Here is a 257,498-nt window from a genome sequence, read left to right as displayed (position 1 = left end):
CACCTGCCTTGTCTTCATCTCCAGGTTTCCTTCCGAGCCTGTTTTTAAGTTCTTTTATCTTCAAGGTCTCAGGAAAGAACACTTAGCCTGTTACTTCAGGCTTCATCTCCCGGTGCCTCCTGACTCTCCACGTGACTGGATCTGAGCCTCACATTTAAAGAAAGGCCAGAATCCCACACCTGGAAGGCTGAGGCAGGAGGATTGCCAGAAGTTCAAGGCCAACTTGGGATACATTGTGTGTAATGGGACAGGCCCATAGGGTCCAGGAAATTGGCTCAAACCAGTTGCTAAGGCATGCACATAATGTACTGCCTTATGAGCCAACCTGGAGTCTGCCTGAGGGCCTAGCAACAGTCGCTGTAGGAGTTCCTGATCATGTCCAGCCAATGAGGGACAACCATGCATTGTAACCAGACTGGGACACAGCTTGTGTGCCAGGAGGAGGTTATATAAGCCCTTCCCCATTATTGAATAAATGAGTCCGCTGTTTGCCTTCAACTGACTCCCGGTGTCTGTGTCATTGATGCCGCACCTTCTCACTCCCTCCTCCAAGGGAGCCATTAGGATCCAGCAACAATTGTGAAACTATCTAAAAAATCAAAATAATTTTGTGGGTCAACGAGCCAGAATCCATCCTTAGTAACTTCTGATTCCTGCCCTGTTTTTTCTAAAACAGTTTTGGCTAAAAACTCCCCACTTGTTATGCTCTGGTTTGAACTCAGTTTAATGGCTCCTGAATTGAATATTAAATATCTTTTTAACACTTTACTGTCCAGCTCTGGATCACCCTCTCTTCCTCTTCCTTTTTTTTTTTTTTTTTTGAGACAGTCTCACATAACTCAGGCTGACTTCAAATTTGCTGTGTAGCTAAAAATGAACTCTTGATCCTCCTGCACACAGATGCACAACACATGCACACATGTGCACATTCTCTTTCCTATCTTCTTTTTTGAAAGGCAGGGTCTCACTCTATAACCCAGGCTAACCTCAAACCCATAGTAGTTGTCTTGCTCAGTCTCTGAGTACTAGATTCTAGGTGTGTGCCACTTTGTCCAATGCTCAGTTCATTTATGAAGGTGGATCAACCTAAACTATCCTTACACTCTCTGTTGCATCAAAGACTAAAGGATCAAGACCCAGACAAGAGGAATAACTATTCACTCTGAAAAATGACTTCCTTTCTCCCAAAGTAAGCTGGTTCTGGAAAAAAAAAAAAAAAAAGAGTCCTTTAGAAGAAAGAAAAGACAGGCAGGAAACAATCCCACAGAGCACAGACATCTTCAGCTACATACTCATGGTTAGGCTGAATCTCTCCCAGAACTGTGTGGAAACATGAGAATCCCCTAACGTCATCATCCCATGGGGCTGAGTAGAAGCACCAACTGTCCTCAGGCCACATTGAAAATCTAGAAGCCCCCAAGATATTAACCTACATACTAATACCAAGGGCTTTGTGGAGAGCAGAATATGTCAAAAGTCATCTAAAGGAGTAACAGTACAGCCTGGGCTCCGCTGTCCTCGGTTATTTTAGGTATTTTAAACCATAAGTGCAATTAAAACGAAAATCAATGTTCTCAACAACTAAAAGGCAATCAAGTTACTTAAGCTCCCTCTCAACAAATACAGCCATGGTTTCTGGGAGTCTGTCTATAGCATTTGGGCACTGTTCAGACACCAAATTACTTAGCCAGCAGACGAGAGTGTAGGGAGTTCCAGTCACCCAATCAAGAGGCTATTAAAATATGAGTCATGAATCTCCAGTTCTGCCCCAGTTCACCAAGGACACTCTGACACCCCTCATCCTTGCTGGGAGGCAGGTCTGAGGGGATGGGACGTCTAGGCATTCTGCTTTCTCCTCCTCTTAGCTGTAGCCTGTGATGGCTACACACATTTATCATCAGGGGCCTTTTGTTACACAGGTACTATTTTTTTCAGGTTTAACCCTCAGCCTTAATCCTGGGTGCTTCCCACTTCTAGGATCTCTGTGCCTCTGGCAGTGAGAGAACAACCAAGCTCTTAATGAACTTGATTTGTTCCCACCCTCCAGATCGGAGCATCAGGGGACAGAGAGGTGTCTGACCTTGAATCTGAGCTCAGTGAGGATCTGTACCTGATTGGAAGAGAAGAGAGTCTCCTCAGGAGGTGACTGATGCTGGGAGCTTGCAGCACTCAGGGCCCATCCCATCAACACTGATGGTGGCGATTTAAATGAGAAATGTCTGCCATCTTCTCCAGCATTTGAATGTTTGGTCCCCAGTGGGTGACATTGCTTGGAGAGGCTAGGGAGGTGTGGCCTCACTGGAGGAGGTGTGGCCTCACTGGAGGTGTGGCTTTGTTGGAGGAGGTGTGGCCTCGTTGGAGGAGGTGTGTCACCAGAAGCGGCTTTCAGAATTTAAAGATCGAAGCCATTTCTAGTTACTCTAAGCGCTGTGTTTGCAGTTCCTGTCCCTGCTGCCATGCCTTTGTCCCGCCATCGTGGACTCTAGCCCTCTGGAACCATAAGCCCAGATACCCTTTTCCTTGGTCAGTTTCCTTGGTTACGGTGTTTTATCACAGCAACAGAAAAGTAACCAATACACAAACGCTGAGTCCATCGGTGCCTGTCACCCATTCTCACACGAACCGGAAACTTCTGCGGGCTTTGCCCTTTAAACGGCTGTCACAGCTGCCTGATCTGCACAGTGGGATACCAATGTCGCTGAGGTGGCAGGCAATCTAATTCCACTTGATGACAGAACCCATCACCTGAGAAAATAATTGTAATACCTGTTTCCGTGTCCTCCTGTGTTAGGAAATGGGGGAAAGGAGTCTTTCTACCCTTAAACTTTTCCAGTCTAACCTTTTTATCCATCAGCTGCTCTTGGATGTTTCTAGACTACAGGATTTACTTACTTATTACAAGCATGTTATTTTTAAAAAAATTATAGCTGTCTCTTAATTTTTAAAAAGAAGAAGAAAAGTTATCCAATTCAAATGGAAGTAAAGGAGGTGGGAAGCCAGACTTGGTGGCACAAACCTGTAATCCCAACATTAGAAGGAAGTAGAGGCAGAGTGATCAGTAGGTCAAAAGTTATCCTTGTCTACAGAAAGCACTTACAGCAGCCTGGACCTTGTCTCATGCCGGGTCCCGCCCAGCCCGTCGAACATTCTTAAATAGGGGAGTGAGGATTGAGAAATAACAGATATGAAAAATAGAGATGTAGGCATAAAAGAAAAGGAAAGAGACACAGAAAAGGTTCGGGAGGGCTCTGAGTCAATACCACAGTCGCTCTGAGCTTATTACTTACAGCATTTTTATACCCAAAACAAGGGGGGCAAAAGACCTCCCCTCTCAAGGACATCATGGTTCAAAGTACAAACAAGTGTAAACACCTCCTTAATTCTCAAGACACCTAGTAACCATGCCTTTGGCCATACATCCTGTTATCCAGCCTTGAGGAATAAGACAAGCTTGGGCTCTCTGACCTTGAGTCAGGACGGAAATCAAGCCACAAAGCCAGAGTTCTTGTGGGCTCCCACAGCCTCAAACAAGACAAAATACAAAATGGGCGAGAGAAAAGCCTTTGGTCTGTATCTACAAAGTCAGCCAATCATGTATCCAAAATAGGTGGGCAGGTATAATAGTTCAATTGTAGAGAATTTGCCTAACATACTCAAGGCTCTGGCTTTGAACCTAAGCACCACATAAAACTGGGCATGGCAACACAGGCCTGTGATCCTGGTCCTGAGGAGGAAGAGGCAGGAGGATCAAGAGTTTAAGTCATCCTCATCTATATACTGAATTCAAGGTCAGTCTCCCAAGTGCTGGGATTACAGACATGTGCCACCAAGCCCGGCTTAAAAATTAATTTTATAAATGCTATACTTAAAAACTGAGAACAGTGGTACATAATTATAATTTCAATGCTCAAAATGAGGTATGATCAGGAGTTCAAAGTCATCCCTGGCTGCATATTGAGTTTAAGGCTAGCCTGGGCTACATGAAACCCTGTCTCAAAGAACAACAACAAAATATTTGAACTACATTTTAAACATAAGCTTGAAAGGAGAGCAAGACTACTTCATTTACTTTGTTGTTATTGTTTTTCGGTGTGTGTCTATGCAATGGAGACTGGGAATGACTGTTGCTATGACACTCAAGAACCCTTTTTTTTTTTTTTTTTTTTTTTGGTTTTTCGAGACAGGGTTTCTCTATGTAGCTTTGCGCCTCTCTGGAACTCACTTGGTAGCCCAGGCTGGCCTCGAACTCACAGAGATCCGCCTGGCTCTGCCTCCCGAGTGCTGGGATTAAAGGCGTGCGCCACCACCGCCCGGCTCAAGAACCCTTTTTGAGACAGGGTCTCTCACTGATCTGAACTCACTCATTAGGCTTGTTTTCTCCTTTCTTCTCTGTGCCTGTGATAAAAGACTCTGATTAAAAGCAACTTAGGGGGAAAGGGTTTAATTTAGCTTAGAGGTTTAATTTAGCTTAGAGGTTCAATTTAGCTTAGAGGTTGCAGTCCATCATTGAAAAGTCAGGGCAGAAACTTAAGCAGGACTTGAGGTGGAAACCATGGCGGAGCACTGCTTGCTCACTCAGGCCCATGCTCAGCTAGCCTTCTTAAACAACCCAGGACTAACTGCCCAGGGAACAGTACCTCGGACAGTGAGCTGGGCAGTGACCGAAATTCCTTACAGACTGCCCACAGCCCAGTCTGATCTGGTCAACCCCTTTGTTGAGAACCTTTCTCGGGTGACTCTAGGCTAAGTCAAATTGACAATTAAAGTTAACTAGGTGTGGTAGTTTGAATATAATTGGCCCCCATAATCCCAAAGGGAGTGGCACTACTAGCAGGTGGAGCCTTGTTGAAGTAGATGTAGCCCTGTTGGAAGAGGCGTGTCACTGTGGTGGCAGGTTTTGAGGTCTCTTTTGCTCAAGCTTCACTCAGTGTAACAGACAGTCCACCTTCTGTTGCCTTCTGATCAAGATGTAGCCAGTCCCATGTCTGCCTGAACGCCGCCATGCTCTTGAACGCCGCCATGCTCCCCGCCATGATGTTAATGGACTGAACCTCTGAACTGTAAGCCTCCACCTCAATTAAACGTTTTCTTTATAAGAGTTGCCGTAGTCACAGTGTCTCTTCACAGCAATAGAAACCCTAACTGAGACACTAAGACAGCTGGGTTGACTGACCAACAAGCCGCAGCCATCTCCCCGTCTCTACCTAGGGCTATAAACACACACTACCATGCCCAAATCTTCATGAGCGGTTTAGCGATTGCATTTAGGTCCTCATTCTTGTAAGGCAAACGCCCCAGTCCTACTTCTGTTTCCTAAGACAGGGTCTCTCTTTCTGTGTAGCCCAATATGATTTCATGCACTCTGTATCCCAGGCTTTCCTGGAACTTGCAGTAATTCTCTGCCTCTGGCTCCTGAAATTGGAATTACAGGTGTATCACCACAACAGTTTAAGATCGCCTTCCCACCTTCTTCCTTTCTTCCCTCCCTCCTTCCTTCCTCCCTCCCTCCCTCCTTCCTCCTTCCTTCCCTCCTTCCCTCCCTCCCTCCTTCCTCCTTCCTTCCCTCCCTCCCTCCCTCCCTCCTTCCTCCTTCCCTCCTTCCTTCCTTCTTTCCTTCATTCCTCCCCTCCTTCCTCCTCCCTCCCTCCCTCCTTCCTCCTTCCTTCCTCCTTCCTCCTTCCTTCCTCCTTCCTTCTTCCTTCCTCCCTCCCTCCCTCCTCCCTCCCTCCTCCCTCCTTCCTTCCTCCTTCCCTCCCTCCCTTCTTTTTTGACAGGGCTTCATGGACTTGAACTCACTATATAGCAGGAAACAACCTTGAATTCCTGATGCTCCTGCCTCATCTCTTGAGTATATCATCACATTTGCTTTAGAATATTTTTCTGGGACCAGCAAGAGGGCCCAATGGATAAAGCCCTCCCCCAAAAGCCCGATGACCTGAGTCTGACCCCTAGAACCCACGTGAGGGTAGAAGGGAAGAGCCAGCTTCTCAGAGTTGTCCTCTGACCTCCATATGCCCATCCTGGCACACAAACAATCCCACATATCCATCATACACGCATAACAATAAATGCAAGTCTTTATAGACTACCTTTTATTATTTGACAATTTCAAACACGTAAACGATGTATTGTGATTATATCCACTGTAATACATCTCTCTCCTACCTTCATATCTTCTCCCTTTTTCTTTCTTTTCTTTTTTCCTTTTCTTTCTTTCTTTTTTTGTCTCTTTCTTCTTTCTTTCTCTTTTTTTTTCTTTCTTTTTTTGTAGCCCACTGTGTCCAATTATTGCTGCCAGTTGGAATGTTAAGCGATCGTGTGCAGACTTTTTTCAGCTAATCATAGTGGCAGTGAGCTCAGGAGTGTATGTCCAGAGGCAGCATCTCACAGCATTCCTCCCTTTCTCCCTGAGCCTTGGGCAAGGGCCAGGGACGTTTATGTACGGATCTGTATGTGTGAGTGCCGTGCCCACAGAGGTCAGATCCCTTGGAGCTGGAGTTACAGGAAGTTGTGAGCTACCGGGTATGGGTGCTGGGAACTGAATTTGAGTCCTTTGGAAGATCAGGAAGTGTTCTTAGCTGCTGAGCCATCTTTCTAGCCTCTCCCTTTTTTTTTTTTTTTTCTATTCACAGAGACAACTCTTTGTAGCATAGGCTGGCATGGAATTATATATGGCCCAGGATGGCCTCAAACACATGGCAATCCTCCTGTGCACTGAGCCACCGTGCCCAGCACGTGAAGCTATGCAGACATGCAGTAAGCATTATATCTGTCTGTTACTATTTTTACCTATTTCAACATCCTCTTATTAAACACAAGGATGTTTCGTTCATCCCCAGTTGATAGCATGACAACATAGGAAGAGAACAGGGAGGGAAGGAAGTCGGCTTGCAGGGCCACACGCTCGACTCATTTCCCGGAGGGAAACGCGACAGGCTGCGGACCCTGTGGGACTGCTTTTGCTTTTGTTTTCTGAGACAGAGTTTTGCCATGTAGGTGGCCCAGGTTGGCCTTAAACTCTCAACCCTCCTACCTCAGGCTCCCGTATGCTGAGGTTACAGGCTGTACAGGTACATGCCTAAATAGAATTGCTTTTTTAGTGATTCAGCAGGATACATTTTGGTATAGTGCTGAGAGAGAGAGAGAGAGAGAGAGAGAGAGAGAGAGAGAGAGAGAGAGAGAGGAGACCTACAAACCCAGCTTTTAACCTTGAGTTCCATGGCTAGAAGCCATAAGCCCATCATTCAGGACATTTTGTCACCTCAGGTCTTTAAAGATGAATCATCGTGCCTAATGGAGGAGCTGTGTGTGGAAGCCAGGAGGCGATGACTTCCCCTCTTAGCTCTGAGGCTGTTTTTTAAAAAAGCTATCCAAGGAAGTCACTTAAGCACTGTTTCCTTATCTGTGGGAAGGAGAAAATCGTCGGATGCCCTTTGATCCTCATCTTCGGAGAGGCTTACGCTGTCTGCCAGGAGATATAGAGAGAGCTGTGTTCAAAGTGTCCTGCACCACTGAGACCAGCAAACGCCGGCAGAGTTGACTTTGAGTTCATTGACGGTTCAGAAACTTGGATGACTGAGTGATGTGAAAGCAGATATTAGGTCTAGCCCTGCACTTCCTGTCTCTGGGTGTCTGGGGCTTTTAAAATGAGAGGAGCTGGGACTCAGGAGACTACGGAGGTTTTGGGTTTGTTATTGTTGTTCAGGTATGGAAGACTAAACCCAGAGCCTTAAGCATGTTAGGCAAGTGAGCAAACTGACCCAGTCCCCTGCCTCAGCCTCTCAAGTATTGGGATTGTATGGGTGAGCCAACCCATTCTTTCTAAATGGCATTTTTCTTAAATATTACTAATGTTTCGTATCCAGATGTAGTAGCTCACACCTGTAATCCCAGTACTAGGGAGCCTGAGTTAGGAGATTTGCAAACTTGAAGCAATCTTGAGTTATACAGTTTAGTTCTAGGCCAGCCTAGGCTATGTGGTGATACCCTATCTCAACCATCAGCCAAGCCGGGCGGTGGTGGTACACGCCTTGAATCCCAGCACTCGGGAGGCAGAGGCAGGAGGATCTCTGTAAGTTTGAGGCCAGCCTGATCTACAGAGTGAGTTCCAGGACAGCCAGGGCTGTTTCACAGAGAACCCCTGTCTCAAAACAAAACAAAACAAGAAAAACAAAAACAAAACAAAACACCAGCCAACCAACCATTCAAACATAGTCTTTCTTTGGGTATGTAGGGCTTCCTGGTGTGTATAGAATTGTCTTGATGGCAGCTAATACATTGAAAGAATTGTATTGAGTTGTTTATTTAGATATTTTTTATTTTTTAATAGTTTATTTTTATTTTATGTACATTGGTGTTTTGCCTGCATGTTTGTCTGTGTGAGGGTGTCCGATCTTAGAGTTACAAACAGTTGTGAGCTGCCATCTGGGTGCTGGGAATTGAACCTGGGTCCTCTGAAAGAACAGACAGTGTTCTCAACCTCTGAGCCATCTCTCTAGCACCCTTGATATTTTTATTTTTATTTCATGTGTACTTGCTACGTAGTTCGGGCTGGCCTCAAGCTTGCAGGATGCCCCTGGCTTCATTCTCCCTTGTACTGGGATTACAGGCATGTGTCCCCATGCCTCGACTTATGCTGGTAATTATGCGTGTACATGCAAGCATCCTGGGAACACAAGATGTCCATCTGAATGTCATCTTATCTATAAGTGACTTAATGGCTTCCCATAGTGATCAGAATAAGTATGAAATAAGTCTCTGCTGATGGTTCTCAACACTGGTCTGCACATGTATGTATGTGCCACATGGTTTCACAGGATACTCACTAGGAACCCCACTTTCTCCACATGTAGAAGGCTCACATGTGAGAATATTCCTGGGTGATACGAGCAAACATCTACTCACCCAAACTGGGGAACTGCAACTGACCAAAGTACAGACACCACTATAGTCCAACTCGATGAACCAGTGAGTTTTATTGGGGTTACCCACAGGAATGTGGGTGAGGAGTCATTTACAGGAGCAGAAATGACTCACAGACAGATGTATCACCAAAGTCCACCCCAGCATGGCAACAGCTCACAAAAGCTGGAAACCTGGAGCACACAGCACAGCCTGCAGGTTGGAGAGCGTCCTTCTCCGGCAGCTTGGCTGGTCTTTGTTTCTTCCAGGCAGCTCCGCTTGTCTAAGAGTGACTCTCAACAGTCCTGACCCCTTCTACATCCTTGGGGAAGGAGGAACCCAGTGAATCTAGTCAGTTTCAGGGACTTCCTGAAGCCACGGAGTTGTTTCCTTGCTGATAATTCCAGCAGAATAGAATGTTTCACTGGCCTTAGACTCTCCTGTTCTTTCCCCTGACCTTTGACATCCTGTCATGAGGTGCTTCCCTCCAAAATGGAAGGTTTTAATCTTAGAGGAAACCACTATACAACAAAGGTAGGATTGTGTAAAAATTCTTACTCTGAGGAGCCCCAAGGAAGGCTCTATAAAACAACATGTGCCAGCCTGTAAGAGACATGACGTGGAAACTGGTCTATTGGTGGAATGAAGAGCAAGCAGTGTGGCCACATGGAGGTGTTTGCTTCTGGAGGGGCCACTAGAAAGAAGGGTTCCTCGTGTGGTCTCTGGTCAGAAAGGTGCTCAGCTACTGGAACGCCCCAGGTCCCCCTGTGCTTGTCAACCGGAACCTTCGAGTTTCAGAACAGTTAGAGATGGAGCCTTCAAATGGACAGCCTGTTCCAGGAGGAGCAGCTGATGGAGCCAGAGAAGCTCTGACAAGCACGGTGAAATTCTGAAAGCTGCCTGCTCTTGTTTCACTAATACGGTTTAAAAAAAAAAAACAAATGCTATCCGGACTGTGAACTCAGGACTTGAGAGTGAAGGAGGGTTAAGAGTTCAAGGCCGGCCTGGCTACTTGAGATCCTTTCTCAAAAGAAGCCGTTTTGCTAACTGGCGGGAGTGACTTTGGAACTGTCAGTGACATCTGCAGTATTTCAAGAGTGACCTTCCTGCCAATGCTCCTTTCAGGTCACTGCTTTGCCCAGAGGGCTGAGCCCAAGCTCCCTCAAGAGCTTCGCTGTAAGTCACCTCTGCAGCGTGGTTTACTGTGTACCCTTAGATACCTGTCTTGTATCCTTAGATTGGTGTCTTACCTGTTATAATGAATGTAGGTTTTCTTGAAAAATACCACATCATAATGAGATTTGACACAAATTGAAGATTAGGAAAGTTACTGTTGCCAGGAGTTACATTTCCATATACTCATATTAGGAGAAGTGATGCCTATTACATAGTTACTCAAGAGCTTTTAATTATTATTTTTATGTATCTGACTATTTTTATGCAAGTATGTAAGTGTACCACATGTGTGCAGTGAGTGCCTGTGGAAGCCAGGAAAGGACATCAGGTCCTCCAGAACTGGAGTTTCAGATGGTTTTTGAGCCACCATGTGGGTCCTGGGAATTTGAACCTGGGACATCTGCAAGAGCAGCCAGTGCTTTTACATGCTGAGTCATCTCTCCAACCAGTTATTCAGATTTTTAAAAATTACTTCTTGCTGGGTGGTGGTGATGCACGCCTTTAATCTGAGCACTGGGGAAGCAGAATCAGGTGGATCTCTTGAGTTCAAGGCCAGCCTGATCTACAGAGCAAGTCCAGGATAGCCAGGGCTACACAGAGAAACCCTGTTTCAAAATTCTCAATAAATAAATAAGCCGATCAGTGGAGGCGCACGCCTTTAATCCCAGCGCTCTGGGAGACAGAGCCAGGCGGATCTCTGTGAGTTCGAAGCCAGCCTGGTCTACAGAGCAAGATCCAGGACAGGAACCAAAACTACACAGAGAAATCCTATCTCGAAAAACCAAAATAAATAAATAAATAAACAAACAAATAAATATTAAGATAATAGTAATAATAATAATTTCTTTTATTTTTGAGATTATAATATAAGTACATCATTCCCCCTTCTCTTTCCTCCCTCCAAAACTTCCTATATACCCCCTCCTTGCTCTCTTTCAGATTCATGGCCTCTTTGTTGTTACATGCATTTGTATACATGTATATACACACATATTCCTAAACATAACCTGCTCGGTCTGTATGATGTTACTTGTACACGTGTTTTCAGGGCTGACCATCTGGTATTGGATAACCAGTTGATGTGCTTTTCCCTGGGGAACACCATTTCTCCTAGTCTCAGCGTTCCTCCGTGGCCTGTAGTTCTTCAGGTCGGGTTGAAGCCTCATGGTCTTTAACCCATCCACTTGGACATGTCTATTGTTGTCCTTACTCAGCTTATGTTCAGGCAGTCATATTGGCGGGACTTTATTGGTGTAGATTCTGACATTGCCAGGAGACATAATCCCACAGCGAATTCCCTGATCCTCTGGCTCTTACAGCTTCTCCCCACCACCCCTCTCCTGCCATGTCCACTGAGACTTAGTTGTTTGTAGATGTAGCCACTGGGACTGGGCTCCACAGTTCCGCGTTTTGATTGGCTGTGGTTTTCTAAAATGGTCTCCATCTGTTGCAAAGAGAAGTTTCCTTGATAAGGGGTGAGGACTACACCTATCTCTGGGTATAAAGACAAATATTTAGAAATAGAGTTTATGATGGTTTAGTAAATGGCACATGTAGGTTCTCCTACACAATCCGTGACTTCCCTAGCCCTGGGTCATTAGCTAGGTTTCTAGTACCAGGCATGATTTTCCTCTTGTTGAGCAGGCCTTCAGTCCAAAGAGAGCTGTTGGTTATCACCAGGGTACACCTGCCACTATGGACCCTTAGGGTTGTCATGTCATTATTGTGACCACATGACAAGTAATATCATATAGACCGAGCAGGTTATATTTAGGAGTATGTGTGTATATACATGTATACAAATGCATGTAACAACAAAGAGGCCATGAATCTGAAAGAGAGCAAAGAGGGATATATAGGAAGGTTTGGAGGGAGGAAAGAGAAGGGGAATGATGTACTTATATTATAATCTCAAAAATAAAAGAAATTATTATTACTATTATCTTAATATTTATTTATTTGTTTGTTATTGTGATTCATAAGCGTCATAGTTGGGGAGGACTGTGGGTTGCTTCTTTCCTTTGGAAGCTTGCATGGCACTTTCAGGTCAGTTCCAGACCAGGGGCCTCTGGACCCTGCAGCTAGAGTGCATGATGACCTTAGAAATAGGGACTTGGCCGGGCGATGGTGGCGCCTGCCTTTAATCCCAGCACTCGGGAGGCAGAGGCAGGCGGATCTCTGTGAGTTCGAGGCCAGCCTGGTCTACAGAGCGAGATCCAGGAAAAGCACAAAGCTACACAGAGAAACCCTGTCTCAAAAAAACAAACAAAAAAAAAAAATAGGGACTTACCCTCACTCACACTCTGAGGGGCAGGCAACCAAGAACAATAGCAATAGTCTGCAATGTTTGGGAGTCTCTTGGACAACCCTGAATTCAGGTTTTTAGAAGTAAAAATTAGAAAGATGAAGTCTTTTTCCTGAGAATAAAAAGCATGAATAATTCAATTAAATCTTAATTCTTATTGCTGTTGGATTTTATTGTTGTTGTTTTAAGACAGGATCTCATTTAGCCTGGGCTGCCCTAAAACTCTATATATCTGAGGATGACTTTAGATGCCTGGTTCTTATGCCCACCTTGTAAGTGCAAGGCCGTGGGCCTGTACCGCCATGTGGTTCTCATGCCCACCTTGTAAGTGTGAGGCCATGGGCCTGCACCGCCATGTGGATCTCATGCCCATCTCGTAAGTGTGAAGCTGTGGGCCTGCACCGCCATGTGGATCTCATGCCCATCTCATAAGTGTGAGGCTGTGGGCCTGCACCGCCACGCTTGGTTAATGCGTTGCTGGGAATTCAACCCAGGCCTTTGTATATGGTCAGACAAGGACTCTACCAACTCAGCTATGTCCCTGGCCCAGCTTCATACCTCTTTACACTCCTGTGTTTCAGTCATGTGCCATCATATGTGGGTTGTTCTGTTGTTGATGTTATTTCTGAGACAGGGTCCCATGTAGCTCAGGCTGTTCTCAAATGTATGTGCTACGTAGGCCAGGCTGGCCTTCCCCATCATCCTGCTGTACCTGCCCTGACAAGAACGAAGACATTCTGAAGAGACACCTGGGTTTCTCCCTTTAGCTGTCAGACTACTGAACCAACAGCCCCCAGTGGATTGAAATGTCCCCAGGAATCTCGCACTGGGAGAAGGAGAACTCTGAATCCTGGTGACAACGGGGGTGGGGGTGGGGTGGGGAGGACCTTGTCTCTGCAGTTCTGATAACTCATCAACCCCCCTTGCAGGAGAGGCTACAGCTGAGACAATTCTGGGTCAGTGGTGGACACAAACACACTTAATCAGAACTGCTTAGCTATACATACCTCTCACACTCGTTTAAACCAAAATCTCAGTCTGGATCCCGAAGATAAACTTGGGGCAGAGAATAGCACATCCCAATGTGAATGCGCCCCTGTCTCTACTTGTCATTATTATTTATCTCTTTAATCAGCCTATTGAGGACCAGTGGTCAAACCTGGCTTGCTAGGACTTCAGGGGTCCAGGCTCCGATCCTAACTGCTGAGGTGACGTGATCTCCTACTCCCAAGTACTGGGGTTCTACACATCATCATAGCTGCCTTGGGATTTTTCCTTTTCTATCCATATGTAAAATGGGCATTTTTACCTATGAGAGTGTTTATGTCTATGAAAAATAAAATAATATAAAATAGCACACATCAGACTCCAGTGGTGCCCAGTGAATGGTAAATCCATGCATGAAGTGCTTCTTCTTCAATGTCAGACTTCCAGAGTCCGGGTGACCTGCTGTTAAGTGGACAGGAAATCAACCAAGGGTCTCATTTACACAGCACTGTGAATGACTCAAATAGATTTTCCTTCAGCTGCTTAATGTAGATAGTGTGGGTGGCTGTGTGTGAGCAAACACAGAGAGAGAGAGAGTCAGTGACAGACAGAGACAGACAGACATACACAGAGAGAGATTGTCAGTGCTTATCTAAATACCAGGAACACAGAGTGGAGTGAGTCTTGTTCTGACCCCCAAGCAAGGCTGCCCGAGTTTAGACCCTGCTTTCACCCTAATTAACACAGAGAGAAAGTAATTTAACCTTTTTGTTGGTTTCATTGATTTTGATGTTCAGAGGCAGGATCTCACTATGTAGTCCCAGCTGCCTGAGACTCACTGTGTAGATCAGGATGGCTGTGAAATATCGGCAGTGAGCCTGCCTCCACTCAACCCAGCTAGGCAGTCAGTCTCTCTCTTTCTCTCTCTCTCTCTCTCTCTCTCTCTCTCTCTCTCTCTCTCTCTCTCTCTCTCTCTCTCCCTCCCTCTTTCTGCTATGAACTGAACTCAGAGTCTCATGTGTAGGTAAGTGCTCTACCACTGAACTACATGCCAAGTCAGTAATTAATCTTTCTATACCTAGTTTCCCGCATCCCTAAAGGTTTGCTATTAATAGTTCTATGTCTCATGGTAAGTGAGTTACTGTGATCCATGTGACACACTTCGAACAGGGCCTGGCACATAGTAAGTGCTCAATAAACATTAGTTACGATCACGGATGATGGCATTTCGAGCATAAGGTAGAATTCTTGGGTGGCTTGCTTCCTTCCCCGAGCCTGAGCCAAATGCCCCCTCACCAGATGGCCGCCTGCTTATGGGGAGGGAGAGCCATCTGCTCTGCTGAGTGTCAGGAGCACAGCTCTACAGTGAATGAGAAGGCTTTCAACTCGGGGAAAGTAGACGTGAGGAGTGCGTTTTCACTTGAAGTATTGCACCACAGGAAAAGGAAGAGGGATTATATGACCTCCTTAAGCAAGGAGTCCTTGGGACCAGCAGGAAGCCGTGCTCCGAGGAAGCTCTCTCTCCACTGGTGCACATCCTTTTCTTCTCTGGGGTGTACAGTGGGAACTCAGGGAGCTTTGTCTCTTTTTTTGGGGGGGGGCATACCCCACCACCAACTCCCATCTTGTTCTGCCTGCCTAGTGGCCGAGGACCAAGTAGCATGATGGGGAAGGCAAAGGGAAGAAACTTGTTCAGGTTTTGTGGGGTTCGCTTGTTCCTTTGGCTTGAGACAGCATCTCATTAAGCGGCCTAGGCTGGCCTAGAACTGCTCCCAGTTGAGCTGTATCCTAACTCTCTTGAATTTTAACTGCAGTTTAAGTGGTTACTAAAAAGCAAGGTCAGGTGCTATTCATTTTATAGATGGACCAGTGAACTTCCTCAACACATTTATTAAATCTCCTTTCTCTGTTCATTGTTTCAACTTCAGACATTTATGTGTTTATCTGATTTGTGTCACATTATTATCAGATATCCTTTCTTTTATTATTATTATTATTATTATTATTATTATTATTATTATTGTGTGTGTATGTGTGTGTGTGTGTGTGTGTGTGTGTGTGTGTATGGGGGGAGAGAAAGAGAGTCTGTGTGTGTGTGTGTGTATGGGGGGAGAGAAAGAGAGTCTGTGTGTGTGTATGTGTGTGTGTATGGGGAGAGAGAGAGTGTCTATGTGTATGTGTGTGTGTGTGTGTGTGTGTGTGTGTGTGTGTGTATCTGTAGTATCTCCGTGTGTGTCTGAGAGAGAAGAGGGTGCATTAGGGGCCAGGAAGGATGTTGGGTACCCTGCCTTATCACTTTTGGCCTTACACCGATCCTCCTGTCTCTGTCCCCATGGAACTGGATTATAGCCTCTTACAGCCACGCCCTGCTTTTTCCATGGGTGCTAGAATCCATACTCTGCACCTGCTCTTTCCCACTGAGCTATCTCCAGCCCATTTGCCTTGGCTGGCCTGGCTGGCCAGTGAGCTCCAGAGACCTGCCTGCCTCTGACCCACTAGTGCTGGGATCGCAGACATGCGCTGCGTCCCCCAGCTTTTATGTGGGTCCTAGAGATCTGGACTCCGGTCTTCACACTTGCAGAGCAAGCTCTGTAGCCCCTGGGGCATTGTCACACCTCAATATCCCTTCTCGATTACCTTCATTGCTCAGGAACCATCCTTTTCTAGGAGTCCTTACTTGTGTTTTGTTTTTGTTTTTTTTGGTTTGTTTTTTTTTTTTTTTGGTTTTTTTTTTTTTTTTTTTTTTTTTTTTTTTTTTTTTTTTTTTTTGGTTTTTTGAGATAAGGTTTCTCTGTGTATCAGCCCTAGCTGTCCTGGAACTCTCTTTGTAGACCAGACTGGCCTTGAACCCACCTACCTTTGCCTCCTGAGTGCTGGGATCAAAGGCATATGCCACTACACCTGGGTAAAAATGTTTTTAAAAAGGTACATCACCTCCTCCTTTTCCTTTTCTTAATTTTAAATATTTATTTAAAGTTTTTTAAGACAGGGTCTTACTATGTAGCCCTGACTTTCCTGAACTTACTATGCAAACCAGGCTGACCCCAAACTTGCAACAATCCCCCTGCCTCTGCCTCCCAAGAATTAGTATTACAGGCGTACACACCATACCCAGCTAAAACAGCCTTACTCTGTAGTTCCAAGTGGCCTGGTACTTGATATATAGCCCAAGGTTGCCTCAAACATGTGCAATCCTCCTCTCTCAGCCTCCAGAGTGTTTTGACTACAAGTATAGGCTACCATACCAAGTGTCCTTTCTTATTCCTAGTAGCTTGTGTTGCCTATAAGAAATCATGCTTATCTTTGGGATGGAGTGTGAAGTGTATATGTAAATCTGCATCTAGCTGTTCCAAAATTCCTGCACAATGCTGTTGGGAGATTGGTTACCCATGCTGTAACTGTGTTGGGAAAAGGCAACTCAGCTTAGAAAGGCCATGCTTCCCACAATCTCATCCCTTCACCTTGGGTCCAAAAGTCAGATACAGAGAGCAGAACACATGCCATATGGAAGATGGACCTCTGAGTATGTCTGCTAGGGATTATCTTGATTATATTCATTGGGGTGGGAAGACCTGCCCACTGTGGGTGGCGTCATTCCTTAGGAAGTGAATCCTGAGCTATACGTGGGTAGATAAAGCAAGCCAAGCATTAGCATGCATACATTCATTGCCTTTTCTTCTGACTGCAGGCATATGGTGACTAGCTGCTTCAAGATCCTACACTGCGATGTCCTAATAGTGATGGAACTGTCAGCTAAATAAACCCTGTCTCTTTTTATAAAAAAATTTTTTTATTTGAAATACAACTTTATTCTGATTCTAAACAAAAAGAATCAGACAGTAACAAACAAGATTTTATCACTGACTGAATAGTGTGATGTGACTGTAGCTGTCTTATTTTTTAAATTCAGAAAGGAAACAACTGTGTTCCAAACAGCTAAATATGCAAGTCCAAAAAAAAAAAAAAAAATTGAAGGTGTGGTGTTTTAACTGCCACATTCACTCCGAAGTCCATTCATCTCCTTCAGCATCCCGATCAAGTACACGATCTGCTTAGCTAAACAAGGTGGCACGATCTGCTTAGCTAAACAAGGCGGCACACACGCTACACCGCTGACGTCACAGGACAGTGGCCTATAAAACTAGACTTCTGGCTCAGGGCTCCAGCTTCACGTTCGCACAGGTCAGCATCCTCGTCCAGGAGGGCAGTCGTTTGAGCAACCTCGAAATCATGCTCATACTGTGCTGCCAAAGCTGGGTCCATGACCACCGCAGGTGGGGCAAGAGCAGGTGCGGCAACAAACTCCAAATTAGGGTCTCCGATGAGCTTTCTGGCAAACCCGAGGGAAGGCTTTTCAAAGTTGTGGTTACTTTGGGCAGAAATGTCATAGCAATGAAGATCCTTCTTTCCGTGGAAGACAACAGATTTTGCCTTTGCTTTTCTGCCCTTACTATCCACTTTGTTGCCACACAATACAATGGGAATGTTTTCACACACACACACACACCACACACACACACACACACACACACACACACACACACACACGTACCAGATCTCTAGGCCAGTTAGGTACATTCTTGGAAGTGACCCTTGATGTTACATCAAACATTATAATGGCACACAAGGCTTGGATGCAGCAGCCATCTCACGGGCCCCTGAACTTCTCCTGGCCGACTGTGTCCCACACATTCAACTTGGTGGGTCTTAGGTTGCCTTGGAAGATGAGCTTGTGCATCTCCACACCCAGGGTGGCTACATACTTCTCGAACTCGCCGGTCAAGTGGCGCTTCACTATCATTGCCCACCAGGACGACCTTGAACTGGACCTGTGGCTCTCCCTGGGGGGCCATCGTGGCATCCTACCAGAAGAGTCTTCGTGCCTGTCTGACAGAAGCTGGAAAGATGGCAGAAGCACCAACCCTTTCTCTCTTAAGCTGCCCATCTTGTTTTTCCGTTGTTTGTGTTTATTTCTTTGCTTTTATATCACAGCAGCAGCAGGAGAAGAAACTTATACAAAGCCAAAGGAAGATCTCTGGCAAATAGGAACCCAGGAGGTATTGTCCCATAAGCACGTAACCAACCAAGGAATCCACAGCTCTTTTCTCACTGAGATATGATGCTGAAAGACAATCAAGACAAGAATCTTATATCTGAACGTGTGGCATGTGCCTATAATCCCAGCATTTGGAAGATGGAGGCAGATGAGCTGGATATTCAAGATCATCCTTAGTTATATATTGAGTTTGAGGCTAGTCCAGGGTTCCTAAAATCATAGAACAGACAGGGAGATAGCTCAGTCTGTAAGTACCTGCCACGTAAGTGTGAGGCCCTGAGTTAGATGCTCCCTGACCAACAACCAAAAAGGAGATGTCAACACCTGGCACTGGGGTTTTTCTTTAGTAACCCATGGCTTCCAGGAGAGCATTGTATAGCCAATCATGACCTCCTTTCTAACGCTTTAAGTTTTAAAGTTTTTTTTTTTTTTTTTTTTTTTTTTTTTTTTTTTGGTTTTTCGAGACAGGATTTCTCTGTGTAGCTTTGCGCCTTTCCTGGATCTCACTCTGTAGACCAGGCTGGCCTCGAACTCACAGAGATCCGCCTGGCTCTGCCTCCCAAGTGCTGGGATTAAAGGCGTGCGCCACCACCGCCCAGCTAAAGTTTTTTTTAATATATATATATATATATTATATAAAAACATATCTATTGTATATATTATTTTATATATATATTTGTGTGTGTGTGTGTGTGTGTGTGTGTGTGTGTGTGTGTGTGTGTGTGTGTGTGTGTGTGTGTGTGTTTTATCTACACCATATGCATTCAGGGCCAGGAAGGCTGGAAGAGGGTGTTGGATCCCCTGGAGCTGAAATTACAGGTGTTTGTGAGGTACCCAACACGGGTGCTAGTATCTACTGAGATGATTGTGTGATTTCGTCTTTCAGGCAATTTATATGAGTTATTACACTTATCATTTTGTGTATGTTGAACTATACCTTCATCTCTGCACCACACTTCCTGGCCTCTTTCTGATTTTTTTTATAGACACTTGGAGGCATAAACTCCCCTTTAGGACTGCTTTCATTGTATTCCAAAGGTTTTGTTGGGGTTTTATTTTCATGTCATTCTAAGAAATTTTGATTTCATTCTTGATTTCCTCGATAACCCATTCATCATTCTGAAGTGTGCTGTTCAATCTGATGAGTTTGTATATTTCCTGTAGTCTCCTTTGCTGTTAACCTCCAGCATTGCTCCACTGTGGTCACACAGAATACCAGGAGTTATTTCAACTGTCCTTTATTTGTTGAAATTTTTTTTCTGCCCAATATATGGCCTATTTTAGAGAAACACCCATGGGCTGCTGAGAAGACTGTTTTCTGTCTAGTTTTGATAGAATATTCATTCTAGATATGTTGTCTGTTTGTTCAATGATGTCATTTAACTCTGAAGTTTCTTTTCATTTTTTACCACCAAGGGCCAGGCAGATGTCTCTGGTCAGTGATGCCGTCTGTGATCATGTTGATGTCCGAGGTCCAGACTCCCTCTGGAGACCATATTGGTGTCCATGGCCAGTGTTGCCCCAGAGGCCATGCTGGCATCCTTGGTCTGCGCTGCCTCTGAGGCCTATGATGGTGTCCATGCTGCAGCAGAGGGCCAGGTGGATGTCCGTGGTCTGTACTGCCACCAGAGGCCATGTGGATTCCCATGGTCTGTACTGCCACTGGAAACCATGTGGATGCCTGTGGTCTGTACTGCCCCAGAGACCATGTGGATGTCCGTGGTCTGTACTGCCACTGGAGACCATGTGGATTCCCATGGTCTGTACTGCCACTGGAAACCATGTGGATGCCTGTGGTCTGTACTGCCCCAGAGACCATGTGGATGTCCGTGGTCTGTACTGCCACTGGAGACCATGTGGATGTCTATGGTCTGTGCTATCACTGGAGACTATGTAGATGTCCATGGTCTGTACTGCCATCGGAGACCATGTGGATATCCGTGGTCTGTACTGCCACCGGAGATCATGTGGATGTCCGTGGTCTGTACTGCCACTGGAAACTAATGTGGATGTCCGTGGTGCTGACTGTAAAGGGCTGGGAAGCTACTCTTGCAGTGGTATCAATGACTGCAGACTCAGTTGAGAAAGAGTGAGTTTGAAGGCTTCTGTGACATTAAAGCTTCTGTGACAACCCTGGGCCCACTCCACCCCACTCCTCACAAAAAGTAACAGTCTAGACAGAAAACCATCGAAGAGAACTCTTAAAATTGTGATAAGGATGCTGAAGTGGTGTAGCTCTCTACAACTGATGGCTTCTGGCAGGGGTTCGGGTGGAGTAGGACTCAGTTTTCATTTTTTTTTTTCTGAAGCTGAGGACTGAACCCAGGGTCTTGTGCTTGCTAGGCAAGTGCTCTACCACTGAGCTAAATCCCAACCCCAAATCCTTTCCTTCTTTTTTTTTTTTTTTTTGTTTTGTTTTGTTTTGTTTTGTTTGGTTTGGTTTTTTGAGACAGGGTTTCCCTGTGTAGCTTTGCGCCTTTCCTGGAACTCACTCTGTAGCCCAGGCTGGCCTTGAACTCACAGAGATCCACCTGCCTCTGCCTCTTGAGTGCTGGGATTACAGGCGTGTGCCACCACTGCCCCAGTTTTCATTTTTTAAAATTATTTTTATTTTATTGGCATTTTGCCTACATGCATGTCTGTGTGACGGTGTTGGATCCTGGAGTTACAAACAGTAGTGAGCTGCCATGTGGGTGCTGAGAATTGAACCCCTGTCCTCGGGAAGAACAGTCAGTGCTCCCAACTGCTGAGCACTAAATCAGAACAGCTCCCGGGGTCTGGCGTAACAGCTGCCATCCTCTGACAGGAAACCTGAGAAGCATCAGCTCCCAAAGAATTTTAGGGGAAGATATTTGAGAAAAACTGGGCTTTCCAGGAATGATGACATCTGTCCCATGTGTGACTGACAAAGTGACACTAAAAACCTCCAAGAGAATCATCAATATTATGAGAGAAAAGAGAGTGTGCAGGCCATGTGGTCCCAACAGTATTCTGCTCTGTGCCGAAGTCTTTCGAGGTCTTTGCCAAGTGAGACTGTCCCAGTGGGCTTTGCCTCATCTGGAGACCTGTTGGGCTCATATACTAGTCTGAATCTGGGCCACACAGCTCCCAACAGGACTTGTTTTGTTTTTTCTTTTTCTTTTTTCTTTTTCTTTTTTGGTTTTTCGAGACAGGGTTTCTCTGTGTAGTTTTGGAGCCTGTCCTGGATCTCGCTCTGTAGACCAGGCTAGCCTTGAACTCACAGAGATCTGCCTGGCTCTGCCTCCTGAGTGCTGGGATTAAAGGTGCATGCCACCACCGCCTGGCTTTCTTTTTCTTTTTTTAATTCTTCTTTTTTTTTGGTGGGTAGGCCACAAGGGTGGAGAAGGAGACCTGGGAGGACTGGGAGGTACGTGGGATTGGGGTTCATGATGTGAAATCCCCAAATAATCAATAAAAATATTATGCAGGAGAAAAGATTTATTTTACTTTAAATTATATATACATGTGTGGGTGTGTGTATGTGAACACAGGCGTCCATGAAGCCCAGAAGTGGGAATGGGATCCCCCGGAACAGGAGTTGTACAGGCTGTTGGGAGTCATCTGAATGAGCTGCCACACGTGGGTGCTGAGAACTGAACTCAGGGTCTCTGTGTGAGTGCCCATGCTCTTAACCAGCCCCCTTTATGTTTTTGTCTGGGTGGAAGTAGGGAATTGGAGTCACTACTATGACTGTGTTTGTATGAAACCAAGTGCACCCAAGCTTGGTGTATATATGTTTAGGGTTATAATGTCCTCTTGGTGGATTTTTCTCTTGATCAGAACATTTATCTCTTCTGGTAGTTTTAGCTTGAAGTCTATTTTATCAGATAAACCTATTTGTTTCCCAGTCTTATTTGCTTGGAATAATCCTTTCTATTCTTTTGCTGTAAAGTAGTATCCATCCTTGAAGGTACAGTGTGTTTCTTGTAGAGACAAACTTACTCCACAGGCCAGAGTCTGCACTCTATTGACCCCCATGACACACCTCCATCTCTGCTGACATGTACAAGACACTGGTGCAGGAGCCTGGGGAAGCTTCTCTAAGCGGACCACATATGGAGACAAAGCAAATCTCAGCAAATATAGAAAAACTGAAATAACTCCTTGTATTCTATTTTGTTTTATAATTCATTCAGTGTGCTGGATAGTTTTATGTCAGCTTGACATAAGCTAAAGGAGAGAACCTCAATTAAGAAAATGCCTCTAGGGGCTGGAGAGATGGCTCAGGGGTTAAGAGCATTGGCTGCTCTTCCAGAGGTCCCGAGTTCAATTCCCAGCAACCACATAGTGGCTCACAACCATCTGTAATGACAACTGGTGCCCTCATCTGGCCTGCAGGGATACATGCAGGCAAAACACTGTATATGTAATAAATAAATCTTAAAAAAAAAAAAAAAAAAAAAAAGGAAAGAAAGAAAGAAAGAAAAGAAAATGCCTCTAAACCGGGCATGGTGGCACACACCTTTAATCCCAGCACCTGGGAGGCAGAAGCAGGAAAATCTCTGTGAGTTCGAGGTCAGCCTGGTCTACAAAGTAAGTTCCAGGACAGCCAGGGCTGTTATACAGAAAAAACAAAAAAGAAAGGAAGGGAGGAAGGAAGGAAGGGAGGGAGGGAGGGAGGGAGGAAGGAAGGAAGGCAGGCAGGCCTCTATAGGCTAGGGCTGTCGGCAAACCTGTAAGGCATTTTCTTAATTAGTGATTGATGGGGAGGGCCCAGCCTATTTTAGGTGGTGCCACCCCTGGGCTGGTGGTCCTGGGTTCTATAAGAAAGCAGGCTGTGCAAGCCATGAGGAACAAGCCAGTAAGCAGCACCCCTCCATGGCCTCTGCATCAGGTTCCTGCCCTGCTTGAGTTCCTGCCCTCTCTGCTTTGATGATGAACTGTTACCATGGAACCGTGAGTGAAATAAACCCTTTCCGTCCCAAATTGCCTTTGATCATAGTGTTTCATTACAGCCATAATAACCTTAACTAAGATGAGTTAGTGCGAGGGTAGTGGAGTAGTGCCGTGACAGATCTGACCATGCTTTGGGGAGGACTGTGGAAGAACTTTGGAACTTGAAGCTAGAAAAGACACTGAGTGTTGAGAGCTCAGTGAGCTGTTCTGTAGGAGCTTGGAAGATAAGATTGTTGAGAGCCATGCAGAAGACGGAGGCCTGGCTTGTGAAGTTTCAGAGGGAAGTAAAGACTCTACCTGGCCATTTCTGTGAAGAACCTGTGGTGTCTGGCCAGCTGGAGCTGAAGAATCAGCTGCGATTAACAAGAGAACAGAAACACTGAAGTAAAACTTTTGCTTTACTGGGACAATGAATGCTGTGGCGCTGGAGCTGAGAAATTAATGGTGATTAAGAAGAGACCAGCATTATTGAGGTGAAGTCCTTTGGGAGGTATTTCCTGAGAGTCAACACCCAGAATCTGTGTTCCAGGCACGGCCAAGGTTATCCCTTCCACTGACAGCCAGACTTGGTAGTGTAAGAGCCACCCAGGTATTGCTGGGTTTGAAGGCATGAAGGGGTCATGGAGAGCAGCTGAGGCTTGGCACTGTGAGAGGCCAGGGATGCCATTGGTGAAGGTGCAGCCTCAGTTAAGGCCTGGAATTGAGGGAGTCATGCAGAGAAGTTCAGGTTTTGCATCATGAGGAGAGCCCATGGGAAAGTATTTGTGAATGTGCAGTCCGGTTGTGGCAGGGGACCCCAACATTCTGGAGATGCCATTACCACGGGATGACCACCAAGAATGGCAGCAGCAGTGGAGGGGAGCAGCTGGAGCCTTTCTTCTGATAAACTGTGTGTGCTGCAGAGGACGGAGCCAGAGAAGTGACTCCCCCCCTTGGAGGAGCCCAGAAGATCGTGAGTAAATTCCAGAGAATTGGACATTGAGTCTTTTACACTGTTGGAGTTTGGTTTTGCTTTATTCAGATTGTGACTGTGCCCTGGTTCTTCCCTTTTGAAGAGAATATTTTACTTAATTTTTTTTTTTTTCAAGACAAGGTTTCTCTGTGTAGCTGTGGAGCCTGTCTTGGCTCTCGTTCTGTAGACCAGGCTGGCCTCGAACTCAGAGATCCGCCTGGCTCTGCCTCCCGAGTGCTAGGATTAAAGGTGTGCGCCACCACTGCCTGGCACTTAAATCTTATTTTTACAGGAGCCCACAACTAAAAGATTTTGGACTTGTAAAAAATTTTGGATTTTTCTTTGTTTGTTTTTCAAGACAGGGTTTCTCTGTGTAAAAGATGTGAGCCACCACTGCCCTGCAATTTTGGATTTTTAAAGAGATTGGATATTTTGAAGAGACTGAACTTTTTGGGGGGTGGGGGGAGGGATGTTTTGTTTTGTTTCTCAAAACTATTTTTCTATGCCTTTGACCTGGTATTCTTCTCTTTCTGTGCCCATAATTTGTAGATTTGGTCTTCTCATGGGGTCCCTCAGATCCTCCATGTTCTGCTCATGAATTAAAAAATAATTTATCAGTTGGGCAGTAGTGGCGATCGCCTTTAATGCCAGCACTCAGGAGGCAGAGGCAGGCGGATCTCTGTGAGTTCGAGGCCAGCCTGGTCTATAGAGCGAGTTCCAGGGCAGCTAGGACTGTTACACAGAGAAACCCTGTCTCGGAAATATATATATTTCACATCTTAACTTGCATTCAAGTTACTCTTGGTGGAGACTATTAACTACAGGATTGGTGAGGTTTGGGGGTGACAAACTGTCTTGGCTGTCTTGGTGTTGCTTATGTTTTTGCAGCTGGACCTGGGGTGTGGAGTTAGGTTGTCGGTTGTCTTTTGGTACGGGTTTCTGACCGCTGTCCTGAGTGGGTGTTCGGATCTGCAGTCACTCCGACCTGGATCAGCTGGGGGATGCTTATCGCTAAGACCACACAGCAGATCTGTGAACAGAGTGGCTGAGGGGACACCAGCTCAGCTTGGGGAAGGCCCAGCATCTGCCCTCACAAAGCCAGTGCTTTGTTAGCAGAGATGAGGTGTCGTCGGGGTGATGGGGTGCAATCTCTGACCTGCGGGATGCGTGGGTTTCCCGCACAGTTCTTAAATAGTGGCGGTGGAGTGCTGGAGGCAGGGTAGGTGAGGGCTCCTCCTGCAGAGCTGGCCGGCCCTCTAAGAGTGCTAGGATGGTGGGCTTTGAGCTTGAGAGGGAGGAAAGGGCGGCTGCTCTAGCTGCAGAGTGAGCAGTCAGTGTAGGTTCTTAGAAGAGGGGGTTGGAGGCCAGAGGGAGGAGGTCACGTGCGGGGGGTGGGGGGGGTGGGCAGAGTCCTGCAGAGCAAATGGCACAAGCTCTGAAAAGGTGGAATGTGCGTACCCTACGGAGGAGCACCCCAAAGAAGCGGGTGGGGGCTCTACCAGAGATGTGGGTGTGGCTTCCTGGAAAGGCACGATAAGTCTGGAGTGACCAAGGGAAGAGAAAAGGGAAGGCTGCACTTGGCGATGTCACCAGCCTGGGGTCATGGGAAGACAGGCATGGATTGAGGTACCCAAGGCAACAGGGGGCTCAGAAGACGAGCAGTTTCTTGCAGAGATGACTTTTAAAAGGACAGAACACTGCTTTTCAGACCTCCAGCTAGGATCAAGTATTAAACTGCAGGGTTCTGTTCTCTTTCTCTGTGTTTTTTGGATAGGGTCTCACTACACAGCTCTGGCCTCAGCCTCCGGAGTCCTGGGATTACAGAGGTGAGTGACCACGCCAAGCAAGACTGTGCTTTTCAATCTGTTTTGTTTAATTTCCGTTTTTGAGACAGGGGCTTGCTAGGTCTTGAACTCTGTCCGTAGCCCAGGCTGGCCTCAAACTCACTATTGGTCTGTCTCCAACCTCCTGAATGCTCAGATTACAGGCATGTCTCACCACACCCAGCTTAACCTTTTCTCATTACTACTCATCCTAAGAAAGAAATTCTAACTTAAAATAAATTTCCCTAACCAGTAAGATTGTGTTGAGGGGTGTAGAGACATCTCAAATCATGAGTTTAGTCCCCAGTACCCATATCAGGTGGCTTACAACTGTCTTAACTTCAGTTCAAGGGATCCAACATGCCCTCTGGCTTTCAAGTACACACACACACACACACACACACACACACACACACACACACACACACACATAAAAATGAAAATAAAAATTTTTAATAATAAAAATTATTTTGTTGGGCCAGGTGGTGGTGGCACGCGCCTTTAATCCTAGCACTCGGGAGGCAAAGCCAGGCGGATCTCTGTGAGTTCGAGGCCGGCCTGGTCTACAGAGTGAGATCCAGGACAGGAACCAAAAAACTACATAGAGAAACCCTGTCTTGAAAAAAAATTTATTTTGTTGAGTAAAGTTGTATTTTAGGGGCCCATTTTAACTCCTAAGACTGCGCCCAACCACGTCCCCTGACCTGTTGATGTCACATTGAGAATAACAACACTGTTTGAGAAGGTAGAGAAACTGCCAGCACAAGGCAGTCCACTGGAGAGAGACATGAAGGGTCTTCCTGAAGGCCCAGAGGATCAAGGGAAGAGTCAGGCAGCTGAGTTGTTGAGCGAAGAGGACTATGACAGGAATTGTGACCTTCAGGTCAGGTATGGGGATGGCCAGTAATGAGTTAAGACACTCAGCTAGCCCAACCTAATCTAGTAAGATTTATTGACTGATTGATAGGATCTCAGCAGCTCAGCTCAGGTTGGCCTCAAACTCCCTACATATCTGAAGATGACCTTCAATTCCTGATCCTCCTGCCTCAACCTTCCAAGTGCTAGGATATTACAGGCTTATGTTGTAACACTTCGCAAACCTTTCTAACTGACAACAGTGAGTGCCCCTGGGTCAGGGAATGATGGTTGAAATGTGGCAGGGGGGCCGAGTATAAAGGCCCACACCTGTAATCCCAGCAGTCGGGGGAAGCCAAGTCCGAGCTCTGTGAGCCTGTTATACATAGTGAGTTCCCAGACAGCCAGAGCTACATAGTGAGACTCTGTCTCAAATAAAATTTAAAAAATAAAAATGAAAGGCTGGCAGGCAGGAGGGAGATCTTTTCAGCTTTCGACAATTGTACAATATGCATGGAACATCTCGTTTTAAAATAAAACGTAATTTTAAAAATTGACCTAAAATGCAAATATGGTCATTCTCTCCCATGCTCAAAACACTTCAGCAGTCCATCTGCCACCAAGTTAAAATCCAAATGAGTGCATGTCATGAAAGGGCTCCGCATAGTTCTTCAGTCTTATATCCACCGTTCTTTAGCTCAGACCCTATGTCCAGGCCCGACCAGATACTGGGAAGTGAGGACATTCTCCGAGGAAGTTGCTTCCTTCCCTGCAGTGGGCCGTGATGCCATGTGGTAGCATCTGTTTCTAGACCTAGTACCCGTGGCTTAGAGTTCAAAGCTTCTCCCTCTATCTCTCATCGGATTCTTCATTTTTCAAGATCCAGCTAAAATACCCTCTCCCAGCTCCCTGGGAGCAGCTGACGCCTCTGTCTGTGTCAGCCCTGCAGGGCAGTGAGACCAAGTAGGCTCAGGTCTTGGATTTAGTTCTCATTAGATGTGTTGACCATGCTACTAAACCTCTGTGTTTCAGCTTCCTTTTTTGTAAAATGGAAATTCAAGTTGTTCCTATCTTAGGAGATCAAGCATTTATTGAGTATGTATTTTTATTCAAACAGACAAGGCTGTGCTTGGTGGCATATACTGCAGTCTCAGCAATCTGAAGATGTAGGCAGGAGGATCAGGAGTTCAAGGTCATCCCTGGCTACATAGTGAGTTTGAGGCCAGCACGGAGTACATGTGTCCCTATCTCAAAAGAACAAAAATGCCGATCACTGTGGTTCACACTTGTAATGTCACAACTTGAGAGGCTGAGGCACGAGGATACCCATAAGTTCAAGGCTATCCTGGGCTACAGAATGAGTTCCAGGTCAACCTGGGCCAGAGTAAGACCCTGTCTCAAAAAAACAGACTATAGCTCCTAGGCTATACTTCATAAATAAAGTTTTATTGAAATACAGCCACACACATTTATTTAAATATTGCCTGTAGCCACCTTGGTTGAGTGGTTGAGACACAGACCATATGGCATGCAGAATGGAACATTTTACCATCTTCTTCCTTAAAAGTTTGCCAAGCCAGGCTTGGTGGTGTTCACCTGTAATCCCAGCACTTAGAAGGCAGGCAGAAGAGTCACAAGTTCAAGGCCAGCTTAGGCTACAGAGTGTAGCTCCCTGGTGGACGGCTTCCCTGGCACACATACAGCCCTTGCTTTGTTTCCTAGCACTGCCAAAAAGTGAAGTGAAAAGCCTGGATCACAGGGCTGGAGAGATGGCTCAGCAGTTAAGAGCACTGGCTGCTCTTCCAGAGGACCCAGGTTCAATTCCCAGCACCCACATGGCAGCTTATATACTGGTACTTCAGTATACCTCTTATTTCTGATGAACTGCTGTAAAACATTCAGGTAGGGAACCAGATCTTGATACTTGCTGGATGTTAGCTATGTCCTCTCACCCTAGCCCAGGTGAAGCTCCAGTTCTAGGGGATCCAACACCCTCACACAGGCATACATGCAGGCAAGACACCAATCAGTGCTCATAAAAATAAATAAATTAAAAGAAAAAGGAAAAACAAAAGCTTGGATCAATAAACAGGAAGAGAACCAGAGTAACTTCTGCAAATCCCAAAAGGTGGGAAGCAGACAGCCTTGCTAAGTGACAAATCAAGGGTCACAGAGAGACTGCAGATGGGGCCAGCAGATGAGAGACCTAACCCGAGAGGACCTGATGTGAAGTGAAGCCAGGAGCTCTGCAGTGCGCCAGGAGAACAGAGCTGCACACTGAGAAGGCCAAGGAAGGAGGAATGCCTCAAGTTCTGAGCCATCCCGGGCTACACAGTGAATTCTAGACCAGCCTGGGCTAGGGTGAGAGGACATAGCTAACATCCAGCAAGTATCAAGATCTGGTTCCCTACCTGAATGTTTTACAGCAGTTCACCAGAAATAAGAGGTATACTGAAGTACCAGGCTGGGCAGTGGAGGTGCACACCTTTAGTCTCGCGGTGCGCGGGAGGCAGAGGCAGGTAGATCTGTGTGAGCTCCAGGACAGCCTGGTCTACAGAGCAAGTTCCAGGACAGCCAAAGCTACACGATGAAATCCTGTCTCGAAAAACCAAATAAATAAATAAAGAAAGAAATACTGGGTATGTAAGGACTCTTCCATTTCTCTTTGAACTGTCTGGTATTGGCTAAAACTCCAAAATTAAGATTTAAGTCCAGAAGTAGAAGGGAAATCTGGAAGCCCCAGAACTGGTAGAAGATGATATTATTTATTTTGAAAGAGGAGTTTCTCTCATGCAGCCAGTGCAGGCTGGCCCAAAAGATGCCCAAATAAAGACTTGAGCCCTGGGGCCTCAGATCAAAGGTCTACCACTCTATCTGTGAGATATTTCTGATAATGAAACAGGTATGATGTGGCCACTCATAAAATCCTTTGTGACCTGTGATCTCAGAGTGAGCTTCGTCAGCTTGATGGGGGAATTCCTCCGGAGACAACAGTGTCAACTTACCTACAGTATAAGTGTTATCACTGCAAAACAAAAACAATATAAGCACATTTCCCGTTCATTCTAGAGACATTATCAGAATACTCTGTACACTTAGCATAAATTAAGGCATAAACCTTAATTCAATCATTTTTTTTTCTCTGCTCACTTCAGGAATTTATAATTTAATTGGTAAAGAAAGCTGGTTAAAGTTGAGTGGTGGTGGCGCACGCCTTTAATCCCAGCACTTGGGAGGCAGAGGCAGACAGATCTATGAGTATGAGGCCAGCCTGGTCTACAGAGTGAATTCCAGGACAGCCAGGAATACAAGTGAAACCCTGTCTCAAAAAATAAAAAAAAAAAACCAAACCAAATCAAACCAAACCAAGTTCACCATTTGTTCAAGAAGCCAAGGTGGAAGTTTAGATGAGTCACAATGAGGGTGCAGAAGAATGAAATAAGGGGCTGAGGATGTCGGCATTGGTAGACTGCTCGCCTGGCATGCACCAAGTTCCAGGTTGATTCACAAAAACTAGGTATAGTGAGATACGCTGTAATTCCAGCATGTAGGAGATGGAGGCGAGACCAAGTCATCTACCTACACAGCAGGGGCCAGCCTGGGATGTGAGAGCCTGCCTCAAAAAAAAAAAAAAAAAAAAAAGTAAGTTATAGGAAAGTTTTTTGCCATTTTTTTTTTTTTTTTTAAGAGCTCTGTATGTTTGACAGCAAGACCAGAAAAAAACAGACTATAATCTCGGAACTCGGAGACTAAAGCAGGACTATTTAAAGTTTGAGACCAGCCTGGGATATGCAGTGAGTTTCAGCTCATCTTTGGCCACAGAGTCTCAAAAAAATCAAACAGAGAATACTTCGAGCCCTAAATGTTATCTGGAAATGTGCATAAAATATTGACAAGTTTGAAGAAACGTCTTTAGAAGCAGCTTTTAAGGGGCTCAGGTGAAATGTTTAGGATGATCCCATCCTACTGGGATCCACTATATCTTATCTTATTACATATACGTGCTCTCTTTGGGGGTTGGAGAGATAGCACAGGAGTTAAGAACACAACAGGACAAGACTGCTGTGTTGTGCACACAAGGAATTAAAACAGTCTGCTTAGTTTAGCTGAAAACAACAAAGCTTGGACTAAAGCCAACTTAGAGATGACATCATGACCTGTACCTGTAATCCTAGCTTTTGGGAAGCTGAGACAAGATTGGTTGGGAGTTTGAGAATACGGTGAGTTCTAGTTCAGCCTGAGCTACAGAGTAAAACCCGTCTCAAAAATAAATGGCTGGGGATGTAGCTCATTTGGTAGAGTGCTTGCCTGGCATGCACGAAGCCCTGGGTTTCAGTCCCCTACCACATACAGCGGCTTTGTGGTCCACACGTGGAATTTCAGTGGTTGAGAGGTAGAGATATGAGGATCAGACATCAGAAGTTCAAGGTTATCCTTGTAATGTGGGATGTATAAGACCTTACTAAAAAAAAAGAAAAAGAAAAAAAGCCAGCCACCCTTAAAGAACTTACCCAAGACTGGCAGTGGCCACCGGCATTTCATGTCAACCACAAACATAAGCCATACGTGTATGTGTCTACCATCACAGTGCCATCTTTTTGTCACTGATGTTTATTTCAGTTTGGTTTTTTGTTTTTTGTGTTTTGAGATGGTGTCGTCTTACGTAGCTTGGGCCGGGCTGTAATGCACGAAGATCCTCCTGGTACACCTTCGTAGGATTGGGATTACAGGTGTGAGCCACTCTCCCTGTTCCGAGTCCCTCTTTGCTGAGGGAAGAGGAAGTCCTCGTTAACTCCGTTATGAATGAGTTACAACCCTGATAAGCAATGCGGCCTTTCCTTCCGCTGGCACTGCAGGACATCTGAGTGCACCCCGCCTGGTTATAACTAAGACACCTTGGTTACAGAGTCTGGACTTTGAATCCCTGATTGACAGTTGTTGATTTGATCCTTACTATCTGTGTGGTCTATGGTGAGTCACTTAGCTTATCTGGGCCTGCTTCTTCACCTCAAAACAGATGGCTCCTCAATGTCCTTTGGACTTTGTCCAATGTCCTATAGGACTCCGTGACTATAGCACCGTTCAGTTTACAGGACCTGCCCAGCTACTTATCTGACACCATGATGGGGATACTAAAAATGTGACTCAGTACACATTCTCTGATGTCATGGGGCAAGAATTATTTATTTATTTATGACAGAGTCTTGTGTAGCCCAAGCTGACCTTGAACTCCCTATGAGCCAAGGCTTATCTTGAAATTCTTATTTCTATATCATTATTTATTGGGGGGGATGTGCTGGGGTGAAACATGCCACAGAGCTCATTAGGAGGTCAGAGAACAACTTGCCTTTACTGGATGAGCCTTTGTGTGTGTGTGTGTGTGTGTGTGTGTGTGTGTGTGTGTGTGTGTGTGTGTGTGTCTGGAAATTACCTTGAAATTCTTCTGATCCTCCTGTCTCTGTTTCCTGAGCACTGGGATCGTAGGCATACACCACCAGGAACATTTTATGTAATGTTGGGGACCAAAGCCAGGGTTTCCCAAATCTTAGGTCAGTGCTCTACCGACTGAGCACTCTCCCAAGCCTCAAGACGCTTTTTCTTTTTGTAAAGACACATTGTCACTTTCATGGCTAGCCTGGAACTCATCTGTAGACCAGGCTGGTCTTGGAATTATGAGGATCCACTGCCCTGCCTTCCTCGGGCTGGGATTATAGGCATGGAACACCACACCCAACTTTTTTGTTTGTTTTGTTATAATACACTTTAAAGAGATAAAAGAGTGCAAACACTGTGGCTGTTTACTTGATCTGTGGGTGGTAAGGGTGACTTAGCACCAAAGGGAATGAAATGCAGCTTCCACTGCCTCGAGTTTTGTAGTCAGAGGGAAGGCAATGTGGATAAGGCAGAGATGGCTCAGCAGGCCAAGGCGCCTGCCCTCAAGCCTGAAGACCTGAGTTTCTAGGATCCACGTGGTGGAAGGAAAAGCCAACTCCTGTAAGTTGTCCCGAGACCTCGACACATGCACACAGTGGTGCACACATGCCAGCACACATACACACACCCACACACAAAAAATTTAAAACTCTATTTTACTAACTCTTGGAGAATTTCATATAATGTATTTTGACCATATTTGCCTGAACTTCATCCAGGTTCACCCTCACCTCCCTAACCCCTAACTTTGTGTCCTTTTTCTTTTTTCCCTAACTTTGTGTCCTTTTTCTTTTTTCCTTATTAATTAAAAAAAGGCAGATGAACCACCAAAGGTGTGGAGAGAAGGCAGAGACAGAGAGGGTACACGTGGGCTCACTAGCCTCACAGAGGGGAAGTGAGAACCGCTCCCAGGAGGAAGTGACTCCACGTGGGGCCCGGTGAAGGGTGCCCCCCTTCCTGGCCCATAGACACCTCATGCTATACCACCCCCTTTTCAGCTTCCTTCACCCCTCTCATTATGAGGTGACAGAATAAACAATGAAGAGATAATTATTTACTTTTCCAAGAATTCAGTTGAGAACTAAATTCTTTTGACAGGATTTCACTCTGTAGCCCAAGCTGGTCTGTAATGCCCAGAAACCTGCCTGCCTCTGCCTCCTGAGAGCTGAGACCCTGAGTGTGCACCACTACGCTTCCTGAGTGCTGGGGTGAAAGGCATGTGCCACCACTGCCGGACAAATACTCTCGTTTTAAACTTAGTTTTGCTTAAGAAAAAATTAAAAAGCAATCAAAACCTTCTCTGAGGGTCTTATCCAGCCCATGAGCCGGATTTAATTATCGCCACGCGTGATGGCCCATGTCTTTAATCCCAGCAGAGGTAGACAGATCTCTGTGAGTTGAAGGAGGTTAGCCTGGTCTGCAAGGGGTCCGCTTCCCTCTGGTCTGGCCTGGTTTGTGTGTCCCAGCTTGAGTGGTAGTAGATGCCTATTACGAGGCTCTGCTTTCCTTCTCTTCAGATGATTATCCTGATTTTGTTAGGAGGACCAAAAGGCTCAAGTTAGAAATCGGTAACTATCCCAGACCTTTTCCTGAGTCCCATCTCACAGATCACAAAGACAAGCCATGTCTACCATTCTTGTGTTGTGGGAATTAATTATCTGTCTTCATGGCCACAGCCACCGTGCTTTGTCATGCACTGGTATTTCTGTTCTTGGAAGAAAATGTCTGTCTAACTAGTTTTGACTTTGCTCACCTCAAACTATCTACTGTGCCTGGGGTAATCAAATCTCTTAGAATTGTAAAATCTGAGGCCTGTGTTCCCTGCTTAAAATATCTGGGTAGATAGATGACTTGGATAGCCTGCTCTGAAAATGTGGGGTACAAGCAGAATTCGTTTTGGTGACTTTTTTTCAATAGGTCACTTGAACCCCCCTGCTGAGTGGCAGATGGCCAGGTTATCTTAGAAACTGAGCCTGAACTGGGCTAGGCATTAGCTGTTGTGTTAGGAGCCTCACTGTTCTCTGTCACTGGGCTGTGACCAAGCCCTCTTGAAAGCACCCTGCATGGCTTGCCCACCCATAATGCAGACTGCTGGGGAAGGGGGTGGGGGTCAGTGTCTTTCCTCCTGGGCAAACTGCTTTACTCAGTAACAATCTCTAGCTACGTAGAGCAAGGAATGGGAGTTTGGATCTAGTCACAAAATGTTCTTTATTCCGAGGGTCAAAAGCTAAAATGTCTCCTGGGGCCAGCAGACAGCTACTGCTCAACCATTTTTACTAACTAGGGCTTGGCACTCACAGGTGCAAATTCTTGCTTTTCCTTTTTTTTCTTCCTCCAGGAGGAACTGAGGATCTCAAGTTTTATATATAAAATATTCTCGTTTAAACCTCAGTTTTACTTAGAAAAAAATTGAAAGGCAGTCAAACCCAAATTTGTCTGAGAGCCTGCCCCTGCCCAGGAGCTGTCCGTCTTTGGTCTTATTCACTAATCCCAGAACAATGGATGCCACTTGCCCTACATTTGCATAACTAAAATCACAGTAGCAGGGATCTGGGACTGAACAAAGATTAGTTGTGAATTGGCTAAGGAAGGTTCATGACTTCAAAATACAATCTAACCTTTAGCTCGGACCTTGTGGCCCCCCTCGCCCACCCGTTTCTGTCCTTTGGTCTTGCCGTTATCTTCTTCTTTTAGGCCTCTAACACCGGCTGGTACCTGGGCCTTTGTGGTCACCTGACTGTCTCCTTCCACCACCTCTTTCTGTTGTTCATCCACAACCCTGTCTTCATACCGTCCGTCCTCCAAGACTCCCCCTGGGCAGCCTTTCTCAACCCCGGCTTACTCTATGGCTTACCCCATTTGCACGAACACCAACCACCAACCACAACCACCAGCCACAATCCTAACCTGTTCTTTAGATGCCTGGTACACACAACCCAAACCCTAGAAGTCAGGAACGTGGGTTCATTTGCCTTGGTATCCCTGTGGCTTCATGGAATACCTAAAGCCTTATGAAAAGTAAGTGTCTTGACTATTGACTTCCTGGGGTTGGGGATTTAGCTCAGTAGTAGAGTGTTTGCCTAGCAAGCACAAGGCCCTGGGTTTGGTCCTCAGCTCCGGGGGGGGGGAAAAAAAAAAAGACTATTGATTTCCATACACTAAAAACCCATTTGTGAAAATTTTAGTGCTTTAAGTTATGGAGTGCATAAGAGAAACTAGAAACATTGCTTGGTGGTGGTAGAATGCTGGTCTGGCAAGCTAGACATGTGTTTAGTTTCCACAAACATCCTACCTCATTCCTGCCAAAAAGAAATTCAACTGCAAGTGGCATACGCCTTTAAAAAAATCAAAACAACTCTGAGATACCACCTTACACCTGTCAGAATGGTTATGATCAAAAACACTAATGACAGTCTATGTTGGAGAGGACGTGGAGTAATAAAATGTGGTACATATACACAGTGGAGTACTACTCAGCAGAGAAAAACAATGACATCGTGAAATTTGCAGGCAAATGGATGGAACTAGAAAATATCATCCTGAGTGAGGTAACCCAGACTCAGAAGGACAAACATGGTATGTACTCACTCATAAGTGGATACTAGATATAAAGCAATCCAAAGATCCAGGGAGGCTACCTAGCAGGGGGGACCCTAGGATGACTGTGGCTTTCACTGGGCAAGCTTTAGTAAAACATTTCACTATTAGGATAAGAATTTGTACCATATCAAGCTGATGAAAGGATATGCTGGCTGTACTTTCAGGAGGGGAGGCTACAATCTTTTTAGATTATGGATTACTATAGAAAAATGTCTGCCATAAATCAAACATTGAAGGGGAAGATGAATAGGAATCTCACTTACACAACTTAAGTAAAACATAGCTCTCTGAACAGAAGATAGATTCTGTATCCCAGAATCTAATCAATAGTTATATGTATAATTCAGCTATTATTTGGCTTAAAAGGGCTTATTGGGAAATGTCATCATTTTTACTATTCTCTACAGAGAAAATATTTTCCAGTTTCAAATAACCCTGGACTTTTAAATTATAACCTGTTTTTATGTTCAAGTTATCTGTGTATTATTTCTCCTGCAGTTGTACATAAAATGTTTTTACATTCAAAAAAAGGACAAATACTATAGAATTTTATTACATGAAATATATAGAATATACAAATTCATAGAGACAGAAAGATTAGATGTTATCTGAAGATGGAGAACTTAAAAATGGTTACAATTGAAAACATTATGTTCATTTAAAAAAATAAGGTGGGATGTAATCACCATACATTATATGTGTGTATGAAACTGAAGATAGCGATGTTCTAAAACAGAAAGTGATGGTGTCATGGGCAATGTTCTAAAAGAAAAAAAGAAAGGAAATTCAATTGCAGGTGGCACACACCTTTAATCCCAGCACTCAGGAGTCAGAGGCAGGTTGAGTTCGAGATAGCCAGAGCTACAAAGTGGGAAGGCGAGTTGGCAACGACGATTCCTTCACATGGTTTTTAAACACACTAAAAGTAAGATTTTAAATTCATTCAACTGGCTTGCCAATAGACTCGCCATGAGCCACGTGATCCATGTGATCCGAAAGGGCGCCAAGCACGTGAAAGCCTTCCTCATAGCTATCTAAAGGGCATCATGACCCTGATTGTGACACTCCCCTCAGAAAAATTATCTTTCATGATCTCTACCGATTTAAGAAGTTGGACAGAGCGGCTGTTTGTTGCCGCAGAAGTAATTCACATTGGATAGTTCGCGTACCGCGGCAAGAAGACCCCCTGAAAATCGGCAATGTTTTGCGCGTGGGCACCGTTGTCTGAAGGAGAAGCCTGGCGACAACAAGGGCTCATTCCAAGATGATCCGAGTGAAAGCTGCCTTCGGAGTCCAGAACTGTTGGAGGGGTTGCGACCGCGGGGGGCAGAACTGACAAACCCATCTTAAAGGCAAGTACAGGGCAAAGACGAAACACGTGTATGAGGTGTGGCCACGAATTCTGTGGCGCATCCCTTTGCGGGCGGTGACCACCAGCAGCGTATTTGCAAACCCTCCACTATCCAAAGAGACGCCCCTGCTGAGTACACAGTGTCACTTGCCAAAGGACTGGGTGACTACATGGAACTAAAACTATATAGAAGAAGGAAAAACTAGAATTCAGGAGCTAATAAAGTACGTCCTTTTGGTTTAAAAAAGTTCATTCAGCCGGGCGGTGGTGGTGCACACCTTTAGTATATGTGCTGCCGAAGAGAGCACGGTGCACACCTTTAATCCCAGCTCTCGGGAGGCAAAGGTGAATCTTTCAAGTTCAAGGCCAGCCTGGGAGGGAGTTCCAGGACTGCCAAGACTGTTACATATAGATACCCTGTCTCGAAAAAACAAACAAAAACAGTTCATTCACAAACACGATGGTTATAAAAATTTACCCACCGATCCAGTTTCAGTCATTGTAGTTTCAGAAGTAGTCTTCATTTGTTTTTTTCCTCTGTGAGAGCCTCATGGAATCCCAAGTGTCCCTCGAACTATGTAGGTGAGAATGACCATGAATTTTTTGGCATTATAGGTTACAGGTCTATGCACAACTTCATGGCCAGATTAATGAAGCGCTGGGAAATCGAACCCAGGACTTCATGCAGACTAAATGCTATAAGCCACATATCCAACCCGACTTTGAAATTCTGATCCTTCCCAAGTGCTAGGATTTCTTTCTCTTTTCTTTTTTCTTTCTTCCCACCCAGCAGCAGCCTACTAGAAAAGAGTAAGCAGCCATAGATGAAAGACCCTTTGCATAACCCATTCTTAAACTGGCTGAGGCTTGTACAGTAAGTAAACTGAAACTTGGGGCAAACCCTGGCGGCTACATTTTTACACAAAGAATGCTTCCTTCTCCGCTGCCTTGATTACTTCCTGCATTCTGTCTCTCCGTAGCAAAGGCACACGGGAGCCTTTGGTGAGCCACTGAGCACATGTCCAGCCACCATCCTACCTGAAGTGAGGCCTCAGAAGCAACAGGGTTGGCGTTTCGTTCATAATAACTGAACCCGCGTGGAGGGAGGCAGGGCGAGGGCCTTTCATCTCTATTTAATAAAATCCTGGCTATGCAACCGAAAGGGAAAATGATCTGGGAGTGCCGCCCTTGGCTAATTATACCGGAGATTGTGCAATGAGCCCAAGCCATTCACCCCGCAGGGCCGTGGCGTCTCTCACCAAGTCTGCGCGGTGCGGTCCGGGACTCCTTTGGCACAGCGGGTGGGGTACCCGTGGCTGCTTGCTGGAGCAGAGATGTCGGCGCTGCAGGAGCCGGGGCGCGGCCGGAAGGAACTGATAAACCACGCGAATGGCACCCCTCCCCCGCGTCGGAAGTGTCCTCGAGCGCCGGTCATTGAGAAATACCGAAGGGGCAGAGTGGGGTGAGGCGAGGACAGCTCTGGGACCCGATTGCACGTGCAGCCGCAGCCCTTCCCCGGGTGGGGAGAGCGGGCCGCGGGGGGGGGGGGGGGGGGGGGGGGGCTAAATGCACGCTTCGTGCTGCGACCCCCGGCCGCTTGCTCGAAAAGCAGGATCTGCCCGGCTACTGGGCCTGGCTGTCCGCTGCCGCCCAGGGGTGCTCCAGGCTTTCCCGCAGCCCCTGGGGAAAGGAAGAGCTGCCGAGCCTCTCCCCCTCCTCCCTCTCAGAGTTAAGAGGCTGGCCGCTGCGCTGGGTTTTCGTGAAGTTGCGAGCAGATCTACAGTACTTTTGAAGTTTTACCATCTTACTGAGTCAACCCTTTATTTTAAAAGACCAACAGAGTCTCAAATAGATCAGTTTGTCCTGGAACGCAATGACCTTGAACTTCTAACCCTCTTGCCTCCTGGGATACAAGAGCATGCTCCCACGCATTTTTCATTTTTTTGTTTGTTGTTGTTTTGGGTTTTTTTGTTTTGTTTTGTTTTTGTTTTTGTTTGAGGCAGGATCTCACTCTAGCCCACGCTAGCTTGGAACTAGGTGCTCCAACTGACAGTGATTATCTTGCCTCAGGCTCTCAAGAATCGGGAATACAGATGATGCCGTCACACCCGGTACTTTCAGACTGATGATGCTTCCGAATTGAAAATTTCAAAATCAGCACAAAATAATACTTATTTTCAAATGTCTCCAATCCTTTTTTTTTTTTTTGAGAAGGAACATGATTTTATTATAGTTTGTGGGAGTGGCTGAGAGAATGAGAAAAGAATAAGACATCTATGGAACAAATCAACACAAATACAAATATTTCCTGAGACGTTACAATGAATTTTAGAAATAGATTGGCATGATGCCAATTGTTCATAAGGCACCGTGATGGTGGGTAAGCAGCCATCTTCCAGGATATGCTGCACAGGATGTCCAGGCCATGCAACAAAACCCCCAACTTAATGTTGTCTAAATGCAAGGGCTAGTCATCAAGAACAGGTGTCTAGTCAAAGCCTTTAGATTCCACATCCAACTCAAGAATGTCTACAATCATGCTCATCAGAGAGCCAATATTTAGCTTGGTTCTCTTGAAGTCTCTATGCACAGACTCAGAATTCTAGCTTGCATCTTTTTTGTTTTTTTGGTTTGGTTTTTCGAGACAGGGTTTCTCTGTGTAGTTTTGGTGCCTGTCCTGGGTCTCACTCTGTAGACCAGGCTGGCCTTGAACTCACAGAGACCACAGGGCTCTGCCTCCCAGTGCTGGGATTAAGGGCATGTGCCGCCTCCACCCGGCTTCTAGCTGCAGACAAAAAAAAAAACCAAAACCAAAAACAAAAAACAAAACCGATTCCTTTTCCAGGTAGTTTGTATTCATGGAGTTCTCATAGTGTCAAAGGCCCTGTTGACAGCAGATGTCTCATTCATTGTGTGCCCATGTAGGTGCAAGCACTGCTGGGGTGGTGGGGAAGGGGAGCTGGGTAAATCCTGGGTGTTTTTCCTGGGGAGCCATCCATCTTGCTTTTTAAGGCAGTGTTCTACTGGAATCTGGGACTTGCCAGTTAGGCCAGAGAAGTGACTAGTGAGCCCTGGGGACTTTGCCTGCCTCCACCTCTACAGTGTTGGGACTACAAACACAGGCCACCTAATATGGTGCCTAGGATGGAACACAGGTCCTTGAAGGGCAAGGCAAGCATTGTATTAACCTCTCCTCCAAGCCCCGAATGTTTCCCTTTTTCTTTGATTTTCTTTTACGTGTATAGGTGTTTTGTCTGTATGTAGAACTGTGTACTACTTGGGTGCCTGGTGCCCTTGGAAGCCAGAAGAGGGAGTTATAGACAGTTGTGAGGGGACATGTGGGTAATGGGAATCAAACCTAGATCCTCTGGAAGAGCAACCAGTGCTCTTAACCACTGGGCCATCCATCTCTACTATCAGTGTCTTCTCCCCCCTCCCTACCTGGCCTGGAACTCAATATGTAGACCAGTATGGCCTTGAACTCAGAGATCCACTTGCCTCTATGTCCAGAATGCCAGGATTAAAGGTTTCTACCACCACACCCAGCATGTCTCATAGTCTTCATGACCTCAAAAAACAAAAACAAAAAAGACAGAGTTTGCTTATTATCCCAGTGAAAGTTGAAGAATTAATAGAAACCTCACTTTCAGGGTATCAGGTCTTCTAAGAGAAAACCAAAATGCAGGTATTCATGAGGTCTAGTGTCCTTACTGCTACATGTCACTAGCACTCAGAATCGAGTGCGGAACCTCAGGCTGTGTCCACAAAGATCATGGCTGTGGAGAGCAAAAAACCCTCCAGTTTCTACCTGACTCAAAAGCGAAACTCTCCTTTTTCAAGCCCTTGCGGATCTCTCTCTATGCATACACCTCTAAGGGAGTCTATTTTTGTTTTTTTGCAGGGGTTTTGTTTCAGTTGTCACTGCTGGTTTTTATTATTATTATTCTGATATGGGATCTCACCATTATGGTTGGCCTGAAACTCATTGTGTAGACCAGAATCAGAGGTACACCTGCCTTTTGCCTCCAGAGTGCTGGAATCACAGACATGACCCACCATGCCTGACTGGTTTTTCTTTTTGTGGTTTTGTTTGAGACTGGATCTTGCTTAATAGCTCTGGTTGGCCTGGGATTCCCTGTGTAAACTAGGCCGGACTTGAACTTGTATCAGTCCTCCTGCTTCAGTCTTCTTTGAACGGGATTATCCAGTCCAGCAGCTTTCTATTTTTGAGGTAAATATTTAAGCTCCTAGTTTGTTTAGTTAAAATCCTATTTAGTTAATATCTCTATGGAAATGTCTCTCATGGCATATTCAGGAGAATAGGAAATGTCCATTAGTCTTCAGGAGCAGACAGGGACAGGGACTATGCCTCTTGTTCCCCAGCAGGACCTCAGGAGATACTCAATGACTCTGAAATTGGTGGGATCCAGTGCAAAGTGAAAACATGGCATCCCCTTCGGAAATTGTAAAGGATTTCAATACCACAAGTTCAGATCCCAGGCAAATGTACAAGTCCCGGGAGCAATCCTGTTCGTTGTTCAGATGTTGTGTGAGTCCCCTCAGAAAATCTCAGTCAGGTCCTAGGCCAAGGCAAGAAAAATTTAGAGAGATGGGAAGAGATGGCTCAGTAGTTAAGAGTATTGGCTGGCATTCCAGAGGACCTGGGTTCAATTCCTAGCACTCTTGTGGAGGCTAACAACCAGCTACAACTTCAGTTCCAGGAGATCCAACATCTTCTGGCCTCTGACTCAGCTCACATGTGGTGCACAGACATGCATGCATGCAGCCTCCTCTGGCCCCCAACACATTCTTAAAAATAAATAAATAAAAAGACAGCTCCGGTGAAGTAATGGGGAGTTGCCGGGTCTCCCTTCTGCTAACTATGGGCTTAAAGAGCTGGAGACAGAGACATTATGCACCAACAGTAAAGAGACTACTGGGTAATTTCATGTATTTTGGTGCTACCTTTAAACTCCATTTCTGCCTGCAATACAAAAGTTTCTCAGCTGGGTCCGATGTACCTTTTGTTTTCTGTGTACAAATTACAATTTTTTAAAATGCCCGCTCTGGGTGGGCATGGTGGTGTACAACAATAATCCCATCACTTGGAATGCTGAGGCAAAAGGATCAAGAATTCAAAGGCAGCCTCGGCTACAAAACAAGTTCGAAGCCACCCTGAAAAACAGGCTAGAAAAACACTTGCTCTCTGTCGACAAAAAAGATTGCAAGATTCTCGTGAAACTGTACCTCCTCTGCCATTCAGGACACTGGCAAAGTCCAGCTCCCTCTTTGCTCGGTTTCTATGAGAGTTGAGATGTTGAGGCCAGCGACCGGCCACCTGCACCGCCCCCACCCGGCACCCTGCAGTGTTCCTCGGAGCCCGAACTCTTGGGCTGCAGCTTAACTCCGCCCCATCTCCGCCCCCGCCACCTCCCCACTTGATTTTTAATCCAAAGGTTTAGGAGGAGGGAGGGGACAAAACGGGAGCCAGATGTGTTCTCGTTCTCGGCTCCCGCCTCCCTCCCTCTTGGGCTTCCTAAAACCCGGAGCCCCGGAGACAAGGATTCGGAGCCAGACAAACGCAGCCCGAACCACGTTCCACGGCTCCTCCCGGACTGGAAGCTAGCGGGAGGGGGAGTAAGAGCGGAGCACTCTCAGGAGGCGGGACAAAGTGTTTTGTGTGTGTGTTTTCGTCTCTCTCGCTCTCTCCCTCTCTCCCTTTTCGCTCGCTCGCTCTCTCTCTCTTTTTTTTTTTTTTTTTTTGGTCGCAAGTAGGAAGCTTTTTGCACTCCACCACCTCTGGCCGCTGGGAAGACGTCATCGCTTCCGCCCTACTTCCTCCTCCTGTTGGCGGCGCTGAGAATCCAATATGGAGTAAATCGGTGGAGTCGCGAGATGGGGTTCGGACGGGGCGCCCTGCACCGCCTCCCAGGCGCACCTCCCCCGGCCGCCGAGCGCTACCCGGAACCCTGATTGGCCCGGTCCCCGGGGGCGACCCCGGCCCGGCCCCACCGCAGCCGGCCGCCCGCCCGCCGCCCCGAGCGTGCTTGTTTTTCTGCTGCTCTCCCCCTCCGGGTCCCCTTCCCAAATCTCGCCCCTGCGCCCGTTCGGAGCCCGGGGGCCGCGCCCGGCCGGCCGGGGGCGTCCGCTGCCCCGTGCACCCCTTCCCAGACCTCGCCCTGCGCTCGGGGAGCCCCGTTTCCCCGCCTGCCTCGGCGCCCCCTTCATCGCTAGCTCCCCCCTCCACCACCAAATCAGGAGATGTCGGAGATGTGAAGAAGGGGGGCGAGCGCACAGGAAGATGAAGGGAGCCAGGCTGCCCGCCGCGGGACAGGCGTCTAGGTGAACAAGAAAATGACCGAAGAAACACACCCGGACGAGTAAGTTCGCCGCGGGTGGGACACGGGTGCCCGGCGGGGCGGCGTTGGGGGCCGCCGCCAAGGACGCGGGCGGGGGACTCGTCGGGGGGAACTTGGCGTGGGGCGCTGCTGGCTGTCGGGGCTGTGCGCAAGGCTCTCCAGCCTGGCTGGGGGAGGCTGCAGGAACCGCCTAGGGTCTGCGAGTCTGGGTCGCAGCCGGGGCCAAGGGCGCGCGAATGACCTCGGGGCGGTCTCCCGCACTGCGCGAGCGGAAGCTCTGACGCCCTCCACGCGGGGCATCCCGGGGTCGATGGGTATGTGTGCATGGTGACTTTGTGACTCCCGACTCGGCTGCCTGCCCTACAGTCCTCTCCCGAGCCCTCTGGGGCCCGGCTCCGCCATTTCGTTTTTCTTGAATCGCTCTCATTTGCATACCACATTTTCATTCATAAAAACACCAAGGAGTTGGGGGAGGGCCGGCCCGGCTCGGCTCGGCACAGGGTCCGTGCGCCTGGGTCCGCGCAGCAGCCGGAGCGCGGGAGCAGCCCGCGGAGTCCCGGTGCGCGTGAGTGTGTGCACGCGCGTGTGGGCCGGCACACGCGCCCCGCGGTGTCGGGGCAGCTCTGGGGGCGGATCCGAAGCGTGTGCAGCGAGGGCGGGAGAGAGCGTGCGGGGAAGCGCGCTCCTGGCGTGTATGTGAGGGAGAGCGCGTGCCCGTGCATGTGCCCGGCCCGCGGGCCCGAGGGGAACAAAGCTCTCGGTGCTTAGTCGGAGGTGCTCCCGGGCCGCCCCTCCGGGAGACCCGGGGCTGTCACCGTCTCCGGGCTAAGTGGCAGCAGCCTCCCGCCTTGGTCGCGTGTTGGGTTGGGTCCCCGCTCTTGGGTCCGAGGCGTTTCCCTCGCGGGGCTCTGGGGGCGGGGCCGCCTGGGGTCCGAGCGGTCCGGCTCTGCGGCCGCTGTTGAGCGACGGTGCTCGCCACCAGCCACTTTTTTCTTTTCTTTTTTTTTTTGTGAATAAGACGTTCTCCTTTATTGTCACATGATATCCCTCCTCCCCTGCACATTCATAAATCCTAAGCCTGCCTCGGCTCCTTTCATTCAGTGTTGCCATTAGCCAAGGTAGTAGCGGCGCCTGCTTGGACTCCAGAGCGGGTCAGCAGCCTCGGGGACGCAGAGAGGGGAGGGAGACCTGGGGCAGTGGAGTGTGGGTGGTTGGACACTAGCTTCCAAACCTCAGGCCTTTTGCTTTTGTGTGTCCCATCCGTCCCATCCCCACACCCCAGTGGACACTAGAGTGCAAAGAAGGGAAGTGACTTGGGGCTGGGCGACCGGGAGGCTTAACGAGCTCCTGTAGCAGTCGGCAGAACGCTGTGTTCCACTGTAAGAAATCCCACTTTTTTTTTTCTTTGTTTTCGGTGCTGGAGTTTGCACCCAGGGCCTGACACACCCAGACTAGCAAGCCCACTGTGTTTGTTTTTAAATGGCCCTTTATCCTTTGGCGTCCATTGTCAGGCTGGGTGGAAGGAAGCTGATGCTCTGGAAAGGGAATTTCCTTCCGTGTGTCCCCAGGGAGCTGTGACTGCAGTAACCCTAATCTGTCAAGACACCTGTCCCAGGAGGGGCCCTCACCTGCTGTGCAAGCCCCACAGCATGTGTTGGTCTATTTTAGACATTTTTACCTTGTCTTCCTATACCTGTCATTGAAATCACAAAGTGGAAAAAAGTTGGGAGTTTTAATGTTGAAATATGGAGGGAAAGGAGTATCTGCTAGGCCTTCCTCTTTTGGAACTCGGCCAGTAAACGATCCTTTTTTTCTGGGCCCCTGTTCGTGCTTGCACGTAGGAGCAGTGAGGACAGTACCTGTGCTGTCGGGGGTTCTTGGCCCACTGTGCCTTCGGTTCCTTGGTTCCTCCCACTGGGAGTGCAGGTCTGGCTTGTGGCCCTCTAGCAGCAGGCCAGCTTTGCATCCTTCCCCATTTGCTAGCCTCCGCGAAAGGATTTCAGGTGGGGACCAGCATTAAGTGAATACTTTTTCATCCAGTCCTGGGGAGAGATGGGGTTTACCACTGTCAGAAGTCTTGTTGAAATTGGTGGCTCACACCTGTTATCCCAGCAGCTGGAGGCTGAAGCAGGAGGATTGTCCGTGAGTTTGAGACCAGCCAGCTTGGGCTAAGAGTAAGACCCTGACTCAAAAAAAAAAAAATTATATTGAGACAGTAGATATTAGAGGTGGGCTGTAGTTCTAGAGGATGAGAAGGCCTAGAATCTTTACCACTGTCGAAAGGCTTTCTGGATGTTATGGTCTCTGAGACAGGGCTTCACTATGAGTACCCTGGCTGGCTTGGGACTTTCGGTGAGGAGGATCTCTAACTTAGAGAGATCCTCCTGTCTCAGCTTCCTGAGTGCTGGAATTACAGTGCCCTCGTACTGGCTCTGGAGTTACTTAGTATGACTACCGTGTTAATGAACTATGTGGAACTCACTGTGGTACTGTCCCCGTTTTTATTTGGGGAAACTGAGGAGAATTTAAGTAGTTTGCCCAGGACCACCCCTTTAGTGACTGAAGAAATGTTCGCTCAGCAGCCTGGTTCGGGAAGAGCGCTTTGCTCCCAGCTGGTATCTGAAGGGTGATGGCCAGCCTTAGTGAACCTGGCCGCACGCAGGCCAGGCGGGCACTTCACTGCAGCCGTAGCCCTGTCTCCTGGCCATGCTCACCACGTTTGTTTCTGCCAGTCATTCTGTTGGTTCCTAATTATTCTAAATCGGTGACAATCTGCCGTTGCCATGGTTTTTCTTCTTTGAAAACTGCTGTGAAGTATGAGGAGCACATCAGGTTAAAGTGAAGTGAAGCGAGCCTGGGGCTGAGAGCGCTGTAATTCTCCTCGGGATTAGTGATGGAGGCTCAGAGTATTATTACTGGAGTGCATGAAACCCAATACACATTTTCTGTCTTTTTAAAAGTTGATTTTTGGTGTGTGTGTACAGTGTGTATGGTGTCTGTGTCTGTGTATACACACATGTGCCATGTTGCTCCTGTGGAGGTCAGAGGACAACTTGGTGGAGTCATTTCTCTCCTTTCACCTTCATGTGGGTCCTGGGGATCAAACTCGGGTCATCCGGTTTGTGCGGCAAGCACTTTACCTGTTGAGCCATCCCCTGGCCCCAACAGCGCCCTGAGACAGGGTGTCATGAGCTCAGGCTAGCCTCAGACTCCATGTGCAGCCAAGCTGGCTTTGAATGCCTCCCTGATCCCCCCGTGTCTACCTTCGAAATGCTGGGGTTACAGTTACTCAATACCACACCCGACAAAAGACGTTTTTATTTCTCTACCGTTTGTTTGGGTGTGCATCTGTGCACATGAGTGTAGTGCCTGTGAAAGAGAGTGTCGGATCCCCTAGAGTTAGAGGCAGTTGTGAGCCGCCCAATCTGAATGCTGATTCAGACTCCAGTCCTCTGGAAGAGCAGTGAATACTGTTTGTTTCTTTCCTTTTTTTTTTTTTTTCTTTTGAGACAGGGTTTCTCTGTGTTGTTGCCTTGGCTATCCTGGAACTCTCTCTGTATACCAGGCTGGCCTCAAACTCATAGATACCCGCCTGCCTCTGCCTCCCGAGTGCTGGGATTAGAGGTGTGCGCCACCACCGCCCGGCTTGCAGCAAACGCCCTTCATCACTGAGCCGTCTCTCCAGCTGCAGCTGCTTTTGTTTTGCTTTGTTTTTTCTTTGTATTTTTCAAACATTCTTAAATTTTGGAACAGTGTCTTACTGCATTGCTCTGACTGGCCTTGAACTCACTCTGTAGTGGAGGCCGTCTTGAATTTAAAAATCCTGTTTTAGCCCCCGGAGTATCGGAGATTGTGTACAGGTTTGGACCACTTAGCTGACTGTCTTAGCATTCCGCTTGTCTGTCTGTCTGTCTGAGACAGGGTCTCACTACATAGTGGCCCCAGCTTACCTGGGACTTATTACATATATAGGGCTGCCCTTGAGCCTACAGTGATCCCCCTGCCTCTGCCTCCCGGGGCTGGGAATACCGATTCCATTCTGTGTAAGCAGGTTCTTTTTATTTTTTGAGCAGCTTTTGCCGTGTGGTACTGGCTGGCTTAGAGCTCACAGGTTTGAAACCCTGAGCCTGGAAATCTTTACGAGTAGAACTCTTGACGTTGAAAATATGAGTTGGCGGTGCGAAATTCGAATCTTGGTCCACCTTTTTTGTGGCTACAACAAGTCTCACTTTCCTGCTGCCTGCACCAGTAAAACCTCCCAGTGTCGCTGCAGGAAGACCTGCAGCGGCTATTTTACCCCAACAGCTTGCTTACTCTTGCTGCTCTCATGAGTTTGTTTTTGTGTTACTGTTTGAAATAAGGTATAACCCCAGGCTAACCATAAATTTGCCGTGTAGCTGAGGATGGCCTTGAACTCATGAGTGTTGGATTGGGATGAATTCCCAGTTCACTGTTTCCCTTCATTCTGGGATTCTGTTTTGCTTCGAGTCTGTAGGTGAATGTGACTCATCTTTCCAGCCAGCCCTGAGCTTTCCTTTTGGGAGGTTTTCCTCGACTTCCCCCGCCCCACCTCTCCTGGCTGTGTCTTTTTCCTCCTGTTCTGCCGGGCAGTTTATACCACATAGCTGGGCTTCTTCCAAGCTGGATTCTGCGTCAGGCCACGGGCTCTTTGGATTCAGGGTTACTGCTTAGTAATTCCACTGCTTAGCTTTCTACTGTTAGCGAAGTACCATTGAGGACGTTGTATTTGCGTAATAAATGTGTACCAAAGAGAGTAATATGATAGAATTATTTCAGATGCTATTTCGGGCCTGGGGAGATTGCTCAGTAGATGAAAGTACGAAAGGACCTGAATTAGAATCCCCAGAACCCATATAAGCTGGACACGGTAGTGCACATTGGGAATCTCAGTGCTCCTGTTGGCAAATAGGAGGCCTAGACAGGAATCCCCAGAAGAAGTCCGTGGGTCATGTAGCCTGGCATACATAGCATCAAACGAAAGAGACCCCAGGGGCTGGAGAGGTGGCTCAGCCGAAGTTTATTGTTGTTTGATTGGTTGATTTTTAGAGGTGGAGGTTAGTAGGTCTCACTGTGTTACCCAGGCTGGCATTGAACTCTGAACTCTGGCAATCCTCCTGCCTCTACATTCCCAAGAAGCCTGGACTGTGGCATTGTGTCACTGGGCTGGCGCGTTTTCCAGCTTCGAAGTAAATCTCCTGCGTAGTAAGATGGGGTCTGTGTTTCTGCCCCTGCAGGGAAGTCTGTAGAAATCACAATATTAACAATTTGCAGTAGCTGCAGGGTTCTGGTGGAGTCTTCTCACTTGACGTGGAGACAGCTGTGCTGATGAACTCCAATACTGGCATAGGTCCGACATGACTGGCTGAAGAACACAAACACACACTCAACAGCAGAGTGAACACAAACACACACTCAACAGCAGAGCCTCAGAAACGGAGGAGAGCTAATGGAGGCAGAGCAGGAAGTGTGGATACGTGTGGTTGTTTGTTTTGGCTCGTTTTCTCTGAAGGAAATTAGACTGACTTTAAGACCTTAAAGATAATACATTGGTGATTTGGGGGTGCGTTCTAGTGCTTCTGCCCTCGTTTTCCAGGACGCACACAGTGCCCTGTGTGGCAGTGTGTGTGTGTTTTTAATTCTTTAAAATTTCATACATTCATACACATGATGTGCTTTGTTCATTAACCACCACCACCACCACCACCACCTCCCCCCTACACGCCTGCCATACTCTCATCCTTTTTCCTGTTGAGCCTCCCCCCTCCCCCTCCCCCTCCCCCTCCCCCTTCCTCTCCTCCTACTTGCTGTTCGTTCTGTTCCTATGGACTAATGTAGTAATTATAACTGTGGCACTTGGTAAGCTTAGGATATTTCTAAACCTGTCTCTGAGCAACTCACTGTGCCTGAGGGAACCCTTACAGTTTGTCATGGAACTGCATTTGGAACTATGTAGAGGTGTTGTGTGTGTGTGTGTGTGTGTGTGTGTGTGTGTGTGTGTGTGTGTGTGTCCTGCTGCATTTCATTAGGGTTTGCGTGGGTGTGGGTGGGGACAAGGTGTGTTTTCTGCATGCTTGCCCTGAGTAGGCACATACTTAAAATGACCTGACAGGTATCCCGGGTCATGGAAAGAAAACAGGCTAGGATTAATAAAATACTTGATACGGACTGGATGAAGAGCCCGCTCAACTAAAGGGCAACTGTTTTATGACCAGTCAGTTCCCTTTCTTAGCTGATCTTTATTAACACATTCACATGGCCTTTCGTATGCACACTTTACATATGCACACAGCGTATCTGACTGAAAACAGTCTTCTTTCTTTGTGCTTGGTGGATAGAGGTAGAGAAGTAAGTTTGACTTTATCTTAGTGTTTAGTACTTTTGTGTTATATTTTGACAAAGGGTCTCACTATATAGCCAAAGCCAGCCTGGAACTCACTATATAGACCAGGCTGGCCTCAAATTCATAGAGATCTGCTCCTAACTGCTGAGTGCTGGGGTTAAAGGTGTGTGCCACCACACTTGGCTGTAATTAAATATTTTTGATTGAGGATATTAGAACAGACATCTCTCTCTCTCTCTCTCTCTCTCTCTTTTTTTTTTTTTTTTTTTTTTGGTTTTTCGAGACAGGGTTTCCCTGTGTAGCTTTGCGCCTTTCCTGGAACTCACTTGGTAGCCCAGGCTGGCCTCGAACTCACAGAGATCTGCCTGGCTCTGCCTCCCAAGTGCTGGGATTAAAGGCGTGCGCCGCCGCCGCCACCTGGCCCCTTGTTTTTTTTAGACTCTGTATGTAGCTCAGACTAGCCTAGAACCCAGTGGAACCCAGAAAAACCTCAAAGTCACATCCTCTTGTCTCAACTTCCCATGTAGTAGAATTACAGACATGAGCTGCCACCTCTAGTTTGAGAGCACTTACTTTCAGGACCACAAGAGGAAGGGTGCCATGATGGTAGTGTACTAAGTACGGCTCTGGACAGATCTACCTCTGTCCGCTTTCTGACTTTCTGGATTGCATACAGAAGTTCATTGTGTTGAACTGGTCTAGACCAGGCTCTCACTAAGTAGGAAGTGTGGTAGCCTGGGTAAAGCTTTTTTAGCACCTAATGTTGGGAATTCACTGGACTCCTTCACATCTGCTGTGGCTCCTTGTGTGACAAGATGTCTTGTCTTTTCATAATTCACAGTGTCAAGTATCCACTGCTTATTCTCACTTGAACATGGAGTAACTTGCTCAGTGTTTCTCGGAGCTCGTGAAAGGAAAGCTAGCGCCTGAACACTGGGTCCCGACTGTTTCTTTGCCTCTCTGATGTCCTGGTAGAATGCTCTAGAATAAAACAATTCTTTTTTTTTTTTTTTTTTTTTTCCTTTTCTGTAGTATCAGTAATGGCGGCCAGCTGCCAGTCTCTTTGTTTTGTTTTGAGACAGGGTCATGGTATGTGCCTGACTGGCCTGGTCTCAAACCTGTGGTCATCCTCCTGCATCGGCCTTCTCAGTTGCGGGATTAGAGGCATGCACCAGACTGCTTTTGGAGGTTCTGGTCTTCATAGCTTAGCTGCTTTCTTACACTCAGGTTTCTCCTTCCCTTTATAACCCTTGGCAGTCATCTGTGTGGTCTGAAAATCTTAGTACCAACAGCTTTCTGTGGTTCTGAAACATCAGTCAGGCTCAGGGTTCTCCTAGGATAGCGTTGGCTTGTGTTTTGTCTGCTTGAGTGCCATATTGGTATTTCATGTTATATTTCCAACCAAGGAAACAAATATAGTGCCGGGCCAGTTTAATGTAGCAGACATTCCAACGGTTTGGTTCGTATTGCAGACCTTTTGAAGCTATACATGTAAACAGTCTTAATATAGTTACCCCTTGCTTAAAGATTAAGTCAAGCCTGGTTTTTTCCTCAAGCACCAGGTTTCAGAGTAGGAGTCTCCTGTTTATTTACCCGTTGTGAGGCCTTGCTGTGCTTGCTTAAATGTTTTTTCGTCCTACAGGAAGTTAGGGAGCACTAGAGAGCAGGTGTTGACATTGTGTGCCGTAGATGTAGATTCTCATGCCTGTTCTTGGGCCCTAATTGCGACACCATGTATGAATTACTGTACTACATGAACTGAGCAGCTCTGGGTGCAGCCGGAGGGACCAGCCTAGCTCCTGCCTGTCTGTCACTGGATACAGAGCACCTAACACCTACCGCTAATCCACCCACTTGTTAGAGCTGTGACTCAGGCAGTCCCTGCCCTTGGGGGACTTACGTTCTAGGGTGTTAGACACTTTCTTGTGCCTTAAGGGTATGAGGACAGACTTGTCTTCACTGGTGACTGATTGTTACGTGGTTTTTCCCTTTCTCCCCTGCTAACCTGTGGCGGGGCTTTCCTGATTGCGTAGCTGACACTCCAGGCTGAGCGTGTTTTAGGATTGACGTGGTCAGGCCTGCCTAGCGGGCAGGCGCTTTGAGTTGTTCTTGAGGCGTGTGGCGGTTGTGTTGTACATAAGGGCGCGTGCGTGCGTGCATGCGTGCGTATCTGCCTGTGGGGGGACTACGTCTGACCCTCCAGCATCTCCGTGCTGTAGGTGAGGGAGAGATTTTGAAAAGTTAGCATTAGGAGAATATTTGGCTAGCGTGTGCAAGGCCACTCTAGTCTTAATCTCTACACCACACACACAAAGTAATAATGCTGATGATAAATTAAATTTTTTATCTTGTTTCATCACAGCGGGATTTATGCTGTTTTGTTTTGTTTTAAATAAGGTCTCATTCTGTAGCCTAGGCTGGCCTCACACTCCTGACAATCATCCTGCCTTAGTGTCCTCAGTGCTAGGACTACAAGTGTGACCCACTAGACCTAGGGGGATGTTTGTTTATTATTATTATTATTATTATTATTATTATTATCATAATTTTTTTTCGACACATGGTTTCTCTGTGTAGCCCTGGCCACCCTAGAACTTGCTCTGTAGATTAGGCTGGGCTCCAACTCAGAGATCCGCCTGGCTCTGCCTCCCCAGTGCTGGGATTAAAGGGGTGCGCCACCACCGCCCAGCTGCACTCAGTCTTCTAAGTGTTTTAGTGTGAGGTGACCTCTCTTCGCCAGTCCTTCCTTTCTCGTCGTGGATTGAACCTAGGTCCTCATGTAGGTCCGCTGGACACAGGCTCTGCCAGTGAGCTATCCTCAGCCCCTAAGGTGGCTTCCTCTGCCTGCAGTATGAGTGGTGTAAGACGTAGAACAAGCTGCTGTGCCCCGATGGGAAGCGTGTCTGAACAAAATGGCTGACAGTGCGCACACTTCCCCTGGACCTGGACCTGGATTAGGAACTCTCAAAAGTACCCCTAGGACTGGGCTCGTATAGGGATGACGGGATCCTGACTCTGCAGGGCCTGAGATGATGTGTGTTTTCAGAAAGATTTAAGTTTTTATCTTATGTGTATGATCTAAGATATGTGATGAAACATATAGTTGGTATTAGTAATTCATTTGTCGAGGCTGTTTGGACAAGGTGGTACTTATACCCTGGGACATAATATCAAGAACATCTTTCCCCGTCCCTGGCAGGATGGTTTCCTGTTTGACTTTAGAATGAGTTGAGGAAACCTTTGTATTTTCTTCTGGCATTTAAAAAAAAAAAATTGAAGCCTAGCATGATGGTCCACGCCTTTAATCCCAGCATTCAGGGGGCAGAGGCAGGCAGCTCTCTGAGTTCAGGACAACCAGGGCTACAGAGAAACCCAGTCTCAAAAAAATAGCAAACAAACAAAAAACCAAAAAAGTTCTTTTTGAATGCCAGGAGCCCCAAGAAATGCACCCCTTAGGTCTGCGAAGTCCTCCAACTGTTCCGTGTCTCACAGGCAGCTGGCACTCTGCACCGTCCAGAGAAATCAGTCATGTACGGAAAGCCTGCTGGCCCTGGGAGGCAGGCACGCTCAGCCCTAGAAGAAATCACAGGAAATAATTAAACAGAGAAGGTCAGAGAAAGAGGAAGTGGTTGTGTTGTTTCTGATGCAAAGAGCATTGTTCCTGGGGATCAAGATGATGATGTTTAAATCCCCTGCCATGTGACTGCTTGGGGCTTTGATTGTATTTAAATTGTGGCCCTTTTAGTTTATTCTTTCAAGACAGCAATCTTGCTAGGAAATGAATTGCTTTTAGGTCTTATCAGGAATCCCTGTGTGCCTAAGCAGAAATCTTAAGTGAGAGTTGCTTATAGCCAAGCATTTAAATGGGATGACTGTCAAGACTATTAGAGGTTAATTTTAGGTGTCTGCAGTTCTCCTTAATTCTCCTGATTAAACACTTTAACATAATAGTTTCCTTAATTGGAATAATGGTGGAATATTAGCATGCGTATTAAACCATTTACCTAAATCTGAATAGGGTTAAGATGTAAATTATCCGTCACTTGTCAGTTCTTACTCTTTGGAGATAATTCCTGGTGAGCAGTGCAAAGAGACTGGAGTATGAGTTGGAACAGGGAGGGCTGTACTTGGGCCTGGCTGCTGGGAAGCTAAGAATAGAGCAGAAGGCTAAAATAAGTGAGAAATTCTTTGTCTCCCCCAAAAGAAGTACTAAAAATATGCAAGCCTGCAGTTCTTCTGCAGGGAGGTTGGGACCCTGTGGTTTATCAGTCTGCCATATTTTTCTTTGAGAGGATCGTGAGTAAGGCCTAAGGTCCATTCCCAGGAAGTATCTTTCAAGACTTTTTTTTTTTTTTTTAAGATTGTGTATTTTTTTTTTAACTGTGTATATATGTTTGTGGGTATGTGCATGTGAGTGCAGGTTCCTGAGGAGGCCAGAAGGGGGTGCTATCCCCTGGAGCTGGAGTTGTAAGAAACTCAGCTTGGGTGCTGGGAAATGATCTTGGGTCCTAACAGCCATCTCTCCAGTTGCTGTGGGTCTTTTTACTTGTTTTTGGTTTTGTGTGTGCCTGTCTGTGGACATGTGTGCACCACAATGTGGGTCTGGTGGTCAGAGGACAACTTTTGGGAGTTGATTTCTTGTTTGACCCATGTGGGGCCCAGATATCCAACTGAGGTCATGAGACTCGGGAGCAGGCAACTTTACCTAGAAGCCAACTGGCCAGCCCTGATCTGCAAGTCTTGAATTGACTGACTACCCAGTAGTTCACAAGTAACTGGTATCCCTATGTCATCTAAGTGTTGCTTGTGAACTGAGTCTGCAGTATCACCTACATACATATATGTGTATGTGGTTTTTTTTTCAATACACATAGCAGTGTTCATTCTATAATAAAATACAGCTTCATTAGATACTACTGAAGTGATAGTGGATGATGTTTGTCTTATTTTTCTCAACTCGGGTCATTAGGAAATACAACTGTACTCTCTGGGGAGGTCCTTGAGTTTCTTCATTCGTGTAGTTAGAAAGTTAGGGGACAGCTTTCAGATCTGAGATGGATCATGTGGCGCTCTGCAGGAGAGCAGTGGTCAAACTTGGGTGGAGAATGTGGTATTGACCATGAGCCATGGCCATGGTGTTAACCATGAGTCAGTACTTTTTTCCTACAGACAAGGCGTAAAGTTAGATCTCCTTTGTAATTGGACGTTTCCTGTCCCAACTGCCCGGTCCCAAATAACCACTCTGAGGCTTAATATTAATCACAAATGCTCGGCCAATAGCTCAGGCTTGTTACTAACTAGGCCTTACCTTTTTTTTTTTTTTTTTTTGGTTTTTCAAGACAGAGTTTCTCTGTGTAGTTTTGCGCCTTTCCTAGATCTCGCTCTGTAGACCAGGCTGGCCTCGAACTTACAGAGATCCGCCTGCCTCTGCTTCCCGAGTGCTGGGATTAAAGGCGTGCGCCGCCACCACCTGGCCTTAGCCCTTATCTTCTAAGTTAACCCATATTCCTTATTTGTGCTCTACCATGTGGCAGTACCTTTATTAGCATGGCAGTTTCATCTCCTGCTTCTGCCTCTGGCTGGTGACTCCTCTGCCTTTCCTCATCCCATCATTCTCAGTTTCGCTTTCCTGCCTAACTTTATCCTGTTCAGTTATTGGCCAGTCGGCTTGTTTGTTAAACCAATCATAGCAGCATATATTCACACAGTGTAAAGGATTATTCCACATCACTTTTTTTTTTCTGGAGACGGTTTCTCTGTAGCTTTGGAGCCTGTCCTGGAACTCACTCTGTACACCAGGTGGCCTCCAGCACTTCTTAAAGCAGGAGGAATTAGGAGAGAATCCTGCATCGCTGAGCTCCGCCCATCATGCTTGCAGTCATTGAAGAGAATGCCTTTTCTGTGTAGTCCTCTCTATAACAGAGAGGCTGCCCCAACGCTAAATGCCTTAATGGATTCTAAATAGCGAAGGAGACAGGTTGCCATATGTACTGAGTTCTGGGGTTCGGGACACTTAGATTCCCACCCTCTTTTTGCCACTAACATGCTGTGTGACCTCAGGCGTGATAGTGTGTGTCCTTAGACAATAAAATAGCATTGCTCTTCTAGAGGCAGGTGTTTTAACAAGACCCTCTTTTTTTTTTTTTTTTTTAAAGATTTATTTATTTATTATGTATACAGAAGAGGGCGCCAGATCTCATTACAGATGGTTGTCAGCCACCATGTGGTTGCTGGGAATTGAACTCAGGACCTCTGGAAGAGCAGTCAGTGTTCTTAACCTCTGAGCCATCTCTCCAGCCCAACAAGACCCTCTTGCTTAAAAAAAAAAAACAAAAACTAGGACTGGGAGATAGCTTAGGGGTTAAGAGTGCATCACTGTTTTTGCAGAGGACCCAGGTTCGGTTCCCAGCACCCACATATTTAATCTCTGTCTGTAACTATAGTTCCAGGGGATCTTATTCCCTCTTCTGGCCTCCTGGGGCTCGTGCAAGCATATAAAGCACGTAAACTCATGCAGGGACACACACAAATAAATAAATCTTTAAAAAGATAGAAACCTTTTGATTGGGAATATAACTCAGTGATAGAGCACTTGCCTAGCATGCACAAAGCCCTGGGTTTGATCCCTTGTTCATAATAAACAAAAGTGTGTAAAGCCAAGCATGGGGGAATAGGAGGCAGAGGCAGGAGGATTATGAGTTTGAGGCTAGCCTGATCTACACAGTGAGTTCTAGGACATCCAGAGCTATGTAATAGAGAGACCCTGTCTCAAAACAAAACAAAACAAAAAAACCAAAAAAATCCAAAATAAATAGTAAATAGATAAAAATAAGCCCCATGCCCATGCAAATACCATAATGTCAGCACTCAGGAGGCAGAGGTGGGTGGATCTTTGTGAGTCTGAGGCCAGCCCGGTTTACAGAGTGAGTTCTAGACCAGCCAAAGCTACATAATGAGACCTTGTTTCAAAAGTTGAAAAATGAAAGCAGAAAACCCCAATAAACTTTGACTCTTCTATTTTTTTCCTCTTAAATAGAAAAGACAAAGAAAAATAAACTAATTTTTTTTTTTTTTTTTTTTTTAATGATCAGAGCAGCCGGGCAGAGTTGTTGGTATTCTGTGAGTTGGTCTTGAGTTGAGTGTTGGCAGATTCCTACAAGGGTGCTCGTGCATTTGTAGGAGAAGAAGACCAGACAGGCTGTGGAGGTGCCAGCTCTTGCGCATAGCAGGACACCCCATCTGCAAGTTCATGCCTGGTGAGGCTAGAGAAAAGCAGTTGTGCCTTCGGAGGCTAAGTTTGGAGGTTGCTGAGTGCTGGGCCCACAGAGTCGGTGTTTGGACTTCTGTTCTTGAAGCAGGAAGGAGCTGCTTAAGACGTGGGAGCAAGCAGATGAGTTGGAAATGTAAAACTAGTCAGAGGGTGTGGGCTACGTTGGAGTCAAGGAGGCCACTTGTCCGGCGTGGCTGATAGGACTGTTCTGTTTGGCCCCAGTTAAGCACTGAGGGCGTAGATGGAGAAACCTACATTCACCAGAGGCCGTGGGCGTGTTGTCGGCAAGTACTCAGGGCAGGTTCACAACGGTAAAGCAGCCTGCTTTGACGGTCAGGCATCCTCCTTCGAACCCCTGGGAGGGCTTCTGGTCTGTTAGTTCTCATGTTGCTGCCTCATCTCAACCCACTCGCTCTTAGAGAAAAGGCAGGTGCATCAATCACCCGCTCTCTGCCACTCACCACAGCACCTTGGGAGCTGGAGAAAATGCTGGGGAATGAGCAGCTCGGGTCCCTTCTTTGACACACAAATTGTTGACTAGCAAGGCAACTTCAGGTTGTACAGCTGTGATGTGGTTTGAGCTATGTCAGGGAGCTATCATCTGGTCTTGGTTGCGTCCCATTTGGGGTTTTTTATATTAAACATTTGAGACTTTCATTAGCTCTGAGTTGTCAAAAGCCTCAGGAGACAGGAAGAAGGTGGAGACAGCATCCGTTCCGATCCATGTGGCCCACGGAGATGTTGAACCATCAACACGAACAGATTGCTAGCCTCGGTCACATGCTGTGCAAGGGTGAGACAGATGAGCTTCCAAATGCTGTTCCTGTGTGTGTCGCCCGTGGCTTGGCAGGAGGGTACAGGAAGTTTGGGAGTGGAGGCAAGCAGCCTCCAGATGGCCGTCCTGGGAGAGAGGAGCTAAGCCCTCAAGCAGTTGAAATGCATAAAAAGTTCCCAGGATTTTGCATCTGGGCTACGGAAGGAAAGTTTCTGTGGCTACCTATGGTTTTCTCTTGCTTCCAAGCTCAGACTTTCTACGCTACTGTGTGCTTTTGATGTTTACTGCCAAGGCCGTGTGGTCATACACAGCAGGAAGGAATATCCGATATACTGGTCTTGGGGGTGGAGGGCAGTGGATGCCAGGCTGGGATAGGTGGTAGTTTAGGTACATTGTTGTGACAACTTCGTGCCAACAGAACGCTGTTACAGCAAAGAGAAGGAAGGAGGCGTGGCTCTACTGGTCATGGAGGAACATCATTTTTCCATATTGTTTTTTTAAACACTCCAGGTTAACCTAAAAGTCACAGCACTTCTGCCTAAGCTTCCTGGGTGCGAGGATTACAGCTCTGTGACACCATGCCTTGCCAGCCAACCTGCCTGGATCCTGCCTTTTCTCTCCCCTCCCCCACTCCTGTCTGCACCTCCCATCTTGTAAGAATGTTGTGTTTACACATGTGCCATTTTATCCAGTATTTGCCTGCCTCCCAGGGGTGGGACTCAGGCCGTCAGCTTGTGTGGCAAGTGGCTTGTTGAGAGAGACATCTCCCTGGTCCCGACGATCTTTGAGTAGGACAGTGTCAACCAACAGCTTGGTCGGAGCGCCAGAAATGCTTCTGTTCCAAGAAGTGGAACTTAGCTAGTCACAGTTGGCTTACATCTGTAATCCCAGCATTCAGAAGGAGACCTACTTCCTCTAAAGGAGGATCAGGAGTTCAAGGCCAGACTCAGCCTTGGAATGGGCTCCATGAGAGGTCTCACGAGAGGGTGGAAGATGGACTCCTGAGTTCACTTGTGCTCTTCCGAGCCCAGACTCCCGTCTCTCTCCCTGTTCACTGGTTTCTAGCTCTCAGTACATCCTTTCCTAGTACTTGTTTCCCCTCTTCTGCCTGCCCTCTCCACCTTTACCTCTGTTCTCCCTTCAGAGAAGTTTGAGGAAGATGAACTTTGAAATTGGCCAGAAATGCCCAGGGTCGAGCATCTTGTAATTAAGGGCCCCCAAAATTGACAAGCCTGTAAAATTCTATCATACAGCATCATGACAAGGTCGTCTTGACGGGGCCTTGGGCCTCTGAGGAAGAGCCTTAGAGCAGGGCTCTTGTGCTTCCGTTTCTCTGCCCCCTCTTCCCCCTTCCCTTCTCCCTCTCCTGTTTTTTGAGACAAGAGTTTGTGTGTGTAGCCCAAGCTAACCTTGTGCTCACTGTGTGGTCCACAGCGAGTATACGCTCAGTCTTATGACTTCTGTTTCTGGGTACTGGGATTACAGGTGGTGTGTGCTGCAATATGCTTGTGTGTGTGTGGAAGGGTGTGTGTAGAGTCTCATGTAGTCCAGGCTAGCCTCAGACTTGCTGTGTAGCCAAGGCTATCCTTGAACTTCTGAGCTTTCTGGTCTCACCTCCCCGTATGCACCACCATGCCCAGTTCTATGTGGTGCTGGATGGAGCCCCAGGCTTTATGCTTACTGAGGAACACTTTACCAATTAAGCTGTACCCCCAGCCCTAATCTGCATTTTTTTATGTGATCCAAAGGTGGTTCCTCTGCCCGCAAGCTAGTTTGGGATCTACTTCCTAAACTGAAATTATATCCCCACATTCATTTTCTTAAATGTCTAATCACGGAGCATGCCACAATCTTAAAGGCCACCTTTGTGCCACACTCCAGCCACTCGGTGCTCTTAACAGTTCTGGAGTGTGTGTTTACACAGACTGCATTTTATGAAGTCCATAAAGACATATTTACCCACCAAGTCACCAGCCGCTCCAAAGGTCAGCTTCCCTAGGGTTGTATGAAAGGTCCTTAGCTCCAAGCCAATTAACACTAAGATGGATGCCAATTAAGGCAAGGGAGTGAGTTGTTCAGCCAACGTTCCACCCTCCACTCCTGTCCTCGGCTGGAGCTTGGTTTTCTGAGCTCCTTCAGGACAGGTACTTCTCATAACCCATGCATGGCTGGCCCATTATAACACACAGGCGGACGTGCCCTTTGCCACGTCATCCCGTGGGAGTGACACTGTGAAGCCAGGCCACGTGGGACATGTTCCCTAACTCGACTTCCACTGTGTGCGGCAGGAGCATCCTTAGTGGTAGGGAGGAAGAGGAGAGCCAGGCTGCTTCCTTTCAAAGCTTCCCCTCGATCCTCAAGGGATTACTGTGGGGTTTGATGAAAGAGTGTGCCTGGTACATGGGAAGTGAGCCGTTAAGAGAGGTGGCAGTAGATGGGAAGAACAGGAAAGCTGAAAACTTAAGGACTAACCATGAGATTGACAGGTGGGCTGTCCACAGCGCAGTCATAATCAGTAGTCAGTCTTAGGACCCACTAGCAAACCCTCCCGTATCCAGATGTCGGCTGTGCATCCTACACTGAGAACCCTACCCAAAGACAGTGGGTACCTATAAACTCTTCCCATTTTCACAGACCTGTGCTTTGGCTGTTTATTGTGGCTGGAGACAGGATCTCGTGTAGCCCCTGGCTGGCCTCTGTCTCTGAACTTGGCCAAGGATGGCAGGTATGACCCACACACCTGGCTCCATATTGGCTCTTTCCGATGTTTGACATACACTTGCTTCAGCCTCTGGAGTGTTGGGATTACAGGTGTGAGCCATCACATCTGGCATGTCTGCTAAAGATTTATGACTGCACCGAGTGTCGAGGAAACTCCAGTAAAGAAGTGGGACAAGAGAACTTAAGAGAGTCTGACCCGAGAAGAACATTGGGTATCCATTGTCACCTTCCTTATATGCTGGACACGGGGTCTCACCGAACCTGGAGCCTGTGGCCAGCGAGCCCCAGCCACCATCCTGCCTTTTGCCTCTGCTCCTCACAGATGTGGCCGTGCCAGTGTGGGAGCTGGGGACGGGCACTCCGGTTAAGCGCTCTCCCCCTCTGAGCGATCTCCCCAGCCCCTTAGGGTCATTTTGACAGTCTTTTCTCCGCCCCATTTTGTCCTCTGTTTCCACATAGTTTCCCTCCGTTGCTGTCTGTCCTGGAAAGTGGAAGTGCCTAGAACACCCTCGTCTCTCAGACTCTCCGGGAGCTCGAGGCAGCATTGTCCTCAAAGCCAAGCTCTGGGAAGGTTGTCTGTTTGCCCTCCTGTGCTCTTTTCACACAAGGCATAGCAGAGACGTAGTGTCCCCACAAGTGTTACTCATCCAGTGAGAATGGATACAGTTGATTGGGTTTTTTTGTTGTTGTTGTTGTTCTGGTTTGGGTTGTTTTGTGTCAAGCCCTTGCTGGCTGGCCTGGAACTCAAGAGATCTGCTTAACTTCTGCCTCCAAGTGCTGGGATTCAAGGCATGCCCCATCACCCCTGGCCTAATTAGGGCTGTTTACAGAAGTCCCAGCGACTTATCAGAGGCAACATCACTCAAGAAAATGTCTCTCCCTTCCCCAGCAACTGCCTACAGATCCCAGGAAGGGGTGGGGCTTTGCGATAACCTTTTCCCCTTTCAGGCAGGGTCTTATGCTGTGGCTCTGGCTGGCCCTGACGCTGAAGCTGTCTGCCTACATCAGTCTGCAGGTTCTGAAGGTGCAGGTGTGAGCCTCCACACTTCATTTTGTTTGCTCTTTGATTCAAGCAACTGGAGACCAAAATTTAGGTTTGCAAAGCGGGTGGATGGGTGGACGGGTGGATGGGTGGTGATTGCTGTACGCTGACTCAGACTGGCTTCATATCTGCTGTGCCTTCTGCCCACCCCACACAGAGGGGAAGCGCATGTCATGCAGTGCATCTTTCTCCTGCACCTCTCAAATCTGGCCGTGTAGCAGTGGGTGGGAGCTTCATCCTGCCACACATCTAGCAGATACGGACGATTTCAGTGGTTTGAGAATCGTCTTGTTGCACGTCTGTTGTTTATCTTACCCTTGAACTCAGTCACCAGTGTTAAGCACACCCCACCCCACATGAACACGCACACAGCCGCCTCCAGTTCCTGGTTAAGAAGTTACCGTGAGCCAGGTGTGGTGGCACGAACCATTACACCTAGGCAGGAGAGTTCCAAGGTCAGCCTGAGGCTACACAAGACTCGGCTCAAAACAAGAACAACCATGGCAAGTTATTGACCCAAGAGTGAAGGAACTAAGTGTCCCATTTGAGAAAGGCATTAGATTTTTCTGCTGCCTTGTGTGTAGCATCAAGCTGTGGGACCAGAAGCTGGGGTGGCCTTGCCCAACTCCCAAGCTTTCTGGTCTGGGGCATCCTGCCTCTGAGGAAGTGGTGCTTCCCTTCCCGTTATCAGGCCCTTCGGGTGGAGCAGGTTAGCTCCCAGCAACCGGGGAAGGAGAGCTTGGTATTAACTGTGGCCTGTCCCTATGGGCTGCAAAGTGGGGTGTTCTGCCAACCAGAAGGAAAGTGACCTACGTGTTGTTACCTGTCACCAGCTCCTTCCCCTACCCCCCTATACCTCTCCTCAGACGTAAAATGTCGGGAGTATGATGGGATATTGTCTCTGCCTTTCTCAGTCTTGGAGAGAAAACTTTCGTGCATCAGCATGGCATGGGGCAAGCGGGTGGGTCATAGCTAGCAAAGTCAAGCTGTTGGTTGCAGGGGTAGATGGGGCAGGTGGTGTTGCTTGCTTTCTTCTCTAAGATTTATTGGTTTTTATTTTATGCGTATATTTGCTTTGCTTGCATAGATGTTTGTATAACGTGTGGCCTGGTGCCTCAGGAGCCAGAAGAGGGCATTGGATCCCCTGGAACTGGAATTAAGAGTGGTTGTAAGCCACCATATGGGTGCTGGGAATTGAACCTGGGTCCTCTGCAAGGAAACTGAAGTCCTCTTAACCTCCGAGCCATCTCTCGAGCCCTGATTTCTTTTCCTTTTCCTTTCTTTCTTTAACATTTCACTCCATTGCTCCTGACTGCCGTGAGGGGTGACTTTTAAGGCTTGGAAGATTGCAGTTTCATGGGTGGAGGGTTGAGGTGGGGAGTGGGAGTATTAGCATTCCTGCTTTGAGCTAGATGTGGTAGCACGCCCTGCCATTCCAGCGAGGAAATGGAGGCTGGAGGCTCACTGCGAGCTCCAGAACAGCCTGAGGCTAGGTAGCAAGGTTTTATCTCAAAAGAAAGGAAGGGAGGGAGGGAAGGAAGAAAAGGAAAAGAAAGCATCATTGTTGGCATTTTCTATTCAGGAAAAGGGTGTAGGATTTTCATACAAAATTGGGCCCATGGGGGGCGGGGTTCAGATTTTGGACATCTGTGAAACTGTTAACTTCAAAGTCCTGGCAGGATTTGCTTTTCTAACCTCTGGGTAGCACTGGCAGCCAGAAGGACACTCCACCATTAAGTGCAGACTGTGGTGCCATTACAAAATTTGGGTTTATGGCTGGACAGAGGTAGTGCACGTCTTTAATCCCCGGCACTTGGAAGGCAGAGGTGGGGAGAACTCCGGGTTCCAGGACAGCCAGGGCTGTATAGATAGACCCTGTTTCAAAAAGCAAAAACAAAAGCAAAAGGCTTACATTTATTTGTCTATGTGTACGGGTGCACACACAGGCCACAGAGCAAATGTGGAGGGCCTCGGATAACTTGAGGGAATCAGTTCTGTCCTTCCGTTGTGAGGGTCCTGAGATCAAATTCAGGTTGTCGCACTTGGCACAGCCGGGTACCTTTACTTGCTGAGCCAGCGCATGGCCCCATAACGCCATTTTAAGGTTTAAAAAACCTTTTCATTTTTACTTTTGCATGTGTGTGTCTGTGTGTTAGCTGGTGCATATGTCCCTGCAGAGACCCGAAGAGGGAGTTGGACCTGGAGGTAGAGGCAGTTATGAGCCTTTAGCTGTGGGAATTGAACTCCAGTCTTCTGAAAGAGCCAGCAGCAAGCACTCCTAACTGCTGGCCCATCTCTCCAGCCCCCCACAGAACAGTTTTAAAAGTGAGGACTGGGGAAACTAAACTCAGGTCACACAGTTGGAGAGTCTGGCTGGCCCGTTTTCCTCTTGGGTTCCTTAAGGAAGGAAGGTATGCGTGCTGCCCATCCTGGAGGTCAGCTTGAAGGGGGCTTCTGAATTACCAAGAGCGTGTGACACAGAGGGACAGTCATTTAGCAGAAGCCCTGGTCTTCTCAGGCAGGAGTGCTCCGGGTGGGCGGTGGAGGGTGGATCAGCCCGAGGGCTTGTGGAGGAACTCAGATGTAGCTGCTTAAATTAGTTCAAAGTGAGAAATGTAATTACTATGCTTGCTCAGACCGAATGTCTGAACATTGTTATACAATGAGGTGTAATCACAGAAAAGGATTTTGAGGCTGCTGCACTCCCACGAAATAGCCTTTGTGTTCCCGGAGCCCTGTGCCGCTGATTAATCTGGGGGTGGGGTGGGGGCGTGTTGGATCTCATTAAGTTCAGGTGTGTGTACTGGACTTAATTGGGGGAGTTTTCGTCGTGCTCACTTGGACACTCATTCACAGTTACTTGGCATCTGTAGCAAGTGTCTGAAGGGGGAAGTGGAAGCAGGGTTCAGCATTTTAGCTAAGAATACTTGGGTCAGAGTAAAGACCCCAGAGGGATTGCAAGATGACGCCTCACCACTGACCCCATTAACTGCTGTTTGAAGGACATTGTTGTAACTCCGTGGAAATCAACTTCCTCCATCAGTGTACCTTTGTGTCGACTGTTTCTCTCCATCGAGCTGGGAAATAGCGTGAGAGGGCAGGCAGTTTGATTGCCGATTCCACCGTTTGTTGGTCACGTAACTCGGGGCAGTTAGGAAAACCATGAGCTTCAGTTTTCTCTTCTGAAAAAAGATGTGTTTGTTACTGTGTAGCGCTTGGCACACACAAGGGTATTAGAAAGCTGTCTAGCATGATCACGTTCACAGAGACAGGTAACAGAAGGCAGGCATACCATATGTAGTGACAAGACCTGGGAAAGAGTGAGGAATGGGCAGTGTGGTGGGCAGCGGGTGTCTAGAGCTAAGCGAGGCTGGTCCACGTTTGGGCCGCTGTGGCCTGTTGGACAAAGGCATTTGGCAGAAGGGAAGATGTGTTTATGCTGGGGCAAGTGGTGCTGACATGGCCGAGCTGTGCTGTTCTTGGTAAGAACTGGGCATGCATCTTATTATGAGATAAAACCATCCTATGCATCTGTCCCACACAGGCCTCAAAACCTGAGATCCTCCTGCCGCCTCAGCTACGTGGTCCACACCTACAGCCTGTACGTTTATGTGCTGGGTGGCTTCTTCCTGGCCTGTGTTCCCAGGCTCAGGATCTGTGTACTCTAGCTACCAGAGATCCCATGGAGGGCCAAGTATCTGCCTCTTTAGTCATTGCTGTGCTGTATTGTGTGTCTGGGTCTCAAGAAATGCCTGGTGGGTGAATGGTGGATGAATGAGGTATAATAGGAATAAACATCAATGTTAAATTAATACGTGTTCCTTGTGAAAACTCAAGAAACTTATTATAAAGAGTTAAGACATTTAAAAAAACAACTCAGTTTGGTTATAGACAAATACTGTAAACTTGTCTATATCTGGTTGCCATGCATTTCATTAAAGTTTTATTTTAATTGCGTACATATTAGTGTGGGGTGTGTGCACAAGAGCGCAGGTACCAGTGGAGTCCAGAAGAGGGCGCTGGATCTCCTGGAGCTGGAGTTCCGGGATAGTTGTGATTTGCTGAGAACCAAGCTCAGGTCCTCTGCAAAAGCAGTACTTGCTCTTAACTGCTGAGCCATCTCTCCAGCCTCAATAATAAATTTAATACATTTAGCTTTGTGAGGGTATTTGACTACGGATTTTAACTTAACATGGCCAGCTTGCCCATACAGTTCTTAAAACGGTTAAAAGTTGTATTTTACACATGCTAAAATTCTGGGTTGGATCCCCAGGTCAGAAATCAAACAAATATCAAAGGGAACATTATTAGCACGATCATTCCCTGGTTATTGGCTCTCTTTTGTGTGTGTGTGTGCGCGTGCGCGCGCGTGCACACGCTGGGAAGCCACCCCAGGGAGGGCCTTGGAGCAGCTTCTGGAATGCAGTGTCTTATGTCACATGGCAACCCGTCTACTCAGTACAGTGGTACCCATCAGTGGCAGCAGGTGATCTGATGTCTAGGCCTTCTACAGCCGCACTTATCACAGGGGTATTGCCACTTCTCTTCAGCATAGCTGGGTGGTAGGTCAAGATTCTGCCCCTAATACATTCTTGGTCTCTGCTCTCACTGATGTTCTGGAGCCTTGTTTCAGGATTTCACACTTGAGTTTGTTTTCAGTGTTTTGAGGGTTTTCTTGGTGCTCTCAAGAAGTCTAGCATACCTAATCCTTCCTGGAAATGGTTGTCTCCTGAGGAGGGTTGCCCGGTTTGCCTATGGTTACTACGGTGCCGCCATGCTTTTCCGCAGCAGCTCCTAGAGCTTGGATGTTTCCTGGCCACTGTGGACTCGGGGCAGTCTGAAGCTCTGTTTGCCTCTGGGGGTTGCGTTTCGGCTTTTGGATGGAGTCGGTGTCACTAGGCTTGGCGTCGCACCAAGGACATTGTACCGAAGCTCTTACCGTGAGAGAGGCTGAGTGTGGGAAGATCCCTTTCTGCTTCTCAGTGTGCTCAGAAGCTCTCATTGTTGTCCGGCCCAACTCCCCTTGTGCCTTTTTTCTGTCACAGTGCTGAGGATCGAACCCCTTGCTTCTTGATGCTGGGCAAGTGCTCCACCACCGAGCTGCATTCCTCGTTTTCCCTCCCGTCCACTGGGTCAAGTTCTGTAGCCCAGGCTAGACTTAAGCTTGGAATCTTCCTGCTGCCTCCACCTCTGGAGTCCTGGGATTACTGTCGTGTGTCACTGTATATCGATTTTTTTGTTTTTTTGGGGGGCCGGGCCGGTGCGATTGGCAGGATTTCACTAATTTGCTTTGACCTTGTAATCATCCTGCCTCGGCTTCAAGTGTGCGCCACCATGCCCAGCTAACCCCTGTGGTTCCATGGTAAAGCACAACTTCTGTGGTGCAGCAAAATGAAAGCACTCATGCGTGTTTGTGTGCCTGTTGAGTTTTACTAATTTCTGATGTCTTTTGGATACAGGTGTTTTGGGGAATTTCATTTATCTAATTTACACAGCAATATAGATGTGATCTTAACTCTAGTTAATGTCAAGACACTGCAGTTTTGTCATGAAACCTGATGGTTATTACTGTCTTTTTTTATTACCTCAACTCTGTAGGGACTGTAAGAACACTCCACCCCAGGGCTTGGCCTGTCCCTTTCTCCCCAGTCTGTTTAGGCTGGCCTGGGTGGCTCCTAGCCCACCAACTTCACCAACTGTGCCAGTGACTTTCAGGCTGATTTCTCCAGTTTGTTCTTTCCCAGGACTCAAGGTGTCTGTCGTGGCTCCATGTGGACATGTAACAAGCACCCGAACTTAACTGTTTGAAAGAGTATGTTCCATCTAACTTCACAGCCTTGGCAGATTGCACAGCCATTCTTTACTGTAGGTGGAGTTTGCTAGAATTTTTTAAAAGGTCTTTTAAAACCTAGGACCTGATATTGTGGTAAATGCTGAAAGATCAGAGAGACAAAGGAACAAGCCACTGCCACGTCTTACCTCGAGGACTCCTCAGCCTGAAAAACTTCTAGTTTCTGTTTCCCCACATCTTATATACCTTTCTCGGCCCAGCCATCATCACTTCCTGGGATTAAAGGTGTGTGTGCTTCCCAAGCAGAGACATGAGATCTCAAGTGCTGGGATTAAAGGCATGTACCACCACTGCCTGGCTCTGTTTCTCTCCTAGACTGAGTCAGTCTCATGTAGTCCAGAGTGGTTTGAACTCACAGAAATCCAGACAGATTTCTGCCTCCCAGATTCTAAGATTAAAAGTGTGTGCCACCACTGTCTGGCCTCTATGTTTAATCTAGTGGCTTGTTCTGTTCTCTGATCTTTGGCCAAAGTTTATTAGGGTGCACAATCTATCACCACAGTGGAGTTTTTTGTTGGGACTGTGATAGCTCTGTTTTGCCAGCCACTTCCCAAATAACCATGCAGAGACTCATTAATTACAAATGTTGGCCAATAGCTTAGGCTTGTTACTAACCAGCTCTTACATTTTTAAATTAGCCCATTTCTATTCCTTTACTTGGTGCCACGTGGCTCATGGCTTGTTGCCTTATTTTGTACACATCCTGAATGGTTATTTGGAACTGGCTGGTGAATCCGAAAAGTCCACCCACACTTTACCGCTACCCAGGTCCCAAATCCCTAGTGTCTTTGACCCCACACCCACCCACCCACACACCCTGAGTTGCCATGCTGGGGATTGAACCCAGGGCCTTGGTTGGACACACTAGGTACTGTCTACCTACCTACATCCTCATCCATCTTGTTCCTCCTCCGCACACCACAGATTACTTTTCTTGCCAGTGGCTTTCCTTGACCAGGCTCCTAAAGTCCCATGTGAGCTGTGGCCATAGTCCTGGGATGACACCTCACTCTTGTCCCCACATGCTTTTTTTTGCAGACTAGCCCCCAAGAATCTTTATGGAAATCACATTGCTCACCTCTCATTTAAAGGCCTAGGGGGATGGGGAGTCATTTCCCATGGGACTCAGCCTCCTGGCCGTGTCCACTCACTCCTAGTCTTCCTCGGCTTGTGTCACACACTCTTCCGCCGTCAGGGTCTCCCTGGCCTCAGGATCCTCATGTTGTCCGTTCCTCCGGACTGGAGCGCTGTTTCTCTATTGCCTGATCAACCCCTCTCAGATACCTTAGCCGACCCTAGTCACCCTCTCTTATGCCATTTTAAGTGTGTCTGGCCTGTTGGCTTACATCTTCATGGTCGGGAGCTCTTTATCTGAGCAGGAGCATCTTTTGTGTATTTGAGCTCAGAAGGTCCCTGGATATAGTAGAATGGACATCTGGTGAAGGGAGTGGCTTTGTCTTGTACATAAGGAAGTCTAGAGTCCTGTCATCACTTTGTCCTCTCCTTTTTGACGAAAAGTCGAACAGTGTGTTGCTCCTCGAGGTTTTTGCATTGTAAAGAAACCATTTCCAGAGAATGTGAGGCCCTGAGGCCCTCCCTGCCAGGACTAGCTGCGTAAAGTCCCTGATCCTTTTTGAGGATCTGTTCCGGTTTCTGTGAAGCCCATGCCTCCTTAGTCACCTAAGAACAAATGCTGTTCTGATTGGTGTAACTGTTCACCATGTAATTAACAAAACTGTTGGCCACTGTGGCCAATTCACTGTAAGTCTGCGCTACTCTGTACTAAGAGCAGGACTAAGGGACCCAGCCCTGGCTTTGTGGTTCTTTTGTAAACAGTGACTCTGACATCTCGTTAAATGTAGTAAACTGAACAAATGTCTGTATCTCTGCTCCCTCCCAGAGCTCTAGTAAAATGACAGAAAGGAACAAAAACAGTGTAAACTCACCCTCACCCCCAGAAACAAGATAGCAAGCAGATTTTTCAAGATGGAGTGTCAGTGTCTGAGCAGCCTGCCTGGCTCCCTGTCTGCCAGGTGGGCATCGCAAAGCTTGGGATGGTTTGATGGAAATTTGTTACGGATTCCAAAAGACTGGAATTGAGTATGTAGTGCCAAACCCCAAACAATGGGCCACAGGAGGAAGAGAATTAACCGAAATAGAATCCCACACAGGAGGGAGGAAAGCTGCCTGAGCTCCACAGCCACACATCGGAGCCCCAAGACCAGCCAGTCTAGGGTAGAGGACCAGTAGTCTTAGAAGGATTAGCGTGAACAGCAGAGGATGCTTTTGACCCAAATCACGGGATGTTCCAGCCATCTGTGGTCCAGTTTGTGGATTAAATAATAATTCATCATGGGAAACAGCTTTTTTTTTTCCACGTTCTGAGAATCTAACCCAGGGCCTCTCACATACTAGGTAAGCACTCAACCACTGAGGTACACCTTCACTCTGACCTTTTTTTTTTTTTTTTTTTTTTTTGGGCTTGGGATGGCGGTATGAGACTGCCCTTGAACTATTGGTTTTCCTGTCTGTTCCTCCCAAGTACTGGGATTACAGGCATGTACTACCATGTCCATCACAGTTTTTAATTGGGAAAAATAAAAACCTCAGAAGAAATGAAAGTAACTGTATCCCAAGGTGAGCTCTACATAGTTACGCAACAGTAGTCTATTTAACGAGTCTAAGTTCTTGGTGATGCTGGGAATCAAACCTGGGTCTTGTGCATGTCAGGCAAGTGCCCTCCGTAGGCTCGAGCCCTTCGTGGAACTGTTTAAGAAAGCACACATGGCATTGCTAAGGGGCAGGGTGACACAGTGGAGATGAGTCTCAGCAAGCTCACAGCCACGTTTGATGTCAGAACTTGGGTCCATGGTTTTACCTTGATTTACCTGCAGCGGCGGGGAGAGATCAGCTCTGTCAGATGCTGTGGGAAGGTGATGTGTGTAAAGAGGTCTGGCTGGGATGCTGTCTCTGTTGGAAGCTGGTGTCATACTTAGAAAAAGCTGCCCTGTGAATTAAAGTGTGATTACCTTGCGAGTAAAGCAGCCCCTCCCCAGTGCTGTCCAAGCTCGATGTAGGAACTGGGAAGTTCATCTTGGTTTAAGTAGCTAAAAAAAACCTCCACAGAAGAGCAGAGAATTGACTCTCCCCATAGGTAGTGACGAGCCCTAAGTCACATCCGCTCCAGTTGCTGGTGAGGGAAGTTGGCACTGCTTAGGTTATGGAAGGCCAGAGTCATCACTTGTTGCTGTCTTGGCTAATTTCTGATAGGTTCGGGTCAATTTCAGGGTGCTCATGGGTAAATGCTGGGGCTGTTGGCCGGGGGCTTCAGCTCCATTTCAGCCTGATGCCAAATGGTGGCATGCATCTCCCAGTGTTTCTATTCAAAACAAGGAGACAAGAGTCACGGGTTTTTCCTCTCTCACTTTTCTGAGGGCTGTGACGCAAATTTTCTTGCCTGAACAGTTCTTGCATTCGTATTTAAAGGAAGATTTTGGCACATGGCAGACCTCTTCAAGCTGTCTTTAGTGGGCTGTGGGGTGTCAGTGATCAGGGAATGCAGCTGCGCTTGCTGCCTGCCTGCTAAGCAGGCATGCATGGAGAGGGGTTTAGAACAGGCAACCTCTTGGGCTCGGAGATCTAATTTTACAAGTACGTGGTATGCAAGAGTCTCTCCTCAGGACCCCCTCAGCATCAAGGGCTGTTCGCACCAGAGACCTGGGACTTACTTGTCTAAAAGCCACCACCCTTGGCTCTGGAAAGGCACCCATGCCTCGCTTGGAGCACACAGGAGAAGACTGACTTTAATTTCAGCTTTGTGTAGTTTGGCTTCAGTGCGTCTTTGGAATACAAAATCCTTTACTTCTCCAGTGTGGCCCTGCACAGATCCATCTCTGTCCGGAGGCTCAGCCGCATGGTAGTGCTGGTTCTTTGGTCTTCAAAACTTGGAACAGCCTCTTACCTTTGCTACAGAAAGTTGTGTTTTTGCTCAGCTCATGTTTACGGAGTTTCTGCCACATGCAGGGCCGTGCAAAGTGCAAAGATGCATCCGAGTTGGGTATGTCCACAACTCGTGGCAATCAGGTGTAGAGACCCGTGTGCCAAGGTCTTCTTTTAAGTAAGAATGCAAGGATTGTTCGACAAATCTAGTTGAAGCTCTCAGAAAAGTTAAAGAAGACAAAGACGTGACTTTTCTCTCCTTTCAAACAGAAACACTTTGAGGTGCGAGGTGGGCAAGCACTGCCTAGCGGTTTGCCAGAGTGGCTCTAGGCATTTCGTGGGGGGTGGAGGTTAGTTAGCGGGGTGGGACTCAGGTACGTCCTGGTGGAGAGAGATGCTGCGGGCATAGGATACAGACCCAGGTGATAGAAAGGACAGAAGAGTGATTCACACCGCATAGTTACGTGTACACCAGTTACTTGCCCGAGGACCCACTCACGTCATCCCATTCAATCCTCTTAGTAACTTTTTTCCTATTGGAGGGAAAAACCAGCTAAGTTCTGGAACATTTAGAAGCCAAAGCGGGCTTTTTTTTTTTTTTTTCTTTCTTTCTTTCTAGAGCAAATGGTTACTTGAAGGGGAAAGGAGTAATTGAAGAATAAAGTTCGGGAAAAAATGTGGTTTGGGACAGATGAGTAGGAGCCCGAGTGCGGAGTTAATTACTCTGGAAGCTTCAGGAAGCCATTGGAAGTTTTTAATGGGGTGTGATGTAGCCACAGCAGTAAAACATGAGTTCATCACTACGTGCCAGACACTGTCCCAGAGCCTGGCACCCAAACTCCACTTTTCCTCACAACAACCTGTGGGGTAGGTGGTGTGGGTACTGCCCCCCCCCCCGCCCCGTACCTGTTCATGGATGTTAGTGTGAGTGTAGAGAGGGTAGACTTGCTAACGTAAACTAAGTATTACTGTATGAGGTGAACTTGAGGTCAAAAGCAGATCCTGAAGAAATCCCTAAGAGATAGTGAAGGAGAGGGAGGGACGGGAGAGGCCTGGGATGCAGCGGAGGAGGCTGGGGGAGTCCGATGGCAGAGGCTGCCATCTCCACCCTGTAGGGTGCTGGTGTTGGAAGGAGGGAGAAGTCCTGTCCTTCGCACCCCCTCTGCACAGGGCAGAGTCCTCCTCAAAGGTAGGACTGAAGACTTGCGCTACGGGCATTTTTCAGAGCGGAACTTACAGCGATGGAGAAAAATCTGTGCAGGGTTCAACTTTAGAGAGAAAATGTATGTGATGGCTAGGGCAAAGACAGGGATTCCCTGGGAATTACCGAACACTCGAATTCAAGGCTGGATAGCGGCATAGAGGTCACACAGGGTGTTGGAGTCCATTTTTATTCTTGCTGTAACCAAAGAATAAAGGTTTATTTATTCACAGTTCTGAAGGCTAAAAGCTTCAAGATTGGATGACTGCATCTGGGAAGGACCTTTTTATTGCTGCAGGTCAGCAGGGCACCACATGTCAAGACAGAGATCACTAGCTCAGGTCTCCCCTGCTTTTATAAATCTACTAATGCAGCCCAGGGTCCCATTCCCACAGCCGCATCCGTTCCCTACCTTCAGATACACTAGCATGTGACTCTGGGAGCCTTATGTCCAAAAGCTGACATTTGGGAAACACACTGGAACTGTAGCAGAGGGACAGGTGGATAGGTGTTGCGTGACCTGAATATTTGAAGGGGCTGAATGACAGGAACTACTGGGTCCCTGGACATCTCTGTACAGCTAACTTTGTCTCTAGGAGCTAACCAGCAGCCTGAGACAGTCTCCTATTTTCCTCATTAAGAAAAAGATTGAAAGTCACAACAATTTTGGCTCCAGGTCTGACTTAATTCTTGCCTAGCATCTGTTAAGCACTTGAGTTTGACTTTTCCAGCATAAACCAGCCATGGTGACACGTGACTGCAGCCCAGCTCTAGGGAAGTGGAGTCAGGAATATGAGTTCAAGGTTGTCTTTGGCTGTTCCAGGCCCACCACGGTACATAATGCCCTGTCTGAAAAAAACAATGCATGCCTTTAATCCCACTTTGATCCCAGCACTTGGGAGGCAGGTGGATCTCTGAGTTCGAGGCCAGCCTCGTCTACAGAGCTAGTTCCAGGACTTCCAGGGCTACACAAAGAAACCCTGTCTCAAACAAAACAAAACAAAAAACCCACCCCAACACCGCCACCCCCCACCAAAAGCCAAGCCCATCATTGTGATTGTCACAGAGACTCCTGAGAAAGACAGAAGTTGGGTCATGTGAAAACCTAGTGTATGTTTTTGTTTTTTGTTTTTTGTTTTTTGTTTTTTGTTTTTGTTTTTTTTTTTTTTTGGTTTTTCGAGACAGGGTTTCTCTGTGTAGCTTTGTGCCTTTCCTGGAACTCACTTTGGAGACCAGGCTGGCCTCGAACTCACAGAGATCCGCCTGGCTCTGCCTCCCGAGTGCTGGGATTAAAGACGTGCGCCACCACCGCCCGGCCTAGTGTATGTTTTTTGAATTTCCCCTGTTCTAGCTAGTGCCTGAATTCATCCAGCTCATTATATTGTGCATCTTGGAGTCTCTGTGTGTCAGCCTGAGACATAGATCTGCTGGGGTTCAGGGGATTTCAGGGTAGAAGCCAGGTAGAAGTGGGGAGGTCTTCACTGGGTCTCTAAGGCCTAGGCTAGCTGCGGGAGGGGAGGGTTTGTCTTTAAATTCCCCAGGGGTTAGGTGAAGGTTGATTGAGAAGCTGACACAGATAAGAAAGGGCCGGAGGCACTTCTCAGCTTTTGCATTTAAAGGAGGCCTCTGAAAGGGAAGGTCCATTAAGCCTTGTTGCTGTCCATTCATAGCTGCCTCCAGCTTTCAGTCAAGACAGTGGCCCCCTGCAGGGCACCGGGAAGGCTCTGAAAGCTGAACCTGGGCCCCGAGGGAAGAAGCTAGCTGCTGCTTCTACATCATCCGCCTCTGAGGCAGCTCGGTTGCAAAGCTATGGTTCGTCTTGTTGGTCAGTTTCTAGCAGAGAGACTACCTGAGAGGAAATGAGAATTTTAATTATCTGCTGCACTTTTTGGAAAAGACAGGGCCTTACCTGAGTGTAGTCCAGACTGGCCTCAAACCTGCTTCAGCTTCCCCAAGCACTGGGATTAGCCTACTATGGCCAGCCAGCATTTGATGCACTTCCAGGAGGAAGAAAAACTAACAACAAATGGTTTCTATGAGGGAAGCATCTTGTCTTTAAGTGTGTAAGACATGGCAAGAGCTTTTTCCCAGAAACAGCTTTATTTGTTGATTTTTTTTTAAGTAAAAAAATTGTTTTGTTTTTAAAATTGTGTGTAGGGGTGTTTTGCCTACATGTATGCCTGTGCTCCATGGCATGCAGTGTCCACAGAGCCAGAAGAGAGCATTGGGTTGTCTAGAACGGGAGTTACAGATGGTTGTGAGCCACCATGTGGGTGCAGGCCGTGGAACCCGGGCCTTCTGTGATCTTGCAGCCAGTGTTCTTGACCATCAGCCACCCCTTAACTGCCTTTTCTTGAAATCGGTTTTCTCAGTTGTAACTTTCACCTATTCTTACTTACCCTCAAACATTTCTCACACTTTTTACTTGTCTACGTTCATCTCTTTCGACACAGGCTCAGAAAGTGACAAAGCTTGGCCCCAGATGACGCCATGCCTTTCTGCTTCATTATCTGGAGTGGGCCAGTAGTGGACAGGAGGAATGGGCGGGTGAAGGAGGAACACAGCCCTCTGCCACATACCGTATTCCCATCACCGATGGGCCCATACGCGGCAGTGGTCACTGAGATTACAATGTAGTTGAACATTTTCTAGTGCCAGTCACACAGAAGTTTGCAGACCAGGGGGCCATGGGGACATACGCGCTTTGTGACGTCTTTTCAAGAAGAAAGTCTTTTCCCAGACCAGTTCTCAGCTCCTGTCTCCATTGCTGACACATGTCCGTGCTTCCTGTCTTCCCTAGTCCGAGAGAATCTTTAAGATATCCTCAGATACCTTTGAAAAAGGGAACCGTCGACGAGGAGGCACCAGCAAAGCTTCCTTATTTCTGCCAGTCTCCTTATGATCACCGTTAATGTCAAGGTTAAAAGATTAGTCAGCAAATAGGTTCTGCATAAAATTATACCCCTCAGCTTGGGGTTTGGAAAAGGGGGAGGGGTCCAAGATGGAAGGGGTGAGCTAGAGAGAAGTGTTGTATTTCCCACCCAGACTAAAGTACCGTGGGCTGGTGAGGTGGCTCAGTGTCCTGGGAACTGGAGGGGAACCTCAGAGAAAGGTGGAAGGACAGAAAGAGTCCGACAAGTTATCCCCAGACCACGTACATACACTGAGTATATAATTTAAAATATGCTCGATTTAAAGGTGGTTAAAAATTTCATGTAGGGGGGTTTTATACTTCGTGTTTTATCTCTGTGGCAATCACTTTCTACAAGAAGAACTACTAGTTCTGTGATCATGCCTTTCGAGAAGGAGTCAGGATGGTAGAATCGCCGCGCTCACGGTGGTCCAAGTGACACCAGGGACCCTTCAGAGCTGCCCCGTGCTCACATCGCTCATCTTCCACTTGATGCCCAGCAGTCCACTAAAAACACTTCGGAGGAGGAGAACTTGAGACTGTTCCTGGCTGTCCAGCACAGCGTTTTAACGAGCTGCCTCCTTCCCGAGGGTGGGCCTCACGTAGACCTCTAGTTCACATCCTGGGGATTTGACTGGTGTGACAGCTTCCTCGTTTCAACACAGCACACTGTACCGTGAACTTAGGATTTCCTTCTGATGGGGAACCTCCCCTCACATTTTCTTTAGAGTAAAACTACAGGACTCATGGGTGACTATTTTAACTCAGCTCGGAAGGAAGCAGAATTGTCCGTACATAAAAGCATCAGAAAAAAACTCACAGAGGAATCCCTTGAGTTTCCAAGCTTGTCTTTATATACACTATCACAGAGAATCTTAACAAGTGTGCAAAGAGAAGGTGCAAATTTTAGGTACGGTGCTGAAGAGCTAATGTAAAATTATAAATTTGGGGAATTGCCAAAGAGACATGAGACCGCTAATAATGAAACAAACAGTCCCTTTTTGTTTTTTGTTTGTGTGCACATGTGAGTGCACGTGGAAGTCAGTGGACAACCCAGGCCGGCTGGTCTGCAAGCTCCCAGGCTGCAGGCCGTTCTATGTCTACAGCCTGTCTCACGGGAGCAGCGCCAGGATTAGTGGCGCACACCACTGCACCTGGCTTCACAAAGTGAGTGAGGTCCAGATTTCCAATCAAGTTAGGCTGTCAGCCCTGCCTGCATGGCTAGTGATTTTACCTGCTGAGCCGTCCCCCAGGCCCTAACAATTCTCCTTCTTATTACTGTTTTAATGGCAAGGCTAACTGATTAAAAGAGATAAGCATAGCTAAAACCAAATAGCTAACCCACAAATTATAAAACTACGCAATGACACATAATAGTTTTTCAGCGTACTGTCCAATAGAAAAATAGTGTGACATGGTTGTAGCTTGGGTGAGAAATATTTTCCCTGCACAGTTGCTGGATGTTGAATTGTGTGTCCTCTTTCTGGAGAGCAGTTTTGTTGTTTGTATTCCATCCTCTCCTCCACCACGAGAAACTCTTGTAGAAGTGTAAAGATAAAATCAGATGAAAACACATTTGCGGGCAGTGGCCTTGTTTCCAGTTTTGTGAATGACAGTGTTGATAAGAGCCGAGCAGAATGGTTCGGTTACATGGAGCACCACATACTGTGCAGCCATGAAAAACAGAGCTGTTGAGGAACTGATGGAGTGTGCTGTGATGTAGTGTTGTGTTTTGCTTTGTGGTTTGAGAGACAAGGTCTCACTCTGTAGCCTTGGCTGGCCTGCAACTTGCTATGTAGACCAGGCTGGCCTTGAACTCACAGACATCCACATGCCGCTTCCTGAGTGCTGGGATTGAAGGTATGTGCCACTACACCCTGCTGGGGTGTTTACTTTTTAAGGATTTTTGTTTCCAGTGTTAATTATTTGTACGTCTCTGTGTGAGTTTATGCACATAGAGAACAGTACATACAGAGGTCAGAAGAGGGCATTGGATCCCCTGGAGTTGGAGTTAACAGTTGTAAGCCACTAAAAGTAGGTGCTGGGAACCAAACCCAGTCCTTTCTGAGAGCAGTTTGTGCCCTTAACAGCTGAGACATCTCTTAACTCTTTGGGAGAATTGCTAATAATATAGAAATACAATATTGGGTGAAAAGAAGATACAGAACTCTCCTATGTGAAGGTCCGCATTTTACCTAAAATGTATAAGTATCTGTGGGATATAGTGTTAGCCGTCATCATCTGAGTGTGGTATTGGAGGGATTGTGTGTGTGTGTGTGTGTGTGTGTGTGTGTGTGTGTGTGTGTGTTGAGATGAGGTTTTTGCCACTTAGCAAGAAGAGCCAAGCTACCCAGAAGTAACAAGGTCATACGTAGGGCCTAGTTGGGATTGCATTAACTTTTGTAATAATGAGATGAATGCTTTCTTTTAGAAAGACTGGGGAGAACCAGTGCAGAGTGTTAACTAGTGCCCACATGTGGCCCACGCTGCTCTGAGTGCCTTTGGTGTTATCAGATCACACTTCTGGAAGAAGGCCCCGTGACACCTTCATTTGCAGATCTTAAAGAGACAGCAGTTCACTCGGGATCACACAGCTCTCGGCAGAGGAGGGATTTGAACTCAGGCAGTCTGGATCTAGTATCCAGGCTGTAACAGCATCACTTCCATCTTTACAGAGTGCCAACATTTGGTTCTGTTCATCTTGTGAACAGCAGCATCATTACTGCCGGCCAGGCTACCGACCTGACCGGGCTGTACCCGCTGCCGCTTCACTACTCTGCTGTGTGGCTGGGAAAACTTTGACCTTGACAGCGAGGAACCCGTGGCCTCTGGGTCTATAGAGCCCTCTTAGCTTTGTAACATGGGCTTGTGGCGGGGTCCAGGTGAGACCTTGCTGCTTCTGAAAGCACTTCACTTTTCCCTTTGCTTTGCTGAGAAAGGCACTTTGGCCATCCTCCTTGAAGCTTTTCTGCCAGGACCACCAGACACTTCTTGTTGGTTTGTGATCCTGCACGAGGCTTCTAGGTCCCAGAATTTAGGAGGAAACCTCAGCATGGGAAGCGGGGGACAGGATTCGGGGTATCCACCCTCAGAGGCCTTTGTTCAGCTGAGATCTCCATGATAATATATAGTTACCCCAAATGCTTGGGATTGGACGTGCTTACTTACTGTATGTGAAGATTTTTGTGCCTGTGTAAGGAGATCTTGGGGATGGCACCCAGATCTAAACCCAGAGTGAAGTTGTTCCATATACGCGTTATACCCATAACCTGAAGGATGATTTATGTAAGCAGGGCATGATGGCACACACCTATAATCCCAGCACTTGGGAGTGGAGGCAGGGGGATCATAAGTCCAAGGTCACCCTTGGCTCCATAGAAGTTTCAAGCCAACCTGTACCACATGAAATCCATTCTCAAACAGCGACAATAATAATTTTATTTTTATGACTTTCCACTTGTGGGTGCCCATCAGTACTCAGAGTTTCTGATTTTGGAGCATACTGAGTTTTGAATTTTCTTCTTTGAAAAGTAAAAAAGTTTCAGACCCTTGAGTTTCTATATGGCACCTGGGCCTATTCTTTTTGTTTACCATTTGACTGAGTGGTTGATGTTTTTTTTTTCCCTTTAATTTGGTTTTAGCGGGTCCTGGGACTCTGGCCCAGGACCCCATACATGCTAAGCAAATGGTGTATCACCGAGCCACACACTTGCGGCCTCCCCTAAGTTTGACACATCATTTCTTTAATAAACTTGCTTTGCTTAACAGGATTTAAAAGTATATCTAATAAAGTTTTACTGCAGATTTGCTAGTTTCTTCAAAAATCCGTGTGTGTGGCAAAGATCTTCCTATGATTCTAGTTAGAGCAGTTCCATTTCTGTATCAAAAAGAAATCCTTCCAGCAGCTGTCTGAACTTGTACCTCGCTGGGGACAGTGCCAGGGTCTGCTTAATCGCCTGCACTGGTTTGGTTTTGGTTTGGTTTTTTTTCTTTCACATTAATGAAATGGGAGAGCACTGCATTCCTCAGTAGGGAGGTGGAGGCCTAAAATCCCATTTTTTTTCCCTTTTTAAATGGGGGTGGGGCAAGGCAGAAAGCGGGTACGTACATGCCACAGATTGTGTATGGAGGTCAGAGGACAGCCTGTGGGAACCTGTTTTCTCCGTCCACCATGTGGGCCTCAAGGGATCAAACTCGGGGTGATAGGTTTGGAGGCAGGGGCTGAGCCATCTCGCTGGCTCCTGCATTTTCCCCTAGGTCTGAGAGAGTCTGAGGTCTGTATCTGATAAGATTGACGTGTAGGTACTGTCTTGTGGATGCTGTTCCGTTTAAATCAAAGCTGAAGTTGGATCTTCCGATAGTGCAGAACAATCAGTGTTTCTCTCAAGCAGATGTGGAACCCTCTCTCCCCACTACACACTTCAATGGGCTGGTGAGAAAAAATGGTGTTGAAAAAGCAAATTCTTGTGCAATTGTACAAGAACTAAGTCAGATGTAGGACGTCCTTGGAATGAAGGCGGGGTGTTTAAGAAAGTGGGGAGGAGGAGAAAGGGGGAGAACAGAAGTGGACGGAGGGCAAGAGAAGGGCGCTGTAGTGCATCGTTAGGTTTTGGCCTCTGGGGAAGGAGAGTGAAGCGGGTATTGGATGCAGACAGGTAAATTTCCTTAGCTGGAGCAGAGTTATAAAGTGAAGGGTTTCCATCCTTCAGGGGCAGAGGACTGGGGCCTCAGAAAGCAGAGCTTCTGTTAATAGGCCATGTGGATAGGCAGGGCAAGCCAGGAGACCTGGAGTCATAGTGGTCAGTGCACAATTCCACCAGGCCAGCAGAAGTGCGGAGTGAGCCTCTCACCCCAACTGCCGAGTGGTAGCGGGTGCTCTGCCTTATCTGTAGATGCAGGCTGAATTGGTGGCTTGTATGACTGTCCAGGAGGGCACTTGACCCCTAAGCCTAGATGGGGTAGACTGAGGAAGACTGCTTGGAAGAAATCCAGAATAGGACCATATACTCAGGAGCCGATTCTCGCTTTCGGTACCCAGGAAATGGTCAGGAGTCCAGTGAGAGTATATTGACACATGTATGAGCGTGTCCGTGTGCTAGAGACAAGTCATTCCTACCTCTGTACTGGTATAGTCGTTATCGAGGACCGAGAGACTGTCCCACTCATAACAGCCCCTGACATAAGCCCTCCAGCTGAGGGACCACTGGCTGCCTTCTTCGTGAACAATGCCTATAGCACAGCTGGCACATGGACTCCTTTTTCTACTCTTGGAGGCTCAAGAAATCACCTGTGGACCTTGGCCATTTTACAGACCCAGGACTGGGAGAAGCAGTCTGGCCCACAGGGTGGCATTTCCTCACCATCATTTGTTGGACACCAGTAATGTCTTTGGCCCTGCCCCTAATGGGAGACACACAGGCGCTACCTGAGGGCTCAGATGGAGTTTCGTAAGCTTTGTATTAAAGTAAGTGATTGAAACACTCGCCTGGGTCTTAGCAGCTGTAATGTGCTAACCTGTGAGGCATGAGCCTCACGGGTGAATCATCCTAATTGGTGTGTTTAGATACTTGCTATTCCTAGCTTTTCGGTATTAGTGAAGTATCCGTGTATGTACTAACTGTTAGTTTGACAGCCTAGCTCTAGATGGAAAATACATTTAGATATTTCTGAATATGTTTTAACCAAGTACTGTAGTCTTTCCCTCCACTCACTTTAATACGTACACAATTGCTTAAGCTTTCCATGAGATTCTGTTGGCTTCAGAAATAACTTAGAAGCATTTATGGTATGTTTTAAATTTCTCATGCTAATTTTTTCATTTATAGGCCTTAAAATTGAACGTATCTACCTGTCACTCTCCATTATATAAACTGAGAACTGGGTGGGCTTACCATTATTTTGTGCAAAAGCTAGCGAGTGATTCAGACCCTCTGGTTACTAGCCATGGAAATGAGACGCCTGTGGCAGGCAGGCCACGGTGCAGAAGCCACAGTCGGAGCTGAAACCTGCCTTCCTCAGGTAGACGGGCCAGACAAGGCCCAGGCTTTCTCGTCTGTAAGATGGGAACCATGCTGCAAAGATAAAGTTGATAAATATTTGACAAATACCAGCTCAACAGTTTTGCAGCATGGCTCTTGATATTGACCTGATTTTTGAAAGGCAGACTCTGGAGTGAGCATGGAAATAGATGGGTAAGAAAAGTGCCTTGACAAGTGCTTTGGGAGAAGACAGAGTACGTCACCTGGCCCCGACCCGGTCACTCCGACTCCTCGGATGTCAGCTGCTATTATTGTTACAGGGTGCCTGTTGAGGTCAGAAGGGTCCTTCATTCAGTGTGATGAAGACCTGATACCGTCCCTCGCCATCTGACCTGGGGACAATCCATACTCATCGAATTACTGGAAAAATCAACGTTGCCTGCATTGTTAGGAAGCTATTTGGACCCTCCAATGTTTTTCTTTCTCTTAAACAAATAATGAAGCAAGCCTTGTGTAGGGACAATACCTGTAATCCTAGCCCCCAGAAAGCAGAAAGATCACTGCAAGTTCAAGGCCAGCTAGCGCTTTGGATTGGGTTCAAGCTGCACCCTAGACTAATGCTAATACTGAGGCAGACGCTCATCTGGGCTCTTCCGCTTCTCCCTTACTGCCTCTGCTCAGAACAAGCATATTCCCAGCAAAGCTCACCCACTGGCAAGATGAAAGTTCACTGAAGATTGCAGATACTTGTCCTGCTTTTTTTTTTTTTTTCCTTCAGTCGTGCTCCCTCACCCCCACCCCCAAGACAGGGTTTCTCTGTGTCACTTTGGAGCCTGTCCTGGAACTCCTTTTGTAGCCCAGGCTGGCCTTGAACTCACAGATCTTCGCCTGCCTGCCTCCTGAGTGCTGGGATTAAAGGCGTGCGCCCCGACTACCCGGCACTTGTCGGGGAAAAGAAACCCATCATGAACTGAAGCTCTTCTCCATGAGGTCAGCACGCTGTCACAGAGGAAGAAGGACAGAGAAGCAGTACTAGCTCTTCACCCCCCTCTCTCCACCCCACTGCGCTGCCCTGGCTGCCCTGGCCACCCGCAAAGCCGCTGCCTGAGTCCACAGGGCAGTTAGCATCTGGCAACTGGCTTCGCAATGGTGACTGATGGGAGGGGTTCCCGTTCAAGACCTCCACTGCTCCAGCGCACAAGGCTTTTCCTCCTCAGTGAAAGGAAACTCTCTGATAGTCTTACTTTCCCTGTCACAGGTTACCCGCCAGGGTCGTAGAGTCCACAGGTGTGAGAAGTGGAGAGCAAAATTCCTCCTGACCATTCAGTAGAAATCCCAACAAGCCCTGCTACGTGCCTGGTGTTTTTTGGCAGGTGGAGAAGAAGGCGCAGAAGTGGCTAAGAGGTGGACAAGGAGCATGGGGGTCTAATGAAGCATGATGGGTAAATAGTGAAGACTTAAGACAGTGGCCCCATTAGAGGGAAGCATGGTGAGGCCCTGGCTGAACTCTGTGCTAGCACATTCAGCCTTGCGCCTGGTTTGATGCTCTTTTGTGATTTTGAAGTTCTTATTTTTTGTGTTGGGGCTCAAACTCTGAGCCTTACACACACTAGATAAGCACCCCCCCCCCCGTGAGCTCTGCCCCCCGCCTTGCCTCAGGCCCTGTAAATCACGTGGTACTGTAGGTCAAGATGGGGGTGTGAGATGGTTGGACGTGATTGAAGAGTTCTGGCATGACTGAGATCATTTGGCTTTATTCTGTAGGCAGTGGGGAACCGTGGAAGGTTCTGTGATGGGGTGGTAGAAGACCCAGTGGAAATGGGGAAGCCGTCAGTCCACGGAGGGCAACTGAGGACCTCAGGCTGCCACACTGGGCCAGTACCAACAGCAGTTCATTCGCAGGTCTGGTGGAGACAGTCTGGGTGGAGCATAGGGGTGGAAGGGAGAGGGGACTGCTGGGGGTCGGGGTGGGGGTTCTGGCTGAGCTAGAGATCTCACAGGCTAGCAGGGATGCTGGAGAAAAGGAGTCCTGTACCGGTGGCATTGAGGCAAATGTCGGGGCAAGGCGCTTTCCAAAAAGACTCGGAAATCTTGGGAGGGGCTTTTTGTGGAAACGCGGAGCGCAGCTGCTCAGCTGCAGTGGATGACCTGCAGATCAAGGTTTCTGTCAGCATCAGGAGCGTCATCACTAGAACAAATACTCATCCAAAAATAAACTTCCTGCTCTTCCTGTTTTTATAACTTGCCTATTTCCTCTGAGTTTGAGGCTGGTCTCCTGTTCCGTGGGTATTAACCTTCAGAGGATCAGGACCTCTGTAGAAGTATTTCCTGTACATGTTTATCCACACGGCCCGAAATTATTTCTCCAAATGATAAGAGAATTTTTCCATCCTGGTGTGTCAGCCTTTGAGAGGTTTTCAGTTGGGAATCCCAGGGATGAAGGCTCATGCCAGGGCAGAGGAGACCCGGGTAGTGGCGGGAGTGACCTTCACTGCTTGTGGTTTTGTTTGTTTGTTTACGGGCGTGTGTGTGTGTGTGTGTGTGTGTGTGTGTGTGTGTGTGTGTGTGTGAGAGAGAGAGAGAGAGAGAGAGAGAGAGAGAGAGAGAGAGAGAGAGAGAGAGATGTGCATATAAAGGTCAGAGGGAAAGTGGGAACTGGTGAGTTGGTTCTCTCCTTCCACCGTGTAGGTCCTGGGGATCGAACTTAGGTCATCAAGCATGGTCATGGCCTCAAACTCACAGATCCGCCTGCCTCTGCCTCCCGAGTGCTGGGATGACAGGCGTGTGCCACCACCACCTGGCTCCATTTAGTGTTTTGATGAGCACATCCTGTCCACCTCCCAGGTCAAAGGTGCCTTCTTTTGGGGACAGAATCCCAGAGACAGGAAAGCAACGACTTCAGGGGACCCCACGTGAGGAGGGTTCCAGTGCCCCCATTGGATACCACGGGGAGTAGCAGCTGCGCTCTTCTCAAGAGCTGTGGTCCGTATTGGACTCCCACTGCCTCCAAAGCCTCCGAACTGTGAGCAGGACGACGTCTGCCTTCAGAGACAGGAAGTCAGAGTGACTGCACGCAGAAAGCAAGCCACAGTGTGGTCAGGTTTGGAGCTGGGGGACAAAGAGCCAAGCTGGTTCAGTAGGAAGGGAGGTGTTAGGGCATGGGCCCCCCCCCACTTGTCCCAAGGAGTGCCCCTTGCTTCTCCCAGTGAGTACTGTAAAATGTAAGCTTCCCGGCCGAGTCTGAAGGCAGAGGCTGAGGTGACCTGGCTGTGTGGGTGGCAGCTTGTGCCAATTGGAGGGAAGCCATCTGCCTTTCATTGAGACCTTCTTAAGTGGGGCCGGGATGCCACATTTTCTTAAAAGCCACCACCACATGGCTTCACCCCTCCTGCCTAGAGATCCAGGTGGCACCATTGGGAATGACTGTCCCCAGGCCACTGTCCAGTACTGTAGCCACTAGTCATGTGGGTTCTGAGCCCTTGAAACAAGGCAGTGTGGGCTGACAGGTGGAGTCAGTGCCGAGAGTGTATTGGATTCTGTAGCCTCATTACAAAGAAGTGTTAGCTCTCTCATTAGTAATTATTTTGTGTTGATTACTCATGTAAACAAAGGTATTTTAGACACACTAAGTTGTGTTAACTCTATGGAAAAATTTCAGATTGTGAATATGGCTTGCATTACATTTCTGTGTTGTTAATTTGCTGTGGTGAGTTCCCAGGCTCACAGTCTCCAGAGCTGGTCTCCCTGTCGGCCGAGCTGAGTGGTGACCCAGCCCTAACCCTAGACTTCCCGAGGGCAGGGGTTGGGACAGTGGTTCCTTTAGGCAGACAGTTAATCACTTAATAAGACACATACACACACACACACACACACACACACACACACACACACACACACACACAGAGTTTTGTTTTTTTCCCCCCCAGTCTGCCTTGCTGGCCAGCCTCCTTCCTGGAAACCGTTTTTTTCAGATCCAGCACTCTTCCTGCCCTCCTACCCCTAGGCTAGACCCAGCGGCTGGTTGCCTTTCATCCCGTCACTGCTGACAGGTTGTCCGAACCCCAAGCCGCTGTTGCAGAATGGGTCATGTCCCGCGCCCCCCCTCCCCCCATCGCCGTCCCCGCCTGCTGCCTCTGCAGCGGCCTGTCAAGGGTGAACATAGCCGTTGAAGCACAAGGTGGATAGGAAGTCCAGGAAAGTCCTGATTTGGGAGTGCAGAAGTACACTCACCCCGCTCACCTCAGTGTACTGGCATTTCAGGGACAAGGGGAAGTCTGCTGCTGGCTGAAGCCCCAGATAGCTCCTTGCTGCAAGGAAGAGTTTCTGTTGACCCAGAGGTCCAGGAAGGACATGTTTAACTGGACAGTTGCATTTGCAGGGCTGGAGGAACACCTTTTTTACCAGCCAGCACAGTACCCCTATACTGACTACATTTCTTCCCACTCTGCGGTCTGTTTTCTTTTGTTTCTCAAGACAGGGTCTCTCTGTGTAGCCCTGGTTGTCCCAGAGCACTCTCTGTAGACCAGGCTGGCCTTGAACTCACAGAGATCCGCCTGCCTCTGCCTCCCGAGTGCCGGGATTAAAGGCGTGCGCCACCACTGCTCAGCTTGCTGCCTGTTTTATATTGAACCATTTTTTTAATCTATATGGGAGTAGGCATGTATTGAATTAATGAATGTTTGGTGTAGTCAAGCGCTGGAAAGTTAATTAACAGAGCAAAAGCCAAGGTCCCCGAGTGGCCAGTCTTCCCTGTTTGTAGATGGAGCACCTATTCATAGCTCAGAAAGATGAAATGAGTCGCCCTGTGATGAAATTGGTGTTGGGTGGATATTTAGGGCTAATTCAAGCCCAGGATTTGGCTCTTGTCAGTGTGTGGCTCACAGTCTAGCTTGTGTTGGTCTCATTTCATTCGTACCGACAATTGTTTTGTGTGAAGATGTCGGTTGGAGGTGGAGGCGGAGGCTGGATACTACAGGAAGATTAACTTCAGGGCTCCCTGGACCATCTGAGCTGAGGATGGAGGACAGTTTAGCTTTGCTGGGAGGATAATTTCTGTCACTCCTTTTGAAAAGTTGCTATTTTCTGTTTGTTTGTTTCTTTGAGGTTGTTTTGTTTGTTTTTGAGATAAAGTCTTGATCTGTAGTTTGGGCTGGCTTTGAACTCGTAGCAGTCCCCTGCCTCTGCCTCCCAAGTGCTGGGATCACCAGTATGAGCCAGCGTGCCTGCTTCTCGTGACTCGGTGCTCTGAGCTACAGGAGTAACCCATAGGGTTGCTGTGTTCCCGTGGAGGGTTGCTGTGTTCCTGTGCGAAAGGGGGTGATGTGACTTCTAGGGTGCCCTGTGGCGGCTGCTGCGGAAACTGGACAGCTAGCCCACCCAGCAAGGTTCAGGATGTGAGCCATGTGCTCTGGAGTCAAACTGCTGTTGGCTTCTCCTTCTCCTTGGCTTGGTATTTTGGGATCTTACTCTCCGTGTGCCAATTTTCTTCATCTCTCAAATGGGAACAATAAGAAATCTGTGGGAATTTAAGGGGACGAAGACAGACAGTATATTGGCACCTCAGGTAAATGTCAACTGACCTTCATAGTGATGTTCTTCAATGCCGCGTGGCGGATCACAGTGATAAAATGCGGAGTTATGGTTTGAATGTGTTTCTGTTTAAAGGAAACATGATCAAAGCATGTGGCTGTGCATCTAGACATACACCTTTGTGTTTAGAGTTAGTTCTCAGTGCTGGGGTCTCACCTGGTAAGGTTCCATCCTCTGCGAGGGCGGTGGTTGTGGCACAGGAGTGGAACGTTGACCTCGCATGCACAAAGCCCTGGGTTTGATTCCCAGCACCACACAAAATAAGAATTAGAGTTGTGAGTGATGGGCACTAACCTCCGATACAACGACACCACAACTGGACAGTTCCTGAGCAGCATAGCGAGGCTCAGCCAGAGTGCAGGGCCAGCAGCTTGTTTCCATGGAGACTCCTGAGGGCAAGCTCGAGGCCTGTACCTTTAGGGTCACACAGGAGGGTGGAGAGACCAAGCAGACTTGTGAGTGGAAAGAGGTGACGTGTTCGGACCTATCCTGAGATGTTTTGGAGGACATGGCTGTGAGAGCATGGGGTTTTGCAGTTTGGCTGGATCCGGTTCCAGCCTCTCCGTCATAGTAACCAAGGCTGGCCTCACTCCTCTCTAAAGGGGGCTGGGGAGGGTGGGGACATTCTTACACTTCAGGGTTGTTGTGAGGGGCGGTCAGTTAACATAGAAGGGACCTCAACAGATACGGACCCCGCATCTCTCCAAAGCCCCTAGAGGAAAGCGGATGGAGGCTCACAGCTGCCCATCAAACTGTGTTACCCACAGGAACTGCTCTCGGTCTCTTGTGAGGTGAGGCTGGCACATCAGAGGGAATTGCTGGCTCCTCTCTGCTTGAGTGAGGCCAGCTATTAGGCTGCTGTGGCCCTTCAGCCAGTTAAAACAGGACTCTGTCTGTCCCGGCAGAGGCCAGTCTCCACCAGAGGCACATTGACACCTAATGCCCTTGTAAGCAAGAGGGGCGTGGAGCCAGTGGAATGTGGATGTAAAGTCGGCCCGAAGTCTGGCTTTAGTCAAGTCCGTCAGCTCCCTAGTTTGCACCGAGCTCTGGAGTTATCCTTGATGGCATCAGTAATTCAGGGTAGCAGGCCTGGATCCCAACCGCGGCGCTCTGGCCTCAGGAAGGCCAGTGTCCAGCTGCCAGTGCCTTCACCCTGACCTTCTTCCCGAGCACCCCGACAGGTTCTTACACACCGATGCCCAAACCGCGCCGAACATCAGAATTACCTGGGAGCTTTGAGAAAGACGGGGATCCCGGCTGCACCCCACACAAACTGCGCACCCCTTAAGAACCGCAGAAACCTCGTATGCCCACCCCGTGTGCGACCAGGTTTACAAGCTAGTGCTTTCATTGGTGGGAGAGGCTACGGTGGCATCCTGGCGAACTCTGTCATCTTTGGATCACCCAGGGACGTGTCTCCCCAGGGGGCCTGTCGGAGGAGTACGTGTTCTTCAGAGTGGGTAGCCATTTTAAAGCGAAGCCCAGATATTTCATACATAAATACTTCCGTGTGTATCCCTAAGAGATAAGGATCTAAACGAGAGACGCTGTACCATCCATCATACCTAAGGAAATTAATAACAAGTCTGTGTTCAGTTTTCTCCAGTTGGTCTAAAACTGCCTTCACGGTATTTGTTTTTTCTAATGAGGGCCCAAACAAATATAACTCACTTCAGTAATTGGACTGACCTTGGGGTAAGGACACTGTAATTGTGTCCACACATGTGATGATGGGTGTGCACATCTGGGAAGAGGTGTCTGTGGCACCTGGCCCAACTGATGTTTGCAGGATGGTCTCTTGCCTTCCTGAGCCCTTTGCAGGCCCTTGCCAGCTTCCAGGGCAGTGATTCTCAACCTTCCTAATGCTGCAATAGTTCCTCATGTTGTGGTGACCCCAACTATAAGATTTTTTTTCTTTGCTACTGTTACGAATGTACTGTAGGTCTCTGAGATGCAGCAGGATATCTGATGTGTGATCACTGTGAAAGGGTCGTTCGTTCGGGCCCCCCCTCGACCCCAGTAGAGAACTGCTATTCTAGAGGAAAGGTTCTTTGTGGCACCAGCTGCGGTGTGTACACAGCACTTCTGCCGGAAGGCAGCCGCCTCCTTTGGTGAGTTCGCGATACTGTAAGGATGCCGGAGGAAAGATTGGGCTTGGATTGGGGATCTGTAGCTCAGTTGGCAGAGTGCCTGCCTGACATGCAGGAAGTTGTCCTACGTCCCCTCGATCCCCAGCATTCCATAAACCGGGCATACCGGTGGTCCCCATACTTGGGAGGCAGAGGCAGGAGGATCAAAAGAAGCTCAAAGCCAGCCTGAACTACACTGTGGGGTGGGGGTGGGTTGGCGGAGACAGCAGGGTCCATTCCGTGGACCGTTTACAAGCTCCTTTGCTGGACGCTGTAGCTAAGGGACAGTTTTCTGGGCTCTGTTGTGTGGTCCTGGTTTGACAGTTCCCCCAGGAGCCAGCTGGCACTTGTGCTCCTGTGAAGGGGCAGCCCAACCTTGCTGCCCGGGGGCGTCTTTGTGGGGAATTGACCTCCAGCTAGGTCTCTGGGGTCAGGTCCACATGATGACCCCTGACGGCACCAGACATCCCCGTGTCTTTCTTTGTGAAGTTTATTTGTTCCTTTGCTGCTGTTAGATAGGGTCTTCCTGTGTAACGTAGACCCGCCTTTAACTCACTGTGCTCCTGAAGTTCCCTACCGAGTGCTGAGATGGCTGGTCTGTGTCCCCACCACATCTCGATAGCACTTTTTAAAGTGACAGCTGTTGCATAGATAACTCCCTTGAATGGGATTGGGGGTGAGGTGGGGTCAGCAGGAAGAAGTAAAGACAAGGATGGAGAGCAGATACCCTGATTGATTGGGCTCTTACACCATCCTCAAAGTTCTGTGGAGTGTCTTCGGCACACTCTCTAGCAAATCACACTCTCCTGTGTCGCCCTCCGGGGCTGGGCTGTCTTGGGTCATGATGGAATTGCAGGTACAGGTTCTTTCTTTCGTCCCCTTCTGGATCACAGTCAGGTAGGTGGCTAACAGCAGTAAGCACACATCTGGACAATTTAAGACAGCTCTCGGAAAAAACAAAACGCCACCTCTAACATTATTCATCTCATGACTGATCTTGCGAAAAGGGTAGGAAAACCCAAATGCTCTTTGATAACATGGGACTGGGGTTGTAGCTCACCGGTGAAACACTTGCCCTGAACCTGCAAAGGTTCTGGGTCTGATAACCTCTAGTGCCACAAAAATAACAATCACTAAACAAAGTCATGGTCTATCCTTACAGAAATAATGTGCGGATATGGAAAAAAAAGAGATGTCGGTGTTCTGGTATATAAAGATCAAAGAGATAAAAATCAAGGTTCAGGGCCTGGAGAGATGCTCAGTGGTTATGAACATTGATTGGCTGCTCTTCCAGAAGATCCAGGTTCAATTCCCAGCATGAACATGGTGGGTCACACCCGTCTATTACTCCTGTTCCAGGGAATCCAATGACAACTTCTGGCCTCCTTTCTAGGCACTCACATGATGCACAGAGATGCATGCAAGCAAAGCACCCATATACATAAAGTAATAAACTTTTTTTTGGTTTTTGTTTGTTTGTTTGTTTTTGTTTTTCGAGACAGGGTTTCTCTGTGTAGCTTTGTGCCTTTCCTGGATCTCGCTCTGTAGCCCAGGCTGGCCTCGAACTCACAGAGATCCACCTGCCTCTGCCTCCCGAGTGCTGGGATTACAGGCGTGTGCCACCAGCGCCCAGCGAAATAATAAACTTTTAAAAAGCCAAGGTCCAAAGACTATAAAAAGTATGCCACTTTTGCAGGGGGTATATTTTCATAAACCTCCCCGCCCCCGTGCTGGGACCACAGGCGTGTGCTGCTACCCCTGGCTTTATGCTATACTGGGGAAGATCATTCCAGAGCTTCTTGCTTGCTGTTGAGATACTTTACCAACTAAGTTACACCCTAGCCCGCCAAAAAGACTTTTTTTTTTTTTTTTTTTTTTTTTTGGTTTTTCGAGACAGGGTTTCTCTGTGTAGCTTTGCGCCTTTCCTGGAACTCATTTGGTAGTCCAGGCTGGCCTCGAACTCACTGAGATCCGCCTGGCTCTGCCTCCCGAGTGCTGGGATTAAAGGCGTGCGCCACCACCGCCCGGCCAAAAAAGACTTTTAAAAGATGGCTCCTACAGTCTTGTCGGGTGGGAAAGGGCTAAGATTATATGATGTGGTAGAATATACCTTTTTTATACTTTGACTTATGAATCAGACAGCAGTCAGCTAAAGGAGTCCGTCTGTGTTTACATTGTCAGATAAACGGGTGGCTTTATTATGTCCCAGCTAGTCTGTGTTCTGAGTCCTGACCATTGCTTGCTAGAACATCCCAGAATCTGCCTGGCTGTGACCCCAGTGTGGCTGCTATCATATCAGTCAGTGGAGTGTGACTCCTATTCTTCCTACAGTGCCTTGCCCGGCCACAGATGATAAACACTCAGTTCTGTTCTTAAGCCCTCGGGCTTTTCCCTTCCTCGCCCTGAAATATAAACTGAGCCAGCAACATCTGGAGCTCTGGGGGACAGGGAAGGCACAGGACTGTTTTCTGGAGACAGCACCGTGGCTGCCTTTGCCTTGGGACTGCCTGGCGGCTTATCTGTGGGCATCTTGTCCACCAGACTGATAGTGTGTCTGGGTCTGTTCCAGCTTCGGAGTGGCAGCAAAAATGGGTCCCACCCTGGTAGTTTGGAATGTTCAGATGTTGAGGCTTGTCCTTCACACTGGGTTCATTCTTAGCAGCAGAGATCACAGGAGGCAAACAAATGAAATCCATGGAAGCCTTCCTCCCTCCTGAGCAGAGACGAAGAGCGGAGAGGATCTTTGGGCATCAGAAACAAAGAACATCTGGGAGTGAGCCTTCCTCAGAAGTGTTCTGGAAGACAAATTCAAGCACACCCAGTCCTGCCACAAAAATAACTTCTTGTGATGTATTCATTCATGCTCCGGGGTCCGCGGCTTAGCCTGCGTAGATGGGGTCGCATGTGTTGTCCGCTCTCCCTTCTGTTCTTGCTTAGTACCTGGTATTTATGTTAATGAAGCTTGAGGCTGTCTTTGTAAATGGCAGAGAGTGGGTGACTGCCTCCCGCCTTCAGTTCTTGAGTAAGTGCCGCCGTGGGTAGGTTCTGAGTGTGTGCTGATCAGGTGAGGGACTTGCTCTCCCTCCCAGCACGCATGGCCAGCCTCTTTTGTATAGAGTTGCACACGGTGAAAATCACCTTGTTGCTGGCTGCCACGTCGGAATAAACAGTCACACTTCTGGTGGTGCTGAGAAAGACCCGTGACGGAGCTCAGGTGGAGTAGGAGAGCAGTGTTGAGGAGCCGTGTACAAAGTCAAGGTGAAAGCCAAGGTCACATCGTCAGGTGAGGCGAGACATGGCCGGCGCTTGACTATCTTCGGGCTCATGTTCTCCTACTGAGTGTGTTAAATCTGCACGTCAGCTCCATCTTGATTACCACACTGAGCACGATGCCTTCCTCCTTCCCTCCCGACTTCCTGACCCTTCTCTCTTGTGCCGGGAGTCCCCAGAACTACATACTTTATCCCAGCCATCTGCCTCGGAGCTTCATCATCGCCAGTCCCGGCAGGTCTCTTTGTTTTGTTGGTTTGTTCGCTTCTTACGTGTTTATAGGTAGGGAGGAGTGGCGTGGGCATGTGCAAAAGGAGGTCAGAAGACAGAACTTGCAAGGAGTTGCCTCTCTCCGGCCACCCTGTGTGTGAAATCAGGTGGTCATGCTTGGCAGCAAGGGCCTTTACCTGCTGGGCCAGCTTGTCAGCCACTCTTTGGTTCTTTTAGGGGGTGGAGTTTGGACTCAGAGCTCCATCCGCCTGCCCCTGCCCCTGATACACTGGAATTAAAGGCACTGGCCATCACATCACATCAGCCAGCCTGCCGTTGGTTTTTCAGACAGGCTCTCTAGCCAAGGATGGCCCGAACTCGCTGTGTTGCCCTCAAACGGGAGGTAGCCCTCCCGAGACTGGGGGTTGCAGACGCGCACCCCCTAACTCAGGGTTGTTGTCGATTATTGACTTTTGTAATGTCTGAACACAACTCTCCCATCTGTGCTCTCGCCCCGCCCCCACCTCGCTTTGGTGTCCTCCCTCACCCAGTGACGAAGTGCTGCCTCTGAAAGGGTGAACTTGCAGGATTTCTGATTCCATGAAACGATACAGATAAATTATTAAGGAGCATTGCTGAGAATTCCCAGAAGAGATTTGCACTGCCCGCCAAATAAATGTCTGTCTGGCCATTGGACCAAGATGGCTTCCCCGTGGAAGGTTTGGTTAGGAAGCCATCCGAGTCTTAGATGAAGTTTTACAGTGACTGACCTCAAAGTCAGAAGTAGACTTCCCTCCAGGAGGGGAAAGCCTTGTCTGGTGTCACCATGTTGCCCCGGTTGGCCTGGAACTTGCTATGTAGACCAGGCTGGCCCCAAATCCAGAGATCCACCTGCCTCTGCATCTCCAGTGCTGGATTAAAGGTGTGTGCTACCACGACTGTCCCCGCCCTTTTAAAGGAGGGGATGTGTGTGTCGGTCAGAGGACAACTTTGAGGAATCACTTCTCTCCTTCCTACGTGAGTCCTGGGGATCAAGCTCAGGCCCTTAGACTTGGCGGCGGCACCTTCACTCTCTGAGTCATTCCTCCAGTCCTGTTCCTAGAACCGTCCTGCTCATGAGCAGATTCAGGGGTCCTCATGGCTCGGAGTGAAAGCGTGGAGTGGGCTGGGCTGATCAGAATGGCGTTTGGTACAGCACCAGCCGGTGATCACTGTGGTTTGAGATCACTCTAAGGTACCAAACACATGGAGTGCCCATCCCCTGGCACATCCTTATACCTTTCCAGGGCTTGAGACACACACACACACACACACACACACACACACACACACACACACACCCTGTATCTTTTGTTTGTTTCCAGGGCTTGAGACACACACACACACACACACACACACACACACACACACACACACACACACACACACCCTGTATCTTTTGTTTGTTTTTGTTTTGGAGACAGGGTTTCTCTGTCCTGGAACTTGCTCTGTAGACCAGGATGGCCTCCAACTCAGAAATCCACCTGCCTCTACCTCCCAAGTGCTGAGATTGAAGGTGTACGCCACCACCGTCCTCTGCCCCATACCTTTAACTTGATATTCCAACCCTAGATGTAGGTAGGTATGGTTTCTCTTTAGCTTGGGTCCTGGGCAGGAGTCAGACCTGGGTCTGAATGGCCCTCCACCTGCCTGCTCTAGGCTTGAAGGGAAAATTGATTCCTTAGATACCGGACCCCCAACCAACACTTGGAATACGGGCTTTTCCCTTTTCCTTGCTAATCCAGGCCTTGGCTCTTCCTGTGGTTTTCCAGAGTGACCTGCCCGAGCTCTTAGCATTCATTTTCTCTCTCCTCTCCTGCCAGGGCCAGTCTGTATAATGTGCTGTGCCACAGACCCTGTAGAGGGCATCAATGCACCAGTGCAGCCCATGTCTGCTCCATGCTGACCAGGAATTCATGAGCGAGTTGCTAGCACACCATAGAGTGGACATGGGATACATGGGGGTTCCCTTTGCCCTTTCCTAAGGAAACCTGGGCTGAGTCCACAGTCCTGCCTCCAAAAGGTCTTCACATCATAGGGTCTCATTAAAGAACATGAAACAAAGCTCTTCAGGACAATAGCCCCTATGCATCTGATCAGCACTGTTAGAGGTCAGTACCACAGCATACTGAATTCGCCTGAGGTGGTTGGTTCGTCACTGTGCTTCTGTATCTGAAATTCTTGTCTCAGGGTAACAGTAGAAATCCAGCCCCTCTAGCTGCCATCCCTGCCCCTGGGCTGTCCTGGCCATTCTTGTTGGATTGACTTTCCAAAGATGTTGATGTCTGTCGGAAAAGCAGCACGCAGCCAGCAGAAAGACAGCTATCCTCATACACCCCAGATTTCATCTGTTCGAGCAGCTGGCCAAGACTTTGTTTGCAAGAGAATGTAAGTGAAGGCAAGAGAATGGTTTCTTTTGTTCAGATTTCCCTTCCCAGAGGCCAGTCCCGGGGGTCCCTTCACCTGCATTATCCATTAATACTGTGGATTCATTTTCCCCCAAATAAACAAGTTTCCCTGCCAAAGAAAATGCGCATCCTGATTGGACACAGGGCTGTCTTGGGGCCTTCTTTTGAGTCATGCCTTTCATTCCCTGGGTCGGCCCCTGTCTCCTTATGGGGTCCTTTTTTTTTTTTTTTTTTTTGCTATGGACAACAGTGTTGTACAGCCCCAAGACCCTTGACAGCTTTCTTAATTAATGCTTTACATGGTCGTCCAGCCTCCCCGAAAGCATCCTTCATCTCTGTTTGCTCGGTTTCCTGAAGGTTCCTTTCCGTGCATCTTTCACCTCTTGCTTCACGCTCTGGGGACACATGTGGTTTCTGCATACTACACAGATGTGCGTGGGGGAGGGAGGCATGGCTGTGGCCTTGCACACTGCAGCTGGTGGACTAAACTCTGAGGTGGGGAGGGCACTTTCTCCGAGCAGGCAAGTCAGGGTGTAAGAGCAACAGGCTTTGGGTTCTACCCTGTCGTAAGGCAGAGTGAGCTGTTTCTGTTGTAAGCCACGGCTCCTGGCGTCTGGGGGACCAAAATTAACGCTTGCATATCGGATTCCAAATTCAAATGTTAAGCAATAAGGAACCAATGACTGACAGACACCCTTTACAGAGAAAAGATACAGGTGCACACGCGTGAATGCACACACGCACACATGCCTGGTTGTTGCAGGAGTCATCAGACTTGAGTCTTAGCTGCGAGGATCATGTCTGTCACAGCTGCTCAACTCCGCCTTTGTACCTCTGGAACACAGTATATGAGCAGATGAGTGAGGTGGCTGGCTGCAGTTTGCCCACCCCTGAGAGAGAAATCCACACACTACCTACATCCTCACACTGCTGTGTGTGGGAACTGAAGAGCCTTCTGTCTCCACAGCCAGGCCCTATGCTAAGTACTAATGGAAGTGCACCCATTTATCCCGTTCAGAACTGTTTGGTGTGAGAAAGTCAGAGTTCTTCAGCCGCTACATATTTTGGCAAGAGAAACCTCTTTCTGTCTTCTGATCCCTATTTGTCCCTACATCAGGTAAATACCCTGGTTTGCTTCTGTAACATTTTGTGCAGGCAGTCTGTTAAGCACCTTGGTTTCAGTGTGTAGTGACTGTTACAATGGTTCATTACCAACTTTGCCCAAGCCTTCCCCCCAAAAAATGAATTTTTTCCCCATGTGGTTCTTTCCTGAATAAATATATACAAAATTCTGTTTAGTATATTTGTGAACTACAGAATAGAATGAACATTTTATGGAGTTTGTATTTTTCGTGCTCAAGATGAAAATAAGGTTTGATTTTAGTTGGTTGGTGAGTTTCTTCTCCTAGTCCCCTTTTTTGAGACTTCAAACTTGAACAAGACCTTAACTCCTGATCCTCCTGCCTCAGCCTCCCAAGTGCTGGGGTTACAGCTGTGCTGCCACACTAAGCTAGGAATTAAGTTTTAAATAAACATAACATTTTATCTGAAAAAGGATGGCTTTATGAGGTTACCCGTAATATAAACTCATTTTACTGTAAGGCGGTAGAGGTTCAGAAAAATCCCAGCAAGCCTGGGTTTTGAGCCAAGACACCTGGGGTCCAGGTCCGTTTTGTTCTTACTGTGGTTCTAACTTACGGTGCGTCGCTCTCCATGAACGCTTTCAGATCGTGACATTGACTTGGGTTTTGGTTTTTAACAACAGAATGCATATAACTGCTTCAAAGAAAAAAAAAAACTTGACAAATTCAGACAAGGCGAGAACCTTAAACTAAGTCTGTGGGTTGGAGAGTTGGCTCAGCGGTCAGGAGCACTTGAAAGGACCCCGTTACTCCCAGCACCCACCCGGTGGCTCATAACCACTGTAAGTCCAGTTCCAAGGGCTGCCACACCCTCTTAGGGCCTCCACTGGCACTGCACACGCATGGTGCATGGACATACATGAGCTTCAACACTCATACACACGAAAGGGAATCTTTTTTAAAAAATAAAAAGAAGTCTATTAGAAAAGTTTCAGAAACCAGGGGCCAGTTTGCTTTGCTTCTCCTGACCGGTTTGGCTTCTTCCCACCCATGCTCGAAAATGAACACGTGAAGACGTGGGAGTCACGTGATTTCCATGGTCCTAGATCCAGTTCTCAACGCCAAGAGAACTCCTGCACCTTAGGATGGCCACTCTGGGGCCGGTCCACTGTCCACTCTGGGGCCGGTCCACTGTCCACGCCGGGGCCGGTCCAATGTCCACTCTGGGGCCGGTCCACTGTCCACTCTGGGGCCGGTCCACTTGTCAGAAAGGCCAGCACTGACCTGGACTTCTGTATTAGTGTGTATTAGTTACTTTTTGTTGCTGTGATAAAATACCCTGACCAAAAACAAATTACAGAAAAGTTTATATTGGCCTTTGGTCCCGGAGGGGGGCCTCTAATGGCAAGGTAGGCATGATAGCAGGCATTTGTAGCTGGAAACTGGCTTCATATTTCCATTCCTATAACCTTCCCAAACAGTACCACGAACTGGGGACCAAATGCTCCAATAACCAAGCCAACAGAGAACATTTCTTACCCACCCCACCCTCCTCCTCACAGGCTCAGGGCCCCCAGCTGTCTTAGTGGCAGAGACCACTCTAGATGGTCAGGTGAGACAGGAAAATTGAGTAGAGTTGGTTTCTAACTAATGGTAATCATAGCAAGCAGATCCATCCAACAGAAATGCCCACTAAAGATGGCAGGAACCAAGTTTCGGATGACTTTTGTTTTTGTAGAAACAGACAGGGGCTGAAGAGATGGCTCAGCAGCTGAGAGCACTTGTTGCTCTACAGAGGACCCAGGTTCGGTTCCTAACACCCCGGTAGTAGCTCACTGATGCCAGTCCTGAAGGATCCGACACCCCTTTCTAACCTCTGCGGTCATAGGTGTGGACCCAGTGCACATACGTACACACAGGCAATACACACGTTTAAAAAATGCTTTTAAAGAAGTTAAACTACTCGGAAGAACACCGAGTCAAAATCATTTTTAAAGTGTCCCATGAGCCATAGAGAGTTAGAACTGCTCACAGCGCAAACCTGGCCGCCCGAGTTTGACCTTGGAGCCCTTAGAGAGGCAGGCGAGACCAGTTCCACAGTGAACCCTCTTGCCCACCACATGTGTGCCATGCCAAGTGCATAGGCTGTGTGTACACCTAAGAGAAGTGAAAATAGTGTGAGTGCCCCATACCTGTCACTGCCAGCTGTCTCTCAAAGTTCCTGCTTCAAGTGAATCGGGATTGTAACAGGTGTGGGGTGTGTTGCTGAAGGGTTCTGTGTGTTGATCTAAGATCCTCAACCGAGCAGTGTTCCTCCCCCTGTTTTGTATTTTTAATTAGTGAAATCTGACTTACAAGGTTTTTTTTGTTGACTAGTGTGTCATGTAGCCCAGGCTAGCCTCAGACTCACTGTATAGCTGAAGGTGGTCTTGAACTTCTGATTTTCCCGCCTCCACTTCTTGGGTGCTGAGGTTAAAGGTGTGTTACTGTACTTACTTGACATGTTGCTGGGGATTGAACCCAGGGCTCGTGTATGCTGGGCAAGCACTCTTCCAGCTCAGCTGCATTCTCAGCCCTGACAGGACTCTCTGGTAAGCTGTAGGTTTATTTCTTCGAAATACTAATAGAAACTGTATGCTAGAGAGGTATCCATCCACCTCCGCGTGACGGCCTTAGGGCCAGTGTATAGAAGGTCGGGGATTGTGACGGAGTGTTTTCGCTAAGTCCTGGAGCTTGCTGTTCTCCGTTTGGTCCCACACTCCGTCCTAGTCATTCTGGATTAGTGAGAGTGGATGTGGCATGGGGCTGTCCCTGCCACCTGTAGCCAGTGGGCAGTGCGTTCGACAACGTCCTTCATGACGAGTTGTTGTCGGCTGAGGTGACTGTCAGTTTCAGGACGTAGAAGAGACACTGCAGAGGTTCGTGAGACCTGTTTTCCCGAAGTGGCTTGTCCTGCTTTCACGGACACCAGCAGGGAGGGTTTGGGAAGTGACGTCAAGTTTCATCAGTGGTTTCTGTTAGCGTGCTAAACCAAATCTTTTCTCAGCTAGACATCAAAGCCCTGTCTCCAGACGACTTAAGTCATCCCGTGTGAGCATGAAGCAAGTTGACCCAACACTGCCACCTTCCATAGGACTTTGTTGGTATAAGGACTAAGGATGTGACTTACATAAGCACTCAGGGAACATTGCCAAAGCTGTAGGAGGAAGCTGGGGATGGGCGCCTCTCCTCCACAGTGTTCATGAGCACGGAGCTCATGAACAGGGCTTGAGAGCACAAGGAAGCTCTCCCCAGCCGGCCTTGGGAAGAGGCTGTACCAGGTATTCATTCAAGGGCTTGATGGAGCCTTCACAGTGGCCTGAGGATATGTGGTTCATACCAGCTGGAAGACTTACTCAGCCTCAGCTCCCACACCCACAGGGTGTCGGGTGGCAGATGTCTCCTCCTCCCCCCATTCACATGGAAGCTTCATGCCTTAGTAACAGTGCCTCGTTCTGGTTCAGATTCCGTCCTCGGGACTGGAAAAACATGTGTATAAACATTCCATGAGAACTTTTGAAGATAACTCAATGAGAGAAAGATACCAGATGTAGCAATTTATCCAGGTTTCCCGGTGTTTCTTTACCCCCTGCCTTTCTACCACTTGTATGGGGGTGGGCGACTGAAATGCCTATCGTATATCATTTCATGTTACCCCTAACATACTTCAGTAACATACTTTCTTGTTTTGTTTTTGTTGTTGTTGAGACAGGGTTTCTCTGTGTAGCTTTGTCTGTCCTGGAACTCACTCTGTAGACCAGGCTGGCCTCAAACTCATAGAGATCTGCCTTCCTCTGTCTCTCGGGTGCTGGGGTTAAAGGAGTGTGCCACCGCCGCCCAGCTACTAACACAGTTAGTCAGTCTGTTTAATTTTTGAGACAAGGTCTCAGATAGCCCAAGCTGACCTCCAGCTCTGTGCAGCTGAGGTTGACCTTGAACTCCTGGTCCTTCTGCCTCTGCCTTCCTAGTGCTGAGAAATGTGCAGTGTGGGGAACTGAGCCTAGGGCTGGTGCATCCTGTGTAAGCACCCTACCAATGGAGGCACGTTCCCCGCTAACAAAATAATTGTTTATTTACTTATTTTTGAGAAAAGATCTTACTGTATAACCCAGACCTCAGGCTCTTGGTTCTCCTGCATCAGCCTCCCAAGGGCTGAAGAATCACAGCAGTGTGTTGTTGTGTCTACCTCCAAAATTATTATGTATAGGTTTTGATAATTCTTGTAATTGGTAACATTATAGTGCCAGAATCAAGCTGGGTATGGTCACGTACACCTGTAATATGAGCATTAGGGAGGAGGCAGGAGAATCGTGAGTTTGAGGCCAGCCTGGACTGAACAGTGAGAGCTGGTCACAAAAACAATGCAGACATCAACAGAGTCCCAACCCATCCTGGTTCAGCCACTAGCTTCAGAGACGGTTCCTTCCTCATTCTTGACCGGAGCAGTTACTTGGTTTGGTAGGGCGGTGATGAGCTCACACTTGTGGGTCTACAGGCAGACATCTCAGCGAGTGAGCCATGGATGAGCTTGGCTTTGTGGGCATTTCCGACTTTTGTCAATGATCGATCGTCGTAACTTACAGGAATTTTTTTAAAACAGTGTTTTAATTGGAAAAGGCATCTGTCAGCTCCGGGCTCCCCATTCCCACTTTTCAGAAGCAGGATGTTGAATGTGATCAGTGACACAACAGGTCTATAAAATGCGGACTCTAGCCCTCGGATGACTCATCCGTCACAATGCAGTATATTTGTCAAGGAGACTGAATCATGGATGGGGGAAACTACTTCTCAGGCAGCCAGCTGGTTCTCAGGTCAGCCGGAGAGGTTCCATTTTTATCGGAAGCTCTAGTGTAGTGATGATGCTAATAGCCCGCACTCGGACTCCACCATGTAGAGGAAATGGCATCTCCGGGCAGGTACGTGCTGACGGTTTGCTTCAGGTCTTGTTTCTCCTTGCTCCCCTCTCCGTGTTTTACCTTTCCGGTGTTTGCTTGTAGCACGTTCTTAAGGGAGAAAAATTATTCTCAAGAACCAGTGAGCGTGAGAATGCTTGTGTGTGTGTGTGTGTGAGAGAGAGAGAGTGAGTGAGCATGAGTGTGTGTGTGCATGTGCTCACCCCCATGCGAGGATAGGTAACCACTGATCTTCTGGTGGACAGAGATTCTATTCACTTGTCGCCCTCCCTGAATCTCCTTAGAGATTCAGATAAAAATGGCTTTCACCCATCATTTTATATTAATAAGTTTTAAAGATGCTGCTTGGAAACGCCTTGCAGGGACAGCAAGCCTTCTAGGTGGGTAGCTTAGGATGTTGAAACAATGAATAAGCAGAGGGGGCAGCTGAAGGGTATTATCCGGAGTTTAATTATGGATAGCTTTTGTTATCGGTCTTCTTGTCCCTCCCCACCACCCAGTGTGTGGCTTCATGCAAAAAAAACTTTATCCCCTTCCTGAGTGGATATGTTTATTTTTTTCAGATCACAATTTGCTCATACTGAGTCCGTGCATTAACTTTTCTAACGTAGAGGAAAAGGGAGTGGGGATTTGGTAGCAACATTTAATTATAGCTTACACATGACCTGAAGGATCATTCCACATAATTGAGAGGCTGTGGCTGCCTGTCCGACCTTCTCTCTTTCTTCACTCACTAAATTTAAACAATGCCCGGCTCGTGAAGGCACATGCCTCGTTTATTTGAGTATATTAAACATTCCTGTGTGTGTTGACAGACTTTTCAGTGTCTCCTCGTATTTTTAAAGGACACTTTTTAAGTCCTACTTATTAGGCACAGTTGCTGTAGTTAGTTTGTGTCTGTGTTATGTCTGCCTTGCTGGTCGGTCTGTCCACACTGGTTGGGTCAGGACCTATAATACTGCTGCCCACAGATTTGCCTAGGATGGTATTGGTGGCATAGGTCCCTTTGTGGTGTAAATTCTGCTGTCACTTGGAGAGTATCAAACAGATCTGCAGTTACCAGGCTGGAGAACGAGGCAGGCTTTGTTCCTATTTGCTTTATTGTAGAACCTATAATGTTGTCTTGTGCTTTTTTTGTTTTTTGTTTGTTTTGTTTTGTTGGTATATAAATTTTAAACTTTTGGTAAATATATTTCATTTATTGGTTTCAGCACATTCAGCAATTCTTATATTTTGGAAGGAGTTTGCTTGGTATGTTCTCTTTGTAGATTAAAGTGTGTGTTTTTCCTTTCTCTCTCTTTCTTTCCTTTCAAGAATGGCCAGCTTGTTTTTCAAGACAGACTGCCGTTAAATTTCATTAATTTTACATTCTATAAATGAAAACCACCTGTTAGGTTGTAACTTACTAATTATGGTCAGGGGCGATAATGAGGAAGAACAGTGTTTGGAGTATGTGGGGTCTGGCTAAGAATTTCCCTGCCCACATCTGTAGTGCTTATTTTTGTGTGCATATGTGCGTGTATGTATATATAGTCCACAGTTAATAGTAGCATTTGGGGATATTGAAAATGTCTCAGATTCAAAATGAGAGCCCTTCTCCTTCTCGTGAAGATTTTGTTTCAAAGTTAGGGAAGCTGCTCTAAACATGTTAACTTGACCAGAGTTCATATTTCTGGTAGCCGTAGAGTAAATGAGGTCCTCTAGAGTTTGAGTGAAAGCCTCAGTTTGGGGTTCACTTTGTCACAAGTTCAAGTATGGTGGCTCTTGCCTGTAATTTCAGCATTCAGGAGGCTGAATAGGAGGAGGACTGTTGTAAATTCCAGCCTAGCCTGGGCCACAGTATAAGACTCTTTCTTTAAAAAAGAGGCAGAGCAGATGGATCTCTATGAGTTCAAGGTCAGCCTGGTCTGCATAGCAAGTTCCAGGCTGGCCAAGGCTACACAATGAGACTGTGTCTCAAAGAATAATTATAATTAATAATACTGTTTTTCTGTCTTGCAGAGGAGTAGCTTATCTTCTCTAAGTTCATGGAAATGTAAGGTTCAGTTAGGTCTCACACACACACACACACACACACACACACTCAAGGTCTGAGGAAAAGGACTCTGAGCCCCAAGCACTTCTTTTAAATCTCTTGATTTATTGGTGTTTTCTATGAAAATACCCTGTTTCCCCATTCTTTGTCTCATTGGGACTAGCCCAGGTGCCGTCCGGTTCTGCACACGACTGTGGCTGTAGCTCCCAGAGGTTCCATTGCTGTTGAGTGCTGTGAGCCGTCAGCCCAGGGCGAGCATGGCCTTTAGAGTTCTGAGAAGAATACAAAGCCACAGCTGGTACTTCTTATCGTGCGGCTTAGAAGTAGTCAGTGGATGTGATTGCGCTTGCTGCCCGTGTTGAGAGGCATGTGCTGGGCGGCCACATGTGTAAGCACTGACCCCCAGGCTCAGCTCTGTCCTATCCTCAGCTCCATTCCAAAATCCACTTGATGGTGGTTTGGGGGCCATGTTTTCTAAGCCAAGTCCAGTGACATAAGTGGACAAAAGATGTTTTTCCCCTTGCTGTTTCTTGGGAGGTGGCAGCCAGGGAGAGCATTTATTCTACGAGATCACAGTGTCCAAGGCATTTTAGTGGGACAGATAGCTTCCCAGTCTTTACTGGTTGGAAGACTCCACTCCTTTTTAGGATCTATTAAAGTTATATTCACACTTAAAGCTATATGAATTCAGTAACTATTTCATAAAAACAAGCTAATTTAAAATCACTGTAGACTGGCTGCCAACATTTAAAAATACTCACGTGCTTTGGAGAGTCCTGTGTCTGCAGTCTGCCCCTGCTGTTCCCATGTATGAGTGTGTGCCGAGAACACGCCTGGCTCCGACCGGAGGTTCACCTGTGCGTTGTCTGTGTTGTGTCCTCACACTCGTCCTACATCTGGAGCATGTGTCCTGCACACACACTTGGAGGCAAATCCGAGCCATTGTTTTAAAAACGGTTTTCTGTGCAACTCAGGCCATAGACAAGCATAGTGTAGGTTTCTTAAGACCCAAGCTCCACTCTGAAGAGTTTCTAAGTGGGGTACATGCCACTGTGGACAATGGCTTTTCCTGGGCATTCTCTCAATCAGAAGTTTGCTGGCGGTTGGTTGCATTGGCCACCCAGACTGTCTTGGGGTGGGTATGGACACATGAAGCCAATCCTTCAGACGGAGGCTGGTACCTCAGCTCTCTCTGGAAGAGCTTTTGGCTTGGATTGCAAGAGGAGCCTTCCTTGCTACACCCTCTGAGCGTGGTGCTGGGACTCTGTGGAAGAATTTCCGTGAGATGCTGTCTTCAGATTCAGCCCAAGAGATACTGCGTCGTTTGCGGTGTTAACTTATGCAGATGTAAAAAATGGAAATTCTCTCTTTCTGCCTCCCTCTATCTATCCATCCATCCCTCCTTCTCATCCCCTCTATCCTTCTCAACACTCCCTCGGTCGCCTGCCATTGCTCTGGCCCCGTGGGCCCTGCTGCTTGACTAGGCCTCTTGAATTCCATTAGATGAGCACAAACAGCATGTGTCACGGGCTGCTTGGGGAGGGTGATGAGCAAAGTTAGTGTCTGTGGGTGGGCATGTGTTCTCATCACATCGCCAAAGAGCTGCAGTGTGCAGAATCTGGCAGGAACTTGTTCCAAAGAGAAATCAAGCCAGTCCCTTTTTTTCCCCTGCCTTGAGTAATATTAAAAAACACAGCTAACTCCCATAGAGAAGAAATGAAATCGTTAGAAAATTCTTACAATTGTGTTTAGTGGTCTTTAAACTGAGATCAGAAGAAATAAGGGTCTAATCATAAAGATGTCGGGGGGGGGGGGGCTCCTGTTGATTGCATTATAGACATGGTAAATGTTTGTTATGAACACTATTGTCAAGGCTGGGGAGATGGCTCAGTGGTTTAGAGCACTGGCTGCTCTTGCAGAGGACCTGGGTTCAGTTCCCAGCACTCACATGGCAACTCACAATGTAGTTGGTTGCTTTTATTACTCTTTGGTTCTTTAGGGGACCCCGCTACTCAGCTCCCAAATAAATCACACGGAGTCTTATTCTTTCTTATGAATTCCCAGCCTTAGCTTGGCTTATTTCTAGCCAGCTTTTCTTAAATTATCCCACTCATCTCTTATCTCTGGGCTTTTATCTTTCTCTATTCTATATACCTTTCTGTACTTCTTTCTCCATAGCTGGCTGTGTAGCTGGGTGGCTGACCCTGACGTCCTCTTCTTCTCCTTTTCTTGTCCCTTGAGCTTCTCTTTCCAGATTTCTCCTCCTGTTTATTCTCTGTGCCTGCAGCCCTGCCTAGCCTTTCTCCCACCTTGCTATTGGCTGTTCAGCTCTTTATTAGATCATCAGGTGTTTTAGGCAGGCAAAGTAACACAGCTTCACAGAGTTAAACAAAAAAACATAAAAGAAGCCGGGCCGTGGTGTCGCAGGCCTTTAATCCCGGCACTCGGGAGGCAGAGACAGGTGGATCTCTGTGAGTTTGAGGCCAGCCTGGGCTACAGAATGAGTTCTAGGAGAGGCACCAAAACTACACAGAGAAACCCTGTCTTGAAAAACAAAACAAAACAAAATAATAATAATAATAAATAAAAGAATGCAACACATCTTTGCATCATTAAACAAATGTTCCACAGCATAAACAAATGTAACACATCTTCAACTAATATTCCACAACATCTCAACCTCCTGGAACTCCAGTTCCAAGGGATCTGACACCCTCCGTGTACATTGGGCACACGTGTGGCATACATACATGCAGACACTCACATAGTCATAAAATAAAAAAATAAGTAAATCTTTTTTTTTTTTTAAGAATGTTGTTTAAGAGCTTAGAGGAATTCATTAGTGCTCACAGTGGGGGCATACGGTTCTGCTTAACAGTTCTGATCTCTGAAGTGATTTTAAAAGAAAAGCCATTTTTCTGTCAGTTAAAGTCACTACTTAACAAGTTCGTGTGTGTGTGTGTGGCCTGCTTGCGCATGGAGGAGCAGAGCAAAGGCAACCTTGGCCTTGGCCTTGGCATCAGGTCCTGTGAGTGTGCTACAATTGTTTCCTTTGTCACAGTGGTGAGGTTCACTCTTTGAAGACTTTGGGGCATGTTCCTCAGCTCAACCCAGACTTTCTGAACCCAATTCAAGTGGATCTCTTACCTCTCAAGGTACCTCTTGTCACTGTGGCAAAACCCAGGATGCAGGGCCAGTGAGATGGTTCAGCAAGCAAAGGCGCTGGGCCGCCGAGCCTGAGGACCCACTCAGTAGTGGGAAGAGAACCCACCCATGGGGGCCTGTCCTGCGACCACATAGGCGGCGTGGCCTATGAACACCGCCCCCCATACACACAAATAAATGCTTTTTAACCCCAAAACTTAGAGCTTATCACTGTAGCTACTTTTTAGTGTATAGCACAGTAACAGTGATTATATACATGCTGGATCTCTAGAACATTTTCACCTTGCAAAACGCAAACACCACACATGGTAATTGACTCTCCCTTACCCCCTCTGCCCCAGCCCAGTCCATGGCAACCACCATTCTGCTTTCTAGTTTCCATGGCTTTGACTGATGCATTTGGACAACAATATAAATAGGAAGAATAGTATGGTCGTTTGTCTTTTTGTGTGTGTATGTGTGTGTGTGTGGGGGGGTGACTTATTTTGTTTAGCTCTCTCAAAGTTCATCCCATGTTGATTTCCTTCTTTATTAAGGTTGAATAATAATCCATTGTATGTACTGCTACGTTATTTAACCATTTATCTCTGGATGGGATGAACAGGCGTTTAGATTATTACCACCTCTTGGCTTATTATGAATACTGCAGTGAAAATGTGTTTGAATAGTGCTTTGAGGTGGAATGGCCATTTAATAAATGTTAAGGTTGGTTGTGTGCAAACACACAAGGAGATGTCCCATCGTGCGCCGGGTTTTTAGTTTACAGAACTTCCTTACAGACTTACTCACTGGAGGGAACTGCTGGATGCATGGTGGCTTATTTATGGTGCCTTAGGAATTGTGACTGTCCTAGAGGACCAGGCTGAAGGCCAGAGAGATGGCTGATAAGTAAAGACGTCGCTGCCAGGCCTAGTGACCTGAGTTCGATTCCTGGAAGCCCACATGGTAGAAAGGGAAGAACTGACTACAGGCTGTCCTGACACACACACACACACACACACACACACACACACACACACACACACACACACACACACACATAAACACCACACACACACACACACACACACAAACACCACATACACACACACACACACACACACACACTAATTCATTAAAATGAAAATTTTAATCTTAAAAAAGGAAAGAGTGAGACCGAGGGTGGTGTGAGCTCAGCTTTGCTGTCGGGAACACACCATTGGATATTCTTTTTGTTTGTTTGTTTAAATATTCTTTATAAAATTCTTTCTATTATTTATAAAAGCAGGTGATTTTTACATGCAACACTGGGTATTAGTAAATACAAGGACTGTTGCTTGTTTATTCCAGGCATTAAAAACCTTAGGGCATGTACAGGTAGTTGGTAAAACAGGATTTTGCCAGTCAATCCTGGTATAACCGTTGGATAGTCTTAGTTGGAGGCCAGCAAGCATCACGTTCAACACCTTTGTAGTCTTTCTTTTGATACTAAAGTGTAGCGGGCGATGATGGCTTTTATTATGTTGACTTCAGGGAACCTCTTACGTGTGCCAGGTGTGGAGGCACATGCCTGTAGTGCCGGCACCTGGGAGTTAGAGACAGGTGGGTCTCTGCAAGTTCAAGGTTAGCCTGGTCTGTATATGGAGTTCAGGTCAACGCAGAAGATACAGTGAGACCCTGCCTTTTAAAACAAACAAACAAAAACCTCTCTCCACCTCCCACTATGCTACAGTTATAGGCCTGTGTCAACACACGTAGCTTGTTAAATTTATTTTTAAAATAGTTTTCATGTTGTGTGTGTGTGTGTGTGTGTGTGTGTGTGTGTGTGTGTGTGTGTATCGAGCAAACTGGGGATCGAACTCCAGCCTTGTGCGTCCTCGGTGGGCATCCTGCCACTGAGCTACATTTCCAGGCCTATTTTCTTCCTTTTTCAAAAGACTTCAGTAAACATGCCTTGCTCTGGGAATTTTATGATTGCGTAGTAACTAATGTTGAAGTGACGGGGCTGCGCCTTTGTTGTGGTCATGGGTCTTGGTGGCTTCTGGTCCTTTCCTATGAAAGGTATTCTGTCGCGTTTTACTACCAGAAGTTTTTCTGCTTCTGCGGGATGTTTCAGTAGCATGTGTTTGCTAAAGCCCTTGGCAACTCTAAAGGACTAGAAAGCCAATTTTTTAAAAATCCAAAAGTTGAAAAGAGACCTCAGAAGCCCTCGTCTTGCCTGTGAAGAGGCTGTGGCTCAGTAGTAGACTTGGAGTGTCACACCCACTTGTGAGAAGGGGGTGTGTTACAAGATAGGTCTAGTTATACTAATAAATCCCAAATGGAATGACCTCTGTTCAGGAGAAACAGCCAAGATGGTCCCGCCCCACCCTCCAGCTGTCGCTCTGTCCTGGCTGGAGCTGTGCTGTGGGTAATTCTCTTTTCTCTAAATTCCTTCACAGTTGTTACCTAAGCTAGGAAACCTTAAGATCCCAACAGCACCAATGGGGGGCCTTTTCCCACAGCACAGAGCCCTTGTTTGTACCACAGCACAGAGCCCTTGTTTGTACCACAGCACAGAGCCCTTGTTTGTAAACCGTGTGGGGAGTGATGGGTAACCATCCTTCATCTGTCCCCGGTCAGTAACCTTGAACAATCCCTTTTCCGTCTGAATGAGGGGTCTTATTCAGCTGCTCCTGGTCTTTCTAGCCTAAGAGGTGTGTAATTCACTTGCTTAATGTCTTCATCACGTGACTGGAGGCCTGATTACCTCTGGGGTGTAGAGATTGCACCCCGACCTCTGAAAGCAGATACCTTGAACAAGTTCCGTTTGCTGCGTATCTCCCCTCCCAAGTGAAGGAGGTGGCCGGACCCTGGGTGAAAAGGAACTAAATGAAGTGCTAACTCTTGCCACCTGAAGGGACACCCTGTGGGGTGGGTCTGTCTAGAATATAAAGTGAGGCTCATAAAAGCCTGCCTGTGGCTTGTGGGCCCTGGCACTCCTTCCTTCCTGTGGGCTAAATTATCACCTTTTGTTTGGAACAGATCTTAAGAAGGACTGGCCTGTAAAAGATTTTGTAGGTAAAACTGGTAAAGTAATTTCCTGACCTTTTGACTGTGGGAGAAGGGCAGGGTAGCAGGGGAAATAAATCCATCTGTGTACAGGACGGGAGGAGTCAGACTTGAGGGCAGTATTGACAGTGTATAGACCCAGAGTTCACACTCGCTGGCCCTCTTGGCTGGTTTCCTGCTGCCACGGCACTCCATTGCTTTCACGGATAACAAGGGCGAGAGCGAAGAGAGGAAGCACAAGTTCAGTGGCTGTGGGTCTGTCCGTCCTGGCTTGGAGATGGTTAACTTTAAGAACTCCCTCTGCCGTTTGTGGTTTTAAAAACTGGTATTGTTTTGTTGCTGGTATGATTTAATGTGGTGGGGGTTCCTTCTGTTCAGTGACTCGCCCGTGTCTCTGTTAACTAGCCTGGGGTTTAAACGAGGACCCCAGCCTCGTTTACGGAAGAGCGAAGGGAAAGCGGAAGAGCGAAGGGAAAGCGTGATTCCTTTCAGGTGAAAACAGTCAGTTTGTCTGCCTCAAGATGGAAATCCCTTAAATCTTGGCTAATTACGAACTCTGCTGACCCCGGGCTCACAGAGCAGACAGGACCCTAAACCTCAGCTCAGCTTTGGCTCCTTACCTGCCAGGGCTCTCTGGTCCCTACTTTTTGCCAAGTAGTCACCCTGAAACTCAACCCTCTAGGGCGCATACTTAGTCTGTAAGAATTAGACACATTTGCTTTATTTAAAAAAAAAAAACTAAATAAAATCAAGCTTATTTCCAAAACTACTGATGTCAAAGTTGTTTCATTTTAGTGAATTTTGGACAAAAAGTCTGGGCTACCTCCAGTTGGTGTTTGGAATGTTAACAGACTATTAGAATAAAATATTTCTGTGGTTTCCTGAAAGCAGCAGTGTTAGCATTTTAAAAAGCTGCATAGAATGCTGTGGAGTTAACATCATGGCAGACACCGCAGATGCATATCGTTTTTGTGGTCCTGGAGTCATTGGCCAGTGGCTGGTGCATCCCAGTGAGCAGCCAGGGGTGGAGAGAGAGGGCCCTGCAGCAAGCCAGAAGCTTGGCGTGACCTCATCTTGTACCTGTAATCCCCACCTCAGGCGGGCGCAGAACTAGCGTGTGCTCAGTTTCGAAAAAGAGTTTCTTTTCCTTTTCTTTTATGTGCTTTGGTGTTTTGCCGTGGGTGTCGGATCCCCTGGAACTGGAGTTACAGACAGTTGTGAGCCGCCCTGTGGATGCTGGGAGTTAAACCCAGGTCCTCTGGAAGAGCAACCGTTGCTCTTGACTGCTGAGCCAAAGTCTCTCCAGCCACCCCTCAACCCCAACCCCCTTTTTTAAGAACTTGGATTCCTTCGAATTCTTATTTTTAAAAATGTGGTTTGCATGTGCTTTTGAGTCTGATGGATCTGTTCTTGTTGCCAGAGGGCATCACAGGCTTAACTTCCTGGAGCCAGTGTTCTCGAATTCTATAATTACAGGTGCCGTCCCCAGCCTACAGCTGAGCAGTGTGGCTGTTGCAGGACAGGGGGCACCCTTAACTGACCAGGACCTTAGTGGGGAGAGGCCTGTGCCCAGAGTCTCTGCTCCCTGCGGCCCTGAGTGGAGAGATGAACTTTCAGCTGTGAAGACTGAAGCAAAGAGTCTCTTCCAATTTTCAAGAGAAGGGTCTCCCTTCCCTGCTGATGGTGCATGCAGCATATCCAGGAAAGCACCAGGCTCCCCAAAATAAAGCAGTAGAAACAAAGAAGAGTCCCCTGAACACTGCTTTCATCCTTCATTACTCACCTCTGGAGGGTGCTCAGGAAGGCCACACTGACAGAGTGGCCCAAGAGCATCTTAGGTCACTTGCCTTAGCACATCTAAAATTAAAATTGCTTTTCAGGTGCTGACTCGAAGATGCACCTTTCTGGGGATTGGGTGTTTTGCTTTTGGTTTTGTTTTCTGTTTTTCAAGACAGAGCTTCTCTGTGTAGCCCTGGCTGTCCGGGAACTCGCTTTGTAGTCCAGGCTGGTCTCCAACTCAGAGATCCACTTGCCTCTGCCTCCCCAGTGCTTGGATTAAAGGCGTGTGCCACCACTGCCCAGCAAAGATGTGCTTTTGATAATCCCTCCTCTCCAGGCCAGGTTCTTCACCATCATTTTCTACCGGCCAGGGCGTGTTATGGTTTGAGATAGCTAAGCAGAACAGGATATAAGAGATGTGAAATTAACAATTTCATGTTAAGTGCAATACAGTGGAGTTAGGCTAAGTGACGCAACTCTGTGAACTGCTGCAAAGTAGCCCAGACTAGCATTTCATGAGGGGACGCCCAGGGTGAGTCCATACTGGCACTCTGACAACAGAAAACTCAAAACCGCCTGGGCCATAGATCTCCCAGCTCACTAGGAGCCTCCTCCATTAGCACTTGCAGGGTCCCTAGTGTCTGCCCCCACCCCTGCCCCACCCCACCCCACAGACGAGGGTTTCTCTGTGTAGTTTTGGTGCCTGTCCTAGATCTCACTCTGTAGACCAGGCTGGCCTCGAACTCACAGAGATCTGTTTACCTCTGCCTCCCAAATGCTGGGATTAAAAGTGTCTGGCTACAATGGAATTTCATTAAGTGTTTTCTATGATTTAGATTAATAGATTCTTGGCCCACTTTGGAGCAAAGGATGAAACTCTACCTATACCCCAGAGGGGCTAGGGTTCCTACAACATAAGCGAGACCTCTTGGCCTAATTGTCTGAGTAAAAGATACTTGGGGGTTCTAAAAACGTTGTACAATTAAAAAAAAAAATGCCCACATGCATAGTGAAGATAAGTTTTCGGAGCTGTGTTGGAACCCCTGGGGTGGTGGGTCAGAGGTTCTGCGTGGGCACGCTTGACAGGAGAGGTTTAGAGGCTCCGGAGCACAGTGAAGTGGACAAGGAGTCTGCTCTGTCTCAGAAAGGCTCTGTCCCTTGGCACTGAGTCCCAGCTAAAGGACTGGACCTGTTCAAGAGTCCTTTTAGTCCCAGAACCCGGGGAAGGGCAATTTCATAGATGACTCCTGAATTCCATTTTGTAGTCAGCTGCACTACAGTCAGAAATACCTTCCGGCAAAGCCTTTTTCTGAAGTGACTTGAACCCACTTCTCGGCTTCCCTACCCAACACTGGTGACGCCATTGCTCTTGTGAAGCAAACAGTTCAGAAAAGACCCTTCACAAAGCCTGCCTGTGGGTGTTTTGAGAGGAGAGCTGCTGCCCTCCCAGACCTCCTAACCCCGCCAGAAATGGCATCTTTGCAACTGAATCATCCAGAGGTTTAATACCGTTTTCCATAACAGGCCAACTAACCATACACATAGTACCCGCTTAAGTCATTAATCTTGAGCCCCTGTTCCCCGTGCATTTAAACATGCCTTGGATGGCTAGTACAGAGCAGCAAACCGTGTAACTGCCTTGTGTAAAACCACATGGATAACTTTTCTCACCCCTCAAGTTCAGAATATGTGATTTTTTAAAAACCAGGGCAGCCATCTTTTATGAATTCTTAAGTAATTGACATGATGGACACTTGAAAGAGCAATGCCAGTGGGTGATGACCAGCACCTTTGGCTTCTCAACGTATTTGCCTTTGCCACAGTATCTTGCTGAATAATTTTACAGAACTCGCTAGGCATGCATCATAAACATACACATATATGGGCAATTTGGTGAAATGTAAGTGCCTTTGTCAATCCGTAGGCACAGAGGGGAGTACTAGGGCGTAGGGCTGTGATTAAAGTGAGTGTGCCTGGCTCCGGGGGAGGCTGGGACCTGGCTAATCCCTCCCTAGGTCTGGGGGAGAGGTAAAGGGGCTGGAAGAAGGAGCCTGATGTTTAACGTGATGGAGAGATAAAGAAGCTGTGTGATCAGATGGCCATGGGGTGTGCTGGGAAGGATTTATGGGGGTATGAAATTGGCTCCATCCCTGAAGTAAGAGGGGACGGGCAGAGGGTCACAGATGGCAGGCGGAAAGGAACCTTTCCCTCTGCAGGTGTGCCCGCAGGGCCATCCATCCTGGTTTTTTTATGACTCTGTCTGCTGCTGAGGCTGGTGGTCTCAGGTGCTGTCCCCTAAGGTGCCTGACAGCTGGCAAGGCCCACTCTATGCAAACTTACTCTTCAGTGGGCAGGGGTATGTGGTTTAGAGACCCACCTTTGTGATTAAAGCGAGCCTTCCAGCAAAAGCAGTGAGCTGCAGCTTCCCAAGCCACTGTGGCTCAGACACGTGGCCTCTATCACTGCCTTTAACCAGCCGGGTGGATTCTGTCTTCCTTTTTAAAACAACAAAACAAAAAACAATGAATTGCAAAGAAATGTCCTCAGCAACTGAGGAGGTCTGCCAGTGCTGACCAGCCTGGCCTGAGAGCACACATCCTCCACAGGACAAGAAGCAGCTCGTCACAACTTCCTGCAGTTCCTTTGTTCACTTCTGGCCTGCTCCAAATCTGAGTAAAATCGTCATGGCCATTTTGAAATCGTTTTCTTTGCATTCCAATCCTGCCATAGGTTGGTACCTGCCTGCTTTTCATTGAGTGAGTGTAGGACAAACTAGTCAGCATGTTGGGATCGTAAGGGGTTTTTCTTAAGAAACCACGTTTAAATGGGAAGGTCCCCAGTCTGGCCAGTTTGGCTCAGTGTCATTGGTAATGGACTGGCTGCTTGGGCCCTTTAACTCTCATTCTGACCTGGCTTCATTCGGCTGATGTGGGGGCCACATCCAAAGTTTGAAAGTCTTTTCCTGCACATGCTGCAATAATTGCCATTTTTGGGAGCTCTTCCTTCCTTCCTTCCTTCCTTCCTTCCTTCCTTCCTTCCTTCCTTCCTTCCTTCCTTCCTTCCTTCCTATCATATCTCAGTTAAGCTATTGTAGTTTATAAACAAATGAGAATTGATAGAAGGACTTTGTTGGTTTCAATTTTTTAAAAAACCTATTCATATTACATATTCAGTCCATTGATCCTACAACCTATTGACAGGCTAGATACCATTGTAGGTCCTAGGGATGTAGTGGTGGGGAAAATGGCAAAGTCCCCACCCTTACTTAGTTTTACCCTGATGGGCAAATAGTTACAGGGCCAGTAGTGTGAGGCGATTTAGGAGAGGTGGGGGTTGGGGTTGCTTATATAGATGTCGGGAAAGAACTCTCTAATGGAATATGTTGTGCAGAGACTCAAGCGAAACAGGATATACATGATTGATATGTGGAGAGAAAGGTGAGAAATGAGATGAGAAGAGAGGACAGCTGCAAGGCCCTGAAGCAGGAATGTGGATGGGAAGCAAGAACGCGCTCAGGATGTCAGTAGTAGGCTATGGATCTGAGCTGTTAGTACACATGATGAAGTCTGACTAACCTTTCTGTTTTGGGGGAAGGTGGAGAAACATGGACACAGGATGCCAATCAGGGCGCAGAACAGGACAGCCACAATGTTAAACATAGAGGATAGGCAGTGGTAGCACACACCTTTAATCCCAGCATTCCAGAGGCAGAAATCCCTCTGGATCTCTGTGAGTTCAAGGCCACATTGGAAACAGCCAGGCATGGTGACACACACCTTTAATCCCAAGAAGTGAGTCTTTAATCCCAAGGAGTAATGGCAGAAAGCAGAAAGATATATAAGGCATGGAGACCAGAAACTAGAAGCATTTGGCTGGTTAAGCTTTCAGGTTTCTAGCAGCAGTTCAGCTGAGATCCATCCTGGATGAGGACTCAGAGGCTTCTAGTCTGAGGAAACAGGACCAGCTGAGGAACTGGCAAGGCGAGGTAGCTGTGGTTTGTTCTGCTTTTCTGATCCTCCAGCATTCACCCCAATACCTGGCCTCAGGTTTGATTTTATTAATAAGTACCTTGTAAGATTCCTGCTACAGGGCACCACTGCAGTAGCCTCAGGACAAGGGATGACCAGTAGGGTCAGCATAGAGAGTATGGGGTAATAAAAAAGGTATCTGGCCATAAGAAGGGAGAACCCCAAAAGGGTGGGAAGACCTTGGGAAGGAAGAGTTCTACCTGACATGTATTGCTTGAGATGGCTTAGACACCTAAGCAGAGACATGTTGTCATCGGTCTCGATCTTGGTAGGTAGGAGGTAATACAGGCATTGTTGTGTGAATACAGGCATTGTTGGCGTAGAGCCATGTTGAGGTGGAGGAACGGGGAGCGGTTCAGACAGTGTGACAGGAGAGGCTGTGCAGACATGGCAGCCATGAGGGCAGATCTCAGCTGACTGGGTTGGTTTTCCCAACAACGTGAAGACATCCGTCACCTTAGAACCGGGAATCGGGAGGCTCTCTGAAGTCACTGGGCAGAGGGCAAATGTGGCGGAGTGCTCCACTTACGGTCCTCCGTGCCTGCAGCTCAGAACAAGCCCTGTGAACAGAGTGCACTGGGGTTTCCCTTTGACCTGATGCAGCAGCCTGAGTAGAGAGGTCGAGAGTGGGGTGCAGGGGTGTAGAGGGCGGGGCAGGAAGAGCTAGTCCGCAGCAGACCCCTGGCCCCAGTGGAGAGAAGAGCTCTAGAGCCTGGGGGAGGGAACCGTGAGAGCGGTAAGTGGTGGTTGGAGAATAGAGGCTTACAAGTTGATGTTGGTGATGGCTCACACCGGCATGTAATCGAGGCTATGGAAACAGAATCGGCCTCGTCTGTGTAGTATGAGATCAACCTAGGCTTCATGAGACTGTCCGAAAGAAGAAAGTGAGTGAGGTTTGGAGGTAGTGCCCATGTTGCTGGTAAACTCAGGGGTTGACTTGGTGTGCTGGGCATGGAGAGCTGTGGTTGGGTGCAAAGACCTTGTAGAGAAGAGTCCCAGAAGCAAGATGCAGAGTATCGGAACAATCCTCCTCGGGGGCATTGGGGATGAAACTGGGCTGTTTGCAGAGGGGTGGGGCGGTTTTCCTTGCCTGTAAAGTCTTCATGGAATGGGGTTGGGGTGGGGTGCAGAACCCAGAGTTGAAGAAAACTGAAGGCAGGTAGAGAACGGTCTAGTAACACACAAGTCCCTTGCAGACCAGGGCAAGGATGGGTTTGCCTGAGAGGTCCGCCAAAAGGACTTCTGTGTGGGACAAGACGTTGCCTGGGTGTGGGAAGGCAGTGAAGTCACAGCAGCAGGTCACAGAACGTCTAGGTGAGAGGTGAACAGGAGACAGGGTGTCTCTGAGATGGTGGCATCTGTCCCTGAGTGCTGAGGTGGAACTCCAGAACAAAGGGGCTCCCCAACTGTTGTGATTGCTCCCCTCAACTCTGGCACAGTGCCTGCCTGACATCCAGAAGATGGGAATGTGTGTTCTAATGGGTCAAACAAACAAAGAATTGTATGCAACAAAAGAAAATACCAAGTGAGAATTTAATTTCCCTCAAACCAACAAGGCAAAGAAACTGAAGGTGGTCTTTGGAGAAAAAACAGTTTTTGTCAACAGTACAGTAGAGCTTAGGGCGAAATCTTGTATTTAGACCAAGGAAAAGGAAGTCATAAGCAAAGGTTACAGGTGTGGAGAGGTGAGTTGACGTCTCCCGCCTACAGAAGTGGTGCATGAGATGGGGACTTTGTAATGTAGAAGTGGATTATTATATTGCTTGCTGAATAGGATTCTTCATAAAATGTTAAAGCTTGGTCATTTATTGTAAACTGAGTTTCAGTGATTAAAGTCGTAACATCCTTTTAAGTTAATAGGCCTGACGTTCCGACTCTGACATCAAATTCTAGAGATTAGCTTATTCATTCAGTGAATATTTATCACCCAGAAACTGGAGAACAGTATGCCTGTGTGTATCTTCAGAGACTCGGAAGTAAAATGTGGTAATTAGTGGGTGTCTCTCTGAAGATGGACTTTTATATTGTATTACATGTTGCTTTACTAAATGTCAAGATGGGCTCGCATTCCGGGCTGATGTCAGCCATATTTCTGCGCACCAACCAAGAGCAGTGTCTTGCCCCGGGAAGCGTGCTCTGCGGCTGCCAGACTGTTGTCATGCCCCTTCTTGTTGTCGTTTTAGTGACAGCTATATTGTGCGCGTCAAGGCTGTGGTTATGACCAGAGATGACTCCAGCGGGGGATGGTTCCCACAGGAAGGAGGCGGGATCAGTCGCGTTGGGGTGTGTAAGGTCATGCACCCTGAAGGCAATGGACGAAGCGGCTTTCTCATCCATGGTGAACGACAGAAAGACAAACTGGTAATGACAGACACACACCGCGGGAGTTAACATAGCAGTGACTGATTTCTTTATATAAGTTACAGCCCTTTTCCCCCCTTTTATATTTTTAATATAGCCTTCCCTTTCCAGTGCAGCCCCTTGGCCACATACAGAATGCATGTCACAAGGGTGTTTGACTGTCTTGTTTCCATCTTTCATTAATTAAGGTGTGCCATTGTAACAGGTGTGTAAGGCAAAAGCCTGTTCTTTATTATTACAAGTCATATAACAACAAACTGTGGAATCGGGGTTTTCCACGTGAGAGGTGGGTGGGAGCAAGTTAACATGTGAGACAGTATCACCTAGCATCATCACCTATTCCTTCTAAATAAATCTTTGTCTGAAAGATACCAGAGCCTGGGGTTAGGGAGGTGGCCCAGAGTGTTTGCTATGCAAGTTTGGATACCTGAGTTTGGATTCCTGTAGCCACATAAAACACGGTGGCCATGCAGGCCTGTAACCCCAGCACTGTGGGAGACTGAGACAGGAGGATCACCAGGGCTTACAGACCCGACCTTGTCTCCAGGATCAGTGAGGCACCCCGTCTCAGGAATGGTGAAGGGTGGGGAAGCAGGGTCCCTGACATCCTCCTCTGGCCTCCACTCACAAAAGTGTACATACACCACACAAACACATCCAGCTTTTATCTCGTGAGTAATTAAGAAAGCGTCCGTGGTGGAAGGAAATCATGAAGAACAGTAGCATGACACTTCTGTAAGTAACTGTGCGTGCTCAGAAACAAGTACATGGGACAGTGAATCTTACCCAAGGGCGGGATTACATGAAGTCCTATGGAGGAACCTGGATGGCCAGTTACACCACAGTTTATGATGGGAGGAAGGTGGACCATCCAAGTCCAGTTTATTCTTTTTGCAGGGTGCCAGAGCTCAAACCTAGGACCTCATGCATGCTAAGCATGTGCTTTAACACTGAACCACACCCCCAGTCCAAGCTAGTCACCTTTCCTTACTCTCTGCTCAGGATTGAACCCAGAGCCTTGAATATGCTAGGCGAGCACTTTCTCTGTAAAGTGCTGTGTGTCCCCAGTTCTGAGTCTCTAAACATAGTTTACTTTCTACTGTGTGTGTAAGTATATGTTCAAAATCTACAGAGACAATGTGATGGATTGTATAAGATCTCCCAGAGAAAATGCACATGGCTCCACACATGTTGGTGTTACATTTGAGACCCTGGGCACGTTTTATGTGTGAAATGTGTAGATATTCTTTTTTTGTTTTTTTCAACCACTTCTTATGGTTGAAGAAAATTACCAAGTAGATAAGACAGAATAGTTTGTAAGTATCACAAATAAATGAACTGAAATGCCACTTTACACTTAATTCATTCCGAAAATGAATGAAAATCTCTCCCAGTGTAGGCAGTGTGACCACACTATAAAGAAAAGGAAGTGCCGGGTGTGTGGTGGTACACACCTTTAATCTTAGCACTTGGGAGGCTGAGGCAGGCAGGCAGATCTCTGTAAGTTCAAGGCCAGCCTGATTTACACACAAGCTCCAGGCCAGTCTGTATAGTGAGACCCTTACACACACACACACACACACACACACACACACACACACACACACACACACACACACACGAAAAAGAAGAGTTTAGAAAAAAGTGGCTTGCTACTGTGTGCTGGCATGTACTTCTAGCTGGCACAGGGTTAGCCCATTAGTTAGGTGATGCCCCGGGAATGAATTCTTGTTCTTTGATCCCCAAACCAAAGCAGAGTCCCAACACACAGCGTATCTTCACGTGCCTTTTGTCAGTTTGTAAAGAGCTTTGTGTCTCACTTGCCTGTCACTACATTGTCTTTAAGAACGTTCCCATCTTGCTCACACTAATGTGATGTGATATTAGACCATCTCCTTAGTGTCTGGTCCCCCGTCCCCCATCACCATAACATTAGGAAAGCATATTTAACTGCATTTTCCACATTTCATGTTTTTTAAGAAATAATTTGGAGCCGGGCAGTGGTGGTGCACGCCTTTAATCCCAGCACTCTGGAGGCAGAAGCAGGCGGATCTTTGAGTTCTGAGTTCAAGGACAACCAGGACTACTCAGAGAAACCCTGTTTTAAAAAAAAAGGAAGAAAGAATGAATGAATGAATGAATGAATGAATGAATGAATTTGGAGCCTGATTTTCACAACCTTTAGTGCCTAGGGGTGCTGCTGCTCTGTGAGATTTTCCTTTAACATTTTGAGGTCATATGTTTTAAATCTCTGTCATTTTGATAGAATGGCAGTGGTCTCCATTGATTACTTATGAGTGACCTCATGTCGTTTCCTGCTTGTTAAAAAAGTGTAACCAGCAGTCAGGCAGCCGATGGCTCAGTGTCCGAGGGCACAAGCAGCTCAGCCTAATGGCCTGAGTTCAATCCCTGGGACCCACAGAGTAGGAGAGAACAGACGCTTGTAGATTCTCCTCTGACCTCCATTCCTCACACACAGGCACATACAAAACTAAGTGTGGTTCTGTTCTACTTCATCGTAACCGAATTATCTGCCAGTGTCCTTTTCGTGTTGATCGACTGGAACTTACTCTTCATATGTGTGTCCTGCCCTTTCCTCACCTGCCTTATTTACCGATGATAGAGTTTAATAATTTGTTTCTTGCCGGGCGGTGGTGGCGCACGCCTTTAATCCCAGCACTCGGGAGGCAGAGCCAGGCGGATCTCTGTGAGTTCGAGGCCAGCCTGGGCTACCAAGTGAGTCCCAGGAAAGGCGCAAAGCTACACAGAGAAACCCTGTCTCGAAAAACCAAAAAAAAAAATAAAAAAAATAAATAAATTTGTTTCTTGTCTTTTTCTGCTTTCATCAGTATTCTTATTCTGCAGAACTTTGGTAGAGAGTCTTTCCTTTGTACCCCCCTTTCTAGTCTGCTTGGAGACTGTCTTCACGTGAAGGGTTCTATACACTTAGGGCTATTTCTGATTTGTTGTAGATTGTCAACCTAGAATAGTCTCCGTTTCTGGCTTTTTGAGATAGGCTCTCCCATAGCCCAAACTGGCTTTGTAGCCAAGGATGACCTTGACCTCCTAATCCTCCTTCTCCCAGGTTCTGGGATTACAGGCGTGTGCCGCCACACCCAGCTTTGGTGAGACTGTCAGCCCCAGCCCCTGCCTTTCAAACTGCAGTGTGAATTTGTGTCTTCCCAGTGACTTATACATAGTAACTACAAATGTTTTCCTTTTGGTCCAAGGAAACCTCTGTTATGTTCATGTCACATCTGAAAGGGGAAGAAACCGTCTCCACATTCTAGTAGTGCATTGCTTCCCGAGTCCAGCATGGGCCACTTTCTCTGTGTCCACCTCCCATGGGATTGTGGGCCAGCCTCTGATTGCTTCTGATGATGCCATCAGGTGATGGGATGATGCCATCTTCCAGGTGTACCTTTACCCACCTTCAGGTTTCTGCATCTCTCCATCCCTCTTCCTGCTCCCTTTGCTGTCACTCTGGACTTGGGTACCTGGTGGCGTTTAAATCACACACCCGCACACCTGCTTGTGCTTTGTCTTTGTAACCCCACGCTGTCTGTCTCACTCGGGGAAACTCTGGATTCCATCCCCACTCCCACACCACTGGCAGATACAGTGGCATCTCTTTGATCTCCCTACTCCATAAGGCAATGCTTCTGCCCGCTGGAGCCCATGAGCCTGGAGGAGTTCTGAAAGGGGGCAGGTGGTTGGAGGAAGTCCCTTTAAAGGTGAGGGGACTCAGAGGTGGTGCTTGGCTGAGCTTGAGATGGAGGCCTAATTCCCCGTATTTCAGCTGGGCACGAGGTGCTTTTTCATAGGAGTGTGTGGGGGAGTTGTTCCAGGTAATAGAGTTCTAGAAGTCAGCACATTTTGTCTGTGTGTGTGTGTGTGTGTGTGTGTGTGTGTGTGTGTGCGCGCGCGCGCTCGTGCAGCGCACTCTGTATTGGAGCCTGTGAGTTTAACTGACATTGCTCCTACATAAACCCATTCATAAGCTGTCAAAGAATTTTTGGTAATAGGGAAAATCAAGTTGTCCCGAGAATTATATGTAAACTCACACTTGGCGGCTCTGCTGGCCCGAAACTCATGCTATGGTCCAGGCTGACCTCAACCCCAGGTTTGATCATCCTCGCTCCACCTCCCAAATGCTTGGGTAAGAAACTGTGTTGAGATCACAGGTCTGTGCCCCCCATACCTGCCCCTTTTCTTATGATTGTGGTGTTCTCCCTAGATTATATGTCAGAACCCAACCAGTAACACGGTCTTTCTTTCCTTTGTTTTTTGTTTTGGTTTGGTTATTGGAGACAGGGTTTCTCTCTGTAGTCCTGATTGTCCTAGAGACTCACCAGGCTCTGCCACCCGAGCCCTGGGATTAAAGGTGCGTGCCACCACTGCCTGGCGGGTGCCTGGCGGCCGACTGGCAACCTAGATTTTTAAGACAGGGATTCAGGTAGTCCAGGCTGGCCCAAACTCTTAGGTGAGGATGACCTTGACCTTCTGATCCTCCTGCCTCGTCTCCCAAGAGTACAGGCATGTGCCACTGTGCCCAGTTTATCTGATGCTGGGGACCTGGGGCTTCTTGGATGATAGGAAAGCCTCCTTCAGACTAAGCTACGTCCCAGCCCACGCCTTTTTTTCATGCTGCCTTCCGTAAAACTGCTGTTTAATCCTTCACCTTGAGTGAATGCCTTACTCAGGCCTGATTCTGTAGCATCATGAATTGGTTGCCTGGAGAAGAGAACGTGGGGTTTGCTGGGATTAGGCCAGTCTTCCGGATGGTGACACATACAGTATAAAAAAAAAGATTTCTTTTAGCTTTATATTCTTTGTGGCTAGGAAGGCACAGGGGTTGAGTTATAGCCCCAGCCCTTTCTTCTTTGAGACAAGCTGTCAGTACAGAGCCCTTACTGGCCTTGACCTTGTGGTCCTCATGGATCAGCCTCCCTGGTGCTAGATTACAGTCATGTGCTACCATTTCCGCCCCACACCCCCGGTCCGTACCCCCCTCCTCTTACTAATTTATTTAATGGCATTGTGTGTGTACTCTGGCACACACACATGTGCATGATGCGTGCATACATACCACAATGCGTGTTTGAAAGTCAAGAGGACAGGGCTGGAGAGATGGCTCAGCAGTTAAGAGCACTGGCTGCTCTTCCAGAGGACCCGAGTTCAATTCTCAGCACCCACATGGCAGCTCACAACTGTCTATAGTTCTAATTTCAGTGAATCTGGCACCTTCACACCAACATACATGTGGACAAAACACCAGTGCACTTAAAAAAATAAAACCTTAAAAAAAAAAATGAAAGTCAGAGGACAGATGAGTCAGCAGAGAGGACCCGGGTTCAATTCCCAAAGCCCACATGGTAGTTCATCACCATCTGTAACTCCAGTCCCAGAGGATCTGACATCGTCTTCTGGCCTCCACAGACCCCAGACGTTCACATGGTGCACAGACATAACATGTACACAAAACACCCATACATAGAAGGGAAAATAATAATTGAAACAAAAGAAAGTGTTTAATTATTGGTAAACTCTCCAGAACTCTGATTTTTTATTTTTAAACTTGTAAGTTCAGATTTTATCATTAGGGATGGGAGACTCTGGTTATTTCCTCTGAGGCAGCAAGCTCAGTTAGCTCATTTCCAAGAGAATCTCTGCCAGATACCCAGTTTGCCATACCTGGTCTACTGGTTGATCTTTTAATAACAATGATGATTCACAGAGAGAGAGCCATTACAACTGCCCAGCACCTGGAGCGTAGAGGCCGGGAGAGCAGGGATTTGAGCCAGCCTCTGCTATTTATCAAATCTAAGGCCATCTTGGGCTACATGAGAGACCCTGTCCCAAAAGGAGGGGAAATGAAAAAAGTTAATTCAGCCTATGAAAGAGCCCAGCTCACAGATGAGATAGTCGTACCAGCCGGTCCAGTGACAGTCACCCTGCTTCCTTGATCAGAAAGGGATGGCTTAGGAACCCTGCCCTGTGCGTCTGTCCAAGCCGGGCTTTCATCACTGTTCCCGACCAGAGCAGCGTGTAAGCGAACGCTGAGTATAGAGAAGCTAGTGTGAGAATCCGGGAGTGTGTCCTTCAAATCATGCTGTGATGTAGAGGGTTAAGGACATTCCTGAGTAAATAAAGCTGGTGTTGCGTGTGGTGATGGCTGTTAGCACATTGCTGCCACGATGCCATATTATCCATGCTGCCGTGCGGCAGTTACAGTGCCCTCCCTTTCCTGCAGAAATGTCTCCACAGAGTGGAGATGGCAGAAATGGTACTGTGATACTCCCACTTCAGAAGGCCAGAAAGGGGCTGGAGATTAAGAAGGCTCTCTCGGAAGCCCACAGATCAAATTTGGGAAACTATTTATATGTAAGAGTGTAGGTGGTAGTGTTGTTTGTGAAAGGGGCCATTTGTGTGGATCATGGTTAAATAAATCCGTATCTGTGCAGGGAAACATCACACAGCCACTGAGAAGAACCGTTATTAACTCTAGAGTGTTGAGGGCCTTTGTTTGGTACCCCCCCCCCCCTACCCCTGCTAGAAATCAAATCCAGGGCTTTGGGCATGTTAAGCACATGCTCTTCCGCTATGTAGACAGATGCACACATGCTCCCTAAGACATACTTTTTAAATTTTTTTTTTAACGTGTATGAATGTTTTGCTGTTTGCTTGTATGCATCCTGCATGTGTGCCTAGTGTCCATGGAAGTCAGAAGAGGATGTTTGATCCCCTAGAACTGGAGTTACAGATAATTGTGAGCCGTCACCATGTGGGTGCTGGGAAGTGAATCTGGGTCCCCTGGGAGATGAACAATAGTTCTTAACAGGTGATCCATCTCTGCAGCCCCCCCCCCCAGACATACTTTTAAGGAAAACAAAAGACAAGTTGCAGAAGCAATTTATAGAAATGGTTCTGCTGAACTGCAGATTTCTGAACATATGTAAGGACAGAGCAAGAGGCCAGGGCTGTGCCCACCGTGACCGTGGGAAACAAGTCTGGGGGACACTGGTAAGGAGTGGGAGAAGAACAAGGCTGGAGCCCTTCTGGCATTCATGTAAATCTCCTAACTCAAAGGCTGGGGCTGGGGCGGGGGCTCAGTTGGTAGGGTGCTTGCCTAACATGCACAAAGCCATGGGTTCCATCTCCAGCATGGTTTGAACTGGGCATGATAACACAACCTGTAATCCCAGCATGGAGGAGGATTTGGAAGGTCATCTTCAAATACATGGAGAGATCAAAGCTACCAAAAAGAAATGGTTAGACAATGATAACCAAAGGCTGATTTTTTTTTTTTCATTCTAAAAATACAGGAAAATTGAGTCTCTTTGTTTTGGCAAAGAAAAAAAATAAGTAATAATAACTTGAGACTTTGAATTGAAGCCTTTGGATTCTGAAATGGATGACATTTGTTAGTTAAAGCCTTGATTATTTGGACTTCCCCAATTGGAATGAAGCTGGGCTGGCATTTAGTCATTGTGCTATTCTTAGGGGAAAATGACCATGATAAGCAATTTAATCATAAATAGAATTATCAGAGGCTGTCCTCTTCAATACGATGTTACAAAATTACCACTCAGTGCTGCTATTAATATGCCAATTTGACTATTGTTATTAATTTAGAGAACATTTAGTGAGCAGTATTTTATTTGCTTTGACGTATTCTTGAAATTTATTCTTTAATTTAGATTTACCCTAGTTTAGGTAAACTTTTATGCTTGCCCTTCTTTTGGCCTAGATTAACAATCCCACATTGTGTTAATGGCAGGGCTTTGCAAAACGCAGTCAAGGCTGTGAAAACCCAGCAGAGTCACTTTGGTGTTTGTGATAAAGCTGTTAAATCGTTTGAGGTTTTTATTAATGAGAACATGAAGTTGATGCCTGCTTGATTGCAAACTTCTATGACATGAACTAAATGTTGGTGTCTGTCATCGAGAGCGCTGCATTAAAAGGGGAGTTGTGCTATAATATATCTTGCCATCTAACTAGGGGAACAAGATTAATACATAAGAAACTATTAGAGACTGTTGAATCAGGTACAGAATTAATTGTGAATGTAGCGAGTAGAATTTGAGGTGTCCTGGGGAGTCCATGTGACCCTGTTTGTTTTTCCGGTGTTTTCCATCTTAGGTACATCGGACTGGGTTTGATGCAAAGACCGAAAGCCATTCCTTAGATTCACTCATTAGGAACATGGAGAGTGTACAAATAATCCTAATGTACAGTTAGTAGTAATGCCACCAGATTAGAACTGAAATGGGGGCCGTATGCACAGGAAGTGGACCTGGTGACTCACAGCCTAGAGGGACAGAGAAACAGGCGGCAAAGATAACCAGATGTTTTGAGCCAGAGCCAGTGAACAGACAAGTGTTGGCATTGCCAGATAGATATGAAGAAGTTGGGAGAGACTAATTCATATTCAGCTTGTTGAGTTCACAGACACAGGGAGACACCCGTGGGGACCAGGAGGGGAGGCAAAAGACCACAGAAGCCCCTATTGGGGGCAGGAGGACAGCCAGGACAGTGGAACTTAGCAGAACCCCGAGTGCAGGGAGCAGAGAAGATGGTTGGTCAGTAGGAATCAACTCTTTGCTCCAGTGGAAAGGCACACACCAGGGGCCGGTGTCCTTTTGTTACCATCCATGATGGTTCTCAGTGAGGCTTACGACAGACACCACCGTGGCTGTCCCACAAGTAACCAGCCTGTGTTTCCATCCTTTAGGTGGTATTGGAATGCTATGTCAGAAAGGACTTGGTCTACACCAAAGCCAACCCAACGTTTCATCATTGGAAAGTCGACAATAGGAAGTTTGGTCTTACTTTCCAAAGCCCTGCGGATGCACGAGCCTTTGACAGGGGTGTGAGAAAAGCCATTGAAGACCTGATAGAAGGTACTGGATTTGTCACTGCACCCTTAGAGGGACTGTGGAATATTCCAGATTCTTTTTCATTCCCACGGTCGGCCATCTTATATCCGTGCATGTTTATAGGAGGGTTTGGGACCATTGGAAGATCATGAGATATCGAAACTTTCAGAACACCCTAGGTGAACAGTTGAAGACAGCGCAGGGGAAAGGCGAGGGGTTCGGAGTTGGCCCAGCTGGCTGAGCGTGTACTGGGAAACCAGCTGGCAGCTCTGGGTTTCCGTGTGGGTGTGGGGCTCACCCACTTCACCGGTGCTGACCATCGGAAGGGATGTGCTGCCTGCTCTGGAGATTGTTTTCTGTGTGACGTTAGTCACCGTGTGTAGCACAAAGGGTCCGTTAGAAGAACGTAAGCTGGAGAGACAGCTTAGTGGTTAAAGGCTGTGGCTGCTCTTCTTGCAGAGGATCTGGGTTAGGTTTCCAGCACTCCTCCCAGCACCTAAAAGTTGGCTACTGACCACCAGTAACCCAGGTTCCAAGGAAGCCTCCACAGGCACTACACACATGTGGTACACAGACTTACATGCAAAACACACGTGCGTGTAGTTGGTTTGTTTTTTAAACTTTAAAAGAAACTAAGCCAAGTGGTTATTCACACCTTTAATCCCAGTACTCGGGAGGCAGAGGCAAGTGGATCTCTGAGTTTAAGGCCAGCCTGGTCTACAAAGTGAGTTTCAGGACAGCCAGGGCTACACAGAGAAACCCTGTCTTGGGGGGCGGGGGGCTGATAGAGAGAAAAGAAAAAAGAAACTAAGCCACATATTTCATTTGAAACCTAGGTTAACAGGCTAGAACTCCACAACAAGAATAAATTACTTCTCTTGTGGGCAAATGCACATAAACAGTCGGATTCCTTTTTTCCTTTTTGTTTAATTTTTAAGAACAATAGGATTCCTACGCTATTTCAAGTTACTGTTTAAAATTTTTAAATGTGTAAAGTGCTAGATATTATAGCACTCACCTTTAATCCCAGCACTCAGGAGGCACAGACAGGAAGATCTTTGTGAGTTTGAGGCCAGTCTAGTCTCCATAGCAAGTTCCCGCTGATAGCCAGGAGCCAGGACTCTATAGAGAGACCCTGTCTGAAAAAAACAAAAACGAGACATGTAAAGTGGGGCTCTCAGAAAGCTTAGTGGTTAGAGCACTTGATGTGCGGCCTCACGACCCAGACCCTCCCTGGAGCCTGCAGAGCGGGAGGGGACCTATCCCTGGAGCCTGCAGTCGGGGCAGGAGGGACCCCCTAACTTACCATCTGACCTCCACATGCAATCTCTGTGCTGTAGGCATGCCTGGACATACTCACACACATGCTAATAATAAATAGAACAAAAGTTAAGAAAGTCAAAGTAGAAGGTGCTTTTTTTTATTATTTAAAGAAAGTGCTTTGAAATATATTTACAGTTATCAGTGGCCTCCAGATATTACTAATAGTAATGAATTGTTTTATACAGGAGAAATGTTTTAAGAAAGAGAGCATTTTATTACTGAATTTATGACAGGATTAGAAGATGGTGAAATGGGGCTGGAGAGATGGCTCAGTGGTTTAGGACACTGGTTGTCCTCCACTGGTATCAGGGTTTGATTCCCAGCACCCACATAGTTTCAGGGGATCCTCGTCTGGCCTCCCAGGACACCAAAAACACAATTAGTACACAACCATGTAGGCAAAACACTCCGTAGACATAAAAAAAAATAAGAAGTTTTAAGAAAAGAAGATAGTGAACCGCTGATGTCATGAAGTGGTAATTCAGCCCATTTTTAACTGTTAGGGACTGTGCAGAAACAACACAGTGGATCTGCTGCGAATCGAAAGGGCCCTTTCTGCCCTGTGTGCAGCCAGTGCCCCACGACCAGCCTGGAAAAGCCTTAGGCCACAAACATTCCGACTCTCCACTTCTGCACAGTTCAGTTACAGATCAGTATCTAAGGTGCTGGGACCCTGAGGCATGGTAACACCAAAGTCAGGATTACCACCAAGCCTCGGTACCTGAGTTTGATTCCTGGGACCCCGTGGTGAAGGAAATGACCAGTTTCCACAAGTTGTCCTCTTACCAAGGAATGCCGTGGCATTCTTGTTCTCTCTCTCTCTCTTACACACATACATACACACACACACACACACACACACACACACACACACTTTATGTGTTTTTATAAAGACTGTTTCTCTTTAGGTGCATCTAGTGAACTGACCTCCTCACTCCTGGCTCCTGTTGGTGGGAGAACCTGGGAATGAGGTTAGGGGGTGGGTATTGCTGCCCTGATGTGCAGACTGAATAAAGAAGTGAACAAGAAAGTTGAACTTGAACTACCAGATCATTTCATGATGGGATTAGCTGGGTTTCTAGCAGAAACCTTAATTTTGTCCTGGAAAAAGCAAAGCCAAGTTGTTGGGCTCTTAGTGTCTACTTACACCACAGCTGCCATAATGTGGCCAGGGAGTGCAGGGTCTGAATTCAGAAAGGTGGTGAAGGGGTGGGGGTGGGGGCCAGGGATTAGGACTTCCTCAGCAGGAAGTGAAAAAAGATCAGGGAAATGGAAGCCCAGCTTCTCTGAGGCTGGGTAGGTCTAATGGAGACATCTTTGGTGTTTCCCCTACTCGGAGGAGACCCTGAGGTCACCGAGAGCCTGGGCCTGATTCGAACCTTTCAGAGGAGTAGGGAGGCTCTCTTCACCTCCTCCATGGCCCCCTCCAGTGCAAAAGATGACCTCTGGGGACAGTAGTTCAGTGGTGAGTGCCTCTGGTGTACATGAGGCCCTGGGTCGCGGTCCCTCGTACTGTCAAAATAAAGAAAGGAAGAAAGACAAAATGTGCTTTCAAAGGCTGGGGGTGTGACTCAGTGGTAGATGTGACCCGATTAGCATGCACAAAGTCCTGGGTTCAGTCCTCAGCACTCAAGGAAAACAGAACAAAAACCGGCCGCCACACTTCACACTTTTAGATGATTGAAGTCAGCCATCCACAACTTGATTGATTTAATTACATTCTTGTCTTTTTAGGTTCAACGACCTCATCTTCCACTATTCATAACGAAGCTGAGCTTGGCGATGATGACGTTTTTACAGTAAGTTTCCTTTGTCGTCGTGTCCCCCCCGTCCCCGTCCCCGTGTGCGCCCCCCCCCCCTCCGCCCGGTATTAGATGACTATCTGGGAAGTTGCCCATTAAGGACATTTTGCAATGTGGCATTTGAAGTTGCTTTGTGGCTGCTGTTAGAGGAGACTCCGTCTTCCCAGTGTTTCTCGTTCTGGTCTTGACCTCCTTGCTCAGACTTGCAGTGGTTCGGCCCACCGTGCAGCCCACACTCCCACACCATCAAAGTTCAGCTCCTAAGGGCTACTGGCACATTCAGGGGCCAGCTGCTCTGGTTTGCCCAGGACAATCCCAGGCAGACCAGGACAGTTGGCCCTCCTCCTCACAATTTTCTGCGAACACACTGGTGCCAAAGGAAAGTCAGAAGGCCACCCCCCCACACCTCCTCCGTCCACCGTGCTTGGAGTGGTGAGTGGGTGTCAAGCGGCGTTTGAAGCGTTTTTATTGACCCACAATGAAAAAGGCGTTATGGTGACCCAGCAGGCATATATATTCACATCAGTGGACACTTGAAAGCTAATCTTCATACTGTACTTTGGTTTTGTCTGATTCCCTTCCTGTTTTTTTGTTTTTAATGGAAAGTGTAAAGAGTTGGCGTGGCGACTGCTTGTGTACAGCACCTAGATTCGGTGGACTTGCTAGTTATGTTCCTGTGACTCCCCTAAAGTGTCCTAACAAACGAGACTTGAGGAAGGCAGGGTTCCTCGGGCTCACAGCGTGTGGTGGTTGCAGGCCATCGTATATAGGCCAGATAGTCACTACAGCAGGAGCTTGAGACAGCAGATCATGTTGTGTCTGCAATCCACCGTGAATGTGCTGCTCCCCTAGACATCACCGTCACCCTGGTACTCAGCGTGAGTGCAGGACCCCAGCCAGGAAATGGTGCTGCCCACTTCTCGGGGTGGATCTTTCTTTCTCATTAACCTCATCAAGATAATGCTTCACAGGCACAGCTAGAGGATAACCTAGTCTAAGTACTAGTAGGTACAGTTAGTCTCTGACTAGAGCCTATCAGGTTGACAGTACTTTTACCTTTGTATTTATTGTGTTTGTGTCTGCGTATGGCGGGGGGGGGGGGGGGGGGGGGGGGCATGTATGTCACAGTGTTCTGCGTGGTATCTGTTCTCTCCCACGACCTGGGTCTCCAGGCTTGCGTGGCAAGCACTTCTCTGGAAGACAGTTATCTCACGGGCCAACAATGAGTTGGCCAGAAGAGTGCCAGTGTGTCTTTTTTTTTTTTTTTGGTTTTTCGAGACAGGGTTTCTCTGTGTAGCTTTGCGCCTTTCCTGGAACTCACTTGGTAGTCCAGGCTGGCCTCGAACTCACAGAGATCCGCCTGGCTCTGCCTCCCGAGTGCTGGGATTAAAGGCGTGCGCCACCACCGCCCGGCCAGTGTGTCTTAATACACATACAGAGAGAGATATTTTTTTTTTTAACTAATCCAGTTTAGTGTAAATTCCCCTAATTTTCTTCTTATTGCTTGATTGATTTTTGTGTGTATATGTTTGTTTGTGTGTATGTGTGCCTGTGCATGTACACTACTTGTAGTTGGTGCCCGTGGATGCCAGGAAGGGGGATCCTATCACCTGGAGCTGTAATTAGAGGGGTTGTGAGCCACCCGACGTGGATGCTGGGACCCACACTCACTTCCTCTGGAAGAGCAGCAAGTGCTCTTACCCTCTGACTCATCCCACCAGCCCATCTCCTAATGTCTTTAGCATGCATTCCCATAAGGAGCAATCACAGAGGACTTTTAGGGTGGCTGATCTGTTCTGATGCTCTGATAGTAGACACATGTCATTGTACAGCTGTCCCAACCCATAGAATCTGTAACCGAAGCATAGGGAAAGCTGAGAGTTGGGATCATTTGTGGGTTGTAGTTGGGTTTTTGTTTTGTTTTGAAAAAGGATTTCACTGTGTAGCCCTGACTGACCTGGAACTTGCTTTGTAGACTAGGCTAGCCTTGAACTCACAGATTCGTCTGTCTCTGCCTCCCTAGTGCTGAGATTAATTGAGGGCACCAGCACACCTGGACAGTTTATTGATTTTTAACAAATACATAGTATGGTGGGCAGGCAGCATTGCTAATAGGAGAGTTGCATAGTTTGAGGCAAAGAATGTACAGGGAATCTCAGTACCTTTAGCTCAGTTTTGTTTGTTTGTAAACCTAAAATAAAATAGGAAATAAAGTTGAATGAAGGTATTTAAATATAGCAAGGCCTCTTCTACAGAGAGCACTAAAATTTCAGAAGGTTGTCTGATATCTCCTTTATAATTATCCAGTTGCCCCCAAGACTGCCTATTGTAAGCTGTTATTAATTTGTTTTAGTTTCACATTTTAAAATATGGGGAGTAATTGATTAAATTTGTTTCTCTGCACTTACGGTTTGTGGCCATTGGTGTGAAAGACACTGCTTTGGGACTATACAGGTGTGTAAGCCAAGGCACCAACAATCACAGAACCAATGGTAGGGCTTGCAGAACTGAGTTTGACCCACAGGAAGCCTGAGAACGGGCAGAAGGCAGACGGTGGGAGGTTGTCCCGTCCACCCATAAGACAGGGGTCGGAACACACTTCACTGTGAGGGGTGGCTTCCCTGGCTTCTGCACAGGATTTTGGAAAGGGATCTAGTCTAGGGAGCTCTGGGGCGAAGACGGTAGGAGTGGAGGCTATGGAGCGTCGTGGTCCGGATGTCACAGAAACATTGTGTAGTCGGACCGTCGGGAATGAACTCGGCCGGCCTTCCTTGGAGCGGCTGGGAGACTGGCCGAACAGGCAGATCCTCTCAGCGGTTGGCATGTGCTCACATCTGTTCTTTGGTCACGTTTGGGGAGACGCACAACAGCAGCGAGGTTAAAGGTGGTTTCCTGTGAGCCGGAGCAGAATCGTAATTCGCAGCTGCTTCCCAGCTACCTGCCAGAAGTGATTTATAGACTGAGGCGGGTGTGAAGGGAACAGGTGATAGAAACCTGAATCCTCTCGGTCTCGTCCTTTAAGCCGCACTCTGGGAACGGCTGACACTGGGTTAAAGGTGCCCTCGACAGACTGCATTCCGTGTAGACCTGGTGGATAGGGTCACTGTTTACAAACACAGGCCTATTTATAACAGTACCTCCCTTCCCCAGGAAAGGCCCATATTAATTCCCAGGCTGTTGGCTGTGGGAAAATAGGAGATGGGGGGAGGGCAGACATGCCACATTCCTGTTCATTGACCAGCTAGCTCACTGTAACTAGACATTCCGTCCCAAGACAGTAAAGGAGTGTGAGCCAAGGAAGCGAGCAGCCACTTCACAGCCTGAGTTCCACACTTCCCAAGTGGGTAAAGTGTTCTCAAACTGGTTTTGGAAGACAAATGTTTAGAGCTTGGAATTCCTGTCACAAAGGGTATAAACGCTGCTGAGTGCCCCCCTCTTCTGATTCTTGAGAGTTACGACTGTTTTCAGAGGTTACCGCTTGCATTCGGAGCCCTCAGAGTTGTGACCGGAGATGTCAAGCATGTGTGTTTTCTGTCTCTGCCATTGGAGCCAGAGGTCTCCCTAGTTCTTAGGATTCCTTGGGGTTTGGGGGACACAGGGTGCTCTGGACACCATGGGTGCTTAGGAGCCCGCACATGGCTGAACTTCACACTGGGGACACCAAGGGTTCACATGTTGCAGTTTAGTCCCCAATGTGACGGTGTTGGTACTTGGTGGAGTCTTTCAGAAACGGGGCCTGCTAGGAGGGGTTAGGTCCCTGAGGATGCTCCCCTCAGAGAGTAACCTGTTCTGTGGAGTGCTTACGTGACCTTGTGGGCTCACAAAGCAGTGGCTCTCTCAGCCCCGACACTTTTCAAACGGTCATAGTGATCCCTTGGAATCAACTTGTCCTAGTCACGTCTCAAAATGAGAAACGGGACTGTCTTCCTGTGGGAAGGTACCTGTCTACATTCTTGTCATCTGCCAACGTTGTCTGCTCTCCCTGTCCCCCACTCCTCCTAAGCCTGTCCCCTCCGTTTCATTACCCAAGCCTGTGCCTGTCCACGTCTCTCCTGTCAGAGGCCCCACCAGAAATTCTTGAATAGCTACTGCTCTGTGTGAGTTTTTGTTATTTATTCTAATTCTTGGGTTGTTTTTTACTGTGGTGTGTGTGTGTGTGTGTGTGTGTGTGTGTGTGTGTGTGTGTGTGTGTGTGGTGTTGTTTGAGACAAGGTCTCACTCAGTGAGATTATACAGGTGTGTAAGCCAAGGGCCAGTGATCACAGTAGCAGTTGATTGAATCCTGTGCATTCAGGGGGTCCACTGTGAGGCTACTGTTTTAGTTTGGGTTCTATTGCTGTGAAGACACGCCATGACCATGGCAATTCTTATACAGGAAAACATTTAATTGGGGCTGGCTTCTCTAGGTTCAAAGGTTTAGTCCACAATCAGCATGGTGGGAATTATGGCAGCATGCAGGCCAACATGGCAGTGAAGGAGCCAGGAGTTCTGTGTCTGGATCGGCGGGCAGCAGGAAAAGAGAGACACACTGGGCCTGGCTTGAGCATCTGAAACCCCAGAGCCCACCCCAAGTGACACACCTCCCCCAACAAGGCCATACCTCCCAATGGTGCCAATCGCTATGGGCCTATGGGGACCATTTTCATTCAAACCACCACAGCCACCAAGTAAATAATAGCACATTAAAAGTAGATGAGTGAGCCCGGTGTGGTGGCGCACGCCTTTAATCCCAGCACTTAGGAGGCAGAGGCAGTCAGATCTCTTGAGTTTGAGGCCAGCCTGGTCTACAGAGCAAGTTCCAGGACAGCCAGGGCTAAACAAAGAAACCCTGTCTGGGGGTGGGGATGGATAGATAAATGATAGGCACTAACTCAGAGATGTGTAGAGCTGTAGGCATGCCTCTGCCTCAGCAAGATCTTGATTGCAGAGGGTGGTGAATTCATCAGCTCTAGCCACCTTGTTTCTGAGAAATAAAGTAGCTGTGTATGGTTTTACAGAGAGGAGGATCCAGGGTTCAGATGGGTAGTTTACACAAGGTCACGCAGCTGGTTCATGGTGGGCAGGCAACCAGTACTGCTACCTAGCAACCCGTCCAGTCACTAGTGCTGTTCTCTTCCTTGATTGAATAATTAAGTTTATTTTGTTATTTTGTTGTTACTGTTTTGTTTTGTTTTGAGATAAGGTTTCTCTTTGTAGTGCTGGCTGTCAATATGTACACCTGGCTAGCCTTGAAATCACAGAAATCCTCCTGCCTCTGCCTCCTGAGTGCTAAGATTAAAAACATGAGCTACCACTCCGGGCCCTTGTTTTCTGAGACATGATCTCACATAGGCGGGAACCTCAGGCTGGGTCCCTTGAACTGCTGTGTCGCTGAGGATGGCCCTGAACTCTGCTGGTCTTCTTCCCTCCGTCTGTCAAATGCTGGGATCACAGGCGTGCACTACCACAGGCAGCGGCTACTCCATCTTTTAAATAACCACCAAATCTAAGAGTCGTGTTTGAACATTGTCTTGGACTCTATTTAGAAAGAGATAAGCATTGGTCAGTGGGTCCTCATATCCTGGTCCTGTGGTGGGCTCAAGACCTGCTACAGTGAATGTTATATACCCTTGAAATCCGAAAACAGTTACCGAAGGCTGGACCACAGGGAGGCCTACCACACCGTGTTCCTCGTGGTCCCCTAAAGGAACACAGCTAATGGGGTGAATATCTATCATAAATTTATTAGATTGGTTTACACACTGTGGGCTGGGTAGTCCGGCAGGAGCTACCCAGCATACCGTGCTGATAACTGGGTAGTCACACATCTTACAGTAGTCCCAATCTGGTGCTTGCGGCCTGGAGGATGCTCAGAGGCATCCTGCTGGTCCTCAGTTTACGTTAGAGGCCAGAGAAGCTGGGTTCTGATGTGTGGCAGCAGCTACAACGGATAACCGTACTGGAGAGCAAGAAGCAAAGGCAACAGCAAGCCGAGCGCGATGGATGCTGGCGCATCCGTGTCTCCCCTGTGTGCTTAGAGGGTCCCCACAGTGGGCTGGTCTTCCCTGAACCGAGAAGTCCCGTGGCTGTGTGAGGCGTCAGCACCAGAGACCTGTGCTTTGGTGTTCCCTGGGCCCTTAGGTTTCTCCCTTCACACAGGAAATAAGACCCTTTCTTTTTCCCCAGCAGACTCCACTTCTGTCCATGTTTTCCCCAGACTGGAAAACAGTCCACCCTCAGGCCCTGTGCTTGAACTTGTAACATCCTGTTTTTTGCTAGCAGGTTATGACTTGCTGGCCGTTCACTGCTGCTGCCCCTTATGATTTCTCGGCCCCTCCCATCCACCCCGGGAGTTAGAGCTTTACTGTGTCCTGGTTGGGCTTTTGAGTATTTGTAAATTGTGCTGCTTTTCAGTCTTAATTCAGTAAACTTCTTGAATTTTGTAATCATCAGTTTGCAGAAGCAAAATACAGAACCCTGAAGATAAAACAAGTTGAGCCCTGTGTGGTGGATGGAGTAGATTTATTTGGTGTTTTTCTAATAAGTTTCCTGTTGCTGGTTTTTTTCTGTTTGGTTTTGTTTTCTGTTTTTAATTTTGGCCTTTTTGTAACTTAAGTTTTATTCTAAAGTTTTATTTTTGTTTTGTGTTTGTTTGTTTTTGAAACAGAGTTTCTCTATGTAGCCCTGGCTGTCCCAGAACTTGCTCTATAGACAAAGCTGGCCTCGAACTCAGAGATCCACCTGCCTCTGCCTCCCAAGTGCTGGGATTAAGGACATGTGCCACCACCGCCCAGCCTAAAGTTTGATTTTTATATTGTGTGTGTGACATTAACAAGTTATATCAAATATTAGTAAGACAGATGTGATAAAAGAACAATAGACTGTCCATGCAGGTGTGGGGTAGGGGGTGGATTGGAAAGAGAAACCATACATAGATCATTCATGTGAGTTGAAGGACTGTGGAGTCACAACAGCAGATCCTGAGAAGTTAGGTGGTGACACCCAGTGTCTTCCAGTGGAAGATCTAGAAGTCTATGATGAAAGGAAATGGGTAGAAGCTTTTATAAGTTACCTTGGTTGTGTTGTCTTATCATAGCAGCAGGGAGTGACTAGTACAGAAGTTGATAGACGGGCCAGACCATGCTGTTTTGGAGGAATGTGGAAGACTTTGAGACTTTGAATGCTTAAGTAAAGCATAATGAACTGTCTCAGCAGGAGCTTGGAAGACAGCGGTGCTTAGAGCTGTGTGGACTGTCGAGACCCAACTCAAGAGTTTCAGAGGGGAAGTATGAGCCGCTAAGTTGATGTGGTGGTTTAAATCGGAATGGCCCCCATAGACTCATGAGTCTTGGCCCATAGGAAGAGGCACAGTTAGGGGGTGTGGTCTTGGAGGAAGTGTGTCACTGTGGAGGTGGGCTGTTAAGTCCCATATGCTTAAGCTAAGCCTAGTATGGCAGTCTCCTGCTCCCTGTGCGTCAAGATGTAGAACGCTCAGCTCCTTCTCCAGCACCTGTCAGCCCGCGGCATGCTGTCATGTTTCCCGCCGTGATGATAATGAACTACACTTCTAAACTGTAAGCCAGCCTCAATGAAATGTTTTCCTTTATAACAGTGGCCATGGTCATGGTGTCTCTTCACAGAAATAGAAAGTCAGATTAAGACAGCTGGAGACAATTCTTGGGATATTTTGGCAAAGAATGTAGCTGCTTTATGCCATTGTCTGAAGAACTTGCCTGAGGCTAGAGTTAAAAGCAATGGCCTAATTTCTTTGGCAAAAGAGATTTCAAGACAGCCTAATACTGACTCTGTCACTTGGTCACTCATAATCACTCTTACACAGGTCAACAATTAAAAATGATCAAATGGACAGAAAGAAATGCAGAAATACATTTGGGGAAAAGACCAAGGCTCGTGCTGAAAGAAACGAGATAAGTAGAGGCCTGATGTGCGGTGGAGCAAAGGGAAGGTGCTTCTCATTTGTGAAAGGAAAGAGCCAAGGAAATTCTGTTCCTAAACAGCAACAAAGGGAAGGCTACTGCAGATGTAAATCAGAGTGTCGGGGCTCTATCCCAGGCGGGCAGCTACACTTGGCAGTGTCCACGTGGTCCTGGCTTTAGAGTCCTGCAGGGTATACAGGAGTAAAGGGTCTGTGGAATCGTCCTCTGTGGTTAAGGAGAGCCACCAAGGCCAGGCAGTGTGTAGCAGGGTCCCTGCGAAGGCCCGGAGAGGCCATTGTGTTAAGCTATGAAAGCAAAGCCTGAGTCGAACTGGAGACCCCAAGGTGTTAGCAGTGCCGGAGCCGTGCTCACACACAGAGGGTAGAGCTAGCCGGAGAGAGACGTGTGTTGCGGGCAGCAGAGCTGGAAGACAGAGCCCATGTAAGGCTGAACGTAGAGCTACAGGAGTTTGAGTCTGTCTTGCCAGATTGGGGTCTTGTTTGGTCCGTGCTCCCTCTCCGTTCCCTAACTCCTCCCTTTTGGAATGGTGATGTAGTCTATACCATTGTATATTGGAAGTGTGTGATTTGCTTTTCATCCTACAGTTAAGAGGTTGCCTTGATTGGAAGAGATTTGAACTTTGGACTTTGTTGTTATTGTTTTGTTTTGAGATAGTGCCTCTCTACATAAGCCCTGGCTGTCCTGGAACTCACTCTGTAGACCAGGCTGGCCTCGAACTCACAGAGATCTGCCTGCCTCTGCCTCCCAAGTGCTGTTGTTAAAAGCATGTGGCACCATGCCCGGCTTGAAATTCAGACTTTTAAACAATGTTGAGACCAAAAGACTGGGGGCTTTGAAGTTGGACTAAATGTATTTTATGTTATGATATGGCCATGAGTCTATGGGGGGCAGGAAGTGGAATGGGCTAGTTGGAATAGGAAATCCCCTGTAAGTCTTGAGCTTTTGAACACGTGGTCCCAAGGTGGAAGGAAGTTTGTGCAATCTGAGGAGGTGTGGCATTGCTGAGGAAGTGTGTCAGGGGGTGGGGGGTGGGGGTGGGCTTTCAGGTCTCAGGAGCCACTCAGTCTCTGGGTTCTGCTTTCAGTTTGGAATGTGAGCGCTAAGCTGTTCTTGTTTTCTATAAGTTACCTTGGTCCTCGTGTTCTATCACAGCCATAGAAGGATAATTAATATAGACATTTTAAGCCTTGTTTCATTTTTAAAATAACCTTGAGGATTTTAGCCCCGTTTTACAAATGTAAAAACTGGAGTTAAGAAGTCAGCTTGACTAAGAGGTCAACTTCTACCTACTAATGCGCAGAGAATCACTGAAATCCAACCTACCTGAGCCAAAAAAAAAAAAAAAAAAAAAAAACCCGAAACCTACTACTGTCAGCATAATATTCCACTGTGGTTCGGTGCCCAGGGCTGTGCTTCCTGCATTGAGAAGTGTAGCCTGAAGTTCCTCCGGTCCTGTCCAGCCCGAGGTCCAGATGAGTCTCTCCACCCATGGTCCCGCAGCTGCTTATAAAATAATCATTCAGAGGCTTACGGGTACAAAGGAGTCTGCCATGCCCAGTCCCAGCCTTCCGAATACAGCCGGAGGCATTGGTGAGGTGACTCTAACCCCAATGCTGCCTCTGCTCGCTCACTGGGAGGCCTGTTGGAGAAGCCGCCTCTCCTAAGAGTTCGGGTCCCAGGCCCAGAGTAATCAGAGAGAACTTCACTTTTGTTCTTGAGTGCGGAGCCCCGAAGTTCGTCTAGTGAAACCTCTCCCAGAGCAAGGCAGATTAAAAACAGCCTCGGTGGTCAGGTCTTGGAGTTGAAGTTGGCAGAGTCACCGGAATACTTCAGGGTCTTGCTAGCGTGTGTGTGTGTGTGTGTGTGTGTGTGTGTGTGTGTGTGTGTGTGTGTGTGTGTGTGCGCGCGCGCGCACGTGCATGCCTTATGTGGCACTTATCCTGCCCTCTGGCAACCACAGGATAATAGGTGAACCTCTTCCCAGGTACATGTCTCCGTCACATCAGCACTTGGCAAGATTTGTCTGATAGCACAGACCTGAAATAAATTCTGACCTTCCCCATCTCTCTCTTCCATTCCTTGTATTCTAGTCCCCTCCTGTTTCTGTGACAAATGCCATGACCGAAAGCCGTTTACACAGTGGAGAGATTTATTTGGCTCACATTTCCTTGTCACAGTCCATCATTGGGGGGAATTGGGGGAGGAGTGTACAAGCAAGAATTTGAAGCAGAAACCACGAAGGCTCACAGGCTCACCTGCCCAGGGAATAGTGTCACCCACGGTGGGCTGGGTGCTCCTATAGCAGTTAACAGTCGCCCACATTCATGGCCACAGGCCAGTCAGTCTGGGCAGTCCCTCAATCGAGACTCCTTTTTCAGGTGACTGGACTGTAAAGTTGACAGTTAACGCTAACTAGGACGCTCAACCCTTGTCAACCTGACACAGAAACATGTCACTTTAAACCATAGCCTTGTCTCAAGAGCTTGTGTTAATATCACAATATAAATATACTACAGCTTTAAAAACCCAGTCTCTTAACTCTGGGATCCTGTAAAACTAAAAATAAGTTTCATATTTATTCCAAAAGGGAAGAACCAGGCCATAAAAATGATTAGATCAAAACCAAAACAAAATAGCAGTGTACGTCAGAAATCCTGTAGCTCGATGTCTGGCATCTGGAACTCCCTCATTGTGTAGCTTTCTGGCTCTAACGGGCTTGGGGAGTCCCACTTCTCCAGTCCCGCCATGGGCAGCAAGCACAGCTTGTCCCGTAGTTTAAGCTGGCTCCGCTAACACCTGCTGCTCTCCTGGGGTCCGTCTCTGGTCTCCTGGGGTCTCCGTCACAGCTGAGGCTGCACTTTCACCAATGGCCCCTCTGATGACTGTCCGCCGTACCAAGCTTCAGCTGCTCTCCATGACAACCTCACACCCTCAAAACCAGTCCTACCTGGACAGCGCTTGCAGGCTATTTGCCAAGTTCTACTGCACATGTAGAATACAGCCTGCCTCGCGTGGGTCAGCTCTGTGTTCTCACTGTGAAAACATAGTTTTCTTTTGTCTCAAAGAAGCGCAGAAGATTCCACTTCTTCTGCAAGAGGAGATCACTGAGCGATCACTGGTGCTGATCTTGATCACTCTCCTTGATCACAGCTGCTTTGGCAGCCCCAGCTTGCCCAGCATCCCCTTGTCCCAGGGAAGCAGAAGTTTCACCTCGGTACTGTTGCTTGGTTGTCGGTCAGCTGTTATTCTTCAGCCCCAGATGATCAGCACACACACTTTTTTAGCCAAAGTATCACACTAACGCCCTCAGTCATCAAATCTCAGTGGTTGCTTCGCTACCGTCTGAAACCCTACAGGACAGACCTCCGTTGTCCACGTGTGTTCTAAGCATTCCTACCTTCCAAGATCCCGCAAGAGTAGCCCATCACGCTGTGAGTACTCACCAGGAAGAGGCAGCCAGTCTCTGAGATCAAGGACAGCCAGGGCTACATAGACAAACCCTGTCTCAAAAGGGGTGGAGGGGGGCTTTTATTTCCACTTAATGTGTATCTCCTCTTGTCCTGGTGCCTAGCAGCCAGGTTCACAGCAACCATGCTCAGTCACACCACAGTGGCCGGTGGGATCCAAGTATATAGCCCTTTTTGCCATGGCCCAGTGCTGTTTCTGCACTTAGAAAACCAACTTGTCTTTCCAAGGTCTTGCTGCTGGGCCTCCCCGCCTACTGAGCTAACTACTTCATGTTGAGACAGTCTGGTCCTTGACATGTCTAAGATGCACTCAAGATCGGAAAACCAGGAGAATTAGTCCATACCTCTCTCTGATCCCAACTTGGGAGGTTTTAGTCAGATTTTTCTTTGGGCCACCAGCTCACAAATAAAGACATAAAACTTCTTATTAATTATGAAAGCTTGGCCGATAGCTTAGGCTTGTTCCTCACTAGCTCTTATAACTTAAATTAATGCATTTATATTAATCTACATTCTGTCACATGGTGTTACCTCTCTTCCATCTTGCATCTCCTGTTTCCTCTCCATGTCCCCTGGCGTCCCCACACACCTAGATTCCTTTTTCTACTTCTCTCTCCTTGGAAAGCCTGCCTGTACCTCCTGCCTAGCAATTGGCCATTCAGCTCCTTATTAAACCAACCACAGCACTCTATCTTCACACGGTGTACGAATATCCTACAACAAGGAGTAGAGTCAGAAGTTCAAGCCACCCTGGGTTTGTTTGTGTGTATCCAGAAACAAAGAAAAATCCACTGGGGTTAGAGAGATGCCTTAAAGGTTAAAAGCATCTTTAACTGCTCATAGCACCCAGCTCAGGTGCCTCCAACTCTGTCAGCTCTGGGGGTCCAGTGCCCCCTTCTGGCCTCCAGGGGCACCTGCACTCATATGCACATTATTAAAAATAAAATAAGTGAGGTGTGCTAGCACCTTTTTTATGTTTTATTTTGTGTGTATATGCATATGCCTGCTTGTTTGTGTGTGCACCACATCCATAGAAGTGCCCGTGGAGGCCAGAAGAGGACATCAGACCCCTAGAATTGGAGTCGCAGGCAGTGGAGCTGTGTGATGTGATGTGGATGCTGAGAATCGAACCCAGGTCTTCTGCAAAAACTGCAAGTGTGCTTAACCACTAGGCCACTTCTCCAGCCCCAACACACACTTTTAATCCAACATTGGGGAGGCAGAGGCAGGCCTGGGCTGTATGATGAGTTCCAGGCAGGCCCGGGCTATATAACCAGACCCCGTCTTAAAAAAAAAAAAATCATTAAAAATAAACAGGGATTGGAAGGTCCAGGAAGACACCACAGTCAGGAAACAGGTGGTGTTTGGATAGTGCATGGTAGAGCTTGTGTGTTTTGTCGTTGTTTACTTATTTGTGTGTGTGAGTGGGAGTGTGTGCATGCTCGTGTGTACTTGTGTGTGCAAATGCGGAAGACAGAGGACAGCTTTTGGAAGTCACTTCTCTCGTGCCGCAGGTTCTAGGAGGTGAGGTCAGGTGGTCAAGACTTGCACAGCAAAACGCTTTCTCACCTCCTGAGCCATCGTGCCAGGCATGCCCTGTTGGTTTTTGTTTTCTCTTTAAATGAACTCTTCATTGCTTCTCTCCAAACAGACAGCTACAGACAGTTCTTCTAATTCCTCTCAGAAGAGGGAGCCGCACACGAGGACAATCTCCTCCCCCACATCGTGTGAGCACCGGAGGATTTACACCCTTGACCCATACCCCATGGACCATTACCACCCCGACCAGGTGAGCAGGGGACTTCATCCCTCTGGAGACATAAGGACAGCTCCATATGGCCTTCTCCCCCTACTCCCACTCCCACCCCCACCCCCACCCCCTGCTTTCCCCACAGCCATGGTGGAGGTGTTCAGGTGGTCCCAGCTCAGCCTCACACGGCCCCTTGCCTCACCCCTGTGTGTGCTCTGCCTGCTTTTATCCAGTCACTCTGTGAGGCAGGGCATTGGCATCCCTAGTTCACAGATGAGAACATGGTAGAGCTGTGGTGCCCGGGGGAAGGCCGTCCAGGCCCCCACAGTCCTTGCACGGGGTGCTGGGCCTCCCTGTTCCTCTATCCAGAGGGCCTCGTGGCTGTGAAAGCCCAGGGCCCCAGGCCAGGAATGCTGCACCCTTGGCTTGCACCCCTTCCATGTGGGCTGCAGGCCCAGTCTTGCTCAGGGGGATGCATATAACTGCAGTCTGAGTTCAGTCATTCAACAAATATTTACTGAGTAGCTGTTTGTGGAACAGGTCCCCAAATCGTGGGGAGTAGACTGGTGCCTCTGTGGATTATGTGGCCTCTTGGCTAACTCGAAGTGAGAAGCAGCAAGTACTGGGCAGGGTGGTTTTGTTGCTGTTTTAAGATGGTTTTACTGTGTGCTTGCTCATATTGTGACATTAAAATGTTCATTTTTGAGCTGGGCATGGTGGCATACACCTGTAATCCTGAATTTGGGAGGCTGAGGTAGGCCAGCCTGGGCTACATGGTGAGTTCCAGGCTAGTTTGGGCAAAAGTGAGAGCCCGTCTTAAACAAACAGAAAAACTCAACAACAAAATACTTGATTTTAAACCAGGCCTGCAGTCCCCACGCTTAGTTGTTGCTGTGTAACACAAACACCTTAAAGTGTGTGTGGGGGGGGGGGAGCAGCTTCCAAGAGCAAGGGCCTTCACAGCCCATCCTCGTGGTGGGTAAAGTCATGGCAGCAGAAGCTTGAGGCACCTGGCCACGTTGTATCAACAGCCAGGAGAAGAAGGCTTGTGCTCAGCTCATGCTGGCCTTTTTATACAGTCCAGGATTCCAGCCCAGGGAATCTCTCTTCCCACAGTGGGTGTGTCTTCCCACCCCAATTAACTTAATCAAGACAATCCCCCAGCTGGGTGGTGGTGACACACACCTTTAACCCCAGCACTTTGGGGTGTGGGGCGGATCTCCGTGAGTTCGAAGCCAGCCTGATCTGCAAAGTGAGTTCCAGGACAGCTAGGGATGTTAGACAGAGAAACCCTGTCTTGAAAAACCAAAAGAAAAAGGAGAAAAAAAAAGATAATCCCCTACAAGGCTGTCTCCCTAATGATGCATCAAATTGACCAGTGGATTAACCATCAAGGATGCTTGTAGGATTAAGATCAGCATCTGGAACCTTATCTTTCTCACATTTGTACATCCATCTTTCCAATCAGATTAGAGTTACAACACAGGCTAGGGTACCTTGTGTGCTCTCTCTCTCTTTTTTTTTTCCCTCCCCAGGGAGTGGTGGCTCACACCTTCAGTCCTAGCACCCAGGAGGCTGAGGCAGAAACAGACAGATCTCTGTGAGTTCCAGGACATCCAGGCTTGACAGTGAGACCCTGTCTCTAAATAAACAAGCAGCTAGCGTTTGTCCCGATGAGTGCACACTATATAAAAAATGTACAGAACTGCAGTACCCTGTTAGAGGTCATCAGCTCAGCACAGGGCACCCTGAGTGCAGCAGACCTGAGCGACGCAGAAGGTGGGGATTGGAAGTGAGGCAGGACCTATTTTTTCCTCTTCACGTGAGAGTGTTGGACTTACCCACCTGTACTACTTTTTTTGTTTGTTTATTTTTCCAGACGGGTTTCTCTGTGTAGCTTTGGAGCCTGTCCAGGAACCTGTTTTGTAGACCAGGCTGGCCTTGAACTCAGAGATCTGCCTGCCTCTGCCTGGGATTAAAGGCATGTGGGCCACCACCGCGCAGCTAGATACTCCCTTTTGAGACAGGGGTCTTCCTTAGCCCAGGGTAGCAGAGAAAGACATTGAATGTACTGATCTGCCTCCATCTCCCAACTGCTGGGGTTACAGGCGAGGGCTTGGCACCTGGTCTGTGGGATGCAGGGGACTGATTGACTTCAGGACTTCCTACTTGCTTTGCAAGAATTCACCAGCTGAGCTCAAACTGCTCTTAAGATGGGCAGAACTTCCAACGAAATGGTAAAACTGCTAAACTGGGCTCTCATAATTGAGGCTCACAATGTGAAAAGCATCTGGGAGTGACAAGCTGTCCAGAAAAGATTGTCAGCTCTTCCTACAAATCTTGGAAGGGAAGGCCAGCAGATCTTTTCTTCGGCGAATCTTTGAAGGGAGGGCCAGCAGATCTTTTCTTTGGCAGCTGTCCATGGAGTCCCAGGGCTGTAACAGTATCTGGTTTTTCCCTGGACAGCGGATGCCGCGGTCCTACCCCCAGGTCACCTTCCCAGAGGATGACGAGGAAATCGTACGCATTAACCCGCGGGAGAAGATCTGGATGACCAGCGGCTATGAAGATTACCGGCACGCTCCAGTGCGCAGCAAATACCTGGATACCGCGGAGGACGCGGACTCCTACGTGCGCTTCGCCAAGGGCGAGGTCCCCAAACACGACTATAATTACCCTTATGTAGACTCCTCAGACTTTGGCTTCGGCGAGGATCCTAAAAGCCATGGCAGCAGTGTGATCAAGACGCAGCCAGCCAGGGGCAAGTCCCGACGGCGCAAGGAGGACGGCGAGCGCTCGCGGTGCGTGTATTGCAGGGACATGTTCAACCACGAGGAGAACCGTCGGGGCCACTGCCAGGATGCGCCGGATGCTGTGAGAACTTGCATAAGACGCGTGAGCTGTATGTGGTGCGCGGACAGTATGCTCTACCACTGCATGTCGGACCCCGAGGGAGACTACACGGACCCTTGCTCGTGCGACACCAGCGACGAGAAATTTTGCCTCCGGTGGTTGGCGCTCATTGCCTTGTCCTTCTTGGCCCCCTGTATGTGCTGTTACCTTCCCCTTCGGGCCTGTTACCACTGTGGAGTGATGTGCAGGTGCTGCGGCGGGAAGCACAAAGCCGCCGTGTGACTCAGTTTCCCACTTGACCCCTCTCCCACCCACAGCCACAGGGAACTTGTCTCTTGCATTACCCCTCCCCGTCGTCTCTTCCCCCCCCCCCCCATCTTCTCCCAGGCACCCTGGCCCCTTGCGACATCATTCCAAACCCTGGTAAGCTGCCACCCTGTGTCAGCCAGTACCCGTACTCTCGCGGTGTTTTGAAGAAAGGAGCCTTCTGCGTAGACGCGTGTATTTTACCAGCCTATGATCATGCTGTCTCAACCACGTGTTCATCTCCGGTCCCTCCTCCCCACCACCCCTTTCCAGTCCTAAGGAATCTGCAGTAGAAGCTTTTAGATCCGGAGGGGTTTAGAGTTGGTTTTTCCCACGAGTACCGGAGACTGTCTTTCTCCGGGTGGGGCTTGCCGGTCACCCACAAGCACGGGTTCCTCGGAGATGTGACCTAATGGTGAAACCCTAAGTATTGTAACGTGCAGCGTGGTGTTGTCTCCCGAGGCGGTGAGCTGGATGAACAAGCTTGTTACCACAGTACAATAGGGCTTTAACTCCTAAAGCCAAACTTCCCTCCTCCATGGCTGCAGTTTCTGTCTTCAGCCCATCTTCGTCCTCTGCCCCTCCCCCACCTGTGGAATTCATTCGCTGATGCAAAGCAGTTACCTTTAAAATGACTTGAATTGAGCCTTAACTTCAGATTAACGTGTGAAAAATCAGGAAAAATTCCTCAAATTGCGTTGCATCCTCTTGGACCAGGGTTAGAAAGGGGATTTTGGGTTTTTATGAGCCTGCCCAGTTTACCCCTACAATAGGACTTTTTTTTAGAATTGTGTTGCCACTTCTAAAATCCTAGCAATATTAGAATTGTGAAGTAAATTTCACTCATTATTTTGCAAACCAAGTGGATTTATTCAAACACAAACCAGTGTTTTGGGAACAAGTTCCAGTTGAAAAACACTAAAAATTGTGAATAAAACTGTAGCTGTTTCCCGCCCCTGCAACTGTTTTATATCATTCAGGGGGGCATTTTAAATACCGTCAATTAGTGGTGGCTTGCATTTTGTTTAGGCTTATGTTTTTGTTTTAATTTGGGGCTCAATTCATTTATACTTAGGAAAAAACAAGGCCATATATAAAAACCCTTCCAATGCCTAAGTGTCTTTTCTCTTGCAACTCCGCACCCACACTTGCCACTTGGGGTGCACAGATAAGGGTAGATCACCAACTGACTCTACCTGTGGCTGAGCCACATAAAAGGCTTCTAATTTGCTAGAGGAGGAAAAAGAACATTTTGTAAAATATGTTGCAAGGAATAGCCAAATCTTGAAGGAGAAAAAAGAAAAGTGGAAGTGGTTACCTATACCTAGCATAGTACAATCAGAACTTTGTGGGGATCGGAGGGGCCATGCTTTTACCGCCGACTGTTCTTCCCACCGAGACCTTTCCACGGTAATTCCCAGCGGAAGGCAGGCTCGGTCCCTTCTCCTCCTTCCCCCTCCCCCTATTGCACACAGGACATCAGTCTTCAAGGAAAAGGACTTTTTTCCAGTGTGTCAGTCATACTGGGAAAATGCTAGCCATGCTTACCTTAGTGGCAAAGTTTTCTGCTCGCCGTGACAGCCTGCCCTGTTTCTTTAGACAGATCATCAGTGTAGACAATGAGTGTGTTTCCGAGTTAGTTGGTAGACGTTTTCCTTTGTTAGGATGACTGCGTGGGGACTATCTATTGTAGAAAAGGTGCAAAGAGCTACCATCGTTGTCGAAGGGGGGGGTCTCCGTGCCAGGAGACCATCCAGACTGCCTCCAGCCAGCCTTCAGTGCTGTGGAGAGACTGCCTGTCCCCGGCCCGAGGGACTTTGTCCAAGTCGCCTCTCTACAAAGCACAACACTAATCTCCGTCTCCTCAGACCTCAGTTCAAGTGCCCCTATTTATTTCAGTGAGAACCCGCATCCCGGTTGCTTCCCGTTCCTGCCTTGGCTCTGCCCCTGCCCCTCTCCTTTCCACCCTTCTTAAGAGTTCTGCTAGTCAGTCTTACTCCGCACATCGTTTTTGGTTTGTGAAGGCAGCGGTTAAGGGCACAAAGACAGCCATGGGGACATTTATGTAAATACATTTAATTGCCACACTGCGGCTGCACAGTGTCTAGTATTTTCCCAGTCAGCTTTGCCATGCTGACGTCAATCATTTGAGAGAAATTATTCAGATTTTATTTTTATATCCGTGGTAACAAAACCTAGCCAAAAGATTTCCTGTTCTGAAGTTTCCCTGACTCCCAAGCTATTTGCTCACATTAACAAATTAAAGTGCCTGAGCATAATTCATTCACCTGTATACTAAAACCCCTGTTGTATTGATTTTTTTATAATAAGCCTTTTTACCTCTGTAAAAAATATATATAAATATATATATATATACAAGCGTATGATGTACATTTTAGTTCTTAACTTTTTTTATGGTTTCTAATATGTATGACCAACGTAGCCATTGCTTTAAAATGTACCGTGTAAATATAAACACAACCTATCAGACCGTTGGCTGTGGGTATTTTGTCTGACTGGAGTCCTCACGAAGGGTGGGATGGGACCATGGATCGGTTTTTATGAGGTTCTTCCCCACAAGCACTCCTCAGAGAGGCTATACTTTCTCTGAGCTGTTTTCCACTCATCCCTGCCGAAGCCCCGGCAGACGGAAGCGGGGTGGGAGACAGTTCTCAGAAGACAATGGTCCCAGGGCATCTCCCCGGCCCACTTTCCAAATGGATCTTTTGGATGCCACAAAGCTACAAGGCGGTCCCCAGGAGAAGATAAAATAGCCGTTTTGAGGGTTAGAAGAGAAGAGGCTTCTCCACAGAGTGGTAAAGAGGTATACGGACCACCCCACACACACTCGGTTCTTTTTCTAAGTTCCCAAGCCCCGGCGAGGTCAGATACAAGGTGGGTGCTAAAGCGTTAGGAAACGGGAGGGTCTCTGTGCCCCACCCACCCCGGGTGAGCCCGTGTGGGGGAAACATCATAAGACCTCTCTTGACCTTCTTTGTCCCTCCCGGTGTTCGACAGCCAAGAAACCAAAGTAAGAATGGGAACTAAGGTGAACTCCATAGTCACACGGCAGGGCCTGGCCAGGCTGGCTAGGGACAGACCCCAAGTTCTTAAGGGGCCTTGTCCCAAGCTTCTGGGTCCCTCCCTGCTTGGAAAGTGAACCGCGGACTGACTAGGCCACCCGCCCAGGCTGCCTCAGGAATGACACAGGGATTCAGTACCAGGAACGAGGCTGGCTATGAATCTCACTTTGAGGCTCCACAAAATGAAACATTCATGCTCACGTCACACGAAGGAGGCCCATACATGTGATGTCGCTTGGTCACAGTAGTCTGCCATCACCAGCCACTTGTCCTCAGGCAGATGACTACTCTTTAAGTTTCATATTTATGCTTGAAATTTTACTTTTTTATTTTTATTTGTGTGTTGGTGTAAATATATGCAAGATGCCCTGGAGCTGGAGTTACAAGTGGTTGTGAGCCACCCAGCGTGGGTGCTGGGAAATTGAACTCAGCCCCCAGCCGCCTTTTTAACCCATCATCATTTCTGCCCCTCCCACTTCTGTTGAATTTATTCAGTGATGCAAAACACTCACCTTTAAAGTGACTGACACTTACTGAGCCTTAAACTTGAGAGGATGGGCTGAGGCAAAGATGACAAAAAACAAAACAACAACAAAACCCCACTCGGGTTAACGGCGCTTGCTGCTTTCACAGGACCCCCGCTTCGGTTCCTAACACCCACCCACGTGAAAGACCACTTTTTTTTTTAAAGACTTATTATGTATACAGTGTTCTGTCTGCATGTTTTACCTGCAGGCCAGAAGAGGGCGCCAGATCTCATTACAGGTGGTTGTGAGCCACCATGTGGTTGCTGGGAATTGAACTCAAGACCTCTGGAAGAGCAGCCAGTGCTCTTAACCTCCGAGCTACCTCTCCAGCCCCCTTCTCACTCTGTCTTGAAAAAACAAACAAACAAAAAAGTCGGAGACAGGAGGATTGCTTTGAGTTCAATGTCGGCTTGTACTATATAGTGAGTTCAAGGCAACCTGAGCTCAAGGCCAGCCTTCCAGGAAGCCTACGGGAGGGAGAGATTTACATAGAACGGGACTGCAGGCTAGCAGGGGCCTTCTCACAGTGGAGGTCTGTGAATAGAGACACATTTAGTCCTCATCAGCTAGTCACAAGATGCTCTGTACCCCTGCAAATCTCAGAACAGGTCACTATTTCCTGGGGCCGTCTCTCTGATTGGTTTCCCCTTTCTGCTCCGTCCGTTCCGCGTCGACAGGCTGGAGCAGTGGCTGTCCAAAGAAAACAAACCTCAGCCCACTTGTGGGAAACGGGCCAGGTGAGGTGAGACAGGGTGTGAACTCTGGCTTGACAACGGGTACTGTGGGTACTGTTACCCGTGCCCTCCATGGCGGTTCCGTAATGTGATCCACGGGAGGCAAATCACTTCCTTGGTTCCTTGTTTGTTCTGGGCCCTGAGGGAGGATCAGCCACTGGAAAAGGCCACTTCACTTGCTTCAAGGCACCGAAGGCTGAAGCATGTGGTGGGCATTTTGTAAGTCCATCCGCAACTTACTCCGTCCTTTTTCTAACTACAATTCTCAGTTTGGTTACCCTTCCAAATATCCTAACAGCCAGCTGCTGCCCGTAGAGGTATATAGCTGCTGCCTGCAGAGGTTCACACCTGGCTGGATTCTGGGCAGCCAGAATGTGCAACGTGGAAAAAGGCAGTGGCCTTTGTCTAAGCCGTCCTGTGGAGAGAGCTTGTCCCAGCTCAAAGGTACTTGCTCAAAGGGCCCTGTCTGCCAGAACTCAGGACATTTGTGTGGACTCTGGGGTGCTCTCCCCCAAGCCAAGCCTCTGCTCCTCTTCCATGATGTTCTTCCAGTGAGGTCGCCACTGCTCCACCTCCCCCCCCCCCCCAGTGGTGGACATCTATCCCCAAAATTAGTCCATTTCCAAAGGGAAAAGCATGGGCTGTGAAGCCTTGTTTAAGGGACCCCGCGGGGCAGTTTGCTATTTGTCACGGAATGCAAGCAGGCTTGTAAATGGACACCAGAGCTTGTGAAATCACCCTTGGCTACAGGCGTTTTTACTGCAGGCCTTTTGGAATGAGATGGTTATCTGACCCACACTTGGTGGCCTTTGTTTTCCTGTGTTGGGAGTTCTGGAGCCCAAACCTAGGGCCTTCTACATACTGAGCTCCCACAGCTCCACCCCAGCCCCCATGTGTTTAGGCCTAAACCAGATGCTTGAGACGAAGGGACTCACCCTGCCACACAGTGTCTGGCCTCAGCGTGCTTTACATGACCTCTCAATCTTGCGTCTCTCCTGTCTTGCACTGCCAAGCTCTGCAGCCCACTTGGGGGAGAGCAGCCCTGCACCCGCCACCCCCAGACCATGGCTTCTGTGTGCCAGCTCTGGGGAAACACCTTCTGAGGCAACTGCTTTTGAGGCTCAAAGAACCTCTTTAGCTGACTCTTTCTTCCTTGAAGGAGACTTGGAGATGCACAGGATGGAACCTCCGAAGGGTGTGGTTTGCCTTCAAGACAGCCTCCTGTGGTCCCAGTGCAGAAGGCCAGGTTTCGCTCTGCTGGTGCTAATCTCTTTAATGGTTGAGTTGTCTTTAACCCTGCTCCCCTTTCCTCCAGGAACAGTGAGTGCTATATGCCTGACTGTGGATGTGATGAGCTGAGTGGATTTCCAAAGTGCTTTCTTCTCTTCAGCTCTCTGATCCAAAGTTACAGGAACTAATGACAGGGAGAGCCAAGTGCGTGCAAACTGCAGTGGTGGAGGGCGTAGCTTGAGGTAGGACTTAGCTAGTGTGCCTAGGAAATGGGTACATTCCCCAGCACAGAACAGACAGAACTGTGGATGCCTCATACTGTTCCTCTGTGCCAGACAGGGTGGCACCTACCCTTAATTCCAGCACTCAGGAGGCAGAGGCAAGTGGATTTCTGTGAGTTTGGGGCCAGTCAGTTGGAGGTCTCACTGCATAGAGTGAGACTTGTCTCAAAAAAAAAAAAATTTTTTTTTCCAATGGTGGTGATGGCACACGCCTTTAATCCTAGCATTTGAGAGGCAGAGGCAGGCAGTTCTCTGTGTGTTCGAGGCCAGCTTGGCTTACAGATCAAGTTCCAGGACAGCCAGAGCTGTTACACAGAGAAACCCTGTCTCAGGGACAAAAAAAAAAAAAAAAAAAAAAAAATTCTTAATTAAAAAATTAGTAAAGTGAGTCTAATAATTCAAGGAAGACAGACTGCCAGTATGTAAAATTCAGACACTCAAACACATATCTGAGTTTGAAAAATATGCTTGGCAGTTGCCCAGTAGATTTTCCTCATGATTAATGGAAAATTCGGTTAATGAACATTCTCCGGCCCTCTGCTCGTGACCTGTCTTTGGTCAGAGCTATAGTCATTTTGCATGTGAGTGTGAGGCTTCCTGGGGATCTGACTGGGATGGTGCCCGGCGTGTCAGGTGAACAGTAGGAGGAACTGAGATGTCTCCGGGCAAGATGGCTTCTCTGCAGATGTAGCATAATGCTTGCCCTAATCTCTGTCCCCAGGAGGCAGAGTCTGGAGGATCAGAAGTTCAAGGTCATTTGAGTTCAGCCTGAGCTAGATGAGATCCTAGCTTTAAAAAAAAAAAAAAAAATTAAAAATTGGGGGCAGGGTTATAGCTCAATGGTAGACGAACACCTGTGTGATTTCACTCCTGAGCACCACTAGGATTGGGGGGGGGAGGGGACTCGTGCGGGCGTGGGCGCGCACGCAAGCGCGTGTGGTGTGTATGTGTCTAATATATAAAATAATGAAAATGAAGTGGGTAAACTCTCAGAATAGCTGCATCATTCACTGTACCGTTTTCTGCCAAATGGCCAAAGTATGCAGCTATAAGCTTATATGTGTGCAAAAGATCCATTCAGAACAGAAGACACAGATTTGATGTGACAAAATAATGTTCTCAGACTCTACCACACAACTAACCTTTAAGAACTGTTACTTGTGAGTTTTGGCATTGTACCAAAGAACTAGCCACAAGATTTCAAGAAGTTATTAAAATCCTCATACTAACCAGACTTCGTGGCACATACCTTTAATCCCAGCACCTGGAAGGCAGAAGCTGGTAAATCTCTGAGTTCAAGGGCAGCCCAGTCTACATAACAAAACAGTCCAAAAAGAAAAACAAAAAATAAAACACACACACACACATCTCCTTACCTCTCCCATAACAGATCAGTCTGAGGTCAGATTTTCTCCATAAATGTCATCAAAATAACACCACAGGGGCTGGAGAGATGGCTCAGCAGCTAAGAACACTTTCTGCTCTTGCAGATGACCCAGATTGGGTTCCCGGCACATACTAGTGGGTCACATTGACCCATAACTCCAGTTCTAGGGAATCTGATGCCATCTTCTGGCCTCCACTGGCACTACTTGAGCATGGGTGTACATACATACATACATACATACATACATACACTTGGGCACACACATAAAATAAGATAAAGATATATTTTAAAAAAACAATAGCCGGGCGGTGGTGGCGCACGCCTTTAATCCCAGCACTCGGGAGGCAGAGCCAGGCGGATCTCTGTGAGTTCGAGGCCAGCCTGGACTACCAAGTGAGTTCCAGGAAAGGCGCAAAGCTATACAGAGAAACCCTGTCTCGAAAAACCAAAAAAAAAAAAAAAAACAATAGATTGAGTTCACAGCAGTTATGAGAATCCAGCTGTCTTCCGTTTTGAAATATTTGCAAAATAAAAATCTTTGCGTACCTGTGCGTGATGGTGTATGTACATCTTAATCCCAGCACTCAGGAAGCAGAAGCAGGCGGATTTCTGAGACAGGCCTCGAACTCAGAGAGGCTCTGCCTCCTGAGTGATGAGATTAAAGGCATGAACTACTACCGCCTGGCTGTTAAAACTTTTTTGAAAGATTTCTTTTTTATTATTGTTGGTTTGGGTTTTGGAAATTTAGGGCAATTTAGGGCTTTAGGGAGTTTTAAGGGTTTTTTTTGTTTGTTTGTTTGGTTGGTTGGTTGGCTGGTTTGGTTTGGTTTGGTTTTCGTTTCTTGGGTTTTTTTTTTTTTTTTTTTTGAGACAGGGTCTCACTGCAGCCTTGGTTGGTCTGGTGTTCACTATGTAGACCACGTCCAGCCAGTTTTAGTTTATGATGCAGTCATATTAATAGGTATAGCCGGGGGGAGCTGGGCCTGGTGCCCACACCTTTAATCCTACCTCTCTGGAGGCAGAGGCAGATGACTTTTCTTGAGTCTCTCCTATTCTTCTAAATGCAGAGTTCCAGGCCAGCCAGGACTCCATTGTGAGACTTTGTCTCAAAAGAAATGAAACAGAAACAGAATTGTAAGGAACTCTGGGGCTACAGAGATGACTCAACAGTTAAGAATACTAGTAGCTCTCCACAGGATCTGGGTTGAAATCCCAGCACACTCCTGGTGGCTCTCAATGGGCTGGAACTCCAGTTCCAGGGGATCTGATGCCCTCTTCTGGACTCCTCGGGCAATGCTGGCATGTGGTGTCTTACATGCAAGCAAAACACCCATACACATAAACTAATACTGAATTTGAAAATAGCTGTGTCTGCCTACACAGGGACTTTTGGAACCTACAATAACTTTTAGGAAAATAAAAAAAAAATTGAGAACAAAAAAATGCTTGTCCTCTTCCCGGTCAACAGACTATTCTGTGGTCATTTCTAGCCTTTTTCTTCTTTTTTCTTGGGGTGTGTGTGTGTGTGTGTGTGTGTGTGTGTGTCCTACCTCCTGTCCCCAAAGATTTTTATGCAGATTCTGGGGATCTAAATCAGGACTCCATGTTTAACAACAGGCACTCTACCTCCCCAGAGCAATCTCCCCCACCTTCATTCTATTTCTTGTAGGAAACAGGTCACCTGTAGCCCAGGTTAGCCCTGAACTTGTGTAGCCGAGAATTGGCTTGAACCTCTAATCCTCCTGCCTCAGTCTCCCCAGTGCTGGGATTACAGACGTGTGCCACTGCACCCAGTCAGTGAGTTATGCTCCTCACTCTCTTCCAGTCTAGAGCAGCTCTGTCTCTTCTGGGTTTGGTTATTTTGTATCCCCTCCCTATTCTTATAAGAGGCCCTTTGTATCTTATCTTTTTGTTCCGAGTTCCGGTCCAGCACCATGCAGCTGTCACTTAGCAGTTATCTAAAGCCAGCATCTAGTTCGTGCATCCCAGTAACATTCAGGGAGCCGTGTGACTTCCGGGGCTTGAGGACAGGTCTGCCTGCTATCTTTCTGTTGGCCCTTTGTTGGTGTTTTCCATTGCATGGGGAGCCATGTGGCTCAGCCTTGGTCATCAGGCCAGGCATATGCAGTACGCGGCCTTAGCCTCCCAAATGTGTGCTGGCAGCTTCTCTGTGTAGATATAAACCTGACTAGCTTAGATGTCTATGCCTGGTGACTATTATCCAGGATATTTCTGAGCCAGCCAACAGTTGGATCTGCTACCCACTTCTTTCCTGTCTTTGAGCAGCCACATTCAGTGCCCTACCCTTTCTTCCACTGTCTGTCACTTTCTTTAACAACTAAACGTCTTGAGGGATTGACACATGCTTGCAGCTAGCTTGGGGGAGGGGACTGGGGTACGCTCAGTTGATACAGTGCTTGCTGAGCACCAGGTTTGACCCTCAGTGCCGCCGCCGCCGCCGCCGCCGCCGCCGCCGCCGCCGCCACCAACAACAACAAGGAAAACGCCAGGCTGTCTAACCTAGAAGGTAATTTCTACCCAGGTGGAAGACAGTCACCAACAAAGGGATTGAATGAAATGAAACTGTCCCTTTCATCCTGTCTGGGCCTGTCTGGCTCAGGGGGGCCAACGTGAATGGCACGAAATCTGAGACTGTCCTCCTGCACGAATCCCCAGGACAATCCGGTAAGAGAATGTTCTGCCAGGACTTTGGCTCCTCACCTGTCTTTGCTTGAGAGCTCGTGCCAGGTTTCCGGTTCCTGTGAGCCACCTGGCCCTCTGACAGGAACACTTAAAGCCATATCAGGTGCATCTTGCTCCGCGTCCACACTCATCTGGGAGTCCTTGGGATTGATATTTGTGGCTTGATGCAAAAGCCAACTCACATAGTTTCCCTCTTTGTGAGGCTTGGATGATAACTACCCCGACTCATGCTTGCCAGGCTCCTTCAGCAACTATGGCTGCCTTTGGGGTAGCTTTAAAAAAAAAAAAACCTTCTCCCTGCCAAAAGAAAGAAAATCAATCCTGTCTGCCCAGCCTTAAAAGCTGACAATTACGGCAGACACAAAACCGTTCTGTACAGCTCAGTGATGGAGGAAGGTCAGCACACAGGACCCCAGAGCACCGGTGATTTTGAGTTTCCCCATCTGTGCCCAGGAAGTGTGTTTTGGCTCCTCTATGATGCTTTCTGGCAACTGCCTTTGCTTCCTCGCCAGCCTAGAGCTACTTTGAAAATGCAGCGCCCCAGCCAAAGCACGGAGACCTACACAGTCGTGGTCTTCTGTTCTGGAGACCTAATGTGCACCCCTGCAAAGTTTCAGGCCTCCTCGGATGCAGAAATGCCCTAAGACCCATTCACAGCAGGTCACCAAGGAGGCGCAGGGGCCTGGCTATCATCGGCTGCCTCCACCTCCTGCTCAGCAGACCGGGCAGGGAAGGAAGAAGTGGGTTTTTCAGCTGGTGTTTTGGGTGTGAAAAGGAGGGAGAAGGGGTGTGTGTGTGTGTGTGTGTGTGTGTGTGTGTGTGTGAGAGAGAGAGAGAGAGAGAGAGAGAGAGAGAGAGAGAGAGATTTAAGGTGCACATGTGAAATGACATTAAATGTAACTAGATTTGCAGTATCCGCGTGTTCTGCATGACTCATCCCTCTCTGGATGACAGAACACTTTGCACTCAGCCTCTGGTATTTTGGAAGTTTTTTCCAAATGCTGGGAAGAGACAAGGCCCATTTTTCTCACCCTTCTTGGAGAGAGCTATGTCTGAACTTTCAAGTATCTTAGTATTTGCTTCATCTCTATCTTACTGACTAGGGATATTTTCCGTTTTTCTACCCAAAAACTGGGTCAGTTGCAGCATGGGTACAGAGGCCACAGTATGAAAAGGAGAGAAACATATGCTTTCTGGAGTCTGACCTGAGCCTAGAAATCTAGATTGGCAGGGCCCATCAAGGGTGCCTGAGGCAGCCCCAGGCAGGGTTGGCATCAGCAAGGCTGGTGGCCAGGCCGGGAACAGGAGTCTTTCTAGGATTCTGCCTTTCCTGCTATCAGACATCATGTGCTACTCTGAGGCAGACACATACTTTGGCAGGGGCCACAGGGCATCTGTCCAGAACTGGGAGTCTCCTGCGGCAGCCTGACCTCTAGGCTGCAGCCTAGCCCACAGAAGAAGCCATCCATACATATGGCAAGTACAGCTGTCTTCCAGGGCAGTCTCATTCCCTTGGTGCAGAGCCATAAGGACGCTGGCCTAGGACCCAGAAAATCTCTCACGTTTCTTCATTTGCTTTAGGAGATGGGAGACAGACAGCTTCCCTTCCTGTGCTCTTTGGCACATTACATGTTAACTGCCTCCTATTGAGACCCAGAGCTCTGGGGCATAACTCAGTGGATAAGAACAGTTGCTAGGCAACCATGAGGACTCGGGTTCAAATCTTAAGAATCCACATAAAGAAAAGGCATGGCTACATATGTCTGTAATCCCAACACTGTGAGGGATGGATATAGGAAGTTCCCTCCAGTTTGCTGGCACCCAGGTTCAGTGAGAAACTCAGTCTTAGAAGAATAAAGCAAAGGGTGGTACAGCAGCAGTACACCTAGTGTCTGTCTGTGCACACACACACACACACACACACACGCACACGCACGCGCACGTGCACGCACACACACACATGCACACTTTTTAAAGAGAGCTTTAAACCAGTGTGGTGGCTCTCATTCCTGTAGTCCCAGAACTCAAGAGGCTGAGAAAGGATGATCACATGAGTCCTAGGCCTGTCTGGACTAAAAGTAAGACCTTGGCTCAAGAGCATACAAGACAGGATGAAAAAAGGCAGCAATCAAAAGAAAAAAAAAAAAAAGACAGCAATCTACCTCTGAAAATTAGAACTTTCCTTTGCAGAAGCCAGGTTAAACCCAAGTCTGGCGATTGAGGATGCCGAGTCTAACAGTGAGATTCCCAGGCCCCCTGTGGGCTGTGCTTCCTGCCTTGGGAAGCAGCTGTTGGAATACTTGCCTTCTAATAATTTACCAAGCTCAAGCGCAGCTTGTATCTTGGAGGATTTTTGTTTGCTTGCTTTGGTTTTTTGGTTTTTCGAGACAGGGTTTCTCTGTGTAGCTTTGGAGTCTGTCCTGTAACTCGCTCTGCAGACCAGGCTGGCCTCGAACTCAGAAATCCACCTGTCTCTGCCTCCCAAGTACTGGGATTAAAGGTGTGCACCACCACCACCCGGCCTTTGGAAGGTTTTTGTGTGCTTTATTTTATAAGATGAATCCAAAGACCTGAGGCCCCTAATTGTTACTATGGTTCCCAAAGCTGTGACAGTCCCCACAATCCTGCGTTCACTCCCTGCCTGATGCAGCCCCATTCTGCTGATTCCACCATAGCAAAGGGATTGCTGCTCCGAAGGGTCTCCAACCACAGGCCCCTCCCCCAGTCCCTCATCCTTTACACTTGGTATACTGTGGCCACTCCAGCACTGCACCCCATCTAAGTCGCTCAAGATGAAAGCACACTGGGTCACTCAGGACTGAGGGGTGATGGGCAGCTGATATGGAGGGACCTCAGGCAGGGACTGGGTAAGAGGAAAACGAGTCTTGGTATTAAGCCAGTGTACTTCTGGGCTGGTTCACCAGTGAGACCACCCTCTGACAGACAGGAGGTAGTGGCAGTTTATACCACAAACGTCACTAGTGATGGACAGGTAATAAAGGGGGAGGATTCCCCAAAGGAACATGGTTATAACTTGTCAGCCTGGTGGTGCACATGCCTTTAATCCCAGCAATCAGGAGGCAGAGGCAGGCAGATCTCTGAGTTCAAGGCCAGCCTGGTCTACAAAGCGAGTTCCAGGATAGCCAGGGCTACACAAAGAAACCCTGTCTCGAAAACAAAACAAAACAAAACACTTGTCAGCCTGTATCCTCTGAGCCCAGAAGCCACGGACCTGCTGGAGAAGTTGTCAGCAGCTGCTGAGCAGGTGTGCCCCAACCCAGAGAGGAACTGAAGATCCCCGTTCCAGCCCTGCCCAGCTTCATGGTTGCTCTGGATTTCATCGGTGCCTCCTTTAGTGACCTGCTCAGTCAGTGGGCGTGACGGTGCCCTTTGCAGCTCTTCAAGGGACACTGCTCCCTATGTTCTCGCTTCTACTTGGATCTGTCTCTAGGTACTGGGTAGTACTAAGGTCCTTTATTGCTAAGCTTGGCTGTGTATTATAGTATGTTCCATGGATCGGAACCCCAAAATTTCTCTTGGTGCCACCCACAATGTCCTAGAAACCCTACAGGTGGAATCTTGGAGCCAGTGACCTGGTAAGTGACCCTCAACTACTTTCTGTTATTTGTTTTGTTTTATGTGCGTTGGTGTTTTGCCTGCATGTATGAAGGTGTCGGGTCCCCTGGAACTGGAGTTACAGACAGTTGTGAGCTGCCACGTGGGTGCTGGGAATCGAACCCAGGTCCTCTGGAAGAGCAGCCAGTGCTCTTAACCTCTGTGCCATCTCTCCAGCCCCCCTCAACTACTTTGTAATAATGTCGTCTTGTTTTTGTTATCAAAAGGCAGTGTTAAGGCCAGGAGGCAGAGGCAGGTGGATCTCTAAGGCCAGCCTGGTCAACAGAGCGAGTTGCAGGACAGCCAGAGCTACACAGAGAAACCCTGTCTCAAGCAAACATAAAGGCAGTGTTCAGCCTGGTGGGCTGCTGTGTGCCTGCAGTCCTAGCACTCTGGAGGTTGAGGCAGGAGAATCAACTTTATAGTGATTTGAGGCCAGCGTAAACTAAACAAGACTCTGTCTCAAAATAAAAAGACAGTGTTGCTCCTGAATCTGTGCAGGGACATTTCCTTGAAGGTGTTCCTTACAACACTAATAACAACAGGAAGTCCTAAAGAGACCTAGGATGTAGAGGGGCAGCTGTGCCGGTACCCACCTACAACCCCAGCACTCCAAGATGGAGGTGAGCTGTGCTGCCCAGGCACACTCCTGCCATCCATCCATAGCACCCACTTAAGCTATTTTTGATAGAGCCCAAAACTCATTGCACACTTGACCCCCTGCCCAGATATCTGATGGAATCATTAAGAACGTTCCCTGAACAGCCAGGGGCAGCTTTAATATTTCATCACCTGGCTCCGTCTCAGAGAATGCACTCCCCTGCAGTCTCTTCCTGTGCCCCGCTCAGCCTGCTATTAACAGTCCCCAAAGCCTTCTTAAACCGTGTGCTTCTCCACGTGATTTCCCAAAACTGCTCGGTGTGGGGGTAGGGTGGGGGTGGATGGGGCGAGCATCATTATCTCCCGGAGCTTCCATGGAGGATGCTAGGGAAGAGGCTCCTCCCACCCACGGGGAAGAAAAAGCCATTATGAGTCTGGCAGGGATTCAGTTCACTTCTGCTCTTCCCAGCTAAGCACTTCCTCCCAGACAGCGCAGCGGCCCGCTGACCCTGCATCCTTTTCTGCAGGAATGCTGTGTACAAGGGGAGGAAGCTCTCACGCAGAGGTCACTGCGGCACTCCTGGAGGTGACCTAGCTTCTCCCGCAGAGCTGAGTGGAAGAGGATCTAACCTGGTTCCTATTAATCAGAGTTTCAAGTTTACTTCTTTTTGTTGTTGTTGTTTTGTTTTGTTTTTTCCAAGACAGGGTTTCTCTGTGTAGTTTTGGTGCCTGTCCTGGAACTTGCTCTGTAGACCAGGCTGGCCTCGAACTTACAGAGATCTGCCTGGCTCTGCCTCCCGAGTGCTGGGACTAAAGGTGTGCACCACCACTGCCTGGCATCAAGTTCTGGCATTTATTTCTTCTAAAAATTATTTTATGTGTGTGCCTGTGTATTACATGTGTGCCTGGTGCTCTGGGACAGCAGAGGAGGGCATCAGCCCCCCTGGAACTGAAATTGCAGATGGTTGGGAGCTACCATGTGGGTGCTGGGACTAGAACCCAGGTCCTCTGCAAGAGCAACAAATGCTCTTACCTACTGAGGCATCTCTCCAGCCCATTCCCTTTTTTATTCCCACAAGCCACACTGGCCTCCTTGTTCTTCAGACATGTTCCTGCCTCTGGCCCCTGGCCCTGGCTGTTCCCTCCATCTGAAGTAACACTGCCCTCCAATCCTGTGTGGCTTCATCCCTCGTTTTCTCCAAGCCTCTCTGGTCAATTTTTGTCGTGCTCGTTTTCTCCAAGCCTCTCTGGTCAATTTTTGTCGTGCTGCGTGTGTGTGTGTGTGTGTGTGTGTGTGTGTGTGTGTGTGTGTGTGTTTGACAAGAGGTCTCGCTACATAGCCCTGGCTGGCCTTGAACTCACAGAAATCCGCCTGCCTCTGCCTCCCAAGTGCTGGGATTAAAGGTGTGTGTCACCTCCGCCCAGCCTAAAAATTACTTTTATTTTTCGCAAAAGGATACCCTTTTAGGGCCAGGCGGTGGTAGTGCACACCTTTAGTCCCAGCACTCGGGAGGCAGAGCCAGGCGGATCTCTGTGAGTTCAAGGCCAGCCTGGTCTACAGAGAAAGATCCAGGACAGGTCTGCCAAAACTACACAGAGAGACCCTGTTTGGAAAAACCAAAATAAGGGAAAAAAGGGTATGTGGGGGTACTTTTTAAAATTTAAGTTTTTACTATTTCACTCTGTGCGTACCCACATGTAAGTGCAGGTGCCTTCAGAGGATCAAAGGCACTGGAGCACCCTAGAGCTGGAGGTCACATGTGGATATGAGTTGCCTGATTTGGGTGCTGGGAATCAAACGCTGGTCCTCTTAATTGCTGAATTATCTCTCTAGCCCCTTATTTTTTAATTATGTGTATAAGGGTTTGTGTGGGGGTTTCTACACATGACTACAGGTGCCCACTGAAGCCAGAAGAGGACATTGAACTCAGGTCAGATCCTCTTCAGCAACAGTACATGCTCTTAACCGCTGAGCCGTCTCTCCAGTTCCCTCTCTCTCAAACTATTTTTAAAAGTCTTTGGAGCCAGCCGGTGGCGGTGGCACATGCCTTTAATCCCATCATTCAGGAGGCAGAGGCAGGCGGATCTCTGTGAGTTCGAGGCCAGCCTGGGCCACAGACCAAGATCCAGGACAGCCAGGATTGTTATACAGAGAAACCATGTCTCAAAAAGAAGTAAGAAAATGTCTTTGGTGAGTTCTTTCTGTGGGGCTTGGGTTTCAGAGACGTGTGGATGAAGGTGTTTCTGTGCTTCCTTGCTGGTAGGGACACTTTCTGAGTGGGCTGAAGGAAGTCTCAGGAGAGCCGCTGTGGTGACCTGAGGACCCAGGTGGGACTTCCGTTTCAGATGAGTGCCACAGTGGCTCCCTGTGACATCTGTCCAGCAGCTCATCCCTCCCGTCCCCCTGCAGCCCCTAGGTGTCATGTGAATGGCTGAAACACATCATGTGGGGAGGTAGATGGCGAGGTCCCGAACAACAGCTGTGGATGATGCAGCTTGGCAAAGCCATGCCCCACTCAGCAGACATGCTCAAGCCTTCATTCCCAGAGACAGAGAAATTGGGTGTTCTCTGTGAGGGTAATGGTAGCTTATCTCTAGGTGGTGGGATCTGGGGTGCTGTGTTCTCTTGCACTGCTAGGCTATAAATATAATTCTTCCATGTACAAGGGGTGCAGGGCTTTATACATGTTAGACTGGTACCCTACCATTGAGCTGCACCCCAGCTTCTCAGCTCTAGTTTTGATTTTTGTTTGCTTGTTTTTGTGGTTTTTTTTCTGGGGTTTTGTTTGGTTTGGTTTGGTTTTTCGAGACAGGGTTTCTCTGTGTAGTTTTGGTGCCTGTCCTGGATCTCACTCTGTAGACCAGGCTGGCCTCGAACTCACAGAGATCCGCCTGTCTCTGCCTCCCGAGTGCTGGGATTAAAGGCGTGCCCCACCACCTCCTAGCGGGGTGGGCAATGCCTCATCTGGAAGAGTGAGGATCGAAGCCCCACTCTCTCCTTTCTGCGGTGCCTGCAGAGCCTCTCTGGCCCACAGGAGGCCGGAAGGCAAGCACGGGGAGAGAGCGAGCCCATATGCCCTTGTGTGCTGCCTGGGTGGCCGTTTTTATTGCTGTAGGTAGGTACTCACTAAACCCTGGGTGACTGAGCCTGGAGTTTATTCCTGTCACCGGTCTAATTCTGCAAGGCTGAGAAGGAGCTCCAGGCTCTGGGGGGTACAATAAGCTGCTATTTGGGACCCACCCATTTCTCCACCAAGCAGATGTGGTGCTTGGAAGCCAAGGCTTGGGGGCCCACAGCAGGAAGGAGATTGAGCTGGGGAGCTGGGGTCCTGAAGAGGAGGCTGGTTGACTGCACAGAGCCTGCCCTGCCCTGCCCTGCAGAGGTGGAATAAGTTGGCTCTAACCAGGATTGCGCTACAGAATAAAGGATGGAGCCCTGGCCAGGCAGAAAGTGCGCAGGGGCTGTGCCCGGGCTGGTGGCTGCCCTGCCCTGGGTGCAACTTACCCGCGACAGTAAGGCCTCCACTCTGCCTTGTGATGGCAATAAAATGAGAACTTAATCAGCACATAGCTGCTCTCAAAATGCTGTGAGTATCCCAGGCCTACGGTAGTCGCCCCTAGAGAGCATTGACTCCTCCCCAGAGGACCCCTCCGGGTTCCCATTCTGACATGGCGGGGGCTATCTGTGGATTTATTCACCGAGAGAAAGTGGGAGCATAGCTTGTGTGCGAACGCCTGCAGGGCACTTTGTATACCTCGTGTTGCTTACCAGAAGGGGGCGTTGAGCAATACACAGAGACAATATGGTTGAGCCCACGACCACACAGCAGGATCAGTGAGGAGCCCCGCCATGCTAAAGCTCGCCTCCACCTGTTTGTGCCTTCCATTTTTGTTTTGCACTCTGGAATTTTCCATTCCATTTGTTGAATGCCACTTGTAAAGAGGCTGCCTGATGCATCTTGAGCAGGAATGTGCTAAATGGCACTATATGCAAGCTGGCTTCTCCCACATTTTGGTCACATAAAATGCCATGCCTTCCCATAATTATGAGACATTCTTCTTTGGATATTTGTGGCAGGGGAAGGAAGCTCTTAGGGCAGCTGTACCCTGTGGGTTAGGAACTGTGGCATGGTGAGACCCAGGGCCGGCACCGTTGGAAGAGTGTCACAACCAGACCCCGTGGAAACCTTAGACCCTCTCACATGCCTGAGAAACTTACCAGGCACATGGAAGGGGAAAGACCATGAAATAACTGAGTACATGTCACTAAACATGGCTGTAATGAACGCAGGAATTCAGATACTCTGACTGGACGGGGCTTCCCCCAGCATCAAGGGGCAGGAGTGTCCAAGGCCACTTTCCACTTACATATCTGTTCAGCGGCTGCGGCAGAAGTGGGAAATCCAAAATCTACCCAAACCACTTCCTTCTATTCTGACGCCCACCCCCATGTTGGGGATGGAAACCCCGTCTCAGGCAAGCATCCCAGAGCTGTGTTCCCAGTCATTCCAGTGGCTTATATATAGCCTTTTATAATAAATACTTTGTAAATTCTCTTTAATATCTCTCATGGAACTCATAGATTATATGACTTGCATATGCACCTTAAAAAGAGTTCATGTGGAAAAAAACCCAAAACATCAGGAGTCCAGGCAGGCAGACCTCTGAGTTTGAGGCTAGCCTGGTCTACAGAGCAAGTTCCAGGACAGCCAGGGCTACACAGGGCTACAACCTTGTCTCAAAGAACAAAACAGAACAAGCAATTCATAGGATTCCTCAGCCAGAGCTTCTCGAGCTGGGATGGGTGTTTGGGGACTGCACTGCGCATCGCTGGGCTCATTAGCATCCCAGGCCCTTGAGATGCCAACAACATCTGCCTCTAGGCGTGGCAACAAAGAATGTCTCCTGAGACTGCCAAGTGTCCAAGGAGGAGGAAAGACAGGACACCCCTACTTGGGAACCACTCTTCTGACACAAAGGATAAGAGAAGATAATGTATAATAAAGTAGCATGTGTTTCAAAATAAAAGCCCACACGCACAGCTGCACGGGAGGTCACATTGTGCCTGTTCTGCTGGTAATGACTGATTCAGATAGAAGGATGAAGATCAGGAGCGCTCTATAAAAGAACAGAAAAGATGGCATTCGCTGAACAGAAGCTCCTCCTCTGCTTGAGACCCTGGTGAACGCCAGAAATAGCAGGAAGACGATCACTGTACACAGTGTCTTCCTATACACACATATCCGTGATAAAGAATAATTAGGCCGGGAATAGTGGTGCACACCTTCAATCCCAGCACTCAGAGGCAGAGGCAGGTGGATCTCTGTGAGTTCAAGGCCAGCCTGGTCTACAGATCGAGTTCCAGAACAGCCAGGGCTATGCAGAGAAACTCTGTCTCAAAAAACCAAAAGCAAAACCAAAAAAGAATAGTTTAAAAGGTAGGCACAGTAAGAAATCAACAATAACTAATAATAAAATTGAATATTATACTAAAAATTATTTTAAAACATATGACTTGTTTATTCCTATGATTTTCCACTTACTATTTTAGACCACAGATGACCACAGGAAACTGAAGCCATTGATACAAAAGAAACGGGGAACAACAGACCAATGCAAACTACAGACAAACTCAGAGTGAGCTGGGCTTCTTTCTGAGTCTCAGCATCAGGATACTTGCTTCCTTGTTTTGTGACCTGGGATAAGAGTGTTACAGTAGAGGCCGGAGAGATGGCTCAGCAGTTAAGAGCACTGAATAATCTTCCAGAGGACCTGGGTTCAGTTCCCAGCACCCACATGGCTTGTTCTTTTTTTTTTTTTTTTTGGTTTTTCAAGACAAGGTTTCTCTGTGTAACAGTCCTGGCTGTCCTGGAACTCTCTTTGTAGACCAGGCTAGCCTTGAACTCACTGAGATCTGCCTGCCTCTGCCTCCCAAGTGCTGGGATTAAAGGCGTGCGCCACCACCGCACCGCTGGGCCACATGGCTTGTTCTTAAGGGGCTGGAGAGACAGCTCAGCAGTTAAGAGCACCTGCTGCTCTTCCAGACTTCCAGAGGACCCGAGTTCAGCTCCCAGCATGGGTGGTTCACAGCTGCCTGTAACTCCAGCTTCAGGGGTTCTGATGTCCTCTTCTATCCCCCACCCCACAAGGCATAAACACATACACATAAGTAAAAATAAAAATAAAAATTTCATATTAGTGAAAATCTTTAGCACTTAAGAACTGGAAGGTAGATTAGAGGCCTGAGACGTAGAGGGCGGGGCGGGAGGCGAGCTACGGAAGCTGCAGGGGGCTGGTCTGCCCAGTCGTTTGGGAGCGCCCGGCCGGTCGGAGGGAAGATGGTTCACATCTCAAATGGACAAGTATTGAACAGCGGAATCAGTCCCCACGGAGATTGTCTTTCATAACAGATTTCTTCTGGGGAATAGCAGAATTTGTGGCTGTTTTTTTCAAAACTCTGCTTCAGCAAGATGTGAAAAAATGAAGAGGCTATGGAAGCTCATCTGTTTCCAGATATGATGATGGAAGAGGGCCACCAGGAAACCCTCCACGAAGAAGAATGGGTTGAATCAGTCATCTTCAAGGCCCCAGCCCTCCTCCAATGACTGGTGGATGAGGAAGGTAAACGTCTACTCTGTGGAGCAGACGACTAGACATGCACATGTGTAGAAGGAAACCATCAAGAAGAGGTGAAGAGCGGCTTATGCAGGACAAGATGGTGTATGTCTAAACAAGGACTGCTCTGTGTCCTCACAGATAAATGAGGTCATGCTGGGAATTCCCTCTGCAGGATCTGGCCTGACTGACATGCAGTTAGATAAATGTACAGGTTTGTCTCCTTATCTTTTTTGTGTAGTTTACTAAAGTATTAAGATAGTTTTAATGAGTGAATATTTCTAGGTTGTAAAACTTGATTCTTCATCTTTGTATGATTAAACCCCAAGTCTCTGATCTGGAAGAAATAAAGGATATGTATTTAGTTCTGAAAAAAAAAAAAAGAACTGGAAGGTAGGTGTGATGGCACAGGCCCACAGCCCAGTGCTTGGCAGAAAAGATCATGAGTTTGAGCTAGATAATGAGACTCTCTCCATTAGAAGCAAAGAGATACACAGAAAAAGAACTTGGAGACACTTTCTATGAGAGATGAAGGAGAGGACAATGAGACAGCAGCTAGGTGGTGCTGAAGACCATCTCAAAAATGTCGTTTTTAATGTGTCTGAGTTCTGCCTGTGTGTAGTTATATGCACCACGTGGCTGCAGTGCCTGAGGAGGCCAGAAGAGGGCATCAGATTCTCCTGAACAGGCCTTATGAATAGCACAATCTAGATGTCCTATGATGCAAGGTTAAGTACATGTGCAATATACAGAATACATATAACAGTTATAAAAGCATTAATGAAATTATTTATGTCTGCTCACTTACATTTAGTTCAAATTCTGTTCAAAGAAACCTCAGATCTCTGGTGTACACTTTCATTGTACTGTTGCTGCCCTGCTGTATTGAAATCCTTTTTTTTGAAAGCTTGCAATTAGAAATGTTGAAGACATGGTGTAAGCAACTAGCTGCACAGCGTAAGTAAGTTACTCCATTATTATAAGGTAATCATTTCTTTCCTTAAGGTCCCTGTAAGAGACATTCCTCTAAATTACAGGCTTTTCAAATACCTTCTCGAGACTTAGAATTGTGTTCTTAGTATTGCTGACTTACAGCCATAGTGAGTTTAGTCTAGGGGACAGTTGAAAGTGATATATTGGTATGCCTGTAAGTATCCATTGGGGAGGCTAGCTAGGAGGACTGCTTTGAGCTTGAGGCCAGCCTGGTCTACTTAGCAATACCCTGGTAGGGCTAGCTCACACACTGCAAGACATCTAGCACCTTCTCTGTTCTTTTATTTATTTATTTATTTATTTTTATTTTTACTTATTTATTGATTTTGAGATCTCACTATTTGGCCCTGGCTGTCCTGGAACTCACTAGGTAAGTGAGGCTGGCTTTAAACTCATATCTGCCCACCTCTGCCTGCCCAGTGATGGCATTAAAGGCGTGCACCACCATGCTTGGCATCTCCCCTGTTCTTGGTGCCAGTGGTGTTACCAACCAAAATCCATACCTGCCAATTTCCAAAATGTGAGCTCCGGGCCACCACAGCTCTTGTATGACCACGTTCCCCGACCCATGACCACATTGTCAGTCTTTCAGATGGACACAGACTGAGGTCCTCATGCAGGCTGGGATTTGGAATGTAGCAGAGGGGTTCTAGTGTCCCAACTACGGCTCTTCTCTTTCTGACCTTCCTGTGCAGTTCTGATGGAGCAGAACTCATTCGGTGAACTGCTCAGAGTGTGGCATTAACAGCTGTTGAGTTCCCGATGTGTCAGACTTCACAGTTACCCTGTGAGGTAGATGCTAGTATTAGCCCCACGCAGAGATATGTAAACTGGGCTGCAGAAAAGAACATCTGGGTTGTGGGTCAACGATAGAGCAGTTGCCTAGCACGGGACTGGCCTGGGGTTCCACCCCCAGCGCCACACACACACAAAGCACATTTTATAATATGTTAGGGGTTGACTATCGTGTCTCAGTGTTAGAGCACTGGCCTGATGCGCACGAGGCTCTGGGTTCACCATCAGCAATGTAGAACTTTATTTATCCAGGGTTTATCCAGATCTGGTACATGTACATTACGTCCAGGCCCAGCTGTCCCACAGCCGGAGCATTTGGAAGGAAGGAACAGTTGTTTAGAAATTTGTCTTAAAGGCTGTGAAACACCCACTTATGAAAGAAATGCTGAGGTAACTTCATCACCCACAGACTGGCAAACAGGTTTCCCATAGGTGTCACCTTCAGCTGACTGGTGGCAGCGACTGCCCCTGGGAAAGACTTTTAAGACAAATCCATGAGAGTCAGGATCTCACTAATAAGTTCTGTCTGTTCTGTCCAGGAAGAGAACACGTGATGGTCCCATGTTGTGAATTTATTGTCCCTAGGCTGGAAGTCCAAATCGTACATTTAAGAAGAGATCTCAAAACTGGAAATAAAAGCAGAAAGAATTCTCAGCGGTGCTAACACATAGCTAACATGTGCCTGTGATCCTAGCACTTGGGGAAATGAAGAGAAGAGAATCTGGAGTTCAAGGTTATCTTCAGCCTCCAGTTGGAGGACAGCCTGGGCTAGACAAGACCTGGTCACTCACAAAAATAAACAACAATATAGCTAGTCTGTGAGGCCTAAATTTACTGGAAAACTCACCTCCTCTAAGTACCCTTCTTGCGTAGCCATAGAAACTCTGAGGTGGGAAGGACCCTGGAGATGACTTGCATGTGTTCACCTTAGAAGAAATCTGAAAAACAGGAACAGAAACAAGAAGGAATTTCTGGCGGTGAATTCTGAGTTCACCAGAAAAGCTAGTTCCTCAGAATATTCCATGCACGGGCTCGTGGAACCTAAGGCCCAGAGGGGCATTTTAAGATTATTTGGGTCCTGGCTTTCACATTTGGCTTACAGAAGAACATCTGGGGGAACTTTTGAAAATTCCAAATTCCAGTGTCTGGGTTTTGAGTCAAGAGTTCTGGGGTAGGCCCAGGAATCACGGCGTTGCGCCCCTCCCTGTCCCCTACACTTTCTGATACCAGACAAAATTAAGAACTGCAAATTTGGTCAAAGTCTGTCATCTTAAGGTAAGGAAATGAAGACTTAGAGCAGATGGACGTTGTCCCAGGGACACAATTACTTGATGGTAAGGAAAATTCTGTCTCACGGGGGTGATGCAATACCCTTCTATCCCTAGAGGTGGTAGCTCTGGAGTCCGGGCTCCCCGTGGGTAGTCTCTGTCTTTGTGGCCCTTTCTGTAAAGCTGACTTTCAAGCTAAGCACGGAGAAGCCTCTTGAGGTGGCCATTTTGCTGCTTCTCTACCCCTGGCATTTCTAGAGTGGCCTGAACGACATCTTTGAGGGCCACTAGTATATTATGTGGGTTCTCTCTGTGTGTGTGTGTGTGTGTGTGTGTGTGTGTGTGTGTGTGTGTGTGCACCCCATGCCACGAGGTGCACTATATGATCGGCTCGTCGCCGCTGGCCCTCCACGGCACTGCAAACAACAGTGAGATCTCAACCGACTTCAACTTCAGCTGCGAGGTAACTGGACCGAGGAAGAGGAGAGTGTGAAGCTCTCACTTGGGGGATGCCATGCACAATCCTCTCAACAAGTGGAAGGAGCTGTTAGCCCGTTTCCAGGTGAGGAGAGGTGCCTCTGAGGAATCGGTAGCTTGTGTAGGGCCCCGCAGCTAGGTATGGCCAAGTGAGAAAGGGCCAAGCTGGTTCTCTGTGTCCCCGTGCTCTGCAGCCCCTCCTAAAGTGCTGTGTCCAGCCTCTTAAAGGACAAGCCTGCCCCACAGTGGGCCCGGAAAAAGCAGCAGCGGTCATGCACCGGGGACACCTGAGCCCACACTGATCTTTACCAGATGCCTGTCTAGCATCTCTGACGCCTGAGGCATCCAAATGGGGGACAGTCCACGGAATAAGTGGCCTTTGTTCTCCAAACATGTCAGGGTGGCAAAAGACACAGAAAGAAGCAATGGTGTCATCCTGTGGTAGTGCACATGCTTGAGGCCCTGTGCGTCACGCTCAGCGCAGAAAAAGCTGGGGCGCTCATGTGCACAGATCCATGCGATGTGTGGGATGAGGAAATGTTTGTTGTTGTTGTTGTTGTTGGGTTGGCTGTTGGTTGGTTTGTTTATTTTTGAGACAGCGTTTCTCTGTGTAGCCCTGGTGTGGTTCAACGTGGCCTCTGCCTCCCGGAGTGCTGGGATTAAAGACATGAGCCACTGGGACTAGGTGTTCCTTCTAGAATTAACCTTTAAAAAGAGTGGGTTTTTCAAAACTACCCTGGTCTACAAAGTGAGTTCTACGCCAGCCAGGACTACATGGTGAGACCCTGAATGGAGGGGTGGGGGGCAGAAGGTAAGTGGTAACGATTCCAGGCACCCGAGAGCCTGCAGGTCCGAGATGAAGAAACGGCTCGGAAGTGTGGGGTAAAGCCGTGGCTGCGATGGCTGCAGGGGTCCGTGTTTCCCGGAAGACACTGCAGAGTATGGAGTAGTGGTGGCCCAGAGGCAGCCTGGAGGAACTGGCAGGCAGTGGGGAGACCCCTTGCCTGGATGAAGTCTACTGGATCTCCTCCCTACTCATTTCTAGACAGTCTGTGCTCAGTTCCCACAGCTGGGCCACCGAGCACACCGGGTCACAGCATCTTACGGGGAAACACTGTGCAGCCGAAGCGGCCTCGTCTCCTCGAGTTCCCTCAGGACACGTCTCTAAACTCCACACCTGGTGACTTCTGTGGAAAAACAAGAGATTTTCAACGTCACTGGTTGAGGGGTTGGAGAGGTGGCTCAGCGCTTAAGAGCACTGGCTGCTCTTCCAGAGAACCCAGGTTTCCCTTCCCAGCACCCACATGGCGGCTCACAACTGTAACTCAAGTTCCAGTGGATCCGACATCTTCATACAGGCATACATGCAGGCAAAACACCAAACTAATGTATACCCACGCGCACACACACACACACACACACACACACACACACACACACACACACACGCACACACATCCCACACACACAGTCACTAGTTGACAGCACTGTTGTAGGCCACTTTAAAAAGGGAAGAATGAAAAATCAAATCAAATCAATCAATCAATCAATAAGGAAGAAGACAACACTCCACCATCGCATCTGCCTTAGGAAGTACAGCCGAGATCTTTAAAGAACCGGCTCTCGGCCTTCAGGCAACCTTTGTGGTCTCCTGCAAACAACTACCACAGAGCAACATGAACTACCTAGTAGAGGAGATAAGGCGTTCCCTCCCCTAAGTCAACTTACATGTATGAAATTTCAAACGTGTTTACACAAAATGAAACTAGCATTGTCATGAACTGATTATTTTTCTTTTTGTTCACTATCATATTCGGTTTGACATTTCAATTTTAAAATGTACAACAAATGTATTAAAAAAACAAAACCAAAGAAACGGCCTGGCTCCCGTGTGGCCTGGGCCCTGGGCCCCTCCCCAGGGCAGCTGCACGAGGCAAACTCTCCCAACAGCAACATACCATCTCAGTCTGTGATCCTGTGCATGTCTGGCATTGACAGAATCTAGCAGCCTATGAAATGTCTCCATCACGCCGACTTTTAAAGATGTGTTTGATTCAGTCACCCAATGGCCTAGGACATCAAAAACAAGTCTGGGTGTGGTGGCACACACCCGCAACCCCAGCATTTGGGAGGTAGAGACATAAAGGCAAGAGGATTAGGAGTTCAAGATCTGCCTGAGCTAATAAGCCCCTGCCTCAGGTTAAAAAAAAAAAATTGGGGTGGTGATATGGCTCAGCAGGGTGAAGTATCTGCCACACAGGCTTGAGGACCTGAGTTCAATCCCCAGAACCCACATAAAGATGGAAAGAGGATCAAGTCCACAAAGCTTTCCTCTAACCCCTATATGCATGCGGTGCCACACATGTACCACCATCCATCCAGCATGCATACACATACCAATGCTTTTAGAAGATGTTGCAGGATCTGTGGTCTGCTGGAACATGGGGGCAGGGGGGGTGCTGGGTTTCCTGCAGACCTAGGGCTACAGGATCTCCATGACACAGGGCAGCGACGGATGTCCAGGCAGAGTCCCAGTGAGGGCCCAGCTTCAAGGGTGCAGCAGAGACCAGGGACCTCGAACCAGACCAGTGATTCTTTGCGATGAACGCCTGCATGTAAAAATGTAGGGATAGAGGGGTTTACTGACTCAGTGCTTCACACTGCAGCTTCCGGGACGAGATTTTCCCTTCCTTTTTTTTTTCCTTTTTTCTTTTAAATTTTATTTTGCTTTATTTTGTGGGGGGAGGGAGATGGGTGGGATTGGGAGACATGATACAAAAGACATAAAGAATAAATAAAAAGAAAGTTAAAAACAAAACAAAATAACAACAATAAAAAGATATTGGAGGGCTGGAGAGATGGCTCAGTGGTTAAGAGCACTGACTGCTCTTCCAGAGGACCTGGATTCAGTTCCCAGCACCCACATAGCAGCTCACAACTGTCTGTAACTCCTGTTCCAGGGGGTCTGACACCCTCCTACAGACATACATGCAGGCAAAACATCAATGTACATAAAATTAATATAATAAATTTAAAAAACTGTCACTCAACAAATATTTAAAAAAAAAAAGAAAGGCCTTGGAAAGGTCCATCATGTTAAGTCTCAAACCCTGGGACAAACAGCTGAGGTGCCTGTTTGACATATCACTGGCTGCCAGGTTCTCCCAGCATCCCTCAGTCCCCACCTGTTACAGACCTGAACTCTCCAGCCCAGGGACTAGCCTGCCCTTCCCCCAGACTCTTCCCCATATAATCCAGCCATTTTGATTACCCGACACTTTGTACCTTTGCCCTCTTGGCTGATGCACCTCATTCCCCTCTCTCCCCTCCTCCCCTCCCCCTCCCCACAGGGCCCAGCTCAGAGTCATGTTCACTCTGGACACTCCCAGATGTCCCTGCCTCTGGCTATGCTCTCCCTTTTATCGACAGTAAACCTTCTCCTCCACCACACCTAGGAGCAGTCATGCCCTTCCTTTTTCTTTCTTTTTTTTCATTCACATCTTTTAAAATTTTTGTTTGTTGTTTCTTTGGGTTTGTTTTGTTTTGTGTTTTTTCAAGACAGGGTTTCTCTGTGTAGCCCTGGCTGTCCTGGAACTCATTCCACAGACCAGGCTGGCCTCGAACTCAGATCCTCCTGTCTCAGCCTCCTGAGTGCCGAGATTAAAAGTGTGCCCCCCACCACCACCTGGCTTTAACTTTTATTTATTTATTGATTGATTGATTGATTGATTGATTGATTGATTGAAACAGATCCCATTACGTAGCCCATGCTGCCCTCAGTCTCACAGAGATCTACCTCCTGCCTGCTGGGATTAGCAGTGTTCGCCACCACACCTGGCTTCTGAAGCACCCATCTTTGTGTTTGGCAATCCATAGATGCCACACGTGGTGGTACAAACCTGGGGTCCCCGCATCCAGGAGCCAAGGCAGGATAGGAGAAAAGGGGACAGACAGACAGACCAGGGATACATCGCAGTTGGTAGAACAGATATGCATGCAGGAAGGCCTGGGTTCAATCCCCAGAACCACAAAAATAAATACTAGGGCCAATAAAATGGCTCAATGGGAAAAGGCATCTGTTGCCAAGCCCAAGGGCCAGAGTTCAACCCCAGGGACCCACACGGTGGAAGAAGAGAACTGACTTCTGCAAGTTATCCTCTGCCAGGTGCCTCATGGAGTGCAGGTGCCCACACACTCTAAATAAATAGTAAGTAATAAATAAATGTAGCAGATGTTTTTTTAAAAATTAGAGAATGGGCTGAAATGAGAAAGTCACCGTGCACCATAGTCCAGTTACTCTAAACAAGCGCCACACTCGAGAGATCATGTGTTTGCCCTTTTCAAAGATGGGTTATATTCACTAGGTGCAGTGGCACACATCTTTAAAGCTGGCATTTACAGATGGGAACAGATGGAGCCAGAACTGTGCCTGGGCTCCCCAACACTCTCTTGTCCCACCCCTCCCCTCCTTTGGGGCTCTCCTTCCTCTCTCTGTCTTTCAAAGTTCCCATCAGTCCCGGGGTCTGTCTTGACCCTGCCTCTCACTCAGAGGCCTCAGGAACAGCCCTTTTCTTCTGTGTGCCTTAATTTGACTTAGCATGTGGCAAGCTCAGGCCTGGGTGGTTGGTGTCCGAGGGTGGGGGACAGCTGAAGGGTACTTTGATAGGAAGCACCTTATAAGCGCTCACTCTCACGTGTTTTAGTAAGCCCAGCCTGGGGAGAAAGTGAGGCGGACACCCTGAGAACAACCAAGTGGCCCGCTAGCCGCAGATGTGGAGAGCCGGGATGCTGGCCACATCTGGGTCCTTAGAAGGTGTGGCCTTGTCCTGCCAGATGTTTGTTCCAGTCTGAGGCCTTGGGTTTAGCTCAGGTGACAGGCCAGTCACCAGTGTCTGTTAACTCTCCACTCACGTCAGGGAGGGAAGTTGGGGAGATCAGTTAGCAGTGGCCACTGGAATCCTGCTGGCCCTTAAGAAGAACACTTGGGGAGAAAACATTTAATTGCCTCAATCAAGAACTTTCCTAGCCCAGGGTGGGGGGGTTGGGGGTGTGGGGGGTTGGGGAAGGTGGGGGGGGGTGGGGAAGGTGGGGGGTGGGCGGGGTGGTGCACGCCTTTAATCCCAGCATTTGGGAGGCAGAAGCAGGCAGATCTCTGTGAGTTCAAGGCCATTCTGGTCTAAAAAGCAAGTTCCAGGACAGCCACGGCTGTTACACAGAGAAGCCCTGTCTTGAAAAAAAGAAAAAGAAAAAACAAAAAACTTGCCTGTGCCTGTGTGTGGGGGACTCATGGAGGATGTTGTCTTAGTTGGGGTTCCTATTGCTGTGCCTGTGTGTGTGGGACTCACAAAGATGCTGTCTTAGGGTTCCTATTGCTGTGCCTGTGTGTGTGGGACTCATGGAGGATGCTTTCTTAGGGTTACCTTGCTGTGATGAAACACCATGACCAAAAGCAATGTGGGGAGGACAAGGTTTGCTTCACTCACGGTTCCACTTCCAAAGCAATGAGGGCAGGAACTCACGCAGGGCAGGATCCTGGAGGCGGGAGCTGATGCAGAGGCCATGGACCGTGCTGCTTATGGCTTGCTCCTTGTGGCTTGCTCAGCCTGCTTTCTTATAGAACCCAGGACCACCAGCCCAGGGATTACATCACCCACCATGGGCTGGGCCCTCCCCCATCAATCACTAATTAAGAAAATGCCTTCCGGTGGCTGGAGAGGTGGCTCAGTGGTTAAGAGCCCTGGCTACTCTTCCAGAGGTCCTGAGTTCAATTCCCAACATCCACATGGTGGTCACAACTGTCTTTGACTGCAGTCTGATGGAATCCAATGCCTTTTTCTGGTGTGCATACAAGCATACAAAACACCCACATACATAAAATACAGACATAAATAAATCTACCAAAAAAAAAAGAAAGAAAAACAAAAAACAAACAAAAAAAAAACCAAAAAAAAACACCTTCCAGCTGGATCTAATGGAGGCATTTCCTCAACGAAGGCTCCCTCCTCTCTGATGCCCCTCTAGCTTGTGGTGAGCAAGTTCTCAGGGCTGCCTTCAGTGGGGACCTCCCATCAGAAGGCCTCTCCAGAGGCCGTATTGTGCAAGAGAACATTGCCCCGCGGGAAGCAGTCACGGCGCTCCTACACAGAGTGGCTGTGTTAGTGCCCGGCTGACGGCTCCAGGACAGTCTCCCTCATCGCCACCCTGTGAACAGAAATGCTGTTTAAAGTGGCTGTGTTGCTTACAAGGCGCCCAGATCTGCTCCGCTGTCCCTGCTGCAGCGGGAGCTCATGATTAGTGGTTGGCCTATCTCTAAAAGCCCTGAGGAGCAAGGGGCAGGAAGGAAGGAAGGAAGGAAGGAAGGAAGGAAGGAAGGAAGGAAGGAAGGAAGGAAGGATGTGTAGGATAAACAGAACAAAGCAAACCCAAAAATAAGCAGCAGGAGAGTGCTTCAGACGTACAAGAGTCTGCAAGGCCACAAGCTCCTGGGGGAGCTGGGGTCAGTACCTGGATTAAACGTTTTCTCATACAATGGAAACGCCAAGCAAAAAGCAGCTGGGAGTGGGGAAGGACTTGGTTTAAGTCTCGGAACAGATTTCTCTTAGGTTTTTCAATATTTAGACACTGTTTTGGTTTTTTTTTTTTTTTTTTTTTTTTTTTTTTTTTTTTTTTTTTTTTTGAGACAGGATTTCTCTGTGTAACAGCTCTGGCTGTCCTGGAACTCACTCTGTAGACCAGGCTGGTCTCAAACTCACAGAGATCCACCTGCCTCTGCCTCCGAAGTGCTAGAATTAAAGGTGTGCACCACCACTGCTGGGCTTTAGACACTGTTTTAAAATGTATACAGTAAGAGCTGGGCATGACGGCATATACCTTTAGTAACGGGCAGGAGGCTCTCTGTGAGTTCAAAGCCAGCCTGGTCCACACAGTGAGTGCCAAGAAGAAACAAAACTAGTTAAGGTCCAGGGCCTGGCACTTGGTGCTCAATAAACGGTGACCATTGCAGCTTCTACCATATCCCCATTGCTCTTACTGTTTCCAGTATGATGCCTTCAATGACCTCCAGTGGCTCTGCTGAACATTCGAGATGTATGCTGGCCTCCAAAGGGCAGTCAATCAAGAAGGGAGAACCCTTTCTCCAAGGAATTTGAAACAAAAGTGCCTTAAACAGATGAGACTGGTGTTAAGCTTCAAACCCAGGGACAAACGGCTGAGGGGCCTATTTACCATACCAAAGCGGGCCTGGCCTCCAGGTTCTCCCAGCATCCCTAGGTCGGTCCCTATCTGTTACAGCCCAGGGGTTGGACTGCCCTTCCCCCAGACTCTTCCCTATGTAATCCAGACATTTTGGTCACAGACACCCCTTCCCCTCGTTACCTCTATCCCCCTTGGCTGCTGCACCTGGTCCCCCTCTCTCCCTCTCCCTCCCCCGCTCCCCACACGGCCCAGCTCAGTGTGGTCGTGTCCACTCTGGACTCTGCCCATGTCTCTGCCTCAGGCTATGCTCTCTCCCTTTAGCTACAGTAAACCTTCTCCTCCACATACCTAGGTGCACTCAGGTCCGTCCTTTCTTTGTCACAGAAGCGCACAACTCCACAATTATACAACTCTGACAAACACCGTGTTCCCAAGCACACAGCAGAGCACCCTGGAGAGCAAACAGGGCCGTCCTGAGTTTCTGATGGATGAATATTAGGAGGAAAGCCTTTTGCCTTCATTCTCTTAGAAAACTCTCAATTAAGTGAAACCTTTGGCTGGTTATAAAAACAAACCCAAATGTTATCATGGAGTTGGCAGCTAAATTCTTACAAAATTGCCCTTGTTTTGGATCCATGGCCTTCTAACAACAAAGGCCCCCTTCTCAGACTGCTGCCTCTATTTCTGGAAGTGAATACAATTGTTTGTGTTGTAATGAGCACCCCAAGAGATTCTCAGGCACCTCTGAATGTGGAGCACACTGGCCTGAATCCTGCTGGAAGGGCTAAGAGGATGGAGGTAGGGCCAGATCTTTGTCTAACTGGAAATCCTTTACGGCGACACTGTCAGAAGTCCAAGATATCTGGGGTAAATGCTTTCCCCGTTTCTCTCCCATAAATCAGTGGATATTCTTGGCAGGCTCCGCTCCTTTGCAGGGGCAGGAGGTGCAGCTGTGAGTCCCGGGAAGGGTCTCCCCCTTTCCTGCTTGCTTTCCTGCTTCCCACAGATGCAGTTCATCCCTGTCGACCTCACAGCTAATTCTTTTAGCAGACAGCTCCAGATCGGAGGGAATCGGTGCATCCTGGGAGGTGGTAACAATGATGGAAGGTGGTAGGGAAGTCCCTCCTCCTGGATGGAAAGTTTACTGGGTAGCAAACTGTTCCTAAGAGTTTGAGGTGCTGCTTAGCACTGCATTTTAATCTAACAGCCGAGGGACAGCAGAGCGCTGAGGGTTTTGCCATCTGGGTCGCATTTAAGTTTTTCAAGTGATTCGGTGGTGGAAGTGGCCGGGAAGCACATAAATCCAAACCTCTCTGGACTCTTCAAGCATGGGGATTCCATTACACGAACCGTTCCTTTCACAGTCATTCAACAAATCTACAACGCGATGAAACGAAGAGAACTTCCATTCAGAAGGTTCCCGTCTGAATGAGTCCCGAGGCCTCACACAAGCTGGAGGGATTTTGGTGGTTCACATCACATGTCTGACCTTCATTCAATGGCATGAACAAGTAAAAATATTGAAGGCATAAAGAAATATACAAAGTAGAAAAGAGATGGTTTTCAACCAGCTCTCCTGAGGTGGTAGTATTAATCAAAACTAAAGAAACATGGAATTTTCACCCCCTTTGAAGAATAGTAACAGACACGTAACCACCTGTAATCCCAGGACTCAGGAGCCGAGGCAGGAGGAGCACCATCAGTTGGAGGCCAATGTAGGATGCACAGAGAGATGTTGTCTCAAAAGAAAAAAAAAAAAAAAAACAGGAAAAAGAGAAAGAAGAAAATAAAGAAAGAAAGATAGAAAGAAAGGAAGGGCTGGAGAGATGGTTCGGTGGTTAAGGGTGCTTGCTGCTCTTCCAGAAGACCCAAGTTTTAGTGCCTAGCACTCATGTTGGGCAGCTCACAACTGTCTGTAACTCTAGCTCAAGGAGATACAATGCTGCTTCTTCTGGCTTCTGAGGTCACCCACACACATGTGGCATAAGCACACACACACACACACACACACACACACACACACACACACACACACACGGAGAGAAAGAGCACACGCAAGAGAACCACACATACTATCATATGTAAAAATAAAGCAAAATAATATACACTAAAGAAAAAAACCAGCTTAAATCAGACGAGTTTTCCTTTACACCCATACCTCCTGCATTTCAATAAGTAATCAGTGAACAGTCTTACCTAAATGTACACTGTTATCTGTGCTGTTCGTTGACTTTGTGGTTGTCATTTGAAGTGATCGATGCACAAGACCCTAGGTTTGATCTCTAGTACTGCACAACTAAACAAAATCAATGTTTGGGCTACTGAAATGAACAAATAAACACTCACTTCTGGACAAATTTCAGGACATATGAGCTTCTAAATAGCGGATAAGCATGTTAGGCAAAAGTGTTTAAAAGGCTCTGTGGGGGCTGGAGAGATGGCTCAGAGGTTCAGAGCACTGGCTGCTGCTCTTCCAGAGGTCCTGAGTTCAATTCCCAACAATCACATGGTAGCTCACAACTATTCATAATCAGATCTGGTGCCCTCTTCTGGTCCGCAGTCATACATGCTGTATACATAATAAATAAATAAATCTTAAAAAAATAAAAGGCTCTGTGGTGTGTGTATGGTCTAGAATAACATGGTATATTTCAGAAAAGCCTCCACGATGACAGCAGCAGATGGCAAGACAGTCAGAGGACGATGTGGGGTCCGTGCCTGCAATGCCAGCCCTCAGGAGGGCAAGGCAGGGAGACTGGAGGACAGCCTGGACTAGCAGGGAGACTGGAGGACAGCCTGGGCTAGCAGGGAGACTGGAGGACAGCCTGGGCTAGCAGGGAGACCCTGACACTACGGACAAACAAAACCCTCTAAGAAAACACACCCAACGTGAAAATACACCCACTATCTGGACAGACTCAGAGCTCATTTGTGTGGGCCGTATAGGTTCAGAAGAGGAGAATTACTTCTTTTTATCCAGAGGAGCCATTAAACTGATCGTCAGAGAAAGGTCCCAACTGAAAATAGGCACCTTGTTCTTGTGCATAGCTGCAGCTGGTTACTCTTCTTACATATTTAACACCTAACACATATAAAATACGGTAAAAAAAAAAAAACATGTTTATGGTCTATAGTTATTCATGCTACTGTACAGCTGGCTCTCTGTATCTGAGGGTCAGTAGCAACCGCAGATGAAAACTGCATACTGACAGAAAGAGGGTTTTCTCATTCCCTTAACAGTGCATGGTAATGACCATTTGCAAAAGATTTTCAGTGCACCAATGGGTGTGCCGATACTGCCGCACTGACATAAAATGTTGAGCATCTGTGGGAATGGGTCTATCCACTAACATATGGGTGACCCACCAGGGTAATACCCTCTCTCCCCCAGCCATCCATTTCAATAGCTCCTCAGCTAGGGGTGGGGCCTCGTGAACCCCTTCCCATCCACGCTGGAATGTTGATGGCTTGATCTTGCGAAGGTGAGCACACACTGTGAGCTCAACAACCATGTTGAGTCCAGAAGTCAGCAGTTCACAGCGTTCTTCCCCATTTCTGGCTCTTATTCTGTCCATAATTTTTCAATTTCATTAGTTAAAGGTACTACAGTTTCTGCTGGATCCATTCCTGCTAATTGATGAAGCCTTAATTTTCCTTTTAAAATCAAATCAGAAGTCTTTCCCATGTCTTTAATTTCTTATTATGTTTATTTGATAGAAATATCTATTCCAATATAATATCTTCCCTCTACATTAATATTCCTGTAGGGGAATGCGTCGGGGGTAAAATGACCAGAATCCACATGACCCACATGTCCTTTCTGTAATTTCTTTTCCACCAAAGCCAATTCTCTCTCAGCTTCAGCTGATAATTCCCTTGGACTATTTCAGTCCTTGTCACCATCTAAGGTTTTGAACAAATTACTCAGTTCATGATTTTTTTACCCCAATAGTGGGCCATAGATTGGAAATGTCTCCTAGCAATCTTTGAAAGTCATTAAGAGTCTGTAATCAATCTCTCCTAATTTGCACCTTTTGGGGTCTAATTTTTTATAGACCTATTTTATATCCTAAATAATTAATAGAATCTCCTCTTTGTATTTTTTCAGGAGCAATCTGTAATCCCCAACAAGGCAAATTTTTCTTTACTTCTTCATACAGTCTTTCTAAAGTATGTACATTTGAATCAGCTAGTAAGATGTTGTCCATGTAATGGTAAACCATAGATTGAAGAAATTGCTTATGTATTACTTCCAATGGCTGTTGTACAAAATACTGGCACAGGGTGGAGCTGTTTAACATTCCCTGTGGGAGAACCTTTCAGTGATATCTCTTAACAGGCTGATAATTATTATAAGTAGGCACCATGAAGGCAAATTTTTCTGTCTTTTCCTTGTGAAGATATAGTGAAGAAATAGTTTTTTAAATCAATAAACATTCTTTAGGTAACAGAAGGCAGAGGAATTCCAGGTTGTAGAAATGAAATGAAACTTTATTTTTGCTGAGCCAGGGACTGAACCTATGGCTTCATGCTTCCTAAGCAAGACTCACTGGGCTACAGATCCAATGCAAGCATGGAATTCTAAATTTGAGAAGTATCTGCCTCAATTCCAATTCAAGTTCCAAAATAAACCATCATAAGGCGTGCAAGCATGGGGAAATAGTTTAGCAACCTGGGGCTCCACTTGCTTGAACTATGCACATACCTTTCTTTTAATAATGCACATGGCAGACTGAGACCTCTACCTGCAGGTACTGTGTACATGCATCCCATTCCAATGTACTTATTAACCTGTTAGCAAAGTAAGACCCTCAGTGTTACAATTTAAGCAGTGGAAGGTACCTTGCAGATTGGAGCCAAGGAATGCCACAAAGTCACACCATGCAACAAATCTCACTTGAGAGGTTTATTGGGGGAGAGGGGTATGCAGGCGCCACTTCTGAGTGAGAGTAGAAGGGAGAAAGAGAGCGGGAAGAGAAGGCAAGGGCTATTGTAAGGGATATAGCACACATGCATAGGGAGGATGCGCAACTCATGACAGTGGCAATGTGTTGCTTTTTGGTGGCTGCTGTTGCTAGGTTACTGAAGGTAGGCTTATGGGTGGAGTTTTCCAACATCCCTCCCTCGTATTTATTATAGAAGGTGAGGAAATATTTAGTTGTGGCAGGCATGGGGGACAAGACTGCTCCCTGTTGTCTGGGGATATCTGCATCTTCGGGGCACTGCTGATTCTCACTGTCAGGGCATTTTTGGTAGTCATGAGCCTCCGGCTCTGTGGCTAGCAGTTGGTAGTCCTGTAACAATAGCTGAATAATTGTTCGATTGGATTTTTTATTTTGTCATTGGAAAAAGAGAGAAGAAATTGATAAAGCAGGGTACAATTAGTAAAAGCAGGAAAATGAGAAAGAGAGGGGTCAGGAAGGGGAGTATCCACTACTGTATGGAACTCTCAAAGGTCCAGGGGCTGGAGGCATCAAGTTGTTCCTTACGTTTTTGTGGGTCTGTTTGAAGTTGTTGGATTTTGTTTTTTACTGTACCAGACTAGTTGATATAGAAGCAGCACTCCTCTTGGAGGAAGAGGCAAAGAGCACCTTTTTCATTTGTAGGAAGATCTAGTCCTGGTTGGTTTTGGAGTACCAGTGCTGCCAAGGAGTCCATTTGTCCTTGAAGGGTGAGGATGGGTTGGGCCACCTGCTGGAGGTCCTGGATGAACTGGAAGAATACTAATGAGACAGTCAAGTCAGGGACGGGGTGGCCCTGCTGTCCTGGCAGTGACACCTCAGTTATTCCTGCAACAGCCAGAAGGGGCAAGAGCAGAACCCCCTTTTATTACGTGGGGCGGCTCTGGAGGCCCCAACCAGAATTGGCAGGGGCTCTTCTCCATGTGTCACCCCCAATGTGGGTTCACAAACCCCTCACCAACCAGCAGGTAGGCAATGGGAGACTTGAGTACCACAAAGACTCAAGGTGTTATGGACAGTAGGGCACTGGGGCTGAGGTGGGGTGTGGAGGGTGAAGGTTTTGTTGCAGTCTAAGAGATTTCACGCCCCTACAAAATGTGTCCCAGGTGACTTAAAGCAGTTTGCCATGCCAGAGGGTGATATAAAAAAGGTAGGGTGTCGTGGCAACACTGGGCTCGGGGCAGTTGGAGAATGGAAAGACTGTAAGGGGCAGCTGTGAGCTAGGCCCAGGTTGGGTGACATTAAGGTGTAGATAAACGGTCTTATTAATTAAGAAACACAGAAACAATTGCAGAGTTAAAAGCCAAGAGGTCAGAGCTAAAAACCTTACCCTTCACTGTCGCTGTTGTCCTTCCCCTCCGAAAGAGACCTACTTCCTGTGTGTCTGTCTTTTTTATAGAGTTTCTGTTCTGCCTTCTCATTGGTTGTAAACCCAACCATATGACCTCCTAGTCACTGCCTGTCTGTACAGACCTCCAGGTCTTCTATGGTTGGTATTGAGATTAAAGGCATGTGTCTCCAATGCTGGCTGTATCCCTGAACTCACAGAGATCTACCTGGCTCTGCCTACCAAGTGCTGGGATTAAAGGCGTGCACCACCACCGCCCAGCTTTTGCTATGGCTTGCTAATAGCTCTGACCCCCGGGGCAACTTTATTTATTAACATACAAATCACATTTTAGTACAAATAAAATATCACCATATTAAGGAACCAGGAGGCTGAGGTCAGAGTCTGAAGCAGAAGATGAAGTGGCAGGGGTGTGTTATTTAGGAGAGGGAATGTTAAAGAGGTTATGACCTTGAGGAATGTTGACTCACGCCCCCTACTCCCCCTGTTTCCAAAGGTTGAGTAATAGGGATATATTTTCTTTGGATTTTAATCATGCTACTGGGTGCCAGCCAGGGGTTGAAGAAATGGTAGAGTTTACCAACAATGCCCATTTACCACCTGGGATTCAGGGACCCGAGATAGAGAGGTAAAGGGCCCCATCGTGTTGGCAGAGGAGGGAATCAGAGCGATGATACACATGTGGCAGGTGGTATTGGCAAGACCAGTATGGACAGCCTCCATATCTGTGTGTCCACTCTTTACAATAGTCTTCTGTCTGGTCACAGAAGAAGCAAGTGAAAAGGTAAGGAAATGAAGGAGGAGGGGTGACGGGGATTCTAACTGGTTCCTCACAGCCTGCTATTTGGAGGGACTACTTGTTATAAGTGAGGGTTTCTTGAATCGCATATATAAGAGTTACCCTGGACAGAATCGGACAAGAGGAAAGGGAGAAAAGTCTATGTCCAATCCAGCAGTCGAGCATGGCTGCCAGGGTGAAGCCTCATTTTTCTGAAACTGGGGACAAGGTGGTTGATCTTGGTGTCCTCTGAAACTTAAGGGAGGAAGGCCCTGGTGGGGTTGATGTGTAGGACGGGAAATTTTCTGGAGGAGGAGGAGGAATAAAGGGCTTGGGGTGGGATAGGTGAACCCAGTGAGGGAGACACTCGGGCTTAGTGGCTGTGGGTTTACAAGCATTACCTCGAGGGGACCCTGCCCTTTAGGGGGAAGGGGTGAGGGATGTGGGTCCAGAGTGCAGAGAAGGACCTGATCTCCGTTGTTGATTGGGGACAGACAGGAGGTGCTGCATGGCCAGGGTAGGCAGTAGTCAAGTTCCACAGGAGAGAGTGGAGATGACAGAGTAAGGGAGTGCGTATTGATCAGGGAGAGGTGAGGACAAAGAGTGGGGATCCAAACCAGTCGTCCATGTGCGAGCTCCAATGGCGAGATGGAAAGAGGTGGCTTAGGGAGAGCCCAGAGCCTGAGAGGAGCCAGTGGCAGGTCTGGCTTTCTTTTTTGTTCTTTCCCTGAGACAGGGTTTTCTGTGTAGCTTTGGAGTATGACCTGGAACTCACTCTATATACCAAGCTGTCCTTGAACTCACAGATATCTGCCTGCCTCTGCTGGGATTAAAGGTGTGTGCCACCACTGCCCGGCCAGTGGCAAGACCAATCCAGGTGAAGTTCCTGTGACATTTTGACAAGGGTGTTTTGTTTTTTTTTTTTTTTAATTAAAAAAAATTTTTTTTATATGCATTGGTGTTTGACCTACATGTCTTTGTGAGGGCGTTGGATCCACTGGAACTTGAGTTATAGACAGTTGTGAGCTGCCATATGGGGCTAGGAATTGAACCCAGGTCCTCTGAAAGAGCAGCCAGTGCTCTTAATTGCTGAGCCATCTCTCCAGCTCCAACAAGGGCGTTTTTAAAGAAGTGGTTAGTTCGTTCTATCTTTCCTGAGGATTGGGGATGGTATGGGATATGGAAATGCCAAGGGATGTTGAGGGCTTTAAGTAAATAGGATTTGGGAAACCTGGGAGGTGAACTCAGGGCCATTGTCTGAATGGAGGGAGGAGGGGATTCCAAAGTGGGAAATGATCTCCCGGAGGAGGAGGTAGGAGACTGTCTGAGCCCTTTTGTTGGTGATGGGGAATGTCTCTACCCACCCTGAGAATGTGTCCCCCAAGATCAGAAGGTACCTTTGACTGTGGGCATGTGGGTAAAGTCAAGTTGCCAGTCAGTTCCCGAGAGGGAGCCTTTGGCCTGATGGATAGGAAAAGGGAGAATGTGGTATCGGGAGTTGGCGCCTGACAAAAATTTGACAGATTTTACAAGAGGCAGTAATAGCCCTTAAGAAATGCAAATCCTGGGCTGGAGAGATGGCTCAGAGGTTAAGAGCACTGGCTGCTCTTCCAGAGGTCCTGGGTTCAATTCCTACTATCCACATGGTGGCTTACAATCATCTATACTGAGATCTGATGCCCTCTTCTGGCGTGTAGGCATACATACAGGCAGAACTCTGTATACCATTCTCCATAATAAATAAATAAATCTAAAAAAGATATGCAAATCCTCAAGGGTGGGCTGCAGGTGGGCTTGGCTGTAGATAGGACAGAATTTGTTGTGTCAGGGGGTGACAGTGGGCTGTGGGTTGCAGTGCAAGGATGTCCTGCAGTGAGTAAGATGGATCTGGGCCTCCCTCCGAGGGCTGCAGCTCTAGCCACCTTGTCAGCTTGGTTATTTCCCTTAGAGATGATGGAATTGTCAGTCTAGTGGGACTGGCAGAATTCCTATAGCTGTGGGGAGATGGGAGGCTTTTAGCATAGCCATGATTTGGCCTCAGTTGGTTTCTGGTCCTCCTTTTAAGTAGTCCAAGCTCTTTCCGGATGGCAGCGTGGGACAGGAGGATATGGAAAGCATCTTTGGAGTCTGTGGAGACGTTTAGGGATTGCCCCTATGCCAGTTGGAAGGCACGGGTGAGAGCTATTAGTTCAACCTGTTGGTTAGTGGTGTGGTCAGGAAGGGCCTGTGCCTCAACCACCTCAGCGTCTGACACTATGGCACAGCCTGCTTTTCAGGCTCCCTCGTATAAAAAGAAGCTGCTGTCTGTGTACCAGGGATAGATGGCCTGAGGCAATGCACCGTCTTGTATGTGCCAGGGATGGGGCAGTAGTTCCTCTGGGGTTTCAATGCAAGAACAAGATGGGGAATGGTCAGTGTTGAGTCAAGGAAGAAGATTTGAGATACTGAGGGTGTGCAAGATTAGAAAGTGAGTGTGGCATCTTCCACTAGTGCCACCTGGAGAGAAAGAACCCAGGAAGGAGGTTGAGTCTGTAAGACTTTCTAAGTTAAGGGGTGGGACAGGTTGTGGAGGGAGAAGACAGTGGTGGGTGACCCAAAGGTTAGTTTTTTGGATTCTCGAATGAGGAGCTCGGCAGCTGCTAACGTATGTGTGGAAGGTGCCCATCCCTGGGTGGTGAGGTGTTGCTAGAGTTTTTCTGCCTGGCCCACAGTCAGGACAAATCTCTCTTACCCGCCAGTCCCAAGCCGCTCAAACCCGATCAAGTAAACACAGACACTTATATTGGCTTCAAACTGTATGGCCGTGGCAGGCTTCTTGTTAACTGTTCTTACAGCTTAAATTAATCCATTTCTATTAATCTATACCTTGCCACGTGGCTTGTGGCTTACCGGTACTTTACATCTTCCTTATCCTGATGGCGGCTGGCCGTGTCTCCTCCCTGAGCCTTCCACTTCCCAGCTCTATTCTCCTCCTTGTCCCGCCTATACTTCCTGCCTGGCCACGGGCCAATCAGTGATTTATTTATTGACCAATCAGCAACACATTTGACATAAAGACCATCCCACAGTACTTCCCCTTTTCTTTTCTTAAAAAGGAAGGTTTTAACCTTTACACATCTCCAAAGTCAACTTGGTATATTTGGGAATTTGGGCGTAGCTTCTCTTACTACTTCCTGCTGGAGGGGGGCGCTGTATCTTATGGGGACACAAAGAATATTTTAGGATTATGGAGTAGTCCATGAGGTTGTATCGTCTGAGCCAGTTGCTTTGAAACGGTTCTGGATGTTGGATCATCTGGGCCATGGTGTCATCGGAGACCTTTCAGGGGGTCTTGGCTGGTCAAACCTGATGTGTCTTAATCTGGAACAAATCCATAGCCTCTGGCTTTCTGTGGGAACAAAAGCAGAATCTCCTTTCCAAAGCAATATATCCTTATATCCAAATTTTGAAGTCAAGGTACCTTTAAAATATACATTTTGGCATAACTCAACAGCTTTTGTAATCAAATGTTTTTCTTTAGTTACAAATATCAAAGAGAACATAATCCAGATTCTTTGTGTGGTAGCCATCTTTACGTGGCTTATTTTTTATATTAGCTTGAGCCTATTGCTTTGAACTGCAGCCTTCTAAGCCTGAAACGGCGCTGGTGCTGTGGCTGCTGGCTCCGCCCACCTCAGCTTCCCAACATGGCGGCGGTATGCTTACCGCCAGCTCTGGGAGCCATCGTGGGTCTATGCTTTTATCCAAGCAGCGTGTAGCCCAGAAACCTCTTTTTTTGTTTTGTACTAGCAAAGGCTAAATCCACAATGTAGCTTAATGTGCCACTTGCAGAGGCCTCATTCCCGCCATATGGCGGCAGGTCGAGCGCGCACACTAGGAACCCACCAGTAGCTCAAACCGGCAGCTGCCGCTCATTTGAGAGAGACAATTAGGAACTGTTTTTAGTTTCGTTTTAGAATCCTTTTTCTCAGTTTTTAGGTGGAAACTCTTGCCACCACGTTGGACGCCATTTGTTGCTAGAGTTTTTCTGCCTGGCCCACAGTCAGGACAAATCTCTCTTACCCGCCAGTCCCAAGCCGCTCAAACCCGATCAAGTAAACACAGACACTTATATTGGCTTCAAACTGTATGGCCGTGGCAGGCTTCTTGTTAACTGTTCTTACAGCTTAAATTAATCCATTTCTATTAATCTATACCTTGCCACGTGGCTTGTGGCTTACCGGTACTTTACATCTTCCTTATCCTGATGGCGGCTGGCCGTGTCTCCTCCCTGAGCCTTCCACTTCCCAGCTCTATTCTCCTCCTTGTCCCGCCTATACTTCCTGCCTGGCCACGGGCCAATCAGTGATTTATTTATTGACCAATCAGCAACACATTTGACATAAAGACCATCCCACAGTAGTGAGGTCTAGTTTTTTTGACAGGTATGCCACAGGTACAAAGGAAGGTCAAAGTTGGTGGCCTAGGACCCTGAGGGCATATCCTTCTTTTTCTGTTACACAGAGGGAGAGGGGATGGGTTAGGTCTGGAGATGTAGTGCCAGGGCCTGGAGGAGGGCTTGCTGGACCTTCTTAAAGGGCTTGATAATGGGTGTAAGAAGGGGTTCATGTGAGGAGGCAAGGGCTGCTTCATATAGGGGGTAGGAAAGGAGGGAAAACGGGGGACCCAGGAATATAAGAAGCCAGGTAGTCCTAGGAATGCTAAAATCTCTTTGGTGGAGGGGACTGAGGACTGGATTACATGTTTTCTACCCAAGGAAATGGCTTTGTGGGTTGGGGTAATGGTTAGTCCCAAGCAGGTGACCTGAGAAGTGGACAGTTGTACCTTGGAAGGTGAAATTCTATAGCCCCGGCTGGACAAGAAATTTAGAAGAGCAGAGATCTTAGTTTGGGGCAGAGGAGGTCGTTTACATACTATGTGAATTTATATTTGGGAAGAGACAGAGAGTAGGTCAGAAGCCAGGGCCTGGCCAAAGAGGTGTGGGCTGTCCCAGAACTCCTGGGGTAGGACAGTCCAGGTGAGGGCAAAGATGTTTTGTGACTGGGTGTCGAGGGAAATGGAGAAAGTGTCCTTGAGATCCAGGTCTGAAAAATGAAATGTGGGGGGGGGGGGGTTAGTGGAAAGGAGCATGTAAGGGTTAGCCACAACAGGGTAGAGCGGGACCACTGCAGAATTGCTGAGCTGGAGATCTTGAACCAGGCAGTAGGTCCCACTGTTTTGTCGTTTTTTTTGTTTGTTTGTTTTTAAGATTTATTTATTTATTTATTTATTATGTATACAGTGTTCTGCTTGCACACATCCCTGTGGGCCAGAAGAGGGCACCAGATCTCATTACAGATGGTTGTGAGCCACCATGTGGTTGCTGGGATTTGAACTCAGGACCTTTGGAAGAGCAGCCAGTGCTCTTAACCTCTGAGCCATCTCTCCAGCCCCCAATTGGGCTTTTTAACTGCAAGTACAGGGTGTTCAAGGAGGAAGAGGTAGGGCAAAGTAGTTTTTCCTTAGGAGATCAGAGATGATAGGCTTAAGTCCCCTGAGGCCCTGGAGCGAGAGTGGGCTTGGGTGATGTACTGGGTTGAGTCCTATAACTGATGACAACAGGGGAATGGTGTTTAGCAAGAGGGGTTTGGGGTACCCCAGACTCGGGGGTCCACCTGGGAGGCTGGCCAAGTAACTGATGTGTTGGAACCAGTAGGTTGAGAGGCTAGGAGCAGGAGAGGGGCTGCTGGTAGACTTGGGACCAGGCGAATGGGAGTAATAAAGGAAACAAAGGTTCCTTCGCTAGAAGATCCCTTCTCAGTAAGGGGATGGGACAGGTTGGCTCCACCATGAAGAAATGAGAGGAATACCCCTGAAAATACAATTGAGTGGTGGGGTTTGGCAAGGTTCGTAAGGCCATTTCCCTACCCCAACAATCGGGAAATGAGAGGGAGAGGTGGGTCCCCAAAAGTCCATCAGGATCAGTAAGTGGCCCTGGTGTCCAAGAGGAAGGAGATGGACCACCCTGACACTGTAATGACTACCTGGGGCTCCCTGTCAAAGATGACAGTGGTTGGGCCAAGGGAGCCCCGGCTGCTTTAATCACCCATGGTCGGGCCTAAGTGGTCGGCTAGTGGACGATTTGGGTCTGATGTCCCCATGCCATGAGGGGAACGGGGGCAGTCAACAGCCCCATGTCCCTCTTGATGGCACTTTGGACACGACTGGGATGGCCTGCATGGGTTAGGGCAGGTCCAGGCGGAGACCCTCCTGACCATATGTAAAGCAGGGACCCAGTGGTCCTTGAGCCTTAGGAGGCATGGGGGCCCAGGCGGTCGCTGAAGCTGGTTGAATGGCCGTGGCCAGCACCTGGCAGTTCTGTCCACAGGCTTTTTCATCTCTCCCATAGTACACCTTAAAGGCCAGCCTGTGGGGCGAGGGGGGTCCTCTCTCCAAGTCCTTAAGCTTAGCCCTAATGTCAAAGAAACTTGGAGAAAAGAAAAGGTCGCAAGGAGTTGTTGACCCTCTGAGTTTTTGGGGTCTAGACTGGTATACTGTAAGAGGGCCTTTGTGAGGCATTCTTGAACTTGAGATGGGTTTTCATGTTGTCCTGGATGACCTCTTGGAGTTTCTCATAGTTTACCAGTTTAAGTGCAGCCTTGCCGGGTGGTGGTGGCGCACGCCTTTAATCCCAGTACTCGGGAGGCAGAGCCAGGCGGATCTCTGTGAGTTCGAGGCCAACCTGGACTACCAAGTGAGTTCCAGGAAAGGAGCAAAGCTACACAGAGAAACCCTGTCTCGAAAAACCAAAAAAAAAAAAAAAAAAAAAAAGTGCAGCCTTACAGAGATCAGCCTGGAGGCAAGTTATAAACTCATCTCTAGCTAGACCACCCACTGAGGCAGTGCAGTCCCATCAGGAATTCCAGTCCAGGACCGCCTCTGCCCAGGCCAGATGTGCTTAGTTTGGTGGATTTCATCTGCATGCGCTCTAGCCTGTTACCAAACTTACCTGCGCTCTTCAGGAAGTGGGTTGTTAGTTAGAATCATATATATGTCATGGAAGGTGAGACCACAGAACTAGGTGATATACTGGAATTCTTTAATGAAAGTAGAGGAGTCAGAGGTCTAAGGCCCCCGTTTTTTTCTTTTGATGGAGTTCACTTAATGAAAAGGGGATGTGTACCTTGACCAGGCTGTCCGCCCTGGCAACATCCCGCAAAGGGACAACGGAGGCCAGGTGAGACCTGGTGGGGAGAGAGAGAGGGATTCCACTGCAGAGGGGGAGTGAATAGCAGGGGGACTGAAGGATGCTGGTGGGGTGAAAGTGGGTGCCAGAGTAGGGTGGGTAGAGTGACCTGTCGCTGGAGCAGAAGAGGAGACTGAGGGAGAAGGAGAAGGAGCTGTGGGTTGAGGCCTCATTAGCAGGGTCAGGAGCAGAGGAAGAATCATCTTGTCCAGACTTCATAGACAGAAAGCTAAGCGGGGGAAGAGAGGGAAGGCTTGGACACAGGGAACCTCCCTCCATTTCCCCAATGGCTGGCAGTAGCTGTAGAGGTCCCTAACAATGTCGGATCTAGGATGCAGCTGGGCTGCCATCCGATTGACTGTCTAGAGGTACTGAGGCCAGATTCAACTGCGAAAGCTCAGAGGCCCTTACGTCAGGTGCTAGGCGTAAAGGTCTGGGGTTCTCCAAAAGGTGTCCAAGGGCGAGCCCAGAGGTCAACATCAAAGACGCAGTTCCCATGGATGAGCTAGAGGAGAGGTCCAAGACATCCCAAGGACCCAGGGAGGACTGAATGAAGAAGGTACAGACCGAATAGTGGGTTGTTATCTCACAGTTCAAGGGTCACAGCTACAAGCCTCAAGAGATGCGGATGCCTGGTACCAGGACTTTTGAATGAAGCCAGAATGGAAAAACCGTGCTCAAAATGAAACCTCACCCAAGGGAAATGGTCAGAGGTGGGTACCATTGAAGAGGGGTAACTGTAGCCTTTAAGACCATGGCTGGGGGCACCCCTGCCTCCAAAATACCAGAGGGGGGCCAGACACTCAACGGCCATTCCCTCAGGTTCAGGGAAACATTTACACCAAGAGGGAAAACATACCAATTGCTGGTACTGGAGGGGTTCCCTGCCACCAGTGAGCCGGACAGTGAGTCTGTTGCAGGTGGACTGGGGACAAAGACAGGGTCCCAGTGTGGCTTCGACCTGAGAGGGGAGTGCGCAGGCACCAGGATATCCTGTCTGAGTCTCATCACCAATGTTACGGTTTAAGTGATGGAAGGTACCTTGGAGGGCTGGAGCTAAAGAATGCCACAAAAAAAAAAAAAAAAATCACACCATGCAACAGATTTCACTTGAGAGGTTTATTGGGGTGGGGGTATGCAGAGGCCATCTCTGAGCGAGGGTGGAAGGGAAGAGGGCGGGAAGAGAAGGCACTGGCTGTTTATAAGGGGTACAGCGCATGTGCATGGGGAGGATGGGCGCTTGTGGTGACAGTGGAAATGTGTTCCATTTTGGCAGCTGATGGTGACATCCAGTCTCTAGGTTACTGAAGGCAGGCTTAGGGGTGAGGTTTTCCAAGACCCACCTACTTCAAGCTCCACAAACACTTCACTCTAAGCAAGAGTAAATTTCTTCTGTTAACAATCATTACTTAAAAATATTCTATCTAAACATATACCCAATACATCTGGGTATGAGGGTAGGAGGGCCAATTTGACCTGATCTGGTTTGGGGTTTAAACACAATAAGGCAAGCTGTATCCTCTAAGTGAATTTTTAGGGAGAATTATATTTACCATTTTTATGCTTTTACATAATTGGGCACTTTAGGTGCATTTTGGGAAGGACATGCATAGCAGAAAAAGTTATGACTTAATCTGTCAAAGACATACCAACTATGTCACTTGATAACCAAACTTCTCTAAGCCCATAAAAGGAAACCCCAGGTGTAGTGGTTTGAAAGAAAATGGCCCCCAAAGGGAGTGGCGCTATTAGAGCAGGTGTGGTCTTGTTGGAGGAAGTGTGTCACTGTGGAAGCGGGCTTTGAGGTCTCATATATGCTCAAGCCACACCCAGGGAGACAGTTCACTTCCTGTTGCCTTTGGATCAGGACGTAAGGACTCTCAGCTCCAGCACCATGTCTGCCTGCATGCTGCCTTGCTTCCTGCCATGACAATAATGGACTCTAGAAATGTAAGCCACTACAATTAAATGTTTTCCTTTGAAAGAGTTGCCATGTGGCTGGGCGGTGGTGGTGCACACCTTTAATCCCAGCACTTGGGAGGCAGAGGCACGTGGATCTCTGTGAGTTTGAGGCCAGCCTGGGCTACAGAGTGAGATCCAGGACAGCCAGGACTGTCAGTCCGAGAAACCCTGTCTGGAAAAACAAAACAAACCAAAAAGTTGCCATGTGACTGTCATGGTGTCTCTTCACAACAACGGAAACCCTAAGACACCAGGCCTGGGGTGGTGGCGCACCCCTCTCACCCCAGCACTGGGAAGGCAGAGGCAGGCAGGTCTCTGGTCTACAGAGCAAGTTTCATGACAGTCAGTGGGCACACAGAGAAACCTTGTCTTGAAAAAAGAAAACAAACAGCAAATAAATACATGGAAGCCCAAAACACTTTGAAAAAAAAAAAAAAGCCAAGTTCTTTCTCATGTATGTGCCCTCCTGCAGCACATTCTGATCTGAAGAAAGTTTCCTGGATACACTACAAATCTGTGAGCACTTCCATCAACCCTTTGAGTAAGACACCAAGAACGTGCAAACAGCCATTATGGGAGCCTCAGAGGAGTGGGGAGGGGACAGTTGGTAGGGTGCTTGTCTAGCATGCACCAAGCCCTAGACTCAATCCCTTAGCACTGCATAAAATAATTAGGCATGGTGGCACTTGCCTAGGATCACAGCACTAGGGAAATGAAAGCAAGATCAGAAGTTCAAGGTTATCCTCAACTACACAGTGAGTTTGAGACCAGTCTAGATTAGGCCTATTGCTGTGACAGGGCTGACCACACTGTGGTTGGAGAAATACGGAGGACTTTGGGACTCTGGACTAGAAAAGTGGTTGAACACTCTAAGTGGGGCTTAAAAGGTCATCCCAGTATGAGCTAGAAGACAGTACGGCCAAGGGGAAGGTGAATAACGTAGGCCCGGCTCAAGAGGTTTCGGGCTATAAACCATTCTTGTGACATTTTAGGAAGAGTGTAGCTACATCTGCCCTTGTCTTAAGAATCTGCCTGAGGCTAAATTGGCAAATTTTGGATTAATGTCTTTGTCAGAAGAGATTTCAAGACAGCCCAATATTAACTGTGTCATGTGGTTCTAGTGCTCTTTTTTTTTGTTGTTGTTAGTTTGTTTTGTTTTTTCAAGACAGGGTTTCTCTGTGTAGTTTTGGTGGCTGTCCTGGATCTTGCTCTGTAGACCAGGCTGGCCTCAAACTCACAGAGATCCGCTTGGCTCTGCCTCCCGAGTGCTGGGATTAAAGGCGTGCGCCACTGCCGCCCATCTAGTGCTCACTCTTATGCAGAGCCACAGTGAAAAAGAGCTAGCAGGCAAAGAGAAATACAAAACACAGAGTTTGAGGAGAAAAAAAGCAGGAATAATGTAATGTTGGAGCCAAGTCCTTTGCTCAAGGACATGGAAGCTGAAAGACAAGTCTGATACTAACCGTAATAGGGAGTGGTGACCTCAGGGCTAACATCCACCCAGCCAAGCTTCCAGCTTGGAAGGGGTAAAGCTTATGCAGCAAGGGAAACCATCAACAAGTGGAAGTTTATGCAAATGTAAGTCTTGGGGTGGGGGGGGGTGCTATGTTCCAGCTCCAGCAGATGGCAAAACTTGGCAGCTTCGGCCAGCAGTTCTGGATTTCAGAACACAGATGTAAAGTTGTAAAGTCTTTTCCTCTGTGGTTGAAAGCTACTGACTGAAGCCGGGTGTGTGGGAAGGGAGTCATGGAGGCCCAGAGGGGACCACTGAAGATGAAGCCTGGATTGTGTTGAAGACCCCAGGATGTTGGAGATGCTAGAGCTGTGGGGTCCCTGTAAAGGAGAGCTGCAGACAGGCATGGAACCAGCCTGAGAGAGAGAGAAGTGTGCTGTAGTCAGCAAAGCTGGAAGGGAAGAGCCATCTAATAAGCCTGTGACATCAGACATGGGGTTGAAGATTTAGTTTGCTTGATTGGGTTTTATTCTTGCTTTGGTCCAGTATTTCCTCACTATGCCCCATGGAATGGTAATGTATATTCTGTGCCATCGTATGTTCCAAGTATGTGATCTGCTTTTTGACTTTCGTTTTATAGGGGTTACAATTAGAAGATTGCCTTGAGTCTCAGAAGAGACTTTGGACTTTTAAACAGTGTTGACTGTTTAAGCTGGACTGAATGAATTTTTGCATTATAACATAGCTACAAGCCTATGGGAGCAGGGAGTAGAATGTGACTATCTGAGTGAGAATGGGCCTCATAGACTCATATATTTGAATGCTTGGTCCCCAATTAGTGGTATTGTTTGAGAAGGATTAGGAGGTGTGACCTTGTTGGAGGTGTGTCACTTGGGGTGGGCTTTGAGGTTTCAAAAGCCCATGCCAGGCTGTTTTTCTTTGTCTGTCTGTGGAACAGGATATAAGCTTTCAGCTCCATGTCTGCCTGCTGCCATGCTCCCTGCCATGATGATCATGGACTAACCCTTTGGAAATGTAAACAAGTTCCCAATTAAATGCTTTCTTTAATAAAAGTTGCCTTGGTCATGGTGTCTCTTCACAGCAATAGAACACTAAAACAGAGACCTTGTCTTAAAAATTAATTAATTAAAATTAGCAACAGTTAATAAACTGAATTGTACAGCAAAGTTTATGGGTGGAGAAAAAAATGAGGAGTACAAAGATATTCACTCCATCAATATCAACACTACAAAATGGCAGGAATATTCTTTCTCTATCATCTAGGGACAAAAGTACCACATTATTCTGGCAACTCAAGAGACAGGATAAGGCACCAGACACAACCCTCAGGATGCCTTAATGGCCTTGGCCATGAAAGGACAATGAATCTTAAACATACAGTTTATAAGAGAAACAAAAACACTGATACCAATTCCCTAGCCCTCATGCTCAAGGCCAACGTAAACTCAAGAAAAGGTCACTTAGTAGTTTTCCTCCTGCTTTAATTACTTTGTCAAAAACAATGTACCTGTTCAAGAGAGACAATTCAGTGGCCAGGAGCACTGACTGCTCTTTCAGAGGATCAAGGCTGGATTCCTAGCACCTACATGGTGGCTCATAACAACCTGTAACTCTAGTTCCAGGGAGATCTAATGCCCTCTTCTGGCCTCCAAAGGCACCGCACACATACGGTGCACACACATACACACAAGCAAAATACCCATACATGTAAGATGAAAATAAAGGAAAAAATTAAAAACAAAACCAAACAGATGCCTAAAAATCTTCACATAGATCAGCCACAATGTCCATACAGAATCATGTTACATGAGTCTATCAAGAATTGATTCTGCAAAAGCACCCTGCAATCTCTTGGGAAATAAACAATTTCTTAGAAGAAAACAAAACAGAACAAATTCTAATATAGCTCTAATTCATTCTCCTTTATCTAAAAACCCTACTAGAAGGGCTGGGAGTGACGGTATATAACTTTCATCCCAGTACTCCAGAGAGTGAGGCCAGCCTAATCTACACAGCCAGTTCTAGGGCAGCTAGGACTACACAGATACCTGGCCTCACAATAAATAATCAATGAAAAAAAAACAAAAAACAAAAAAAACCTCACTAGAACCAATGAGTTTTGTCAATAATCAAAACTGAACCAGAGCTGGGCATCAGGGTGCACACCTATAATCCCAGCACTTGGAAGAGGCAGGAGAATCAAGAGTTCAAGTCTTCCTTGGCTGGGCTATAACACCTGTCTCAACCCTCCACCTCAAATAAGATCAAACAAACAAACAAACAAACAGACAAACAGCAATGGACGGGAACAATGAATGACCTGGACTAACTTGGGTTTAAAGTTCTAACCCATCTTGCATAGCAAAACTGAAAGTACAAATAAAGGTAATAAAATTAAAGAGAAAAACTATTAAAAGGAAAAACAAAGACAAAATTCAAATTACTTTGAAAAATCTGATTTTATTTTCTTAATCAAAAAGAAGTATATTTGTGTTAAATTTAGAATATTTAACTTTCCATTGATCTCTCAAATACTTGCCAGATAGATTCTAACAGTGCTCAGAACTGTGAAAGTTAACATCCAATACCATATTTTCTAAGAAATCTCTCAAGGCATTGGTGATTTTAATTTAAAAATAAAAAAAGAATTTTAATTAGCATTGGAAATCTAAGTGACAATGGGTTTCAAGAGCTAAAAATCAGATCTTTTAAAAAACAAATTTTTTTTAAAATTTTTGAAGGACTCAAACCTGACACCTCCAATAGAATACAGTATGTCCCAACTCCCAAATTATTAAATTCATTATTTCACCTTAGAATAGGAAAACTATAAAATGGAATTTCTAAATTATTACATATATAAATACATCATTTTTAACAGTCATGTTTGCTAGCAGAATTATGAAATAAAAACAAATTCTACATTCAAGGTACAAATGATACTGCTCTTTCACTGTTTTATTTAGGACTCCACTCCATTCTTTGCTGTTTTCTACCCCTATATTTAAAATCATGCTCAAAGCCAAGAGTTGATCACTTTTCTGCACTCAATAGTCATTGGTACCAGTCCTATATACAGTAGGTGTCCTGCAATAGGCCCAGGACTCCCAAGACTGGGGTATTGACGACATGATTTAGGAACGCTTAGAAATTCCAAAGTGACTCTGAGTCATGCACCCAACACCGACCAGCCAGCACTGGTGGGCTGTTGTGTATACAGAGCATGTCCAGCATGCACACAGACTTCTCCTATTTGTTCAAATTGAGGTAAAACAGGCAAAAAATACTTAATATCACAGAAGCTGCATAATTAAGACTAACTTCCTTTTGCTGCTGATTTTATAAACTAATTGTAAAGTTATCTCAAAAAAATCCACGAAAAATTCTGATTTTAAGCATCCAAAAAGGAAAGAAAAAGGAAAAAAAAAGCCATTTTTTCAAATCCATCATTATTAGTAAAGAATATTCTGAAATGAAGGAAAATATTTCTCCCAGAACCATCATTTTGTATCGAGTGTAATGCAACAGCTCACCATTTCATTTTTTAATGTTAGAAAGACCTCACATCTAGGTACTATCTGTTATTTCTTGAGTAACAAAAATACCAACAGGACTCATATATAGGATTTTCTGACAGGTCTGCAAACATATCCAAAATCCCAACCACTCTTCCTCAAGAACAGAAGATGGCTGGGAAGTGGCGGTCATGGTTAGTCTTCAGTACAAAGAGAGTTGACTCCTGGTAAATTTTCTATTGTTGGTGCTAAAATTTTAGTTCCAGGTCTCATTAAAAAACAAACAAAACAGAAACTACTGGCAACCAGTCCCACTGTTACTGTTAATACAACCGCCAGTAATTAATTCTGTATAGAGCTGTCCGAAGCACTCATCAGGTACATAAAGGTACAACTTTCAAGAATGGTACTTGGCATCATTTCCTCAATGCTTCCAGAATCAACAACAGCATTTAGGAAACACCAGCCCTTAAGTAATTTTCTATGTGTAATTTGACTTAACAAAAGCATTTTGTTTAAAATGTTACTTTCTCACTGATAGTTTAGGAAATACACTCCCAGGTGATGGGTTGACGTAAGTAACGAATTCCAAAGCCTCATGGTAACGAAACACTAAGCTTGCTTTTCTCTATCATATGGAAACAGTTCCAGGTAGAACAGAAGAAGAAACCTACCAAGTCAGAGTACTGTAACTGAGGTTCATCGCGCATACCCAGAAGCAGAAAACCCTCAAAATCCACAACAGAAAGACCACCCATTTGTTCCACCACACAAAACTTACCCCAAACACCTTAGTTCTGAGCTTAATATTTCCCGAAAATGTTACCAGGACAAGCTTCAGGGTACATAAGAGTGGCAGCAGCTGACTGCTGAAAGCTAACACTACAGAGGAAATGCCCCGAAGAGCTCAGGGCTGCCCACCCATCCCTTACCACCCCCACCCAGAATATGTGAAAGCTCATGTGAAAGTTTGTTCTTATGCTAATAAAGACATACGACCTACAGTGCTAAAACTAAAACTAGCAGCATTAGAGCAATAAAGCAAAAACAGAAAGCCTCCAGGAATGAGCTAAATGCCTACTTAGAAAGAAAGCAGCAGAGACCCTTTGCCCTCCTTGTTTGCGGAGAAGTGGTTGCATTAAACAACCAGATTTACCCACATTAACAAGAATTTAACAAGACAGAGAATAAAACTTGACCTTTCCAGTCAAAGGGGACAGAGAGGCCTCTTTCAGTCCTGGAGTCGAATGAGTTCAAAGATTGGCAATAAAGAAAAAATTTAAAAAAAGAGAGAAAGAAGAATGCATTAGAGGCATGGTGGGAACAAGCCTGGCATTTTATCGAACAGTCACACCGAGTTTCTCCAGCACACGTACACCCTTTTCTTGGTACTCTTGTCGGGTCATCCAAAAGTTGTCTTTGTCTTTCATGATGTCTGCTAGGACTGCGCCACCCAAGAATACCATGTGCTTTCTGCGCGGTGGATCTTCAATTCGGATCTTAAATTTCTACAGGAGAAAGAGAGGAATGAGATCACACGTGCACAATGCTCAGCTTCAGGAAGACTTCTGCATGTGTATTCTTGAATCTCTCAGCAATCTACACACAGGACAACAGCCGAGTTTGGCACCTCAGACACAGAAACATTTAGGAATTCCTCCCAAGCTTGTGATTAGGAAGACTAGAATCCAGATTAAATAAACTGGACAACCAATCACCGTGCTAACAGCCCAAGAACCAGCAGAAAGATTATAAAAGGCTTGGTCCTCAGTTCCTGAGCAGTGTTCTTCCAGGTCAAACACCACCCAGACTCTGTGGTTCAGTGCAACACTGTAAATCTGAACCGATTTCTTGGGTACTGGGGATTGTCGGGGTGTGTGGGGTGTGTGTGTGTGTGTTGGGGGGTGTGGTGTGGGGGTGGGTGGTTATGTCAACCTGACACAAGCTAAAGCATCTGAGATGAGGGAGCCTCAAGTGAGAAACTGCCACCATAATACCTGTCTGTAGGCAGACCTGTAGGACAATTTCTTAATGATTGATATGGGGCTGGGGGGCGGGCACCCTTGGGCTAATGATCGTGTGTTCTATAAGAAAAAACAAGATGGCAGCCAGGCGGTGGTGGTGCACACTTTTAATCCCAGCACTTGGGAGGCAGAGGCAGGGAGATCTCTGTGAGTTCGAGGCCAGCCTGGTCTACAGAGTGAGGTCCAGGACAGCCACAGCTGTTGCACAGAGAAACCCTGTCTCAAAAAACCAACAAAACAAACAAACAAAACCCCAGATAAACAATCCGATAAGCAGCACTTCTCCATGGCCTCTGCATCAGCTCCTGCCTCCAGGTATATGCCCAGTCTGAGTTCCGCCTTGGCTTCACTCAGTAGACTATGACTCAGAGTGTGTAAGCCAACTCTTTCCTCTCCAAGTTGCTTTGGTCGTGGTGTTTTATCACAGCAACAGTAACCCTAACTGAGACAGGATTGGACTCAAGGCTCCATTCATACCAGTGCATGTGGTCTACCACTGAGATGCACGCCAGATCTTCCAGTTCCTTTCTAATATGCAAAACTCACATTCTAGTGTTTTAAATTCAAATGAAATGTACTCAAAACAAATATGGCCAGATAGGTTTGTAATAGATTGCTATGGTCCATTTTCTTTTTTCTTTCTCCCCCCTCCTTTTTTGGAGGGGTTTGTTTTTGAGACAGGGTCTCACTTTATAGCTCTGACTATCCTGGAATTCACTCTGTAGACCAGGCTTGGCTTCGAACTCACAGAGATCTCCCTGATTCTGCCTCCCAAGTGCTGGGTTTAAAGGCGTGCACCACTACACCTGTCTGCTATGATGCATTTTCAATATGAAGTAAAGTTTATCAAAGTTACAGATAAGCAGGAGAGCTAAGTCCCTCTCTTCCTTAGCAGGCAGTAGGTACCTACTTGTCTCAGAACTCTGAAAGTTCTATGCAGATATATATGTGACCAAGCCCATGATCACAAAACATGGGCAAGTCTCAAGCTCCAAATTATTCATTAGGTAAGACTGTGTGTCCTAAACCAATGAGATGGAGAATGTGGGAAGTCAGCAAGTTCCAGCCTATGGAAGATGAGAACAGAATGTGTTATCTATTGCCAACAATTTGGGGGCTTGTCTGGGATTTCTGTGTTTGGGAAGGCTCTTAAATCTCCAGAAAATGGAAGAGACGTATCCTGCCCATTGTTTGGACAGATCAATCAATGACGAGTTTTGCCTTTTCTCATACATCAGAAACACCCTGAGGTAATCTGAAAGACAAACAAAACTGAGGCAGGGAAATGAAGCACTCTCTTTAAAGGAACTTTGAAGCTCAGCAATAAGGAAACTTCTGGGGTGTGTGGTACTGAGAACCCCCCAGTATGGAGTGGGGACATCCATGGGCATGAAGACACTTACAATATGGGAAATCAAGCAGTTCTAGGTAGGACTGATGTACAAGAAGGATAGCTTGGGAGAAAAAAAGATAAATGCCAGCACACTGTTTTATTTTTGCTTTCTTTACATTAACCAGTTAAAATACAGAAATGAGGTTTTCATTTCATTTCACTTGGTAACCACCAGGGTAACCACCAGCCTACTAGTCTTTTATAAACTCGGGAAGATTTCTAAGACATACCAGGACAAAACCCAATCTCTGTCCCTGGAGTCCCTGAAGAGAAAGCTCAGGCTTGCACTTCCTATTAACTCACTGCGAACTGACAATCATGACTGGCATGGCTTTAAAAAAAAAACGTGTGAGTGTCTGAATGGGTTGAGGGTCATTTTCGTAAAGCTAAAATCTAAGAAACTCAGAAAATTTATTTTTAAGGAAAAAGAGACTAGTTTCTGGACTTTACCTCTGGCAGGGTTATTTAAAATATTAATTGAAATGTTAATTTTAAGTTTACTCCTTAAAATGATTTTGATCTGGAGAGATGGCTCAGTGGTTAGAGCACTTGTTGAAGACCTGAGTTCAATTTCTAGCACCAAGCAGCAGCTCACAAACTCCAGTTCCAGAGGATCGGATGCCTCTTTGGACCTCCATGGGCACCTATACACATGTAGTGCACATATGTATACCCAGGTACACACACATAAAAATAAAATAAAATATTTAAAAAATGATTTGGCTCTGGTACTTTTAAATGCTAAGTATGGAAGCTCAGGTTGAGAAAAAATGTGATTGCAAAATTTAGGATAACCTAAAGATAAACATCTTTTTATCAAGTGCTTGACAAATTCTGAACTGCTTTTGCTAGACAAAAAATGTAAAATTAAAATATATTAATTTTAGGACTGACCTTTGTATACAGACACTTTGGCCTTGGTCCGTTTAAAATTGACAATCGTTTAAAATTGACAATGTTGAGATGGCTAACTTGTTTTGAAGTAGATGCAGATAAATAATGTGTTTTTTGTTTGTTTGTTTGGGTGGTTCCTTCCCTCCCCCACACAGTGTTTCTCTACAGAGCCCTGGCTGTCCTGGAACTTACTCTGTAGACCAGGCTGTACTCGAACTCACTGAGATCCACCTGCCTCTGCCTCCTGAGCGCTGGGATTAAAGGTCTGTGCCGCCACCACCACCACCTGGCTAAATAATGTATCTTATGTAAATGCATTTTATAGCTATATAATTTTATTTTATATCTAGATACATTGCTGAAGGCCCTCAGTCTGCTGATGTGGAAATCTGGAAAACAATCTCAAATGAAAGTCCCAGGACCACTTGATTCTAAGAAAGGACAAAGCAAGCACGTGGGGGTGGGGGAGACCAGCACAGTCTTGAAACCCCATTCACACTCTAACAGTCAAGGATGTCTTCAAAGAAAGCACCAGGTCAGGACAGATCAGTCTGCAAGTGAACAGTGGGGTCAATAGGTGACCTCAGGGGCTTTGGCTAATTTGCACATCAATGCTGTTAAGGACGGGTTTGTGTCAGTCTTTTAGGTGAAGAACTACAGAGAAAAATGCCTCTTAAACTGTTAAGCCTTCTAAAGATTGATAGCTGTTAAGTATTTGTAAATCTGGATGTGATAACTTACTACCAGAACACTTTTACTTTTGTTGGTTGTCTTTCTACAAAGCCTTAATACCTAAACTGTTAAGGGTCAACACAAGCGTGGCCTCTAACAAAGGAACCTGAAAAAATAATCAGAACTGCATTTGAATCTGAGGCTGGAGAGACAGCTCGGCAGCTTAAGAGCACTGACTGTGCTCAGAGGGCATCTGACACCCTCTTCTGGCCTCCAGAGACATACATGCAGGCAAACACCCACACACATAATAAATAATGCTAGACCCCCAGACATCTACAGATCTCAAGCTGTTTCTTTCCATACCTATCCTGAAAAGCTGTTTGCCTTTGGACTCACAAATTCCACAAAGAGACAACGGAACCATGTACTCTAAATTGTTTCTATCACATATATAAAATGTAGGACTCTAAGTATTTATGACAAGCCAAACAACACTGTTTTAGTTAAGTCTGAGAACAAACATCATTCTGTTTTATTCACTTCCCCTTCTCCCTCAGACAGGGTTTTTCTGTGTAACAGCTCTGGTTGTCCTGAAACCTGCTTTGTAGCCCAGGCTGGTCTCAAACTCACAGAGATCCACCTGCCTCTGCCCCTCAAGTGCTGGCAGGATTAAGGGTGTGTGTTATCACCTGGCTACCTTTTTTTTAAGGTTAGTCTAACTCTACAGTCCAGGCCAGCCTTGCACTCAATAGCCTCCTACCTCATCCTCATGTGTGCTATGTGTACCACTGTTCAACTTGCAAATGGTTTCCCAGTAAATACTTGGGGCTTTTCATGTCTCTGACTACAAAGACTTCCGTGAAGCTGTAAGATAGTTACAGACAATGTTTGACAATGAATAACCCTATGTGAACAAAGAGCCCGACTGTGCTTTAATGAAATTTTTAAAATTAATTTTTATTATGTGTATTGTGTATCTGTATGTGGGTGTGTATATGTGACTGCAGTACCCATAGAGTCAGAAGAGGGTGTCTGATCCCCTGGAGTTGGGAGTTATAGGCAGTTGTCAAAAGCCTGATGGGGGTGCTGGGAACCCAACTTGGGTCCTCTGCAATAGCACCTGCTTTTCATGGAAGAGTCATCTTTCCAGCCCCGTCAAGGAGATGTCTAAGGGCTTTGGGGAGCTCAACGGGGCTCTCAGGGAAGACTCTGCTTCCCCAGCAGGGCTCTCAGCAGCCCGCTGCTCTCTCCCACCTCCCTTCTCACCCAGGAGGCCCTACAGCAGCTCTCCTTCCTCATGCAGCTTCTACTACCCCCTCTTCCCAATCCCACAGCTGCTCTAGAGCTTGCCCTCATGTCCACCACTCCTCCGCAGTCATCTCTAGACCCCAGACATCTAGAGCTGTCTCTTCCCATTCCACTCGTCACCTCCATCTTTTGTTCTCCTTTACCTGTTAGTGTGGATTGTGTGGATGATGTCCGTGTGTGTATACACCTTTGGGGGTCAATTCTTTCCTATTACCATGTGTTGGTTCCAGAGATTGAACTTAGGTCACCAGGCTTTGGACTTGAAGCACTGAAGCATCTCACTAGCCCTAGCCTCCATTCATTTATTCATTCATCCCTCCCTTCCTCCCTCCCTTCCTCCCTCCCTCTCCCTCTCCCTCTCTCTCTCTTGGTGGCGGGGAAGGGTTGAGACAGAATTCTCCATGTAGCCCTGGCTATCCTGGAACTCATTATGTAGACCAGGCTGTCCCCAAATCATGAGATCCTCCTGCCTCTGCCTCCCAAGTGCTGGGATTAAAGGCATGCACCACCACTACCCAGTGCCTCCATTTCTTTTTAAATTGAAAAAAAAAAATTATTTTATATGTATGAGTTTTGGCTGCATGCATTTATGTGCTCATGGCAGTCAAAAGGGGGCACTAGATCCCCTGGAACTTGAGCTACGGAAGGTTGCGAGCCAAACCTGGCTTTTCTCCAAGAGCAGCAAGTGCTCTTAATCACTGACCCATCTCTCCAGCCCTCTTCCTTCAGTTTCTTTACATTATCCTTGGTGATGTTTTTCTCTCCTCCTTACATTCATTCACCTGGCAAAATACCGACTCAGACAATCAACTCTGAACCTGTTTTCAAACAGCTCAATGTTGGGGAATATATTATTTTAAGGTGTGTTACTTTTGTTTATGTTGCATTTGCTTAACTCTGTGAAGCTGTGTTACTTTGCCTGTCTAAAACACCTGATGGTCTTATAAAGAACTGAATGGCCAATGGCAAGGCAGGAGAAAGGATAGGTGGGGCTGGCAGGCAGAAATAGGAGAAATCTGGAAGAAGTAGCCAGAGAAGGAGGAGGACCTTAGGGCCAGCTATCCAGCTACACAGCCAGCTCTGGAGTAAGAGTCAAAGTAAGATATACAGAAGTAAGAAAAGGAGAAAAAGCCCAGAGGCAAAAGGTAGATGGGACAATTTAAGTTAAGAAAAGCTGGTAAGAAATAAGTCAAGTTAAGACCAGGCATTCATAATGATTTATTTGAGTGCTGGGTGTTGGGCCCCCCCAAAAGAGAAAAAAGCCAAAAGACCAAAAACAACCAACAACAGCTCAACACAGTACAGAAACTCAACATCCTGCTTTAAATGTGCCTCCAGCCTAAACTAGGTCCTTTATGCTGTTTGGTTGTCTAGTGCATTTCCTCACTCTCCATTCACTCTCTAAGACTTTACCTACTATTTTTAACCTCTACCAGCTCTTTTCCCTCTCATAGCTTCCAGTCTTAACCCTCTTAGATCCTTCTCCACCACACCGGGTGGGCTTCTGGATTCTTTTGAGGGGACGTCAGAGTATATCATTTTCTCTTCAGAACCCTCAGGATCTTTCATTTTCACCACAGCTGACCTGTCTGCTTGCTAGCTTTCTGAATTCATCTTCCACCCTCTCTTGCTTACTCTGTTCCATTCACACTGGGACATTTCTGTCAACTCAGATCCTTTGCACTATTCCTGACTAGAAATGCTCACTCGTTAACTTGACACAGGTCTTTGACTCAAAGGCACTTCATCAGAGGTCTTTTCTGATCAGGTCTGAGGGAACACACCCATGTTACCAACAACAACCACTTTCTATCTCCTAACCGCCACACACACCCCCACACACACACCATTTATTATTACTACCGGTAAGTTAAACTGACAGCAGCAATTTTTATTGTTTACCACTGTTTCATTCCCATGGCCTAGATCAGCTCTGGCACAATGCTAGAGTTCAAGAAATGTTTCCTGGGCTTACAGTGTGGCTTAGTACTAGACTGCTTACTGGTGGACATGTGTGGTCCTGGGTCCAAACCCTAGCTCTGCAGAACTGAAGTGTGTGTGTGTGTGTGTGTGTGTGTGTGTGTGTGTGTGTGTGTGTGTGTGTGTAGGGGGTGGGGGAATCAGAATGTGCAGAATTGATTTCAGTGGGATTTTACCAGAATATAGTGCTCCATAATCTCTTCTCAAAAGTTTGCAGAGTAAATAGTCACCAGAGATGGATCTTAAATTCTCTATATAATTTGATGAATCGAGAAATGTGAGCGAAATACTTAGAGCACTTATAAATCAGTGCCTCTATACACAGTTCTCTGAAATGGGTAATCTTATCAAAAACAGGTAGCTAAGGATAGACAGTAAGACAAACCAGAGAAGAAGCCCCGGTTAAAGGACCCTGGGTTGCATCCGTACTGCAGACAGTATACCTCACAGTCCACAGCTAGGAAAGAGAGCACGGCAAAGAACACTAGCAATTATACTCCAGTGCACGGCAACAATGACCAAGAAAGGCCACTGCAAAAGCTGTGATAATCCTGGGAACACAAACGTGACTGAGGAGACAAGATACACAACAAATAGACAATTTCTCTTGAGGCCCTTCAAGTCTTCCAGGGGCTATCTGCACAGGAATCTGTTTAGAAGACTTCTTGCTCCATCTAGTGGCTGTCAAGATCCACAAGTTACTTTACAGGGTTTTAAACAATGGTAACAGTTACTATAGATACTTACAGAAAGTTTTTCCACATCTCCTTTTAGAACTCGTTCTAAGTAAAGCTGTTTAAGCTCTCGTTCCAACCTCGATGGCAGACCAGGATACATGGTTGAGCCTCCGGAAAGCACAATGTGCTTATAAAATTCAGATCTAGGAAGACACAGAGGATATTTGCAGTTGCCGATTAGGAAAATGGCATCTCGTTTATTTATTTATTTATTTGTTTCTTTGTTTATTTAAAGCGCTGGGGTGGGGTGTAGTGCAGCAGAGCACCTGCCTAGCAGCACGAAGCCCCAGTTCCATCCCCAGCACTGCAGAACCCGGGTGCACTGAGGCAGAGGCGGGAGGATCAGAAGCTCAAGTCTCTGCTAGATAAGCCTGTCACAAACGACAACAACAACAACAACAAAATAAGATGTATAAGTACCAGTTGACGTATGGGAGGAGGAAAAGGCTCGCCATGCCCATCCTCACGGAAATGTAAAGGGCAATGAGCCACCACTGCACACCCGCTACAACAGTGACTCACAGAAATGGGAAGGAGGGAAGATAGACAGAGGAGGAAGCCTTGACACGGGCGCAACAAACCACAGCTTCTGAGACGCAGCTGCAACCCACCCAGGGTCACATAACCTGAAAAACCTGACAACAGTGCCGGGTTCCCTGAAGTGCGACAACCAACACTTAGTTCCAAAGCAACCACACAATGAAGCCAAGGTGTTCTGTTGGTGATGATGCACGGTCATGCTTCCTCACGCCTGCCTTCCAAACTCACAGGACTACCCTGCTGTGCACATGCAGCCAGGTCAGGCAGAACCTGGGCTCAAATGTCAGATCACGGTAGGATAGAAAACCATGCATTTTTATGGAATGTACAGCTTTCTGTTCTTAGAAAAACGTTATAGAAAACAAAGATGATTTTTCTACCATCACTTCTTGGCATATTAAGTACACAATCAGTTATTTTTAGTTATACTGGGCTAGAACGCTTGATTTGAAAAACCAATGTCATGCTGGGCGGCGGTGGTGCACACCTTTAGCACCAGCACTCAAGAGGCAGAGGCAGGCAGAGCTCCAGGTTCAAGGCCAGTCCAGTCTACACAGTGAGTTCCAGGACAGCCAGGGCTACACAGAGAAACTCTGTCTTGAAAGACAAAACAACAAAAAAATAAAAATAAGAACTAGGGGCTGGAGAGATAGCTCAGTGGTTAAGAGTACTAGCTGTTTTTCCAAAGGACCAGGGTTCAATTCCCAGCACCCACAAGGCAGCAGCTCACAACTGTCTGCAACTCCAGTTCCAGGGGATCCAACACCCTCACACAGGCATACATGCAGGCAAAACACCAATGCACAGAAAATAAAAAAAAAAAAGTAAATCATTAAAAAAAAAACCTGGTGTTTGAATTCCTAACTTTTGAGTTTCATTAAAAAAAAAAATCATTAAGTGAATCTGACTTAGATTAGCCCAGAATCTCCAATAATTTCTGAAATGGCCTCCACATATTTCTGTCCTTTTGTTCGGTTGTTTCCTGCAGTAGTGAGGACTGAAGCTAGTACCTCACACACCACTAGGAAGTCCTCTCCCTACCCGAGAGATCCTCAGCCCTGTTGTGTTCTATGAGACGGGACCTCACTGTGTAGCCTTAGCTCGGCTGGAGCTTGCTATGTAGGCCATGCTGCCCTCAAACTTGAGATCTGTCTGCCTCAACCTCCCAAGTGCTGGGATTCAAGACATCTACTACCATATCCATACCATATCTGGCTATCACTGATGATTAGAAAATCAAAATGTTGACCAGCTGAAAAACACTGTCAGTGTTCTTCATCCTACAACATCAAATATTCAGCCAAGATCCCTTCTTCTGGTGTGTGTGTGCATTTTGTTCTGTGTAGGGAATACTGGAGACAAAATGTGGGGTCTTGTACACACAAGGCAAGTGCTCTACCACTAAGCCACATCCCAGCCCAAGACGGATTGATTTTTTTTTCCTTCCTTCCTATACAGGGTCTAATGTAGTATAAGATGGACTTACTTTGTTAGCTGGCCTTAAACAGGTGCGAAACACCACACTCAGCTTAAGATTTAAGTCTTAGAAAAAAGATTTTTACTTTATGTGTGTGTGTTTTTCCCGCATGTATGTATGTGTACTTCATGTGTGCCTGGTGCCTGATGAAGTCAGAAGAGGGTACCAGATCCTTTGGAACTGGAGTTACACACTGCTGTGAGCCCCCAGGTGGGTGCAGGTAATCAAATCTGGATTCTCTACAAGAGTAGCAAGTTCTCTTAACCACTGAGTCACCTCTCCCCATAGATTTAACTCTTTATGTAAAAACAAATAAGCCCATTCATTTGATTAGTATGAAATTTGTTTTCATTTCTAATAATCAAAAATTATACATATTATATACCAAATTTCTTCATGATTTATTAACAGTAAATGTTTGCCTATATAACTATCTTATATACCTATATACTGAGAATCATGTAAAAAATTTTCAGACCCCCCCCCCAAAAAAAGTCATGGTAGTATTTGCCTTTAATGCAAACACTTGGAAGGCAGAGCCAGGTAGATCTCTAAGAATTTGAGTCCAAGGCCAGCCTAGTCTACATGAGTTCCAGGCCATCCAAAGCTACATAGTAAAATCCTTTCTCAGCTCCTCCCCACAAAAAAGTGGGGGGTATGATGGCTATTCTTGGCTGTCAACTTGACCATATCAGGAACTAACTAAATCCAAAAATGGCAGGGCACACCTGTGAGGGATTTTTGCTTAATTTGAAGTGGGAAGATCCATTTCTAATCCCGATCTTTTTTTTTTTTTTTTTTTTTTTTTTGAGACAGGGTTTCTCTGTGTAGCTTTGTACCTTTCCTGGAACTCACTCTGTAGACCAGGCTGGCCTCGAACTCAGAGATCCACCTGCCTCTGCCTCCCGAGTGCTGGTCTAATCCCCATCTTGAGGTGGGAAAAGCCACTTTTAATCTGGGCCACACCTTCTGCTGGAAGTCTACATAAGGGTGTGGAAGAAGGAAGCTTTATTCTTTGCCTCTTGCTCTCCCCTCACTAACAAGTTCATTCCTTCACTGGCATTAGAGCCTACTTCTTCAGGATTCTAGCTGATACATCCAACCTCATGGACTGAACAGCTACTGGATTTTTGAACTGGAAGGCAGCCATTGTTGAATTAGCTATAACACAGTCTGTAATTCATTCTAACAAATCCCCCTTCTATAAACAGAGATTCATTCTCTAAGTTCTGTTACTCTAGAGAACTGTCAAGTCCCGCCCGCTCGACCTGTCCAACGGTTCTGAAGGAGGGAGTGTGGAATTGGGTAATGACAACTATAAGATACAGACTTAGATGAAGAAAGACAGAAACACAGGATAGCTTCAGGAGGGTTCTGGGTTAGTACCGCAGACCCGAGTTTATCACTCACAGCCTTTAACTATCCAAAGCAAGGGGGGCAAAAAGACCTCCCCCTTTGAAGGACATCACGGTACAAAGTACAATTAAGTGTAAACATCTCCTTAGTACTCAAGGCATCAGGTGACCACGCCTTACCGCAAAGCATCCTGGAATTAGGCCTTGAAGTAAAAGACACCTGCTAACCACACCTTTGGCCAAAACATCCTATTATGCAGCCTTGGGGTGGGGGTAACAAGCTTGGACTCTCTGACCTTGAGTCAAGAGTAAAACAAGCCACAAGCCAGGGTCTCTGTGGGCCTCCACAGAGAACCCTGACTAACAGAGGGTATATCATAAGTGAAAAGTTTAAAGACCCCTAATATAAATTAAATTATAATCACCACTACAGAAAACAGTATAGAAACTCTCCCCAAAACTAAAGATGGAACTATCAAATGATTCAGCAACCTACCAGTAAATACATATCTCAAAAACTAAAAATCAGTATGCTGAGGAGATGCCTGTACTTCTACATTCATGCAATTCTACTCACAATGGTCAGTTCATTGAATCAGCCTAAATTACTATTATAAGTGAATGAATAAAAAGATATTTGGTATATACAATGGAATGCAATTCTCTCTTAAAAAAGGAAACCTTGTAATTTGTAGCAATGTAGATAGGCCTGGAAGAAATTATGTTAAATGAAGTTAGGCAGAGAAAGGCAAATACTACATGGCCCTATTTATATGGAATCTGAAAAGGTGAACTCAGCAGCAGAGAGTATAATGATGGTTACCAGAGACGATGCACTGGCGACTGATTCAAGATGTTGACCAAAAGATACGCAACTCTGATTACATAGAAATTCCAGCACATAACACACAGATTCTATTTCAAACATATTATATATGCAAAAGCACTGGATTTTAAGTGTGCTCATCACAAAAGTTGTATGTACAATAATAAATATTAGCTTAATTAAAATATATATTCAAATCATCATGCCACAATACCATAAATAGAACTTTTGTCAATTAAAAAATAAATTTAATGAGTTCGAAGCCAGCCTGGTCTACAGATCGAGTTCCAGGACAGGCTCCAAAGCTCCACAGCAAAACCCTGCCTTGAAAAACCAAAACAAACAAACAAACAAACAAATTTAAACTGGGCATGGTGGCACATGCCTTCAATTCCAGCAGAGGCAGGAGGATCTCTGAATTCAGAGCTACACAGTGAGATCCTGTCAAAAAATAAATAAATAAAAAGAAAACTAAATAAATACATAAATTTAAAGGTCTGGTGAGATGGTTCAGTGGGGAAAGGTACCTCTTGCCAAGCCTGATGGCCCAAGGTTGATTCCTGGGACCCAAACAGTAGAAGGAAAAAAAAATCAACTCCAGAAAGTTATCCTTTGACTTCCACATGTGTGCCATGGCACCCACCCCCTCACACACACACTAAATAAGTAAATAAAAATGTAGTAAAACTAAAACACATGTCGTGCTGTGGATCAAATCCAAGGTTTCACGTATGCTAGTCAAGTACTGTAAACTAAATCCAAAAAGTAAATATATGTTAAGGGGAAAAATAGTAACTGGTAATACAAATGAACTTAGGCAATGTAGAGAGCCGTGCACGGCCGTGCCTCAAAGATGGCGCCGGCATCTGGCTTCTGCCTTCCCGATGGCAGGTGCTCCTTATTTGGCTAAGGCCAGGATCTGGCTTGCTTCCGCACACCTGGACCTAATCTGGCTTGCTTGCGTATGTCTGACCCTAGTGGCATTGTCCACGTGGCACCACGGGGTTGATTGCCCAGTGGCTATAAAGGGCGTGGGCTGGTTTTCCAGAGAAAGAGAGCGAGTGAGAATGAGTGTGTGAGAGAGAGAGAGAGAGAGAAGAAGAAGAAGAAGAAGAAGAAGAAGAAGAAGAAGAAGAAGAAGAAGAAGAAGAAGAAGAAGAAGATGGCTTTCCCCGGGGTCAGAAGATTGTTCAAGGTTCCTGAATAAACTGCTTGGAGAAGAGCCTGGCGTCGCGTCTTCCTTGCTGGTCGAGGTGGACGCGACAAGTGGTGGCCCGTAAGGGGACCCTTTAAGGCTCAGAACTCTTCGCAGTCGGCAGTGCACTGGTAAGTCCCCAGGTAAGGTGGGGATCCGCAATAAAAGCGGGAAACGTAGAGCCGTGACCAAAACGGACAGGAAAATTAAGTAGAGCCGTGACCAAAACGGACAGGAAAATTAAGTAGAGCCGTGACCAAAACGGACGGGAAAATTAAGTGGAGCCGCGACAAAAGCGGACGGGAAGATTAAAGAAAGTGAAAGCAGGTGAAAGCAAAAGTGCTGCTAGCATCATGGGCGCAATTTCTTCACACCCAATTTTTCTGGCTCTTAATGAGCTGCTCCTTTCAAAGAAATTAGAGATTAAGAAGAGTAACCCGGAGGTTTGGAGAAAGGTTAGAACTGAAATGCAGCTAGCTTGCCCAGTGTTTCTCAATGCCCAGACTCAACAGAGATACCATGACCAGATAAATCAACTAGCAACAAGGGCATGGAAGTCCCTACCTAATAAAGGGGAAGTGAGCGGCAACCTTTTTCAGATTTTGTGGCCCGCATGGTCGAGGCTGCAGGCAGAATCTTTGGGGACCCAGATGCCGCGATGCTGCTTATAAAGCAGCTAGTTTATGAACAATGTACCAAAGAATGCAAGGCTGCAATCACCCCTTATAAGAACAAAGGTCTAGAAGTATGGCTAAAAGTGTGCAGAGAATTAGGGGGACCTCTAACTAACGCAGGCCTTGCGGCTGCAGTTATACAACTTAGTAACAAGAAAGGAGGGAACACTGGGGCATGTTTTCGGTGTGGAAAAATGGGCCATCTCAAACGTAGCTGCCCTCAAGGAGAAGGTAACTTCTATAGTTTCATTTAAGAGTATAAATAGGTAGATGTTAATATGTTATATGTGAGTTTGTAAAAATGTGTAAATGTTAAGTGTGAGTTTAGGCCTAAGCACATGTTATATGTGAGTTTGTGAAAAGGTGTAAATGTTGATTGTGAATCTAAGTTTAATGTATGTAGTGAAAGAACCTGAGACACAGAAGGTTAGTGTCCTAGTAGACTGCAAAGCAGGCAGTCTGAGTGGTTTTCAAAAGCAGAAGCCGCTGGGCGGTGGTGGCGCAGCCGGGAGGTGGTGGCGCACGCCTTTAATCCCAGCACTCGGGAGGCAGAGCCAGGCGGATCTCTGTGAGTTCGAGGCCAGCCTGGTCTCCAAAGCGAGTTCCAGGAAAGGCGCAAAGCTACACAGAGAAACCCTGTCTCGAAAAACCAAAAAAAAAAAAAAAAAAAAAAAAAAGCAAAAGCCGCTAAGCTAAGAATGGCGGACGCCAGAACCAGCACAACAAGGCATCCGCAGCTGAGATCTGTGGAAAATCAATGCAACACAGAAAAACCTGAGCTAGCAGCGAAAACGGTGCGGTTTAACAATTAGTGGAGTATGATGAAGATGGGATGTCATCCTAGGTTTGGTTTGGGGAAGTTTCTCCAAGGCAGAAAAGATCCAGTTCAGGCGCAGAGTAGACCACCTAGGCAGGGATTGGGTTTTTCATAAGGGCCACTGAGGAAGGAATTCCCATTTCCTGGAAAACAGAGGACCCGGTATGGGTACCTCAATGGTCACTTTCCTCTGAAAAGTTAGAAAAAAAATCTGGAAAGTGGCGATTGTTACATGACCTTAGGGCTATTAATAATCAGATGCAGGTCATGGGTCCAGTGCAGCGAGGGCTACCGCTTCTATCGGCTCTGCCAGCCTCCTGGCATATTATTGCTGTGGATATAAAGGACAGCCCTATGAAGGGCAGGGTGAAGTGGAAAGATATCCTCACGGGTAGCTGGCATGGCCCCGATCCCGTGCTGACATGGGCGGGAGGTTCTGTTTGTGTTTTCCCACAGGACCGGCTAGACCCTATCTGGGTACCTGAACGATTGGTGCGACGGGCCCCTCAGACGGAGAGACATGATGACACCCCAGAAGCTGATGTGCCTGATCCTGATAGCCCTGATTTTGACAAGCGTGCCAGCGGGAGCAGCTGTAGATTGACTACTCTGGGCTCTTATAAAAGCCTGGCCATACCCTTTACCCATAACATCACATTCTAGTGTATTGCTTTATTTTTGAGTTGACTTGCTGCAGGAGCAGAACCCAGATCCTGCGCAATGAGATCATTGGGGTCAACTCCACCCGTGTGCACCTGGTCTATCACCTTTTTAAAGGAGTGGGCGGGATTAGGTGCCCTGGCAGGCCTACTGGTGCTTGTCTCCCTGATGTGCCTGTGGTGCATTGTTTGTTTAAGGGTTTCTCAGCAGCGCAATGCAGCCATGATTATCCAAGCCTTTACAGCCATAGAGGCTGGACAGTCTCCCCAGGCCTGGCTGGCTGCATTAAAAACTTGATCGCGCAGGATGCGAGGCTAGTGCACTGCACTTGGGTCTAGCTGTATTGCAAAAACCCAAGAAGAGCAAGTCTAATTGCATGTGGGTTGATGCCCTAATTCCCACCTCTGCAAAAAAGGGTATCGGACGGGTCAAGTGTTCTCTGGGTGGATGACACCTGGACTAACACCAGTACAATGTCCAAGTTGTTTTTTGGCAGAGATTAGACCTCTGCTCTTGCCTGCTGCTTAAAACAATAAAGGGGGAACTGTAGAGAGCCGTGCACAGCCGTGCCTCAAAGATGGTGCCGGCGTCCGGCTTCTGCCTTCCCGATGGCAGGTGCTCCTTATTTGGTTAAGGCCAGGATCTGGCTTGCTTCCGCACACCTGGACCTAATCTGGCTTGCTTGCGTATGTCTGACCCTAGTGGCATTGTCCACGTGGCACCACGGGGTTGATTGCCCAGTGGCTATAAAGGGCGTGGGCTGGTTTTCCAGAGAAAGAGAGCGAGTGAGAATGAGTGAGAGAGAGAGAGAGAGAGAGAGAGAGAGAGAGAGAGAGAGAGAGAGAGAGAGAAGAAGAAGAAGAAGAAGAAGAAGAAGAAGAAGAAGAAGAAGAAGAAGAAGAAGAAGAAGAAGAAGAAGAAGAAGAGGAAGATGGCTTTCCCCGGGGTCAGAAGATTGTTCAAGGTTCCTGAATAAACTGCTTGGAGAAGAGCCTGGCGTCGCGTCTTCCTTGCTGGTCGAGGCGGACGCGACAAGGCAAGATTAATCAACGGATGTTAGAGGAGCAGAGTGTGCTGAGGAAAGGGACAAGTAGACCATTCACTGGAGGAAACAGTGAACGTCAAGTAATGCTTCAGTAAGAGCATTTATATCATCAATAAGAAACATCACTCCTGGATGTGATACTCCTGGGACACACCATATACAGAGTATTCCAGTCAAAACTGCACACCTGAATTATGAGAAAATATAAAAGCCCAAATTTAAAGAAATCTAAAATAACTAGTTTGAACTTTGCAAAGATGTCAATACCATGAACTGGACCAGAAAAAGAGCAATGAAGAGAAATGACTAAATATGCATGAGTCACCAGACAGAAGACAGCTGTACAAGGGACACTACAGGACAGTCTATGAATATTATAGAATATCATAATATTATAGAATATTGTAAAAACTGAAATATTATGTTGCGTATCAATAATCTCTTGAATGACACACTCGATCATAAGTGTATCTTTTCTTAAGAATACAAACTGCTAAAGAGAAATTATATATTCAAGCTATTCTCAAATGGTTCCAAAAAAAAAAAATAGAAGCAATTAACACAGCAAATAAGCATAACATTAATATTAGCAACAGAGTACAATTAAAGGGCACACATGTATTCTATATCAGACTTGCCACTTTTCTGTAGATTTTAAATTGTTTAAAAATAATAACTTGAGCTGGAGAGATGGCTCAGCACTTAAGAGCACTGGCTGCTGTTCCAGAGGACCAGGGTTCAAGTCCCAGTACCCACATGGCAGTCCACAACTGTCTGTAACTCCAGTAGGGGAACTGAAACTTCCCATTACAAAACACTAATACGCATAAAATTAATCAAACAAACAAATGACTTTAAAGTGGGGTCTGGAGCGGTGGCTCAGCAGTTAAAAGCACTTGTTCTTGTAGAGGATATGATTTTGGTTCCCAGGACCCACATGGTGGCTTATAACCATCCGCAGCTCTAGTTCCAAGAAATGTGATGCCCTCTTCTGACCTCCATGGACACAAGGTATGCACATGGTACACATACATACATATAGACCAACACTCATACACATAAAATAGAAATAAATGAATCTTTGAAAAATGTTTGAAGAGTCTTCTGAGAAGCAACATATAACTCATACCACTCTATTAAAAACACAGTGAGGGGTGGAGAAATGGTTCAGCTCTAACAGTGCCTGCTGCCACGTTTGATGAGTTTGGTCCCTGGGGCTCACAGGGTAGAAGGGAATCAACCACCACCCAAGCCCCATGGCATGGGTGGGCCCACACATGTATGTGATGTGCACAGACAAATAATGTAATACAATTTTTAAAGGTTAAAAACAACAACACCCCTCCTAAAACACAATAGAGTTTGTTCATTCAATTTACATTTCTTTCTTTAAAAAAAAAATTGTATTCTTATTTTAAACCATGTTGAGGTGTGTGGGTCTGCATGTCACTATGTGTGCATGAATACAGGTGCCCACAGAGGCCAGAGCTGCGAGTCACAGTTGTGAGCAGTCAGAAGAAGAGCAAGTGCTCCTCACTGCTGAGCCAACTCTGTGGTCCAGGTACTTCCTATAAAGGATTTGGAAATGCTTTCTACTGTACCTGGTGTCGATGTCAGCTGCCTGGATTGTATTAAACAGTAACTCGGCAACACCGACCCCCTCCACGTTGATCAAGTGAGGCTGGAATAAAGCTTCTGGTGCTTCGAACCTTTCTCCTCCAACTTTGATGATGCGTCCATCCGGGAGCTAGAAACAAACAATCCAGGGCAAGTTGGCAAAAAGCGCTACTTCCTAGCATTCTCCATAAGAGTGATTTTTTAAAATATTCTGTTCTGTGACCAAAATTACTAAAAGCAATACATTTTCCTAAAATATTTTCTTGGGTCAAACAAAATTTTTCAGATGATGTTCCCTGACGTACCCAGCTGCATTAAGTTTCTTACATCTTATTCTAGCCTACATTTGCCCACTTACTCATTTGGTTTGTTTTACACTTGACTGTATTTTTGAAAGCTATCTCCAACTGTTTAAGGAAGAAAGAAGACATACTTTGTTTTCATTTTTTTCCTGAGTCAGGACCTCATGTAGCCCAGATGATCTTTCTGTCTCTACCTCCCCAGTGCTGAGGTCATAGGTGGGTACCACCCTGCCCGGCTCTTATTAGGAGTCTGAGGCTAAACTACATGCATAGGTGAACCTCAAATCCAGTCATGTTGCAATTACTGAAGTTACAAGTGGGCAGCACCAGGTCTGGCTTTTTTGTTTGTTTGTTTGTTTGGGGGGTGTTGGAAAGTGAAGGTGGGGGTTAAGATGGTCTTGCTTTTAGTCCAGGTCGACCTCAAACTACTTCAATGATGACTCTCCTGTCTCAACCAGTGTCCAACATAAACCATGTCTCACACTGTTAGTTCTCTCACTGTTTACCTTATACCAGTTCCTTCTAAACACTTAAGACTGAAAATTAGGATCTCTAGAAAATCTGTCAGGAAAGCTTTAGGAAAGAAACCACCAGGGCAAAACTGGAGGTTATTGTTAGAAGTGATAAAGTAGGTTTTATTGTATCCTTAGAATGTTAGCTTTTTTTGGAGGGTAGGGGTGGAGACAGGAGTCTCTCTAGGTAGTCTTGAATAGCCTGTGACTTCTATGTAGACTAGATTGGCCTCAAACTCAAAGATCCTCCTACCTCTGCCCCTCCCCCAAAAACTGGAATTAAAGGCATGTGCTACCACAGCTGGTCTCTAACAGAACCCCACCCCCTTCACGTCTTTTGAGACAGGTTCTCACTGTGTACCCTTGGCAGTATCATGGAGATCACCTGCCTCTGCCTCTCAAGTTCTGGGATTAAAGGTGTGCCTCACTACACCCAGCTATTTTGGCTTCTTTTTTTGCAGCCCTTATCAGGCTGGTCTCATTACTTACATGGTGCTCTTGCCTCAGTCAGTATTCCAAGTGCATGTGCCACTATCCCCAGCAAAGCAAGTGTTAAGTCATGTGATCCATGTTGGCACTATTCACAAAATACGTGCAACACAAAGGATTTCAAAGTAAGTCTAAAACCAGCTTGGGTTCCAGCCCAGCTTGGGTTCCAGTGAGAACTTGTCTGAGAAAAATCAAAGCATGACCATGTCCCAAGATACATGTCTAAGATTATTAGCTCCATGACATGCTACAAAATTCTGAGGTTCATGTAGGAATGCACAATTGCAATCCCACTATTTGGAAGGCAGAGGCAGGAGGACCCGGTAACACACAGTAAGAGCCTGTCTCAGAAAAACCCAAGAATCTGAGACACAGGCGTACTAGATTTTCACACTGCATACATACTGGCATATGAAAGGGCCTAGGAGTCACACAGCAATGAGATAATAATTATATCCATAATTTAGTTCACAATTATAATGTGTTCTGTTTTGTATAAGTCTTAAGTAACATCCCAGAAAAACAACACTGCACAAAACATATTGAGAAATGATATTCTGAAGATGCTACAATCTCAACTAATATCTCCATTTCTAATTACATTCTAATTTAGTTCTTGCTTTAATTTGCAATACATGGTTATCTTCAGTAATTATATCACAGAATCTTAATGTAGCAGGAGATATTTAAAAGTCATATGAAAAGATATTACAATAACCCAAACTACAAATACCAATGCCAGGGCCTAATCTGCTGGGCACAGACAAGGCCCTCGGTTTGATGTCCAACAAACAACAAAACAACAAAACCCAAACAACCAAAACTCTATCAAGTGAGGCTAATAAACAGAGATGCCCTTTTCAACCCACAGATGTGTTTACACAGATACTTACTGTATATGACTCAACTAACACTGTGGTCTCTAAGGCCAGCTTCTGCTCTTGCTCAATATTGTAACCCACGTAACAAAGTTTCTCTTTAATCATGCGAACTGTCTCAAAATCAGCAGAATGGTTGAAGGCATATCCTCGCAACAGCAGCAGCTAGCATTAAAAAAAAAGCAGCAAGTTAATAATCCACATAAGTAAAAGAAGTTAAACCCCGGCTGGCTACTAAGACTGCAGGGCAGGTAAAGGTACTTGCTGTCCACGCCTGAATGCCATCCCTGGAATCCATATCAAGGACAATAATGGTATACTGGGGGATACTAGAAACCTTGTACACTGAATGTTTTTAAAGTATCTTCTTATTTTAAATTATGTGTATTGTGTCTGTGTGTGGGTATGTGCATATGAATGCTGGTGCCTGAAAGGTCCAGAGGAAGGCATTAGATTCCATGGAGCCACAGCAGTGGAAAGCTGGCCAAAATGAGAACTGTTTCTCTGCAAGAGCAGCATGTGCTCTTGAATGCTGAGCCAGCTCTCCAGCCCCTCGACTGTTTCAGACACTGACTTTTGTGTAAGTCAGTAAACAAACAAAAATAAAAAACCACGAGTGTTTCTGATATTTTCCTTTCACTTACCTTGATAAGATACCTGGTAATATCCCTCCCAGCAATATCCAGCCTTCTTGTAAGGTGAGGGAGAGAAAAGCCTTCATACACTGGGCAAATATGAGTTACACCATCTCCAGAGTCCACAACTACACCAGTCAACAAACCTGCACAAGAACCAGGTGTTGAGTCAATGCAGAAAAGCCAAAGCCACAAAGTCTCAAATGCAGTAGAGAAGCCGCCCCAGAAAAATCGACCAGTCAGTGAGACTTGGAGGCGGCACTTCCTTCCTTTCTCTGCTTTTTTTGGTTCAAGACAGGATCTCTTTATGTAGCCCTGGCTGTCCCAGAACTCACTCTGTAGCCCAGGCTGGCCTCGAACTCAGAGATCCACCTGCCCCTGCCTCTGAGTGCTGGGACTAAAGGTGTGCTCCCTGGCTTCAGCACTTCATTTCCAATCACAGACTCTTCCTTATTTGTACAGGGTGTACATGTGGAGGGGCACAGGCATGCTATAGCACACGTGAGGTCAGAGGACAACTCATGGGGACCGGTTCTCTCCTTTCATCCTGTGGGGCCAAGGGATCCACCTCAGGTTGTCAGGCTTGGTGGTAAGCACCATTATCCACAGTCATCTTGCCCTGTGTTTTCCTTGTGAGGTTTCTAGTTCAAACAGGGGCTTCTTTAAGAGCTTGGGAAGGAAGACCTGCTACAGTGCCCTTTACAACCTAATCACCCAATTCCCGCAAAGTGAAACTTTCTAAAGTATAATGAATAATTCAGGGAAACAACTGTGAAAAGTGACTATTACACTAAGTTATCTGCTAAAATCATCTAGTCAGGCCTGGTAGCTCACTCACACCTGAAACCCAGCTCTCAGGAAGTTTGTGATAGAAGGACTAAAAATTCCAGGTCATTTATCTCAAAACCTAAAAAGAAAACAAGGCCAACATGGGCTACAAGGTAAGAGATCATCTCACAAAAAGAAAGGAAAAAAGGGGGGCGGGGCTGGAGATATGGCTCAGTGGTTAAGAGCACTGACTGCTCTTTCAGAGGTCCTGAGTTCAATTCCCAGCAACCATCTATAATGAGGTCTGGTGCCCTCTTCTGGTATGTGTAACCATAATAAATAAATAAATCTTAAAAAAAAAAAAAACAAAAAAAACCAACTCATTAAAGGAAAGTAAAGACTAGCAACAATCGAGAAGTACCCCCCCCATGCCTTCCCCTCCCCCGAAACTCCTCTTCATTTACAGGATGACTAGAGAGTTCCTGGCCAGCCAGAGCTACATAGGCAGAAACCATCTCAAAACAAAAGAAAAATACCATCAATAAAAACAAAAGCCTGTAATCTTGAGGAAATGTCTAATACCTAGCAATCCTCAATCAATCATTCTCAGCTATTGACCCCGAAGAAGAACGGCCCTAACTAAAGCTTATGGTAGAAGAGAAACATCACTAAGGTGTAGTACAGCCAACAGTGTGAGCTGAGCCTAGATGTGTAAGGCCTGGGTAGGATCCCCAGCCAAACCCCATAAGCAACAACAATCAAAAAGAGCAAGGGAGCTGGGCAACGGTGGCGTACACCCTTAATCCCAGCACTTGAGGCAGAGGCAGGTGGATCTCTGAGTTCAAGGCCAGCCTGGTCTACAGAGTCCCAGAATGGCCAGGACCACACAGAGAAACCCTGTCTCCCCCACTCCCACAAAGGAAAGAGAGCTGCTGTTGTGTTTCTCGATTGCCACCAAAAAGATTTACTTTATTTTTATTGTTATTAAGGCAGAGTCTCATCCTAGCCAAGAAATCATAACAGGTGTGCACAAAGTCTGGCTTGTGCTACTGAAAAGCAGAAACAGGGGTTGGCAAAGTGTCTCAAAGTAAAAACACCTTGCAAAGCAAGCCTAGTGACCTGAGTTCAATCTCTGAACCCCACATAAAGTTGTCTTCTGATCTCTAAACATAAACATGGCATTATTATCACCCCACCCCCACACACATACAAATATTACTACTACTACTAATTTCTAGTAAAATATTTTTATATTTTGCATACACACACACACACACACACACACACGCCATAGCTACAAAAGGGCATTAAAATGCCTGAAGCTGTAGTTATAGGCAATTATGAGCCACCCAACATGAGTGCTGGGACATGAACCCAGGTCCTCCGGAAGAGTAGCAAGTGCTCTTAACCACTAAGCCATCTTTCCAGTCTACAACAATAATAAAATTTTTAAAGAGGAAAAAAATGTCTGAAAAAAGCCAAGAGTCAATTCTGAGGGAAAATAAACCTTTTCGAGTTGGGCATATTGGGGAAAGCCTGTAATCCCAGCACTTGGAAGACAAAGAGGAGAGGTTCTAGGTCAGGCTGAATGTGCTGACACACATCTCTCTAATCTAGCACTTCAGAGACAGAAGTAAATGGGACCAGCCTGGTCTACATAGCAAGGTCCAGACTAACCAAGGCTACATAGTGAGATCCTAACTGAAAATAACATAGTAGTTGTTTTAGGTCATCCTGGGTTAATACTGGAAGTTGAAGACCAGCCTGGGTTACATGAGACACTAAAAAATGAGAAAAACAAAACTTCTAAAATCTCACACTAAAAAAGTTTCTTATATATTAATATTATGTATGTGTATATACACAGCACATGTGTAGAAAGCAGAGAATAATTTTGTAGGATCAGATCTCTCTTTCCACCTTTATGTAGGGCTCAGGGGATCAAAACTCAGATTTCCAGGCTCTGTAGCAAACTTCTTTACCTGTGAGCCATTTGGCCAACCTGATATAACTCATGTTTTCCTTTTAAACAGAATATACATTATCTATAATCTAGTTTTATTATTTCCTCATCTCTGAATGGTCTTTCTACACTTCTCTTTCTTTCTGGTTTTTTTTTTTTTTTTTTTTGAGACAGGGTTTTTCTGTGTAGCTCTGGCTATCCTGGAACTCATTCTGTAGACCAGGCTGGCATCTGTCTGCCTCCCGCCTCCCAAGTACTGGGGTTAAAGGTGTGCGCCCCACCACCCAGTTAAGTTCTTCTTTCATTTATTTCTTTATCTATTTTGCTCTTTTCTTACATAAATCTGCCTATGCACATATTACTATAAACATGCTTAACCTCATCTTATATAAATCTGCATGCATTGTCATATCTGTTTATCTTTGATAAACACCAATAAATTTAAAATATTCCCATTTTGATATAACTTGTTTTTCCATGATTAATTTGATAGCCTAATAAACTACTATACTGTTCCCTTTCAGTCCTGCTCTTTCAGAGAAGAGACTGTTTTGGAATGTAGGTATCCTCATGCACCTGCAGAAGACAGAGGGTTGATTTGGCTGTCTTCTTCAACTGCTCTCTACCTTACTATATTTTAAGTTATTTACTTGATTAGTTCTGTGTGTATGTGTGCATCACATGTCCTCCTTCACCTCTCGGTACCTACTCCTTTGAGGAAGGGTCTCTTTCTGAACCTGGGCTGGTGTTTTCTCTGGTAACTTGGAAGCCAGTAAGCCTCAGCAATCCGCATCCATCAGAACTGGGGCTACAGGGATACGTGGTTTGTTACACGGGTATCTGAGGAAGTTGGGTCTCTGACTGAACCTGAGGCTCACTGATCAGGACAGATCACTTGGCCAACAAGCCCCTAGACTCCTCCCGTCTTGAGCTCCTCGGTGCTGGAATCACAGGCACGTGCTGCTGAGCACGGCTTTTATGTGGGTGCTGAGGATCTGAACTCAGGTCCTCAGGCTTTCGAGGTTGGCATTTACCTACTGTGCTATGGCCCCAGCCCTGAAGACTGTCTACTGGGAAAAAAGAACAAAGACTCTTAGTGCCATATTCTTTTATCCCTGTCTGTCTGTCTGTCTTTTAAATTCTTGCCCTTTCATCTGTGCCTTCTCTGACCACTCAAACTTTGACCTGCGATTTCCCAATGTCAATCAATCTTTTCTATCCACCCAGACTAAACTAAGCACATAGACATATTTTCCTAAAACACCAGGTCACTTCTTATTCAAAACCCTCCTGCAGGTTGGAATGGTAATAGTAGTTGTTGTTCTTATTAAATTTATCTTCACCATGTATTTGTGCATATGTGTGTTTGTGTGTGCATGTGTGCGCACACGAGTACAGTGCCTATGGAGACCAGAAGAGGGCACCCACTCTTCTGGAGCAGGAGTCATAGGTGGTTATAAGCTGTTTGACCGTGGAGCTGGGAACTGAAAGCTGGTCCTTTGCAAGAGCAGCAAAGTGTTCTTAAGTACTGAGCCATCTCTCCACCCTTTCTTCCTGAGAATATTAACCACCCAGTTAGGAAGGAGCATGGCTTCCAGTTACTTACTTACTTTGGTTTTTCAAGACAGGATTTCTCTGTGTAGCCCTGGCTATCCTGAACTCGCTCTGTAGACCAGGCTACCTCAAACTCACAGAGATCCACCTGAGTGCCTTTGCCTCCTGAGTGTGGGATTGTGAGGTTTATAGTTATTTAATTAATTTTACTGAGCTATCATCTGTCAAAATTAAGGAGTCAACAGTTACATAAAAATAGCTAAATACAAGCAATTAAGAAAAGTTATCTTGGCTGGGCGGCGGTGGCGCACGCCTTTAATCCCAGCACTCAGGAGGCAGAGCCAGGCAGACCTCTCTGAGTTCAAGGCCAACCTGGTCTACAGAGAGAGATCCAGGACAGGTACCAAAGCTACACAGAGAAACCCTGTCTCCAAAAACCAAAGAAAGGTTATCTTGGGCTGGAGATAGCACAGAGGTTAAGAGCACTGGCTACTCCTCCAGGGCTCCTGAGTTCAATTCCCAGCAACCACATGGTGGCTCACAGTCACCTATAATGAGATCTGGTGCCCTTTTCTGGCACGTAGGCATACCTGCAGGCAGAACATTGTATACATGACAAATGAATCTTCTTTTAAAAAAGGTTATCTTCTTACTGGATCAAGATTAATTCATAAATTTTACTAGGAAAATATATTAACATCAGTTTTCTTAGAAATTCTTTTAGGGGAGCTAGAGAGATGTCTCAGCAGTTACGAACACTTACTGCTCTTGCAGGACCTGGGTGGGGTCCAATACCTACAATGCAGCTCAAAACTCTAACTCCAGTACTAGGGGATCCAATACCCAATATCTTCTTCTGGCCTCCCTGGGCACCAGGCATGCACATTGTAGGCAAAACACTGACACACAAAAAGTAACTCTTCCTGACCCAAGATGGAATTCGCATCACAGGTTCAAACTTAGACTAACCCCTTTAAACCTTCTAAAATTACTGTATATAAAAGTAATTTATAAGTTATTAAAAAATTTTAACTTTAATTTTATTTGATGTGTATGGGTCTTTTGCCTGCATGTATGTCTGTACATTACTTGTGTGCTGGGAGCCTATAGAAGCCAGAAGTGGATGTCAGATCCCCTGGAACTGGAGTTACAGATGGCTGTGAGCCACCACATACGTGCTGGGAACTGAACTTGGACCCTCTGGGATCAGCCAGTGTTCTTTCACTGAGACATCTCTCCAGTCCCTCTAAAGTGGTATTTTACAAATGAAGTACGGGTGGAGGGAAGGAGGGAGGGGAAATGAAGTATGGCTCAGGGGGTCTAAGTGCTTGCTGCCAAACCCGCCGACCTGTGTTTGATCCCTGGGACTCCCATGGCAGAGAGAGAACTGACTCCTCCAAGCTGCCCCCGACACCACACATGCTCATGCACACAAATAGACAAACAGGTTTTCAAAGAGTAAAAGTGTCCAAATGCAGACTTATCCAGAAAATACTTTTTTTCACTTGACAGACGTTTTTCCTTCAAATAAAAATTATAGCTAGATTGTAATCCACCACCTTAAGAGCAAAGAAACTGTATCGATCTCATTGTTTGATAGACTTTCTATATTCAGTAGAATGCAAGACATACTACAATAGGTAACTAAACAGCTTTAAAGATTAATCTCCACGCCTGCAGTCCCAGCACTCGGGAGGCAGAGGCAGGTGCATCTCTGTGAGTTCAAGGCCAGCCTGAGTTCCAGGACAGCCAAAGCTACACAGAGAAACCGTATCTCAAAAACAACAATAACAAAAATACAAACAGAGAGAACACAGTTCATTAAAACTGACTCAAAAACTAGAAACATGTTCCAAAACATCTTCTCCCCACCCAACTTATTATGCATTTGATCAGTACGTGTGTTACACACACACACACACACACACACACACACACACACAGAGTTTTGCTATGGAGTCCTGGCTGGCCTGGGCTCACTGTGTAGATGAGGCTCACCTAGAACTCAGAGCAACCCACATGCCTTTGCCTCCCTCCCACGTGCTGAGATTAAAGGCATGAGAACACCTGGATGACCATTAAGATTTTTTTATGCTGTCTTAGTTAGGGTTACTATTGCTGTGATGAAATACCACGACAAAAGGCAACTTGGGAAGAAAAGTGTTTATCTGGCTTCCCCAGCAGTGCTCATCATCAAAGGAAGTCCGATAAGAACTGAAAAGGGCAGGAACCTGGAGGCAGGAGCTGATGCAGAGGTCATGGAAATGTGCTGTTTACTGGCTTGCTCCCATGGCTTGCTCAGCCTTCCTTTTTTTATAGAATCCAGGACCACCAGCCCAGGGTTGGCACTACCCAAAATGGGCTGCCACCACACCCATATCAAGCACTAAGAAAGTCATTAAGAAAATGCCCTATAGGCTTGCATTCAGCCCCATCTTCTAGAATCATTTCCTTTTTTTGTTTGTTTTTGTTTCTGTGACACAAGGTACCCCCATGTAGCCTTGGCTGTCCTCAAACTCACAGAGATCTGTCTGCTTCTGTGTCCTGAGTGCTGGGATTGAAGGCATGTGCCACCACTGCTCGGTTCTAGAAGCATTTTTTTTTTTTTTTTTTTTTTTTTTTTTTTTTTTGGTTTTTCGAGACAGGGTTTCTCTGTGTAGCTTTGCGCCTTTCCTGGATCTTGCTCTGTAGACCAGGCTGGCCTCGAACTCACAGAGATACGCCTGGCTCTGCCTCCCGAGTGCTGGGATTAAAGGCGTGCGCCACCACCGCCCGGCTAGAAGCATTTTCTTAACTGAGGTTCCTCCCCTCCTCTCAGATGACTTCAACATGTGTCAAGCTGACATAAAACTACCCAGCACACTAATCTTTTAAAATATTTCTTGGTCGGCCGGTGGTGGCGCACACCTTTAATCCCAGCACTCGGGAGGCAGAGGCAGGCGGATCTTTGTGAGTTTGAGGCCAGCCTGGGCTACGGAGCGAGATCCAGGAAAGACACAAAGCTACACAGAGAAACCCTGTCTCGAAAAACCAAATAAATAAATAAATAAATAAATAAAATAAAATAAAATTCTTAAACTCAAGCCAATTCTGAGGATAAATTCTATGGTTATTCTCAATTAAGGTTTAATTTACTTATTTTTATTTTGTGTATGAGTGTTGCCTGCTTGTGTGTCTGTGCATCACATGCCTGCAAGTGCCCAAGGAGGCCAGAAGAGGACATCAGAACTGGAGTCACAGACAGTTGTGAGCCCATAGGGGTGCTAGAAATTGAACCTGGGTCCTCTGGAAGAGCAACCAATGCTCTTAACTGACAAGCCATCTCTAGTCCCTCGTAATGTATAAAAATTTAAAACAGCTGAAAAGAAAAAAGAACTGTTGAAAAAACTGATGTGGGCTGGAGAGATGGCTCAGAGGTTAAGAGCACTGACTGTTCTTCCTGAGGTCCTGAGTTCAATTCCCAGCAACCACATGGAGGCTCACAACCATCTGTAATGAGATCTGGTGCCCTCTTCTGGTCTGTAGTCATACATGCTGTATACATAATAAATAAATCAATCTAAAAAAAAAAAGCTGATGTCACTTTAAGCTTAGCTCCTTACTTAACAGAGCAAGTGAAAGTGTGCATGGCATTCACATTTGGCAGCTGGCTCGGCGGGTACAGTGCTTGCCGCACAAGCCCAGGACCTAGTCTGGAGCCCGTCAACCACACAAAAAACAGGTGTAGCAGCAAAGGCTGTAACCTCCGCACCAGGAAGTGCAGACAGGAGGACCTTGGAGGCTTACAACCAGTCAATCAGTTAACTCCAGGTCAACTAAGGAGGGATGCTGTCTCTAAAAAGGAAGTGGAGAGGCAGGCAGATCTCTGTAGTTTGAGGCCAGCCTGGTCTACAGAGTGAGTTCCAGGACAGCCAGGATTGTTTCACAGAGAAACCCTGTCTCGAAAAACAAAAAAAAAAAAAAAAAAAAAAGGAAGTGGAGAATGAGAAAGACACCTGATGTCGACCTCTGGCCTCCCTCCACAAGCATGCATCCCTGTATACACATGCATGACAAACTGACACAGACACAGACAATTGTAAAGTTTTGAAGTGTGATCTTATGTAAGTAACAGTCTTTCCTCTTTGTTTTTTTTTTTTTAGATTTTTTTATTTTATCTATAACAGTGTTTACCAGAATGTTATGTCTGTTTATCAGATGCATGCAGTGCCCTTGGAGGCCAGAAGAGGGCACTGGATCCCCGGGAACTAGAGTCATAGATGGCTCCAAATGAAGGAATAGAACCTGAGTCCTCAGCAAGAGCAGTCAATGCTCTTAACTGAGTCACCTCTCCACCCCACCACTAGGGAGGCAGAGGCAAGTGAAGCCAGCCTGATCTACAGAGCAAGTTCTAGGACAGCCAGGGCTACACAGAGATACCCTGTCTCAAAAAACAAACAGAACAAAACACACACACACACACACACACACACACACACACACACACACACACACACACGCACCCCTCTCTCTCAGTGTTTGCTGAATTAATTTTCCTAATAGTTAAGCTTTACTTACCTTGAGCATATAGAGTCAGAACTGCCTGGATGGCTACATACACACCAGAAAATTGGTAAGTTTCAAACATTACCTGAAAATGGAAGGAGAAGGGAAACAGGAAGATGGTTTATGTAGAAAACTCTATACATATTTATATACTTCCTTCATGCTCACATGGCAGATCAGTTGATTTGATGCAACCAAAGGACCCTGAGGAATCATCTATTCTAACTAGTTGTCCTCGATTCCAATCATCAGGGCAGAGTTTTGAATACACATTCATGTGTGTGTGCCTACAAGCACATATACACACCTGAGTCAAGTCTCAGAGCATTTGTAAGTGCTACAAGCAGAGATTTCTGAATATATTATAGACAGTGGCTAATCAGTATGAAAGCAAGCTTCACACAAAAATTTCCTGAATTGATACCCCTCAAAAAAAATTACCTGCCTGGAACCAGTAAGATTGCTCAGCCAGTACAGGTGCTGGCCTGCAAGTCTAACAACCCGACTGTGAGCCTAGGACCCAGATGGTGGGTAGAGAAGACTGATTCTCATAAGGTGTTCTTTCACCTCCACACACACAGGGTGGCACTCATTCATGCCTGTGCGCTCGCTCTCTCTCTCTCTCTCTCTCTCTCTCTCTCTCTCTCTCTCTCTCTCTCTCTCTCTCTCTCTAACACACACACACACACACACACACAATCAGTATTAAAAAAAATCAGAATTGCTAGGCAATGGTAGTGCATGCCTTTAATCCCAGCACTCGGGAGGCATAGGCAGGCGGATCTCTGTGAGTTCGAGGCCAGCCCGGGCTACAGAGTGAGTTCCAGGACAGGCATCAAAACTACACAGAGAAACCCTGTCTCGAAAAACAAAACAAAACAAAAATCAGAATAAAGAAATAAAATGACATATCTTCTTGGGACCAGAAAGATGGCTCAGGTTCGAAAGCCCTGATGACCCGAGTTCAATCTCCAGAGCCCACATGGTAAAAGGTAAAAACCAACTCCCCCTAAAACTTGTCCATTCATGGACACTCCAGTGTGCATGGGCATATATACACAAACACAACCCACATAATGAAGAGGGAAAAAAAAGAAGTATCTGCTTATTTCCCCCAACCTGAGTCAAAACTGGTTCTACAACCCCCCCACCCCCCACCCCCAGCAGTTAAAAACAAATAATGAAGGAAACAGGACTGGGGATGTAATTCAGTAGAAGTGTTCTTTCTAGTTTGAATGAGACTCTGGGTCTGATGAATGAACAGTAAATGAGGTGAAGAAAAAATTGAAACACTAAGCTGTCAGGACGCAGAGACTGCTCAGTGGCCCAGCCCACTGACTCTCCCTGAGCCCAGGTGGTAACTCCACTTCACACTCAATTACACTGAAGGGAGCTCTTTCCTCGGGCCCTCCCTCATCACACTTGTGCTCATTCTCTGCAGTGTAGTTCAAAGTTTTCTCCAGTCCCGTCCAGCCCCATGGTCCTGCAGCCACTTACAAAATAACCATTCAGAGCTTAATATTATTTACAAACTGTATGGCCTATGGTAGGCCTCTTGCTAGCTAGCTCTTATATCTTAAATTAACCCATTTCTATTCATCTGTGCTTTGCCATGTGTTGTGTGGCTGTATCAGTATGTTGGCATGTTGTTCCTTCAGCAGCAGCTGGCATCTCTCCAGACTCCGCCTTTCTCTTTCCTGTCTCTCTCCTTGGATTTCCGCCTGCCTCTAAGCTGCCTTGCCATAGGCCAAAGCAGCTTATTTATTAGCCAGTGGGACCAACATACATTCACAGCGACAGAAAGACATCCCCCAGCACTGCAGTCCAGGTCAGCTGAGAAAATCTTAAATGACTTCTTGTGATCATCCATTGTAAGCACTCATTGACTGATATCACTCTGAATACCGAGATATTTAACAACTGATTGCAATGAGAACATACAGAACTTCAATTTTACAACTTTTGAATACATCTTCACCAACTGATTCATCTTCTAACATTCTATTCCAACATCCCTTTAGTAAACAAGTGCTGCTGCTGTGTGTGCATCTACTAACAGCATGCAGAGTCCTCCAGAGTCCACCATCTCAGTCAGTAACGAGGCTCTCCTGCCTGCCTCACCTCAGCAGCCTTTTCAATCTCTTCAGCAGGCTCCTCCCTCTAGCCCCAGTCTTCTCAACACCGTCTCCTCTCACTTCCTTAGTGAAAAACATCATCTCAAAGACTTTCGAAGTTTTTATCTTGAATTCCAAACTCTTCTCCTGAACTCAATTATATATACACAACTTCACTATTTTTTTTCATTAGATCTATTACTTTCTACTTTTCTCAATCACCTAATTTTGGGGAGGGGAGTGTTCTCATCTACTAGCATATACACATTAACTGTCCCTTATCCAACATGCTTGAGACCAGAGAGATTTCTGATTTAAAATTTGGAATATTTGCCTATTTACCAGGTAAATTCCCTTATCCAAAAATCCAAAATTTATGTTCCAAAATTCAAACTCTCATAAGCATCATAAACATGATCAAAAACATTTCAGTTTTCAAATGAACCATCCTCAATCTGTAGTGAATGCAAAATAATCAGGATCTAGGGAGAAATGACTGCTTTTATCTTTAGCAGAAGCAGCAAGAAGAAAAAAAAATACTGATTTAACATTCTATCACAGAGATACACATGGATATCCAGTCCATCAAAAATTTACCTCTACAATCTTCTCTCTGTTTTTGGTTGGGTTCATGGGAGGTTCTGTGAGTAGAATTTTGCAGTTTCTGGTGTCTATATTGAGTTTCTCTGGTCCAAATGTGTAGTCCCACAGATGTTTCATGTCATCCCAATTTCGCACTATGCCGTTCTCCATGGGGTAGTTAACTTCCAACATTGAGCGCAATTCACTTGCCTCATCTCCGACCATAAGATCCTAGAAGACGGGATGGCAAAGCTTTAAAACAGTCCAAGTTTTACATCAAGAAGCTTTAGAAAATTCTATTCCCGGATTTTAGGAAACTTGGGAATAACTAAATTTTAATTTTTTCTTAGACTTGCAGATCAAGTTTTTTATTCCAAAGTTAAAACTCTTTTCTTTCAAGAACAGCTTACAAAGTTTAATCAATATTTTATGTACTATGTATTTAAATCAATAAATTGACCTTACCTTTAATACATGCTTCCAAAAGAAGAGCATTAGCACAAATAAACCCCACATTTTCATATTTTGAAGGGATTTGTATGAGGTTTCATCTGTTTCTTTTGCTCAAATGTTCAAAAAATAAGTCCTGTGATATGTGAAATAGCACATCAGGGGGAAAAACTTGAAAAATACTCAATGCACACAAGCACATTTCTTTCTACTATCAAAATGATTTATATCAATGTAGATGCAAAAATCATAATGATTCTTCATTCCTCTATAACAATGCATCTCTCTCTCTCTCTCTCACACACACACACACACACACACACACACACACACACACACACACACGCACCCCAATTAACAGACTTCACAAATGTCTATCTATATGTGTATGCATTAAAACAACTCCTATAAAGTTATCTCATGGGCAACATTTTTAATCGTGAAGTATAATACTGGTAATCAATGCTATCTTTCATGAAGCACAACACTCACAAACTGTCTCCAATGAGAGCATATTTAAGGTGACCCACATAAAAAAATATATAAAACTTTGTATGCATAACAAAGCAAACAAGATCTTAATATTTAAATGTTTTAGAAATCAGTAATCCAAATATTATTTCTACATTGATGAATCCAATTAAAAATTAGTACCAGAAATAGCTACTATTTGGTATAATAAAAGTTCAGATTATGAGGAGATGAAGAAAAGAAACCGCAAAACCAACATGAGAAGATTAAAAATGAAGCTTTATAAACATGACCTTTGGGGTGGGCTGAAGCACAGAGGTAGGCATGTGGAGGACCCTAGGAGTTCAATCTGCAGTGCTAGGGGAAAAGGAAAAAAACAGAACTAGATATGTCCCTGAAGAGTAGTTTTAAACTAAAAGCCAGACTTCTGGAAGATACAGTAATGGCAAAAGGAAAGAAGTTCACTAAAACTTTCTATTGCAACTAATCTCTTATAATGTCAATTTTCCCAAAACTAACACTCAAGTTCCTTGACTATTAACTACTCAGAATCTTCAGGAAGAAAATGAAAAACTGGAAAGATCGACACTTGTGAACTGTGGATAAAGGCAGGCATGGTGAAGTATTTAGGGAGAAGTATACTAGTATCTGTAACTCAGTGAAACATCAAAAACACAAACAAACAAAAACCAACCCAAACCAAAATAAACAAACAAAAAGCATTTTGATAGATGAATGGGTATGTAGTTAATTAAAATAATAAATGTTTTGTTTTTTGAGACAAGGTCCCTGTATGGAGCCCTGGATGTTCTGGAACTCTGTGTGTAGACCAAGCTGGCCTCAACCATCCTGAGATCTGCCTGCCTCTGCTTCCCCAGTGTCCCTATGCCTGGTTTAGAATAACAGATATTAATACTGGAATCTAGGTGGTAGGTATATGGAGGGTCTGTAAACCCTGTTTAACATAGCTGTATCTGCTAAACATTTCTTAATTAAAAATAGAGAAAAAAATTCTATATCTGCAAATATATATTCTACTTTTGGCTATTAACAAGTACAATTTCATACCAATTTCTGTTACTTATTTGCTCCAATGGTAAGTGTATTTTTCATTATATTATAGAAGACAACTGATTTCGATAATTGGTTGGTAATCTCTATATTTCAACCAATTCAGAGTAAGTATGATCAAATTTCAACAGAATACTTACTTTTATTCCTCTTAAGAGTGGCTTATTGCCTCTGAGGTGGTGATGTTGGCACACATCTTTTATCCCAGCACTCGGGAGGCAGAGGCAGGTAGATCTCTCTGTGAATTCAAGGCCAGCCTGGTCTACAGAGCAAGTTCCAGGACAGCCAGGGATACACAGAGAAACCCTGTCTCAAAAAAAAAAAAAAAAAAAGAGCAGAGGCTTATAGCAACTCAAAATAAAAGCCTTATGAATCTTCTTCTAGGGCCACACATATTATAACTATTAACTGAAAGGGACATCTCACATTGAGTATCCTTAGTTTCCTCTGAACAAAAAGGGCCATTTAAAAATGGAAATGTTTGCATTCAAGGGACTTAATGAAAAACTTGTTGATAAAATTATTTCTTTAACCCTCAGACAGGCCAGAGATGTTGCAGAGTTGGTACAGTGCTTGCCTAGCATGCACAAAAGCCCTGGGTTCCATCCCCAGCACGGTCTGATATCAGGCATGATGGCACACTGTAATCATAGGACTTGGGGGAGGTAAAGGCAAGAGGATCAGAAGTTCAAGGCCAGCTTGAGATATATGAGACTTTGTCTCAAAAAAAAAAAAAAAAAAAAAAAAAAGAAGAAAAAGAAAAAGAAAAACAAACAAACAAACAAACCAAAAAGCAACCACTGACAGGTACTGTGGCACACACTATAAGGCCTAGGTAGGAAGATGAAGAATGCCAGAGTTCAGGCTCAGCCTGGGCTATACAGGGAGGCCAAACAAACCAACCAGGAGCAGTGGCACAAGCTTGGAGTACAGCACTCGACAGAGTGAGGCACTGGTCTACAGTCAGTTCCAGGACAGCAGGGCCACAGAGAAACGCTGTCTCAGAAAACCAAAACTCAAAGAACAAGAGAGAGAGAGAGACAGACAGACAGAGACAGAGACAGAGACAGAGACTGAGATTGAGGCAGGAAGATCAGTAGCTCAAGGTGGCTATCCTGGACTCCACAGCAAGTTTGATGCCAGCCTAAGCTATGTGAAACCCTGTCTGAGAAAAAACTAACCAACTAATCAAACAAAACCTCCAAACAAAACCTAGATCATATATTAACTCTCCCTTAGAACTTTTCAACTTTCAACAATGCTGCTAATAACCTAGCTCTGCGGTGGTGGCGCACATCTTTGATCTCTGGATGGCAGAGGTAGGCGGATCTCTGTGAGTTCAAGGCCAGCCTGGGACAGATCAAGTTCCAGGATGGCTAAGGCTGGCTACACAGAGAAAACCCAAAAACAAACAAACAAACAAGCAAACAAACAAAACAAACAAATCGAAGACTCTTAAGTTCCCTCCTCCCTTCAGAACCAGCAGCAAATGCTCAGAGCAGCCTCCAGTTTTTACTGTTGCCCACCACTGGACTTCAACCTCACCTGGTCCCTGGAAACTCACAGTAACTGAGACACTGGGCGAAAGCCAGTTACTTAGTATAGATTATATTTGCCAAGAATAATTTTGAACAACGTCACTCTGAACTAGAAAATAGAAAAAAATACAAGCTTTAAACCACAATTACATCCCTAGAAGGAAAGTCTATGAAACCAGGGAAGTGGAGGTTGGCGTGAGGGTTAGAGCGGGCTACATCTCAAAACACGTTCTTTCTCTTCACCCAGCATGTGGAAGATTTTACTTTTATATTGAAAGAACAAATATATTTATAATACCAATTAGATATTCTATTTCTGATTTAAAAAGAACTTTAAAATTATGCCTATACTATTCTCTACAAGTACACCCTTTCTAAAAAAATCTCTTTAGTATTTAAAACAATGCATGCTCTTTTATTCAGAAAAAAATTAAGAATTTCCAGACTTAAAGACTACCATAGAAAAATGTAATAACACAGTCAAATGTCTGGGACAGGCCCAGTAAGCCTCTAGTTTGTTTATTTGTTTTATAAAAGGGAGGGGCTACGCAAAGGTACTTACTTGTCTCTGTGTGTATGGGGCGTGGCCTTTTTTTGTGTGTGGGAAAGCCTGAGAGGTATGTTACTTTTTTCTTATTTATTTTCAGATAGTGTCAAATCTACTCATCACTAAGGATGACATAGAAACAGATTTTCTTTTATTGCTTTTTTCACTTCTGATTCATGTATACATTAAAATTCTACTCAGTTTACCAAATACATGTATGTTATCATACTGGCTGCAAATATATGCATTCAGTATAATAGGTAATATAGAACATCAATCAATAAACTAAGTGTCCAAATGTAACAAATTCACCCGTTTTCTGTCTGTATCACATAGCTACTTCATTTCTGTATTATGCACACCACATTCCATTTTAATTACAACATTCATCTACAAAAAATAAGGAAAACAATTCAAAACTATGTTAGTAATTAGTTCTTGTTTGGTTCATTGTATGCAATCAGGAAAGTACAGGACTTTATTAGTTGCTACCAAACTGAAGAAATGAAAAAGGTTAAAAAATTAAAGCACTTAAAACAAAAATATGGATTTCCCCCTCCCCAATACTGAAGGGACACAAACAACAGCTACTGTCCCAGCAAGCCAAAGTGGAAACAAACAGAGCACGTGTGTGACCTCACTTACCATCTTTTTGTTACTCTACTTCAACAGGTCAAGAAAGGGAGAGAGAAGGTAGAAGCGAGAGTCAGAAAAGGCCTACATAAAATCCCCACTGAAAGGTCTAAACACACAAGCAACAGAGACAGTTAGGCTGAGGTCAGATGCAGTACTACTATATCTTATGGTGTTAATTATCAGGGCCAAATGAACTCTGTGAGAATTAAGTAGATGATTTAAATTTCCATTGTCTTAGTCTACCATCACATTTTAGCTAACAAGACTTACAAATAAATATAAGTCAATTCACTAAGCACAGGAATTCCAAAATGTTCTTTAGTTCATTACTGAATTTAGGAAAAACACGGACAATACATGTCTAGCTGAGTAGGTCAGAGTTTAGTTCAGGAGTGTTTATCTAAACCCTAGTAGTCAAGTGAAAGGAAACGCAATTTAACTGGGCAGCCTTAAAGACATGAAAGAGCTCAAGTAAAAACACAGAGTGACACACTCCACCAGCAGTCGCTACTGGGATAGTCCCTGGAAAATGACTCACAGGGAAACTGTTCGTTTTTTATTACTTAGCCTTTTTAAAGCAAGAAAATAGGTGAGAAGAAATGTGCTGTTTTTGTTGTGTTGGAGAATAAAAATGGCTACATAGGATATTTCTCTGAACCTAAAAATGTTCTCGTCCATAAAAATGCTCAAAGGCCAGACTCTAAGTACAATGCACTCTTTACACTCAGTCTTCCCTCATCACATTACTAGCTGAATTTCAAATTGAAGTCCTTTCAAGACAGAATCTGCCAGGCTCCCTGATGAAGGCCTTTAATCTTACACTTAGAGGCAGAAGCAGGCTCTCTCTGAGTTCAAGGCCAGCCAAGGATACATAGTAAGACCTTGTCTCCAAAAAAAATAAAAATAAAAAAGATAAAATTCAATCAGAATGAAAATTTATGAAAAGAGAAAAAGGAGTCTGACAAAATTTCCCTGCAAAGCCTTTCCTAAAACGTCTCATGCTGAGTGAACTACTTGGTTTTGGAAACCTACCAAAGGCCAGAATTCACTTTTAGGTTTTTTTTTAAAAAAAAAAAACACAGAATCTACGTTTCCATGTGTATTTTTATTTATTACGTAACTCGGTTCTCGAGCTCCCACAGCTGAGACCTAGAACACAGTAATTTATCTCTATCGATAGTCTATTACACTCATCACTTTTCTCAGCACTTCAAACAAATATCTCAAAGATATACACCCTGAGTCTTGCCAAAGACTGTCCAAACAGGACCAAGAAGTGTTAACTATTAAAAAAGAAAGAAAGAAAAGCCTCACTAAAAAAGCCCCTAAATTCTACTGTTTTATATAATCTGGACCCTGTCTACCTTAAGAATGTAGTCAATTCGTGATCTTTTAATTAGTCTATTTCTTATAAAATAATGTGACTCCTGCTTGATTTCTAGCTCAGTGGAAGAAAAATCTGTTGACCCTCTCATGTAAAGTATTGGCTAATGACAACTTGCCCTCCTCTTCCATTACGGAAAGACAAATAGTGTTAAGACCAAATAAGGAGCTGCCTGGTTTCCTCCCGCACATTATGAAAATCAACTGTAATGGGGAGAAGAGGAACCAGGCCTAGACTTCTGGGTTTTCCTGACTGACTGCATGAAAGAGTAGGAGGTCAGAAAAGCCCCACGTCTCAGAGACGCTAAGACGGCATAGGCACTAATATCTATCAATTTTGTACTTAATTCTAAAGCTAATGTTTTTTATACTCCATATCATAATGGCACCATGCTATACATAAACAAAAAGATAAAATTAACTTCAGGGAGGTTTTTGCCTTTGTTCAGGTGTTACTATACATTAAAATTACGAGAAATTCTGTTCTCTTCTTTGCTTTTCCTGACATTGTACTTTACACTATTTAATTCAAAGATCACCTCACACATCCTCATGGTTATTTAACAATGAATAAAACATTACCTTGATTTCAATGTTTCCCACTTTGGTGGTTGATCTGATAATAGGTCTTCCAACCAAAGCTGGGAAGATGTGTTCCGGAAAGTTAGAGCCTGCATATCCACACTTCACAAACTGGAAGGAAACAGTAAAGAGTGGGTTAGTGTTAGTATCCAAGCATTTACTACAGTGATTTAAAAGCAGTATCAGAAAATATCACTTTGCTTTCAAACCATCCAAAGTGGTCACCCATTCTATTCCTCGCTCCATCTCTTTAAGTTCTCCCAGGTACCAAGTACTCTCAGACCTTGTCATAGTTAGGGTTGCTATTGTTGTGATCAAACACCATGACCAAAGCAACTTGGGGAGGAAAGGGTTGATTTGGCTTACATTCCCACATCACAGTCCATCACTGAGGGAAGTCAGGACAGGAACTCAAACAGGACTGGAACCTGGAGGCAGGAGCTGATGCAGAGCCCATGGAGGAGTGCTAATACTGGCTTGCTCCCCATGGCTTGCTCAGCTGCTTTCTTATAGACCTCAGAACCACCCACGGGTGGCACCACCCACAATGGACTGGGCCCTCCCCATCGATTACTAATTATGAAATGCCTCACAGGCTTGCCCACAACCCAATCTTTTTTTTTTTTTCGTTTTTTTTGTTTTTTTTGTTTTTTCGAGACAGGGTTTCTCTGTGTAGCTTTGCGCCTTTCCTGGATCTCACTCTGTAGACCAGGCTGGCCTCGAACTCACAAAGATCTGCCTGCCTCTGCCTCCCGAGTGCTGGGATTAAAGGCATGCGCCACCACTGCCCGGCTCCACAACCCAATCTTAAAGAGGCATTTCTTTTTCTTTTTTTCTTTTTCTTTTTTGTTTGCTTGTTTCCGGACATGGTTTCTCTATTAGCCCCGGCTGTCCTGGCTGGCCTCAAACTCATAGAGATCCACCTGACTCTGCTTCCTGAGTGCTAGAATTAAAGGCATACACCACCACCACCCAGCTAGAGGCATTTTCTTAATTGAGGTTCCCTCCTCTCAGCTGACTAGCTTATGTCAAGCTGACTTAAAACTATTTAGAACAGAGTTCATATTTAGTTTTGGGGTAACTGCTTCCTTAGTATCTAAGTGTTCCCAGAATGTAAGGTGCTCAAGCAGGGAGCTAAAATGAATGATTCATGCTGGAGCCTGATGCCTGAAAGAAGCTTCAGCACACAGTGCTCACTCAGGAAGTCTCTGGAAATGGACACATCCACTCAACAAATGCTAAGGAATTTTTAAAGGAGAAATGACAGAAAATGAACACAATAAAAGCTTCAATTCAGCCTGGCAGTGGTGGTGCACACACCTTTAATCCCAGCATTCCAGCGGCAGAGACAGGTGGATCCCTGAGTTGGAGGCCAGCCTGGTCTACAGAGTGAGCTCCAGGACAGCCAGGGCTACACAGAGAAACCCTGTCTCGAACAAACAAAAATAAAACAAACAACAAGAGCAGCTCTGATTCGAAACCAGGCTTTTAAGGTTTTTGTATTTTATTTCATGTGCCTTGGTGTCCTGCCTACAAGCATGTTTGTGTGAGAGTATCAGACCCCCGGAAATGGAGTTACAGACAGCTGTGAGGTGCTGGGAATTGAACCCGGGTCCTCTAGAAGAGCAACCAGTGCTCTTAACTGCTGAGCAGTTTCTCTAGCCCATAAAAGGTTCATTTGTTTTACTTTCTTAAAGTGCTAGGGATAGAACAGAGGGTCTTGTGTGTGCTAGGTAAGTGTTTTACCACTGAGCCACATCCCCAGCCCAAAACCAGGCTTTTAAATATCCACTCATTTAAGGAACCTCATTTTCCAAAAACGAAAAAAAACCCAAATGGTATCTGGACTAACATCATGTGTATTTTCACATGTAAAACTGTCATATTAGCTATTTTCATTTTAATATTTAGTAATACCAGGTAACTATTTCATATTCAAGCAAGACCCTTCTCCAAGGACTACATCAGTGATTCTAAAGATTCTTTCATTTCACACATAAGAAACTTTGTAGTTTAGGAGATTTAGAAACCACACTAAAAGCTAAAATGGAAAGCTGGGTGTGGTGATTCATGTGCTATGATTACAGGCATGTGCCACCATGCCTGATGAGGAATCGCTCCCTCCTTTTTTGAGATACAGGACCTTAGACATGTTAGGCAAATGCTCTACCTCTGAGCTACAGCACTCAATATATTTTTCAAGAGCAGACACTGCACCAAGGTATGGCAGTGCACACTGTAATCTAAGCACAAAGGAAGCAGACAGGAGAACTACAAGTTCAAGGCCACCCTGGTCAACAGCAATTTCCAGGTCAGCCAGGGCTCCTTAAGACTGTGTGAAAAGGAGCAGATGTCTCGAGGAAAAGACAAGTAAAACTTTCAGATAGGAAGATGTTATGGTTGAGGACGTGGTTGAACACTTGGCCCCCAGCTGGTGGTCTCTTTAGGTAGACATGTACTCTAATAGGTAGGACCCAGGAAGGAAGTGGGTTATGAGAGGTAGGTCTTAGCAGTTAGAACTTAGTCCTACTTCTGGCTACATCTCTCTCTCTCTCTCCCCATTTCCTCATCTACCAAAATGTGAGCAAGCACCTCACATTCCCTCTGCCATAAACAGGAACTGATCCTGCCATCATGCATTCCCTGATACCATGGGCAGAATTACCTTCTGACCTATGAGCCAAATAAGCCCATCCTCTTTTAAGTTATTTTGATGAGGTACTGGTCCAATGACCAGAAAAATAACTAATATACAGAAAGATGTTGTATCAAGAAAGGAAATACTGGGGTCTGGAAAGCTGGCTCAGTGGTTAAGAGCACTGCTTTTCCAGAGGACTTGGGTTCAATTCCTAGCACCCACATGGCAGCTCACAGCTAACACCCTCACACAGACATACATGCAGGCAAAACACCAATGCACATAAAATAAAAATAAATAAATAAATGGAAATACTATCAAAATCCTCACAACATTAGTAAGGTCTTCATCCAATGCATGCTAAATTACGAGGATTTTTGTGTTTACTGAGAATGCCTGTAACAGAGGTACACATTAAATGACTGGTAGGTATTAAAAGAACCGTTCATTTACAAGCATGAGATTATGGTTATTTTAAAATACAAATATAGCTGGTGGGTTCCCTATCCATCCATGGGCTCACCTAATCATAGATCAAAATATCTGAAGCAGGACCGATGTGACGCCTTAGGAGGTAAAGGCACCTGTTGCCCAACCTGACGACCTGAGTTCAATCTTCAGGACCCACACTGTAGAAAGAGAGAGTCAACTCCCACATCGCTGTCCTCTGAACTCTACATAGATGCTGTGGCATGTGCATGCCCCTCCATTCACAAATAAATACAATAAAAATGTCTAAATCATATCTAAAACCACCTTTCACCTTACCATTACTCCCTAAACACTAGGAAATAACTATTTAGATAAGGTTTAAGTTGTGTTAGGACTGTGCACTGATGGAACACTCCTGTAATCCTAGTACTCTGGAGGTGGTGGTAGGAGGACAGGTGTTCAAGGCCAGCCTTAGCTGGCCAAACTTAACATGGAATTTGAGGCCAGCCCCAACTGCATGAGACCCTGGCTCGAAACCATAAACAACTATGATAGCATTGAGTTAGGTAATAGACTTAAGGTCATATACAAATATTATGCTACCTTATGAACAACTGTGTGTGTGTGTGTGTGTGTGTGTGTGTGTAAAAAGAAGAGGAAGGAGATAGAGATACACGGGGAGCTGGGGTGAATCAATTCCCTACAGAAAGTCTACTGTTCTGTGGCATCAGGGACCATACACTTTTAGAAGAACTAAGGAGAAACAGTACTTGAAAGTGATGCACATTAGTAACAGTGCAAAGGTGGACAGAAAGCCAGGTCTGGCAACATACACTTGCACCTGGAAAGCTCAGGCAAGATTATTTTCAAGTCCAAGGGCAGTCTGTGCTGTATCCTAACACTCTAACTCAAGCCAACGGAAGAAACTCTAAAGATCAACAGAAAATACTATACTGGTATATACTGAAAGTGTGTAATCGTGGGTCCACACACCACACCCTCCTCCCCGTCTCTCCTTTTCTTCCTCCTCCTAGTGCCCTCTGTTGGCTCAGTTTCACCTCTACTTTCATGACACGCTAAAAAAAAAAAAAAGATTTTGAGTATCTATTTAAAAAGTTTATGATCCACAAATGACAGAAAACATGGTCTTTATCGAGTCTTCTTCACTTAACATGATCTATAATCGCATCCATTTCCCTGCAAATGACGTAATTTCATTCTCCAGGGCTGAAATTCTTCTGTGACTATACAGAATATTTTATCAATTCATTTGCTGCCTATTATGAACAGTGTAGCAATAAACATGGTTATTTATCTGTGGGATGTTGATTTTTGGGTAAATACTCAAGAGTGATAACTATGTCATTTGATAGTTTAGTTCTTTTTTCTTTTTTTTTTCCTAGTTTTTTCAAATCAGGGTTTCTCTGTATGTCCCTAGCTGGCCTTGAACTCAGAGATCCGCCTGCCTCTGCCTCCCCAGTGCTGGGATTAAAGGCGTGCGCCACCACCGCCCAGCCTAGTTTTATTTTTTATCTTTTGAAAACAAGTTTGTGCATGTGCCCATATACACACATGCAGACCATAGGGTAACCTCCAGTGTCATCCTCAGAAATGTCCACCTTAGCCAGGCACGGCAGAGGCAGACAGATCTCTCTGAGTTTGAGGCCAGCCTGGTCTACAAAGTCAGTCCCAGGACAGCCAGAGCTATAGACAGAGAAACCCTGTCTCAAACCACCCCCCAACAACAACTAAATAAACAAACAGAAATACCCACCTTCTTTGAGATGGGGTCACTGGCTGTGGCTTACCGACTAGACTAGACTGGCTGGCCAGCAAGCCTGGGAGCCCCCAGTCTCTGCCTCTGCAGCACTGGGATTAAAATCCTAAACCAAAAAAAAAAAAAAAAAAAAAAAAAAAAAAAAAAAAAAAAAAAAAAAAAAAAAAAATAAAATCCTAAACCATCATTTGTGCACGGGTTCCAGACTGAACTCAGCTCCTCAAGCTTGCAAGGCTGCTATGTATTTATAGTCTTGGGAGGAATCTCCATACCAATTTCCAAAGAGGCTTGACTAATCTTCATTCCCAGCAGCAGAATGTAAGGGTTCTCCTTTCCAAAGGTACATCGGAAATATCAATGTCCTGGCCCATAAGATGGTTCGGTGGGTAAGGGCACTTGCTAATGACCTGAGTTTAATTCCTGGGACCCACAAGGTGGAAGGAGAGAACTTATTCTTGCTTGTGGTCCTCTGACCTCCACAAACCTGTAATGTGAGCTTACATCAATCCTGCCAAAATACGAATACCTTCACTGGCTCTACAGCAGCCCTTTTGGAAACGATGATGAATCCTATTTAATTATAAATAGCCTCCCTAGAACATTCTGCTATCCAGAACTTTGTCTTTTTGAACGGAACCTCACAAATATGTTAAAATTATGATTTAAAGTAATTAAGAAAAATGTCTGAAACTAAGAATTTCAGCTCCCTGCACGACCTTAATTCCTATTATCTCTGTCTATATATGCTTTCAGAACCTAAGTAAACCCCATACTATTTAGATGTTTTGTTCCATACTCACAAAGCTTAATCCTAGTTAGCTTACTGTCGGGCATTTTTTAGGCATAGCTACACATTTGTAAAAGCACATTACTGTAAAAGTTGGTATAACAGCACATGCTTGTAAGCCAGTCCAAGCTACATAGTGAGTGGCAGGCCAACCAAAGCTTTATTCATAGTAAGACTTCTGTCTTAAATAAAAACACAATTCCTCTTGGGTTACCTCTGAAGGCATATGTCAGTATGGTCCGAAGACCTTGTAATCAGATACTCTCCTTGCTCATCTGACAGTGGTTGAGAAATGAAATTCAGAGTATAAGGTTCATCCCAAAGGAATGTTAAATAGAATTCAGTAACACTCCTTCATGTTCCCACAATGTCAACTCAAATAATTGACTAATGTGACCTAGAAAGACTTGGGGGAACAATTACCACAGAGGAAAGAAACAGCCTCTTGCTAGGTGTGGCAGTTCATGCCTGTAGTCCTAACACTCTGGAGGCTGAGGGAGAAAGACTGCAAGTTCTAAGTCAACTTGAGCTACCCTCCCCTCCTCGTGTGTGTGTGTGTGTGTGTGTGTGTGTGTGTGTGTGTGTGTGTGCGTGCGCGCGCATAAAATCTCTCACACGCGTCTCCTAAATCATAACATTTCTATCCTCGAGTCAAAACCCAGCTTAACTGATAACTAAGCTGAAATAATAAAAAACTCACAGAAAATATTTCCATCATATCTCCACCATATAAATTTTAGTATAAAGTCTGTCATTATCATCAGCCTACTGTCATAATTTCCACATTTTGAATGTACAAAACTAAAATACTATTTGAACACAAAAATCTTATGTTTAACCTTAATGAAGGCCAATAAAGTACTTTTAGAGCCAGCACTGAGGAGCAAGATCAGTTCAAGGCCAACATGGCTTTCAACAAGGATAATCAAAACAACAGCAAACCCCTCAAAATTAACAGATACAGAATTCCCCATTAATCACAATGAAACGCTCACTTGTATGGGTATAAACAGTCTCGAAGAAAATTAGAAGTTGGTTAGAGATATAGCTCAGTAGTACAGGGTTTGCTTAGCATGCACAAGGCAGTGGGTTGGAATGCCAGCGCTACCAAAGAAACAAGTATGACTAGAAGGCTAATCTACACAAAGGGGAGGCTATAACAAAGGGAAGGGGACCCTGCGAAGGGGTAAAGTAAATCCTGGTACAGGGAGGAGACTGCAAAGGTTGATTGGTCTCCCTGCCACTCACACATATACACAACAGCAAAGGAAAGGGTCAGGTCACATCAATGTCTTCTGATTACAACTGTGCAGCTGTTCATATCTTAAAATTCTTTTTAGGGGCTGGAGTTAAGAGCACTAGCTACAGAGCTCATGGCTGGATTAACCCGTAATGAGGTCCTCCTGTCAAACTGAGATGCCCCTCACTGAAAAAGAACCAATTGTTCTAAAGTCAGAAGTTGCACAGAAGAAAAAGATATCCCAGAGCTGGGTGGTGGCAGCACAAGCCTTTAAACCCAGCACTCAGGAGGCAGAGGCAGGCGGATCTCTGTGAGTTCGAGGCCTCCTTGAGCTACAGAGTGAGTTCCAGGACAAGCACAAAGCTACACAGTGAAGCCCTGTCTCGAAAAACCAAAAAAGGAAAAAGATATTCAAGAAGAAACTGAAGATACAAAAACTTATGGCACAGGGATAAATTCAGCATAAAATAAACGCAGATAAGAGGTTTAAAAAAAAAAAAAAAGAGTACTAGCTGCTTTTCCTAGAAGACTAGGGTTCAGTAATTCCCAGCACCCATGTGGCGGCAGCTCACAACTGTCTGTAACTACAATTCCAGGGGATCTGATGCCCTCTTCTGACTTCCATGGGCATCAGGCATGCCAGTGACACCCATAAACATAAAACAATTAAAAATTTTTGAATAATAAAAGTTATTTAAAAAAATTTTAAACTACATTTTAAAAACTGTGTGTGTGCACACGTGAGTTCCCTGGTACATTGTTCCCCTTCTCTATAGGGTCTCAGGAATCAAACTCAGGTTGGCAACAAGCACCTTCTTCACCTGCTGGTCAGCTCAAGGGCCCTTCAAGTTCCCCATATACTTTAAGCGAGGAAGCCTTTTCCAAGTACTCCAGAGGACAAAAACGAGACCCCTGAAACTGCAGAAACAAACCATTATAAACCACTATCACCGCTTTACCAAAAGCAGGAGGAAGAGGGAAGAGGGAGGAGGAAAATCAGACTTCAAATTAAAGCTACTACAAATAGGGGGTGGGGGGAAAGTAAATACTTAATAAGAAACTACCCCTGGGGGTGGGGATGTAGCTCAGATAGCACAGTGCTACCTACCATGCACTAAGCCTTGGTCTGGTTTCCCAGCCCATAAACCAGGCATGGTGGCACATGAGAGGTGGAGGAAGGACAGAAGTTTAAGGCTGTCCTCAGCTACATGGCAAGCTGGAGGCCAGACCAGACTCCAGACCCTTCTTTCAAAAACAGACACCACCACCACCCACCCACTCTTCCTGCCTAAGCAGTAGCTCGGTGGCAGCAGATGCTGTCTTGGGAGTCCAGCGCCAGCATTTCTAAAGGCACGAGACATTCCACCAATACAGTAAAAACCATACTATTCCACATTATTTCAAATTTGAATGCATTAGGCTCCAATAATATGAAAACAATCCAATTCAGCAACGTAAAATAGGCAAGCTAAATTCAAAAAAATTTTTAAACAGCCATGATATAACAAAATACAAAGAAAATATTCTTTTCTATGCTACTCTTTTGGTATCACTTTAATCAGTGACATTCCTCCTGCATGTCGATCATGTTAAGGCTGGTGACTTAGTTCTGTGCGCAACAGGCTGTGTTTGAGAACAGATTTGACCATATATAGTTTCTTCCTTGTAGCACTGTGGTTTAAGCAGGCTCTCTACTTCCTCCTGAGTCATCAAATAGTAAGAGGCACAGTGTTCCTTAAGGCAAAATGAACAAAAGGCCTGTCTACATTTGCTATCAAAGCAATCTTTTCCTTAAAAAAGATTCAAAGCTGGGCAGTATGACACATGCCTTTAATCCCAGCACTCAGGAGGCTGAAGCAGGCAGACCTCTGAGAGTTCAAGACCAGCCTGGTTTACAGAGTAAATTCCAGGACAACCAGGGCTACACACAGAGAAACCCTGCCTCTAAAGCAAAACAAGGGGTTGGGGATTTAGCTCAGTGGTAGAGCGCTTGCCTAGCAAGTGCAAGGCCCTGGGTTCGATCCTCAGCTCCAGTTTAAATAAATCAAAAAAAAAAAAAAAGGCAAAACAAAAAAATTTTTGTTTTATTTTTAAATATTTTATTAGTTTTTTGAGAGTTTTGTAAACATGTTTTGACCATATTCATCGTGCTGCCCCCCCTAGGTCAACACCCCCTCCCTTCCCATTCAACTCTGTCTTTGTTTTCCACCAAGGCAAGTATGTCCAAACATTCTTGGGTACATAGCCTTCCATGGGAGTGTGGCTGACTTCTCAAGGGCTACATTATTAGAGAAAATGGTCTGTCTGTCTGTCTGCTCGGCTGGGGTGGGACGCAGGAATCGGGCCTGGTTTGCACGGGTCTTGTGCATGCTGTCACACTGCTGAGTCCTGGTGTCCAGCAGTACTGTTTCCTTGTGGTCACCCACTGCCTTGGGCTCCTCCTCCTTCCACTGCCTCTTGTGTGATGACTCCTGGGCCTCTGGAGACAGGGTATCGCTATGTAGACCAGGCTAGCCTTGAATTGGTGATTTTCCTGCTTTAGTCTCCCAAGAGCTGGAAGTTGTACCCAGCAGGATTTTCTTGTCTTTTGAGACAAGGCCTCATGTGGCCCAAGCTGATCTTGAATTCCTGATCCTTCTGCCTCTCCACCTCAAGCACTGGAATCTCAGGCATGCTCTATCACACTCACTGGGATTTCTAACCTCCCCTTGAGCTCATTTGTTTTGTATTTTTCCCTTAATAATTGGTGGTGCTTTTATTTTAACTTCACAGTGGCCATTCTTATTTGAGGCAATGGTTGTTCTATAAGACCACTGCCTTTCACAAGGCAAAACTCAAGTTCTTGTTTTGTTTTTTGTTTGTTTGGTTTTGGTTTTTCGAGACAGGGTTTCTCTGTGTAGTTTTGGTGCCTGTTCTGGATCTCACTCTGTAGACCAGGCTGGCCTCGAACTCACAGAGATCTGCCTGGTTAAAGGTGTGTGTCACCACCACCCAGTGAAATTCTTGTTTTGTTTTTACTTAAAATATTCCTAAATCCAACATATAAGTTAGCAGAAGCCTGATAAAACAGACTACAATCAATTACAAATGTGAATTTTAAGTATAACATTCTTCCAGCACTATAAATGTCTATGTCTAACCATCCAACTTTATTAAGCATTGTGCCCAGCAACACAGAAGTCACTTGGGAAATCTGCATTTTGCTGGGGAATGATGTCACTGTTGGTGAGTTTATACTGAAGTTTAGTAACACCATATATTAATACCAGGAACCTGGACTCAATTTGAAAGGAATCAAATCTCACAGGTAAAGAGGTACCCTGACTTTTGCCTAAATGGCTACTTTCAGAAGCCCTATTCTAGAAAGCAGGTTTCCTTCTCTGGGCTACTGAGACAAGGGTCTAGTTGTGGGTAATGGGAAAAGAGAGCAGGCCTGGCATCTAGCATGTGATCAAAAGAACACATCTACACTTCCAGCATCCAATTATGTGCCTGTGAGAGGGATTAAAATTTTAATATCTTCTGGCTGGAGAGATGTAGTCAAGAGCACTTGTTCTTGCAAAGGATCTAGGTTTGATTCCCAGTACGCACAAGGTGCCTCATAATTATCCAAGAGTCCGGTACCAGAGGATCCAACCCCCTCGGGCACCAGACACACATATGGTGCACATACACATATGCAGGCAAAACACCCATGCACACAAAAATATAACAAATCTCTAAAATAAATTTATTTTATTTAACTTTTTAGGGTTGGGGACACCTCAGAAAGAACATTTACCTCCCGTGTCCAAATCCTTGGGCTCAATTCCCAACATCATAAAAAAAAAATAAAAAAAAAATAAAAAAAACACAACTTCTCAAACAGTCCGCATTTTAAAATCTAAAGCATACAAAGGTAAATGAAGCCACCATTGATTAATGATTTAAGATACTTCTGCAACCACCTCCCATGTGCAGGGATTATAGGTATAGGCCACATTTGGTTTGTATAGTGCTGGAGATGGACACCCCCCCCCCCCCCCCCCCCCCCCCCCCCCCCCCCCCCCGATTTCTCAAACATCAGGCAAGCACTCTACCTCATGCATTAACATCTCCAGTCTCTAGTTCCTTGAGTGTACGGTGTGGCACGAGGGTTCATGTGTGGATGCATGCAATGGTGCACATGTGGACATCAGAGGACATCACACATATGCCCCCATCTTTTGCTCTTTTCTTGTCCACTGCTGCATACACAGCTCCAGCTAGTTCAAAAGCTTTTAAAGGTTCTCCTTTCTCTGTCTCCTACCTTATGGCAGAAGCACTGGAATTATGGTCCTAGCTTTATGTGGGTTCTGGGACTTCAAGGACAGGTGCTTAGCCCCTTTGCCATGATTAAAAAACAAACAAAGAAACAAACCCAAATCTTAATGTCTTCTTTAATATTTAATTGTAAAGACATCACCATAACTTCAGGTACCTAAATAAAAACCAAGATGAACTCAGAAGAATAAGTAGCTAAGAAAACAGATTCTAAGCAGCTCTAGTCCTCACATTTTTTTAGAAACACCACAACATTCCTAACTGTGATATGATTTAAGTCAGAGCTATATATGAATGGATATGAGTATCAAAGCTATTTCATTCATAGCCATCAACATCTATAAAAATATGGATAAAGTTTATAAATAACTACAAGAGTAATACCAAATACAAAATGTTTTTCCCTTCATTTATTCCACAGTAACTGATCTTTTTGCCTGAATGAATAGGATTTAAAAAAAAAAAAAAATGAGAGTCTCACTATGTAGTCATTCTGCCTCCCAAGTGCTGGCATAAAAAGACTATGCCACCACTGCAGTCATTTTAAAGACTTATTTCTATTTTAGGTGTATGTGTGTTTTACTTGACTAATTTCTATTTTAGGTATATGTGTGTTTTACTTGCATATTTGCATGTGTTCCATACGTGTGTCTGGTACCCACAGAAGCCAGAAGAGGGCACTGGATGCCCTGGAACTCGAGTTACAGAAGGCTGTAAGCTGCCATGCAAGATGATGGGAATCAAACTCGGGTCCTCTGCAAGATCGACAAGTGCTCTTAACTGCTGAGCCATCTCTTTGGTACCAAAGTAGCAATTTTTTTTTGGGGGGGGGGAAGTGTTTTCAAGACAGGGTTTCTCTGTGTAGCCTTGGCTGTCCTGGAACGAACTGTGTAGACCAGGCTGGCCTTGAACTCAGAGATCCACCTGCCTCTGCCTCTCAAGTGCTGGGATTAAAGGCATTCGCCGACGCCAGCACGCGGCCCAATGTAGTATTTTTTTTTAAATAAGTATTTTTTTATTAAGAATTTTAGAAAAGTTTAAATGTTCATAATTTAGTTTAAATAGAACGCAACAATACATGCTTTGTTTAAAAAAATCTTTCTCGGCCGGGCGGTGGTGGCGCACGCCTTTAATCCCAGCACTTGGGAGGCAGAGCCAGGTAGATCTCTGTGAGTTCGAGGCTAGCCTGGGCTACAGAGTGAGTTCCAGGGCAGGCTCCAAAGCTACACAGAGAAACCCTGTCTCGAAAAACCAAAAAAAAAATATATATATATATATATATATATATATATATATATCTTTCTCCTGATAATTTAGAAGCTTTATGAAACTCGACCTAACTTTCCTCACTGCTTTATCCTTTATCTCAAAGAATATGAAATGCATTTTATGTATCCCTACATGAAGTCTGCAAACATAAATATCTTTAATGAAGACACATAAATGGGTTTGCTTAAAAACTTTTATGTTTCTAGCCGGGCAGTGGTGGCGGCACGCCTTTAATCCCAGCACTCGGGAGGCAGAGGCAGGCGGATCTCTGTGAGTTCGAGTCCAGCCTGGGCTACCAAGTGAGTTCCAGGAAAGGCGAAAAGCTACACAGAGAAACCCTGTCTCGAAAAACCAGAAAAAAAAAAAAACCTTTTATGTTTCTAAATCTTAGGCATATCACCACAGCAGTGATAAGGATGTCCCTCTGTATTACAATACTTACTCTAGTCCCATTTTAACTTAGCTTAAATGAAGCTGGTACAATAATTGCCAAAGTCTGTAATAAATTCAATCAACGGCAGTAGAATGGCAGTGACTATCAGGTCCTTTTCCCCCTCAACAATCTGGTTTCCAAAGCGATAGTTCAAGTAAAATCTTTAATTCGTATTGTCACATCTGTGGCAGAGAAGTCACAAATTGTCGTAACACTAAAATAGTTAGAAATCACTCAAGAATTCATTCAAAAGAAACATTTTCATCTTCAAAATTGGGAATTGATGCTCCAAACACATTTTTAAACGAGGATAGAAAGAAACCACTTGCAAATAGTTTCTAAAAAAGCGCTTTAGTCTGATTTTGACAATTTTAGGATCTTTAAAACTAAGGTCTGTATCCTGCACTGACAGAGGGGGAAAAAAAAAAAAAAAAGGAAGGCAGGGAGGAGGAACCAGAACTGATTCACTTCCCACTAACTGGAGAGATCCTAGGTCTCCTAAGTCTTCCCACAGAAACGACGATCTATGAGGGGTTGCATGCAGAGCAAAGGGTGAAGCTGGAGCTGCCCGCCGTCCCTCCAAACCACAGGCGACAAGGACAGCCCACACACTCTCCTGGAGCAGACGGGAAGCCGAGAGCTAGGGCCGCGGCCCAGGGCCTGACAGCACTTCCCCTTTTCTCTGCGGAACCCGTTTCCTGCCTCGCATTCGGCATCTTCAGCTACACAGGAAGAGGAAGGCCGCCGGGTCTTGTACGGACACAGGCGAGGCTCCGAAATGGAGACCTCTCACCACCCAGGAACCGGGCCCACCCCCACCCAGACCCACCCAGGGTCACGGTTCTCGGGACGCGGGGCGCGGGCGGGCGCTCGGGGGCGTATGGGGAGCGGCCTCGCCGCTTTCGGGTGCACTAAGGACCACCTAGCTCCGGGCCACCGGCTCCCCCGCGGCTACGGCGAGCGCCCGCCCGCCCGTCCGCCCGTCCGCCCGCGCCCCCAGCGAGCGCCCCCCGAGAACCCGCCCGCTCGCCCGCGCCCCCGCAGCCGAGGGTCCACGCGCAGCCCGCACATACACGCGGCCACCCCGCCGGGTCTTACCCCAGTGCCGTTGTCGCACACCACCACCTTCCTGCCCTGGCTGTCCATGGTTCGCCCTGGAGAGCCGCCGCCCGGCTTGGCCTGCTTCCTCCTCCACGAGGCCCCGCCCTCGGCCCGTCGCTCCTCCCACGCCGGAAGTCCCCGTCCGGCCGCCGCTCCCAGCAAGTGGTGATTGGCAGCCGAGAAGGCCAATGAGAATTGGCCGGCGCTGGCGCGCCCTCTCGCAGCGCTCTGCTTCCGGCGCTGCGCCCGGCGTGCGGGGCGGTGGCTCTGTCCCAGGTGTCTCGGGACTAAGGGCGCGGCCTGGCCGCCTGTAGTCGAGGCAGGCCGGTGACGGAGCGCAGGTGTGCCGTGGAGAGGGGTGGAGCAGCCGGCTGGGAAGACCGAAAGCCACCTGGAGGTCCCGAGGCGGCATGTGTCACTGCTCCTAGGCCTTGGCGGAGACACCCACACCTGTTTCAAACCTTGCGTTTATTCCACACCTCCGGTGGCAGCCCGCCGGGGTGCTTTCGTTTGTTTCGGCTTCACCGCTTCGCACTTCCTTTTTTCCAAACAGGAACTCGTTATGTTGCCAAATGCTGGCCTCAAATTCGTGACCCTCGGTAACTTACCTTCCTTAGAAACTGGGACAAGTGCTACGCGCACCTCTTTTTAAAAAAAAATAAATAAAATGTGCACACACGCACCTGAGGAGTCTCGGTTTTGAAATCAAACGACTCCAAGCCGGGCGTGGTGGCTTTAATCCCAGGAGGCCAACCTGGTCTACATAGCGAGTTCCAGGCCAGCTTAGAGCTATATAGTGAGACCCTGTCAAAACGAAAGAAAAAAGAATAAGACCTTCATTCAGTCGGACGGTGGTGGCGCGCGCCTTTAGTCCCAGCAATCGGGGAGGCAGAGGCACAGGCAGATGTATCTCCGTGAGTTCAAGGCCAGCTTGGTCTACAGTGCTAGTTCTATGGCAACCAAAGCTACACACACACACACACACACACACACACACACACACACACACAGAAACTGTCTCCAAAAAAAAAGTTTAATGTAATTTTGATTTTGTTTTGTTTTCTGAGACAATCCCATTGTCTATTCTTGGCTGACCTGGAGCTCAATATGTAGATCAGGCTGTCCTCTGACTCAAGAGATGGGGGGCCGGGAGTCCTGTCTCCCAAGTGCTGGGATAAAGGCATACAGCACCATGTCCTGCACAACTCTACTTTCGATTCTGGCCCTGACAGCTAAATGTTTTGTAGTGTATACAGAATTTTGACTGTGCGGGTGATTATGAGGATTCTGTGCTGAAGCAAGCGTTAGCTCGGTGGTAGCATTTTAACATTAAATTCAGGCTTCTGAGCCTGGTTCTCTTTATCTATAATATCTACGTCTATCCTTTGTGATTGCCCTTGTTCCAAAACCCAGCTTGTTACATCTTTCTAAAGATTTTGCGCACAGCCAAGCTGATGGTGGTCTCAGTACTACTAACTAAATAGGGAATGATGAAGCTTTTGCTTTTTTAATTTCCTCCTTCAAGGCTCCATCACCTTACACAATATAAACTGCAAGATGGTTAGTGTATCCTGTTTAATTAAACTGTAGGCCCAGCACTCCCTTGGGCTTCTAGGTAAAAGGTGAAAGATAGCCTACATAATCTTACTGGCAGAGCTTTTCAAATTTCACAGTTCTGTTACATATGTTACTATCTCAACTCAAGTACTCATTGTTGATGTGTTTCCAAGTTTAATATTTTGTCATTAGGCCAGCAGCGTGGCTCAGCAAGTAAAGGTGCCTGCTTGATGACCTGAGTTCAATCCCTTGGACTCATAGTGTATGTACATACATACATATACATGTACATATACATATATATATATATATACATACACATACATACACTCACACAAAACCTCAAGGACTATATATACACCTAGAATCTGGATGTTAATAGTAATTTGCTATTGAAAAGGGAACAAATGACCTAGGGTTGTGGCTCAGTTGTGAAGTGCTTGCCTACCATGTACAAGCCTGGCTTCCAGCCGGGAAACCATTCGACCACCCCAGCGTCGGGAGGTGGAGGCAGCAGCAGAACAGAACGAGCACAAGGTCTGTGGGGGCAGAGATAAATTTAAATCTCTAATGGAACATGAAAAGGAGACTTTCCGTGGCCAAGCCTCCCATCAACAGCCCGTGGAACAGCTTTTTCACAAGCTGCTTCCGGCCTTGAAGTCTAGCAAACAACTAAATGTGATCTTGGGCTGGTAAAATCAGCCAAGAAGACGGGACTCAGGCCTGCTCTGCACGAGAGAGGCCTAGCCTAGCTCTTCTACCTACTCTCCCCTGGGATTCCTCTTTCCCCCCTCCCCTTCTGAGACAATTCTCACTCATGTCCCAGGCTGGTCTTGCTATGCAGCCTAGGCTGAACCCTCAGCCATCCTCCTGCCTAGTACTCCTAAGTTTGAGGATTGTAGGCAAAGGCCACCACACCAGACCTCCCTTGTGGCCTTTTTTCTTTCTTTTTAAGATTTATTTGTTTTATTTGTATGTGTGTATCTATGTGTCTGTGAATGTATGTGTATGTAGGTACCCATGGAGGCTAGAAGGGGGCTCTGGATCCCTGGGAGCTGGAGTTACAGGTATCTTTAAGCCATCTGATTTGGATGCTGGGATCTGAACACTGGTCCCCTGGTAGAACTGTAAACGCTCTTAACTGCTAAGCCTTCTCTCTAGCTCCCCTCTTGTAGACTTCTCTATATTGAGGAGTGATGGATAATATTGATTTCGAATTTGTATTATAGGAGTGATGGATAATATTGATTGTGAATTTGATGTCTACAATCGCCTAGGAGAGATGCCTCCAGGCACATCTGTAAGGGACTGTTTAGATCAGGTGGGCCTCTGGGCGTGCCTGTGAGGATTACCTTGGTTAGGTTAGTTGAGAGAGGATGATCCATCCTAAAGGAAAGTGGCACCTAACAGAGCGTGGCACCATTTCCTAGGCTAGGGTTCCGGACTGTTTAAAAAGAGGGAGCACCAGCATTCATCTTCCTGTTTCCTGACTTCCAATGCAGCATCTCCATCATGATGTACCCTTGAACTATGAGCCAACACTCTCTCTCTCTCTCTCTCTCTCTCTCTCTCTCTCTCTCTCTGTGTGTGTGTGTGTGTGTGTGTGTGTGTGTGTGTGTGTGTGTGTGTGTCTGTGTCTGTGTCTCTCTGTCTCTGTGTGTGTCTGTGTGTATGTGTATGTGTCTGTGTCTCTCTGTCTCTGTGTGTGTCTGTGTGTATGTGTCTGTGTCTCTCTGTCCCTCTCTCTGTTTTTTGAGACAGGGTTTCTCTGTATAGCTCTGGCTGTCCTGGAACTCACTCTGTAGACCTGGCTGTACTCCAACTCACAGAGATCCTCCTGCCTCTGCCTCCTGAGTGCTGGGACTAAAGGCGTGCACCACCACCACCCCAGTCACTCTTTCTCTCTTAAACTGCATTTGTCACAACATTTTATTAACAACAGGAAAAGTAACTAAGACATACGGGTCCCGTGGAGATGACCTCCTACACCCTGGTGAGTGGAGCTATGAATCTCCTCCCTCTCTAACCTCCTGATCCCATTTTTAGATCCAGTAGAAAGGAGAGGAGGTAGAAGCTACTGCTCTTTCTCTAAAACAATGGTTCTCAACCCCTGGGTCATGACCCCTTTGGGGGTCAAATGACCCTTTCACAGGGGTGGCCTAAGACTATTGGAAAACACAGATATTTACATTACAATGCATAAAAGTAGCAAAATTATAGTTATAAAGTAGCAACAAAAATAAATTTATGGTCACCACAACATGAGGAACTGTATTAAGAGGGTCACAGAGTTAGGAAGGTTGAGAACCACTGCTATAAAGCAATGTTTCAATTTAGCCCAGTGGTGCTGGTAGTCCACTTTGCTCCCTCATTTTGGCTGTTACTAAAACCCCTGTGTGTTCAGCATGTGGAGATGACTGTCTGGTGTGTGCCTCCTGTACCTGAGTGATGAATGGCACTGTCTCAGGTGCTCTGCCCACCTCTGAGCTGTCACAACACAAGCTCCTTAGTTTACATTACAACTTTTTGTGATGCTGGGGGATCAAACCAGGCTAGTCTGTACTACTGAGTTACATCCTCAACCATCAGCTTTATATTATTATTAATAGTAGTAATAAAATATATTATTTTATATTTTAAGCCTATAATTTGTGTGTGTGTGTGTGTGTGTGTGTGTGCAAGTGTGTGCAAGTGTGAGTGCAGGTGCCCTTGGAGTGCAGAAGAAGGCATCAGAGTTGTGAGCCATCCAAGATGGGTGCTGGGAAGCAAACGGGTTCTCTGCAAGAGCAGTACAACCCTTAA

The 257,498-nt window shown here is 46.5% G+C and overlaps 2 protein-coding genes and 2 pseudogenes across 6 annotated transcripts; 2 read left to right on the top strand and 2 right to left on the bottom strand.

Annotated features, from left to right (window-relative positions):
• Window positions 1-16,198: 16,198 nt before the first annotated feature.
• LOC128108334 (GTP-binding nuclear protein Ran-like) lies at window positions 16,199-38,887 on the bottom strand (annotated as a pseudogene).
• Window positions 38,888-40,346: 1,459 nt separating this feature from the next.
• On the top strand, window positions 40,347-148,653 carry Spred2 (sprouty related EVH1 domain containing 2). Of its 2 annotated transcripts, none has more exons than XM_052734759.1 (6): window positions 40,347-43,736; window positions 117,664-117,841; window positions 126,576-126,744; window positions 129,778-129,842; window positions 142,901-143,038; window positions 145,466-148,653. In XM_052734759.1, exons 1-6 carry the CDS (start codon window positions 43,711-43,713, stop codon window positions 146,132-146,134), a joined length of 1,245 nt encoding a protein of 414 aa, XP_052590719.1. In that variant the 5' UTR covers window positions 40,347-43,710; the 3' UTR covers window positions 146,135-148,653. The 2 variants fall into 2 exon arrangements, with proteins under 2 accessions (XP_052590719.1, XP_052590720.1); XM_052734760.1 differs by lacking the exon at window positions 40,347-43,736 and adding an exon at window positions 101,129-101,446.
• A 13,221-nt stretch (window positions 148,654-161,874) lies between these two features.
• On the top strand, window positions 161,875-172,241 carry LOC128108331 (selenoprotein K-like; annotated as a pseudogene).
• Window positions 172,242-197,842: 25,601 nt separating this feature from the next.
• Actr2 (actin related protein 2) lies at window positions 197,843-253,269 on the bottom strand. Of its 4 annotated transcripts, XM_052734755.1 has the most exons (10): window positions 253,137-253,269; window positions 239,161-239,271; window positions 237,205-237,219; window positions 232,498-232,713; window positions 229,799-229,871; window positions 220,966-221,102; window positions 220,337-220,486; window positions 218,125-218,270; window positions 207,945-208,077; window positions 197,843-200,431 (listed from the first exon to the last, which is right to left on the bottom strand). In XM_052734755.1, exons 1-10 carry the CDS (start codon window positions 253,182-253,184, stop codon window positions 200,261-200,263), a joined length of 1,200 nt encoding a protein of 399 aa, XP_052590715.1. In that variant the 5' UTR covers window positions 253,185-253,269; the 3' UTR covers window positions 197,843-200,260. The 4 variants fall into 4 exon arrangements, with proteins under 4 accessions (XP_052590715.1, XP_052590716.1, XP_052590718.1 ...); XM_052734756.1 differs by lacking the exon at window positions 237,205-237,219 and having other exon boundaries at window positions 253,137-253,268; XM_052734758.1 differs by lacking the exon at window positions 253,137-253,269 and having other exon boundaries at window positions 237,205-237,222; window positions 239,161-239,244.
• Between the last annotated feature and the right edge of the window lie 4,229 nt (window positions 253,270-257,498).

This window comes from Peromyscus californicus, unplaced genomic scaffold, assembly GCF_007827085.1.
Source record: "Peromyscus californicus insignis strain IS unplaced genomic scaffold, ASM782708v3 Scaffold_13__1_contigs__length_99412109, whole genome shotgun sequence".
NCBI lineage: Eukaryota > Metazoa > Chordata > Mammalia > Rodentia > Cricetidae > Peromyscus > Peromyscus californicus.
This window is presented reverse-complemented; position numbering and strand designations above follow the sequence as displayed.

Bases quoted from the DNA above. Each gene is read 5' to 3' on its own strand.
- Spred2 (XM_052734759.1), top strand. From the start codon at position 43,711: ATGACCGAAGAAACACACCCGGACGA. The intron at 43,737-117,663 runs GTAAGTTCGCCG...TTGTCGTTTTAG, and splicing joins GAAGAAACACACCCGGACGA to TGACAGCTATATTGTGCGCG. The intron at 143,039-145,465 runs GTGAGCAGGGGA...TTCCCTGGACAG, and splicing joins ACCATTACCACCCCGACCAG to CGGATGCCGCGGTCCTACCC.
- Actr2 (XM_052734755.1), bottom strand. From the start codon at position 253,184: ATGGACAGCCAGGGCAGGAAGGTGGTGGTGTGCGACAACGGCACTGGG. The intron at 229,872-232,497 runs GTAAATTTTTGA...TTCCATTTTCAG, and splicing joins ACAGAGAGAAGATTGTAGAG to GTAATGTTTGAAACTTACCA. The intron at 220,487-220,965 runs GTAAGTGAAAGG...TTTTAATGCTAG, and splicing joins TTACCAGGTATCTTATCAAG to CTGCTGCTGTTGCGAGGATA.